Here is a 276,331-nt window from a genome sequence, read left to right as displayed (position 1 = left end):
GGCCCCATTTCTAATGCTCTAGTGTATAATGGGCCCTGTAAATGCTGCTCCAGTGTCTGATGTCCACCTTTGGAATGTTCCAGTGTATGGTGGGCCCCATCTATCATTCTCCAGAGTATAGTGCTCCCCAAAAATTGCTGTCGCAACATTGAAAACAATCAAATAAGTCTCCTCGCTAGGGAATCCCTGTACTTGTCTGGACTCCTCGTCGTCCCCATCTTCCATCTCACTGCACAGTATTTCAACTTTGCAAGTGCTGTGATCCTGAGCAAGCAGGGGGGGCCCACTCGTTGGCGACGGCACTGGCACAGGGCCCCTGATAGTACGGTGGTGTGTCTGATGGCGGGTGGGCCGAACCTGCACTTTCATCTGCAGCTTCCTCTTTGTCACCGTGTAAGATGGAACTGTATATGGGAAGGGTAACCTGAGTTTCATCAGGGTCAGATTCAGGCCGTGTAGCGTGCGAGGGGAATGTAGTGGTCTGGGTCAATGTACCAGCAGATTCATCGAGCAGTGGCTGGGCATCAGTGCACTTGTGTCGCCCCCAGGAGTACGGTCGCCACAGTGGCATTACCTTCTTCCTAGGGAGTGTGATGTCATGCTTGGGAGCAACGAAGGATCTCTCTAGCAGGTTAACTGATTGGGCGGCATTATTCCCACGAGTCATGACCCTCCAAACAGCGTTCATGAAGGCAAAGTGTTTGTTTTACGTGGGCAGTATGGTTGCAAAGCTGAACCTTAAAGGAATGTCCAGAAGGGCACCACCAGGAGTGGAGCCTACGGTTAAATTCGACTCCACCTGGGAAACCTCAACCATGCCAGCTACAGAACAGATGCACACATTGCAAGCTTAATTCCGTTAACGAACGAGACTCCGTCATGCCCCGCAGTCCGAGTCCGGCTTACTAGAGGGACACGTGAGGCTCTGGCACATGAGATTGGCCAATAACTGGTGTGTCATGCCCTTACATGTCCGTGGCTGCATGTGCGCTACACTGAAAAGGCCAGCGTTTGTCGCTTACAGGTGCAGATAACCCGCTGAACAACGTTAGTGATGGGGATCACTGATTACAATTATTACCCGCGAACAATGATTTCCCAGTAAGTGCAGGTCAACCGCAGTTCCGGAATTAGGCCTAACCGTCATTCCTGAAAAAATGAAAAACTTACGTGTGCAAACCACAGGTGCTGTAGCTTGCTTAACAGCTCGCCAGCCGTTCTCACGCCCAGTATGGATTACACGTGATTGCACAAAGGTTAGAAAGGGTACCATATCCCCGGATAACATGTATGGATAGCGTACACATTCAAAATATATGTCTCAGGAGGCAGGCTCAGACGGTGTCAGGCCCAGTATGGATTGCACGTGATTGCACAAAGGTTAGAAAGGGTACCGTATCCCCAGATAACATGTATGGATAGCGTACACATTCAAAATATATGTCTCAGGAGGCAGGCTCAGACGGTGTTAGGCCCAGTATGGATTGCACGTGATTGCACAAAGGTTAGAAAGGGTACCGTATCCCCGGATAACATGTATGGATAGCGTACACATTCAAAATATATGTCTCAGGAGGCAGGCTCAGACGGTGTTAGGCCCAGTATGGATTGCACGTGATTGCACAAAGGTTAGAAAGGGTACCGTATCCCCAGATAACATGTATGGATAGCGTACACATTCAAAATATATGTCTCAGGAGGCAGGCTCAGATGGTGTTAGGCCCAGTATGGATTGCACGTGATTGCACAAAGGTTAGAAAGGGTACCGTATCCCCGGATAACATGTATGGATAGCGTACACATTCAAAATATATGTCTCAGGAGGCAGGCTCAGACGGTGTTAGGCCCAGTATGGATTGCACGTGATTGCACAAAGGTTAGAAAGGGTACCGTATCCCCGGATAACATGTATGGATAGCGTACACATTCAAAATATATGTCTCAGGAGGCAGGCTCAGACGGTGTTAGGCCCAGTATGGATTGCACGTGATTGCACAAAGGTTAGAAAGGGTACCGTATCCCCGGATAACATGTATGGATAGCGTACACATTCAAAATATATGTCTCAGGAGGCAGGCTCAGACGGTGTTAGGCCCAGTATGGATTGCACGTGATTGCACAAAGGTTAGAAAGGGTACCGTATCCCCAGATAACATGTATGGATAGCGTACACATTCAAAATATATGTCTCAGGAGGCAGGCTCAGACGGTGTTAGGCCCAGTATGGATTGCACGTGATTGCACAAAGGTTAGAAAGGGTACCGTATCCCCGGATAACATGTATGGATAGCGTACACATTCAAAATATATGTCTCAGGAGGCAGGCTCAGACGGTGTTAGGCCCAGTATGGATTGCACGTGATTGCACAAAGGTTAGAAAGGGTACCGTATCCCCGGATAACATGTATGGATAGCGTACACATTCAAAATATATGTCTATACATCAGGAGGCAGGCTCAGACGGTGTCAGGCACAGTATGGATTTGACGGCCCAGATTACACAGCGGAGGAGCAGGGAGAGGTAAAGATTGCAAATGCTGGGGCCCTGCCCAAGCAAGGGAGGGCCCACTCGTGGGCGTCGGTACTGGCACTGGGCCCCTCATAGTACAGCGGTGTGTCTGATGGCGGGTGTGCACCACCACCATCAGAGACACTTGATTGCACTATGAGGGACCCTGTGCCAGTGCCCGCGCCCAAGAGTCGGCCTTCCCACCTGTCCAGGGCAACGGCACTCGCACGGTGTCGTGCGCTAGGTGGTGACCCCGGCCATGGGGGGGGAGGCAGCACAGTTAGGGAGTTTTAGAAAGTGGCATATGTTGATGTTGGACATTCAGCTGATGCAAAAGGCGAAATAGGTGAAGTACCAGGAAGAGGTGGACCAAAGCAAGCCATTTTTCTGTCACCCTATGTGTCATCAGGGGAAGGTGGGACAAAATCCTTGGAAACCCATGCGTGGTTCATTTTAATGAAGGTTAGATCATCCACATTTTGGGTTGACAGACGGGTCCTTTTTTCTGTCAGGATTGATCCAGCTGCACTGAAGACTCTTTCCGATAGCACACTTGCAGCTGGGCAAGCGAGCTCCTGTAAGGCATATTGGGCCAATTCAGGCCAGGTGTCCAGTTTAGCGGCCCAATAGTCAAAGGGGAATGACCTGTGTGGGAGAACATCGATATGGGAGGAAAAGTAGTTTGTAACCATAGTTGACAACTGCTGTCTCCTGTCACTTTCCATCGATGCAGTATTACCAGTTGTGTGAGCGGTATTTGAAAAATCAGTCCACAACATTGTCATGAAACCCCTGTCTCCAACGCCACTTCTGCTGTGTGCACCACGAACACCTCTGCCAAGCTGCCCCCGGCCCGTACGGCTCGTGTGAGAACCATCACCGCTGCTGTGTGCTGGGAATGCCTCAAGCAACCGATTTACCAGAGTTGCTTGTTTATTAGCCAATATTAGGTCAAGGTTCTCCTGTGGCATGATGTTTTGTAATTTGCCTTTATAGCGTGGATCCAGGATGCTGGCCAACCAGTAGTCGTCATCGTTCATCATTTTGGCAATGCGGGGGTCCCTTTTTAGGATCCGCAAGGCATAATCTGACATGTGGGCCAATGTTCCCGGTGTCAATGATGCACTGCGAGTGCTGGGTGGAGGAGCACTTTCTGGCAAATCCACATCCCTCCAGTCACGCACAAACCCTGTACCAGACCTTGCCACGCCAACATTTTCACTTGCCCCACGAGATGCATCCTCCTCCCCTAAGTAATCATCCCCATCATCATCCTCCTCCTCCTCTTCTTCCTCCACCTCGTCCAGGAGAGGTCCCTGAGCAGACAATGGCTGAATGTCATCAAGGATTCCCTCCTCCTCTTCCTCCTCATCAACATTGGCTGCAGACGCCTGCTCCTTAAGGTGCGTCAAAGTTTGCATGAGCAGACGCATAAGTGGGATGCTCATGCTTAGGATGGCGTCGTCTGCGCTTACCAGCCGTGTGCATTCCTCAAAACACTGAAGGACTTTACAAAGGTCTTTCAGCTTTGACCACTGCACACCTGTCAACTCCATGTCTGCTCTCAAAGTGCCTTGCCGTGTATCCTCCCACAAATGCATTAAGGCCTGCCTCTGCTCGCACAGCCGCTCCACTATGTGCAGGGTGGAGTTCCACCTTGTTGCAATGTCGATAATGAGGCGGTGGTTGGGAAGGTGGAGCAATCGCTGCAGCTTCTGCATACGAACGGAGTGTACAGGCGACCGGCGGATGTGCGCGCACAGTCTTCGCACCTTCTGGAGCAGGGCTGTTAACTCCGGATAATTTTTGAGGAAGCACTGCACCACCAGGTTCAAGGTGTGAGCCAAGCAAGGTATGTGGCTGAGTTTTGAAAGGGGTATGGCTGCCACAAAATTACGGCCGTTATCACTAACTACCTTGCCTGCCTCAAGATGTACACTGCCCAGCCATGACTCAGTTTGTCGCTTCAAGTACTCGGCCAGCACCTCGGCGGTGTGTCTGTCGCCCAAACACATCATCTGCAACACAGCCTACTGACGCTTTCCACTAGCTGCTCGATAGGGGGACACATCGTGTGCAACAGTGGCAGCTGCAGATGGAGTGCTCGTACGACTGCGCTCTGTGGACGAGCTTTCGCTTCTGGAGGAGGAGGAGGAGGAGGAGGGTCGAACGCCTACAGCCATCTGTTTCCTATACCGTGGGCTAGGCAGCACTGTCCCACCACCGCTGTCCCCTGTGGACCCTGCATCCACCACATTAACCCAGTGCGCAGTGATGGACACGTAACGGCCCTGGCCATGCCGACTGGACCATGCATCAGTTGTGAGGTGCACCTTTCCGCTCACTGACTGCTTGAGTGCATGGACAATGCGGTCTTTCACATGATGGTGGAGGGCTGGGATGGCTTTGCGAGAGAAGAAGTGGTGACTGGGTAGGTCATAGCGTGGTACTGCATAGGCCATGAGTTCGCGGAAAGCTGTGCTTTCCACCAACCGAAAGGGCATCATCTAAAACGAGATTAGTTTGGCAATGTGGGCGTTCAAACCCAGTGTACGCGGATGAGAGACTGAGTACTTTCTTGACCTACTCATAGTGTCTGGGAGGGTGAGCTGGACTTGAGAGCTGCATATGGTGGAAGTAGCGGTGGACAGGGCGGACTGAGAGAGGGTTGATGATGGTGATGGAGTTGGTGTTCTTTCTGATGGCCTAGAATCAGTCTTTCGTTGATATAACAGTGGGATTCCCTGACTGCTGTGGTCTTGCAACGACACCTCAACATTTGCTGCTGTGCTAACCGGTGGGCTTACAGTGGGGGAAACAATGTAGCGTTGCTGACTACCTTCATTGTGATCAGTTGCACATGTGGCACTTGAGGTTTGGTGTTGTGTCCACGCTTGCAAGTGCATGCTGGTTAAATGTCTAAGCATGCAACTGGTATTCAAATTTTTCAGATTTTTCCCTCGGCTAAAGGTCTTTGCGCACTTCTTACAGATAACCTTGGCCTGATCATGAGGATTTTGTTCAAAAAAGTGCCACACTGCACTCTTCCTACTTTGGCAGACATTTTGCGGCCTAGCACGCTGTGATCTTTTGACCCTCTGGACAAGCTGTCCAGCAACTCTTTTGATGTTTGGAACCTGTCTTTGGAGTGCTCCGGGCCTGCCAGATAACAGCTGTTGCGATGTCGATGTCTGCTGTGGATGCTCCTCATCTGAGCTATTGGAAGCAGCACCCTCTTCCCCCAATGGATGCCAATCTGGGTCAACAACTGGGTCATCCATCACCTCCTCTTCTATGTCATGTGCACCTTCCTCTGTGTCACCGTGTATGGTGGTATAGTGTGCGGGAAGGGGCACCTGAGTCTCATCAGGGTCAGAATCTGGTTCTGTACACTGCGAGGACAATGTAGTGCTCTGAGTGAATGTACCAGCAGAATCATCCATCAGCGGCTGTGCATCAGTGCACTCCATGTCAGATTCATCTTGGCCTGGGTAATTCACCATTTCACTTGATAATCCAGGCATGGTATGTGAAAACAGCTCCATGGAGTAATCAGTAGTATGGCCTGCATCATCCTTCAATCTTGGTTGACAAAATCCAACAAACTATATAGTAATGTAAAACAAGGTACAAGGTGTCTATAGGACAGAGGAGATTTTGAATTTCTGCAGACACTTGTGGACACTGGACACTTTTGGATTGTGTGAGGCCCACTGATATCTGAGCGCTATGTGACAGGCTCGATGGCACAGCTGTGACCAAAGTGACTAGAGGATAAGGGAGATTTTGAATCTCTGCACACACTTTTGGACACTGGATGGACACTTTTGGATTGTGTGAGGCCCACTGATATCTGAGCGCTATGTGACAGGCTCGATGGCACAGCTGTGACCAAAGTGACTAGAGGATAAGCGAGATTTTGAATCTCTGCACACACTTTTGGACACTGGATGGACACTTTTGGATTGTGTGAGGCCCACTGATATCTGAGCGCTATGTGACAGGCTCGATGGCACAGCTGTGACCAAAGTGACTAGAGGATAAGGGAGATTTTGAATCTCTGCACACACTTTTGGACCCTGGATGGACACTTTTGGATTGTGTGAGGCCCACTGATATCTGAGCGCTATGTGACAGGCTCGATGGCACAGCTGTGACCAAAGTGACTAGAGGATAAGGGAGATTTTGAATCTCTGCACACACTTTTGGACACTGGATGGACACTTTTGGATTGTGTGAGGCCCACTGATATCTGAGCGCTATGTGACAGGCACGATGGCACAGCTGTGACCAAAGTGACTAGAGGATAAGGGAGATTTTGAATCTCTGCACACACTTTTGGACACTGGACACTTTTGGATTGTGTGAGGCCCACTGATATCTGAGCGCTATGTGACAGGCTCGATGGCACAGCTGTGACCAAAGTGACTAGAGGATAAGGGAGATTTTGAATCTCTGCACACACTTTTGGACACTGGATGGACACTTTTGGATTGTGTGAGGCCCACTGATATCTGAGTGCTATGTGACAGGCTCGATGGCACAGCTGTGACCAAAGTGACTAGAGGATAAGGGAGATTTTGAATCTCTGCACACACTTTTGGACACTGGACACTTTTGGATTGTGTGAGGCCCACTGATATCTGAGCGCTATGTGACAGGCTCGATGGCACAGCTGTGACCAAAGTGACTAGAGGATAAGGGAGATTTTGAATCTCTGCACACACTTTTGGACACTGGACACTTTTGGATTGTGTGAGGCCCACTGATATCTGAGCGCTATGTGACAGGCTCGATGGCACAGCTGTGACCAAAGTGACTAGAGGATAAGGGAGATTTTGAATCTCTGCACACACTTTTGGACACTGGACACTTTTGGATTGTGTGAGGCCCACTGATATCTGAGCGCTATGTGACAGGCTCGATGGCACAGCTGTGACCAAAGTGACTAGAGGATAAGGGAGATTTTGAATCTCTGCACACACTTTTGGACACTGGATGGACACTTTTGGATTGTGTGAGGCCCACTGATATCTGAGCGCTATGTGACAGGCTCGATGGCACAGCTGTGACCAAAGTGACTAGAGGATAAGGGAGATTTTGAATCTCTGCACACACTTTTGGACACTGGATGGACACTTTTGGATTGTGTGAGGCCCACTGATATCTGAGCGCTATGTGACAGGCTCGATGGCACAGCTGTGACCAAAGTGACTAGAGGATAAGGGAGATTTTGAATCTCTGCACACACTTTTGGACCCTGGATGGACACTTTTGGATTGTGTGAGGCCCACTGATATCTGAGCGCTATGTGACAGGCTCGATGGCACAGCTGTGACCAAAGTGACTAGAGGATAAGGGAGATTTTGAATCTCTGCACACACTTTTGGACACTGGATGGACACTTTTGGATTGTGTGAGGCCCACTGATATCTGAGCGCTATGTGACAGGCACGATGGCACAGCTGTGACCAAAGTGACTAGAGGATAAGGGAGATTTTGAATCTCTGCACACACTTTTGGACACTGGACACTTTTGGATTGTGTGAGGCCCACTGATATCTGAGCGCTATGTGACAGGCTCGATGGCACAGCTGTGACCAAAGTGACTAGAGGATAAGGGAGATTTTGAATCTCTGCACACACTTTTGGACACTGGATGGACACTTTTGGATTGTGTGAGGCCCACTGATATCTGAGTGCTATGTGACAGGCTCGATGGCACAGCTGTGACCAAAGTGACTAGAGGATAAGGGAGATTTTGAATCTCTGCACACACTTTTGGACACTGGACACTTTTGGATTGTGTGAGGCCCACTGATATCTGAGCGCTATGTGACAGGCTCGATGGCACAGCTGTGACCAAAGTGACTAGAGGATAAGGGAGATTTTGATTCTCTGCACACACTTTTGGACACTGGACACTTTTGGATTGTGTGAGGCCCACTGATATCTGAGCGCTATGTGACAGGCTCGATGGCACAGCTGTGACCAAAGTGACTAGAGGATAAGGGAGATTTTGAATCTCTGCACACACTTTTGGACACTGGACACTTTTGGATTGTGTGAGGCCCACTGATATCTGAGCGCTATGTGACAGGCTCGATGGCACAGCTGTGACCAAAGTGACTAGAGGATAAGGGAGATTTTGAATCTCTGCACACACTTTTGGACACTGGATGGACACTTTTGGATTGTGTGAGGCCCACTGATATCTGAGCGCTATGTGACAGGCTCGATGGCACAGCTGTGACCAAAGTGACTAGAGGATAAGGGAGATTTTGAATCTCTGCACACACTTTTGGACACTGGACACTTTTGGATTGTGTGAGGCCCACTGATATCTGAGCGCTATGTGACAGGCTCGATGGCACAGCTGTGACCAAAGTGACTAGAGGATAAGGGAGATTTTGAATCTCTGCACACACTTTTGGACACTGGACATTTTTGGATTGTGTGAGGCCCACTGATATCTGAGCGCTATGTGACAGGCTCGATGGCACAGCTGTGACCAAAGTGACTAGAGGATAAGGGAGATTTTGAATCTCTGCACACACTTTTGGACACTGGACACTTTTGGATTGTGTGAGGCCCACTGATATCTGAGCGCTATGTGACAGGCTCGATGGCACAGCTGTGACCAAAGTGACTAGAGGATAAGGGAGATTTTGAATCTCTGCACACACTTTTGGACACTGGACACTTTTGGATTGTGTGAGGCCCAATGAATATCTGAGCGCTATGTGACAGGCTCGATGGCACAGCTGTGACAAAAGTGACTAGAGGATAAGGGAGATTGGATTGCTTTTAAAAAAGCAGTTTGCGGAGCAGTGGGTAAACAGCAATGCAGGAATGTCAGGAAGCCTTAGAAGGCAGCCCAACAACCAACACCACTGATACACCACTATATAGCCTCCCCTTGCACTGCACACACAGTGACTGGTGTGTTGTGCAGGCCAAATTGCTAGCAGCAGAAGCAGTTTTTTTTTCTTCTCAGCAGGACAAAAAAAAAAATTGGGATTGCTTTTAAAAAAGCAGTTTGCGGAGCAGTGGGTAAACAGCAATGCAGGAATGTCAGGAAGCCTTAGAAGGCAGCCCAACAACCAACACCACTGATACACCACTATATAGCCTCCCCTTGCACTGCACACACAGTGACTGGTGTGTTGTGCAGGCCAAATCGCTAGCAGCAGAAGCAGTTTTTTTGTCTTCTTCCCTGCCTAACGCTCTCCCTACAGAATCAGCAGCAACCTCTCCCTATACTAAGATCGGCAGAAGTAAGATGGCGGTCGGCGTTCACGCCCTTTTATACCCCCTGTGACGCCCACCAAAGCAAGCCAATCACTTGCATGCCCTTCTGAAAGATGGTGGTGACCTGTGCCTATGTCATCACGTTGCCCACAGTGTCCGTGGATCCTGATTGGCTGAAAAAGAGCGCAAAACAAACTTTTGAAACGCGACTTTGGCCGACCTCATCCTAGGGTCGGGTTTCGTTTCATGAAACCCGACTTTGCCAAAAGTCGGCGACTTTTGAATTTTTTCGACCTGTTTCGCTCAACTCTAGTCAATACCATTACAACATCCGTAGGGTAGAATGAGGCAGGTGTGATATCAGCAATCCCGGAATGCCAAGTCTCTCTGTGCCTGACGAGGTCAGCTCCCACCACTGAAAATACAGTAATCTGGACCTCTTCTTCCTGGTTGGTGGAAATCAGAGACTTGAAAGCTTCCATTTCGACATCTTTGTCAGTCGGCCACAAAGAAACTGAAGGCACCCTCAGAAGATCCATCTTCTGCCCCTTGTCCAGAGAAAGAAATCCTAGAGGCAGGGATGTTCCTGGAAACTGATCACAAAAGTTAGAGATGTGTTCAGAGAATGCCACTTTCTTCAGTGACTTCAGCACACCATGACTCAACGACTCGCAGATCAGGTGGAGAAGATGACAACTCTGCTGACTGATCATGACATATGGGAACAGCGCACATAAGGAAAAAATTCCCAATAATTAAAAAAAAAACACATTTGAAAGGTTGACTCACCAAAACCCTGACTAATGCACTAGCAGGATGCAGCAGACCTCCATTGATAAAGGCTGGGGCAGCACAGGTGCAAACCGCTGATGAAAACAGCCAGTAACCCAAGAGGGTCTGGCTGCCTAATGGGAAAAATGCACACAAATAGGGCTTGCATAGGACATCAGTCACACAGATAAGTGTGGTGCAAAGTGTCTGAACAGCCTATTAATGACGCCCATAGTATTAGCTGGCTGCTCAGCACTATATATATGCATCAGGTCTAGCTGCATCCTGCAAAAATGATAAAAAAGTGCAAAAAGATAAAAAGATATGGGGTATTAGTTACTATTTTGGCCAAAGCAGATTAGCTCGCAACCCAACGTCAAGGGTCCCCAAATTTTGTGAGTCCCTAACACTAAATCTGAATAGCGCACATAAGGAAATAATTCACAATAATTAAAAAAACACATTTGAAAGGTTGACTCACCAAAACCCTGACTAATGCACTAGCAGGATGCAGCAGACCTCCATTGATAAAGACTGGGGCAGCACACGTGCAAACCACTGATCAAGAGGGTCAGGCTGCCTAATGGAAAAAATGCACACAAATAGGGCTTGCATAGAACAGTGGTTTGCACCTGTGCTGCCCCAGCGGTAGGTGTGGAATAGGAGTAGAGCAGAGCCACTGGGTGCGGAGCGAAGAGCAGAGCCGCAGGGTGCGGAGTGAAGAGCAGAGCCACAGGGTACGGAACAAAGAGCAAAGCAGAGCCACAGTTTGTGGAGCGAAGAGCAAAGCAGAGCCTCAGGGTGCAGCAAAGAGCAGAGCAGAGCCACAGGGTGCAGAGCAAAGAGCAGAGCAGCAGAGCAGAAGGAGTAGACACAAGGCAACACACATCTGAGTAAGGAAGGAAACAGACTGGGACATGAAAAGGCACAAGAAACAGACTTAGTACAGTACAGACTAGGACGGACACGGGAACAAGTACAAGTACAGGACAAAGGATACAGGCCTGGGCAGGCAGCCCCCAGGGAGGAGAACACAGGACACACAGAGCACAGAAACGGGTCTGGGTATGCAACCCCCTTGAGATGCGGAACACAAGACACAGAGCACAGAAATGGGTCTGGGTATGCAGCCACCAGAGAGGTGGAAACAGGACAGAACCTGGCAACTCAGCAGCATAGTAGACAGACAGAGTTTGTTGCCCAGGAATCTTAATATGGGTAGAGATGCCTTAAGTAGACGATACCTCTTGGCAATAGGTGGCGACTAGAGTTGAGTGAAACGGGGCGGTCAAATTCAAAAATAGCCGACTTTAGCTAAAGTTGGGTTTCACCGATCGAAACCCAACCATAGCGTGAGGTCGGCCGTGAGGTCGCCGATCAGAGCGCCAAAGTCGCGTTTCAAATAATGCTTCCAGCGCCCTTTCTCAGCCAATGAAGGTGGACGCACACTGTGGGCAATGCGATGACATGGGCAGCGGCCACCACCATCTTAGAGAAGGGCATTGAAGTGATTGGCTGGCTTTGTTTGGCATCACAGTGGGTATAAAAGGCTGTGACCGCCGACCGCCATCTTACTTCTGCCAATCTTAGAATAGGGAGAGGTGCTGCTGCTGATTCTGAACAGGGAGAGCATTAGGCAGGGAAGAAGAAAAAAAACTGCTTCTGCTGATAGCGCTTTTCACTGTACAGTTAGTGTGCAGTGAAAGGGGAGGATTTTTGTTGTGTGCAGCAGCGCTGGTGGTGATTAGGCTGCCTTTTAAGGCTACCTGCTAGCTGCATTCCTGTGTGCACACTGCTGTTCAAACTGCTTTTTTCAAAGCACTCCAACTTTTATTATTTTGTCCTGGCGAGTTACTGAGCGTTCATTTTTTCACACACCATATAGTGATGTACGCTCCTCACACACTACCGTGTAGCGGCTGGTATCACAGACAAATAGAAGCTATCTGGGTGTGACTCTGGAAGAAAAAGCCGAGGAGTTTTTCCCTTTTTCCAGACCTACACCTTAGAGTGCTGGCCGCTTTTCAAACAGTTTCGTATATCTGCTGTTTGATTACGGTTAAAACTAGACAGAGACAGCGTGTGTCAGTCCCTATACAAATAGACGGAGATTGACAATTTTCCATATAGACACCGTATAGAGGTGTACGCTCCTCACACACTACCGTGTACTGGCTGGTATCACGGACAAATAGAAGCTATCTGGGTGTGACTCTGGAAGAAAAAGCCGAGGAGTTTTTTCCCTTTTTCCAGACCTACACCTTAGATTGCTGTCTGCTTTTCAAACAGTTTAGTATATCTGCTGTTTGATTGTGGTCAAAACTAGACAGAGACAGCGTGTGTCAGTCCGTATACAAATAGACGGAGATTGACAATTTTCCATACAGACACCATATAGAGCTGTCCGATTCTCAAACAGTATTGTATATCTGCCATTCGCATTACAGTCACATCTATACAGAGTCAGCGTGTGTGTGACACTCCGTAAATACATATACGGAGATAATAATAATCTTTATTTTTATATAGCGCTAACATATTCCGCAGATCTTTACAGTTTGCACACGTTATCATCACTGTCCCCGATGGGGCTCACAATCTAAATTCCCTATTAGTATGTCTTTAGAATGTGGGAGGAAACCCACGCAAACATGGGGAGAACATACAAACTCCTTGCAGATGTTGTCCTTGGTGAGATTCGAACCCAGGACCCCAGCGCTGCAGCGCTAACCACTGAGCCACCGTGCCGGAGATTGTTAGGTACACAAAAAACTTATACAGCTGTACACTTCTGATACAGTTCCATATATCTGCTTGTTGGATTACGGTCCAATACATACTGTGAGAGCGTCTGTGACTAACAAAATATATACGTAGATTTAATTTTTTTTAATACACCTTACACAGTTGGACGCTCCTCATACAGTTCCATCTCTCTGCTGGTATTTTTGGTACATTTTCCCAAACATGAGGAGGTATGGTGGAAGAGTCCACGGACGTGGGTAGGGGGGCGCAGCTGGTACTGATGGTGGTGGTGCATCGGCTGGTTCTGGCAAAAGCACAATAGCAGCTAAGGCAGGAGGTGTTGAGCCTGCGTCATCGTCTGGCCCAAGAAGGCCTGTAAAGTTGCCTTTTCTTGGAGTAGGAAAACCGCTTTTAAAGCCGGAGCATCAGGAACAGGTTTTGGCGTACATTGCCGAAACAGCCACCAGCTCTATTGCCTCCTCTTCTGAACGTTCGAAACCTGTAAGCACGGAGTCGTCAGTGCAGGGTTCTGGTCAGGAAAAACACCTTTCCTTGTGTCCTTCCCCCCACCAAAAGTTAAGGATGCGGCAGCCCACACTTCAGATTACTCTATGGAGCTCTCTTCACATTCCATGCCTGGGTTATCCAGTCAAATCCAGAATTCCCCAGTCCAAGATGAATCTGACATGGAGTGCACTGATGCACAGCCACTGCTAAATGATTCTGCTGGTACATCGACCCAGAGCACTACATTGCCCTCGCAGTCTATTGAGCCACAATCTGACCCTGATGAAACTCAGGTGCCCCTTCCCGCATACTATACCACCTTACACGGTGACACAGAGGAAGGTAAAGAGGAAGGTGCAGATGACTTTGAAGAAGAGGTGATGCATGACCCAGTTCTTGACCCGGATTGGCATCCATTTGGGGGAGGAGGGTGGCGCTGGCAATAGTTCATGTCATGATCTGACAGTTTTAAATTGCACTGGGTGAACTTTTTTTACTTTGGAAAGTTCAAAGGTGTTTTGACTGTCCCCGGTGGTGGTTGTGGTATTGCACCTTAGGTTAGGTTTGTGCACTTAATTATGAATCAGGTGTGACACCCTATAAAGGTGTGCTAGGGGTGTGCAATCACTGCCTGTGATATTGTGAGTTTGTTTTCACTCTGGGTTGGAGAGCCTGGAGGAAGGATGGAGCTGGTGAGGAGTCCTGCACAGCTTAGCCAGGGGGGACGTGTTTCAGCTATGGTGTCTGGACGAAGGGCTGGCATGGCGTGGTGGGGTCGCAGTGATGGTGTCAGCGGGAAGTGTCTGCATGGTCTGGTGGAGTGGCTACTATGGAGAGTAGCACTCACCATGTGGGACTTGGCCGCTGAGCTGGACTCAAGCATGCTTGACTTCGTGGCAGAAGCTGAACTCATCCTTGGGACTCTGGTGCTAAGCAGCTGCAACTGGTGGTGGTCTCTGCTCCAAGGCTGCACTAAGGTGAAGGATCCTGTTATGGTGATGGATCCGGGTGGAGAAGACGCACGCAGGTGGTGGGCTCTGTTGCTAGGAGCGCACGCAACAGTGCAAAGCTAAGTGGTGTTTCCCCTGTATTGTCTCTTTCCTCATGTGTGTTATTAGTGCAGTGGTGGGATTAGTCTCTGCACCGACCCATTCCCTAGTGAGGGTTTAGGGTCAGGGTGAGCAAGGGCGTTAAGGTACGCGTGCGGCGACAGGTGCGGAGCCTGTTTAGGGAATGTAAGGAGTGCAGGGACACTGGCTCAGGGGAGCTTAGGAGGTCTCCACGTCCCCCATTCCCTATCGCAGGGCCCACCATTGTTAAAGTTACCCAGGTTCCCCCTTTATTATTTGATTTATTGTATAACGTGTAATACCTAAATTCGCCAGGTGGAGGCGGCGTATCCACCTGCACGTGTTATTATTTAAATGCGCCCCACTGGAGGCGGTGTATCCAGGGTCACGTGTGTTATGGGTCCGCCTTGCGGTATCATCTGCGTCCTGACACACGTGATCATGACAGTTCAGATAAGGAGAAGGATCCCCAGCAGGCATTGACATCGCAGCAGCGGTTATCTGCCAGGCCCGTAGCTGTCCAAAAACGTGGAACAAAAACTAAAAGAGTTGCAGGACAGCTTGGCCAGACGGTCAACTTAGCACAGCGTGCAAGGCCAGAAAATGTATACCATAGTAGGAAGAGTGCAGTGTGGCACTTCTTTGTCCAAAATCCTACTGATGAGGCAAAGGTTACCTATAAGAAGTGCGGAAGGACCTTTAGCAGAGGTAAACAACTCAGAAATTTGAATACCAGTTGCATGCTTAGACATTTAATCAACATGCACTTGCAAGCGTGGACGGACTACAAAACCTCAGGTAGCACATGGGCACCTGCTCCGACTGAAGGTAGCCAGCAACACTCCATCGCTTCCCCCACTGTAAGACCACCGCCACCGTTAAGCACACCACCAGCACTAAATGTGGAGGTGTTGTCGCAAGGCCAAAGCACTCAGGGAATCACAATGGTTTTGCAACACAACACTGAACCTAGGCCATCACCACCAATACCATCACCAACCCCTCCTCACTTCGTCCGGTCCACCGCTACTTCCCCCATATGCAGCTCTCCAGTCCAGCTCACCCCTACCAGACACTCTGAGTAGGACAAGAAAGTACTCATCCTCTCATCCGCGTACACTTTCTTTGAATGCCTACATTGCGAAACTAATCTCATTAGAGATGATGCCCTACCGTTTGGTTGAAAGCGAAGCTTTCCGCGACCTCATGGCCTACGCTGTCCCATGCTATGACCTACCCAGTCGGCACTTCTTTTCTCGAAAAGACATCCCTGCCCTCCACCGGCATGTGAAAGACCGCATTGTCCATGCACTAAAACAGTCAGTGAGTGGAAAGGTGCACCTCACAACAGATGCATGGACCAGTAGGCATGGCCAGGGCCATTATGTGTCCATCACTGCGCACTGGGTTAATGTGGTGGATGCAGGCTCCACTGGGGACAGTGGCAGTGGAACAGTGCTGCCTAGCCCACGGTATAGGAAACAGTTGGCTGCAGGCTTTCGATCCTCCTCCTCTATCAGCGAAAGCTCGTCCACAGAGCACAGTCGCACGAGCACTCCATCCACAGCTGGCAGTGTTGCATATGAGGTGTCCCACTATCGAACAGCTAGTAGTAAGCATCAGCAGGCTGTGTTAAAGATGATGTCTTTGGGCGACAACAGACACACCGCGGAGGTAGTGGCCGACTACTTGCAGCGACAAACTGAGTCATGGCTGGGCAGTCTACATCTTGAGGCAGGCAAGGTAGTCCGTGATAACGGCCGTAATTTTGTGGCAGCCATAGCCCATGCAAAACTCACACACATACCTTGCCTGGCTCACATTTTGAACCTGGTGGTGCAGTGCTTCCTTAATAATTATCCGGAGTTAACATCCCTGCTCCATAAGGTGCAAAGACAGTGCTTGCACATCCGTCACTCAAACGTCCACTCGACTTGTATGCAGAAGCTGCAGCGATTGCTCCACCTCCCCAAGCACCGCCTAATCATAGATGTTGCAACAAGGTGGAACTCCACCCTGCACATGGTTGAGAGGCTGTGCGAACAGAGGCAGGCTGTAATGCATTTGTGGGAGGATACACGGGCAGGCAGTTTGAGGGAAGACATGGAATTGTTTGTTGTGCAGTGGTCAAAGCTGAAAGACCTCTGTAAAGTCCTTCAGTGTTTTGAGGAATGCACACGGCTGGTAAGTGCAGACGACACCATCATAAGCATGAGCATCCCACTTATGCGTCTGCTCATGCAAAGTTTGACGCACATTAAGGATCAGGCGTCTGCAGCGGAGGAGGAGGAGGGAAGCCTTGCTGACAGTCAGCCATTGTCTGGTCAGGGAACTGTCCTGGACGAGGTGGAGGAAGAAGAGGAAGAGGAGGAGGATGAGGAGGATGATTATTTTGGGCAGGAGGGTGCTTCTCAGGGGGCAAGAGAAAATGCTGGCATTCCAAGGTCAGGTACAGTGTTTGTGCATGACTGTAGGGATGTGGATATGCCAGAAAGTGCTCCTCCACCCACCACTGGCAGTGCATAATTGACACCTGGAACATTGGTCCACATGTGCGATTATGCCTTGCGGATCCTAAAAAGGGACCCCCGCATTGCCAAAATGATGAGGATTGACGACTACTGGCTGGCCAGCATCCTCGATCCATGCTACAAAGGCAAATTGCACAACATCATGCCACAGGAGAACCTAGAGATAATATTAGCTAACAAACAAGCAACCCTGGTAAACCGTTTGTTTGAGGCTTTCCCAGCACACAGCAGCGGTGCTGGTTCTCCCACGAGCCGTAGTGGGCACAATGAAAGAGGTGTTCGTGTTGCACACAGCCGAAGTGGTGTTGGAGACAGGAGTTTAATGACCATGTTGTGGAATGATTTCTCAAGTACCGCTCACACGACTGCTAATACTGCATCGATTAAAAGTGTCAGGAGACAGCAGTTGTCAACTATGGTTACAAACTACTTCTCCTCCCATATCGATGTTCTCCCTCACAGGTCATTCCCCTTTGACTATTGGGCCTCTAAACTGGACGCCTGGCCTGAATTGGCACAATATGCTTTACAGGAGCTCGCTTGCCCTGCTTCTGGTGTGTTATCTGAAACAGTCTTCAGTATTGCTGGATCAATCCTGACAGAAAAAAGGACCCGTCTGTCTACCCAAAATCTTGATGATCTAACCTTCATTAAAATGAACCATGCATGGGTTTCAAAGGATTTTGTCCCACCTTCCCCTGATGACACATAGGTTGCCAGAAAACTGCCTCGCTTTTGTCCTCCTCTTCCTCGGACTTACCCAATTCCGCCCTTTGCAGCAGCTGAATGTCCAGCCAGCACATCAACATATGCCATTTTTTAAACCTCTCTAAGTGGGCTGCCCACCCCCCCAATGGCTCGGGTCAACACCTGGCGCACCCAGGCAAGTGCCGTTGCTCTGAACAGGTGGATGGGAACACAGTTGGCTGACGGCACTGGCACAGGGCCCCTCATAGTACAATACAGTGTCTCTGACGGGGGGGTCCCACTCGCCATCAGACACACCAGCGTACTATGAGGGGCCCTGTGCCAGTACCGTCGACCACGAGTGTGACCCCCCGCTTGGTCATGGCCACAGCACTTGCAAGTTGCAATGCTTACCTCTCCATGCTCCACTGCTGTTTAGTCTGGGCAGTTAAATCCTTCACAGGGACGGCCACTAGAAATTTGGCTTATTGATCGATGATGGGTAAGATGTAGCTATGGCCTTTCCTGCTGGCCTCTACCTTCAGATGATCAATGGCTACCATATTTAATGGACGTCAACTTACAAGCAGATGCAGTGGTGCTTTATGATCACCTTTCACAGTTGTGATAGTCACATACGTGTGACATTCCTGCCACCATTTTTCAATGTCTCCTCTCATGCCAATCCAATAGAATCGCTTACGGTCTGTGGCTTCTGTCTTTTGCACTCCAAAATGACCAGACACATCATGATAGGCAGTGAGGACCATGTCTACATCTCTCCCTGAGATCACAGTTTGATGGAGACGAGTAACGGTGATGTGATCCACGCTACTGCGATAAAGCAATCCTTTCTTCACAAAGAACCATTTTCACTGTCTCCACAGACACAGTAATTGAGGGTCTGCATCGCCTCTGCAACATGTACCGGGAGGTTTTCACGCGATGAGTAAATTCCAAATTTCTGCTAACACTCGACTTTCCATCTGTACTTTTATCCATGTAGTTTCCAGTAGCGGAGAGACTGGACTGGCTTACTGAGATTGAAATATATATGAAGATTTAAAAGTACCACAATACTGTATACTTTTGTACGCTTCGACTACCTTTCCTGCTGTGAGTTCATTTTCCCCTTCACCATTGAGGTCTGATGAACTCCCTCTTCTGGTGAAGGAATGTAGTAAGGCTGATTACAAAGCACCTGAGCAGAATGATGACTGGGTGACTGGGATTGCTGACTGGATATAAGGCAGCTGACGCCCTTCTGCCTTGCAGGTGATTACTCTGAGGGATTCTTGGAGACCAGTCTGATTCCTGCTCCTCAAAAGCTAAGTTTTCTGCTCTACTTTTTGTATTTGTGTTCTGGTTTTGTTTTGCCTTGTTTTTTCTGGATTTCTGCCTTTCCCTGCTGGGTGAGCTGAATTCCTTTTTGCTCTGTCTTCAGATAATACCTGAGTACTGATATAGTCTTTTTGAAGCCTAGCATCTTCAGGGCTTTTTTCCCTATCAGTCTGTTGGCACCCGGATTGCAGACAGCATCTTTTCTATTCTGTCCTATTTAGTTAGCTTGGGCCCCATCATTTGCTCAGCCTATCTTTCTATCTGTGTGAGTGTTTTTTCATCTTGCTTCACCGTCATTATATGTTGGGGGCTGCCTATTGCTTTGGGGTCTGCTCTGGGGCAGTTTAGATTTCCCTTTCTGTCTTTAGGCTATGTAGTTCTCCGGCTGTGATCGAGGGGTCTAGGGCACCGTAGGAACCCCCCACGGCTACTGCTAGTTGCTGTTGTTAGGTTCAGGGGTCTGCAATTCGATAGCTGCCAACTTCTCTGGTTTTCTGGACAGCTAGTATTTCTGTTTTTGCCTCCTACGGTGACTCATTCATAACACTTTCCCTTTTTCTACTTGTTAAATTCTGGTGTAATACATACTGAGCCTGTGAGTGTCTGTGTCTGACTCTGGAAGTATAGACGGAAATTTAAAATTACCCCTAGCCTGGATACACCTGGTATGTGCTGATACAGTATCTTTGTTCAAAATTTTGTATTACGGTATCATCCATTGTGATTGAGCGTGTGTGGTTTATGCTTTCTATATATGCTTTGGGGTCTGCTCTGGGGAAGTTTAGATTTCCCTTTCTGTCTTTAGGCTATGTAGTTCTCCGGCTGTGATCGAGGGGTCTAGGGCACCGTAGGAACCCCCCACGGCTACTGCTAGTTGTTGTTGTTAGGTTCAGGGGTCTGCAATTCGATAACTGCCAACTTCTCTGGTTTTCTGGACTTAGCTAGTGTAACAACCCTGCTGGCATCACTGCATGGCCTCCCATCCCCCGCACACCAACTTACTTTCTGCTTCAAGCCATGCTGTGAATTCTGTCTGTTGCCAGCTTTGTGCCTCTGCTCTCACTGAATCATTGCCTGTGCAATGTCTATACTCAGTATCTTGCTGCTGAGGAAGCCAGGCCCTGTTCTGTGTATCTCCTTCTCTGTAGGAATACTCTTTGTCTCGCTTTGTACCTTGTCCGCCTGCCAGGAGGCAGAATATCCTGGCCCTTGAGTCTTGTTCCCAGTGCCTTGTCTGTTCTCTGTCCACCTGCCAGGAGGCAGAATATCCTGGTCCCTGTGTCCTTGTCCCGGTGTCTCTGTCTGAACTCAGTCTTACCTCTGTCTGTCAGTCTCCTTGTTTGTGGTTCCTTCTCTACCGTGTCTTTCCTTGTGTCCTCCCTGTCTGTGCATCTGCACACTCGCAGCTTTATCTGTGCATCTGCACCCTCGCAGCTTTATCTGTGCATCTGCACCCTCGCAGCTTTATCTGTGCATCTGCACCCTCGTAGCTTTATCTGTGCATCTGCACCCTCGCAGCTTTATCTGTGCATCTGCACCCTCGCAGCTTTATCTGTGCATCTGTACCCACGCAGCTTTATCTGTGCATCTGCACCCTCGCAGCTTTATCTGTGTATCTGTACCCTCGCAGCTTTATCTGTGCATCTGCACCCTCGCAGCTTTATCTGTGCATCTGCACTCTAGCCGCTCTGTCTGCACGGCTCCCTAGCCGCTCTGTCTGCACGGCTCCCTAGCCGCTCTGCCTGCTCCGCGCTCCTGCGGTCTGCCTGCTCCGCGCTCCTGCGGCTCTGCCTGCTCTGCACTCCTGCGGCTCTGCCTGCTCCGCACTCCTGCGGCTCTGCCTGCTCCGCACTCATGCGGCTCTGCTTACCTGCACCTCCTGTGTGAACATGTCCAAACCTGTTCCTTCATATTCCACTCCTTCCTGCCTATATCCATACCTGCACCTCCTGTGTGAACAGGTCCAGATCCTGTTCCAGCATACACCACTCCCTCCTGCCTACACCTGCTGTGTGAACAGGTCCCTACCTGCTCCTTCTCATACCACGCCAATCTGTCCTGTGTCTCCAAGCCGTGCCCGCCTGTCCTGTGTCTCCAAGCCGTGCCCGCCTGTCCTGTGTCTCCAAGCCATGCCCACCTGTCCTGTGTCTCCAAGCCGTGCCCGCCTGCCCTGTGCCTCCAAGCCGTGCCCGCCTGCCCTGTGTCTCAGTCGTGCCTGTCGTGTCTACCTGCCTGCCTGTCTAGCCTCTGTCAAAGTGACTTGTCCCCAAGTGGGACCAGCAGCCACAGCCAGACACCACCCTGGAGTGGCACCCGACAGCTATCTGCCGCACAAGCCTGACCTCACCATCAGAGGCTCCAGTGAAGACCGAGGTAGCTGTCGTAGTCACGCCCCTTCCAGGGTAGTCTGGTTTGTGGCACAGTGGGGCCACAACCCCCCGGTTCGCACCATTCAGCCAAGGCGCGAGCGTGACAGTTTGCACAGGCCATGGTCCCCGCTGAGTCCCATGTCTTCCGCTTGCAGAGCATGATACACTCTCTCCCTGCCAGTGTGAGCCACCGGAAGAGTTTGTTCCGCCTTGTGTGGCTCCAATTGTTGAGACTTCTGAACCACTCATAGTCTCCAAGGCCATCTATGAGCAGCTCCTGGCCTATGAAGAGCACGACCCAGCAGACTCGCCTAGGTTCTATGGGGACCCCAAAGAGTGCCAAGGGTTCCTGAAGAAATGCTTGCACTACATCCTGCAGAATGCAGCTTGTTTCCCCTCTGACTGGGTCAAGGTGGGATACATCATGTCCTACCTTGCTGGTGATGCCTTGATGTGGATCTGTCCCCTTTGGGAAGCAGGGGACCCTGTCGTCTTGAGCCTGGGGGCCTTCCTGGTGGCCTTCCGTAAAGTCTTTGATGTGCCTCGACCAGTTGCTCCTGAAAAGTCTTCCCCTCCAAGCTTCCAGAGACAGACTAGACAAGAGGAACCTGTGGGTGAAACATCTCAACCACCTATGACCGTCCAGCCATCACCTGTTCCACAGTCTGCCGATGCGGCCTCCCGTGCAAGATCCAAGAGGTCTAAAAAGAAGAAGCGGGCCAAGTTGCAGCCGGAATCTGGCCTCTGCCCTGTGAAGCCTGTACTCCAGAACCCTGGGCCAGTAGAAGAGGAGGCCCCTGGCGAGAGTACTCCCTCTCCATTAAACTCTTTAACTGTTTCTCTGCCTTCAGGGAGCTTTGGTGTATTTAAGTCGCCAGTCTTACAGAGTCAGTGTGTGGTCTCTGTCATACAGCTCCCGAAGCCGGCATGGGCGTTGTCTCGAGGTGGCCGAGCCCTATTGGAGAACAGTCTAGTCCTGCAAGGACAACTACAGCTCCAGGTCGGAGCTTTGTATACGAAGAAGTTCGTCTTCCATTGACTGTCTGGTATGCCCATGGGTCATTCTGAACCAGAGATCCTGATGCCCATTTATGTTTGGAGACCCAGCAAGGCACCACACTTGAAACAACCACGTGACAAGAGGTGTCTGGTTCCCTTGCGTCGCATTCAGTCAGCAAGGTCGTCTTCTTGCTAGTCGCCGAGTCAAGGTGTGAGGATGCCTCTGAAGAGGGGGAGGCGGTCTCAGTCTCCTCACACATCCCCAGCGACTATACCAGTGTTCTGCTCCCAAGAGCACCCCTGCCTCTTGATTGTCTTCCCCAGGATAAAGGGCTGAAGATGAATCCAGAGTGTATGCCTTCAGCTCCCCTGTGGCCTAGGGGTGAAGGTCCCAAGACAGAGCTTCACTCATCATCTAACCAGGAGGATGTGGTCCAGTTTTTTCAGGGTAACAGGCTGAAGTGGCTCCCTGTATGTATGCCTCCAGCTTCCATTTGGCAGGTGGGTGAAGAGGTTGGAACAGTGACCTACGTATCACCGTTTCTCACCAACCGGGAGGAGGAGGTCCAATTTTTCTGGCATGTCAGGCTGAAGTTGGACTCAGTGAAGGTGTCTTCTGTTTCTAGCTGGCCGGCTGATGTAGGGGTCAAGTCTGAAGCTTCCAGGTCCCTGCCTCCTGCCAATCAGGAGGCAGAAGTCCTTGTACCCTCTGTGTTGGAAACTGTTGGGCACCAAGAAACTTGGCACTCGGTGATTCCAGATGGCACACGTATTCCACCCTACCTGAAGGATGTCGTGTCAACCTGGACTGTGTGTGGTCCCGTACTCCTTCTTCTGGTCATTCTGGCAGGCTTGAGGAAGAGGGGCCGTAAAGGGGGGGTACTGTAACAACCCTGCTGGCATCACTGCATGGCCTCCCATCCCCCGCACACCAACTTACTTTCTGCTTCAAGCCATGCTGTGAATTCTGTCTGTTGCCAGCTCTGTGCCTCTGCTCTCCATGTTTCCAGACTGTGTGTATAGGGGGGCGGTGTTAAGGTCGGCGGAACGCACCAGATATAAAATAACAAGAGGTGCGTTCGCCGCCCGGGGTCCACCGTGCGGTAGTTGGTAAGACCGCTGCTGGGTAATGGCAGATGCACCAGAAGGTGACGTAGTGCGCACAGGTTAACTTCACCCGAACGCTAGGAGCGGCTCTGTTCAGACACAGAGTCGCTTGCCAGAAATCTATGCAAAGGCGCTGGCCCTGTTAATGTCACAGGAGTCAGCGTGTGGCGTCACAGCCGCGAACACCAATAGCTGCTGTTAATGCAGCGCTGCGGCAACTATAGCCGCAAGCGTCGGCGCCGAGAACCGGGCACCGACGGACGCTAGTGTAAGCGAGGGAGCACTGTGGCGTAGTTTGCCACTACCTGGTGCTGACCTAAGAACACACTCTGTCACCAATCGTATTATCCGAGGGAAGGGGTTTCATAATGAGTCAGCCACCAGTCCATGCATCGTCACCATTCACACACATAGCAAGATAAGGCTACACTAGCGCATCGCTGAGCCGCCCTGCGGGCTTTTTATAGCGATGCGCTTCCGGGACCTTCCATTTGCTTGGGAAGGACCGATCAGATCCAACGCAGGACCTGAGCATGTGACCCCTGCTCTCCAGTGAGAGGTCAAGTTGCGGGCATGCCCAGTAGCACGGCATGAGGACTTAGCCTCAGGAGCGGTTCCCTGCAAAGCAGGTTGCGCTGCCATTGCTGCACCAGAGGTGGCAGCAACATCCAGGCTGTCAGAGCAAGTCTGAGCAGCAAGCCTGGCTCGCCGTGTTTGCTGAGCAACACCTGGAGTGGTTGAGGAAGAATGGGAGACCGCAGGATGTCTGGCTCTGGATTCCCGCTGTGCAGTGCCAGGAATCCAACGCCTAACATTACCCCCTCTGAGCCTCACTGTGCTCAAAAGCCACGATCAGGAGCAATGCATGAATGTTCTTCACCGGCTCCAAGGTCCGAGCCTTGGGACCATGACCCTTCCAGCCAACCAAATAAAACTTTTTGCCACGGACAAACCTGCGCCCCACGATGGCGTTAACCTCAAACTCGTCAGACGATAAGTCTGATGACCCGGTGGATGGCTCAGAAAACCGGACCATGTGAACTGGTTTGAGGAGGGACACATGAAACACGTCCGATATGGCCAAATGTGGAGGAAGAGCCAGGAGATAGACCACTGAGCTAAGTCGCTCGAGGACCTTGAACGGTCCAATGTAACGTGGTGCGAATTTGGGAGACTCGACCCGCAGTTTGATATTCCGGGTGGAGAGCCACACCATGTCGCCAGGGGAGAAGCTTGGTGCGGGTCGCTGATGCGTGTCGGCGGACGCCCTCATCCTTTCTTTAGATGCCCGGATAGCATCCTGCGTGCGATCCCAAATGTCCCGGGCCTCCACTGCCCAGTCTGCCACCCTGGAGTCAGTGGAGGACACCGGCATTGGGACAGGGACGCTAGGGTGTTGACCATAATTTAGGAGAAAAGGCGTCTGACCAGTGGAATCGGCCACCGCATTGTTTAGGGCAAACTCAGCCCAAGGCAGCAAGGATGCCCAGTCATCCTGCCTGGCAGAGACAAAATGTCGTAGATAGGTGACCAAGGTCTGATTGGCCCTTTCGACCAAGCCATTCGTCTCGGGATGGTAGGCGGAAGACAGATTTAGCTCGATGCTGAGTAAGCTGCAGAGCTCCCTCCAAAAACGAGACGCAAACTGGGGACCTCGGTCACTTACGATTTTGTCCGGCATACCATGTAAACGGAATACATGCTTAATGAACAAGACGGCCAGACCTTGGGCAGAGGGTAGGCGTGCGAGTGGCACCAGATGTACCATTTTGGAAAAATGGTCGGTAACCACCCAGATGACCGTACTGCCACTGGACTTGGGCAGGCCAACTATAAAGTCCATGCCCACCATTTCCCATGGTCTATCCGCTACTGGCAGGGGAAACAAGAGCCCTGCCGGCCTCTGTCTAGAGGACCTGTTCCGGGCACACGAGACGCATGCTTTCACGTATGCCTTGACGTCTCGAGCCATATGTGGCCACCAATATGACCTTGCCAGGAGTTCGGTGGTCCGTTTATTACCAAAATGGCCACCTAGCCTGGAGGCATGTGACCAGGCAAGAACCTCCGGCCGTAGCCGAGGGGGCACCAAGGTCTTGCCTGGCGGTACCGACTCGAAAGCGATAGGAGCCACGGTCGTAAAACTCTCCGGAGGGAGAATTAACTGAGGCTCCGCTTCTCCCTCCTCCGCTGAGACTACCGAGCGTGAGAGAGCATCTGCTCGGATGTTCTTCTCTCCGGAGAGGTAGTGTAGGGTGAAGCGGAAGCGAGAAAAGAAGAGCGACCACCTGGCCTGACGGTAATTCAGGCGTTGGGCCGTCTGAAGATAGACCAGGTTTTTATGGTCCGTGAAGACCTGAAAGGGGAACCGGGCTCCCTCCAGGAGATGTCTCCACTCGGAAAAAGCCAATTTCAAGGCCAGCAGCTCCCTGTCGCCGATGGAGTAATTTTTCTCCGCCGGTGAGAAGGTCTTAGAATAGAAGAAGCAGGGATGCTTCCGACCTTGAGCATCCTTTTGGTAAAGGACTGCTCCTGCACCGACGGAAGAAGCGTCTACCTCAAGGATAAACGGCTTATCCACATCGGGACGGTGTAAAATGGGAGCGCCTGCAAAGTGGGACTTTATGGAGGAAAAGGCCTTAGAAACCTGTTCGGTCCACGCCTTAGGATTAGCTCCTTTTTTCGTGAGAGCAACCAAAGGAGCTACCAGGGTGGAGAAGTGGGGTATAAACTGGCGGTAATAGTTAACGAATCCTAAAAAGCGCTGCACCGCTTTAAGAGAATGAGGTTCCTGCCAGTCCATAACCGCTTGCAGTTTGACCGGATCCATAGCCAACCCCTGGGCCGAGATGACGTAGCCCAGAAATGGCAAGGACTCCTGCTCGAACTGACACTTCTCCAGCTTGGCAAACAGGGAATGCGCCCGCAGGCGGTCAAATACCCTGCATACATCTTTCTGGTGGGTGGGCAAATCTGGCGAAAAGATGAGGATGTCATCCAGATAGACCACCACCGAGGTAGAAAGCATGTCACGGAAGACGTCATTGACGAAGTCCTGGAAGACAGCGGGCGCATTACAAAGGCCGAAGGGCATGACCAGATATTCATAATGGCCATCCCGAGTATTAAAAGCTGTCTTCCACTCGTCTCCCTCACGAATACGGATCAGGTTGTATGCCCCTTGTAGCTCTAGCTTAGTAAAGAGTCGCGCCCCACGCAACCTGTCGAACAACTCGGAGATCAACGGGAGAGGGTACTTATTCTTTACCGTGATGGCATTGAGACCCCGGTAGTTGATGCAAGGGCGTAACTCTCCGCTCTTCTTCTGAACGAAGAAGAAGCCTGCCCCGGCCGGTGACACCGACTTCCTGATAAAGCCCCGTGCCAGGTTCTCCCGGATGTATTGGGACATTGCCTCCATCTCCGGGAGAGATAATGGGTAAACACAACCTCGAGGAGGTTCTGTGCCTGGCAGGTGTTCAATCGGGCAGTCATAGGGACGGTGCGGCGGGAGTGTCTCCGCGGACTTCTTAGAGAAGACGTCCGCATATTGATGGTAAGGTTCAGGGAGCGTGGAGAGATCTGTAGGCAGCTCCGTAGACACTACCTGAAGACTGTCCCTGAGACACCTACCCTCGCAGTCCTTGCTCCAGCCCAATATTCTCCCCGAAGCCCAATCAATGTGAGGGGAGTGACAACGAAGCCAGGGAACCCCAAGGAGTACCTGATCGATGCCATGAGGCATAATAAGCAAGGAGAGGGTCTCCCGATGTGAGGGGGACATGGCGAGACCGAGTGGGACCGTCTGGTGGGTCACTTGAGACGGCAATGGTGCCCCATCCACCACCCTGATGGTCAGAGGTTGTGGGAGTAATACCAGAGGGATAGTGTGACTCTGGGCAAAACTCGAGGACATAAAGTTCCCCTCGGCCCCGGAATCCAGAGTGACCTCTGCCTCCCAGGTGGAGGAACCGTTATCTAAGGTACCCCGGGATACTGGCTTAGGCGAAAAGGACTCCATCTGGGACTGGCCACCACCTACAACCATGGAACGGGGTCGTCCCTTCGGCCGCTGAGGACATGTGCCAGCCGAGTGGCCAAAGTGTTGGCAGTGATAACAGCGCACGGAGCCCCGCACCTGTCGTGGCTTAGTGCCGGTGCGAGATACCTCCATGGGCTCGGTGGAGGGAGACTCCTGTGCGGAATGGCTCAGCGGTTCGGTAAAGGTGGGAGCCAGGTTAATTTTACGTCTGGATTGAGTCCTCTCCAACCCGCGCTCCGTGAACCGGAGATCAATACGAGTGGAGACGGCGATCAATTCCTCCAGAGTTGTGGGAATATCTCGGGTAGCTAGAGCATCCTTGACGTGCTCAGCTAGGCATCTCCAGAACACTGGGACTAATACTTTGTCCGGCCACTCCAGTTCGGAAGCCAATGTCAGAAACCGGACAGCATAATGGCTAACCGAGAGTGACCCTTGTGTTAACGACAACAGTTGGAGAGCCGTATCGGGCGTGACCCGTGGTCCTAAGAAGACCTGCTTCAGAGCCGCGAGGAACTGAGCAGGCCCCTGAACCACGGGATCATCACGTTCCCACAATGGCGTGGCCCACTGCAATGCCCGGCCAGACAATAAGGAGACAATGAAGCCCACCTTAGCCCGCTCTGTAGGAAACCGTGCAGCCAGCAACTCCAGGTGAATGGAGCACTGACTGACGAATCCCCTACAGGTGGCGCTTTCACCCGAAAACTTATCGGGGAGCGGGAAGGAAGAGATTGTCGGCGAGGGCAAGAGTGTGGGCACACGTGAGACAGCCTCAGCGACCGTCTGGGCGGTAGCTAGCGCAGCATTCACAGCTGAGTTGGTGCTCTCGATAGCCGCCAACCTGCTCTCCAGCTCTCCAGCTGCCGAATGTAGCGCTGCAGCTGCTGCACGTCTGCCATTGTCAGCCAGACCCTGGCGCTAGTGTAATGTTAAGGTCGGCGGAACGCACCAGATATAAAATAATAAGAGGTGCTTTCGCCGCCCGGGGTCCACCGTGCGGTAGTTGGTAAGACCGCTGATGGGTAATGGCAGATGCACCAGAAGGTGACGTAGTGCACACGGGTTAACTTCACCCGAACGCTAGGAGCGGCTCTGTTCAGACACAGAGTCGCTTGCCAGAAATCTATGCAAAGGCGCTGGCCCTGTTAATGTCACAGGAGTCAGCGTGTGGCGTCGCAGCCGCGAACACCAATAGCTGCTGTTAATGCAGTGCAGCGGCAACTATAGCCGCAAGCGTCGGCGCCGAGAACCGGGCACCGACGGATGCTAGTGTAAGCGAGGGAGCACTGTGGCGTAGCTTGCCACTACCTGGTGCTGACCTAAGAACACACTCTGTCACCAATCGTATTATCCGAGGGAAGGGGTTTCATAATGAGTCAGCCACCAGTCCATGCATCCGTCACCATTCACACACATAGCAAGATAAGGCTACACTAGCGCATCGCTGAGCCGCCCTGCGGGCTTTTTATAGCGATGCGCTTCTGGGACCTTCCATTAGCTTGGGAAGGACCAATCAGATCCAACACAGGACCTGAGCATGTGACCCCTGCTCTCCAGTGAGAGGTCAAGTTGCGGGCATGCCCAGTAGCACGGCATGAGGACTTAGCCTCAGGAGGGGTTCCCTGCAAAGCAGGTTGCGCTGCCATTGCTGCACCAGAGGTGGCAGAAACATCCAGGCTGTCAGAGCGAGTCTGAGCAGCTAGCCTGGCTCGCCGTGTTTGCTGAGCAACACCCGGAGCGGTCGAGGAAGAATGGGAGACCGCAGGATGTCTGGCTCTGGATTCCCGCTGTGCAGTGCCAGGAATCCGGCGCCTGAACTCTCTGGTTCTTATGCAGTCAGGGTGCACCTGTGTAATATGTCCCTTACCAATCACCTGGAGCCCTTGACTATTTAGTTTCGCCACTCCCACTGAATCATTGCCTGTGCAATGTCTATACGCAGTTAGTATCTTGCTGCTGAAGAAGCCAGGCCCGTTCTGTGTATCTCCTTCTCTGTAGGAATATGCTTTGTACCTTGTCTGCCTGCCAGGAGGCAGAATATCCTGGCCCTTGAGTCTTGTTCCCAGTGCCTTCTCTGTTCTCTGTCCACCTGCCCGGAGGCAGAATATCCTGGTCCCGGTGTCTCTGTCTGAACTCAGTCTTACCTCTGTCTGTCAGTCTCCTTGTTTGTGGTTCCTTCTCTGCCGTGTCTTTCCTTGTGTCCTCCCTGTCCGTGCATCTGCACCCTCGCAGCTTTATCTGTGCATCTGTACCCTCGCAACTTTAAAGGTGCATCTGCTCCGCACTCCTGCGGCTCTGCCTACCTGCACCTCCTGTGTGAACAGGTCCAAATCTGTTCCTTCATATTCCACTACTTCCTGCCTATATCCATACCTGCACCTCCTGTGTGAACATATCCAGATCCTGTTCCAGCATACACCACTCCTTCCTGCCTACACCTGCTGTGTGAACAGGTCTCTACCTGCTCCTTCTCATACCACGCCAATCTGTCTTGTGTCTCCAAGCCGTGCCCGCCTGTCCCGTGTCTCCAAGCCGGGCCCGCCTGCCCTGTGTCTCAGCCGTGCCTGTCATGTCTACCTGCCTGCCTGTCTAGCCTCTGTCAAAGTGACTTGTCCCCGAGTGGGACCAGCAGCCACAGCCAGACACCACCCTGGAGTGGCACCCGACAGCTGTCTGCCGCACAAGCCTGACCTTACCATCAGAGGCTCCAGTGAAGACCGAGGTAGCTGTCGTAGTCACGCCCCTTCCAGGGTTTGTGGCACAGTGGGGCAACAACCCCCCGGTTCGCGCCATTCAGCCAAGGCGCGAGCGTGACAGCTAGTATTTCTGTTTTTGCCTCCTATGGTGACTCATTGATAACAGAATCACCCGCCATACTGCAGATCCTAGGGTACTCAATAGCAGGAAAGAATTGTAAAAAAAAAAAAGTGTGTATATTTTTTCCTCTATATCTCTGAGGCCGTAGGGGGAATTTTTTTTCTCTCAATGGAGATAAAGCAATTGTCTGATTGTGTGGAGCAGCTCGCTGCGGAAGTGCGGGGAATTTCCGCCTACCTTGCTCATTCACATGCTGCTGAACCAAAGATCCCTACTCCTGATGTGTTTTTTGGGGATCGGTCTAAATTTTTGAATTTCAAAAATAATTGTAAATTATTTTTTGCCTTGAAGCCTAACTCGTCAGGGAGCTTCACGCAGCAGGTTAAAATTGTCATCTCTTTGCTGCGTGGCGATCCCCAGGATTGGGCGCTTTCTTTGAAACCAGATGATCCTATTCTGACTAATGTGAACGCATTTTTTCAAGTCTTGGGGTTGTTGTATGACGAACCTAATGCTATTGATCAGGCTGAAAAGACCCTGTTGGCATTGAGCCAGGGTCGAGATTCTGCAGAATTGTACTGTCAAAAATTCCGAAAGTGGGCAGTCCTTACTACCTGGAATGATAATGCCTTGGCAGCTCTCTTTCGGAAGGGTTTGTCAGAAGCCGTAAAAGATACTATGGTGGGATTTCCTGTTCCCTCTGGTCTTGACGATTCTATGTCATTAGCCATTCAGGTTGATCGGCGTTTACGTGAACGCAGGACTGCACGAGAGGTGTTGCCACCTGTTGAACAAGTGTCTGAACCTATGCAATGTGATAGAGTTTTGTCAAGGGAGCAACGTCAGGAGTTCAGAAGGCGTAATAAGCTGTGTTTTTTTTGTGGAGATGCCTCGCATATTATTTCTGTCTGTCCTAAACGAGAGAAACGTTTTGCACACACGTTTTCTGTGGGTGGTGTTCAACCTAAGTTTCTTCTGGCAATTACTCTGATCTGCTCCCTGTCCAAATTTTCCGCCAAGGCTTTTGTGGATTCGGGAGCAGCCCTGAACCGAATGGACTTTGATTTTGCTAAACGTTGTGGATTTCCGATGACACCTCTGCAGACGCCTATCCCTTTGAGGGGGATTAATGCTACTCCTTTGGCGAAAAATAAACCTCAGTTTTGGACCCAGGTGGTCATGCGGGTCGCCCCAGACCATCAAGAAAATTGCAGATTTTTGGTGTTGCATAATTTGCATGATACCATTGTTCTGGGGTTTCCCTGGTTGCAAATTCATAATCCAGTTTTGGATTGGAAATCTGTGTCTGTGGTGAGTTGGGGTTGTCGGTGTGCCCTCAGTGAGGCTCCGGTTTTTTCCACCTCTCCTCAGTCGCATGATGTTCCTGACTATTTGGCGGACTTTTATGATGTATTTAGTGAGAATGAGTCTGCGTCTTTGCCTCCTCATAGGAGTTATGACTGTGCAATTGAACTGAGCCCGGGGTGTAAATTTCCTAAGGGTCGGCTCTTCAATTTATCTGTACCCGAGCACAAGGCTATGCGATCCTATATTAAGGAGGCGTTGGAGAAGGGTCATATTAGACCATCCTCTTCACCCTTAGGTGCTGGGTTTTTTTTCGTGGCCAAAAAGGATGGTTCATTAAGGCCTTGTATTGATTATCGTGCCCTCAACAAAATTACTATTAAATATCAGTATCCGTTACCCCTGATTTCGGATCTATTCTCCAGAGTTAAAGGTGCTTGCTGGTTTACCAAGCTTGACCTCAGGGGGGCGTATAATCTTATCCGCATTAAGCATGGGGATGAATGGAAGACGGTGTTTAATACTCCGGAGGGACATTTTGAGTACCTGGTGATGCCTTTTGGGCTCACTAATGCCCCTTCTGTCTTCCAGTGCTTCATGAACGACATTTTCCGAGACTTTGTGGATAAATTTTTGATTATCTATCTGGATGATATTTTGATCTTCTCCAAGGATTGGGATTCTCATGTGGAACATGTTCGGACTGTGTTCCGGATCTTGAGGGAGAATTCCCTGTTAGAGTTGAGCGAAACGGGTCGAAAAATTTCAAAAGTCGCCGACTTTTGGCAAAGTCGGGTTTCATGAAACGAAACCCGACCCTAGGATGAGGTCGGCCACGAGGTCGGCGACTTACGCGCCAAAGTCGCGTTTCAAAAGTTTGTTTTGCGCTCTTTTTCAGCCAATCAGGATCCACGGACACTGTGGGCAACGTGATGACATAGGCAGGGGTCACCACCATCTTTCTGAAGGGCATGCAAGTGATTGGCTTGCTTTGGTGGGCGTCACAGGGGTTATAAAAGAGCGTGCACGCCGACCGCCATCTTACTTCTGCCGATCTTAGCATAGGGAGAGGTTGCTGCTGCTGATTCTGTAGGGAGAGCGTTAGGCAGGGAAGAAGAAAAAAAAACTGCTTCTGCTGCTAGCGATTTTGCCTGTACAACACACCAGTCACTGTGTGTGCAGTGCAAGGGGAGGCTATATTGTGGTGGATCAGCGGTGTTGGTTGTTAGGCTGCCTTCTAAGGCTTCCTGACAGCTGCATTGCTGTTTACCCACTGCTCTGCAAACTGCTTTTTTAAAACCAATCCCAATTTTTTTTTTTGTCCTGCTGAGGTACTGAGCGTGCATTTTTTCACACCATACAGCGGTGTACGCTCCTCACACAGTACCGAGTAACGGCTGTTATCACAGCCACAGTGAAGCTATCTGTGTGTCACTCTGTGAGAATAAGTCGAGGACATTTTCCGTTCTTACAGACCTGCACCTACTAGTTTTGTCTAGCTTTCAAGCAGTTAAATATATTTGCTGTTTGATCACATTCAAAACTATAGAGAGACAGCGTGTGTCAGTCCGTATACTTAAAAAACACGGAGCTTGACAATTTTACGTACACCGGACAGCCGTGTACGTGCACGCTCCTCTCAGTACCGTGTAACGGCTGTTATCACGGCCACAGTGAAGCTATCTGTGTGTCACTCTGTGAGAATAAGTCGAGGACATGTTCCGTTCTTACAGACCTGCACCTACTAGTTTTGTCTAGCTTTCAAACAGTTAAATATATTTGCTGTTTGATCACATTCAAAACTATAGAGCGACAGCGTGTGTCAGTCCGTATACTTAAAAAACACGGAGCTTGACAATTTTACGTACACCGGACAGCCGTGTACATGCACGCTCCTCTCAGTACCGTGTAACGGCTGTTATCACGGCCACAATGAAGCTATCTGTGTGTCACTGTGGAAGGATAAGTGGAGGACTTGTTCCGTTCTTACAGACCTACACTCTAGGGAGATTCCTATTCTGCCCAATTCTACATACACCTTGTAGTTTGTGATACACTAGCCAATTTCTGCCTGTGACATAGCGCTCTGATATTCAGTGGGCCTCACACAATCCAAAAGTATCCAGTGTCCACTAGTGTGTGCAGAAATTCAAAATCTCCCTTATCCTGTAGTCACTTTTTTCACACCTGTGCCATCGAGCCTGTGACATAGCGCTCTGATATTCAGTGGGCCTCACACAATCCAAAAGTGTCCAGTGTCCACTAGTGTGTGCCGAAATTCAAAATCTCCCTTATCCTGTAGTCACTTTTTTCACACCTGTGCCATCGAGCCTGTGACATAGCGCTCTGATATTCAGTGGGCCTCACACAATCCAAAAGTGTCCAGTGTCCACTAGTGTGTGCCGAAATTCAAAATCTCCCTTATCCTGTAGTCACTTTTTTCACACCTGTGCCATCGAGCCTGTGACATAGCGCTCTGATATTCAGTGGGCCTCACACAATCCAAAAGTGTCCAGTGTTCACTAGTGTGTGCAGAAATTCAAAATCTCCCTTATCCTGTAGTCACTTTTTTCACACCTGTGCCATCGAGTCTGTGACATAGCGCTCTGATATTCAGTGGGCCTCACACAATCCAAAAGTGTCCAGTGTCCACTAGTGTGTGCAGAAATTCAAAATCTCCCTTATCCTGTAGTCACTTTTTTCACACCTGTGCCATCGAGCCTGTGACATAGCGCTCTGATATTCAGTGGGCCTCACACAATCCATAAGTGTCCAGTGTCCACAAGTGTGTGCAGAAATTCAAAATCTCCCCTGTCCTATAGACACCTTGTACCTTGTTTTACATTACTATATAGTTTGTTGGATTTTGTCTACATTTCTACAAAAAATGAGGAAGGCTGGTGGAAGAGGCCGTGGAATTGGGCGGGGATTGGCAGCTGGTAATTATGGTGTTGGTGGTGGATCTGATGGTAGTGGCAAGAGCAAAATAGGACCGAATGCAGGAGGTGTTGAGCCTGCGTCATCGTCTGGCTCCATAAGGCTTCGAAGGCTTAGTTTTCTAGGAGTTGGCAAACCGCTTTTAAAGCCAGAGCATCAGGAAAAAGTTTTGTCTTACATTGCTGACTCAGCCTCCAGCTCTATCGCCTCCTCTTCTGAAGTTGTAAAAAGTAAAAGCACTGAGTCGTCATTGGAGGCTCATGTTCATGAACCACACCTTTCCTTGTTTTCTTCACCCCAACCAAGATTGAAGGATGACGCAGGCCATACTACTGATTACTCCATGGAGCTGTTTTCACATACCATGCCTGGATTATCAAGTGAAATGGTGAATTACCCAGGCCAAGATGAATCTGACATGGAGTGCACTGATGCACAGCCGCTGATAGATGATTCTGCTGGTACATTCACTCAGAGCACTACATTGTCCTCGCAGTGTACAGAGCCAGATTCTGACCCTGATGAGACTCAGGTGCCTCTTCCCGCACACTATACCACCATACACGGTGACACAGAGGAAGGTGCACATGACATTGAAGAGGAGGTGATGGATGACCCAGTTGTTGACCCAGATTGGCATCCATTGGGGGAAGAGGGTGCTGCTTCCAATAGCTCAGATGAGGAGCATCCACAGCAGACATCGACATCGCAACAGCTGTTATCTGGCAGGCCCGGAGCACTCCAAAGACAGGTTCCAAAAATCAAAAGAGTTGCTGGACAGCTTGTCCAGAGGGTCAAAAGATCACAGCGTGCTAGGCCGCAAAATGTTTGCCAAAGTAGGAAGAGTGCAGTGTGGCACTTTTTTGAACAAAATCCTCATGATCAGGCCAAGGTTATCTGTAAGAAGTGCACAAAGACCTTTAGCCGAGGGAAAAATCTGAAAAATTTGAATACCAGTTGCATGGTTGGACATTTAACCACCATGTACTTGCAAGCGTGGACACAACACCACACCCCAAGTGCCACATGTGCAACTGATCACAAAGAAGATAGTCAGCAACGCTACATTGTTTCCCCCACTGTAAGCCCACCGGTTAGCACAGCAGCAAATGTTGAGGTGTCATTGCAAGGCCACAGCAGTCAGGGAATCCCACTGTTATATCAACGAAATACTGAATCTAGGCCATCAGAAAGAACACCAACTCCATCACCATCATCAACCCTCTCTCAGTCCGCCCTGTCCACCGCTACTTCCACCATATGCAGCTCTCAAGTCCAGCTCACCCTCCCAGACACTATGAGTAGGTCAAGAAAGTACTCAGTCTCTCATCCACGTACACTGGGTTTGAACGCCCACATTGCCAAACTAATCTCGTTTTAGATGATGCCCTATCGGTTGGTGGAAAGCGCAGCTTTCCGCGAACTCATGGCCTTATGCAGTACCACGCTATGACCTACCCAGTCGCCACTTCTTCTCTCGCAAAGCCATCCCAGCAATCCACCATCATGTAATAGACCGCATTGTCCATGCACTCAAGCAGTCAGTGAGTGGAAAGGTGCACCTCACAACTGATGCATGGTCCAATCGGCATGGCCAGGGCCGTTACGTGTCCATCACTGTGCACTGGGTTAATGTGGTGGATGCAGGGTCCACAGGGGACAGCGGTGGTGGGACAGTGCTGCCTAGCCCACGGAATAGGAAACAGTTGGCTGTAGGCTTTCGACCCTCCTCCTCCTCCTCCAGAAGCGAAAGCTCGTCCACAGAGCGCAGTCGTACGAGTACTCCAGCTTGTGGAAAGCGTCAGCAGGCTGTGTTGCAGATGATGTGTTTGGGCGACAGACACACCGCCGAGGTGCTGGCCGAGTACTTGAAGCGACAAACTGAGTCATGGCTGGGCAGTGTACATCTTGAGGCAGGCAAGGTAGTTAGTGATAACGGCCGTAATTTTGTGGCAGCCATAGCCCTTTCAAAACTCAGCCACATACCTTGCTTGGCTCACACCTTGAACCTGGTGGTGCAGTGCTTCCTCAAAAATTATCCAGAGTTAACAGCCCTGCTCCAGAAGGTGCGAAGACTGTGCGTGCACATCCGCCGGTCGCCTGTACACTCCGTTCGTATGCAGAAGCTGCAGCGATTGCTCCACCTTCCCAACCACCGCCTCATTATCGACATTGCAACAAGGTGGAACTCCACCCTGCACATGGTGGAGCGGCTGTGCGAGCAGAGGCAGGCCATAATGCATTTGTGGGAGGATACACGGCCAGGCACTTTGAGAGCAGACATGGAGTTGACAGGTGTGCAGTGGTCGAAGCTGAAAGACCTCTGTAAAGTCCTTCAGTGTTTTGAGGAATGCACACGGCTGGTAAGCGCAGACGACGCCATCCTAAGCATGAGCATCCCACTTATGCGTCTGCTCATGCAAACTTTGACGCACCTTAAGGAGCAGGCGTCTGCAGCCAATGTTGATGAGGAGGAAGAGGATGAGGGAATCCTTGATGACATTCAGCCATTGTCTGCTCAGGGACCTCTCCTGGACGAGGTGGAGGAAGAAGAGGAGGAGGAGGATGATGGGGATGATTACTTAGGGGAGGAGGATGCATCTCGTGGGGCAAGTGAAAATGTTGGCGTGGCAAGGTCTGGTACAGGGTTTGTGCGTGACTGGAGGGATGTGGATTTGCCAGAAAGTGCTCCTCCAACCAGCACTCCCAGTGCATCATTGACACCGGGAACATTGGCCCACATGTCAGATTATGCCTTGCAGATCCTAAAAAGGGACCCCCGCATTGCCAAAATGATGAACGATGACGACTACTGGTTGGCCAGCATCCTGGATCCACGCTATAAAGGCAAATTACAAAACATCATGCCACAGGAGAACCTTGACCTAATATTGGCTAATAAACAAGCAACTCTGGTAAATCGGTTGCTTGAGGCATTCCCAGCACACAGCAGTGGTGATGGTTCTCACACGAGCCGTATGGGCCGGGGGCAGCTTGGCAGAGGTGTTCATGGTGCACACAGCAGAAGTGGCGTTGGAGACAGGGGTTTCATGACAATGTTGTGGACTGATTTTTCAAGTACCGCTCACTAGTGTTGAGCATTCCGATACCGCAAGTATCGGGTATCGGCCGATACTTGCTGTATCGGAATTCCGATACCGACTTCCGATATTTTTTCAATATCGGAATTCGGCATCGGAATCGGAAGTTCAGTTGATTGACGGCCTGACGTCATCATGATGCGCGGTGTGTGCGCATCATGATGCGCCGTCATTTCGGGCCTTCCGGGGGTCTCTGCCGGCCTGCCGGGGGGCTGTGCCGGCCTGCCGGGGGGCTGTGTGGACTGCCCGGGGTCTGTACCGGCCTGCCGGGGGGCTGTGCCGGCCTGCCGGGGGGCTGTGCACCCTGTGGGGGTCTGTACCGGCCTGCCGGGGGGCTGTGCCGGCCTGCCGGTGGTCTGTGCACCCTGTGGGGGTCTGTACCGGCCTGCCGGGGGGCTGTGCCGGCCTGCCGGTGGTCTGTGCACCCTGTGGGGGTCTGTACCGGCCTGCCGGGGGGCTGTGCCGGCCTGCCGGTGGTCTGTGCACCCTGTGGGGGTCTGTACCGGCCTGCCGGGGGGCTGTGCCGGCCTGCCGGGGGGCTGTGCTGATGTCCGGGGGTCTGTGCAAGCATCGTCCGATGGGACTACAAGTCCCATCGGGCGATGCCTGCTACCATGACAGTGATTGACACATTAGCCAATGATGGGACAGTAGTAGTCCCATCATCCGACTAATGTGTTAAATGTTAAAAAAAAAAAATACTACATACATACTACATGCTACATGCATACTACATGCTACATACATACTACATATATACTACATACATACTACATACATGCTACATACATGCTACATACATGCTACATACATGCTGCATGCTACATACATACTACATACATACTACATACATACTACATGCATGCTACATGCATGCTACATACATACATGCATGCTACATACATACTACATGCATGCTACATACATACTACATGCATGCTACATACATACATACATGCATGCTACATACATACTACATACTACATACATACTACATGCATGCTACATGCATGCTACATACATACATGCATGCTACATACATACTACATGCATGCTACATACATACTACATGCATGCTACATACATACTACATGCTACATACATACCACATACATACTACATACATACTACATATTACATATATACTACATGCATGCTACATACATACTACATGCTACATACATACCACATACATGCTACATACATACTACATATATACTACATACATACTACATGCATACTACATGCATACTACATGCATGCTACATACATACTACATGCATGCTACATACATACTACATGCTACATACATACCACATACATACTACATACTACATATATACTACATGCATGCTACATACATACTACATGCTACATACATACTACATGCTACATACATACCACATACATACTACATACATACTACATACATACTACATGCTACATACATACTACATATATACTACATGCATGCTACATACATACTACATGCTACATACATACCACATACATACCACATACATGCTACATACATACTACATGCATACTACATGCATACTACATACATACTACATGCATACTACATACATACTACATGCTACATACATACCACATACATACTACATACATACTACATACATACTACATGCCACATACATACTACATATATACTACATGCATGCTACATACATACTACATGCTACATACATACCACATACATGCTACATACATACTACATGCATACTACATGCATACTACATACATACTACATACATACTACATGCATGCTACATACATACTACATGCTACATACATACCACATACATACTACATACATACTACATACATACTACATGCTACATACATACTACACATATACTACATGCATGCTACATACATACTACATGCTACATACATACCACATACATACTACATACATACTACATATATACTACATGCATGCTACATACATACTACATATATACTACATGCATGCTACATACATACTACATATATACTACATGCATGCTACATACATACTGCATGCTACATGCATGCTACATACATACTACATACATACTACATATATACTACATACATACAATACATTCATACAATACATACATAGACATACAGTACATATAACATAGAGTAACATACTTACCAATACTTGTCACATTGTTCCCCGAAGCCATTGTCTTTTCCAGAATAAATATTAACATAACAAACCACAAAAATACTCACCCACGATCCGAAGCAGTCCACGAGTGTGTCCCATGACGATCTTGGGTAGAGAACTGCAGCATCAGATGATGCTGCCGTTCTCTACGGGCTGCAGGAATCCAATGACGGAAGGTAGGTATCCTTCCGCACTGTATTCCTCCGCCACTTAAAAAAAAAAAGTCCCTAGTCTCACTTTATGCCATTGCTGTGTGGGAATTTCCCACACAGCAATGGCATAAAGTGAGACTAGGGACTTTTTTTTTTTTTAAGTGGCGGAGGAATACAGTGCGGAAGGATACCTACCTTCCGTCATTGGACTCCTGCAGCCCGTAGAGAATGGCAGCATCAGCTGATGCTGCAGTTCTCTACCCAAGATCGTCGTGGGACACACTCGTGGACTGCTTCGGATCGTGGGTGAGTATTTTTGTGGTTTGTTATGTTAATATTTATTCCGGAAAAGACAATGGCTTCGGGGAACAATGTGACAAGTATTGGTAAGTATGTTACTCTATGTTATATGTACTGTATGTCTATGTATGTATTGTATGAATGTATTGTATGTATGTAGTATATATGTAGTATGTATGTAGCATGTAGTATGTATGTAGTATGCATGTAGTATATATGTAGTATGTAGCATGTAGTATGTATGTAGCATGCATGTAGTATATATGTAGTATGTAGCATGTAGTATGTATGTAGCATGCATGTAGCATGTACTATGTATGTAGCATGCATGTAGTATATATGTGTTATGTATGTAGCATGTAGCATGCATGTAGCATGCATGTAGTATGTATGTAGTATGTATGTAGTATATATGTGGTATGTATGTAGCATGTAGTATGTATGTAACATGTAGTATGTATGTAGCATGCAGTATGTATGTAGCATGCATGTAGTATGTATGTAGTATATATGTAGTATGTATGTTGCATGTAGTATTTATGTAGTATGAATGTAGCATGTATGTAGTATGCATGTTGTATGTATGTAGCATGTAATTTTTTTTTTTTTTTTTACATTCAACACATTAGCCGGATGATCGGACTATTACTGTCCCATCATTGGCTAATGTGTCAATCACTGTCATGGTAGCAGGCATCGCCCGATGGGACTTGTAGTCCCATCGGACGATGCCTGCACAGACCCCCGAAGCCTGCACAGACCACCGGCAGGCCGGCACAGCCCCCCGGCAGGCCGGCACAGCCCCCCGGAGCCTGCACAGACCACCGGCAGGCCGGCACAGCCCCCCGGCAGGCCGGCACAGACCACCGGAGCCTGCACAGACCCCCTGGCAGGCCGGCACAGCCCCCCGAAAGGCCCGTACAGACCCCAGAGAGGCTGTACAAGGGCAGGAAAGGGTTTTTCTTATTCCGATACCGGAAGTCCCATAGACTTGAATGGGACTTCCGGTATCGGAATCGGCGATACCGATACTTTTTTTAAAGATCGGCCGATACCATCCGATACGATACTTTGAAGTATCGGACGGTATCGCTCAACTCTACCGCTCACACAACTGGTAATACTGCATCGATGGAAAGTGACAGGAGACAGCAGTTGTCAACTATGGTTACAAACTACTTTTCCTCCCATATCGATGTTCTCCCACACAGGTCATTCCCCTTTGACTATTGGGCTGCTAAACTGGACCCCTGGCCTGAATTGGCCCAATATGCCTTACAGGAGCTCGCTTGCCCAGCTGCAAGTGTGCTATCGGAAAGAGTCTTTAGTGCAGCTGGATCAATCCTGACAGAAAAAAGGACCCGTCTGTCAACCCAAAATGTGGTTGATCTAACCTTCATTAAAATGAACCATGCATGGGTTTCCAAGGATTTTGTCCCACCTTCCCCTGATGACACATAGGGTGACAGAAAAATGGCTTGCTTTGGTCCACCTCTTCCTGGAACTTGACCTATTTCGCCTTTTGCATCAGCTGAATGTCCAACATCAACATATGCCACTTTCTAAAACTCCCTAACTGTGCTGCCCCCCCCCATGGCCGGGGTCACCACCTAGCGCACGACACCGTGCGAGTGCCGTTGCCCTGGACAGGTGGGTAGACCGACTCTTGGGCGCGGGCACTGGCACAGGGTCCCTCATAGTGCAATCAAGTGTCTCTGACGGTGGTGGTGCACACCCGCCATCAGACACACCGCCGTACTATGAGGGGCCCAGTGCCAGTACCGACGCCCACGAGTGGGCCCCCCTTGCTTGGGCAGGGCCCCAGCATTTGCAATCTTTACCTCTCCCTGCTCCTCCGCTGTGTAGTCTGGGCCGTCAAATCCATACTGTGCCTGATACCGTCTGAGCCTGCCTCCTGATGTATAGACATATATTTTGAATGTGTACGCTATCCATACATGTTATCCGGGGATACGGTACCCTTTCTCACCTTTGTGCAATCACGTGCAATCCATACTGGGCCTAACACCGTCTGAGCCTGCCTCCTGATGTATAGACATATATTTTGAATGTGTACGCTATCCATACATGTTATCCGGGGATACGGTACCCTTTCTCACCTTTGTGCAATCACGTGTAATCCATACTGGGCGTGAGAACGGCTGGCGAGCTGTTAAGCAAGCTACAGCACCTGTGGTTTGCACACGTAAGTTTTTCATTTTTTCAGGAATGACGGTTAGGCCTAATTCCGGAACTGCGGTTGACCTGCACTTACTGGGAAATCATCGTTCGCGGGTAATAATTGTAATCAGTGATCCCCATCACTAACGTTGTTCAGCGGGTTATCTGCACCTGTAAGTGACAAACGCTGGCCTTTTCAGTGTAGCGCACATGCAGCCACAGACATGTAAGGGCATGACACACCAGTTATTGGCCAATCTCATGTGCCAGAGCCTCACGTGTCCTTCTAGTAAGCCGGACTCGGACCGCGGGGCATGACGGAGTCTCGTTCGTTAACGGAATTAAGCTTGCAATGTGTGCATCTTTTCTGTAGCTGGCATGGTTGAGGTTTCCCAGGTGGAGTCGAATTTAACCGTAGGCTCCACTCCTGGTGGTGCCCTTCTGGACATTCCTTTAAGGTTCAGCTTTGCAACCATACTGCCCACGTAAAACAAACACTTTGCCTTCATGAACGCTGTTTGGAGGGTCATGACTCGTGGGAATAACGCCACCCAATCAGTTAACCTGCTAGAGAGATCCTTCGTTGCTCTCAAGCATGACATCACACTCCCTAGGAGGAAGGTAATGCCACTGTGGCGACCGTACTCCTGGGGGCGACACAAGTGCACTGATGCCCAGCCACTGCTCGATGAATCTGCTGGTACATTGACCCAGACCACTACATTCCCCTCGCACGCTACACGGCCTCAATCTGACCCTGATGAAACTCAGGTTTCCCTTCCCATATACAGTTCCATCTTACACGGTGACAAAGAGGAAGCTGCAGATGAAAGTGCAGGTTCGGCCCACCCGCCATCAGACACACCACCGTACTATCAGGGGCCCTGTGCCAGTGCCGTCGCCAACGAGTGGGCCCCCCCTGCTTGCTCAGGATCACAGCACTTGCAAGGTTGAAATACTGTGCAGTGAGATGGAAGATGGGGACGACGAGGAGTCCAGACTAGTACAGGGATTCCCTAGCGAGGAGACTTATTTGATTGTTTTCAATGTTGGAACAGCAATTTTTGGGGAGCACTATACTCTGGAGAATGATAGATGGGGCCCACCATACACTGGAACATTCCAAAGGTGGACATCAGACACTGGAGCAGCATTTACAGGGCCCATTATACACTAGAGCATTAGAAATGGGGCCCATTATGTTTGGAGCATTATTTGGGCCCATAAGACAGTGGAGCTTCATCCATGGGGACCAACATATACTGTAGCATTATGTGGAGCTCATCATATACAGTCATGGCCAAAAGTTTTGAGAATGACACAAATATTATATTTTCACATGATCTGCTGCCCTCTGGTTTTTATGTGTTTGTCAGATGTTTTTATCACATACAGAAATATAATTGCAATCATATTATGAGTAACAAAAGGTTATATTGACAGTTAGAATGAGTTAATGCAGCAAGTCAATATTTGCAGTGTTGACCCTTCTTCTTCAGGACCTCAGCAATTCTCCCTGGCATGCTCTCAATCAACTTCTGGATCAAATCCTGACTGATAGCAGTCCATTCTTGCAAAATCAATGCTTTTACTTTGTCTGAATTTGAAGGTTTTTGTTTGTCCAGCCGTCTCTTGATGATTGACCACAAGTTCTCAATTGGATTAAGATCTGGGGAGTCTCCAGGCCATGGTCCCAAAATCTCTATGTTTTGTTCCCTGAGCCATTTAGTTATCACCTTTGCTTTATGGCAAGGTGCTCCATCATGTTGAAAAAGGCATTGTTGATCGCCAAACTGCTCTTGGACGGTTGGGAGAAGTTGCTCTTGGAGGACATTCTGGTACCATTCTTTATTCATGGCTGTGTTTTTAGACAAGACTGAGAGAGAGCCCATTCCCTTGGCTGAAAAGCCACCCCACACATGAATGGTTTCAGGATGCTTGACAGTTGGCATGAGACAAGACTGGTGGTAGCACTCACCTGGTCTTCTCCGAATAAGCCGTTTTCCAGATGTCCCAAACAATCGAAAATGGGATTCATCAGAGAAAATGACTTTACCCCAGTCCTCAGCAGTCCACTCCCTGTACCTCTTGCAGAATATCAGTCTGTCCATGATGTTTTTTCAGGAGAGAAGTGGCTTCTTTGCTGCCCTCCTTGAGACCAGGCCTTGCTCCAAGAGTCTCCGCCTCACAGTGCGTGCAGATGCACTCACACCTGCCTGCTGCCATTCCTGAGCAAGCTCTGCACTGCTGGTAGCCCGATCCACAGCTGAAACACTTTTAAGAGACGGTCCTGGCGCTTGCTGGTCTTTCTTGGGCGCCCTGGAGCCTTTTTGGCAACAAGGGAACCTCTCTCCTTGAAGTTTTTGATGATGCGATAGATTGTTGACTGAGGTGCAATCTTTCTAGCTGCGATACTCTTCCCTGTTAGGCCATTTTTGTGCAGTGCAATGATGACGGCACGTATTTCTTTAGAGATAACCATGGTTAACAGAAGAGAAACAATGATGCCAAGCACCAGTCTCCTTTTAAAGTGTCCAGTGGTGTCATTCTTACTTAATCATGACAGATTGATCTCCAGCCCTGTCCTCATCAACACCCACACCTGTGTTAATGGAGCAATCACTGAAACGATGTCAGCTGGTCCTTTTAAGGCAGGGCTGCAATGATGTTGAAATGTGTTTTGGGGGAAAAAGTTAATTTTCAAGGCAAATATTGACTTTGTAAGTAATTGCTGTTAAGCTGATAACTCTTTATAACATTCTGGAGTATATGCAAATTGCCATTAGAAAAAATGAAGCAGTAGACTTTGTAAAAATTAATATTTGTGTCATTCTCAAAACTTTTGGCCATGACTGTACTGTTTCAAACATTATATGGGACCAATGATTCTGTATGGAGAAATAGATGGGCCTCGTCATGAGATGTAAAAAGTGAAGTATTTTTCATTGTACTATACCGCTATTTCTCTGCCGTATCGGAGCATGATGAGCTGTGGTATGGGTTAAAGGGGCGCTCTTTCGCCCAGGGAACATGAAAACCTGGAGCCAGCCCTACCCCCCCACAACTTTAGACAAATAACCCCCATTTTTCAGTGCGTAACTTGTATTATGAAATTAATTAAGGTTGACAAGCTTAAGTAAGAAGAATTGATGCTTTTGGCATTCAAATGGGCACTGTAGGTGTGTTTCCTGTCCTCCTCTCACTGCCGACTTTTATTCCCCATTGACTTACATTGGGTTTCGTGTTTCGGGACAACCCCGACTTTTCCCTATAATCGGCCGATCTTGCTCGACCCGACTTTTGGAAAAGTCGGGTTTCACGAAACGAAACTCGACCTTAAAAAACCAAAAGTCGCTCAACTCTATTCCCTGTATGTCAAAGGATCGAAATGCCTTTTTGGGGTACAGAGGATTTCATTTTTGGGATTTATTTTATTTCTCCGTCAACTATTGAAATGGACCCGGCCAAGGTACAGGCCATTTATGATTGGGTTCAGCCCACTTCTTTGAAGGCCCTCCAGAAGTTTTTGGGTTTTGCTAATTTTTATCGGAAATTTATAGCAAAATTTTCTAGTATTGCCAAGCCATTGACTGATCTGACTTTAAAGGGTGCTGATGTGTTGAATTGGTCTCTGGAGGCTGTTTCTTCCTTTCAGGAGCTGAAGCGAAGATTCACTTCTGCCCCGGTTTTGCGGCAACCTGATGTCTCACTCCCGTTCCTGGTAGAGGTGGACGCTTCTGAGATTGGTGCAGGAGCTGTTTTGTCCCAAAAGGTTCCTGTAACATCTAAAATGAATCCCTGTGCTTTCTTTTCCCGAAAGTTCTCTCCATCTGAACGTAACTATGATGTGGGGAATCAGGAACTGTTAGCCATGAAATGGGCATTTGAGGAGTGGAGACATTGGTTGGAGGGAGCTAAACACCAAGTCGTGGTCCTCACTGACCACAAGAATTTGATTAACCTGGAGTCGGCCAAACGCTTGAACCCTAGACAGGCTAGGTGGGCTTTGTTTTTTACACGTTTTGATTTTGTGGTCTCTTTTCTTCCTGGCACTAAGAATGTCAAGGCAGACGCCCTCTCTAGGAGCTTCTTTGCTGATTCTCCTGTGGTGACCAAGCCTGCTACCATCTTAGGCGAAGGGGTAGTTCTTTCTGCCATCTCGCCCGATTTGAGACGTGCTCTGGAAGAGTTCCAGGAGGATAAACCTGAGCATTGTCCCAGTGGAAAGTTGTATGTTCCTGACCAGTGGAAGAAGAGAGTGATGTCTGAAGTTCATTGCTCTGCATTGGCTGGTCATCCAGGTATTTTTGGTACTAGAGATCTGGTGAGTCAATCTTTTTGGTGGCCCACCTTGTCTCGTGATGTCAGGAATTTTGTGCAGTCCTGTGGGACTTGCTCCCGGTCTAAACCTTGTTCTCGCTCTAGTGGGTTGTTGATGCCTTTGCCGGTCCCCAGGAGGCCATGGACCCATATTTCAATGGATTTCATCTCTGATATGCCTGTCTCTCAGAGAATGACTGTTATTTGGGTGATTTGTGATAGGTTCTCTAAGATGGTTCATCTTGTACCACTCCCTAAGTTGCCATCTTCCTCTGAGTTGGTGCCCCTGTTTTTGCAACAGGTGGTTCGCTTGCACGGGATTCCTGAGAACATTGTATCTGACAGAGGAGTTCAATTTGTGTCTAGATTTTGGAGGACTTTCTGTTCCAAGCTGGGAATTCAGTTGTCCTTCTCCTCTGCTTTTCACCCTCAGACCAATGGGCAGACGGAGAGAACAAACCAGGCCTTGGAGTCGTATTTGAGATCAAGAGGAAGAAAAAAAATTGATCCAGCTGGAGATGGAGGCGGCTGCAATTAACAAAGCTTTATTGGACAACTTAAAAATATGTTGGTTCTAAAAAATTTCTTATAGCAAACACCAAGCACACCAGTGAGGAGGATCAACGCGTTTCAACTAAAAAATAGTCTTAGTCTATTTTTAGTTGAAACGCATTGATCCTCCTCACTGGTGTGCTTGGTGTTTGCTATAAGAAATTTTTTAGAACCAACATATTTTTAAGTTGTCCAATAAAGCTTTGTTAATTGCAGCCGCCTCCGTCTCCAGCTGGATCAATTTTTTTTCTTCCTCTTGCTCCTAATTCTTGTGGATGCTCACCACAGTCCGTGCTGGGCGTTAGCTGGCTTGGGGATTGCTTTGCAGACGGGTAAGCTGACTACACTTTTTTTACTTATCGTATTTGAGATGTTTTATTTCCGCTGATCAGGATGATTGGGTTTCATTTTTGCCCTTGGCCGAATTTGCTTTAAATAATAGAGCTAGTTCTGCCACTTTGATGTCACCTTTTTTTTGTAACTTTAGGTTTCATCCTCGATTTTCTTCAGGGCAGGTGGAGCCTTCTGCCTGCCCAGGTGTTGACAATGTGGTGGAGAGAATGCACCAGATCTGGGACCAAGTGGTGGATAAGTTATCTCTCTCTCAGGAAAAGGCCCAGCGGTTTTCCAACCGACATAGGACCATTGGTCCCCAGTTTAAGGTTGGTGATATGGTTTGGTTATCATCAAAAAATATCGCTATGAAGGTGGCTTCTCCTAAGTTTAAGCCTAGATTTATTGGACCTTACAAGATTTTGGAGATTATTAATCCAGTCTCTTTTCGTTTGGCTCTTCCTGTCACATTTAAAATTCATAATGTGTTTCATAAGTCCTTGTTGAAGAGGTTTGTTGAACCAGTTGTTCCTGGGGTGGCACCTCCGGAACCTGTATTAGTTGAAGGTAACATGGAATATGAGGTAGAGATGATACTGGATTCCCGTCTGGCTAGACGGAGACTCCAGTATTTGGTTAAGTGGAAGGGTTATGGTCCGGAGGATAATTCCTGGGTCTCTGCCTCTGATATTCATGCCAAAAGATTGGTGCGTGCCTTTCATCGGGCTCACCCTGGTGGCGTGGATGAGGGTTCGGTGACCCCTCCTCAAGGGGGAGGTACTGTTGTGAGTTCATTTTCCTCTTCACCATTGAGGTCTGATGAACTCCCTCTTCTGGTGAAGGAAGGTAGTGAGGCTGATTACAAAGCACCTGAGCAGAATGATGATGACTGGGTGACTGGGATTGCTGACTGGATATAAGGCAGCCGACGCCCTTCTGCCTTGCGGGTGATTACTCTGAGGGATTCTTGGAGACCAGTCTGATTCCTGCTCCTCAAAAGCTAAGTTTTCTGCTCTACTTTTTGCATTTGTGTTTTGGTTTTGTTTTGCCTTGTTTTTTCTGGATTTCTGCCTTTCCCTGCTGGGTGAGCTGAATTCCTTTTTGCTCTGTCTTCAGATAATACCTGAGTACTGATATAGTCTTTTTGAAGCCTAGCGTCTTCAGGGCTTTTTTCCCTATCAGTCTGTTGGCTCCCAGATTGCAGACAGCAGCTTTTCTATTCTGTCCTATTTAGTTAGCTTGGGCCCCATCATTTGCTCAGCCTATCTTTCTATCTGTGAGAGTGTTTTTTCATCTTGCTTCACCGTCATTATATGTTGGGGGCTGCCTATTGCTTTGGGGTCTGCTCTGGGGCAGTTTAGATTTCCCTTTCTGTCTTTAGGCTATGTAGTTCTCCGGCTGTGATCGAGGGGTCTAGGGCACCGTAGGAACCCCCCACAGCTACTGCTAGTTGCTGTTGTTAGGTTCAGGGGTCTGCAATTTGATAGCTGCCAACTTCTCTGGTTTTCTGGACTTAGCTAGTATTTCTGTTTTTGCCTCCTACGGTGACTCATTCATAACACTTTCCCTTTTTCTACTTGTTAAATTCTGGTGTAATACATACTGAGCCTGTGAGTGTCTGTGTCTGACTCTGGAAGTATAGACGGAAATTTAAAATTACCCCTAGCCTGGATACACCTGGTATGTGCTGATACAGTATCTTTGTTCAAAATTTTGTATTACGGTATCATCCATTGTGATTGAGCGTGTGTGGTTTATTCTTTCTATATATACGATGAATCGGAGAAACCAATTTTTACCCTATACTCGATACAGCTTGTATCTTGTTATACAGTACCTTTGTTCGACATTTAGTATTACGGTCACATCCATACTGATTAAGCATCTGAGACTGACTGCGGGACTATGTATACGGAGATTTCAAGTGTACCCTATAATATATATACTTGCTATCTTGTTATCCAGTACCTTTTTTACAACATTTTTTATTATGGTCAAACCAAGACTGAGTGAGCGTCTGAAGGTGACTCCGGAAATATATACCAAGATTTCAAATTTGGCCAACACTGTATACAGCTGAACGCTTGCATTACATTACCCATTTACAGCTTTTCATATTCTTGTGTAATCCATACTGGGCCTGAGAGCGTTTGTGTCTGCCTCCTGAAATGTATACGGAGATTCAGAATGTTTACACTATACTATATATACCTTGTATCTGGTGATACTGTGCCCTTTTTCAACTTTTTATTTTATTGGGTAATCCATACTGAGCCTATGAGCATCTGTGTATGACTCATGAAATATATACGGATATTTTCTGTTATCCCTAGACTGTATAGAGCTGTACGCTTCTGATACAGTACCATATATCTGCTGGTATTTTGGGTCAATTTTCTTAAACATGAGGAAGTATGGTGGAAGAGGATGCGGACGTGGGTGTGGGGGGCCACCTGGTACTGATGGTGGTGTTGGTGCATCTGCTGGTAGTGCCAAAAACACAATAGCAGCTAAGGCAGGAGGTGTTGAGCCTGCGCCATGGTGTAGCTCTGGAAGGCCTGTAAGGCTCCGTTTTCTGGGAGTAGGTAGACTGCTTTTAAAGCCGGAGCATCAGGAACTGTTTTTGCCTTACATTACTGAAAGAGCCTCCCGCTCTATCGCCTCCTCTTCTGAAGTTTAAAAAAATGCAAGCACTGAGTTGTAAGTGCAGGCTTCTGGTCAAGAGCATCCACTTTCCTTGTGTCCTTCACCCACACCAAAAGTGAAGGATGCGGCAGCACACACTTCAGATTACTCCATGGATCTCTTTTCACATACCATGCCTGGGTTAATTAAAAATGGGGCCCATCATATACTGGAGCATTCAAAATGGGGGACATCTGACACTGGAGCATCATCCATGAGGCCCATCATATACTGGAGCATTCTAAATGGGGCAGATCAGACATTGGAGCAGCATCTATGGGGCACATGATACACTGGAGCATTAGAAATGGGGCCCATTATATATGGAGCATTATTAGAGCCCATAAGACACTGGAGCATCATCCATGAGACCCATTATATACTGGAGCATTCCAGATTGAGGACATCAGACGCTGGAGCAGCATTTATGGGGCCCATTATACACTGGAGCATTAGAAATGGAGCCCATTATATGTGGAGCATTATTTGGGCCCATAACACAATGGAGCATCGTCCATGGGGACCATCATATACTTTAGCATTATGTGGAGCTCATCATATACTGTATGGAACATTATATGTGTCCAATTATTCTGTATGGAGAAATATATGGGGCTCATTATTCTGTATGGCGAACAATGTGGTGGCCATAATACTGTATGGAGTAATATACTGTCCTTTTTTTGGGCTATTGTACAATTTAAAATAGATCAGTCATGTCATTTAAGCAGTGAAGTAGTTATCATTGTACTATACCTATATTTCTGTGCCATATCGGAGCATCAAGAGTTATGGTATGTGTTAAAGGGGCGCACTGACACTCTTTGGCCCAGGGCACTCGAAAACCAGGTGCCAACCCTACCCCCCCACAACTTTAGCCAAATAACCTCATTTTCAATGCGTAACTATTATTATGAAGTAAATTAAGGTTGACAGGCTTCAGTAATAAGAATTGATGTTTTTGGCATTGAAATGGGCACTGTAGGTGTGTTTACTGTCCTCCACTCCCTGCCGACTTTGCTTCCCCATTGACTTGCATTGGGTTTCGTGTTTCAGTCGGCCTCCGACTTTTCCCTATAGTCAGCCGATTTCGTTCTACCCCACTTTTGAGAAAGTCGGGTTTCATGAAACCCGACTCGACCATAGAAAAGGCAAAGTCGCTCATCTCTAGTGGCGACCAAATTAGGGGTGTGCACTGTGCCTCTATAAGACTCAGGAAGTGCTGGTGCCGCTACCCTAAGCATACAGCCATGAAGAATGCAGCAAGCAAGGCCATGTGGTCAACAACATGGATCAAGCAGAGGACAGAACACATAGCATGGCCCGAAGTGGTGAGTAAGATGGGAGATGGGAAGCCATGAAGTGATGCCAGCAGGATTTTACAGTCTCCATGTAGTATAATGTTCCCCACACATTATGAGGGTCCCTGCATAACCTTCCACAAAGTATGATTGTTTACACACAGCCGTACACACAGTATAAAGGCCCACACAGTACCATAGCCCTACAATATAATGGCCCTCCATACAGTATAATGGCTCCCACACAGTATGTTGGCCCGACACAGCCCACTACACAGTATCATGGCCCCCAAGCTTTATAATTGCCCTGCACAGCCCTACATTCAGTATAATGGCCCCCGCATAGCCTTCCAAATACTATATTGGCCCCTCAGATAGCCCTCCAAACACTATAATGGACACCCACATAGCCCTCCAAACACTTTAATGGTTCCCTGCACAGCCTTCCAAACACTATAATGGCCCCCCACAAAGCCCTCCAAATAGTAATATTACCCCCCACATAACCCCTCAAACAGCAGTATGGCCTCTTAAATAGCTCTCCAAAGAGTATAACGGCAAGCACATAGCCCTCCAAGAACTGTACTGGCTCCCCACATAGGTATCCAAACAGTATAATGGCCCCCAAATAGCCCTCCAAACAACATAATGTCTCCCACGTAACACTCCAAACAGTATAACAGTGTAGGATTGTGTGTCGACTGGGGGTTAGTCCCTTCCGGTTGCAAAAAGACTGGAGTCAGAAGCAGATGGAAGTTCAATCAGGTCCTCTTTATTAGGTGCCTCCTCCAGCATCCACCGCAATACAACAACTCCTGCACAGTGGCCTGGGTACCTGTCACCTCCTCCTTCTCCATCCCGATGTGACAGCCCTCTAGGTTCTTTTGCTGCGCCTGTCTATGTCACCGGCCACAGCGCTTCCCCTGGTTGAGCCCGTTCGTCCGCTGCGACACTTACTACCTCTTCAGTGTCCAGCCGTCCGGTACCCCAGGCGTCCTCTGTCTGCAGCTGTCCTGTCAGGGCCACCCCCCCGACTGTCTGACTGACTCTGGGACTCTCCCTCCTTTTACTCTCTTTTTTTTTTTGAATTCCCCTTCTCAGTCCCTGTAACTCCGCCCACCATGACTTTGCGTTTCCTAGCTCCAGCTGCTGTTAGGTCCTTTTCTCACTGTCCTGTGTCTCCCTCTAGTGGCCAAAACTCAGTACTACACCATCTCTAGCTAATTCTATCTGCGTTCCCCACACATTTATTCCAGTTACAGTAAAGCATGGTACACTGCACATTTTACATTTGCCTTTTTCACATCAGACAGGTCTACGTATCAGTCCATTCCCCTACATAAGCACCCTAACTAGCCATCCAAACAGTATAATGCCCCACATAGCCCTCTATACAATATAATGGCTCCCAAACACTTCCACACACTATGATGGCCCCACACAAACCCACATACTCTATGAAAGGCCCTCTAAACAGTATAATGCCCCCAATATATTCCTCCAAACAGTATAATAGACCCCACATAGCTCTCCAAACAGTATAATAGCCACCTTTATAGCCCTCTAAACAGTATGCTCACTCCGATGGGTACAATATACTCAATGATTTAAAAAATTTAGCCACTAAAGCTTTCTAAGTCGAAATACATTTGTCAAGTGCTCCCCCGGGATCTTTTTGGTGTGCCAACATAGCCTCTTTTTAACAAGCTTGGAATAAATGTGAAGTTTTACTTATCTACGTTGGAAAACATTGTTTTCTTTTTCTGTATCATGTGTGTTGCCTGATTTTTCTACCAAACACATTATTTTCAATATTTTGTATTTTGTAGATATACTTATGGCTGCAGGGTGGTCTACCACTATTAGCGGTACACCACTGTTTCTAGCTACTGCTTACATCGTCTTGCAGCTATCGTTCTGCTTTTAGAAAAAAATCTGCCATAGTTGTAGGTTTAATGAGTCGTACAGAAAGTAAAATAGCAAGTTTAGCAAGTTCCTCCTTTGTGAAGTTCTACTTTTGCTTTCATTTCTCAGCCTGAGAATGAGGTTGTAAAAACAACTCCCAGTGATTCGGTATCAGCAGCTGAAAGTGCAAATTAGTACAAAGATTAAAGGTAAGATTGATTAGATTATGCCTCACCAGTCAAGATATAGATCACACCAGTCAATATGTAGGTTACCCAACAAAAAACTGAACAAAGCTTAAGCAGTATTATTAGCTGGCATAATAATAATGGACTATATATGTGCACGGCAGGAAGTGTAAGCACAGTATTATTGATATGTATTGCAGGAACTCTTTATGTGTACTATTTTTGTTTATAGTAGAACATTACTATTTTTATGTCTGATACTGGCAATGCTCAGTATAGAGGGAAAATTATTATGGTTATCATGGTATTGTGCGCAGTGTAGCAGGATTACTTATGTGTATAGCATGGTGGCATTTTATTTATATTGATTGCCTGCATTAATTTTGCATGGTGATATGTTTAAATTCTTTTTTAACAAAAAGGCAGCTGTTTGCACTACTTGTATATTGTTTTATCAATGTACTTGTTACTTACATACAATTGTTAAATAGTAAACAGTGGTGTACAAAAAAGAGAGGAGGTCTTACCGCAAAGTTCAAACTGGTCCACCTATTTTATAGTGCTCAGCTTTTCTGACTAGGACAGAAAATAATGGTATTTGTTCCCCCTCATCCCTGATTGTATGAACCACCACCTTTTGTTTGCTAACACCCTGCTAATGGGCAGCACAGTGGCTCAGTGGTTAGCACTTCAGTCTTGTAGAGCCTGGGTCCTGGCTTCAAATCCCACAAGGACAATATCTGCAAGGAGTTTGTATGTTCTCCCTGTGTTTGTGTGGGTTTTCTTCGGGCACTCTGGTTTCCTCCCACATTCCAAAGACATACCGATAGGGAATTTAGATTGTGAACCCATTGGGAACAGCAATGATACTTATGTAAAGCACTGTGGAATATGATAGTGCTATATAAGCAAAGCATAATAAATAAATAATGACAACCCATGTATCAGTAGATAAGACATTGCCTGCTCCATTCACCTCTCAATTGTGAAAGTTGTTAAAATTGCATGCATGAAAAAACTGAAAAAGTGCCTGGCCAGGAAGGGGCAAATGGCCCTGAACTGATCAAAGAATTAAGGCCATTTTACATTTAGCGATGCACCAGCGACCCCCGACCACGATACGACCCGGTCAGGATCGCTGGTGCTTCGCTAAATGATCGCTAGTGAGCTGCCACACAGGCAGATCTCACAGCGATGCAGCAGCGATACGGCGGACGATAATTACCTTTCAGACGCGGCGATTCTGACGTTCTCCCGTCCGCGTCCACGCGTCGCTCGTCGGCGCCAGCAGGAAGCGCCCGACGAGAAATGGAGCCGGCCGATCTCGCGCGATCAGCGACAGACAGCAGGGGAGCCGGTCGGAGGTAAGTATCACACATAGCGATATCGCTAGCAATATCGCTATAACGTCACAAAATCAGTGACGTTATAGCGATATTGCTAGCGATATCGCTATATGTAAAACCCCCTTTACATGAATAGTAACACTCTATTGACATGCAAGATGTTTTGAAGTCAATATATTTTTCTTGTTTTGACAATAGCCCTCTATCTGTTGCATAAATGACTGGGGAAACCTGATAATTCAATTGAAGGGATTTGGCTTTCTCACTATGAGCAGGACTTAAAAAAGATGAAAGAAGGACTCACAATCCCAGTAGCTGTATTGGTAAGGGCACAGGTGATGTTCCTGGACATGTGCTGGTGTAAGGTGGAGATGCCACACCAGGAGAAATAGTGGCAGCTGTGGACCAAGTACAGAGGGACGGCTGCCGCCTTGAGTCGGTGGAAATCCTCCATGTCTACAAGTCTAAATGGCAACATTCCACTGCAAGTAGCCTGGAAATGTGTCTGTTTAGCATTTTGGCTTGTGTGTGGGTGGCTGGGAACTTTCTTTTTTGCTCCAAGGCCTGGGGTAGGGACAGCTGAATTCTGTGGTGGGACAAGTTTTTGGATGTCCCTAATTATGGGGCCTCACAATGTGCAAGGACAGGTTCAGGGCAGGAGGCATCAGTGTCATGGACAGGGGATTGGGAAGCACCTAGCACAGGGGAAGAGGCAGAGGTGCCACCCGCTGGCCTGGCACTAATCACTGTCCCAAGAGTTCGGCCCACCGAGTTGGGTGCTTAAATGACATATGCCTGATCATGCTGCTGGTGGTTAGGCTCTAAGTGATCAGGCCCCTGCTGATCTTGGCATGGCACAGGTTGCAACTGATCATTTTTTATCTCAGGACTCGCTTTAAAAAGTTTCATACTGGGTAACACCTAACTCTTTGACATAAAAATTCACAAGCGTCGGTGCTCTGTAGAACAGTTGCCCGCCATCTCACTCTGGTAAACCCACTGCCTCTTCCTGCCTGTTTTGGTGCTGTCAATCCCTCCCCCTCATGGCTGCTTGCCCTGCTCTGCATGCCAGCTTCCCAGATTGGATCAATGGCTTCATCATCCACCACCTTGTCTTCCACCACAGCACCTTGGTCCTTCTGATTTGGTGACTTAACAACAACCTGACTTATTGGCAACTGTGTCTCATCATTATTTACCACCTGAGACAAAATTTGCCATTCCCCACTGTCATCTTCTTGTGACTGTGGCTGCTGTAAGTTGTATCATTACACACAGTATCTCCAACGCATTACCTTCTCGCACTGATGTGGCTTCATAAGTGGTGTCCCATGCCTTCCTGCAAAGTAGGACAGGAAGCTATATGTCGTGGATGAGCCTGTTTTTTGTTCTCCAGCAACAGGCATAGTCGCACCTGCCCCATGTCCTCAACATCTGCGTGCACCATCATCAGTACTTCCACAACCCTGTCCCTTACCGCATACCTTACACATTTTCTAATTGCTAGGTCTCTGGATGGAAGCCAAGTTTCCTGTATTAATTGAAACAAAATTTTTAAAGAATCAAAAAATTTCGTAAACTGTAGCAGGACACACATTTTTTAAAAAAAATTTAAACCATCATAATTTTACACAAAGCAGGTTAAACTGTAAGGATGACAATAGTCAACTTTTGGAACTCAAACATTTTGTCTACTGTAGCAGGCCAAGTGGTTTTTAAAACCACTGAACTGTATGGATGACTAATTGAATCCACAAAAATTTTTGAATGTTTTTTGGCAGTTCTATATACCTCCGTAATATACCACTAAGCAGTGTGTTAAAGTCTATGGATAACTAATTGAATCCAGAAAAAATGTTAAACTTTCTTTGGCAGTTTTATATACCACCGTAATATAACATTAACCATGTCAAACTGTATAGATGACTATTTGAATCCAGAAAAAACATTTTTTTTACTGGTTTTTGGAATTTTATATACCGCCGTAATGTAACAATAAGCTTGTTAAACTCTAAGGATGGCTAATTCAATACAGAAATACATTGAGTTTTATTTACTCCGGTAATGTAGCACTAACCATGTTTAACTGTATGGATGACTAATTGAATCCAGAAAACATTTTATGAACTTATTACTAGTTTTATATACCACCATAATTTAACACTAATCATGTTAAACTGTATGGATGACAATATAGTATATTTTTTCACCCCCCCAAAAAAGAATGTGGTTATGTGCAGCAGCTATAAATTTTATCAATGGACTGCAAAGCCCTAAGCCTTGCCTAGAGAATGCATTCTGCTACTCTCCCTGCTACTGCAACTGTGCCTAGGCTAAATGTAGAATGTACCTGATACGAACCGAACAACAAAGCACAGGATTAGCCCGTAGAAGGACTGTTAGTATGATGGTTCAGCATCAGCACTACTATCAACATTATAGGACTCTGATTAGTTAAACTGTGCACTCACAGGTCTGGATAACTACTCCTTCCTTCCAATATGAACTGTCCCTGAGCAGAGCAATGGTGTCAGTGCGCCAAGCGTGGGGGCGTCTGCCCTTTTATATCCTCTGATGAGGTAATTTGGCCAGCCAATCACTGTAATGCCACTACATAGATGGTTACGGCATTACAGAGACTGCCAGGCAATCCCCGCATGCTTACTGGATGTGTAACAGGCGAAAAACATATATGGCGGGGATTCGAGCTTCATATCCGAGCACCAGCCAATGTATGTCAAGTACCAAGCACATCCGAGCACCCAAATACTTGAGTGATATCTGAGTATCACTGAGCACGTTCGCTCATCACTAATAGAAACCTAAGTAGTCTTGAAAGTTTGCCATCTTATAAATTCATCAGTAAATGGTAACAACACTTGTAACAACATTGAATGCAACTCTGAGACATTTTGCATTGAAATGTGATAGATAGCACCCCATTATAATATCTTTGCAAATGATAAACAGCATGAACATGAATAGATGTGTGATGATTTCACAAGAGGAAGTGTTTTTTTTCTCCTATTTCAGAATATGCACATGAACGCCTGCAGATTTTTAGACCCAAAGGGGGCTGTTGTGATATTCATGTATTTGGAAGCCAATCAAATACATTTACATCTATACAGTGCTTGTCTGTATGGATTTTGCAGATGTGTTCCCCAGGGACACCAGTACAGATGTTTTACAAATAAAGTTTTGAGTCAGGAAAATGCTTCAAATTATGTTCTTTATTCAGATTGTCAATTTCATGTTGGCTGATATATAACATTGTCATTTTACTTGTGTGTAATATTTCTACTATAGATCGATATGCCACGCTCTATAAATTGTTAAAGATTGAAAGAAGGATGTTTACATCCTCGTATATTTACTATCTAAGCCAGGGGTGGGGAACCTTTTTTCTGCCGAGGGCCATTTGGAATTTTATAATAGCGTTCGGGGGCCGCATAAAATTATTAATAATGATGAGCGAGTATACTCGTTGCTCGGGTTTTCCCAAGCATGCTCAGGTGTCCTCTGAGTATTTTGGCGTGCTCGGAGATTTAGTTTCTGTCGACGCATTTGCATGATTTTCAGCTGCTGGACAGGCTGAATACATGTGGGGATTCCTTAACAAACAGGCATTCCTCACATGTATTCAGCACACGTCCCCAATATGCAGCACATGTCCCTATTAGGCAGCACACGTCCCCAATATGCAGCACACGTCCCCATTAGGCAGCACACGTCCCCATTAGACAGCAGACGTCCCCAATAGGCAGCACAGGTCCCCAATATGCAGCACACGTCCCCATTAGGCAGCACAGGTCCCCAATATGCAGCACAGGTCCCCATTAGGCAGCAGAGGTCCCCAATATGCAGCACATGTCCCCATTAGGCAGCACAGGTCCCCATTAGGCAGCTCATGTCCCCAATAGGCAGCACATGTCCCCATTAGGCAGCACAGGTCCCCAATATGCAGCACATGTCCCTATTAGGCAGCACACGTCCCCAATAGGCAGCACAGGTCCCCAATATGCAGCACAGGTCCCCATTATGCAGCACACGTCCCCATTAGGCAGCACAGGTCCCCATTAGGCAGCACAGGTCCCCAATATGCAGCACACGTCCCCATTAGGCAGCACATGTCCCCAATATGCAGCACACGTCCCCATTAGGCAGCTCACGTCCCCAATAGGCAGCACACGTCCCCAATATACAGCACATGTCCCCATTAGGCAGCACATGTCCCCAATATGCAGCACACGTCCCCATTAGGCAGCTCACGTCCCCATTAGGCAGCACACGTCCCCAATATACAGCACATGTCCCCATTAGGCAGCACACGTCACCATTAGGCAGCACACGTCCCCAATATGCAGCACATGTCCCCATTAGGCAGCACACATCTCCAATATGCAGCACATGCCCCATTAGGCAGCACACATCCCCAATAGGCAGCACAGGTCCCCAATATGCAGCACACGCCCCCATTAGGCAACACATACTGACCTGACACAGCAGCACCGGTGACCAGGATGATGAAGATGGCAGGCCGGGGTGACTAGGAAGGCAGGCCGCAGACCGCGCAGCTCACACTGGTTACGCGTCCTGGTTAGTATCAGTGCGCGGGGGGCCGCTGGGGTCCAGCGGGGTGTGCTCAGTCTCCGTCAGTGCCTGCGGCTGCACGTATCAGTGCACGGTATCCAGCGGGCGGGGCTAGGAAGCAGAGCAAGAGTCCTCCTCTGCTCCTCTGGCATCAAGGTACCCGATCGCGGCTGCGGGCCGGATCAAAGGATATGGCGGGCCATATATGGCCCGCGGGCCGGATGTTCCCCACCCCTGATCTAAGCCATATTAGTAGAGATGAGCAAAAAAAATTCACAAAACCCTGGTCCTGCAGTCACATTGGTAATTTATGGCCACCAGACCAAAGTACTGCAAACCTGCAAACCTGCTCCTACATGCTATCATAAGTTGCACCTCTTCTAATTTGAAGACCTGACGCAACATCATGCGTGTGTCACACAACAAGGATGACGTTGTGCTGGGCCTATTAATAAAAGATATGCCACGGAAGATGGTGGGTAGGAGAAGGATCACAGGGCTCCTGTTCTGTGGCCTCTGACTGCTGATTTGGACACTGCACCACGGTCCTGAAAATCTTTTTGCTCATCTTTGTAATAGAGACATTTGTATAAAATAATATGTGACTATTCTTTTGAAGTGTAGGGAAATAAGACATCATATGACGGGTTCTATGTCTTCAATCACTCTGGTGTATTCACAAAGTGAAAAAAATGCCACAAAAGCAAATCCATGAGTTGGATTCTGATAAAGTGGCATTAAAGGGGTGATCCGGCACCTAAAATATTTTTCTACATACAGTGGGGAAATAAGTATTTGATACACTGTCGATTTTGCAAGTATTCCCACCTACAAAGAATGGAGATGTCTGTAATTTTTATCATTGATACAGTGAAGGAAATAAGTATTTCATCCCTTGCTGATTTTAAAAGTTTTAACACTGACAAAGCCATGAACAGTCTATAATTTTAAGGGTATGTTAATTTTAACATTAAGAGACAGAATATCAAAAATAAAATCCAGAAAATCACATTGTATAAATTATATAAATTTATTTGCATTTTCCAGTGAGAAATAAGTATTTGATCCCCTACCAACCTTTAAGAGCTCTGGCTCCTACAGACCAGTTAGATGCTCCTAATCAACTCATTACCTTCATTAAAGAGAGCTGTCTTACATAGTCACCTTTACAAAAGACTCCTGTCCACAGACTCAATTAATCAGTCAGACTCTAACCTCTACAACATAGGCAAGATCAAAGAGCTTTATAAAGATGTCAGGGACAAGATCATAGACCTGCAAAAAGGTGGAATGGGCTACAAAACCATACGAAAGGCACTGGGTGAGAAGGAGACTTTTGGTGCCATAGTAAGAAAATGGAAGAAATACAAAATGACTGTCAATCGACATCGATCAGGGCCTCCATGCAAAATCTCACCTTGTGGTCTATCCTTGATCATGAGGAAGGTGAGAGATGAGCCTAAAACTACATGGGGGAACTTGTCAATGATCTCATGGTGGCTGGAACCACAGTCACCAAGAAAACCATTGGTAACACATTATACTATAAAGGTTTAAAATCCGGCAGTGCCCACAAGGTCCCCCTGCTCAAGCCCATCTGAAGTTTGCCAATGAACACCTAGATGATTCTGTGAGTGATTGGGAGAAGGTGCTGTTGTCAGATGAGACAAAAATTGAGTTCTTTGGCATTAACTCAACTCACCGTGTTTGGAGGAAGAGAAATGATGCCTATGACCCAAAGAACACCATCCCCACTGTCAAGCATGGAGTTGGAAACATTATGTTTTGGGGGTGTTTCTCTGCTAAGGGCACAGGACTACATAACCGCATCAATGGGAGAATGGATGGAGCTATGTACCATAAAATCCTGAGTGACAACCTCCTTCCCTCTGTCGGGACATTAAAAATGGGTCGTGGCTGGGTCTTCCAGCAAGACAATGACCCAAAACATACAGGCAAGACAACAAAGGAGTAGCTCAAAAAGAGGTACATTAAGGACATGGAGTGGCCTAGTCAGTCTCCAGACGTTAATCCCATAGAAAACTTAGGGAGGGAAGTTGAAGCTCTGAGTTGCCAAGCGACAGCCTCAAAATCTTAATGATTTAGAGATGATCTGCAAAGAGGAGTGGACCAAAATTCCTCCTGACACGTGCGCAAACCTCATCATCAACCTCATCATCAACTACAAAAAAGTCTCACTGCTGTGCTTGCCAACAAGGGTTTTGCCACAAAGTATTAAGTATTGTTTGCTAGAGGGATCAAATACTTACAAAATCAGCAAGGAATCAAATAATTATTTCCTTCACTGTACACTTCACCTGTGATGGGCAGAATCTAGAAATAAAAATCAGAATATCACCTTACATGATTCTTACATAATTAATTTGCATTTTATTGCATGAAATAAGTATTTGATCATCTACCAACCAATAAAGCTCATTTCTTCGGCAGCAAGGCTCTCAGTGCTGCCACCACATGGAGTCAGAACTTTAGTAACCTGCAAATTAACCCCATATCTGCATCTTAATGTTATTTTACATGACAGGTTCTCGTTAATCATATCATTTTCTGGCAACACGTTTCATTTAACAGAATGCAGCATACTTTTTCATTTTCTAACTCACAATCCATTTTTGGTCTAGATTTCTTTACATGATCAATTAAGTAACATAGTTATAATCAAACCCTGTACATTTTGGTAGTTGAATGACTTCAGGAATAAATGTTATGTATTTTTGTCTAAAGATGTCAAATTTTTATATTTTATTTTATCTCAGATGACACCTGTAATAAGAAATAACTCAATTATTCCGCAACCAAGAGGAAACCGAGCTGCTAAAGCCGCCTATTTCTTTATTCTTCTATGTTCTATTCTACTCTACCTACTTGGAATAGTCAATTGCACAAGGAGTCAGATTGCCTTTGCCATTGCAGTTCATTGTCTAATTGCACAAAGTTGGCACTTCATGGTTTACCTATGTGAATTTTTTGAAGAAATTGCTCATGTTCACACCAGGTAATTTTAGAAAAAAATATAGATTTTAGTAAATAGTATAGCTAAAGCAGTATATTTATTTTAATCTCATATTGTACTTGAAAAATATATATTTGTACCGTGTTAGCCAGTAGCCATTTGTGAGTCCTCAGTGGTTGATATCTTTTAATGACTAATTGAAAAGATGGTAACAAATTGCAAGCTTTTGAGACTCCTCAGGTCTCTTCATCAGACCAGGAAGAGACTCTTCAGATTTCCTGGTATACTAAACCTGATTAAGAGACCTGAGTTGTCTCGAAAGCTAGCAATTTGTTGCCATCTTTTCTGTGAGCCATTAAAAGATTACTGGTCTGTAGTAAAATCCCCCAGCCTGCCAACGCCCAGCATGAATTGTGGTGAGCATCCACATCAAATAGGAAGAGGGAAAAAGCACTGTGATCAAGCTCAGGACAAAGGCGGCTGCAGCTTTACAAAATTTTATTGGACAACTTGAAAATATATATGTTCTTTAAAAAAATATGTGCATAGCAAACACCGAGCACACCAGTAAGAACAATCAACACGTTTCAACTAGACAGTCTTACTAATGATCATTTTGTAAAGCTGCAGCCGCCTTTGTCCTGAGCTGGATCACAGTGCTTTTTCCCTTTTCCTATTAAAAGATATCAAACACTGAGGACTCTCAAATCTTAATATTTCTCATATTGTATAAACTGTCCTGTTATGCTCCGTTTATATCGGCATTGTGACGCACTTTTTAAGATCCCATGTGACCGATCCCAATGTGACGGGGTATGCGACAGAACAGGAAGAGACACCAGGCCAATAAACAATCCAACAAGATTTATTGGAACAGGGAACTGGGACAACACAAATGAAAGTAATTCTGTAGCGTCCGTAATTAGTCCACAATGAGTACACACAAAGAGAGCAGATCCGGGGGCGCCACCTGGCAATCCGACACTAGGAAAATAGAAATAGTCCTTGGGTGAATTCAATGGATCCAGCAGATGAGGGACACAACACAGTCCCACGTGGCAGTTTACACACGGTCACTGGGATCTTGTCTCAGCATAAGATCCCAGCCTTTCGCAGGTCACCGCACAACAACAGTCTTTAGATTCAGACCTCAAATCCAGCAGGATGGTGAGACATCACAATTCCATGTGGCAAAATAATCTCCAATCTCCATATATGATACCAAGATCCAGCAACAGCTGCAGATCCTTGTCCTTCGAAGCACACTGCATCAACTAACTGACCATGTGGCTTATTGTCACACCACACTTAGTATCTCTGCCCAACAAAGGGGCTGATCCCAACACCCACCCCCTTAACCATAGCTCCAAGGACTAGGAACATTCCAGAAACCCTGTCTGCAGTCTCTTCACAGGTTTGTGTATTGGAGATGCCCCCTGCAGAGTGCAACAAAGACAAGCATGCCCCCACCAGACACAGGGCAAGGAATGCTAATGTAAGCTTGATTACAGTATGGCCATGTATACAGGGTGACTCTCTGTTACACCCATTAGCACCCAACATACCACTGTGGCTTATAGTACCTGTTCTATCTGTTTGTTAATGTTTGCAGTGTTTTGGTTCCCTCTAGTGGCCAGAGTCATATTCACAGTCTTTGTTTTTTTTTTTTCCATTTTCTTATGTCTGAATCTCCTCCCTCCTTTACAATGCATTATGGTAGCTTTCCCTTCACTTTTCTCCATTTTCCTTCAGCCTATATTCTGTGAAGGGGCTCTCCCATCGCTGTCCCCTTGCGATTGCATTGCCAGTAGGTGTTTATGTTCTTTTTAGCTAACTCCTGTCCTAATATTAGCTTGGTTTTAGTCAGTCATGTTCCCTGGTCAGTTCTAGCCTGTAACTTCATGTACTATGTATAATATGTATTTCTACTATACCCTGTACTGATTAGGTGTATTATATTGTTTTCAGTTTCACCGCATCAATATACAATCACGTTCAATAAAAGCACAGATTCAATCACAGTCTCCTTATTGGACCCCGGTATAGAAGTTTAGCTTTCTGTATAGCTGCAATAAAGTCTGCTTCATTCAGTGAGGACAGAACAGTGAAACGGCAATGCAATCCAGCTATTGGGAATTCAGTGAAAAGACACCCATCCAGATTGCAGGAACAAGTGAAACTGCAGCCATCCACCTAGTGAGATTCAAGTCACCGGCTACACAGAGACTTAATACAGCTACAGCAATCTCTGCACAGCCAAGCATTCCCCCAAGTCACCATGTCCCACAAATCACACAGGACAAAATCTGTTACTTCCGTCTCCTCAAAGACTATATCCATCAGCAGCGCAGTCGCCATTGCCCACACAAATGCTGAAGCCGCCAAAATGCAAGCAAGCTTTGCTGAAGAACAGATGCAACTTAAATTAGAGAAAGCACGCCTAGAACACCAAGAGAGGTCACGCATAGAGAGGGATGACGAGAGAAGGTTACGCTTAGAAAGAGATGAGCAAGAGAGAAAGACGCAGTTATAGAAGGCACATGTGGATGCCACCTTAGAGAGCCTAGCAGCAAAAAAGAAGCTGCCGCAGCCCTAGCTGAAACAGAATTGCTAGCAGCCGCGCAAAACCCTGAGCTGCATAGACAAAGCAGTACGTCAAGTCTGGAGTTTCTACTGCAAGATTCACCACAACACACATCTCACTATGTTAATGAACTTCCAGATCTAAACAATAACCCTGAACCCAAGAACACATCTCCAGTGAAGCGAGCGAGAGTCATCATGAGGCTCAGCTCCAGGAAATCGTGGATCAAAACAACTCTGCTAATGACAACCTTGCCCCTCACCAGGTAACCAATGTGGATCACCTTGCTAACTAATCGCACGTCAGACTGAAGCAATATGACACCGGCTAGCGCCACCCAGAGGATACTAACAGGTACGAACGTACCTCACATCCCTGTCAGGGTGACCCATCACCAGTATACTCTGGTGACAACTGGCTCACAACAGAATTTGCTAAGTTCTTCACACGATGTGAACTGGTTGCCAAGAGACTCATGAAATTAACTGACCAAGCTGAAGGTTACAGAACTTGGAAAGCTTCCTTCCAAAATGTCACTAAAGACTTGGGCTACAACACAGGGAAGAGATAGACCTCTTAATCAAATACCTGGGAGAAGAGTCAGTCGAACACGCAGTAAGGATCAGAGCCATTAATATAAACCGTCCTGAGACTGGCCTCAAGGAGATCTCAAAGAGGCTGGATGAGTGCTACTGCTCAGCAGAGGTAATAGAGAAAGCCTTGTTCAAAAGAATCGATGACTTTCCTAAAATATCTAACAAAGGTCTCCAGAAACTTAGAGAACTAAGTGACCTGCTAAAAGAAGTCCAAGTTGCCAAATGTGAAGATGGCCTACAAGGACTTGCATTCCTTGACACAGCCAGAGGTGATAACCCTATAGTCCAAAAGTTGCCATACAATCTACAGGAGATGTGGCTCACACATGGTTCCACGTTCAAATACAAGCACAGTGTTCCATTCCCTCCCTTCTCCATTTTTGTAGACTTTGTACACCAACAAGCAAGAATTAGAAACGATCCCAGCTTTGACTTGTCATATGAAATGTCATATGCCACACCGTCACCAGCTGCAAATCCACGCAGAACATCTGTGGCAGTGCACAAGACTTATGTTTCTTCTCCAGGTTCCAATTACAGGACTGCTGGCTGCTCTCAATCAGAGACAAAGGTGCAGGACCCTGACAAGCAGTGCCCGCTCCATCAGAAGCTTCATCCTCTCCTGAAATGCAGAGCCTTCAGAGGAAAATCGATGCCAGATCGCAGAAGCTTCCCGAAAGAGAACGGTATCTGCTACAAGTGCTGCTCACCCACAACTCATCTCGCCAAGGATTGTATGGTCAATGTAAAATGCACAGAATGTGGTACCACAGATCATAACACTGCTCTACACCCTGGACCAGCTCCATGGAGTACACAAAACACGCCAGCTGACAGTGAGAGCATGGCGGGGAGGAAAGGAACACTGATGCACCTATGCCAGAGATCACTTCACGGTGTACTGAAGTCTGTAAAGGGACAATAGACAGTAGGTCCTGTTCCAAAATATGCAAGCAGTCAGAGTGTACCCAAAGGGCCATAGAGACAAAGCTGTAAGACTGTATGCTATCTTGGATGATCAAAGTAATCGATCCTTGGCTAGATCAACATTCTTTGACCTATTCAACATCAGAGGGCCAAGCACCCCCTACTCATTGAAGATGTGTGTAGGTACTGTGACAACAGCAGGCAGAAAAGCTACTGACTACCAAATCGAGTCCTTAGATGGACAATTCTGCCTACCACTACCTACAATCATTGAGTGTAACCAGAACCCAGGCAACAGATCTGAAATACCTACGCCAGATGTGGCAATCCATCATGCTTACTTAAAATGCACAGCATACCTTATATTGGAACTTGACCATCAGGCCCAGATAATACTGCTGTTGGGAAGAGATATCCTACAGGTTCATAAAGAGAGACGTCATATCAAATGACTCCACAATGCTCCCTATGCCCAAAAGATAGACATAGGATGGATCATAATAGGAAACATATGCTTGGGACGCATGTATGCCCCATCTTCTGTGACAAGCATGCTGACAAATACATTGGAGAAAGTACGCCCATCTCTGTTTCAACCTTGTAACAACGAGTTCCATGTCAGGGAACTACCACACAGCATCCAACTGCCCAATCATTTAATAGACTTTACTCACAACAGCAGTATAGTGTCAGGAAGCTATGAGGATCAGTTAGGGTGCACAGTCTTCCAGAGAACTAACCAAGACAACCAAGTGGCAATGTCGGTAGAGGACAAGTTGTTCTTAGAGGTAATGGACAAGGGACTTGTTAAAGATGAGACCAACAGCTGGGTCGCACCTCTTCCCTTCAGAGAATCCACAGACCACGTCTACCGAACAACAGAAATCAGGCATTAAAACATTTCTTCTCTCTCAAACATAATCTGCAAAAGAAACCTGAGATGAAAGATCACTTTTTCTCCTTCATGTCAAAGATTTTCGAAAACTGCCATGCAGAGCTAGCTCCCGCTCTCAATGACTCTGAAGAATGCTGGTTCCTACCAATATTTGGAGTATACCACCCTAAGAAACCGGGCCAGATTAGAGTGGTGTTTGACTCCAGTGCTAAGTTTGATGATATCTCCCTGAATAATGTTCTACTGACAGGACCGGACCTCAATAACAAACTTCTGGGAGTACTTATGCGCTTCCGTAAGGATTCCATTGCCTTCATTGCTGACATCCAGCAAATTTTCAATTGTTTCCTTGAGAGAGAGAGAGACAGGAACTTCCTAAGATTCTTCTGGTACAGAGACAATGATTCTACAAAAGAAGTCACAGAGTATCGCGTGAGAGTGCACATCTTTGGCAACAGTCCTTCACCTGCAGTTGCCATGTATGGACTCAAAAGGTCGGCTCAACAAGGAGAAACAGAATATGGATCAGATGTCAGACAATTCATAGAAAAATACTTTTATGTTGACGACTGTCTGAAAGCCATGCCTTCAAATGAGACTGCCATCAGTCTTCTCAGGAGAGCCCAAGAGATGCTTGCTTGCTCGAACCTCAGGTTTCACAAAATAGCCTCAAATAGCCAAGAACTCATGGAAGCATTCCCTTCACAAGACTTATGTAATGGTCTCAGAGACCTGGACTTGGGGTCAGACCCCACACCAATGCAACGCAGCCTCGGGCTTCTCTGGAATCTACAGTCAGACATGTTCACCTTTCAGGTCAGCCAGGAAGAAAAGCCTTTCTCACACGTAGAGGTGTCCTGTCTACCATCAACAGTCTGTACGATCACTTGGGTTTCGCAGCTCCTGTTACTATGCAAGGCAAAGCCTTACTAGGAGACTTAACTAAGGAAACATCTAACTGGGATGCACCTCTGCCACCTGATAAGAGAATCCAGTGGTAAGTATGGAAGAACTCTTTAGCAGCCCTCTCCAACCTGAATGTGCCAAGACCATACACCCCTGTGCCGTCTACAGAAATACAAAGCCAAAAACTTTGTATTTGCAGATGCTTCTGTCAAAGCAATTGCCACTGTTGCCTATCTCAAAACTGTAGACACCAAATGTCATAACCACATTGGGTTCGTTATGGGGAAGGCCAAACTTGCTCCACAACCAGAGCACACTATACTCAGGTTAGAGCTTTGTGCTGCAGTCTTAGCCGCTCAGTTAGCAGAGTTCCTCACATCCAAGATGGATATTGACCTGACACAGGCCAAGTTCTACTCAGACAGCAAAGTAGTCCTTGGATATATCCACAATGAAACTAGGCGACTCTATGTTTATGTCAATAACCGAGTGCTACGAATTAGGAGATCAGTTCATCCAAAACAGTGGCATTACATTCCCACTGACTAGAATCCTGCAGATCACGCAAATAGAGCAGTTGACGCAAGTCGACTAGGAAGCACAACATGGCTCTCAGGACCAAAACTATTGTACGCTGAGGAACATTGTCCAGACACATTTGAACTAGTAGGAGAGGACTCAGAAGCTGAAATCCGCTCTCAGGTGTCTACACTTCATACAATGACCTCTGCTATCCAGTTTGGATCTCACAGATTCGACAAATTTTCAAGTTGGAAGTCACTTATTCGAGCCATTACCTGCCTAACTCATATAGCTCGCTCATTCAGGACCACCAGAGCTTGGGACACAGAGAAATGTAAAGGTTGGCATCTTTGTAAAGATACCTATGTTACCTCCGACTTAGAATTTTCCAGAAACCACATCATCTTCACTGTTCAAAGAGAAACCTACTTTGTGGAAATCCAATGTCTTATTAACAAAGCTCCAATACCAGCGAGCAATGTATTGAGGAAGCTCGACCCATTCATCGACAACAACGGCCTGCTGAGAGTAGGAGGTCGACTTAAAGAAACTAAAATGGAGTTTGAGGAGAAATTCCCTTTTATACTTCGTGGAAAATGTCATGTTGTTTACTTAATTGTATATCACTACCACAATCTGGTCAAGCACCAAGGAAGACTATTTACAGAAGAAGCCATAAGAACTGCTGGCCTGTGGATTGTCGGTGCAAAGAAACTCGTCAGTTGTGTCATCTACAAATGCATTACCTGCCTTAAGCTTCGTGGTTCGACTCAAACCCAAAAGATGGCTGATCTACCAGCAGATAGACTCATCCCAGACCCTCCTTTTACCAGCGTTGGTCTCGATATGTTTGGGCCTTGGTCAGTTGTTACACGTCATACGAGGGGCGGTCAAGCCAATAGTAAACGTTGGGTTGTCATGTTTCCCTGTATGTCAATCAGAGCTGTCCACATAGAGCTCATTGAGTCACTTGACACTTCAAGCTTCATCAATGCTTTAAGACGTTTTATGGCAATCTGTGGTCCTATCCAGCATATACGTTCAGACAGAGGTACTAACTTTATTGGTGCAGCAAAAGAATTAGGAATACCTTCAAATCTATAAGAATACTCTCGAGATGTTCCTCAGTGACCAAAGTTGCACATGGTCATTCAACCCGCCTCACTCTTCACACATGGGTGGCTCTTGGGAACGAATGATTGGTCTAGTACAGAGAATTCTTGACTCCACTCTTCTTCAAGAAGGAGCAGCGAGGCTTACCCACGAAAGCCTAATCACCTTCATGGCAGAAGCCGCAGCTATAATCAATGCAAGACCTTTGGTTCCAGTCCCTAACGACCCTGAGGAACACTTGTTATTGACTCCAGCTACTCTCATTACCCAGAAAATGGGACTGTCCAGTGCTCCTCCAGGATTCGATGCTGACCTCTACATCTGCCAATGGAGACAGGTACAAAGTCTTGCAAACACATTCTGGGACAGTTGTTGCAAATAGTATTTGTCTAGCCTGCAGCCAAGGATGAAGTGGCAATCTACTAGGCCTAATCTGGCAATTGGTGACCTCATCCTTGAGAAAGACTGCCAAGTCCACCGGAACCAATGGCCACTTGGTCTAGTTACCGCAACATTCCCAAGCAAGGATAGTAACGTCCGCAAAGTTGAACTAAGGATGACCAAAGGGAATGAACCTAAGACATTTTTCAGACCGGTAACTGAACTGTTCCTATTGTTGCCTTCAGAAAAAAGGGATAGTGACATCCGGTGATGCCAGACGGGGAGTGTTCTGTCTCCAACATCTAATTTGTAATCCCTGATTATCTGTTTGTTAATGCTGATTATCTGTTTGTTAATGTTTGCAGTGTTTTGTCTCCCTCTAGTGGCCAGAGTCATATTCACAGTCTTTGTTGTTTTTTCCATTTTCTTAAGTCTGAATCTCCTCCCTTCTTTGCAATGCATTATGGTAGCTTTCCCTTTTCCTTCAGCCTGTATTCTGTGAAGGAGCTCTCCCATCGCTGTCCCCTTGCGATTGCATTGCTGGTAGGTGTTTATGTTCTTTTTAGCTAATTCCTGTCCTAATATTAGCTTGGTTTTAGTCAGTCCTGTTCCCTGGTCAGTTCTAGCCTGTAACATCATGTACTATGCATAATATGTATTTTGACTATACCCTGTACTGATTATGTGTATTAGATTGTTTTCAGCTTCACCGCTTCAATATACCATCACGTTTAATAAAAGCACAGATTCAATCACAGTCTCCTTATTGGACCACGGTATAGCGGTTTAGCTTTCTGTATAGCTGCAATAAAGTCTGCTTCATTCAGTGAGGACAGAACAGTACCTTCTCACATATTGTGAACTTGCAATATACAGCCAAAATTATGTGAACACTTTACACCACACATACATGTTATTATGGAGATAGCCAACCATTTGTAGGTATTACAGCCTCAGCTTTTCTGAGAGGAATTTTAAATGTTTTTGGAAGCATTAGTGCCCATTTATCCAGAACATTTATGGGTTCAGACCCTGATATTGGCTGAGAAAGTCCATCCAACAACCTGTGTTCCAGTCAAGTTCAAAGCTGTATAGTGGGGTTTAATATAAACACTCTGTGTGAGCTTCTTCTAACAAATCTCATCAATCCCTGTCTTTGCGGACCTTGCTTTATACACAGGCCACTGTCTTAATAGAACATGAACGAGCCTTCAACAAAGTTGAAAGAAGTGTTTGCAGAGCATCTACCAAGTCCAAATGCCTTCATTATACTTCATATAGTAAGACATCACTGATTCCAGAGAAAATGTTACACTGCTCCAGATGTCTTTACTTCTCCAGCGCATGGCATTGTGCATGGTGACCTTACGTTTGTGTGTTGCTGCTTGACCACAGAAAACAATTCAATAGAGCTGCCATGTACATTGCAAACAGCTCTCGTGATTTTTAGGCACTGCAGAAGTCGGCGACTCCACTACGTGACTTTCCATGATAAACCACTGTGTGCCTAAGTTGCTTTACTCCTAAACAGATACCAATTATACAGAATTAAAAGACTAAAAGACAAATCTGAACTGAGAAAAGTAAGTTAATGTGTATGCACAATGTAAGTGCATATTAACACATGACCATTAATCAGAGAAAACAAAAAACACAAATATCCTGAACTAAAAAGTAAAAAATATACTGCAAATAATGCATAAGGGTAGTAGTAATAATAAGGGTATTTAGTAAACATAATTTTGATCAAAATAATGTACAAGCCATCCCGCCACGTCACGGCAACCCTTGTGGGACAGTCCCTACTCTAGTATTTAAAACCTTTTCACTTGCCAAGTGGCGTGAATATGAATAAGGGTCGAGCGGCTGAACCACTAGTAACAGCTTAGGCCAGACTGGATGGCTTTCCCAGCTCAGAAAGAGGGCGGTCACACCCATATATGCACTGAATGCACAATGAAATGAATAAAAAACAAATCTGAACTGAGAAAAGTAAGTTAATGTGTATGCACAATGTAAGTGCATATTAACACATGACCATTAATCAGAGAAAACAAAAAACACAAATATCCTGAACTAAAAAGTAAAAAATATACTGCAAATAATGCATAAAGGTAATAATAATAATAATAATAATAATAAGGGTATTTAGTAAACATAATTTTGATCAAAATAATGTACAAGCCATCCCGCCACGTCACGGCAACCCTTGTGGGACAGTCCCTACTCTAGTATTTAAAACCTTTTCACTTGCCAAGTGGCGTGAGTGTGGATAAGGGTCGAGCGGCTGAACCACTAGTAACAGCTTAGGCCAGACTGGATGGCTTTCCCAGCTCAGAAAGAGGGCGGTCACACCCATATATGCACTGAATGCACAACGTGGCGGGATGGCTTGTACATTATTTTGATCAAAATTATGTTTACTAAATACCCTTATTATTATTATTACCTTTATGCATTATTTGCAGTATATTTTTTACTTTTTAGTTCAGGATATTTGTGTTTTTTGTTTTCTCTGATTAATGGTCATGTGTTAATATGCACTTACATTGTGCATACACATTTACTTACTTTTCTCAGTTCAGATTTGTTTTTTATTCATTTCATTGTGCATTCAGTGCATATATGGGTGTGACCGCCCTCTTTCTGAGCTGGAAAAGCCATCCAGTCTGGCCTAAGCTGTTACTAGTGGTTCAGCCGCTCGACCCTTATTCACATTCACGCCACTTGGCAAGTGAAAAGGTTTTAAATACTAGAGTAGGGACTGTCCCACAAGGGTTGCCGTGACGTGGCGGGATGGCTTGTACATTATTTTGATCAAAATTATGTTTACTAAATACCCTTATTATTATTATTACCTTTATGCATTATTTGCAGTATATTTTTTACTTTTTAGTTCAGGATATTTGTGTTTTTAGAATTAAAAGACTGTATTGCTAACCAGGGCAGATTGAGGACATCAGAAATTTTACCAACTCATAAAGGCAGCATTCTAGGACAGTGCCATGTTTAAAGTTACTTTGCTCTTCTGTACAACCTATTCTACTACCATGTTTGTCTACAGGGATTCTAGGCCTAATTTTACATTATCAAAGTAGATTTCCTGAACCACTTCTGTTGCGCCATGCTTCATTGGTATAGCCATCCACCACAGCTATCAGTAAGCAGAACTAGAATGCATTCCAAGGCATTGAGCTCACATATAAAGTAACTTTCATTCAGTTTGTCATAACGTGGCTTACACAACTGTTCTCAATGATGCGGAGTGGCGTCCACATACCTTTGGCCATATCGTGTTATGTTATTACTTTATTATAGAGCAGGACTGTGTGCAATAACTGTCATTTCACATTTGCTGTACTCTTTTGTGCTGATGCCGAGGCCAAAGTGTTATATTCTAAGTTTCAGACTTTTAACATATCTGATCACCAAAAAGGTATATACTGTACATACAGATCTGTGGTCGATATTACAAGATCTGTTTATAAGATGCAATTCAATGAGATTTTAACTGGAAAAGAACCTGAAACATCTGATGTAGTAATTATTATGCATTTATATAGCACGATTTATTCCATGGTGCTTTACATGTGAAAAGGGGAAATATAGACAAGTATAATAAACATGTGTAAGACAAGAGACACACAAGTACATAAGGAGAGGGGGGGCCTGCCCGCGAAGGCTCACAGTCTACAGGGATGGGTGAAGATACAGTAGGAGAAGGTAGAGCAGGTCTTGCTGTGGTTCAGTAGACCGAGGATCATTGCAGGCTGTAGGCTTGTCAGAACAGGTGGGTCTTCAGGTTCTTTTTGAAGGTTTCCGTTGATGGTGAGAGTCTGATGTGTTGCGGCAGGGAGTTCCAGAGTATGGGGGAAGCACGGGAGAAGTCTTGTATGCAGTTGTGGGAAGAAGAGATAAGGGGGGAGTAGACAAGGAGATCTTGAGATGATCAAAGGTTGCATGCGGGTAGGTACCTAAAGATCATGTCACAGATGTATGGAGGAGACAGGTTGTGGATGGCTTTGCATGTCATGGTTAGGGTTTTGAATTGTAGCCTCTGGGCAATAGGAAGCCAGTGAAGGACCTGGCATAGGGGGGAGGCTGGGCAATAGCGGGGAGACAGGTGGATTAGTCGGGCAGCAGAGTGTAGGATGGACTGGAGCGGAGCCAGAGTGCTAGAGGGGAGGCCAGAGAGTAGGAGGTAGCAGTAGTTGAGGTGGGAGATGATAAGAGCATGCACTAGTGTTTTTGTGGTTTCGTGGTTGAGGAATGAGCGGATCCGGGAAATATTTTTGAGTTTGAGGCGGCAGGAGGAGGCGAAGGCTTAGATATGTGGTTTGAAAGATAGCGCAGAGTCGAGGATCACCCCAAGGCACTGAGCATGCGGGACTGGGGAAAGAGAGCAGCCGTTGACATTGATGGATAGGTCTGGTGGAGGGGTAGAGTGAGATGGGGGAAAGATGATGAATTCTGTTTTGTCCATGTTCAGTTTGAGAAAGCGAGCAGAGAAGAAGGCTGAGATAGCAGACATACATTGTGGGATTTCAGTCAGTAAGGAGGCGAGGTCGGGTCTACATAGGTAGATCTGCATGTCATCAGCATAGAGGTGATACTGAAAACCGTGGGATTCTATGAGCTGTCCCAAGCCGAAGGTATAGATGGAGAATAGTAGGGGTCCTAGGACAGAGCCTTGGGGAACACCGACAGACAGGGGGCGAGGTGAGGAGGTGGTGTGTCAGAGGGAGACACTAAATGTTCGGTCTGTTAGGTATGATGAGATCCAGGATAGGGCCAGGTCTGTGATGCTAAGAGATGAGAGAGTCTGTAGCAGGAGGGAATGGTCTATGGTGTCGAAGGCACAGGACAGGTCCAGGAGAAGGATGACAGAGTAGTGTCACTTGCTCTTGGCGGTTAGTAAGTCGTTAGTGACTTTAGTTAGGGCAGTTTCAGTTGAGTGATGCAGTCGGAAGCCAGATTGTAACCGGTCAAAGAGGGAACAGGAGGAGAGGTGGGAGGACAGTTCAAGATATACATGCTGTTCCAGTAGTTTTGAGGCGTAAGGGAGAAGAGATATTGGGCGATAGTTAGACACAGAGGATTGGTCAAGGGAGGGCTTTTTGAGGATGGATGTGATTGAGGCATGTTTAAAGGATGAGGGAAAAACACGATTTGTAAGTGAAAGGTTGAAAAGGTGTGTTAGAGATGGGATGAGGACTGTGGCCAAGTTAGGGATGAGGTGAGACGGGAGTGGGTCGAGGGCACAAATGGTGAGGTGTGATCTTGTCAGAAGGGTGGAGAGCTGATTTTCTGTCATGGTGGAGGAGCTGGCTTTTTCAGAACAGGGCTGAGCGGCTAAGAGGGGCATTGGGGGCTGCGGGCCAAAGTTTTGTCTGATCGTGTTGATCTTCTGCTTAAAGAAGGAGGCAAAGTCTTCAGCAGAAATGAGAGGGGGAGGAGGTGTTGTGGGATGGAGTAGATAATTGAAAGTGTTGAAGAGCTGTTTAGGGTTGTGAGACAGGGAGGATATGAGAGATGCGAAGTAAGTTTGTTTTGCGGCAGAGAGCGTGGACTTAAAGCTGACAAGGGACTGCTTGTATGCGTTGAAGTGCTCAGTAGAATGGGTTCTCTTCCATCTCCGCTCAGTGGCCCTGGAAACCCGTCTCAGTTCTTTGGTCAGGCTGGTCAGCCAGGGCTGCCTGTTGATTGTTCGAGTTTTGCTCTGCATGAGGGGGGCAGCCGAATCAAGTGTTGCTGTTTTTGTGGTGTTATAAAAAGTGGCAGAAGCATCTGTGTCATGAAGGGAAGCTATGTCTGGAAGAAGGAGAAGGGACTCAGAGAGTGATTGTAAATTGAGGTGTTTGAGATTCCTGCGAGGGTGAGCGAGTTTATGGAGCGGGGGTTGCGTAGTAGGAGAGGAGAGGGAAGAGAATGTCAGTAGGTTGTGGTCAGACAGGGGGAGGGGTGAGTTATTGAGATTAGTGAGGGAACAGAGACGAGTGATGATAAGGTCCAGCAAGTGACCATCTTTGTGAGTGGCCACAGAGGACCATTGAGTGAGGCCGAGGGAAGCCGTGAGCAATAGAAGTTTAGAGGCAGCCGGGGTGGGAGTGTCAATGGGGATGTTGAACTCGCCCATGATGATGGTGGGGATGTCAGCAGAAAGGAAATGGAGTAGCCAGGTGGTGAAGTGGTCGAGAAAGGTGGAGATGGCTAGTTCTGGGGGGCGGTAGATGACAGCCAGTTGGAGGTTGGAGGGGGAATAGATGCGGACGGAGTGCACCTCGAACAAGGGAAGAGTAGCGGAGGGTGGCAGAGGAATTGGGGTAAAGGAGCAGGTATCAGACAAGAGCAAGCCAACTCCTCCACCACGTTTGCTGCTGGGGCGAGGGGTGTGAGAGAGATGGAATCCGCCATAGGAAAGCGCAGCTGGAGAGGCTGTGTCAGAGGGAGTGAGCCAGGTTTCAGTGATGGCGAGGAAGGAGAGAGTTTGTTGGTGATAAAGAGGTCATGGATAAATGATAGCTTGTTGCAGACAGAGCGTGCGTTCCATAGGGCTCCAGGTAAGGGGGTTGAGGGAATGGGGGCTGGATGAATGGGTATGAGGTTATCATGGTTGCGAGGACGTGTAGCGGATCGTGGCAGGGTGGTAGAAGTGAGTGTAGGGATGTGTTGAGGAGGGCCAGGATTTGGGGATACGTCGCCAGCAATAAGGAGTAGTAGACAGAGCATTAGAAGGTGGGAGCAGGATAGGACATGATGTGGCCATGTGTGTCTGGAGAAAAAGGATTGTATGTGTAGGAACAGTTGTGAGAAGGTTAGGTGGCTGGGGAGAATGGAGGGGGAGATGAATAGTTCCTTACTAGGAGGGTGGATTGCAAGAGTTAGGGAGAAATAGAGTAGTATGGGGGTGATAGTAAAAAGAAGGCGAAACGTTGTTGTGTTATAGGCTGTTACCTTGCAGTCAAATTCCAGTCCAATTCTAGTCTAATTCAGAGTACTTAGAAATCAGTACTTTGAAATAAGGATTTTGAAATTGATGGAGCCGACTACGTCTGGAGCAGACCCATGGTGCTGAATATATGTGCAGCTAAAGACAATCAGGTGTGAGTGAAAGTGGGGTGTGACTGCCCAAGCCAAATGCACAGAGTTAAGCAGAGGTCATAAAAAGGGGAAGGGGTTATACAGACCACTTAGATGTGTGGCAAAGATAGTAATGATTGTAACTCCAAGATATTAGTGCATTCATAAATTCTAGGTTTAATGAAGTGCAGCATTGGTTTAGGCTACGTTCACATCTGCAATATGAAATTCTGTTTGTTACAATTTTAGAAACCGGCAAACAGAATGAATGTAAAAAATGAATCTATTGTATGACTGATGCAAACAGAAGCCAAAGGACCCCGTTGATTATTGTGGGGTAGCAAAAACCTGGTGACAGATTTGTTTTAATGAATGTGTTTGTTCACCTTAACTCATTATAGTCATTTATTTTCTGCTTATGTCAATATTCAGTACTGTGCAAAAGTTTTAGGCTGGTGTAGAGAAAAATCCTAAAACGTAAAAATGCTTTCAAAAAACAGTACTGTGCATAGTTTGTTTCTATCAATTAACAACATTAAAAGAAAATGCAAAGTGAATGAACAAAAGAGAAATACATATCAAATTAATGTAATCAATATATGGTGTGATTACACTTTGCCTTCTAATCTAAGACCTGGTTCACACAATGCGGAGGAGCGTGTGTGGACGCTGCGTGTGTTTGCTGTATCCAAAGTGCTGTCGTCTATTGAGCGCAGGTTAATCTGCATGTGTTCACTGAACTGTGCAGATTCACCATGTCCAATACATTCTATGGGTGGAATTGACTTGCTGCCGTCTGGAGAGACGCGCCACATGTCTGTCTCCGCGGGTGAGCCGCAGTCATCTCTGGACGCATAGTGGGCATGGGATTACTTGAAATCCCATCCACTATGCTGTCACATCTGAATGATGCAGGTTGGATGCTGCCCAAGCACGTGGCGTCCAATCAGCAGCATTTACTGATCGTGTGCACATACCCTTAGAAGAAAAGTAAGAATGAAGTGACTTTCATCTGCTGCAAGTTTCCTTGGTCGAGCACTATGTCTAGGGTCCTTAATGTTGCCCATTTTCTGGTGTCCTCAATGCTGAGAAATATAGGGAGATACTTTTCTGTCATGCAATACCAAAAGGAAGTAATCTCATTAGCCCCAAATTTATTTTTCACCGGGGTGACGGCCTCAAACATGCAGCCAATATCAAAGAAAAACAAGGAGTCAGTGATGATCCGGCCCTGATGTCAGCATCATCATGTCTTTCTAGAATTACATGAAGAGACAGAAGTAGTTTCACAAGTCTACATCCACAGAAGATCTGTGGTTAGTTCGCCAAGATGTTTAGAACAACCTCCCTGCTGAGTTCTCTCAAAACATGTGTCTAAGTGTACCCAGAAGAATTGATGCTGTTTTGAAGGCAAAGAGTGGTCACACCAAATATTGATTTAATTTAGATTCCTCATTTCCTCTCTCACTTTGCATTTTACTAATAGAATAAAATAAACCTCTAACACTGCTATTTTTGAATGCATTTTTACTTTACAGCATTTTCTCCCACACCTACCAAAACATATGCACAGTACAATACTCAAAGGGTTGAGAAAAGTAGCAAGTACTATAGACTTTGTGGAGAAAGAGAGAAAATAATAATAATAATAATAATAATAATAATAATAATAATAATAATAAAATAATCTAATTATATTCCATTTTTTAAAGGTATAATGGAGAATACCTTAAGGCATTTCAAGCAAGTGTTAGCTCCAGGAACACAATTTTTATGATCTTTACTGCCATTTTCTGCTTCATTCTTTACAAGGAAGAGCCATTGCCAGTAATGATGAATGTGGTGTTGCTGTTTCTCTGTAATTTTCTGTGCAGGTGTTTTGGACTTCAGGTATGTAGTAATTTACATTATGTGTCATAATTATTAATGTGTCATCAATATTAATGGATAGGTTTATGTGTATAGATGATGTAATAGTATTTTATTGTAATATATTATATAGATTTTATGACCCCTGCTTTTATCAAGCCTCATCCCCAACAAGGCCAATGCAGTTTGGTGGAGAGCTTCCCCACTTTTACATCTTGAAATCTCCCCCGGGGGGGCACAACGTACCATAATCTAATGATGTAGACTTATAAGAGGTCAGAGGTTTAGAACTCCAAGAGAAGCAGGCAGGTCCCCAACATGAGCAGGAGTCTGTACCACGGGAAGAGACAATCCCCAACCGATAGCACATGATGCTGAGGTTTCTTCTCAGAGCTCGGTACTGGGAGAGAAAGTAGAATGAGTGGACCCTCAGCTGGTCACCTATAATTCACTGGGGGAGCATAGTTGTGTAACGAGGACTATACATACAAAAGGCTTTATTACTATGATGTATTGTGTGATGGATTTTTTTCCCCTTCTTTTAGCCAGATGGCACAACAGGCGAATTGCCTTTTGAAAGCTACACCAAATTACCTTTCAGTGGTGTCAAATATGGCACAGAAGAAAGCAACATGCTGCAGTAAAAAATGCTTTTAGATATACAATATGTTCTTCTCTGAGTTGTTTTCTAATTGCTATCCTTGACAATAAACCCTAATAGCAACATCACAATAATCCTCTGTTAGTAGCAGTTATGATCTTCAGCAAGATACAATGCAAGAAGTTAGATTATGTAATATGTTGGCTCCTCAACATACAGCACGATAATGAAATTCTAACCACATCATCTTATATATGTTTTCCATATTTAAACATTTCTTTTCTATATCACAGAAGATAGAAAAATGATCGGTAAATATGACATAACCTGTTAATAAGTCCAATTACAATCAATTTTATTCAACCCTAATTTTAAATTTGGTTTATTAACAAAATATAAAAACTTTCTGCCTTTTCATCTCTAAATTACATTTTTAACGACTACTGCAGTCTCAGAATTATTCAACCCCTTCATGACAACTGTCTTTGGCACTTATTAGAGCACCCGTTTGGCTGTTATGACCTGCTGCAAACATGATGCAAAGAAAGCGGCAGACTCTGCGTCTTCCTCCAGACACGTGCACACATCCAGGTCCCCTGGCTAAATTACCATTGGGGTTTTTCCTCTTTAACGCCCCACACTCTTGTGAAAGTGACAATACCGAGACGTGCCTCACTAAATATCCACAGGATTCCAAATATTCCCCAATAAATCCATTTTTCAAAATAAAAAAAAAAAACAATAAAAGTACACATATTTGGTATCGCCGCGTCCGTAGCGACCCGCCCTATAAAACTGTCCCATTAGTTAACCCCTTTAGAGAACCCCTTAAAAAATAAAGATAAAAAACGAAGCAAAAAATAATGATTTATTATCATACCACCGAACAAAAAGTGCAATAACGCGCGATCAAAAAGACGCATATAAATATCCATGGTACCGCTGAAAACGTCATCTTGTCCCGCAAAAAATGAGCTGCCATACAGCATCATCCGCAAAAAAATAAAAAAGTTATAGCTCGCAGAATAAAGCGATACAAAAATAATTATTTTTTATGTAAAATTGTTTTCATTGCAAAAAAAACGACAAAACATAAAAAAACGACCTAAATGAGGTATCGCTGTAACCGTACTGACCCGAAGAATAAAAGCGCTTTATCAATTTTACCGCACGTGGAACGGTGTAAACGCACCCCCCCAAAAGAAATTCATGAAACGCTGGTTTTAGTTCATTCTGCATCCCAAAAATCGGAATAAAAAGCGATCAAAAAATGTCACGTGCCCGAAAATTGTACCAATAAAAACGTCAACTCGTCCCGCAAAAAATAAGACCTCACATGACTCGATGGGTCAAAATACGGAAAAATTATAGCTCACAATATGTGGTGATGCAAAAACTATTTTTACAATAAAAAGCGTCTTTTAGCATGTGACAGCCGCCAAACATAAAAACCCGCCATATATAGTAAATCAAACCCCCCGTTATCACCCCCTTAGTTAGGGAAAAATAATAAAACTAAAAGAAAATGTATTTATTTCCATTTTCCCATTAGGGTTAGGGTTAGGGCTAGGGTTAGGGCTAGGGTTAGGGCTAGGGGTGTGTTGGGGTTAGGGTTGGAGTTATAATTGTGGGGTTTCCACTGTTTGGGCACATCAGGTGCTCTCCAAATGCAACATGGCGTCTGATCTCAATTACAGCCAATTCTGCGTTGACAAAGTCAAATGGTGGTCCTTCCCTTCCAAGCTCTGCCATGCGCCCAAACAGTGTTTTACCCCCACATATGGGGTATCAGTCTACTCAGGACAAATTACAAAACAACTTCAATTTCTCCTGTTACCCTTAGGAAAATAAAAAATTGGGGGCAAAAATATCATTTTTGCGGAAAAAAATGATTTTTTTATTTTTACACCCAGGTGTTATAAACTTCTGTGAAGCACTTGGGGGTTCAAAGTGCTCACCACACATCTAGATAAGTTCTGTTGGGGGTCTAGTTTCCAAAATGGGGTCACTTGTGGGGAGTTTCAATAGTTTAGGTACATCAGGGGCTCTCCAAACGCACATGACACCCGCAGACCAATCCATCAAAGTCTGCATTCCAAAACGTCACTACTTCCCTTCCGAGCCCCGACGTGTGCCCATACAGTAGTTTTCTCCCACATATGAGGTATCAGCGTACTCAGGACAAATTGGACAACAACTTTTGGGGTCCAATTTCTCCTGTTACCCTTGGGAAAATAAAAAAATGGGGACTAAATGATGATGTTTATTGAAAAAATACAATATTTTTATTTTCATGCCCGGTCGTTATAAACTCCTGTGAAGCACTGGGGGGTTCAAAGTGCTCACCACACATCTAGATAAGTTCATTAGGGGGGTCTAGTTTCCAAAATGGGGTCACTTGTGGGGGGTTTCCACTGTTTAGGTACATCAGGGGCTCTCCAAAAACAACATGACACCTGCAGACCATGCCATTAAAGTCTGCATTCCAAAACGTCACTACTTCCCTTCCGAGCCCTGACGTGTGCCCATACAGTAGTTTTCTCCCACATATGAGATATCAGCATACTCAGGACAAATTGGACAACAACTTTTGGGGTCCAATTTCTCCTGTTACCCTTGGGAAAATAAAAAAATTGGAGACTAATTGATCATGTTTGTGGAATAAATACGATTTTTTTATTTTCACGCCCGGGCGTTATAAACTTCTGTGAAGCACTGGGGGGTTCAAAGTGCTCACCACACATCTACATAAGTTCCTTGGGGGGTCTAGTTTCCAAAATGGTGTCATTTGTGTGGGGTTTCTACTGTTTTGGTACATCAGGGGCTTTCCAAACGCGACATGGTGTCCGATCTCAATTCCAGCCAAAAACGTCAAATGGTGCTGCTTCCCTTCCGAGCTCTGCCATGCGCCCAAATAGTGGTTTACCCCCACATGTGGGGTATCAGCGCACTCAGGATAAATTGCACAATATCTTTTAGGGTCCTGTTACTCTTGGAAAAATAAGAATTGAGGGTGAAAAGATCATTTTTGTGGAAAAAATATAATTTTTTAATTGTACGGCTGTATGTTATAAACTTCTGTGAGGTCCTTGGGGGTTCAAAATGCTCACCACACATCTAGATAAGTTCCTTGGGGGGTCTAGATTCCAAAATGGTGTCATTTGTGGGGGGTTTCCACTGTTTTGGTACATCAGGGGTTTTCCAATCGCGACATGGTGTCCGATCTCAATTCTAGCCAAAAACGTCAAATGGCGCTGCTTCCCTTCCGAGCTCTGCTATGCGCCCAAATAGTCATTTACACCCACATATGGGGTATCAGCGTACTCAGGACAAATTGCACAATAACTTTTAGGGTCCTGTTACCCTTGGAAAAATAAAAATTGGGGGTGAAAAGATCATTTTTGTGGAAAAAATATGATTTTTTAATTGTACCGCTGTACGTTATAAACTTCTGTGAAGCCCTTGTGGGTTCAAAGTTCTCACCACATATCTAGATAAGTTCCTTGGGGGGTCTAGTTTCCAAAATGGGGTCACTTGGATGGGTTTCCACTGTTTAGGTACAATAGGGGCTCTCCAAATGCGACATGGCGTCCGATCTGAATTCCAGCCAATTTTGCATTGAAAAAGTCAAACGGCGCTCCTTCCCTACTGAGGTCTGCCATGCGCCGAAACAGTGGTTCCCCCCCACATATCAGGTATCACCGTACTCTAGGACAAATTGCACATTAACTTTTGCAGTCCAACTTCTCCTGTTACCCTTGGTAAAATAAAGAAAATTGAACCCGAAGTATTTTTTTTGTGAAAAAAAGTTAAATGTTCATTTTTTTTTTTAAATATTCAAAAAATTCCTGTGACGCACCTAAAGGGTTAATAAACTTCTTGAATGTGGTTTTAAGCACCATAAGGGGTGCCGTTTTTAGAATGGTGTCACTTTTGGGTATTTTCTATCATATAGACCCCTCAAAGTGGCTTCAAATGTGATGTGGTCCCTAAAAATAAAATGGTGTTGCAAAAATGAGAAATCGCTGGTCAATTTTGAACCCTTATAACTTCCTAACAAAAAAAAATTTTGGTTTCAAAATTGTGCTGATGTAAAGTAAACATGTGGGAAATGTTATTTAAGTTTTTTTGTGTGCCGTATCTCTGAGATTTAAGGGCATAAAAATTCAAAGTTGGAAAATTGCGAAATTTTCAAAATTTTCGCCAAATTTCCGTTTTTTTCACAAATAAACGCAAGTTATTTGAATGAAATTTTACCACTAACATGAAGTACAATATGTCACGAGAAAACAATGTCAGAATCACCGGGATCCATGGAAGCATTTCAGAGTTATGACCTCATAAAGGGACAGTGGTCAGAATTGTAAAAATTGGCCCGGGAGTTAACGTGCAAACCACCCTTGGTAGTGAAGGGGTTAAGTTGAGTGCCTAGTTTATTTTTATTACTTCATGGTGTGGGATCCTACTATGGCACCTTCCTTTGTAGTGCGCACGGTTCTCTACTAAACACCGGTTTCAGTCAGCGTTTCCAAGGAATCTCGGCCCATTTCTCAAAGGAAATGATTTCCTGCACAATTACATTCTTAGGTTGTCAAGGTGTAATTGGGCACTGGTCGGTAACCGCGGGCGAGATACTTGTATCCAACGCCCCCGCCCACAACAGAATAATGGGGTCTTGCTATGGTGTGTGTAGACATATTACAGTAATGGACACCTCCTAGGTCTTCTGAACTGCCACACAATGTACAGCTCCGATTCGCATGACCCTACAAACAGGAAACCATACCAGTCCATAAACTCAAGATTTTCTGTACTGACAGTTTGCCTTATACACAAAAGAACAGCAGGAGATGCAGATGTCTTTCTCTTGGTTACAATACAGTGGCAATATAGTGCCAGCGTCCCTGCACACTGCCACTCTACCCCGGTAGGGATGACAACTCACTTCCTCATCAGCTGCTACCTGGAGTGCGGCACGCAAACACTGTGCTAAGGATATGCATGCTCTCCCTCTTTCTTAAAAGGTCTGCACACACCATCCTAAAGTGTCCTCAGCCAATGGCTGGGAGACACTTATTATTTAAGGCACCTCCAACTGCATGGAGGTGCCTATGCAATGTTGTTAGTCTGTTCCCAAACACGCTTGCTAGTTCTCTGGTCCCTGTCCACCCCTAACCTCCTTGCTAGTATTTGCCATGGTGTAAGTGTCTTGTGAGATACATCACATAAACCCACCCCAAAGGTAGTATATAAATTTACCGATGAAAACAGGACTATAAAAGGGAAATCGCATATACTATACTTAAAATCCAAGAAAAAATACGATCAAAGCCCAAATATGCTTAAAGTAGAAAACATTTTTTTATTTAAATATACAAATACATGGAGAAGGGAAGTTACACCTAGAGGCACATGTTGAAAAAAGACGCACCACAGATCAATGCTGTCATACCATATAACATAGGGGATATAGGCGATGTATAGAATGAAAGTAAGTACTAGCACAATAGGGTAAAAATGCACCAATCCCTGATGGAATCATATATCGCAAAATATATGTAAAAGGCTGCATGGAATGCAAAGCTATAAAGGGTAAATAGTAGAGATGAGCGACTTTGCCTTTTTTCGGGTCGCAAAAGTCGGGTCGAACGAAATCGTCCGATTGTTGTGAAAAGTCGAAGACCGACTGAAACACGAAACCCAATGCAAGTCAATGGGGAAGCAAAGTAGGCAGGGAGTGGAGGACAGGAAACACACCTACAGTGCCCTTTTGAATGCCAAAAACATCAATTCTCATTACTGAAGCATTTCAACCTTAACTTACTTCATAATACTAGTTACGCACTGAAAAATGGGGGTTATTTGGCTAAATTTGTGGGGGGGTAGGGCTGGCTCCAGGTTTTCATGTGCCCTGGGCCAAAGAGCGCCCCTTTAACACATAGCACAACTCATGATGCTCTGATATGGCAGAGAAATAGCGGTATAGTACAATGAAAAATACTTCACTTTTTACATCTCAAGACTGATATCTATTTTAAATTCTCCAATAGCTCCAAAAATGGACAGTATATTACTCCATACAGTATTATGGCCACCGCATAGTGCGCTATACAGAGTAATGAAGCCCATATATTTCTCCATACAGAATCATTGGTCCCATATAATGTTTGAAACAGTATATGATGAGCTCCACATAATGCTACAGTTTATGTTGGTCCCCATGGATGAAGCTGCACTGTCTTATGGGCCCAAATAATGCTCCATATATAATGGGCCCCATTTCTAATGCTCTAGTGTATAATGGGCCCTGTAAATGCTGCTCCAGTGTCTGATGTCCACCTTTGGAATGCTCAAGTGTATGGTGGGCCCCATATATCATTCTCCAGTGTATAGTGCTCCCCAAAAATTGCTGTCCCAACATTGAAAACAATTAAATAAGTCTCAAATAAGTCTCCTCGCTAGGGAATCCCTGTACTAGTCTGGGCGTACAGATGTGATGTCATTGCGCTCCATGATCAGAATATCACTGTCAGGAAACACGGAAGACGTCATGGCAGTGGAGCAGGGAGAGGTAAGTATTTCAACTTTGCAAGTGCTGTGATCCTCAGCAAGCAGGGGGGGCCCACTCGTTGGCGACGGCACTGGCACAGGGCCCCTCATAGTACGGTGGTGTGTCTGACGGCGGGTGGGCCGAACCTGAACTTTCATCAGCACCTTCCTCTTTGTCACCGTGTAAGGTGGTACAGTATATGGAAAGGGTAACCTGAGTTTCATCAGGGTCAGATTCTGGCTGTGTAGAGTGCGAGGGGAATGTAGTGGTCTGGGTCAATGTACCAGCAGAATCATCTATCAGTGGCTGTGCATCAGTGCACTCCATATCAGATTCATCTTGGCCTGGGTAATTCATGATTTGACTTGACAACCCAGGCATGGTATGTGAAAATAGCTCCATGGAGTAATCTGTAGTGTGGCCTGCCGCATCCTTCAATTTTGGTTGGGGTGAAGGACACAAGGAAAGGTGTGGTTCATGACCATGAGCCTCCAATGACGACTCAGTGCTTTTATTTTTTAAAACTTCAGAAGAGGAGGTGATAGAGCTGGAGGCTGAGTCAGCAATGTAAGTCAAAACTTGTTCATGAAGCTCCGGCTTTAAAAGCGGTTTACCTACTCCCAGAAAAGGGAGCCTTCGAGACCTTGTGGAGCCAGACGATGACGCAGGCTCAACACCTCCTGCATTAGGTGCTATTTTGCATTTGCCACTACCAGCAGATCCACCACCAACACCAACACCATCATTACCAGCTGCCAACCCCCACCCACTTCCACGGACTCTTCCACCACACTTCCTCAATTTTGGGGAAAATGTACCCAAAAAACCACCAACTATATGGTACTGTAAAACAAGGTACAAGGTGTATATAGGAGTGGGGAGAATTTGAATCTCTCTAGACTTCAGGACACAGTTGGATTCTGTCAGGCCCTGTTTATATTACACCACAATGTGACAGGCAGATTCTGGATGGTGTAAGAAAGGTGTATAGAGGACTGTGGAGAATTTGAATCTCTCTAGACTTCAGGACACAGTAGGATTCTGTCAGGCCCTGTTTATATTACACCGCAATGTGACAGGCAGATTCTGGATGGTGTAAGAAAAGTGTATAGAGGACTGTGGAGAATTGGAATCTCTCTAGATTTCAGGACACAGTTGGATTCTGTCAGGCCCTGTTTATATTACACTGCAATGAGACAGGCAGAAATTGCATAGTGTATGACAAACTACAAGGTGTATATAGAATTGGGCAGAATTGGAATCTCCCTAGAGTGTAGGTCTGTAAGAACGGACAAACTCCTCGGCTTTTCCTTACAGAGTCACACACTTAGCTTCAATTTGGCCGTGATAACAGCCGTTACATGGTACTGAGAGAGGAGCGTGCACATACACCGCTGTACGGTGTATGTAAAATTGTCAAGCTCTGTGTTTTTGTATATGGACTGACACACGCTGTCTCTCTCTAGTTTTTAATGTAATCAAACAGCAAATATACTAAACTGTTTGAAAAACGGACAAAACTATAAGGTGTAGGTCTGTAAGAACGGACAAACTCCTCGACCTTTCCTTACAGAGTCACACACGTAGATAGCTTCAATTTGGCCGTGATAACAGCCATTACACGGTACTGTGTGAGGAGCGTACACCGCTGTACGGTGTGTGAAAAAATGAACGCTCACTACCTCACCAGGACAAAACAATACAATTTGGATTGTTTTTAAAAAAGCAGTTTGAACACCAGTGTGCACACAGCAATGCAGCTAGCCTTAAAAGGCAGGCTAATCACCACCAGCGCTGCTGCACAAAAGCAAAAATCTTCACCTTTCACTGCACAGTAACTACAGTGAAAAGCGCTAGCAGCAGAAGCAGTTTTTTTTCTATTTGCCTTCCTAACGCTCTCCCTACAAAATCAGCAGCTGCAGCAGCTCTCCCTATTCTGAGATCAGCATGAGTAACATGGCAGTCGGTGTCCCTGCCCTTTTATACCCCCTGTGACGCCACACAAAGCAAGCCAATCACTTGCATGCCCTTCTCCAAGATGGTGGTGACCGCTGCCTATGTCATCACGTTGCCCACAGTGTCCATTCTTCCTGATTGGCTGAAAAAGGGCGCAAAAGCATCTTTTGAAAAGCGACTTTGGCGCGATGGTCGCCGACCTCGTGTCCGTCCTCACGCTAAGGTCGGGTTTCGTTTCATGAAACCCGACTTTGGCGAAAGTCGGCGACTTTTGAATTTTTTCGACCCGTTTCGCTCAACTCTATTAAATAGTGCTCACCAGCCACCAAAGGGGCTGCATATAATAATTACATCGTCCCTATTGTTGCACCATCCCTCTGAGGATAAGTAAATATAATGTAAAACCCACCGCACCCCAAATAATAATGTAGAGCAGAAATTACCTAATATCTTGGCAGGGGCAGGAGCTTGGTCCGGGAGCAACACTTATTATTTAAGGCACCTCCAACTGCATGGAGGTGCCTATGCAATGTTGTTAGTCTGTTCCCAAACACGCTTGCTAGTTCTCTGGTCCCTGTCCACCCCTAACCTCCTTGCTAGTATTTGCCATGTCAGTCTCTATTACAGTGAGCGAAACTTGTATTGGGCCACATTCCTGGATGGTACTTGGCATCCCATCCCCCACATGGGTAAGCACTTTTGGCACTTTCCCTGCACTTTTTATTGCACTTTTGGAGAGACAGTATGATCCATTTTATGGCATTCTTTTTTTTCTCTCGTCTTGACTTTGGTCCTTTTTCCCTTCGTATGGTCCCACATGGGATTGATATACACGTTCTACTGGTGTCAGTCCCCATTTTACTGTTGTACCACTAGGAGGTCATTGGATTTCTATGTACAGTTTACATGTATGATCAAGTAATCTCTACAACAGCAAGAGATTCTCACTCATGTATGTAGCTATTGTGTACATCAGAGAATCAGAAAACCTGTGACTCTTTTAAGGAGTCTGCGCAGTGGTGTGCTCTACCTCATTATACCTCCGGGATCTTTTCAACTTTGTTTCCTCACATATACTTATATGCTTAGTATTGTATTTTGCTATTTCTGCTCTATTTTAATGGTTTTCTAATAAACATGATTTTACTTGCATTTTTGTGGTTTGTAGATATTTTGTATTTAGGGCTACATGCTCCCAGTTCTTTGTAGGCTTTGTCTATTACAGCTGGACCTAGCTGCACCTGCCGTGTCAATCAGTATATCTGTATGTCATCCATATATCGTCCGTACCCGCCTGCACCTGCCGTACAAGACTGCGTAATAGCTGGACACGCCTACACCTGCTGTGCCAGTCTGTATAACAGTCGGACCTGCCTGCACCTGTCGTGCTAGCCTGTATATCAGCTGGACACGCCTGCACCTGCTGTGCCATTCTGTATATCACCCACACCAGTCTGCACCTGCCAGTGCCTGCCTGTATGAGTTGTTCTCTCCTTCTGGTCCGTTGCAGCTATCAGTCCATTGGGCATCAGCTGCCGTACATCCCTGGTTTGTCCTGGAGTAGTACCTGGTGTTCATCAGGAGTCAAAACTAACACCACTATCAGGGGCTCTAGTGAACAGTCAGTTGCTCACCTAGTCATGCCCCTTAAGGCTTTCCTTGGTTTACGGCACATTGGTCTACCACTCCCATTACAGGTATATCTACAATAAACATTTTTCATATAGTCGTACAGTTGGTGAATTACAGAACAAGCTAGAAACCTACAATCTTTCTAAATATAGCAACACTTTAGCTGAGCTCTTCTAGTGACCACTACCCTTCTGACCACTTTTCTTGAACCACGTAATGATGCACCTGTTTCTGCCATCTTATTGAGTGTGTCCCCAGCCTTGCTGACTCATCTCTTCTCAGACCCACAGCTTCCAAAACCTGGCTAACACTTATCTGTTCCCCAGAGATCCTTAGTGTTAGGGCTGGCAGAACGCACAAAATTATAAATTAATAGTAGGCGCGTTCGCCGCCCAGGGTCCACCGTGCAGAGTTGGTATGCTGCAGCTAAGTAATGGTGGACACTCAATATGGCGGTATAACACGTGGGTTAAACGTCACCCGGTGTGCGCTGGGCGAACTCTGTTACCTCACAGAGCCGCACTAAGCTAATACACAAATGCCGAGCCCGTTCACACTCACAGCGCTCGGAGAGAAGACCGCTTGGTACAGTATATGGTCACAGGACTCTGGCCCCAGGACATAGGACCAGCATCCCCCTAGACCTAGCGAGCGTGTGGCGTCGCAGCTGCGAACGCCGCTAACAGAAACCAACTTCCGGGAAGTGACAGTGCTTGCCGTGGTACGATGGTGCCCTATGGCAGGCGACACCATCGGACACTAGTACTGGGAAGTGACGAGCACTTGTGGCCTATGGCTAGCCACTGGCTGACACCGACTCTGCAACTAATTCCCCAACCACATACATAATATCAAAGGGAGAGGAATTTGAATGAGTCATTCACCAGGTACATGCATCCGTCATCATCCACACATATAGCAACTAGATTCTATACTAGTTTCTCAAATAACAAGGCCTATATAAAGCTTCCTATAATGTATACTGCAATCCAAGAAAAAGAGGAAGTTTGAATAACGTTGTGAAAAAACATGCAGTAAGCTAAAAACAGCGTTTATTAAGTCATATAAAATACATACTCATTGTATGGATCACAAAAGATATACATAGATACAATGTGCACAATGGAACCACCAACAGAGGTATCACATGAACAAGAGTACAGGGGAAAGTGTTACTAACATGTAGTTTATATTTTTATATTTTGGTGCACTGAATAATTATCTGAAAAACACTACTAACAGTATATAATGTATAGTTACATCAATGCACCCCTCTTGGGTATATAAATACTGAACAAAATCCCCAAAGAAAACATAATTTATCATATGATATAAGAGAATTATAGAAAAATGAGCTGTTAGGTAGCATATGCAAATAATAAGCCACCAGATAAATCTTCCCAGACTGGCTAATGCATGGCAGAATTGATGAAGGCTAACAATATGTGAGAAAATTGTATGTCTATCTTCATCACAAAAGTGCTAAGTGCTAAGTGCAAACTGCAATGAAATAAAGTTATAATATAGCCTAAATGGCAGTGCATAGAAGACGAATCATAAAGTCAGAAAGCCTCCTACCATGGGAAAAACATGTCGCTATGTGGAAAAAGTGCAAATGCACAGCTGAAATAGTTAAATGTGCATAGCAGCTCAAAGTGAATACCTGACCTGTGGGTGGCAACCGTTCCCCGACGCGCGTTTCGCGTGATCTTCTTCAATAGGGGGTAAGTGTGTATAAGCGTTGTCTGAAGATCTATTTATAGTCATATCTCTCATTACCTGGGCGGTCTGTAATGGCGCTTGCTTCACATCACCAGCAAGATGACGTCACACGGTTCGGCGTCCCACGTGATCATCCCATGATTCCCCAGCCCGACGCGTCAGGGCATGGAGGAGGGAGGGCCACGCCAGGGACGCGTCACCATGGTGACGCACTGACCGGGGATGATTACAAGCGCACACCGCCAGGATATACAAGAGAAGGAGAAAGAAAAGCCACGTTTGGAGCGTGTTTGCTGTGATCACACCCAGCAATGATTCGGAGCACATAATGCCAAACGGGAGAGATCATATAAGAAGGAAGACAGGAATTATTTAGAACACTTTGTGCCACAAGTGCCTCTAATGTGAGCGAATTATGAGTGAGGATGATTCTATAAATGTGAATGATAAAATAATAAGTGAACCATATTGAAAAATAAGTGAATTTGAATTAAAATAAATATAATGAATGAAAAATATTGAAAATGGACTGTATGTAAGGAAATCCTCATTTATTCTGTGCTAATATTATGAAACATAAAAAAATAAAATATTTAAGCCGTGTCACAGATAAATTTATGGTAAAAATATCCACAAATGAACAACCACATTTCTCTGGTTGTATGTGTATATAGCAATACATATCTACATAGCTCTGACCCCTAAAAATGACATGCATATAAAGATGGCCAGAAAGGATGAAGCTAAAAGAACTAAAACAGTTCCTTTCCCCCTATAAGTGATAAAGTGACAAAAAGTCCACAAAGATTGTGGAAAAAGGCTAAACCACACTGTATAAAAAATAATCAATTTTTATAGATAAAGTCCCCGGAGAGAACCAGGGATATACAGAAAAGAATTAGAACATAAAAAAAGTGAACAAATACACAATTTAGAAAATCCATGTTCTCCTTCTGTCTCCACATCACATTCTTTCCTCCAATAAGGCTGAAATGCCTTGAGATAAGATCTCTAATTTCTCCAACCAAGACTGATACAACTTGATCCATGTTGGATGAGTACAAGAGTCCTAAAAACTAAAAATAAAAATTAAAACCACAGAAAAAAAGGACAAAAACAACTTAAAACACAATTACAAGAAAGGGGCGAAACTCAAAATTTCATTTAACCCGTCAGGTTGAACAGAGCCTATCCTAAATATCCATTTGGCTTCTAATTGAGCCAAATTTTTCCTCCAATTCCCACCCCTTTGATTAATATAAACCTGATCTATCCCGATCACCTTAAGGAGTTTGGCATTACTATCATGAACTTGTTTAAAATGTCTCGGTATGGGTTTCAACTCCGCATCCACAGTGTTCTCTTTTGCATTCTGAATGTCTCTCACATGTTCTCTAATTCTCACTTTTAGAGGTCTTGATGTCAGGCCTATGTAGATCTTCTCACAGGGACACATTGCATAGTACACTACACCTACCGAGTTGCACGTTATATGTTTATCAATTTTAAAGGATTTTTTCCCATCACTTGTCTTGAATGTTAGCGCTCTTTACATATTTGGACATGCAATACAGTCCACACATGGAAAAAAGCCTTTTTTCAGGCCCTTAGATCCCCTACAGACTTCCCCTTCTTCTCCTGCATGGTAACTATGTACCAGCATATCTTTCAAGTTGCGAGATCTTCGGTATGTAATGGAAGGAATATCCATGATGTGCTTCTGGACAACCTGATCTGCTTTCAGGATAGGCCAGAATTTATTCAGTGCTCTTTTCATATCCGACCACTTTTCACTGTAGGTTGAGATGAATCTTACCTTTGGTTCTTCCTGTGCCTTAATTCTTGATTGTAAAAGATTATTCCTTTTTTCTGCTACTGCTCTGTTGTACCCTCGTTTTATACTTCTTTTTGAGTATCCTCTATCCTCAAACCTTTCTGTCAATACATGAGCCTGCTTTTTGAAGAGATGATCATTAGAGCAAATCCTTCTGATCCGTAGAAATTGGCTCGTCGGGATGCCATTCATCAATGGTTGAGGATGTGACGACGATGCATGTAGGAAGGCATTAACGGCCGTGTCCTTCCTATACACATCAGTTTGCAGGACATCATCAGGTACCCTGAAAATTAGAATATCCAAGAATTCAATCCTCTCTCTATCATATTTACATGACAATTTGATGTTCAATGAGTTATCATTAAGAATTTCAAGAAAAGACAGAAGGTCCTGTTCTGTGCCTTGCCAGATCATGAGAATATCATCAATATATCTGGCCCAGAACAGGACCTTCTCAATAAATGCAATTGGTTTTGAAAAGAACAATTCTCTCTCCCAAAGGCCTAAAAACAGATTTGCATATGAGGGGGCAAATGCCGCCCCCATTGCAGTTCCACATTGTTGCAAATAAACTGTATTCTTAAATAAGAAATAATTGTGTTCCAATGTGAATTGCAAAAGAGAAATGAGAAATTCAACAAGTTCAGGGTTAAGGTCCGACATGTCAAGGAATTTTCTGGTTGCTTTGATGCCGTCATTGTGCCTGATGGACGTGTACAATGATTCCACATCAAATGAGACCAGCCACATGTCCTTGTCCATTGGTATACCCTCTATTTTAGATAAAACATCACCTGTGTCTCTAATATAAGAAGGTAGATTTTGAGCCAATGGTTTCAAATAGAAATCAAGGTATTTACAGATTTGTTCACACAAACTATCTTTGCCCGAAACTATTGGCCGTCCTGGGGGGTTAGAAACATTCTTGTGGATCTTAGGAATAAAATACACACATGATGTTTTTGGGTACTTAGGTATCAAGTTGTCCTTAAGATCTCTTGTAATTGTTCCCTCATGGAACGCCTGATCCAACATGGTCTGTAATTCATCTTGAAATGTTAAGGTCGGATTGTACGTCATTTTTTTGTAACAGGTTGTATCCCTAAGTTGCCTGAATGCTTCTTTTTCATATTGTTCTACGGGCCATATGACAATATTGCCCCCTTTGTCTGATGGTTTGATTATGACCCCCTCAAGATCTTGTAGTTCTCTAAGGGCTTGCCTCTGAGAAGGTGTCAGATTGTCATTAGAAATTCTTTTAGAGATTTTTTCAAATTCCTTCGTTACTAATCGGACAAATAATTCTATGTTGGGATATAGATTTAAAGATGGAAATTTCTTGGGTATGGGTGGATGATATTTTGGAATGTTAGTTGTAATTACCTGTTGATCATTATCAAGTTCTTCCAGAGTTGCAATTGCCTCTAATTCTAGAGAATTCCAGACTTCTCCTGTTCTTGATTTATCATGGAGTTATTTGAGGATCAATTTTCTAGCGAAAAGGTGTAAATCCTTCACGGCTGCAAAAAGGTCAAAAGAAGATGTAGGTGAAAATGTTAACCCTAATCCAAGAACCTCCAATTGAGGTTCTGACAGATTTTTATTTGAAAGGTTAATCACCTGAAGTCTAGAGGAGGGGTTATTCTTTCTCCTATCCTTCCTATTGGAATTGCCTCCTCTTCTCCTGTAGTTGTCACCTCTTAAATTGTACATACGACTGTTAACATTAGATTCATTATCCTCCTCCCGTGATGACATAGAGGAGATTGAAGATGATCTATTGTGGTCATGTTCCTGATTTTGAATATTAGGCCATCGGTACACCTTGCCGTTCTTGAAATCATTAAGATCTCTCAAAAATTTTTTACTTTTCACCCCCTGGATCTCTTTTTCCCAAACTTCAAATTGCATATCAATGTCTTTATTCAAATCTTGAAGTTCAGAGGCAGTTAATGCTTCTGTAAGTTTCTTTCTCGTGTTATCAATGTCCATATCAAATTTCTCCAAGCTTTTTTTGTTACCACTGATAAGGAGTTCCATAAGGGATTTGGAGCACTGATTACAAATTTCTTCCCATTTTGCTTTAAAAGCACTATCCTCAACAGGGAAGGACGGCATAATTCTCACCCGGAGGCCTCGTGGTATTAGACCCTTCATTAGGTATTTTTCTAAGGATGCTCTGTTCCACCATGTACAGGTGCGTTTTTTTAAAAGATATTTGATAGAGTTTTTTAACACAATTTTTTGCCCACTTTCATTACTACCATTGTGCACCGTATCTCCATTAAAAACTGCATCTAAACTTGATAACCAGGCCGCATCCCTGGTTTTAGTGTCCATGAGGCCAACTCAAAGGACCCTGTAAATAAATACAGGAAAAATCAGTTTCTCAAATAACAAGGCCTATATAAAGCTTCCTATAATGTATACTGCAAACCAAGAAAAAGAGGAAGTTTGAATAACGTTGTGAAAAAACATGCAGTAAGCTAAAAACAGCGTTTATTAAGTCATATAAAATACATACTCATTGTATGGATCACAAAAGATATACATAGATACAATGTGCACAATGGAACCACCAACAGAGGTATCACATGAACAAGAGTACAGGGGAAAGTGTTACTAACATGTAGTTTATATTTTTATATTTTGGTGCACTGAATAATTATCTGAAAAACACTACTAACAGTATATAATGTATAGTTACATCAATGCACCCCTCTTGGGTATATAAATACTGAACAAAATCCCCAAAGAAAACATAATTTATCATATGATATAAGAAAATTATAGAAAAATGAGCTGTTAGGTAGCATATGCAAATAATAAGCCACCAGATAAATCTTCCCAGACTGGCTAATGCATGGCAGAATTGATGAAGGCTAACAATATGTGAGAAAATTGTATGTCTATCTTCATCACAAAAGTGCTAAGTGCTAAGTGCAAACTGCAATGAAATAAAGTTATAATATAGCCTAAATGGCAGTGCATAGAAGATGAATCATAAAGTCAGAAAGCCTCCTACCATGGGAAAAACATGTCGCTATGTGGAAAAAGTGCAAATGCACAGCTGAAATAGTTAAATGTGCATAGCAGCTCAAAGTGAATACCTGACCTGTGGGTGGCAACCGTTCCCCGACGCGCGTTTCGCGTGAGCTTCTTCAATAGGGGGTAAGTGTGTATAAGCGTTGTCTGAAGATCTATTTATAGTCATATCTCTCATTACCTGGGCGGTCTGTAATGGCGCTTGCTTCACATCACCAGCAAGATGACGTCACACGGTTCAGCGTCCCACGTGATCATCCCATGATTCCCCAGCCCGACGCGTCAGGGCATGGAGGAGGGAGGGCCACGCCAGGGACACGTCACCATGGTGACGCACTGGCCGGGGATGCTTACAAGCGCACACCGCCAGGATATACAAGAGAAGGAGAAAGAAAAGCCACGTTTGGAGCGTGTTTGCTGTGATCACACCCAGCAATGATTCGGAGCACATAATGCCAAACGGGAGAGATCATATAAGAAGGAAGACAGGAATTATTAGGAACACTTTATGCCACAAGTGCCTCTAATGTGAGCGAATTATGAGTGAGGATGATTCTATAAAGGTGAATGATAAAATAATAAGTGAACCATATTGAAAAATAAGTGAATTTGAATTAAAATAAATATAATGAATGAAAAATATTGAAAATGGACTGTATGTAAGGAAATCCTCATTTATTCTGTGCTAATATTATGAAACATAAAAAAATAAAATATTTAAGCCGTGTCACAGATAAATTTATGGTAAAAATATCCACAAATGAACAACCACATTTCTCTGGTTGTATGTGTATATAGCAATACATATCTACATAGCTCTGACCCCTAAAAATGACATGCATATAAAGATGGCCAGAAAGGATGAAGCTAAAAGAACTAAAACAGTTTTGTTTTTTTTTTCATTCATTATATTTATTTTAATTCAAATTCACTTATTTTTCAATATGGTTCACTTATTATTTTATCATTCACATTTATAGAATCATCCTCACTCATAATTCGCTCACATTAGAGGCACTTGTGGCATAAAGTGTTCTAAATAATTCCTGTCTTCCTTCTTATATGATCTCTCCCGTTTGGCATTATGTGCTCCGAATCATTGCTGGGTGTGATCACAGCAAACACGCTCCAAACGTGGCTTTTCTTTCTCCTCTTGTATATCCTGGCGGTGTGCGCTTGTAATCATCCCCGGTCAGTGCGTCACCATGGTGACGCGTCCCTGGCGTGGCCCTCCCTCCTCCATGCCCTGACACGTCGGGCTGGGGAATCATGGGATGATCACGTGGGACGCCGAACCGTGTGACGTCATCTTGCTGGTGATGTGAAGCAAGCGCCATTACAGACCGCCCAGGTAATGAGAGATATGACTATAAATAGATCTTCAGACAACGCTTATACACACTTACCCCCTATTGAAGAAGATCACGCGAAACGCGCGTCGGGGAACGGTTGCCACCCACAGGTCAGGTATTCACTTTGAGCTGCTATGCACATTTAACTATTTCAGCTGTGCATTTGCACTTTTTCCACATAGCGACATGTTTTTCCCATGGTAGGAGGCTTTCTGACTTTATGATTCGTCTTCTATGCACTGCCATTTAGGCTATATTATAACTTTATTTCATTGCAGTTTGCACTTAGCACTTAGCACTTTTGTGATGAAGATAGACATACAATTTTCTCACATATTGTTAGCCTTCATCAATTCTGCCATGCATTAGCCAGTCTGGGAAGATTTATCTGGTGGCTTATTATTTGCATATGCTACCTAACAGCTCATTTTTCTATAATTCTCTTATATCATATGATAAATTATGTTTTCTTTGGGGATTTTGTTCAGTATTTATATACCCAAGAGGGGTGCATTGATGTAACTATACATTATATACTGTTAGTAGTGTTTTTCAGATAATTATTCAGTGCACCAAAATGTAAAAATATAAACTACATGTTAGTAACACTTTCCCCTGTACTCTTGTTCATGTGATACCTCTGTTGGTGGTTCCATTGTGCACATTGTATCTATGTATATCTTTTGTGATCCATACAATGAGTATGTATTTTATATGACTTAATAAACGCTGTTTTTAGCTTACTGCATGTTTTTTCACAACGTTATTCAAACTTCCTCTTTTTCTTGGATTGTAGATTCTATACTAGCGCATGGCCGAGCGGCTATGCGGACCTTTTATAGCCGTGCACTTCCAGGACCTTCCTGATGCTCCAGATGGACCAATCGGAACAGGAGAAGGACCTGAGCATATGACTACCAATCCCCAATGGGAGATCGTCTCATGAGCATGCTCAGTGGTCCAAAGGAAAGACAGCCTCTGGAGTCTTTTGCTGCTGGCCAGGCTGCATTGCCATAACTGAACCAGAGGTGGCAGTAGCAACTGAGCCCACAATGCTGGTGTGGGCTGAGCAGACTCCACTGCGGCCGGAGAGGAAAGGGAGACCAAAGATGGCAAGGCTCGTGATTCCTGCTGTGCAGCGCCCGGAACCTGACGCCTAACACTTAGTTCCTGGCCATACATTCTCTTTCTCAAATCGCCTGTTGAACGTATTTCACTGCCACCGATGAAGTTCTTCTTAATTATTTCCTCTCACTCTTTGCTTTTCTTTTCTCCTTCATCCACACACACCCCAGGTGATGATCACGTTAAACATAGGATGCCTTTACTTTTGTATTCCTAAAACTCTCTAACCCTGTAACTAACCCACAGATTCCCAATCCTCCTCCCTATTATGGCCAAACTTACAATTAACCCTGTCCTATCTAACAGAGACAGCAGCCTACATAGAATACATAACAATAGAATACAGTACAAAGAAAAACAATTTTTACATAAAAATGTCAGGGCTTATCAGGGAGACGGAACACCATCCACACAACACTCACACTCCCCATTCTTTAATTATGGTGTTCAGTGACCATCCAAGACCTAAAAAATAGTTGGAGCATACATAAAACACAATAAGGCATTCAGGACTAAAAGTCTTGATCTAGGCATCTTCTGTTAGGGACAGCGGAACGCACTAATGCAGTAGGTGTTACACCGCTGCTAGCTAATGGCAGACGCACAATATGGCGGTATATCGCACACGGGTTGAACATCACCCAGTGTGCACAGAGCGTACTCTGTTATCTCCACAGAGACACTTGGAACATAAATGTAAGTACTGAGCCTGTTGGACTCACAGGTCTCAGAGAACTGCATGCACGGTATATGGTCACAGGAGCTGAACCCAAAGCAGAGGGTCAGAGTCCGTCTAGACCTACCGTGTGTGCAGCGTCGCTACTGTGGACACCCACAGATGCTGCTGGTTGCAGCACGGTGGCTGACTCAGCCGCTATACGACGGTGCCCAGAGGAGGTGCACTGTCGGACACTAGTTAGGTGAAGATATGCACTGTGGCCTGTATCATGCCACTGACTGGCGCTGACTCTAATACTAAGTCCCTATCCACACACGTAATATCAGAGGGAGGGGAGTCTTAATGAGTCATTTGCAGGCACATGCATCCGTCATCATTCACGCAAGTAGAGTCTATACTAGCACATGGCCGAGCGGCCATGCGGGCCTTTTATAGCTGTGCGCTTCCGGGACCTTCCAGATCTCTGAGATGGACCAATCAGATCAGAAGAAGGACCTGAGCACGTGACTCCCGATCTCCACTGGGAGATCGTCTCGTGAGCATGCCCAGTAGCACGGCGAGAGGACTTAGCCTCTGGAGTGGCTTGCTGCAGAGTAGGCTGCGCTACTATTGTTGGTCCAGAGGTGGCAGCAACACCCAGACACAGAGAACTGGTCTGAACAGGGCGTCTGGATCGCTGAGATTGCTGTGCAGGTCCCTGAGAGGTCAGAGGTGAATGGAAGACCGCTGGCAGCATAGCTCTGGATTCCTGCTGTGCAGCTGCAGGAACCCGACGCCTAACATTACCCCTCTCCTAGGGGCCTCGCTACGCTCAAAGGTCCCAATCAGAAGCTACGGCTACTTTCACACTTGTATTTTTTTGTGGTGCGCAGTGCAAACGCGCATAAAAAATGCATCATGCTTTTTTTTGTGGTTTTGAGCGCTTTTTTTTTTTTTTAAATGCATGCTTTTACCATGCGCACGTCAGCGCACCCATAGACTATAATGGGTGGTTGGGTGAAAAAAAACCGCATTGCATGCGCATGCTTTTTTTGGGACAAGTCGGACGCACAAAAAATGCAACAGAGTGCATTTTGTGCGCCTGAGCGCACACTACAAAAAAACGCATGTGCATACAAACGCGTACAAACGCATGTGTAGGCGCACCCATGTAAAGAATAGGAAAAAGAAAGTGTGCATTTTTTTGCGCAAAAAAACGCAAGTGTGAAACCAGCCGGAGCGTGGAAGTTCTCCACTGGCTCCCAGGTCCGGGCCTCTGGACCATGATCCTTCCAGTCCACCAAATAACATTTTTTGCCACGTACAATCCTGCATCCCATAATGGCGTTAGCCTCAAACTCATCCGAAGACAAGTCTAATGTTGTGGAAGAGCCAGGCAGTAGACCACCGAGCTGATTCGCTCGAGAACCTTAAAAGGTCCGATGTATCGCGGCGCAAACTTGGTAGACTCAGCCCGCAGCTTGATATTTCGAGCAGAGAGCCACACCAAGTCGCCAGGGGAAAAGGTTGGAGCGGGCGATGCCCTCATTCTTTCTTTAGAGGTTCGAATAACATCCTGGGTGCAATCCCAAATGTCCCGAGCCTCCACTGCCCAGTCTACCACCCTGGAATCAGTGGAGGACACTGGCATCAGGACAGGGACGCGTGGATGCTGGCCATAATTAAGAAGGAACGGCGTCTGACCAGTGGAATCAGCCACTGCATTATTCAGGGCAAATTCAGCCCATGGTAGTAAGGATGCCCAATCATCCTGCCTGGCAGAGACAAAATGCTGCAGGTACGTGACCAAGGTTTGGTTGGCTCTCTCAACCAACCCGTTCGTCTCGGGGTGATAAGCGGAGGACAGGTTTAGCTCAATGCTGAGTAGGCTGCAGAGCTTCCTCCAAAACCAGGATGTGAATTGGGGACCTCGGTCACTGACAATTTTGTCCGGCATGCCATGCAAACGGAATACATTTTTTATGAACAATGTGGCAAGACCACGAGCGGAAGGTAACCGCGCAAGTGGCACCAGATGCACCATTTTAGAAAAATGGTCGGTGACTACACAGATGACCGTACTGCCACCAGACTTGGGCAGGCCAACCACAAAATCCACGCCAACCATCTCCCAAGGTCTGTCTGCCACCGGCAGAGGATACAATAACCCAGCCGGCCTCTGTCTAGAGGACCTGTTCCGCGCACACGAGACGCATGCCTGTATGTATTCCTTCGTGTCTCGAGCCATGTGCGGCCACCAATAAGACCTTGCCAGGAGTTCTGTGGTCCGCTTATTGCCGAAGTGACCACCCACCCTGGACGCGTGTGCCCATGCGAGAACCTCCGGCCGTAGTTGAGGAGGGACAAAGGTCTTTCCCAGCGGCACTGACTCGAGAGCAACTGGAGCCATGGTCCTAAAAACTCTCAGTAAGGAAAATTAGCCGAGGCTCAGCCTCCTCTTCCTCCACTGAAACCACCGAGCGTGAAAGAGCATCCGCATGGACGTTCTTTTCTCCAGAGAGATAGTGCAAGGTGAAGCGGAAGCGGGAGAAGAAGAGCGACCACCTAGCTTGACGAGAGTTCAAGCTCTGGGCCGTTTGTAAATAGACCAGATTTTTATGGTCCGTATACACCTGGAAGGGAAACCGGCCTCCCTCCAGGAGATGTCTCCACTCGGAAAAGGCCAACTTCATTGCCAAAAGCTCCCTGTCCTCGAGGGAGTAGTTCTTCTCCGCCGGTGAGGAGGTCTTAGAGAAGAAGAAGCAGGGATGCTTCCAACCTTGAGCATCCTTCTGGAAAAGGACTGCTCCTGCACCGACGGAAGAAGCATCTACCTCTAGGATAAAAGGTTTATCCACTTCGGGACAGTGTAAGATGGGAGCACCAGCAAAATGGGATTTTAGAGATGAGAAGGCCTTGGAGACTTGTTCAGACCAAGCCTTAGGATTAGCTCCTTTCTTTGTGAGAGCAACCAGAGGAGCTACCAGTGTGGAGAAGTGGGGGATGAACTGGAGATAATAGTTGACGAACCCCAAAAAGCGCTGCACCGCTTTGAGTGAATGTGGTTCCTGCCTGTCCATTACCACTTGCAGTTTGTCCAGATCCATAGCCAACTCCTGGGCCGAGATGATGTAGCCCAGGAACGGCAAGGACTCCTGCTCAAACTGGCACTTCTCCAGCTTGACGAAAAGTTCACCCGCAGACGGTCGAAGACCTTGCAAACGTCTCTCCGGTGGGAGGTCAAATCTGGTGAAAAGATGAGGATGTCATCCAGATAGACCACCACCGAGGTAGTGAGCATATCGCGGAAGACGTCGTTAACAAAATCCTGGAAGACAGCAGGCACATTACAGAGGCCGAAGGGCATGACCAGATATTCATAATGGCCATCCCTGGTGTTAAATGCTGTCTTCCACTCGTCTCCTTTGCGAATTCGGATCAGGTTGTACGCCCCCCGTAGATCTAATTTTGTAAAGATCCGGGCCCCTCGCAACCTGTCAAATAACTCAGAGATCAACAGAAGAGGGTACTTATTTTTAACCGTTATGACGTTGAGACCTCTGTAATCAATGCAGGGACATAACTCACCGCTATTCTACTGCACGAAGAAGAAACCTGCACCAGCCGGCGACACCGACTTTCTGATAAAACCTCTTGCCAGATTCTCCCGGATATATTGAGACATAGCCTCCATCACGGGGAGTGATAGCGGATACACGCAGCCTCTAGGAGGTTCCGTGCCTGGCAATAGATCTATCGGACAATCGTAAGGACGGTGCGGCGGAAGCGTCTCCGCAGATTATTTAGAGAAGACGTCCGCGTACTGATGGTACGGTTTGGGAAGCGCAGACTCACAGTCCTTGCTCCAACCCAGTATATTCCCCGAAGCCCAATCAATATGAGGGGAATGGCAACGGAGCCAGGGAACTCCGAGAAGCACCTGGTCGATGCCATCAGGCAAAATGAACAAGGACAAAATCTCACGGTGGGATGGTGAGATTGAGAGACCGAGTGGTGCTGTCTGGTGGATCACCTGAGATGGTAAAGGTGCACCATTAACCACCCTGATGGTCAGGGGTTGGGACAGTAACACCAGAGGAATAGCGTGCTTTAGGGCAAAGGTCGAGGACATAAAGTTCCCTTCTGCCCCAGAATCCACCATGACCTCTACCTCCCAGGTGGAAGCCCCGCTATCTAAGGTCCCTCGGAATACTGGTTTGGGAGAAAAGGGTTTCATATTAGTGAGACCACCCATTGCGACCACTGGAGGTGATCGTTTTTTCGACCGAAGAGGACACGTGCTAGCCGAGTGACCAAACTGTCGGCACTGGTAACAACGTGCGGAGCTTTGCACTGGACGTGGCTTGGAGCCGGCGCGAGACACCTCCATAGGTTCAGAAGGTGTAAACTCCTGAGCGGGAAATATTAGCGGCTCGGAGAAGATGGGAGCCAAGCTAACGCTTCATCTGGATTGCGCACGTTCCAGCCGTGCTCCGTAAATCGGAGATCAATGCGGGTGGAGATGGCAATGAATTCCTCCAGACTTTTGGGGACCTCTCTGGTTGCTAGAGCATCTTTGACATGCTCCGCTAACCCTCTCCAAAACACAGGGACGAGTGCCTTATCAGGCCACTCCAATTCGGAAGCCAATGTCCAGAATCGAACGGCATAATGGCTGACTGAGAGAGACCCCTGTGTTAGGGTCAATAATTGGAGAGAGGTGTCGTGCATGATTCGCGGTCCCAAAAAGACCTGCTTCAGAGCCGTGAGGAACTGAGCAGCGCCCTGAACCACGGGGTCATCACGCTTCCACAATGGCGTAGCCCACTCTAACGCCCTGCCTGATAGGAGAGAAACAATAAACCCCACCTTAGCCCGCTCTGTAGGAAATCGCCTGGCCAGTAACTCAAGCTGGATAGAGCACTGACTCACGAAACCCCTGTAGGTGGTGCTGTCACCGGAAAATTTATCGGGCAACGGGAGGCGGATTATTGTCGGCATAGGCGTGGGTGTGGACACGCGTGAGACAGCCTCTGCGACTACCTGAGCAGCGGCCACTGTAGCATTCGCAGCTGAGGTGGAGCTCTCAATAGCCGCCAACCTGCTCTCTAGCTGCCGAATGTACCGCTGTAGCTGCTGCAGGTCCGCCATTACTAGCCAGACCCTGGCACTAGTATAATGTTACCGACGGTGGAACACACTAATAAATAAATAATAATAAGTGCGTTCGCTGCCCGGGGTCCACCGTGCAGTAGGTGTTACACCGCTGCTAGATAATGGTAGACGCACAAGATGGCGGTATATCGCACACGGGTTGAATGTCACCCGGTGTGCACAGAGCGTACTCTGTTATCTCCACAGAGACGCTTGGGATATAAATGCGGCGCCCACAGATGCTGCTAGTTACAGCGCGGCGGCTGACTCAGCCACTATACAACGGTGCCCAGAGGAGGCGCACTGTCGGACGCTAGTTAGGTGAAGATAAACACTGTGGCCTGTATCATGCCACTGACCGGCGCTGACACTAATACTAAGTCCCTATCCACAAACGTAATATCAGAGGGAGGGGAGTTTTAATGAGTCATTCGCAGGCACATGCATCCATCATCACTCACACAGGTAGCAAGTAGAGTCTACACTAGCGCATGGTCGAGTGGCCATGCGGGCCTTTTATAGCCGTGCGCTTCTGGAACCTTCCAGATCTCTGAGATGGACCAATTAGATCAGGAGAAGGACCTGAGCATGTGACTCCCGATCTCCACTGGGAGGTCGTCTCATGAGCATGCCCAGTAGCGCGGCGAGAGGACTTAGCCTCTGGAGTGGCTTGCTGCAGAGCAGGCTGCGCTAATATTGCTGGTCCAGAGGTGGCAGCAACAACCAGACCCAGCGAACTGGTCTGAGCAGGGCATCTGGATTGCTGAGATTGCTGTGCAGGTCCCTGAGAGGTTGGAGGGTAATGGGAGATCGCTGGCAGCATGGCTCTGGATTCCTGCTGTGCAGCTGTAGATACCTGACGCCTAACATCTTCTGTTCCATTGGACGTCCAGCTCTTCTAGGTCAAGGGGCCCAGAAGATCAAGCATGGTCTATAATTTTTTAAAACTTTCACTCAGAATGGTCCTTCTTGATAAGGACCAAAGAAACAGAGTGTCCATAAAAATAACAGTCTCTGTTTTTGATGATATCAGACTCCCATAGATGCACCAGCCCTTGCAGTCCAGCAGAAAAGGGCACAACATGCACAACAAAAAAAAACTAAATAAAAATCAAGCCTACTTGGCTGTTACAGGCCCACCTGGCCACAAGGGTATCTAAAATAGTACCACAGATCATTTAAACTGTAAGCAGGCATTTACATGGCCATGTGGTGTTTACGCTGAACCATCAACAGGAATTTCTTAGCTCCAAACTCAAGACGTCTTTTCCGAGACCTGACTGGTCTCCAACCATTTCAGGGATAGAGGTGTTCTGGAATTCACCCCTCCTTATATGATGGCCCCTTAATTCAAGAGAACTGTAAGTTCTTGTTGTTATTCAGGGTCACTCCACTCCTTAACGTCAAATTAAAAGGGAGATTTCCTTTTCGGCTATTCAACCTGCTGTGGGGTAACCTGAGGCTGAGGCTAATAAACACACAAAATCCACAGCCCCCTGTATCACCATCACATTTTTTGAACTCTGCTCTCTGGTGCTCCTGTCTGGGTAGCCACACTGTTCTCACTTCGGGCCCGACACAACCCTACTCGAGATTGTAGGCAAGTGTCACATCGCTGGTTTTCCAACTCCACCCATTCATTCACTTCTTGGAGCTGTGTTTCCCTCTTTCATACTTTCTGTTCTTCCCGCTCCTTCCTCCATCTCTCCATATCCACTGGGCAAGGGTAATCCACCCCCACGGCTCACCAACCTCATAACCTGTCCTCCTTTATAAACCACACAGCCTCGCCAGGATAGAGACAGTGGAGCCTCTGGGGTAGATATTCCTTCTTCTTGATGTCAATGTGGATGATGTAAACGGCATTCCGCACCATCACTCCCAAATTAACCCAACCCCCCTGACAATGTTAAAGTGCAGGACTATCCCAGAAGAGCACTGCTGTTCAAATTTTATGGTGCACGGTCTTTCTTGTCTTCTCCCAGTTACGCTCTTCTATTGCCTTGTTCCGTACATAACTCCTCTATTTTTTGGAGTCTCCCTCTACCTTCTCTCTTTGCAGGGAGGGGTGCCAGCTGGGAATCTCCCTGTTATGGGGCACCCCAGGGCTAGGGACTAGTTTGCCTTCAGGGTGGCCTGTTCTATGTCCAACTGGGCTAGCAGGTACAGCTCATCACCGAACCACCACCTCCTGGCTTGCAGAAGGCAGGGATCCTCCTCCCATGTGTTATGCCACTCTCATCGCATTCCCCCGTAGCCAGGACTCAGCGCCCAACGTCATCACTTCCGGTATCGCGGCCGATCCGGGCGTCCCGTCGGGTGCGCACGCGGACCTTTCACACCTGATTCTATGGCTGCACGCTCGGCTCCGGTCTTTGTCATGCACGCATGTGCCCACTCCTCTGCCCTGACTGCGGCCACGCCATCTCTGATGTCTCTATGGTCCAGGAGGACCTGACCCAGAAGTCCCAGCACATGTGCACTATATCAGGCTGCCTCTTCCTGTAGGCGGTGCCTGATTATCATTGTGCTTCCTTGCTAGGCCTGCTTGGTCCCTACTTGGCCCCTGCTTGGCCGCTCTCTGTACTCAGGTCCCCTGCCCTGTGCTCTGGCGTGCTTCCTAGCACATACTCTGCTTTTGCCCTGTGCTCTGGCGTGCTCCCCAGCGCACGCTCTGCTTTGCCTTGCATCCAGGCGTGGTTCCCAGCACGCGCTATGCTTTGCCTTGTACCTAGGCGTGCTTCCCTGCACGCGCTCTGTCTTGCTTCGTACCCGGGCTTGCTTCTCTGTGCACGCTATATGCACTCCTGTACCCAGTGTGCCCCCATGTACATGCCCTGCACTATCCTGTACCCTGCGTGCCCCCGTGTACATGTTCTGCACCATCCTGTACCCTGCGTGTCCCCGTGTCCACGCTTTACACACTCCTGTATCCTGCGTGTCCCCGTCTTCTTCTTGCTGACACGGTCTCTTGCGTCCTCTGTGAGCCGGCCACCTGGCCCCAGCAGTCATGGTACTTTTCCCCCTGGGTCTGCCCCTGACCCTCCCTATATAGGGGTGGTCCTCACTAGGTCAGCTCGCCCAGGGTGGGTTGTTATCGTGACCCAGAGGGTCCACTTCAGGAGTCGTCACACATGTCTCAGCTACCTTTTCCTCCTTCATAAGCCTCTCAGATCTTGGCAGCTTTCTCCTCTCTCACGGGCCTCTTGGATCTCGGGTGCCTTCTCCCTCTCATATGCCTCTCTAGTCACGTATGGCTGGATTTCCCCAGACTCACTGTGGTATGGTTTGCCGGTCTTTACCATCCACGCCTGGGCCTCCACTAGGCCTCCAGTCACTCCTAGTCTCTGACCACCAGGAGCGTTGTATTAGTTGTGTTGAACTATGTGCAATTTACTTGTTTGACTGATTTTTTGCTAACAGCAGAAAGTTTGCAAATTTTACTAAATTTGCAATCAGGGTTGAATAATTTTGATTGAAACCTTGCATAATGTCTAGATCTATTTTCCTCAACATCTCCAATCAATCAATATCATTGATTGACTACAACTAACGGTCAATCCATGTTGTAAGATTTCACTGTTATAATAATGCTTGTAAAGTAACTGCTTAGGCCACTTTTCAGGAGAATGTAATGTCAACATTTTTATTGCTCTAAGAATTCTTTGGGGATCAACATGTAGTTCGGTATAACAACATGAACTCAGGGTACTGCGCCCAAAATATGGACTCTACAATCCACCTATATTATGGTTATCATACCTAAAAACAGCATTTTTATTTATCTATCATTGGTGACATTATATCAGATTTGAGTAGCTTTTTCAGTTAGTCATCTTAATCACATGTACTAATCCCAAAAAAGACTTCAGCTCTGAACAGGAAGGGCACTGTGCATGGTTCTGCCCATCGCTTATTTCCAATAGTTCCCTCAGCATAATGATTCAGTGCAGCCAGATGAAAAATTACTAAAGTTGCAAATAATGCTTTGGCGTATTCTATGTTTATATGTAAGGTATATAGAATGCCATAGAAATTTGTTAAAATTGTCAGCAAGGCATATATCATTTGGGCTTTAACAGCAGTACATGTCTTTTTCTGTAGAACCCAACACAGGCTGTGATATCTGAAATAACTGAAAAGAAGAAGTTGAATGTGGCTCAAGGCCTTGCATGGTCCTATTACATTGGATATTTAAAGTTTGTCTTGCCAGGTAGGAAACCTTACATTACATGCTGTGATGGGGAATCTGGTATACAGTACAATAAATATTACCATAATCTAACCTTACCTGGTCTCATGAAACACCTAGGCTTTAGGTCTGATACAGTTCAGTGGGTATAGTCCCCCATATACATTAGACTAATGTTGGCTGCACCTGTTAATATCAACGTGTTCAGCCAATTGTCTAATGTGTATGGTGGCGATGGCAAACTGATGATCTGGAGTGATGTAGATCTCACATTTCCGATTTCAAACTGCCGATCACATTGTTCTTTCTGAGAAAAACCTCCTGTCAGTCGGTGGCTTTCTCATAGGAAACACAAGAGCGCTTGGTCGAGTGAGCGCTCATGTATATTGTAATGTCGGCTGAGATGGCTGTTGGTAAAACCATCAGCAAAGCATCGTTGGCAGCTGACAGCCATCTAACATGTATGACAAGCCTTATTTTATGAGCTTTGTGATCCCTTTTGGAAATTATACTATTATTCCTACCTTTTTTTCATTTTTACTAATTACCACTCTTTGATATGCCTCTACAGGACACAGTATTCATGTTACATTTAGGAAAATTTGGTGACAACCTCTATACATATACATACATGATGAGACTAATAAATATACGATCGCCAATATTGCTGCAAGTGTTAAAAACGTAAAATATACTTAGTTGAAATTTGTTGATCAAAGAACACAAAAGTCATCCATCCACGTCAAGGTGACCTTTTAATATGGATGGTCCCTAGCCATTAAGCATCTTAGTCATACTGTAGTGTGCTGATGCATTGTGTGTATATGTTGGCATATAGGCCACATAGCGTATTTGTGCACCAGTACTTTATTTTAATACTAAAGGTGTGAGGGTATTTTTTTGTGTAGTAGTAACCTCTGTACATAGAGGCTACCATTTCTACAGTTAACATTGTTGCCCTGTTGCTAAAACTGTGCCAAATTTTCTGAAATAATCCTGGTATATTCAGATATTTGCTGGGCCAAAAAAGGGTGTGAGGTTAACAAAAACCCTGTCCAAACATGATATTAGTTATTTTGGTCCCCAGCTAGCCCCACAGAAAAAGTAACTTAGAAATGAAATAGTATTCAGAAAATAATTGAATGCTAGGAGTCAGTTTTTGTCATACGTAAAATAGTAAAAGAAACTGTTCACTGATGTTTTATTTAATCTTTCTTAACAAAAAGTAAACCTCAAGATGATTTTTCATTTACATATTTGCTTAGCTTGTATTCTAACTGTTCACACAAAACTGAATGTGAGTTAAAGGGAATCTGTCACCTATTTTTTGGCCTATAAGATGCGGCTACCGCCATCAGGGGCTTATCTACAGCATTCTGTAATGCTGTAGATAAGCCCCCGATGTAACCTGAAAGATAAGAAAAACGATTTATATTATACTCACCGGGGGGCGGTCCTGTCCAGGTCCGATGGGTGTCGGGGTCCGGCACCTCCCATCTTCTAGCGCTGACATCCTCTTTTTTACTTCCCGTCATGGCTCCGGCGCAGGTGTACTGCTCTGCCCTGTTGAGGGCAGAGCAGAGTACTGCAGTGCGCAGGCGCCAGATCTCTCTGACCTTTCCCGGCACCTGCGCACTGCAGTACTCTGCTCTGCCCTCAACAGGGCAGAAAAAGTACGCCTGCGCCGGAGCCGCGACGGGAAGCAAAGAAGAGGACGTCATCGCTAGAAGATGGGAGACGCCGGACCGCGACACCCATCGCACCCGGACCCGTCCGCCCCCACGGTGAGTATAATATACCTAGTTTTTCTTCTCTTTCAGGTTACATCGAGAGCTTAGCTACAGCATTACAGAATGCTGTAGCTACGCCCCTGATGGCAGTGGCGCATCTTATATGCGAAAAAATAGGTGACAGATTTCCGTTAACGCACTGAACGCACTAAAAGTAGGACCTGAAATATTTATTGATACATACTAGAATACACAATGATCATAATTTTTAATTAATTTTTTTTGCAAACAATATTTGTCTAACCATTGTAATATTAGTATAATCATTACATTCTGACATCAGGAGAACCCAATGATCACACAGCCCTATATACTACTTATCTCATTTCTTGAAGCAGATTACAGTACTGGATGGCTCTTCTCCTGTCCTTCTGCAGCAGCATCCATTATATATTACTACATAACTGTTGCTTTAGAAGATCATATACAAATGTCAGATTCTGCAAATCTCTCTGAAAACAATGACAGTTTTTTATGTTAGCCAATCAATGGTAGAGTGGAAATGCCACTTTAGCTTTTGAATACACTGAGGTGTGTATTAAAAGCAAATATATACTTAATCATAAAATATTAATAAGATTAGAAGCAGCCTTATAACACCAGTTACCGAGGTCCTATTCTTTATACACTATCCTATATCTTGTGCACATGGTCAGTTGGATCCACAAACCTACAATCATATTGCATATGTTGAGATAGATGTATTCTATACATGCAGTAGGCAATTATTTCACCATCTTTAAAAAATCATGAATAAAATGAAGTACACCCTCTGAATTCTATGGTTTTATGCATCAGGGCATAATAAAAAAAAATGTGATCCTTAGAAGGTCTTATAATTAACTATACCCTCAGATGAATAACATCATATAACATATCTACTTCTCGGCATCTCCCCTCTGCAAATTTCTTCATTGGCTCACAATTTCCCAACGGATACAGTTTAAACTACTAACACTGACCTACATGACCATCCATAATCTGTTGGTGGGACATGCCAAACAAGTGGATAGAACATTGCACTGAGCCTCTTGCCCACATTAAGGCTGTGTGCACACGCTGCGGAATCTGCTGCAGATTGATCCGCGCGGATTTTCAAAATCCGCAGATTAATCCGCAGGTCAAAAGACCTGCGGTTTATCTGCGGATTATCCTGTGGTTTTGCCCTGCAGTTTTACCATCTCCACAATGGAGGAGATGGTAAACCGCTGCGGAATCCGCAGAAAGAATTGATATGTCAATTCTTTCTGTGGTTTAGAAACCGCAGAAAATCCCCGCGGAAAATTCCGCAGCATCTGCACAGCGGTTTCCATTTCCCATAGGGAATAATGGTACTGGCCAAATCTGCTGCGGAACCGCAGCAGAATTCACAGCGTGTGCACACACCCTAAGGGTGAACTGAATACCCTACGCAGCATATTTGATTAAAATCCAGTTTCTGCAGAATGGAGGCAATGACTAGAACACATAGGATGCAATTATTTAGGTTTACATACAACCATACAAAGCTGTGTACTAGTTATCCTGTCAGTTTGGGGTGACAGACTCCCTTTAAGTTCAAGGTTTCTGAGAATTCATTTACGCACAATTCTCTTAGGCTGGGTTCACACGTAGCGGAATTCCCGCAGAAGTTACAGCGAGAATTCCGGAATTCTATTCCGCGGGAAAATCGCATTTTAAATTCCCGTGATTTTCCCATGGAAAAACTAGCGTTTTGCAATCATAATTAGCGATCTGTAGCATCGCTTGGAGAACTGATTGACAGGTTGGTCACACTCGTCAAACACAGTGTTTGACGAGTGTGACCAACTTTTTACTATTGAGGCTGCCTATGCAGCATCAGTAGTAAAAAGATCTAATGTTAAAAAAATGTAAAAAATCGGGTTATATTCATCTTCCGACGTCCCGCGCAGCGTCCCCAGGCCTCCGCGATTCTGCCGGCAGGTCCCGTTCCCAGTGATGCATTGCAGCAATGACCTTCGATGACGTCGCGGTCTCGCGAGACCGCTACAGCATCGCGAGACGCGACGTCAGCAAAGGTCATTGCAATGCATCACTGGGAACGGGAGCTGCCGCGTGTATCGCTGAAGCCTGGGGACGCTGGGCGGGACGTCAGAAGGTGAATATAACCCGATTTTTTTTATTTTAATTCTATTTTTTACAGGGATATGGTACCCAGAGCCCGGAGGACAGTCTCCTCTCCTCCGGACCGTGGGTACCATCCACAAATATTCAGCTTACTTTTTGCATGGTGGGCACAGCCACATGCGGAAAGTAAGCAGAACAATGCATTCCTATGTGGGCTGCATCTCCGCGATTCCGCAAATTAATGAGCATGCTGCATATTTTGCCGCGATGCGATTTCGCCGCTGGAAAATCCGCAGCATTAGCACAGCATTGCGGAATCCCATAGGATTGAATGGGATGCTGTTTTTTTGCGTTTTCGCGGCAAAATCTTGCGGTAAAAACCATCACGAATATGAGAAAAAACCTGAACGTGTGAACGCAGCCTTAAGGTCCAACCACAGCATTTCAGTTGGGTTGAGATCTGGATGTTGACTGGGCCATTGCAGCTCATTTTCTTTTTTTTAGATTTGCTGGTGTGCTTAGGGTCATTGTCCTATGCATGACTGCGTATCAGTCAAGTTTTAGTTTTAGATATACAGTATATTCAGACTAATACCACCACTTAAATGTAATAGAAAAAAAATAATATATAAGAGTAATATCATGATTAGACAGAAAAATCTGTATTACAGAAATCACACAGTGTTAAGAAAGACAGTACACAAAAAGTCCCATAAAAACCCCTTAAAACAGTAAGGGCAGTGTGGTTCATAAATAAAGCAGCAGGCATGTGTGGATATGTTACATAGTATTACATCAATTGTATATCACCATCCAACACATAACCTTATTGAAAATATTACAAGGCAATGGAATTAGTAGAAAAAGCCTTAAGGATATGCTGCTAGGTATCAATTGTCTGCAATAGGACAGTGACCTAACATTATAAAGCAGCAGGAAAATGCCAGATTAAATACAGCTCAGATAATACAGTCCATATGCCATTATAGTAGGTTAAACCACACTGCCAAGCACCCCAACGCGTGTTTCGTGTGTAGCTACATCAGGGGGCCGTTACTATTTTAAGGGTTTTTAATGGGGCTTTTTCTGTAGTGTCTTTCTTTCACTGTGTGATTTTTGTAGTACAGATTTTTCTGCCTAATCATGATATTACTCTTATATATTATTTTATCTATTATATTTAAGTGGTGGTTTTAGTCTGAATATAACTCCTATGGTGGTTACCCCCACACATTATTACTGAATTTTGTTATAGTATGGGTCTAAAAATCCTTTTAAATGTATTAATTTTAGTTTTTGATAGATGGCTTCACATTTGACATCAGAATACTTTGGTGTACAGAGGAGTTCAGGATCATCTAAATGACTACAAGATGCATATGTATATAAATATATATATATATATACCGTATATGTATATCTTTCCACCACTGTGCATGACAATTGGTATGAGATCTTATATTTGGTTGTGCTGTGTTTGTTTTTTCCCTAACGTGGCATAGGGCATACAAATAAACATTATCATTTTGATCTGCGCTGCTGGGAAGATTGTCAACTGTCCTGAATTTTTTTCACTTGTGCATAATTTTTCTTGCAGTAGAATGATGGACTTCAAAATCTTTGTGAATGGCATTCTAACTCTTCGCAGATTTATGGGCAGCAACAATTGCTTCTCTAAGGTCATTCCTAATGTTTTTCCTCTTTCAGGCAAGCCTGAATACTCCAGACCAGCAAACTGACCAAACTTCTGCTTTTTAGGAAGGTGGTCACACTTGCTGATAAACAATCAATCAAGTGCATTTGATTAGCAAATCCTGGCAGTGTTTTAATTTCTTAATTCTTATGGAAGCAGCAGGAGTGTACCTTGTTTTATGCACTCTGCGTATGTATTTTGGCCTAGGTTTTTGTTAAATAAATAATGATACTGTCTAATTCCGTAATCCCAAACTCCAGTCCTCACGGCCCCCCAATAGTTCACTTTTCCTGGATTTAATTATTGCACAGGTGATTGAATTATTGTAAAGAAATTGGACATTGGCACTGGTTCTTTCATTTTTATAATACTGAAGAAATCTTGAACACATGAAGTGTTGGAGACCATGAGGAATCGAGTTTGAGAAACACTGACTTAATCTTCCATGTGTTGAAGTTCATCTCAGATTTACCTTTAAACCCTTTCCAACCTTAGACGTATAGGTACGTCTAAGGTTGGCTCCCGTTTGCTGCGGGCTACGGCAATGAACCCGCAACTTTTTCGACACATGTCAACTGATTTCATTAGCTGATATATGCCCTTAAAATCCGTGGGTGGAATCGCAATCCACCTGTGGCTATTAACATTTTAAATGCCGCTGTCAATTTCTGAATTACGTTTTTTGGTCGCGGCAACGTTGCATTAAAATGCAATAACAAGCGATCAAAAGATCCTATCTACACAAAAATGGTATCAATAACAACATCAGCTCGGCACACAAAAACAAGCCCTCACCCAGCTCCAGATCACCAAAAATGGAGACGCTATGGGTCTCGGAAAATGGCAACTTTTTTTTTAGAAACTTTGGATATTTTTTTCACCACTTCAATAAAAAAGAACCTAGACATGTTTGGTATCTACAAACTTGTAATGACCTGGAGAATCATAATGGCAGGTCAGATTTAGCATTTAGTGAACACGATAAAAAAAAAACAATTGTGGAATTGCACTTTTTTTGCAATTTCAGCGCACTTTGAATTTTCTTTTACATTTTCCTCTACACTATATGGCAAAAAACAATTGAGTTGTTCAAAAGTACAACTTGTCCCGCAAAAAACAAGCCCGCACATGGCCATATTGACAGAAAAATAAAAAGTTATGGCTATAATAATAATAATAAATTTTATTTCTATAGCGCCGACATATTCCGCCGCACTTTACATTTCAGAGAGGAAATGTATAGACAATAGACATTACAGCATAACAATAATCACATAGATTATAACAAATACCAAGAGGAATGAGGGCCCTGCTCGCAAGCTTACAATCTATGAGGAAAAAAGGGGAGACACGAAAGGTGGGTGTTAACAGTTGCCCTGATTGTATGGACCAGCCATAATGTTATGTGTGTAACAGTACAGACACAGAGGGCTAATGGATGCATAAAGCATGTGGGAACATGATGCAGGGAACTTGGTTATGGTAAAACTTTTCGCTGTGCCACACAGGGATAGATTAGGTTAATGTGTTGAGGCGATAGGCCAGTCTGAATAAATGCATTTTCAGGGCACACTTAAAATTGTGGGGATTGGGGACTAATCGTATTGACCTGGGAAGTGCATTCCAAAGAATTGGCTCAGCACGTGTAAAGTCTTGGAGACGGGAGTGGGAGGTTCTGATTATTGAAGATGCTAACCTCAGGTCATCAGCAGAACGGAGGGCGCGGGTAGGGTGGTATACTGAAACAAGGGAGCAGATATAGGGTGGTGCTGAGCCATGGAGGGCTTTGTGGGTGAGGGAAATAAGTTTATACTGAATTCTGGAGTGGATGGGTAGCCAGTGTAATGACTGGCACAAGGTAGAGGCATCAGTGTAACGATTAGTGAGGAATATGATCCTGGCTGCAGCATTCAAGACAGATTGGAGAGGGGAGAGTTTGGTAAGAGGGAGACCGATTAGAAGAGAGTTGCAATTGGTGATACGAGAATGAATAAGAGAAACAGTAAGAGTTTTTGCAGAGTTAATAGTAAGAAAAGGTCAGATTCTAGATATGTTTTTGAGGTGCAGATGACATGATCAAGCCAGTGATCGAATGTGGGGGGCAAAGGAAAGCTCAGAGTCAAGTATGACCCCAAGACAGCGGGCATGTTGCTGGGGAGTAATAGTGGAACCACACACAGAAATGGCAATGTCGGGTATAGGTACATTGGTAGAGGGAGGAAGCACAAGGAGTTCAGTCTTTGACAGGTTCAGTTTCAGATATAGTGAGGACATGATGTTAGACACAGCATTTAGACAATCGCCGGTGTTTTCTAGAAAGGCTGGCGTGATGTCAGGAGAAGAAGCGTATAATTGGGTGTCATCAGCATAGGGATGGTACTGGAAACTAAATCTACTGATTGTTTGACCAATAGGGGCAGTGTACAAGGAGAAGAGGAGGGGGCCTAGAACCGATCCTTGAGGAACCCCAACAGTAAGGGGAAGGTGAGAGGAGGAGGAACTGGCAAAAGATACAGTAAAGGAGCGGTCAGAGAGATAGGAGGAGAACCAGGAGAGAACGGTGTCCTTGAGGCCAATGGAACAGAGCATAGTGAGGAGGAGCTGATGATCCACAGTGTTGAATGCTGCAGAGAGATCCAAGAGAATTAGCATGGAGTAATGACCATTTGATTTAGCTGTTAGTAGATCATTAGAGACTTTAGTGAGGGCAGTTTCAGTAGAGTGTAAAGAGCGGAAACCAGATTGGAGAGGGTCGAGAAGAGAGTTATCAAAGAGATAGCAGATAAGACTGGAGTGGACCAGGCGTTCCAGGAGTTTAGAGATGAAGGGAAGATTAGAGACAGGTCTATAGTTAGCGGCACAGTTTTGGTCGAGGGATGGTTTTTTAAGTAGTGGATGTATGATGGCATGCTTAAATGAGGAGGGAAAGATACCAGAAGAGAGAGAGAGAGGTTAAATATTTTAGTTAGGTGAGGGGTGACAGCAGGGGAAAGGGACTGGAGGAGATGTGACGGAAATGGGTCACTGGTGCAAGTGGTTGGGCGAGAAGATGCAAGGAGCCTGCTTACTTCTTTTTCTGTGACTGGTTCAAAATCAGAGAGTGAGCTAGATGCAGTTGGGGAGGGAGGACAGTGCATGGTATGAGGTGATTGGGAGATAATTTCCTGTCGAATCTAGTCAATTTTTTCTTTGAAGTAATTGGCCAGATCGTCAGCTCGGAGCTCCGTGGTTGGGGCCTGTACTCTTGGGTTGAGTAGAGAATGAAAAGTGTCAAAGAGACGTTTCGGGTTATTCAATGAAAGTCAGTGATAAGCGGTCATAGAGGAGCGCTTAGGAAGCAACCCAGGGGCAGACAAAAATGTCAGGTCTCCACCGCAGCTCCAGCCGAAAACCTCCAATGGAGGATAGGAGCAATGAGAAACTTCCACCTGATGAAGACGGATTCTCCGTCGAAACGCGTTGTGGTTTAACCCCATCTCTTGTCTGAGTCTCTTTCCTGCGCTCCTAAGACCGTTTCCATTTTCTCATTGTTTTGGGTTATTCGACAGTGAGGTGATGAGGGTGTTGAAATAGGTTTGTTTGGAGAGGTGAAGGGCAGTGTTGTATGTTCTAAGCATAAACTTATAATGGATGAAATCTTCATGTAGATTGGATTTTCTCCACAGGCGTTCAGCGCACCTGGAACACCGCTGCAGGAAACGTGTTTGCAGGGTGTGCCAGGATTGTCGCCATCTGTGTTGTGGTGTTCTATTTATAGGGGGTGCAAATTCATCCAGGGCACTTTGAAGTGTTTCATTGTAATGCTTCAATGCAGTATCAGGACATGAGAGGGAGGAGATAGGGGCCAATGAAGACTGCAAGTTTTTCATAAGTTTCTGAGTGTTAATGGCCTGTATGTTTCTATAAGTATGGACAGTGGGGGTGACCTGAGCAGCCTGGCAGTTCTTGATAGAGAATGAAAGAAGATTGTGGTCAGAGAGCGGGAGAGGGGAGTTTGCAAAATCATCCACTGCACAAAGCCGAGAGAAGGCCAAGTCGAGGGAGTTTCCGTCTTCATGCGTTGGAGAATTAGTAAGCTGCGAAAGGCCAAACGAGGAGGATAGAGATAAAAAGTGAGTAGCAGATGGGGAGAGGGGAAGAGCAATGGGGATGTTGAAATCTCCCATGATGAGGGTAGGGATGTCACAGGAGAGAAAATGTGGAAGCCAAGAGGTAAAATGATCCAGGAACTGATGGGAGGGGCCGGGAGGACCATATACCACCGCCACTCGCATGGAGAAGGGGGTGTAGAGTCTGACGGCATGGACCTCAAAAGAAGGGAAGACTAGTGAGAGTAGTTGAGGGATAACCTGAAAGGTACATTTTGGTGATAGGAGCAGACCAACGCCTCCACCTGCTCTATTGTCTGATCTTGGGGTATGAGAGAAGTGTAGTCCCCCGTGTGAAAGAGCAGCAGCAGCGGTAGTGTCTGAATGCTGGATCCAGGTTTCAGTAAGAGCCAGGAGGTTAAGAGAATTAGAAAGGAAAAAGTCATGAGTGAAGGAGAGTTTGTTACACACTGAGCGAGAATTTCAAAGTGCACAATTAAGAGAGACAGATGGCATGCAGGGAATATTAATAAGATTAGTGGGGTTTCTGAGTGTAGCAGTTGGGGGGTTTGACTTGCTATAACATGGGGGACCAGGGTTGGGAGCAATGTCTCCTGCGACTAGGAGAAGGAGGATAGAAAGAGTGAGCAGATGGTTAAGTGATTTGTGAGAGCGTCTCTTATGTTGAATGGTGGGACTGACTGGATCTGTGCAATTTAACAATGTGAAAAGAGTGTGAGTGCTATACATAGGAGAGGAAAGGAGCGAGGGGCTGATATGGATGGAGTGTAGAGAGTTAATGCCAGGGCAGTGGATGTGTGTGAATGCAGGGGCCAGGATATAAATTACACAAATGCATATGGTATATATTTGTTGTACTCCAAATGTACAGGGTGTAGATATATATCAAGGTCTTACCTGTCTCCTGCCCTGTCTAACTGCCATGTTATAACTGCCAGTACTTTGATACATGTACTTCGATTACATGTGCATAAATGCTACCCCAAGCTATGTCTGAATATATAGGAGGCTAATGCTTAGTTTTTTTTTGTGCTCTCTCTCTTCTCGTTAATCAATCAAACTAAATTGAGACAGCAGGAGCCAATAAAATGTTTTGGTCAGATAAACAGATGTTCAGCACTACATGGATCATAAAGCACTTTGAAAAGTTTCTTGACCTCACAACATAAGGGGACAAGCAGAGTAAGTTGAAATAACTATATACCAGATATAAGCTTGCATAGTTGAAAACACATATATAGCATTCAGGATTAACTGCTTGCTGACATTGAATGGAGTGGAGAAACACAGGAGTTGATACAGAGCAGAGATTGAAAGAGCTGGCTATGGGAAGAAGGGGAGAAAAAATGGAAACTCAAAACAGAAATCCCCCCCAAAACAACTGAAAAACCCAAACAACATTTTAAGACCTACTAAGAACTATTTTTTTTCTGTCTTAAGTAATTAATTGCTCATGACTGTATTTGGTTGTTGGCAAATAATAGTCAATATATCAGTTATAACAGAAAATGATTATCGAGTATCAGCTACTGTATGGGAATCTATGGATAATATATAATTCATCTCCGCTTCCAATGGCTTTTAATATTTCATCTGATTATTGCACATTTGTTTTATAGATTTAAAACATTTTGTAAAAAAATTCAATGAAGAAAACAACAATTTATTGAGGTTTCCAGAAACTTTGAAGCTGTATATCTTAATGCCTTTAAGCTGCAAAATATATAATGACTTGCATGAGGAAGATGAAAACATAACATTTATGAAAGAGATTCCTCCATTCCATTTGGACCGAGCTGGCATCAGAGGAAGAGTATATAAAAACAATGTGTATCGCATACTGGATGATGAGCACAGGGTATGTTACATTTTCATTATTCGGTGCAACTGTAGGAACGCTTTCTGAGGGGTAAACACAGGCATAATTACATAGTGGGGCACTGGTAACATAGCTTCAGGGTATGGAGAAAACATAGAAAGAACAATTTGCATATTTAAAAGGTTATTCTCAACTCTCATGTTAAGCAGCATATAACAACACAGCCTTTCACCTCCTTGTTTCCAGGCGTGGCAGGCATTCCTCCTTGACCGACAGGTCTGGTTCAGTAGCTCCATCATACTGCAGATTTTATGATACTGTAACACATTAACAATCTGCTCGTTCAAAAGTCCACACTGTTATTACTCTTTTCATATATAATTTATATATATATATATATATATATATATATATATATATATATACACTGAACAAACATACAGATGCAAGACTTTTGTTTTTGCTCCAATTTTTCATGAGCTGATCTCAAAGATCTAAGACTTTTTCTATGTATACAAAAGGCCTTTTTCTCTCAAATATTGTTAACAATTTGTGTAAATCTGTGTTAGTGACCACTTCTCCTTTGCTGAGATAATCCATCCACCTGACAGGTGTGATATATCCAGATGCTGATTAGTCAGCATGATTATTGCACAGGTGGGCCTGAGGCTGGCCACAATGAAAGACCACTCTAAAATGTGCTGTTTTACAGTATTGGAGGTCCATGGGGCTCAGAAAACCAGTCAGTATGTAGTGTGACCACCATTTGCCTCATGCACTGCAACACATCTCCTTTGCATAGAGGTGATCAAGTTGTTGCTTGTGGCCTGTGGAATGTTACTCTGCTCCTCTTCAATGGCTGTGCGAAGTTGTTGGATATTGGCAGGAACATGAACAAGCTGTCGTATATGCAGATCCAGAGCATCCCAAACATGCTCAATGAGTGACATGTCTGGTGAGTATGCTGGCCATGCAAGAACTGGGATGTTTTCAGCCTTCAAGAATTGTGTACAGATTCTTGGATTCTCACCCACTGTGCATGTTTGGGATGCTCTTGATCGGCATATACTACAGCGTATTAGAGTTCCTGCCATTATCCAGCAACTTGGCTCAGACATTGAAGAAGAGTGGACCAGCATTCCACAGGCCACAATCAACTCTATGAGAAGGAGATGAGCAGCAATGCATGAGACAAATGGTGGTCACACCAGATACTGACTGATTTTCTCAGCCTCCCAGACCATACCAGTACAGTAAAATTGCACATGTTAGAGTGGCCTTTTATCGTAGCCATTTCAGCAAAGGAGAAGCACTTACACAGATTTAAAAAAAAATATGAACAGTAAAAGGCCTTTTGTGTACCTAAAAAAAAGTCTTAGATCTTTGAGCTCAGGTCATGTAAAATGGGAGCAAAAACATAAGTTTTGCTTTTACATATGCATTGGGGAAGGTAAGTATTTGATACACTGCCAATTCTGCAAGTTTTCCCACCTACAAAGAATGGAAAGATCAGTAATTTTTATCTAGATACACTTCAACTGTGATAGACAGAATCTAAAAAAACCCCAGAAAATCACATTGCATGATTTTTAAATAATTAAATTGCTTTTTATTGCATGAAATAAGTGTAGGGAAGTGGATTGACCCATGGACCTGACTGAAGAAGAAAAGTGAATGTAAAGATGTGCAGTAAATATACTTGACGTGAATTTGTATATACAGTACAGACCAAAAGTTTGGACACAACTTCTGATTCAAAGAGTTTTCTTTATTTTCATGACTATGAAAATTGTAGATTCACTCTGAAGGCATCAAAACTATGAATTAACGCATGCAGAATTATATAATTAAAACAAAAGTGTGAAACAACTGAAAATGTCTTATATTCTAGGTTCTTCAAAGTAGCCACCTTTTGCTTTGATTACTGCTTTGCACACTCTTGGCATTCTCTTGATGAGCTTCAAGAGGTAGTCACCAGAAATAGTTTTCACTTCACAGGTGTGCCCTGTCAGGTTTAATAAGTGGGATTTCTTGCCTTATAAATGGGGTTGGGACCATCAGTTGTGTTGTGCAGAAGTCTGGTGGATACACAGCTGAGAGTCCTACTGAATAGACTGTTAGAATTTGTATTATGGCAAGAAAAAAGCAGCTAAGTAAAGAAAAACAAGTGGCCATCATTACTTTAAGAAATGAAGGTCAGTCAGTCTGAAAAATTGAGAAAACTTTGAAAAGTGTCCCCAAGTGCAGTGGCAAAAACCATCAAGCGCTACAAAGAAACTGGCTCACATGAGGACCGCTCCAGGAAAGGAAGACCAAGAGTCACCTCTGCTGCGGAGGATACGTTCATCCGAGTCACCAGCCTCAGAAATCGCAGGTTAGCAGCAGCTCAGATTAGAAACCAGGTCAATGCCACACAGAGTTCTAGCAGCAGACACATCTCTACACCTGTGAAGAGGAGACTTTGTGCAGCAGGCCTTCATGGTAAAATAGCTGCTAGGAAACCACTGCCAAGGACAGGCAACAAGCAGAAGAGACTTGTTTGGGCTAAAGAACACAAAGAATGGACATTAGACCAGTGGATATCTGTGCTTTGGTCTGATGAGTCCAAATTTGAGATCTTTGGTTCCAACCACGGTGTCTTTGTGCGAAGCAGAAAAGGTGAACGGATGGACTCTATATGCCTGGTCCCCACTGTGAAGCATGGAGGAGGAGGTGTGATGGTGTGGGGGTGCTTTGCTGGTGACACTGTTGGGGATTTATTCAAAATTGAAGGCATACTGAACCAGCATGGCTACCACAGCATCTTGCAGCGGCATGCTATTCCATCCGGTTTGCGTTTAGTTGGACCATCATTTATTTTTCAACAGGACAATGACCCCAAACACACCTCCAGGCTGTGTAAGGGCTATTTGACCAAGAAGGAGAGTGATGGGGTGCTATGCCAGATGACCTGGCCTCCACAGTCACCAGACCTGAACCCAATCGAGATGGTTTGGGGTGAGCTAGACCGCAGAGTGAAGGCAAAAGGGCCAACAAGTGCTAAGCATCTCTGGGAACTCCTTCAAGACTGTTGGAAGACCATTTCCGGTGACTACCTCTTGAAGCTCATCAAGAGAATGCCAAGAGTGTGCAAAGCAGTAATCAAAGCAAAAGGTGGCTACTTTGAAGAACCTAGAATATAACACATATTTTCAGTTGGTTCACACTTTTTTGTTAATTATATAATTCCACATGTGTTAATTCATAGTTTTGATGCCTTCAGAGTGAATCTACAATTTTCATAGTCATGAAAATAAAGAAAACTCTTTGAATGAGAAGGTGTGCCCAAACTTTTGGTCTGTACTGTACGTGTGGGGAAACAGCTGGAATCAGGAAGAGATGGTGTAGGACTGAGTTTTTGCCACTAGGGGGAGACAAAGAATAGCAGGAAAAGGAGACGGTGCAGTACTGAGGTTTGGCCACTAGAGCGAGACAAAAGAAAGCAGGGAAATGACATAACAGCAGCTAATGCTTAAGAAACAGCAAAGTCATGGTGGGCGGAGTTACGGGGACTCGGGAGGGGAATTCCCAGGCAAGGGAATAAAAAGAGAGCGAGAGAGCCCCAGGGAGAGAGAATCCAGTCCAGGAGAAGTTCAGCTCAGCTCACCTCAGGAGAAGGACGAGCTCCAGAAGGGACTGGAAGGAGAGACAGTCAAGGGGGTGGCCCTGACAGGATATCCGCAGGACAGACGACGCCCGGGGTACCAGACAGACGGACTCGGCCAGGGCAAGCGCTGTGGTGGTGGGCCTAAGGCAGCCACAGTGAAAGAACCATGAGGGACGTCGCTTTAGGGAAGAGAAGGAGGTGAAAGGTACCCGGGCCTGTGCGTAGGAGTTGTCGTGGTGCTGTGGTCGTCGAGAGGACGGCCAATAAAGAGGACCTGTTTGAATGCACATTGGTTTCTGTCTCCAGTCTGTTCGCGGCTGAAAGGGACCACCCCCAGTATGCTCACGTACCTACATAAGTATTTGCCTATTAATCAGCAGTAATGCTGATTCTGACAAACCAGTTTGTTTTTCTTTAAAATGCGTACTTACTCTGCACTCATTACTAGTGATGAGCGAGCAGGCTCGGTAATGCTCATTACTCGCCCGAGTATCGCTGTACTTGCGGTACTCAGCGAGCACCAAGCATTTCAGGGATTATTCGGCCGGAGCTTGGGTCTCCGCCCTGGAAGTTTGGCGCTCTGAATCAACATGCAGGCCAAACAACATGCAGGGATTGTCTGCCATGCACTGTAATGCCGCAGCCATCTTTGTTGTGGTATTACAGTGATTGGCTGGCCGCACAGCATCATCAGGTCTATAAGAGACCTGCCGCTGACCTGTTCATCACAGTCAAATCTGGAATCAAACATTGTAGGGAGAGCTGCTGCTGAGATAGTGTCAGATTTGGGGGTTTATAAGTTAGTGTGGGTATACCATCATAGAATCCACAAATCCAGCTAAACCAACAGTCCTTCTAAGGACTAATTACCGGGCATATAGATTGCAGTGCTAGGTAGACAGGGGAGTGTATGTGGCTCTATACATATCAGTGCAAGGCATGCAGGCACTGTATGTGGGTATATAGATATCATTGCATACATCAAGAGGGTCCATTCCATTACTGTCTGCTGCTACTGCTGCTGCCTATTAGGCTATGTGCACACGTTGCAAATTTAGATATGGATCCACAGTGTTTTTGGCTGCACGGATTCACATCAAATCCGCAGTGTAGTGCACAGCCAATGTTAGTGAATGGGAAATTAAGGTTTGTTGTGCACATGCTGCGGAAAAATCTGCGCAGATTTGCAGCGTTTTTTTTCCGCAGAATGTCAATTCGTTTTCCGGATCTGCAGCATTTCTGCACTCATTGACTTCCATTGAGTCAGGCATATCCGCAGAAAAACCACAGATGTAAAAAAGATCTGCGGATTTGCTGCGGACGTGGGTGCTAGAAACGTTGCAGATCGGGAGGAGGGAAGTGTGTGGGTGGAGACTGTGTGCGTGGCTGTCTGCGTGTATGTGTGTGCGGGGGTCTGCGTGTAGTGTGTGTGTGTCTGTGTGTGTCTGTCTGTGTGTGTGCGTGTCTGCGTAAGCAGCCATTGTCTGATAGGACTACTGCTCCTATCCGGCTATGAATGCTCACAGCGATAGCATTGCCGTTGATGAGGAAAGTAGTCCCATCAGACAATGCATGTGTTCAGTAGTAAAAAAAAAAATACAGAACATTCAGTACATACATATACACAGACAGTACATACAGTACACACAACATGTAACATAGAGCGCATACTCGCCAATCACCTAGTCCCCAAAGCCGTCGATCTCCTGTAATAAAAATTAAAAAAAAACAACCTATACATTACTTTTCCAACGTAGTTCAGTTAATAACGAGTGTCCCATGACGATCTCCCGTGTAGAACACTGACATCGGGTCATGTCAGTGCTCTACAGGGGCTGAACTGACAGGCGGAGGTAATCCTCCATATTGTATCCCTCTGCCGCCGGGAGAGAGGTCCCCTAAACCTAACCCTAACCCTAATTGTCACGCAGCATTGCCGTAAAGTGAGAGGATCAACTCAGGTAACCTCTTCAGTGATGCACTTCAGTAGTCATTGTCTCCTGTGCATTGTGGGAGGCTGTTCCGATGTCACTGTTCTATAGGGGAGATCATCTTGGGATACTCATTATTGAATGGACTACGTCGGAACAGAAAGTATTTGTTTATTTTTGTTTTTTTTGCAGGAGATCGAGGGTGTCGCATGGATTAGTCATATAATAAAGATGGCAAAACTGTGTAGTGTTTTATTTCATTAAAAGATTTTTTTTCTGGCTGTGTCTTTTTTTAACCCTTAACAACTATAGGATTAGTAATGGATAGGTGTCTTATTGACGCCTCTCCATTACTAACCGTGCTTGATGTCACCTTACAATAAAAAGGTGACATTAACCCCTTATTACCCCATATGCTACTGCTACAGAGCAGTGTGATGAGAGAGGCTAAGTGCAGGAATTGGCACATCTTACAGATGCGCTATTTCTGGGGTGGCAGGGGGTAGATGTTTGTAGCTAGGGGGGCAAATAACCATGATCCCTTCCTAAGCTATGAATATCTTCCCGCTTCTGGCTTTCCCTCTCTGGTGCAGAAATTTGGTTTTCCTGCACATGGATCACATACAAGTTCACTCCCAATTCAGTCATTTGTTGTGAATGTAGAAAATATTGTCGTCCATCTAAAGTGGACAAGGCGCGTGGCAAGGGATGGGGAAGTGGACGTGATAGTGATGGTGCATGCAGAGGCCTAGGCCATGGGCAAGCTGAAATTGTGCCACAACAAACACTGGCATCTTCAAGCATGACCTTCCTGTCCAAATTCATGGGGGATCGCAGAACAGCACTGTTGAAACCAGAACAGTGTCAAAAGGTTGTTAGTTGTATAGCGGATAACGTTTCCACTCACTTTTCCACCACCACCAGCACCCTGTCTTCCACATGGTCAAGTCAGAGTAGCCGTGAGTCTGGACCGCATATTCCTCACCCTGACCCTTCTTCCTCCCGCCATGCCGAGTGCCCAGAGACAACTGATCCCACGCTTAGACACTGAAAAGAGCTGTTCACTTTTCCATTTATAGATTTGGGCCTCTCGCCATTCCACTTGAAGCGGGGCAATATGAGATTGCATGTAGCGATGCCCAAATATTTGAGCGGCCACTTTCACACGAAGGCGACGGTGGGAACATGTCACAACAGGTGGACGATGATGAGACACAATTGCCAGAAAGTCAGGAGGAGGACCAAGGTGCGGAAGTGGAAGCCGAAGCGGTGGATGATATAGTAGCTCACCCAACCTGACAGGAGGACATGCAGAGCAAGAATAGCAGCACACAGGGGGAGGCGTAACACCCCAATAGGCAGGAAGAAGCAGTGTGGTGGCTGCAGATAGAAGGCGGGCAACCGTTCCTCGTAACACCAACACGGCGGAAGTTGGCAGTACAACTGTTAGGTCATCCCTAGTCTGGTTGTTTTTTAAAGACTTTGCCGATAACCCCGAACATGCCATTTGCACCACCTGCCATGCCTGCATCAGCAAGGGTAGCAAAACTACCAGCCTGACCACCACCAGCATGATCAGGCACACGGTAGCAGAGCACCCAACTTTATGGGCCGAAAACCAGGCTCCATGAACAGTGTCTGTGGGTGAAAACACTGCTTCTTCCACTGTTGTGCATGTAAACCAATCCCCTGTCCATTTTACATGCGAAGATAGTTCCTGTCCTGCACCTGTCGTTGCTCACACTCAACTACAACCATCATCAAGCACATCCGTGTCCTTGTCCCAGTGCAGCCTTCAGTTGTCCATACCCCAGTCATTGGAACGCAAGCATAAATATGCAGCCAATGCCCCACAGGCCACAGTACTAAATTCACACATTTCTCATCTGCTTGTGCTCAAAATATTGCCTTTTTGGCTTGTGGATATGGATGCTTTCCGAAACCTGACAGCGGTGGCCGTCCTGAGGTAGTCAGTCCCCAGCCGCCACTATTTCTCCCAGTGTGCCGTCCCAGCATTACACAAGCACGTGTCACACAACATTACCCGTTCCCTGAACAATGCCGTTACTGGGAAATTCCACCTAACCACGGACACGTGGACAAGTGCTTGTGGGCAAGAACGCTACATGTCGCTGACGGCACACTGGGTTAACATAGTGGAACCCGGGACCCAGAGGGACCTTGGGGTGGAACACGTCCTCTCAATGCCGAGGATTGTGGGCCCTACGTCAATCAGTCAATCATGGTTGCCCCCACAGTCTACAGCTCCTGTACCTCATCCTCCTCCTCTTCAGCCTCCATCTCCGAAATGACCACATCAGTCACAAGCTGGAAGCACTGCAGCACTGCCTCAGCCAAGCCAAGCAGCAACAGGCTGTACTGAAGCTTATATGCTTAGGTTACAAAACACACAATGCTGAAGAGTTGTCGACAGCTCTGAAAGAGCAGGCAGATCTGTGGCTGACACTGCTGAACCTACAGCCAGGCATCGTCATGTGTGATAATGGCCGGAACCTGGTGGCGGCTATGAGGCGAGGCGAGCTCACACACGTACCATGCCTGGCCCATGTGCTTAACCTCATAGTTCAGCTATTTCTCAAAAGCTACCCGGAGCTACCGGATCTGCTTGTCAAAGTACGCCGCCTGTTGCCCATTTTAGAAAGTCAGCTCCAGCTTCTGCCGACCTTACCGTGCTTCAGCAGCGTTTGCAGATTCTGGCTCACTGACTGGTGTGTGATGTCCCCACGCGTTGGAACTCAACACTGCACATGTTGGAAAGGATTTGTGAGCAGAAGTGGGCAGTTGTTGACTACCAGCATCAACAAGGACGTCGATATTCAGTTCAGACTCCACACATAAGACCTCAGGAGTGGACATGGATGTCAGACATATTTACCATTCTACAAAACTTTGAGGAGTCCACCAAGATGGTGAGCGGTGATGATGCCATAACTAGCGTCACCATCCCGCTTCTCTGTCTTCTGAAATGCTCTCTGCTCACAGTCAAACAGGTGGCATTGCAGGTTGAGCACAATGAGATTGAGCAAGGAAGCATACAGGGTGATTACACACCACCCAGCCTCATGTCATCCCAACGTGGATTGGTTGACAATGAGGAAGAGGAGGAATAACAGGAGCTACTTTCTTGTGCTATAGATGGTACTACAAGCACAACTGTCATACCATCTGTTCAGTGTGTATGACCAGAGGACAGGGAGGAGGAGGAGAGCATGGTCAGTCGTCCTCTTGGAGAGGACACAAAAGACTTGCCTATTAGCAGTCTGGCATGCATGGCTGACTTTATGTTGTGCTGCCTTTCCAGTGACCCTCGTATTGTCAAAATTTTAGCTGACAGTCATTAATGGTGGGTGACACTTCTAGACCCACGCTACAAGGAGAGCTTTCAATCTCTTCTTCCAGAGGCAGACAGGTGTACTAAAATGTTGCAGTACCAGAAGGCCCTTGTTGTGGAATTATTAAAAAAATCCCATTATAATACACTGAGGGCAGAGGTCACAGTTCGTTGGACAACCAAGGATTACAGGCAAAAGAGACACAACTCCAATCCATCAGAGGCAGGGGAACACTAGCAAAGTTCTGGGAGAGTTTTCTCAGACCCTTCCATCGCAGTGGCCCTGAGGCGTGAAGTACTCTCTCAAGGAGTGCAAAGTTTTGGAAGCTGGTGAGGGAGTACCTTGCTGGCCGTACCAACATCCGCCAGGATTCCTCTGTGTCTTTTACTTATTGTATCTCAAAGCTGGATACATGGCGTGAACTGGCTCTCTACGCCTTGGAGGTCCTGGCTTGCCACTAGCGTTTTGTCAGAGAATGTCTTTAGTGCCACTGGTGGAATTATAACTGATAAGTGCATCCGCCTGTCAACTGAAAATGCTGACAGGCTGACTCTTATAAAAATAAACAAGGGCTGGATTGGGCCAGACTTCTCTACACTACCGCATGATAACAGTGAAACCTAACCTCAAATCCAGTGTCTTTTTTGGGAGGTAAATTCCCATGCACCGCTTCACACCCAAACATGGGTATACGCTTCCTGATTTTGGCTATTTACTGTTATCCTCCTCCTTCTCCTCATCCTCATCATCCACCACCACTAGATCACCATGACCGTGATCTGTGATGCAACATCCACTAGAAATGTTTGCAAGGGTGTTTATGATGCCCATTCCAAAAATGTTTACACTCTAGGTTAAGGTGTCCCTTCCCCAGGGAAAAATGTTTTTCAGCCTATACACTTAGTGTATAGGCATTACAAGCATAGGAGACCCGCTCCTGTTAACTGGAAAAACATTTTTCGGAGGCTATACTCCACGTCTCTTCAGACACCATCAATAGATCACCAGGGTAGTCGTGATCATTGATTTAACAGCCACTATAGTTTTTTGCAAGGGTGTTTATGATGGCTGTAAAAAAAAATATTTGCATAGTAGGTTGATGTGTACCCCCCAGGAGAAAATGTTTGTCAGCTAATACACTTAGTGTATGGGCATTACAAGTAAAGGAGACCCACTCCTGTAAACTGAGAAAACAGTTTTAGTAGGCCATCCTCCACGTCTCTTCCAACACCACCACTAGATCACCAAGGTAATCGTGGTCCATGATGCAACAGCCACTATAGTTTTTTTGAAAGGGTGTTTGATGGCGGTAAAAAAAATATTTACACAGAAGGTTGATGTGTACCCTCCAGGGGAAAATGTTTGTCAGCCCATACACTTATTGTATGGGCATTACAAGTATAGGAGATTCGCTCCTGTAAACTGGGAAAACATTTTTCGGAGGCCATACTCCACATCTCTTCAGACACCACCACTAGAACACGAGGGTGAATGTGTTCCGTGATGCAACAGCCACTATATTTTTTTGCAAGGGTGTTTATGATGGCCATAAAAAATATATTTACACTGTAGGTTGATGTGTACCCCCAGGGGAAAATGTTTGTTAGCCCATATACTTAGTGTATGGGCATTACAAATATAGGAGCCCCACTCCTGTAAACTGGGAATACAGTTTTAGTAGGCCGTCCTCCACGTCTCTTCCTTGGGGGATTGGCGTGTGTGCAAATTTTGGGCAGACCTTGTATTCACTTCATGGTGAAACTTTAGGTGACCTAAAAAAATTAGAATAATGGGAACTTTGGTTTCATGTTGCCATCCAGTACGTGTGTTCAAAGGCTTATAGGGGTGCATGAAACTTTGGTGCAGGGTAGGCCTTGGACTCAGTGCATCAGCAAACAGTATGTGAGTACCAAATGAATTATGTGAACTTGGTTTTCCTGTGGCCATTCAGTACCTCGGTTCAAAGGCTTTTTGGGGTGCGTATACTTTGGTGCAGGGCAGGCCTTGCATTCAATTTATAAGCAAACAGTATGGGAGTACCAAATGATTAATATGAACTTGGTCTTCTTGTGGCCATCCAGTACGTGTGTTCAAAGGCTTATTGAGATGCGTGTAACTTTGGTGCAGGGCAGACCTTGCATTCAATGCATAAGCAAACAGTATGGGAGTACCAAATGAATACTTGGAACTTTGGTTGCATGTGGTCATCTGTTTAATGGGTTGTTGGGGTGCGTCCAAATTTTGGGCAGCCCTGCCACTCACTGCTTACGCAATAACAGTATAAGGGACCCAATGTTTAATAATGGGAGCAAAGCATAGCCGGTTGATGGCTCTCTAAGAATAGTGAGGGCCCTATAAAAATAGACATTGTGACTTTGACTGTCGCTCCTTCATAAATGAAACAGGATGTGTCTGATAATGTGTCACAAACCACATGACCAAATAAGGTTGTAAACTGTTAAAGTGACATTTCCCAGTGAATGCATTTGTTTTGGTTGAAAGCAAAGGTAAAGTTGAAAAACGCATCAAAAACGCTACCTGTGAACTTGACCCAAGTGGAGGAGGAACATTTTTTGTTTTGGGTTATTCATTTTGTCTTATATAAAACTCATTACCCTGGAAAGGATTTTCCTTAACATATTTTCCAGTAAAATCCATCTTGGTTTCGTTTTTGTATGTTTTATTGTGCGCCTGTAAAAATGGCTTAAGATTCGGACAACGTTGTTCATATCTGTGACCTGGGAGTCAGGAATGCTTTCAGAGGTCTTCACCATGATGTTTCCATGTCACTTGAGCACTGTTTCCATAATTTTCAGATGTTTTTAGACTCTAAAAGGACCCCCGGGTGGGGTCGCGGTAAAAATACTCGGTTTTCCCTTAGACTTACATTGGGCTTGTTGCTCGGGTCGAGTACCCGAGTATTCCAGTTTGCTCGACCTGATCAACGAGCACCTGAGCATTTTAGTGCTCGCCCAGCACTACTCATTACTTGTATTAATTGCACCATAGCTGTATAAAAGACACCTATCCATACAATTAATTAGACTCCAACATCTCCACCATGGACAAGACCTAAAAAACTGTCTAAGGACATCAAGGTCAAAATGGTAGACCTGCAAAAAGCTGGGAAGGGCTTAAGGACAATAGGCAAGCAGCTTGTTGAGAAGGCAACAACTGTTGGCACAGTTATTTGAAAATGGAAGAAACACAAGGTGACTGTCAATCTTCCTCAGTGTGGGGCTCCATGCAATATTTTACCTCGTGGGGTAATGATGATTCTGAGAAAGGTCAGGAATCAGCCCAGAACAACACGAGAGGACCTGGTTAATTACCTGAAGAGAGCTGGGACCATATTCTCAAACATTACCATTAGTAACACACTACGTCATCATGTATTAAATTCCTGCAGGGCCCGCGAGGTCCCCCTGCTCACGCCAGCACATGTTTAAAGTTCACCAATGACCATTTACATGATCCAGAGGTGGCATGGGAGGAGGTCATGTGGTGAGATGAGACCAAAATAGAACTTTTTGGTATCAACTCCGTTTGCCCTGTTTGGAGAAAGAAAAAGGATGAGAACAGCCCCAAGAATATCGACCCAACCATGAAGCATGGTGGGGGGAACATCATACTTTGGTGGTACTTTTCTGGAAAAGTGATAGGACGACTGGACCCTATTGAAAGGAGGATGGATGGGGTCATGTATAGCAAGATTTTTGTCAACTACCTCATTTCATAAGAGCATTGAAGATGGGTTGTGGCTGGGATTTCCAGCATGACAATCACCTGGAACAAAGAGACAGGGCAGCTAAAGAGTGGCTCCGTAAGAAGCATTTCAAGGTCCTGGAGTAGCCTAGCTAGTCTCCAGACCTGAACTCAAAAGAAAATCTTTGGAGGGAGTTGAAACTCTGCGTTGCCTAGCAGCAGCCCCAAATTCTGAAAGATCTGAAGATCTGTATGGAAGAGTGGTCCAAACTGCCTGCTGCAGTGTGTGCAAACTTAGTCAAGAACTACAGGAAACGTCTGACCTCTGTAATTGTAAACAGAGGTTTCTGTACCAAATATTAAGTTCTGTTTTTCTATTGTATCAAATACTTGTTTCCTGCAATAAAATGTAAATTAATAATGTAAAAATTATACAATGTAATTTTCTGGATTTTTTTAAAGATTCTTTCTTTCACAGTTGAAGTGTACCAATGATAAAAAATTACGGACCTCTCCATTCTTTGTAAATGGGAAATCTTGTAAAATTGTCAGTGTATCAAATACTCATTTTCCCCACTGTATATTAGGTATAATTCAGTCTTTGCACAAGTACATGATTGAGAAAGTGAGTGCAATGATTAGAATAACTGCTCTCGATACTGCTGATGATAGAGGCCAATGATGACGGCCATTGGATTGTGATTTTATTCAGGACAGATGAAAAGGTCAGGATAGGTGGAAGTTGGGCATTTAACCCCTTTCTGACATTGGACCTACTATCCCGTCCACGAGACCCAGGCCCGTATGACTATGGACGGGATAGTATGTCACCGCGATCAGCTGCGCTCACGGGTTGAGCGCAGCTGATTGCGGCAGGGTGTCACCTTATTATCACAGCTGACACCCAGCAAACATGATTGCAGTGTACCAGGGGCATAGGGAAGAATCGCGCAGGAAGGGGGCTCCTTGCGTGCTTCCCTGAGACCCTCGGAGCAACATGATGTGCTCGCATTGCTCCGAGGGCCTCCTCCCTGCAGGCCCCCGGATACAATAAGGCCATGGGGGCCTTCGGAGTACTGCAGGGAGGTGGCTTTCTCAGTGCCTGCTGAGAGCAGGCGCTGAGAAAGCCTCCTGCAGTGCCTGTCAGATCGCTGATCTGACACAGTGCACTGCAAAATGTCAGATCAACGATCTGACACTATACAGTGATGTCCCCACCAGGGACAATATAATAAAGTGGAAAAAAAAAACAGGTATAAAAATATATTTTTTTACATTCCTAAACAAAAAATATTCCCTAATACATTTTTTTTTTGTAAGTAAAAAAAAACAATAAAAGTACACATATTTAGTATAGCCGCATCCGTAGCGACCAGCCCTATAAAACTGTCCCGCTAGTTAACCCCTTTAGTGAAACCCCTTAAAAAAAAAAACAAGGCAAAAAACAATGCTTTATCATCATACCGCTGAACAAAAAGTGCAATAACACGCGATCAAAAAGACAGATATAAATAATCATGGTACCGCTGAATACATCATCTTGTCCCGCAAAAAATGAGCCACCATACAGTGTCATCAGCAAAAAAAAGTTATAGCTCGCAGAATAAAGCAATGCAAAAATAATTATTTTTATATATAAAATTGTTTTTATTGTATAAAAGCGCCAAAACATAAAAAAAAATTAATGAGGTATCACTGTAATCATACTAACCCTAAGAATAAAACCACTTTATCAATTTTACCACACGTGGAAAGGTGTATACGCCCCCTCCCCAAAAGAAATTCAAGAAATGCTGGTTTTTGTTCATTCTGCGTCCCAAAAATTGGAATAAAAAGGGATCAAAAAATGTCACGTGCTCGAAAATGGTACCAATAAAAACAACAACTCGTCCTGCAAAAAATAAGACCTCACTTGACTCTGTGGGTCAAAATATGGAAAAATTATAGCTCTCAAAATGTGGTGATGCAAAAACTATTTTTACAATAAAAAGCTTCTTTTACCGTGTGACAGCTGCCAAACATAAAAACCTGCAATAAATAGTAAATCAAACCCCCCTTTATCACCCCCTTAGTTAGGGAAAAATAATAAAATTAAAAAAAGTATTTCCATTTTCCCATTAGGGCTAGGGCTAGGGTTAGGGTTGGGATTAGGGTTAGGGGTGTGTTAGGGCTAGGGTTAGGGCTAGGGGTGTGTTGGGGTTAGGGTTGTAGTTAGAATTGGGGGGTTCCACTGTTTAGGCACATCAGGGGCTCTCCAAACGCGACATGGCGTCTGATCTCAATTCCAGCCAATTCTGCATTGAAAAAGTCAAACAGTGCTCCTTCCCTTCCAAGCTCTGCCATGTGGTTTACCCCCACATATGGAGTATCAGCCTACTCAGGACAAATTGCACAACAACTTTTGGGGTCCAATTTCTCCTGTTACCCTTGGGGGCAAAAACTGAGGGCAAAAATATAATTTTTGTGGATAAAAATATGATTGTTTTATTTTTATGGCTCTACGTAATAAACTTCTGTGAAGCACTTCGGGGTTCAAAGTGCTCACCACACATCTAGATAAGTTCCATGGGAAGTCTAGTTTCCAAAATGGGGTCACTTGTGGGGGGTTTCCACAGTTTAGGCACATCAGGGGCTCTCCAAACGTGACATGACACCTGCAGACCATTCCATCAAAGTCTGAATTCCAAAACATCACTACCTCTCTTCCGAGCCCCGACGTGTGCCCATACAGTAGTTTGCCTGTTTTAATGCCATGCTGCTTAAGTACTTTTAGATCACGAGTATCTAATATTGACCATTGGCCTTGTCCCTTGTGCACATGGATTTTCCAGAATCTCAGTCTTTTGATGATATTATATACTGTAGTTGGTGGGATATTCAGAGTGTTTGCCATTTTATGCTGAGAAATATTTTTTCCACAGTTGTTCACAGATCGGTGACCTTCTGACCACTATTGTTTCTTAGACTTTGCCTCTGCCACACTTATGTGACCCTCCAGCTGTTTTTCATTATACCACATACTTTTCCATCCATTTGTTAATGCTGTACTAACCTTTTTTAAATGTGTGGTTACAATTAATTTCTCATTTTATTCAAGTTAATTGTAAAAATGTGCAACTTTCCACTTATGAAATGCCATCTATGTTCTGACGAGAATAAAATATGTCTGTATGAGATTTCCAAATTATTACATTTTTTTTTTCTTTCCATCTTTACACAGCAACACAACTTTTTTGGAATTGGAGTTGTACAATCATAAATAGTAGTAAAGCAATGGATCTTAATCAAATATTTATTCATTCTCAGCTACATCATAAACTTAAGCTCTGTATTCTTATCTCATATGTCCATTGATTTCTATGGCTACATGATATACGGTGTATTATGCTTAGGGATCATACATAATCTTCTCATAATCACCACAAATCTTTTTCCTATTTTGCTCTATAAAATGCTTAGTTTTGTCCAAAATACTTTTAGGTTGTTAACTAAAAGTAAAAGCACCTTGGGGTCAATTATTGGATTTTGGGCTGATACGCAAAGTCCTTCCACAATGTATTTGAAAAGCTGTTTTTATATGTGAAAAAATGTTGTATGTGTATAAAAATCTTGCCAAATATATGACGTAAATGTGTCTTTTTAACATAATTTATGTTGCACATGTTTGCAAAGTATGGCATGCGTTTACATACATCACCTAATTCTATAATCATTCATCTATTGTTGTTCTGTATATACAGTACTTTTTAAGGCATAAACAATAGCATAAAGCCCTTTTACGCAAAATCTATGCAAATAATGAGAACCATCTTTGATGTTTTACATAGAAACACAACAATACATTGGTACTCATTGGATTCATAGGAATCAAGAGGACATAATTAATGTTTTAAAATAAAATTTTTAGACTAAAAAACATATTAAGCAGCATGATTCAAAATATTGAGAAGTGCAAGGTGCATTACTATGTTTTAGGCTTTTTGTCCCATCTCTTTTCACATTCTCCTACTTTTATTCATTGAAAGGTTCTCCTGGTGCCATCATTTAAAGGGGTTGTGTATTGGAGCCACTTTCGATGCTGTGCACCCCATTACCAACCCATATTTATCAGTCTGTTTTTAATTAGTGTAAAGGTTAGCTGGATCCCTATCTTTCACAATTCATTTGAGGCCTAAGCACATGAGTCTAAAGAATGTATGGTCCAATGCAAACGTAGGTCACCTTTTTATAGAGTCGTAGAATATTAGAGTTGAAAGGGTCCTCCAGGGTCATCGTATCCAACCCTCTGCTCAATGTAGGATTCACTAAACCATCTCAGACAGATGTCTATCCAGCCATTTTTTTCTAGTAGGAGGGCTTATACAATTTTGATCAAAACTGCATAAGTAGCTTTTTGTTTGATTCTTATGGCTATAATGGAGTTCATATATTAATTAATTGCAGAGTGCTCTTGGATACTGTTTGTATGTATCTTTAAATGGGCTGTCTCAACTTTACAAGATATATTTGATGGATCCAGAAAAAAAATCCTATCTCCTGGAATTCTACATCTCTTCTGCACTCCATAGTGCATCACCTGCCGATCTGCCAGCATCAATGGCGCTCAGGAGGTGTCACATGACTTTTGGATGTGGGACGGATACCCATTCCATCTTAATAAACACACAAAACACGTTATTTTGGTTGTCAAAATGTCCACAGCTTTATTTCACAGGATTAAAACAACCACAGTAGGAGTCAAGTGAAGTGCTAGTACATTGGGATTCACAAGTACGGTGATCCCTTCAGCAGTCTGACATATAGCACCAGGACAGACAGCCAAAAAAGGGGCAGCATGCACTGGCTTGCCATTCAAGCATAGCCAGTAAACTTTCAGGGCAACAATGACCCTATTATCCTCACTCCTGTGCTTAACCACTGTGCCCACCCCTGATTGACGTTACCATCACAACATCCTTGAGGCTGGCCACCAAAGCCGAGCCTGTTCACCGCCATGAGGTTTTTACCTCCTCTATTAGTTAAAATGAGTCCACCCCAACTTGTCCGCAACTTCCACCTGACTCCTAAACCGCAAAGCTGTGACGGGTTATAAACTCCTAGTCACATTTGATACGTTTTTATAAATCAGTTTTGTAAACTTATAAACTGAAAGTCCCTGCAAAAGCATTAAAAGAACTAAACTTGGCAACCCTCTGACTCACAAAGAGTCATCCAACAGCACTCAGGAGAGGAAAAAACCCCTATAGAGGAAATCTCTAGGGAACCATGGCTGAAGGATTGCCCTTGCCTTGGGCTTAGAAGGTTAATGCTAATGTTAACTCTTGATAGCCATGATAAAATTGAACCTGGTAAAAGATATACATTTGCAAATTCAAAGCAAAAAATACAATAAAGCATTCATCATTATACAAGTAACTAGGTGAAGAGCCTGGCGCTGCCCGGGCATAGTAACTAACTATGGTTAGTTATAACAAATTATAATGATTATATCTATATATATAAAGCTGAGTGTAGAGCCCCGCCCACTCCGCGTAGCCACATTCACTATAATATCCCACATCATCCCATCAGCCAGAGCTGCCAGACTACTACCACTAATATCCCACATCCTCCCGTCAGCCAGTAAAAGTAGAATAGTGAAATTGCACAGAAACATGGTTCACTAAGATCCCAGGTTTTCTACTGACCAGGCTGATTTTCTCACTTATCTGCCACAATAAATATCACAGTCAGGCTTTTCACCAATGGACAGGCACAAACCTTATACATTAGTACAGTAGAGAATCCTTCACACACATTTTCATGCACCGTCAACTTGTAATTTGTCCGGCTGAGTTGCTCATGGATGTACAGCATCTGTATGCAGCATAGTATCATATTTAATGGGTTGTTATGGGAAAAGCATTATGTGGTATATGGGTATATTCAGGTGAATTATGGGGAAAGTAGCACTTTAAAAAAACTCACAGCATCAGAGCACAGTAACACATCAATAATGCATAAAAGTGTCTGTGAGAAAATATTAAATCCACATGACATTTAATATGTGCACTTTCCTACATTCATGTGTGTCACTTAATGATACCACACGGGAATGGGGGATTCATTTCTGTCATGTACTCACTGCTCCTTTCTGGGGGGAAGACAATGGCTGGAGCTTATGTTCCTGGGAATGCTAGATTTCTCCCACCATGTCAGTGTCTGCTGAGGTGTTGTCAAGTGGGAAAATTTGCGCATAGCAACCAATCACAGCTCAGCTACTTTTAACCAGCTATGGTGAAATGAGAGATGCTTAGTGATTGGTTGCAAGGAAAACTGTTGGTCATAGCAACCAATCACAGCTTAGCTTCTTTTGAACAGCTCTGGTGAAATCAAAGATGCTTCGTGATTGGTTGGTGATACACACACACACATTGATTTTTATATAGAGAGATAATTAAAACGCTTTAGGACCGTGATTATAACAGGACGGGAGGGAGGGTGATATCTTCTCCATTTCATCTGGTGAAAGAAAGAGGTAGAAATATACCTCCTCTATATAAACCCCTACCCCTCTCATAGAGAGATCAGTCCCCACCATCCTCACAGAAAGAGACAGAGTTACCTCACCTATCTAAGCCCCACCCTCCTCACAGTGACACACCAGGCACAAACATATCCTTCAGTCTTAAAGCAACATCACTCTTGCTTAAAATCTACACCGCTATACACACAAAGCTGCAGGAGTTAAAGATCCTCCCTTCTAAAAGTCACGCCCTCCTCCACCTATTGCTCCGGTGGCTTCTTTACCACTGTAGCTAATTAGATTGGATGGAATTAGAAGACTGGGGCCAAACAGATGGAATGAAAAGTCTGCAGTCCAAGAGTATTATGGTATTTTTTTCCATGTTGCTTTTGGGTCTAGAAGGTCCACCCATCTGCTGAAATTATTGAATAGTAATTTTACATTATAGCCATAGTATTACATCTTTGATCATATTTGTGATTTAACATGAACAGACCTTTAGCAGTCAGTTAAAGAAACTTGCAAATGTTTATATCCATTTCTCCATATCTGTTGTACTACACTCCTTAATATTGAGATTGCAACACAAAGAAGTTGAAATGTTGAAATCACAGGAACAAAAGACATGTTAATGAAAACAATAAAAGAATGGAAACAACATTTTCATTGCATCTCAATTTATTTAATATTGAGTTTGAACATCACAAAATAGTTGAATAATGACAGATTCATCATAATCATCATCAGCATCATGGGCAGTTATTGATATATAGGCACTATCCCGATTTCTGAGGAATGTTCTGCCATGCGGAATGCACTTGGGCATTCAAATCATCCAGATCCACTTCTGGTAGCTCACTTTGCAGTTGCCAACCAATGACATACCCCATGTGCTTCACGGGATATATCTACCAACCAATCTTCAGATATCATTGCATCCAAAACAGAAACAGGACTCATCACTAAAGATGATAGAGCTCCATTACAGGCTCCATTGCTCCATTAGAGACTCTGTTCTCCATCTGGAGCCTATGTGGAAAATGCCATAAAGAGGCCTTCACAAGGGAACATCACAATAATCATACTTCCAGGATTATGTTGTAAGGTGGCATATGCACAGTAGCCAGGCCCTTCTAGTCTTCATTACATGTACACTAACAGCTTAGTGGTACACTGATGTCATGTTGGAACCATTAACATAGTAACATAGTTTTTAAGGTTGAAGGGAGACTTTAAGTCCATCTAGTTCAACCCATATCCTATCCTAACTTGCCCTAACATGTTGATCCAGAGGAAGGAAAAAAACCCATGTGGCAAACAGTAAGCTTCACATTGGGGAAAAAAATTCCTTCCATTGGTACAGCAATTTCTCCAAAGTGTCCCAGGAGCCATGTTTCAACATGGCAACACCAGGCTACATGTTGCTGGTGCTACTATGAGCACCCTGCATGGCCTAAATATGCTGACATGTCCTGCACCTTCTCTCATTAAGCACATCAGGGACGTCATTGGTTGGCAATTAAAAAGGGAGCTGCCAGCAGTAGTGATGGGCAGTCCAGCTCTTTTAGGTAATCTGGCTCTCATGGCTCTGCTCACCAAAAAGAGCTGGCTCTTTTTGGATCCTAAATGGATCCCTATTAAATATGTGTTCACCATAGGTGAACTGAATACATATTCAAGGTGATGTCAATATGTCTGAAACTCCGCCCACCCATGACCGAAACCCCGCCTACTTGCAGTCAGACAATTATCTTGATGAATGGGCAGGGTTTGGGTCAGGTGGGCGGAGTTATGTCCTCCGAAACCGGGAATTTTGTGCCCAGTGAGAGCCAGTCAGGGAAATTCAGTGGCTGTCACTGGGGTGCCAGCTCCAATTGTTCACAGTAGGGAGCCGGCTCTTTGTCTCGAATCGTTTATGAACAACCCATCACTAGCTAGCAGCAGATCATGATGATTTCCATGCCCAAGTGTATTTAGTGTGGCAGAACATTCCTCAGACAACCATAAATGATCTCATTGGTAACGGCCGAGGTATGTACATGCATGTATTTCTGCTTTTGGTGCTTATATTCATTTCTGAAAAAAACTAGATGTTTTGATTCAATTTTATCATAATTTACATAATATTAACATATTTATCCATCCTATGATTTCCTAAATTTCCCTCTTAGAGCTGCAATTTCATTGTTGAAGAGAAGTGTATAAATGTCTCATTGGCTTTAAGTGCAGTGTCATAATACTCCAGAAAAGTTGTGGTTCGCTTTTAAAATGTACTATGAATGACTGCAGATAATCTGAAAGCATTTATTATTATTAATTATTATTATTATTATAGCGCCATTTATTCCATAGCGATTTACATGTGTGAATTTATCTTAATTCATGTTTTCTCCTTTTTACATGGCATAGCCACATTACTGTATAGCGGAATATGCTACACCTCTTGCATCTCTGTATGAAATGTCAAATATCGCCACTGCTGGCTTTAGTAAGCAAGATCGCATGGAGCAAGCCAAGCTGTTTTACCGCACCCTGAAGGATATCCTAGAAAGTGCACTGGAATGCCACAACACTTTTCGATTAGTGATCTATGACGGTAAGAAGCAACTCTTCTAATATGTCTTTTAACTTTATCTCAATAGTTATCACATTGCAAAAAGCAAAATGCATTTGTCTATTTTTCGAGGGATCCCTCATACTTGTTCACACTGAGAAACATCTGCAAATCCTTCCTGTTTCCACAGACTTGTGGTTTTATGCTATTGTATTTTTTCCCAAACGACAGCGGTCAGAAAAAGAAATTAATGTTAATTTTACATGACTGCAGGAAGCAAGCGCACGCATTTGCTGAACACTATCATCCTATTTTAGGCACTTTGATGGTATAATTCATCCGTCTAAAGCTGTGGAATAGGAATTCTGCATCCCTGCTAAGACTGTTACACTGACTAATGTGGAGCTAAAAGATAAAGTAGCAATAAAGAAAGGGCTTGCCTTGTGGTTTGAGGAATAGTATGCTCATTGGCAAGGGAATATTAATAACTAGAGATGAGCGACTTTGCCTTTTTTAGGGTCGAGTTGGGTTTCATGAAACCCGACTTCCTCAAAAGTTGAGTCAAACGAAATCGGCCGACTATAGGGAAAAGTCGTGAAACATGAAACCCAATGCAAGTCAATGGGGAGAAAAGTCGGCAGGGAGTGGAGGACTGTAAACACACCTGGCATGAATTTTAACCCTAAAGGCGGCGAAATCTCTCTCTTCTCTCTCTCTCTCTCCCTCTCCCTCTCTTTCCCACTCCAGCTACGCTCCCCTTCTCTCATTGGCTGAAAAAAGTCACGTGCAAGCATTCAGCGAAACCCAACTTTGGCGCTTGGGTCGCCGACCGCATGGCCAACTTCACTCTGTGGTCGGGTTTTGTTTCATGAAACCCGACTTTGGCTTATTCGGATACACTATATTATGCACCTGTAGAATTCTATCTCCATATACCTCAGATTCTAAGAAACACATAGCTAGTTTTATCATGGATTCTACAAGAACTCTTTAAAGGAATCTGTCATTGGGTTTTTACCCTGTACACATTATGCTGTTCTCATTATGTGGCAAAAACCCTGATTCCAGTAATGTGTCACTTTCTGGGCTACTTACTATAGTTTTGGTAAAATCACTGTTTTATCAGCAGCTGATTATCAGTAATGGAATAGTAACTCATCTAACATGCAATCCTCAATACTCATGAGCTCAATACAAACTCTTCTCCACCACTGATTGGCAGCTTTCTGCCTATGCACAGTGTACACAGAAAGCTGCCAATCAGTGGTGTGGGTGGGGTTATACAGAGCTCCACATTCAGAGATTTGGTAGCTCTGCAGCAGATAAAACAATGATTATATCAAAACTGCAGCAAGCAGCCCAGTAGTAGTTCATTTTCACGTATTGACCACCGATCAGTAAACCTTCATGTTTAACTGCCTGTTTATACAGGTCGACCATAGTAAACAATGTGCACTGAGGAATATGTAATAGTGGTTAACGACAGTGCAAGTCATGTTTACACAGGACAATGCACCATCGAGAATGATTACTTTTTTGCACTGCATAAAACATCTTTTCAGCCAATGAACGAGCATTTTGCTCATTCATCAGGTGATTAGCAGCCTACTTACACCAAAGAATGGAATGCTATGATATTTCAGAGAAAAACCTAGTTGAAAACGGGGCTGAGGAAGAGGAATGCCCCTGGCTTTTACCCACCATCAGGTCTCTCCCTATACACACAGAGGTAAAGATTTCTCAGTCTTGCTGAGTGGTTGGGGAGAAACTGGTGGGGACAAACCATTTGGAAAAAATCACCTCATTCTCACTCTTGTATGCCCCCATGTTCGTCTTTCTCTTAAATGCCGAGTTTCAGAGGAAAGGACACAAGTTTCTGACCTTGCATCAGTAGGTGCAATGTTTTAGTTTGTTAAAAAAAAGCCTTCATGAGAGCACGGTCAGCATGGCAGTTCACAGCTTCAGAACAAGAGTTGCACTTTATTGAAAGGGGAGCACAGGGGACACAACCAATGTGTTATCATGATTAGTCGGGTTCCAAGAATTTGGACAGTACTTGTCATCTAATAAATATTCTAGAAATGTTATTGATGGGAAACCATTTATTATTTAACCATGTTAGCCACAGCATGGTGGCTTCATGAATCATGAAGGAGAGCCAGGCGGCACAATTACTGAGAGGTATGTTTTACTCTGAAATACTGTGGAATTTCAGGGAAAACATAGTTTGAAAAGCCTTCTGAGAATTATAAGGAGATACCTGACTAGTCTGTTGCATCAGCTGGCCGGCTACTACCCACACCACTCTAGTTGATTGACTGTTCTTTCTCATGTGTCCACATATCAGGAGACCTGTCAATCAAATGGAGCAGGGTTGGGAAACAGCCAGCCGGGTTTTACTGGATAAGGCTAGGTTCACATTTGCGTTTGATTCCGCAGCGTATCATCCGCATTCCCAAACGCATGCAAAAACGCACGCAAACGCATAATTACACAGCGTTTTTTATCCGCATCATCTTACACATGACATTAAAAAAACGCTGCATTTACATGCGTGTGTATGTGTTTTTGCATGCGTTTGCGTTTTTTATGCGCATGCGTTAGAAATTTCCAATTTTTTCCAGTAGCTTTTCCTTGATGTCAGACTCCCAGTAGGTGTGTCTCATGGGATTTCTATATGTATAGACACACTGCACTGATGAAATCCTCGCCTTTGGCTGCTGTATCTAGCTGCAAGATGGATCTTGACCTGGACAGCTTCCTAGAAGATCTGGATTTACAACTGAAGTTGGCTGCTGCCTTTGCTTTTGCTTGTCAAGAACACAGAAGAAGAGAAAGACTGAGAATACGTCATCGTCACTATTGGCAACACCCCATCCTTGAACTCCGAGATAGCGGTGGAGCCTACCACTCTTTGTACAGCGAGTTGCAGCAAAACCCGGAGAAGTTTTTTGACTACACAAGAATGTCACAACAGAGCTTCCATGACTTGCTGCTATGTGTCCAAAGATCCATCGCCAGGCAAGACACACAGCTCCTTTGAGCAATTCCTGCTGGGGAAAGTCTCTTGGTCACCCTGAGGTATGTAGTGTTGAAAAAGAAACTCCTGTCACAGATAACCTAACCCTCCCTTATCCTTAACCCTATCCCTAACCCAAAGCAGTGTACTGATTTTTGTTTTTCATTTTCTTTTCCGCAGTTTCCTGGCTACTGGAGAGACATTGTCATCATTACATTTCCAATTCTGGATTGGGGTATCCACCCTTTCTGGGATTATTGTAGACATTTGTCGTGTTTTAGTTGTCATGCTGCGGCAAGAAGTTCTCCCCCAAACCACAAGTGAACGCTGGATTGAAATACTTCCAAATTCCAGGAAATTTGCAATTTTCCTAACTGTGTGGGGGCTGTGGATGGCAAGCACATTAGGAGTATGAAACCAGCTGGAAGTGAAACAGAGTACTTCAATTATAAAATATATTTTTCCATTGTTCTAATGGCTATTACGGATGCCGATTGTAGATTTGTTGCCGTGGACATTGGCTCATTTGGGCGAGGCAATGACTCGCAGATGTTCAAAAACTCAGACATGGGCCAACGTCTGTATGAGAATGATTTTAATTTTCCGCCGCCACGACTTCTGCCCAACACTGGTGGACCGCCAATGCCTTTTGCTGTTGTTGGTGATGAGGCGTTCCAAATGTGTGCCAACCTCATTAAACCATACTCTAGTCGAAACTTAAATCAAACAAAAAAAATTTTCAACTGCAGATTGACAAGGGCATGAAGAACCGTGGAGTGTGCATTTGGATTGCTGGTATCGAAATGGCGCATTTTTAACCTAAAAATTGACACTATTGATGATGTTGTAAAAGCATGTGTTGTTCTGCACAACTACATCATGGTAAAAGAGCGATGAAGCTTACAACCTGAGGAACCTTTTACATTGCATGATTACCAATTTCACCCTCTGAGACCCACAGTGGAAGTTGCCCAGATGAGGGATAAGTTTGCCACTTACTTTGCTTCAGATAAAGGACGAGTGGCATGGCAAGATGAAATGATTTAAGCCGCTTAGTTAAATGTACCTGTTATGTTTTGTACCTGTTATGTTTAAAACATGCCTGTAATGTCAAATATTACATACCTGTTATGTTTAAATGTACCTGTGATGTAAACATGTACATGTAATGTAAAAATTTACCCCTAATGTTTGCTGAGTTAAATATAAACTACCTTCCCTCAAAAAAAGAAGTGTGTTTGTGTGGTATCTTACCTCAAAAATCAAGTGTGTCTGTGTTGGCTGCGGCGCATAAAGATAAAAAAACACAAAATATAGTGCTAACAAAATACAACTTTTATTTTAACACTTTTAAAAAAAATGGTTAAGGTTGGGATGATTTGTTTATTCTTCAGGGTTTACATGAGGGTTAAATGGGGAGGACTGTGGGGGTGTGGAGCTGTGCGGATTGGGTGGTAGTTGATGAGGAAGGGGTTACAGGGGAAGGGTCTACAGATGAAGGGGTAACAAATTGAAGGATTGGATCAGGGATGGCAGTGGAGATATTGGGGATAGATGACAAAGTGGAATCATGGGAATCAATAGACAAATTGAAAGGAACAGACAGAGACAATAGGGAAGATAGTGACAAATTGGTAGATGAGAGTAGAGGTGGTGGGTTCAAGGTTGGCATTTTTTTGGCTCCTGCTTTTGTCCTGATGCGAATATTTTTTTTGCCATCAATTTTCTTGGCCAAGTGGGAGTCCTGGGCTCTGTAGCAGTCATCTGGCATGGTGCTGAACTGGGCCGCATTGTGGATAATTCTGGCCACAGGGGGTGCTGTAGTGGGCAGGGTTGCTGGACTTGGCAGGGGTGTTGTAGTGGGCAGGGGTGGTAGACTGGGCAGGGGTGGTGGACTGGGCAGCATCGTTGATCCTGCTGGCTACATGGGTGCTGGACTCTGGAGCATGGTGGATGCTGCCGGCTGCAGGGTTGAAGGACTTGGCAGCGTGGTCGCTCGGTGAACTGGAGGCGATGGTGGTGGTGGATAGTTCGGTGCTGTGGGAGCTGGATAGTAGATTGGCTGCTGGTAGTATCCTCCGGCCTGTTGATTATAGGATTGTGACTGCTGCTGGGACTGCTGCAGCTGCTGCTGTAATGCGCAGCTGTAGGCAACCTGTCAGGCCTGCGTGACGTTCAACTGGAGTTGAGGCGTAAGGTTTTCCGACACTCTGCTCAATTACTGAAAAATATGTACCGCCGGTCTATTAAGGTCGGCTTCTTGGCTGTTGTCTTCCTTGAACCCACTCTTCACTCTGTCAGCAATCAACCTAACCCCATCCTGGAAGATACTTAATTGCAGAAACTAGGGCATGCCTGACCTCTCCCAGGCCCTCTGACGCTGACAAGAAGACCCAGGAAAAGCAGAGGCAGAGGGCTGGGAGAAGGGAAAACCTGATGGACTGGCTGCCTCTTCCCCAGCCTGTGAAGCCTGCAAGGTTGCTCCATCACTGGTGGATGACTGGGACTGCATCTGTTCAGTGGCTGGTAGAAGAGGGGCTGCTTCAACCGAGGATGCTCCGGGTTGTGTGGTGCTGCACCAGGTTCTCTGTGGAAAAGAGAAAAGCATTAGTGCAAAATTCAAGGTTGTGTTGTGCTGCTCCTGGTTCTGTGTGTGGAAAAAAATTAAACATTAGTAAAAAGGAAAAAAAATTCTTTACTTACGTTCGCTGAGCAAGCGCAGGCAAGGTCACGGTGGTACTTGTATTTGCGGAACGTTGCAGCAGAAAAACTTTGAACCCGAAGCTCCTCTCTCATGTCCTTGTTGAAGCGGTGCTTCATTGAGCGCCAACGGATTTTGATTTACTTCACTGTGAAGGGGGAAAAAAATTAGAAAACAATGCACATCCATTCACAGGTTCACTGCCGGTGCAGACCACATTGCAATACTTACCAAAATCAGTTCTGGCTCACGGCGTGGCATGGTCCCAACCAGGCAGCAGTGATGTTGCCACTTCTTCCCAGAGCAGTCGAATCACCACATTGTCGGAGTGCTGACGGTCACGAGTGTCTCACAACGGTTTGTGTTCATGCACTAGGTGGATGAGTTGTTCATTATCTATATCCAGTGTGGCTTCTTCCTATTGTGAAACCTATAGATAAAATAGAAAAAAAGAATTTTAATTAAAACTGAAAAAAAATTGTATTACAACTGTGATGAAAGGAATACTTATACCCCATCTTTCCTCCGGAGACACACAAGCCCTACGACCCTGGGAAGAATTCTCTCCACTGGATTGCTCCTTCTTTTCATCACTGCCAGGTACCTTTAAAGAAATTAAATGATTTAACACATGTGGAATATTGCCAGTCAATATATACCAATCAGTATAGCAAATGTGATTACATAATCTTTGTCTGCTCCACCCTGGGAAGAAGTCTGTTCTTCACTTGAGGACATTTTGAAGAGCAGGCAGCAGTCAAGTGAATCACTACAGAAAAGAACAGAAAAAAAATTAAACTTGTAAAGATCCAAAAACAATGTAGAACAAAAAAAAATGGACAACAATACTTACATTACAGGCAGTATTCCAACACCACAGCAGTCAGCACATGCCAGGGACAGACAGCAGCAACAGGAGACGAAAAGGAGAAAACCGCTGCACCAGGAGACACCTACTGCATCAGAGAGAATGGGCCAGTCTACAAGGAACAGAAAAAGCATTCAGAGAGACAGATGGGTTGCCCTCCCAGGGCTTTGGGGTACTTGGTACAGGGCTGGTCTCTCAGAGGGGATTGTCACAGCAGCGGTGACCCGGTCCGTGGCCCTGGGCACCCATGTAAAAAGGGTTGAGTTGGGAATAAAGTTTATAAGTGATTCGTGACGCCACCTGTTTTGTTCGGCAATGGAGATGTTAAGCCGACGCTGCAGACAGATCCTCTGGGACAGATGGTGGGGTGCAGCAATGATGGTGTAGCCCTCCACAGGCAGGTCTGTAGTCCTAGGGCAGTGAAGATAAAGGTTTAGGAAGAGGGTGCAGTGTTTGGCACAGAGATGTATCAGTGCTGAGGATGTTGCAGGAAGGAGGCAAGGACACCACAGGGTGCAATTTCTTTACCTTTACTTGGAAAACGCAGTCCAGGGTCCTGGTACAGATGGCACAGGAGCAGGCTAGTCTGGAAGCAACTCAGGGATCTCTCTATCAGATGGGTTGTGTCGTCTCCTTCCTAGCGCTGGCTTGAGATACATGCAGTACTTTGTTACACTGAAGTTCCTCCTTCTTATCTTCTCTTAGAACTACCTCGTATGGCAGACAGCTGTAGCCCTCTATCTCTCTTGGCTCACCTGTCACTGCTGTGCCTCTGAGTCTTAGGTGGGAATAGAGCATTTACAACTTCCTATTCCTCTAGTTTCGGTTGCAGGACCTTCAGTATACATACAATCGTGGAGACCAGGCTCCAGATCATGCGCTATCACTGGGAGGGAGCTCTCTATCCTCAGCTCAACCTCCAGCTTCTCTCCACATGTCTACACTTGACGCCCTCCTCACACTAACTGACTAATTTCCCTTCCTGGCCCTCAGAGAGCGCTCCTCCCCCAATCTTGGTTCAGAGCTCCCTCTGCTGGCCTGGAGTGGGAACTGTGTTGCATGACATGGTTAACTGTTAGAGAGACCCTTCATCGCTTCCAAGCCTGACATCACCCTCCCTGGAGGAAGGCAATGCCATTGTTGCGACCACACTCCTGGGGGTGCCACATTCCCCCTTAGTGCAAGTCAGTACTCCTGGACTGATAAAAGAAAACATGAAAAACATATAAAACATGTAAACAATAAGAAGGTTACAAGATTTAAGAAAAATGAAAAATTTACAAAACCACATGCTCCAAAAATAGTCCTATGATGATAAGTCCAAGCATCAATGTCCATGGTCCATTCCTGGGCAAATGGTGAACTATGTACAGGTGGGTTTTGACCACACAAGTCCTGTGGTCCAATGTCCATTAAAACATGAAACAAGAACTTCAAAAAGGCTTCTTACAGATTATCTGTAGGCACAAAGCTTGAGAACAGTTACATATATACATAATTTCAACATTCACATAAACTTATCTATACACGATATCTGATGGGCGGTATACCTTGTGTAGTACGGGTAGACCTGCGTTACTCTGGTGTAGGTAAACTAGGTAGTATTCTCCTACTGACTCTTAGTCTCACCAGGGGCATGACAGATTGACCACTGGCAGGGCGAGGATTCTCTGACTCCACTGCTGGTGTGGCCTCTGCTACCTGAACTTCCTGATTTTCAGAGTTCTCATGAGTCACTTCTTCTTGTACTACCAGTTGGGAAAATGTCAACATTGGCACCACTATGGCATCATTTACTTTAGTCCAATTGGCAGGGAATTCTCCAAGTATAGTGCAGACCTTTTCTTCTCCCATGGGTTGGATGTTATTTTGTTCTTCCATTCTTTCCTTTAGCTGGTCAGGGCATAATTTCAAATGATCCCTTGATATTGCTGCTGAGGTTTCTCCTCCATCTTTACTAATAAGGCACACCTTGGTATTGTCAAAATTTGAGGGTAGAATGGTGTAGGGTTCAGCTTCCCATTTGTCATCCAACTTATGCAGTCTTCTTTTCCTCTTGAGGACTTATTCTCCTGGTGACAAGGGGACTGCAGGTGCATTTTGGTTATAGTGCCTTTCTTGTTTTTGTCTTGCCTGAGTTAGACTCTTCTCCACACACTCTTTTACTCTTCTGTACTGTTGCTGCCTCTCTGTATCCCAGTCAGCATCTGGTGATGTCACTTCAGGTGTCAGGACTCCCATATCCAAATCAATAGGCAACTTACCAGGCCTCGTTCTCATTAGGTAGGCTGGAGTGCAGTTGGTGGAATTCACAGGAATGTGGTTGTAGAGGTCTACAAGATCTGGCAACTTTTCTGGCCACAGATTCCTCTCCTCCAAAGGCAAGGTCTTCAGTAGGTCAATCACTACCTGGTTCATCTTTTCACACATGCCATTGGTCTGTGGATGGTACGGTGTTGTCCTGATCTTCTTGCAACCGTACAAGTTACAGAATTCTTGGAACACTACTGCCTCAAAAGCTGGACCTTGATCTGTAAGCACTCTCTCAGGGTAACCGTGTGGCCTACAGAAGTGTTGTTGAAAAGCTCTGGCTGCTGTCCTGGCTGTTTGATCTTTGACAGGCACAACTACCAGGAATCTTGAGTAGTGGTCCACGATGGTAAGAGCATAGATGTAGCCAACTTCACATGGTCTAGGGCGACCAACTCAAGTGGCTGTTTGGTTACTATCAGCTGTAGAGGAGCTCTCTGGCTGTTTCGATCCTTTCTGTGCAGGTTACATTGTCCACACTCCCGGCACCACTTTTCAATGGCTTTCCTCATACCAGCCCAGTAGAATCTCTAGCGGAGCAATGCTTCCAACTTCTTCCATCCGAAGTGGCCAGCTCCATTGTGGTATGCTTCCAGGACCATTGATGCCTCTCTCTTTGGGACTACCACCTGCCAGACCAACTCATGAGTGCGGGCATTGATACTCCTCCGACACAGCTTTCCTTCATAAATGAACAGCCGGCCTCTCTCCTTCCACAACTGCTGGGTTTCTTCAGGAGCATCCGACTCTGGGCGTGAGTCAGCTTGTGACAGCAGCTCCTTCACCAGGCGGACTGTGGGGTCGCTATCCTGCGTTTCTGCCCAGTCATGATGGGGCAATGGATTTAGGGTGACCTCAGCTCAACCTCCAGCTTCTTTCCACATGTCTACACTCAACGCCCTCCTCACACTAACTAATTTCCCTTCCTGGCCCTCAGAGAGTGCTCCTCCCCCAATCCTGGTTCAGAGCTCCCTCTGCTGGCCTGGAGTGGAACTGTGTTTCATGACATGGTTAACTGTTAGAGAGACCCTTCATCGCTTCCAAGCCTGACATCACCCTCCGTGGAGGAAGGCAATGCCACTGTGGTGACCATACTCCTGGGGGCGCCACACAGACATTTCCAAAGCTTCTATACTTACAGTTGTGGCCAAAAGTATTGACATCCCTGCAATTCTGTCAGATAATACTCAGTTTCTTCCTGAAAATGATTACAAACACAAATTCTTTGGTATTATTATCTTCATTTAATTTGTCTTAAATGAAAAAATACAAAAGAGAATGAAGCAAAATGCAAAACATTGATCATTTCACACAAAACTCCAAAAATGGGCCAGACAAAAGTATTGGCACCCTCAGCCTAATACTTGGTTGCACAACCTTTAGCCAAAATAACTGCGACCAACCGCTTTCGGTAACCATCAATGAGTTTCTTACAATGCTCTGCTGGAATTTTAGACCATTCTTCTTTGGCAAACTGCTCCAGGTCCCTGATATTTGAAGGGTGCCTTTTCCAAACTGCTATTTTTAGATCTCTCCACAGGTGTTCTATGGCTTTCAGGTCTGGACTCATTGCTGGCCACCTTAGAAGTCTCCAGTGCTTTCTCTCAAACCATTTTCTAGTGCTTTTTGAAGTGTGTTTTGGGTCATTGTCCTGCTGGAAGACCCATGACCTCTGAGGGAGACCCAGCTTTCTCACACTGGGCCCTACATTATGCTGCAAAATTTGTTGGTAGTCTCCAGACTTCATAATGCCATGCACACGGTCAAGCAGTCTAGTTGCAGAGGCAGCAAAGCAACCCCAAAACATCAGGGAACCTCCGCCATGTTTGACTGTAGGGACCGTGTTCTTTTCTTTGAATGCCTCTTTTTTTCTCCTGTAAACTCTATGTTGATGCCTTTGCCCAAAAAGCTCTACTTTTGTCTCATCTGACCAGAGAACATTCTTCCAAAACGTTTTAGGCTTTTTCAGGTAAGTTTTGGCAAACTCCAGCCTGGCTTTTTTATGTCTCGGGGTAAGAAGTGGGGTCTTCCTGGGTCTCCTACCATACAGTCCCTTTTCATTCAGACACCGACAGATAGTACGGGTTGACACTGTCGTACCCTCGGACTGCAGGGCAGCTTGAACTTGTTTGGATGTTAGTCGAGGTTCTTTACCCAACATCCGCACAATCTTGCGTTGAAATCTCTTGTCAATTTTTCTTTTCCGTCCACATCTAGGGAGGTTAGCCACAGTGCCATGGGCTTTAAACTTCTTGATGACACTGCGCACAGTAGACACAGGATCATTCAGGTCTTTGGAGATGGACTTGTAGCCTTGAGATTGCTCATGCTTCCTCACAATTTGGCTTCTCAAGTCCTCAGACAGTTCTTTGGTCTTCTTTCTTTTCTCCATGCTCAATGTGGTACACACACAAGGACACAGGACAGAGGTTGAGTCAACTTTAATCCATGTCAACTGGCTGCAAGTGTGATTTAGTTATTGCCAACTCCTGTTAGGTGCCACAGGTAAGTTACAGGTGCTGTTAATTGCACAAATTAGAGAAGCATCACATGATTTTTCGAACAGTGCCAATACTTTTGTCCACCCTCTTTTTTATGTTTGGTGTGGAATTATATCCAATTTGGCTTTAGGACAATTCATTTTGTGTTTTTCATTTAAGACAAATTAAATGAAGATAATAATACCAAAGAATTTGTATTTGCAATCATTTTCAGGAAGAAACTGAGTATTATCTGACAGAATTGCAGGGGTGTCAATACTTTTGGCCACAACTGTACATAGACAGTGTTGTCCTCACTACGACAGAAAGCAGCAACAGGAAACAAAATGGAGAAAACCGCTGCACCAGGAGCCAACCATTGTACCAGGCCACTTGACACGTCTAAAAGTAGAAACAGCATTGAGGGAGGATGACGGATGACATTTTCTAAGGTTCTATACTTACATGGCCAGTGTTGTGGTATCATCCAGAGTCCAGAATGTTATGGCCTTGCTGTGTCCACAGTTCATTTTATAGAGCTCTCAATTATCAGGTGGTTGAATCACTTCCTGGACCAACTCATTAAGAAAAGCATGCGTATAGAACGCATGTGCGTACGCATGTCCTTGCATATGCATGCGTTCCCATAGACTGTAATGTGTTTATTTGACGCACTCATCTGCATGCGCATGAATGCGCATATTTGACGGATTTTTGACGCTTCCAAAAATACAACATGATGCGTTCGCCGGACCCTGACTCACAACGTAAAACAACGCATGCGTACGCTGATGCATGCGAACTGATGCAAAGGCATGCCCCTGTGTACACCATGTTAAAGATAAAGAAACATGACACATACAGATTGCTGCAGATGAAACTCTGCGCAAACAGACGCAAATGTGAAACCAGCCTAAATCAGTCACCAGATGACTTTTTATACTATTTGCTTTGGGCATCATGAATCTAATGACAGGTTCATTTTAATGACATTTCATGATAGAGGTAGTAGCCTTTATCAAGTGGGGGACATGCCATGTGGAGTAATAAATGTCTATCCAAACACCACCACTTGCTCACCTTATAGGATTTCATTTTAGGAAGCACGATTCGGAGCATTCATTGCAAATTCTGTTGTGTCTCTTTCACATTCTTTCTTCCCACATCTATTTAAATATCTATACAGTGTGAGTAAAATGAGAATTTGATGCACTCCCAATTTTGCAAGTTTTCCCTCCTACAAAGAAGGGAGAGGACAGTAATTTTTATCATAGGTACAATTCAATTGTGAGAGACAAAATCTTTAAAAAAAAATCCAGAAAATCACATTGTATGATTTTTACATAATTTGCATTTTATTGCATTAAATTAGTATTTGATACAATAGAAAACAGAACTTAATATTTGCTACAGAAACCTTTGTTTGCAATTACAGAGGTCTTACATTTCCTGTAGTTCTTGACCAAGTTTACACACACTGCAGCAGTGATTTTGGCACTCTCATCCATGCAAATCTTCTCCAAATCTTTCAGGTTTTGGGGCTGTCACTGGGCAACATTGATTTTCAGGTTCATCTAAAGATTTTATATTGGGTTCAGGACCTTGAAATACTTCCTACGGAGCCACTCCTTAGTTGCCCTGGCTGTGTATTTCTGGTCATTGTCATGCTGGAAGACCCAGCCACGACCCATCTTCAATGCTCTTACTGAGATAAGGAGGTTGTTGGCCAAAATCTTGCAATACATGACCCCATCCATCCTCCCTTCAATATGATGCAGTTGACCTGTCTTCTTTGCAGAAAAGCACCCCCAAAGTATAATGTTTCCCCCACCATGCTTCACAGTTGGGACGGTGTTCTTGGGGTTGTACTCATCCTTCTTCTTCCTTCAAACACGGGGAGTGGAGTTGATACCAAAAAGTTCTATTTTTGGCTCATATGACTACGTGACCTCCTCCCATGCCTCCTCTGGATCATCCAGATGGTCATTGGCAAACTTCAAATGGGCCTGGACATGTGCTGGCATGAGCAGGAGTCCCCCCGTGACCGGGTTGTGTGTTACTAACAGTAATGTTTTATACTGTGGTCACAGCTCGCTTCAGGTTAATGACCAGATCATCCCCTGTATTTCTGGACTGATTCCTGACCTTTTTCGGAATCATCCTTACCCCATGAGGCGAGATTTTGCATGGATCCTCAGACCGAGGAAGATTGACAGTCATCTTGTGTTTCTTCCATACTTCTGCCAACTGTTGTCACCTTCTCACCAAGCTGTTTCCTGATGTCCTGTAGTTCATCCCAGTCTTGTGCAGGTCTACAATTTTGTCCATGATGTCCTTAGAAAGCTCTTTGGTCTTGGCCATGGTGGAAGGTTGGAGTGTGTGGTCAGGTGTCTTTTATCAGGTAACTAGTTCAAACAGGTGCAATTAATACAGGTAATGAGTGCAGAGTAGGAGGGCTTCTTAAAGAAAACTAACAGGTCTGTGCTAGTTGGTAGGTGATCAAATACTTATTTCATGCAATAAAATACAATTTAATTATTTGAATGATCTTTATTTTATGATCTGAACATTTAACGCTATCTTACCCCTTTTACTTTTCCTGGGCAGAACTAAGCTTCTTTCACAGTACAGTACAAAACATTACATTACACCAAATCACAATAACGCATGACACTACACACATTACATTTTACATAATACACAGCGCTGATGTCTTCAAGGGAGAATAAGGAAATATTTCCATCTCCTTAGTTACATAATCTTGAATTCATGGAACTGATAGGTTGGGCACTATACCAAATTAAGGATAGCATTAGAGGATCTGAACTTGATATTGTTGAAATGTGAGAGTGAATGGATATTTATGATCAATTCGATAAACCCAATAGGATTGAATGAGAACTTTAATTTTGGCTTCTTCTTGTAGAGTTAACTATTAGATTTTGGGATTTTATTACTTATGGGTGAGCAGCACTAAAATGCTCGGATGCTCGTTGCTCAGGTCAAGCATATTAGAATGCTCGAGTCCTCGACCCGAGCAACGAGCCCAACGTAAGTCTATGGGAAAACTCGAGCATTTTTCCGGCGACCCCCGGGGGTCTTTGGAGGGTCTATAAATTGTGGAAATCAATGGGAACAGTGCTCAAATTACATGGGGAAGACCCCTGGAAATATTTCTGACTCCCAGGTCACTGCTGTGAACAATGTTGTCCGATTCTTACACCACTTTTACACTTTTAAAACATACAAAAACGAAACCAAAATAGATTTTCCTGGGAAATATGTTAAGGAACATCCTTTCCAGGGTAATGACTTGTACAGTCATATGTTAAAGTTTGGGCACCCCTATTAATGTTAATCTTTTTTCTTTATAACAATTTTGTTTTTTGCAACAGCTGTTTCAGTTTCATATATCTAATAACTGATGGACTCAGTTATATTTCTGGATTCAAATGAGGTTTATTGTACTAACAGAAAATGTGCAATCTGCATTTTAACAAAATTTGACCGGTGCAAAATTAAGGGCACCCTTATCATTTTCTTGATTTGAACACTCCTAACTACTTTTTACTGACTTCCTGAAGCACTAAATTGGTTTTGTAACCTCATTGAGCTTTGAACTTCATAGCCAGGTGTATCAAATCATGAGAAAAGGTATTTAAGGTGGCCACTTGCAAGTAGTTCTCATATTTGATTCTCCTATGAAGAGTGGCATCATGGGCTCCTCAAAACAACTCTCAAATGATCTGAAAACAAAGATTATTCAACATAGCTTTTCAGGGGAAGGATACAAAAAGTTGTCTCAGAGATTTAACCTGTCAGTTTCCACTGTGAGGAACATAGTAAAGAAATGGAAGAACAGAGGTACAGTTCTTGTTAAGACCAGGCCAAGCAATGCCACCCCCTTACATTCCTCCCTACTTAAAGATGGTCATCCTCGACTATCACATCATCAAGGTTGCAGTGGTAAGAAGAAACTTGCAATGCAGAATAGCACCTATAGGGGAGGCAACACAAGTGGAAAACAGACAGGGAACACTGTCCTACATAACGGACTGGTGGAACCCCTGCAGTAGACCTCTGGGATCTCTGGAGGTCTTGAGTATCTTCCAAAGGAATATGTTATGAATGAGTCACCGAAGGAGGAAAAAACAAAAATACAAGCTGAGTCCAGAAAACCGGAGAGGTTGGTAGCTATCGGATTGCAGACCCCTGATCCTATTCACACAACTAACAGTAGCCGTGGAGGGTTTCTACGGTGCCCTAGACCCCTCGTTCACAGCCAGAGAACTAAATAAGCCTAAAGAAAGAAAGGGGAAATCTAAACTGCCCCAGAGCAGACCCCAAAGCAATAGACAGCCCCCAACATGTATTGTCAGTGAAAAGGAGATGAAAACACAAACACAGACAGAAAGACAGGCTGAGCAAACGATGGGGCCCAACTAACTAAATAGGAAAGGACAGAAAAGATGCTGGCTGCAATCCGCAAAAATTCTGCCAAAATAATGTCCAACACGTCTGATAGAAAAAAGGCCCTGAAGTCACTAGACTTCAAAATCACTATATCAGCACTCAGGTATATTCTGAAGACTGAGCAAAAGATCAACTTGACCAGAGACAAAAATGGAGCTCAGCCTGTACCAACAAGGGCAGGCAGAACATAAACACTAAGTAAACAGACAATATCTCATGGAAAAATAAGAGAGCAAATACTTAGCTTTCAGAAGACAGGTACTGAACTGGTTTGCAAGAGCTCAGAGTAGAAAGGATCACCAGCACCCCAGTAGGGCGTCGGCTGCCTTATATCCACTCAGTGATTCCGGGTGTCCAATCAGGCTCCACCTGTTCAGATGACACCCAACCCAATCAATTTCACTACCTCTCTTCACCAGCAGAGGGAGTTCATCAGACAACAACGGTGAAGGGGAAAGTGAACTCACAACAGGAATACTTGCTGCAGGAGTTGTAGGCTCTTGTCTGGACTCATTGTCACGTGGCGGTAGTAGTACCTCCAGAGGATTACCATCTCTGTCCAACTGAGGACCCCCATGGTGTCAGGGTCGATCCACCATTCGTCATTGATTTCAGCAGCAGGCAAGACAGGTTCAGGAAGTGGAGCAACATCTTCAGGCGGCACTGGTACAGGATGGGGCCCGGACCGGCATGGCCGCAGCATATTTCTGTGAAGCACTCTAGGGGCGGGCGCCCCATTCTCAACCTGCACCTTGTAGACCGGTACCGTCAGCATACACTCGCTCGATGACTTTTTAAGGCTGTACTTCCCATCTCTTGCTTAGTTTACCCTTGGGGCGTTTCTCTCTGATTAATACTCGGTCCCCGAGCCGGAGCGGTATCGCTTGAAACGGTTTACGGCTCGTATGTTCTTTGTCCTGTAGCTGCTGATTCACCAACTGCCATATTGTGTGCAGTCGTTTCCGATGTTCTTTCACCCATGAAGTGATGCTTCGCACCATCAGCTCCTCTCGCTGTTCCAACTTCAATTCAATGATCTCTCGTCCAGCTCTTCCAAAGAACAGCAGATAGGGGGTGTAACCCCTGGTGGAATGGGAGAACCTATGAGAACCAATGAAGAGTGGGGAAATGTTCAAGATGAAGACGAAGTGCTGAGACAGATGAAATGCTGGGTAGCGCAGAAGCGGAAGCAAGGCAAACAAGAGAGAGATAGTCTGGACGGTGAGATGAAGAGTGTCTTACACCAGTGGGATAGGCTGGAGGTGCGAGAATCGGTGCTATATCGCAAGAGGCAACAGCCAAAAGATACAAGGGAATGGAAGGATCTGTGGGAAAGCAGCCCACTCCGTATTGGGGGTCCCAACAGGGGGTGGAGGCCCAAAAGGGGGTGGGGCTCCCATACTGTTTGCCTATGCAGTGAATTCCAGAGCTGTCACAAATTTTGGCGCACCCCAACACCCCTTGGAAGAGACGTGGAGGAGGGTCTCATAAAACAATTTTCCCATTATTAGGTAATAGGTCTCCCATATTCTTTGCCTATGCTGTGAATGCAATGGCTGCTAAAAATTTGGACGCACCCCGATATCCCTTTGACGAGACGTGGAGGAGGGCCTTATAAAAAATGTTCCCATTATAACAGAGCGGGTCTCCTATACTTGTAGGAGACAAACATTTACCCCTGGGGGTGTACATGAACATGCTGTATGAAGTTTTTTATTACGGGCATCATAAACACCCTTTAAAAAATGATGTTGGTGTTGCATCACGGACCAGGGTCACCTTGGTGATCTAGTGGTGGTGGATGATGAGGATGACGAGAAGGAAGAGGACAACAGCAAATAGCCAAAATCAGGAAGCATATACCAATGTGTGTGTGTGAAGAGGTGCTTGGGAATACACCTCCCAAAAAAGACACTGGATTTGAGCTTATGTTTCACTGTTATCATTCGGTGGTGTAGAGAAGTCTGGCCCAATCTAGCCCTTGTTCATTTTTATAAGAGTCAGCCTGTCAGCATTTTCAGCTGGCAGGCGGATGCACTTAGCAGTTATAATTCCACCAGTGGCACTAAAAACCTGCTCTGAGAAAAGCTAGCGGCAGGGCAGGCCAGGACCTCCAAGGCGTAGCGAGCCAGTTCATGCTTCGTGTCCAGCTTGGATACCCAATAATTATAAGGCACAGAGGAATCTTGGCAGATGTTGGTACTGTCAGCAAGGTACTCCCTCAAAATCTTCCAAAACTTTGCACTCCTTGTGAGAGTACCCTGTGCTTCAGGGCCAGTGTGATGGGACGGTCTGAGAAAACTCTCCCAGAACTTTGCCAGTGTTCCCCTGCCTCTGCTGGATTGGAGTTGTGTCTCTCTCGCCTGTACTCCTAGGTTGTCTAACGAACTGTAACCGCCAGCGTTGTCAGATGGGAATTTTTTTAATAATTCCGCAACAAGGGCCTTCTGATATTGCAACATTTTAGTATAACTGTCTGCCTCTGGAAGAAGAGATTGAAAGCTCTCCTTGTAGCGTGGGTCTAGAATTGTCATCAACCATTAATGACTGTCAGCCATATCCATGTTGGGATGAGATGAGGCTGGGCTGTGTGTAATAACCTGTATGGCTCCTTGCTCAGAGAAGCAGTTTGGTGACGCTAATTATGGCTTCATCGCCGCTCACCATCTTTATGGAGTCCTCAAACTTTTGGAGGATGGTACCTATGTCTGACATCCATGTCCACTCCTGAGGTCTTATGAGTGGAGTCTGAACTGAATTCGGACAGCCTTGTTGATGCTGGAAGTTATCAACTGCCCTCTTCTGCTCACAAATCCTTTCCAACATCTGCAGTGTAGAGTTCCAACTCATGGGGACATCACACAAAAGTCGGTGAGCCGGAAGCTGCAAAAGCTGCTGAAGCACGACAAGGGTGGCGGAAGCTGTACCTGGCTTTCTAAAGTGGGCACACAGGTGGCATACTTTCACAAGCAGATCTAACAGCTCCAGGTAGGTTTTGAGAAACCGTTGAACAATGAGGTTAAGCACATGGGCCAGGCATGGTATGTGTGTGAGCTCGCCTTGCCTCAGAGCCACCACCAGGTTCCAGCCATTGTCACACACGACCATGCCTAGCTGTATGGTTCAGCGGTGTCATCCACAGATCTGCCTGCTCTTTCAGAGCTGTCCACAACTCTTCAGCATTGTGCGGTTTGTCACCTAATCATATTAGCTTCAGCACAGCCTGTTGCCGCTTGCAGCTTGTGACTGATGTGGTCATTTCAGAGATGGAGGCTGATGAGGAAGAGGAGGATGAGGTGCAGGAGCTGCAGACTGTAGGGGCAACCCTGATTGACTTAGGGCCCGCAATCCTCGGCATCGGGAGGACGTGTTCCATCCCTGGGTCCCGGCTTCCACTATGTTAACCCAGTGTGCTGTCAGCGAGATGTACTGTCCCTGCCCAGAAGCACTTGTCCATGTGGACTAAACACAGTAACTGCATTGTTGAGGGCACGGCTAATGTTGTGGGACACATGCTTGTGTAATGCAGGGACGGCACACCGGGAAAATGAGTGGCGCCTGGGTACCGAATACCGAGGGATGGCCGCCTCCATCAGGTTGCGGAAAGCTTGCATCTCCACGAGCCTAAAAGGCAACATTTTGTGCGCAAGCAGTCATGAAATGTGTGAATTTAGTAGTGTGGTATTTGGGGCGTTGGCTGCGTATTTGCGCTTACGTTCCAAGAACAGGGGTATGGACAACTGAATGCTGTGCTGGGACAAGGACGTGAACATGCTTGCTGATGGTGATAGTTGAATGTCTGCAATGACAGGTGCAGGGCAGGATGCTTCTCCACATGCACCATGGACAGGGGATTGGCTTGCACGCACAACAGCGGAAGAAGCAATGGTGTCACCCGCAGTGTTCCTGGACGTGGGGTTCGGCCCACAAAGTCAGGTGCTTTGTTGTCATGTGCCTGATCATGCTGGTGGTGGTGAGGCTGGTAGTTTTGCTACACCTGCTGATGCGGGCATGGCAGGTGGTGCAAATGGCCTTTTTGGGGTTATAGGCAGAGTCTTTAAAAAACAACAAGACTCGGAAAGAACTAACACTTGGACTGGCAACTTCCGTTGTGTTTGTGTTACAGGGAACAGTTGCCCGCCTTCTGTCTGCGGCCACCACACTGCTTCTTTCTGCCTGTTGGGGTGCTATGCCTCCCTCCCCCTGTGTGCTGCTATCATCCACCACTTCGTCCTCCATTTCCACACTTGACACTTTCCCTTCGTCGCCTTCGTGTGACCATGGCTGCTCAAATATTTGGGCATCGCTACAGGTGATCTCCTCTTGCCCCACTTCAAGTGGACCGAGCGAGAGGCCAGAATCTATAAATGGAAAAGTGAACAGCTCTTCGGAGTGTCCAAGTGTGGGATCCATTGTCTCCGGGCACTCAGCATGGTGGGAGGAGAAGAATCAGGGTGAGGAATATGAGTCTAGACTCACAGCTACTCAGACTTGACTGTGTGGAAGACAGGGTGGTGGTGGTGGTGGCGGCACACTGACTGGAAGCATTATCCGCTATCCAGTCAACAAGCTTTTGACACTTGACACTGCTCTGGTTTCAATAGTGGTGTGCTGCTGCAGTCCCCTAGTAATTGGGACAGGAAGGTCAGGCGAGAAGATGTGGGTGTTTATAGTGGCACAATTTCAGCTTTCCCACGGCCTCGGCCTCTGCATGCAGCATCACCATCACGTCCACTTCCCCGTCCCTTGCCACACGCCTTGTCCATTTTAAACTTATTACAGTATTTTCCACTACAAATGGCTGAATTTGGAGTGAACTCATATGTGACTCGTGTGCGGGAAAACCACAATTTAAAATATCTGGCCTGTAGGTAACAATTTTTTTTTCAGCAAACTAGTGTCAATAACTAGGCTAAGACACAGCAAAAAATGCAATGGAGGCCTGAAATGGCACAATTTTGAGCGCACAGATATGTCATCCGTGTAATGGAGATACCCCACTTTAAAATATCTGACCTATATTTTTTTGCAGCAAACTGGTGTCAATAACTAGGCTAATACACAGCAAAAAAATGCAATGGAGGCCTGAAATGGCACAATTTTGAGTGCACTGATATGCGATCCGTGTGGCGAACAAAACCCAGTGTAAAATATCTGCCCTGTAGGTAACTATTTTTTTTCAGCAAACTGATGTCAATAGCTTGCCTAAGACACTGCAACAACATTTTAATTGAGGCCTGAAATGGCACAATTTTGACTGTACTGATATGCGATCCATGTGGTGGACAAACCCTTGTTTAAAATATCTGGCCTGTAGGTAACAATTTTTTTTTGTTCAGCAAACTAGTGTCTTATCTAAGACACTAAAACAAAATTTAACAGTAGGTCAGAAATGGCAGAATTTTCAGCGCACTAAGATGTGATCCGTGTGACAGCCAAACCCCTGCTTAAAATAGCTGGATTTTTACGCTGTAATATAGAAAGGATCTAGCTGTATTCTAGCAGTGCCAACAAGCAAATGGAGCAGAAAAATGATGTGGTCTGGATTGCTTTTAAAGAAAATAATCAGGATTATGATACAATACAAATTATTCCTTGCCCCTGATACCTGGGACTATGTCTATAAATATCTGTAATAGGCAGCAGCAGCAGACAGTTCTGGAATGGACCCTCTTGCTATATGCAATGAAGTCTTCCACATACACTGCCTGCCTGCCTAGCACTGATATCTATATACCCACATACACTGTCTGCCTGCCTAACACTGATATCTATATACACCTTGATTAGTACTCAGAAGGACTTTGGTTGAGATGGATTTGTGTATTACAGATGGTATACCCACACTAATACAATTGCAAATCTCTCCCTATCTCAGCAGCAACTCTCCCTACACTGCCTGAGTCCGGATCAGACTGTGACGAGCAGGGTGACGTTTGGTCTACTATAGACCTGATGATGCTGTGCGGCCAGCCAATCACTGTAAAGCCACAACCAACTTGGCTGTGGCATTACAGTGTGTGTCAGACCTTCCCTGCATGTTGATTGGCGCTCTAAAGGGCGCCAAATATACAGGGTGGGGACCCGAACTCCCTATTTAGGTTATAAGTTCCATAATAATGTCCTGTAGAAATCTGACAGCTGTTTAAATAGCTATGATAATATTGTTATGTCTAATATTGCCATCTAACAGATACCTAAACTGTTGAAACAACTGATTGAAGACAAATAAAAGTGCTATTTAACAGTCATGTAGACAATTACATAATTGATATAAAATAATAAAATGAATTGTAAAAAGTATAAATTCAATTGACGTAATCTATTGAGATATAATTTTAATAGTTAATTTGGCTGAATCTCATATTGGTATTCCCATACATTTATATCCTATGAATTTAATATATCCTGTGATTTATTTAATCTAAGATAATACATTTCTTTTGCTTAGTGTATAGGTTTCACAGGCATTAATTTGATTGGATGCCTAGTCTGCCAATCAATATGAGTAGAGATGGGTGGACTCCTGGATGTTCGGGTCCAACGGGTTCTTCCAAAAAGTAATAAAAAGTTCAGGTTCGGGTACCAAAAAAGTACCCAGACCTGAACCTGAACCTGGTCCCCATTCTCTTGAATGGGGAGCCCGAACAGCCAGAGTTTGCTACGCTGTCATGTTCATGACAGCGCGGCAAACACCGCTTCTGATTGGCGGTGAAATCATCCCCGCCGATCGGAGAGGGCTTTGGTGGAAATAGGGGTTAGTTGAGTATAACTGTGTTTGTTATTTTTAAATAAAAATGGAAAACTGTGTTTTGTTTATTTCTAATAATAAAATAATAATAATAATAATAATAATAATAAAAAAAACTTTATTCTGGCTGTGTGTTTATTTACAATAGAACTATAGGATTAATAATGGAGAGGTGTATTATAGACGGCTCTCCATTACTAAGCCGTGGGCTTGATGTCACCTGACAATACAAATGTGACATCAACCTCACAAATATGAACCCCATTTGCTACCGCTACAGGGCAAGTGGAAAGAGCCAGGCAAAGCGCCAGAATTGGCACATCTAATTGATATGTCTTTTCTGCGTAACTGCGGGCTGCTATTTTTAGGCTTGAGGGGGCCTATATCCATGGTCCCTTACCAGCCTGAGAATACAAGCCCCCAGGTGTCTGCATTAGCAAGGCTGGTTGATAAAAATGGGGTGGGGGCCCAGGCCGTTTTTTCTAATTTATTTAAATAATTAAAAAAACGGCATGGGTCCCCCTGTATTTTTGATAACCAGCCAGGCAAAACTCACTGCTGGGGACTGCAACCCTCAGCTGTCAGCTTCAACATGGCTGTTGAATTTAAATTATTTATTTACAGCGCAGGAGCGGCTGATGAAAATTCCTATCCCATCCCATGCACATGACAGCGCAACAAACACTCGGTGTTCGGGCAGCTGAATCCAAACAGTAACACTGACTGAAGTCCGTGTTCGGTGTCCATGCCTGAACAGTAGGTGTTCGGTACAGACGCCAAACTTTACTGTTGAGGTTCACCCATCTCTAAATATGAGACCTATAAAGTGACTGTTTGTCTGGCAGGTTTCGCCACTAGAAGAAGCTGGATCACCAGACGAAACGCATAGAGATGATTGTCCTAACTTGGTATAGGTAGATAAACACATACATGTGACACACAGCACAGTGCATCCTGCGTTGTATATAGCGAGGAAAAGATAGACTTTGCTAGTTGCGGTATATACAAGCAAAATAGTTTTCCGGACTTACATAATAAGCCCCCAGAAGAAGCTTGTTGCGAAACGCGCGTTGGGGTGGAGGAAGCTGCGGCGCCCACTACTTATCGTGCCCACAGTGTTCAGGTATTGTCATCTATGGTTCATTTATTTTTACATCATTTCTTTTGGCTCACTTGGTAGCTGTTGATTTATCTCCACTGGTGTAGGGACTTAGACCTAGGTGTCATGTTGCCACTATATCCAGCTATTTAAACAAATGAGTTTACCGAACATATATATTTTTTCAGCTATGTGATGCTTAAGGATATATTATGGTTTATTATTACCTTTTTCCATATTAGACTTTATATTACCTGTACATGTTTTATTGCTGTTAGGGCATTTGTGCGCCTCCTACTGGGCATTTTTCAGTTTTTGTGTTTTTTATGTGTAATTAATAAACATGTTATTTTAATATTATCTTTCTGGATCTCTTCATTTTTTTCGGCAATGTTATTATGTAAGTCCGGAAAACTATTTTGATTGTATATGTTCTGGAAGTGCCAGATCTTTGGTATTTATTGGACAACTCTAGTGTATTTTTTAGTTGCGGTATACGACTGTATGCCAGGTACCGCCACAGACGGAAACACAGCGGATACCTGAGTTGGTAGGCAGTGACATTTGGTATAATAACCATACTATATGTGCATAACAGGGTGGGTTAGATAAAACGCTTCATTTAAATTGCATGATCTTTGAATCCAAGTGTGCAAATAAGCAGCTGCTTTACTATGAAATACAGTGATCACAGGTCCTGGCCACACATGGTGCTATCATCAGTTTTTACAGAGCATTGCTTTCTTTGAAACTAACACCACATACCGGATTATATATATATCTGCATTATCAGTTGGAGTATAGTTAGTACATTGGTAATTATATCACTAATTCTATTACACCCACTTATATTTACCGACTGATATACAGGATGACATAACTTGGAAATAAATGTGCAGCGATTTCATTTATTTCGCTATCTATAATAATAAATGCCCTAAGCAGCTTCCGGTTGTAACATCTTCCGCCCAGTTGTAACCTGTGACGTCACTGCACACCTCTTGCCATGTTAGCCCTCAACACACACACTCCTCTCAACTTTCACCATCTCCACTCACTCTTTGACTCCACATACGACCCTTTCTCTCACTCCGTCTCTCATACTCACGCCGTCATCGCCGCTGATCCACGATCCCCGACATCTTCTTCCGCCGGCGCCATCCTGGATCCAGACGTCCTCCACGTCGGCGACATGTTCTTGCGGCGACGCCATTTTGGATCGGCGAAATCCCGCGATAGTCAAGATGGCGTCGCCACAAGAAAATGTCGCCGGCGTGGAGGACGTCGGGATCCAAAATGGTGTCGGCGAAATCTCGCGAGATTTCGCCGACGCCATTTTGGATCCCGACGGCATCCACGCCGGCGACATGTTCCTGCGGCGACGCTATTTTGGATCTGCGAAATCCCGCGATAGTCAAGATGGCGTCACCGCAAGAACATGTCGCCGGCGTGGATGCCGTCGGGATCCAAACTGGCGTCGGCGAAATCTCGCGAGATTTCGCCGATGCCATTTTGGATCCCGACGGCATCCACGCCGGCGACATGTTCCTGCGGCGACGCTATTTTGGATCGGCGAAATCCCGCGATACTCAAGATGGCGTCGCCGCAAGAACATGTCGCTGGCGAGGACGAAGTCGGGATCCAAAATGGCGTTGGCGAAAACTCGCGAGATTTCGCCGACGCCATTTTGGATCCCGACGTCGTCCACGCCGGCGACATGTTCTTCCGGCGACGCCATCTTGAGTATCGCGGGATTTCATGATACTCAAGATGGCGTCGCCGCAAGAGCATGTCGCCGGCGGAAGATGATGTCGGGGATCGTGGAGCAGCGGCGATGACGACGTGAGTATGAGAGACGGAGTGAGAGAAGGGGTCGTATGTGGAGAGAAAGAGTGGAGATGGTGAAAGGTGAGAGGAGTGTGTGTGTTGAGGGTTAACATGGCAAGAGGTGTGATGCTATCGCATCCTCCCGATGCGATAGCATCGGGCCATAATCTAGTTTCTCAATAAAGACCTTTCTATATTGGGGACAAATACAGGCTGGGACAATAGACCAGTGGGAACCTGGAATAACTCTCTCGCCCTTTCTTACACCATCAGGATGCTGCTAATGGACAGGATCAGGGACATTTTAATATAATCTATGTTATTGTTAATAATAACATTTTTTAATCTACATTCAGACTCTTGCTGTTTGTATAAAATGTTTAAATATTAATATATCAAATTGATTATCCTGCACGTTAAACACCAGATAAAAAATACAAGTATTCCTTCTATTGTGTCACCAAGTCATAGGTGTCTCACAATGGTTCCCATAAAAACACCCCTGAAAAATAAAAAAGTAAAAGTTCCCAAAATATGGTGACATAAATTAAAGTTTTTTTTTAACCTTTGATTTAAAAGAAACTATAAATTTGCTATCGTCATAATTATGCTGACCCACAGAGGAAAATTAACATTTCATTATTAAAAACAGCAAAGGATGTTAAAAGGATATTAAAGTGCAAAAAAACACCAAAACAACAGAACGTCTGTTTTTATTCTCCCTAATACAATCAACATGATTTTTTTTATATACAGTATATTATACATTAGATTATAGGTTAGATTAGATGGAAAGAGATTAAAAAAATGTTCCAAGCCAAATATATTTTATTCAGTAATGCAAGTGTAAGGAAATGGACAACAGAGAAGACAACAGTTGAAATTGATGCCTAGCTGAGCAATTACAAGTGAAAACCCCCATCTGCTGATCAAAGGCCAAAGTGAAAGTAAAGAAAGAATTAAGGCCCCGTCACGCACAGCGATATCGCCAGTGAGATCGCTGTGTGTGACATGTATCAGCGACCGGCCCCCCTACCGGGTATCGCTGATCTCGCTCGAACATCCTGGGCCGTTTTTGGATCATTGGTCTCCCGCTGGCCAGCGCGCATCGCTGTGTGTGGCAGCGAGAGACCAGAGATCAGCGACACTGAACGTTGGTTTCCAATGTAAACAGTGGGTATCTAAGAGCCGCACGGCTCTTAAATACCCACTGTTTACATTGGAAACCAGCTTGTTCGCTGGTCCTGATCAATGGAGGGGCTGTCTATGTGACAGCTCACCAGCGATCAGCCTAACGATGTCCCAGTGATCCCATCCATGTCACATCGTTGATGGGATCGCTGGGACATCGTTATGTGTAACGGGGCCTTTACTGTAGTAGGAACCTATTAGTGGGAACTTATGCTCCCACAGGAAGAGTTTAAAGATGACACCAGGGGAGGTGACACCTGTATCAGAGTTACTAATTATATAAGGCCTGGTCAGGCTAACAATAGGCAGTTTTCGCCAGAACCTGCACCAGGACAGGTCGTGTCGCTGGTAGGTGAGCTTACAGCCACCATCGTCACAGAAGGGTCTGAGAGCAGTGAGATGCCGGAAAAGGCCTGAGCTGTGAGGAAGATCCATGCACTGTTCCAGTTGAAGTGTGTGATCAGCACCAGTAGAAGTTCGTACCAGAACCAGTAAAAGTCCATAGTTTGCACCAGTGGGAGTCCGTAAGCAGCGCCAGAAGAAGTCCGCAAGCAGCGTCAGTTGAGGCCTGTAAGTAGATCTGAACCAAGCTCAGGCGACGATCCGGCTGTAGCAGAGGATAGTTCCTGTGGGCCACTACTTCCAGCACAGATGTATGGTACAGGGTTTGTGCTGGGGCCATTCTTCAGGGAATGGAAAAAGAATGCTTTCCCATCAAATGGGCAATTGACACTCTGAGGTACTACTTGCTGAGCCAAGAGTTTAGGTGTCATGCTATGCGCACCTGAGACAAATGAGGGAAAGGAAGGGGAAGAATTCCCAGGTGACTAGGTGATTTCTAGCTCTCCAGGACTTCAGCTTCCATGTGGACAAGGCGGTTTTAAACAAATTGGGGCTCTAGGCAAAATTCAAAGTGGGGCCCCCATGTCCATATAAAACACATACATGTTACACCAATATCGGTGTCACCAGTGTTTTCAATTACTGTGCTGACCATGTGCAATCCATGTTTTTCCGGTATGGATAATGAAAATGTACCGTAATTACAAAGCTTCTCATATACTTTTCATGTTAAACATGGAGGCATGTTTACACGGACTCATAGACTTGTACTTGTATTGACCCTTGTCATCTGTGCTTCTGGGAAAACACGGACATGAGTGCAGCACTGTAGGTCAAATAGGGGACACATGGCATCCGTGAAAAATATGATAGGTCGTGTTAAGGGGTTGTACAGTCACATAATAGAAAACGCTAGTAGAATTGCCATCTTTTTCTACATCCTACCTCATAAACAGCAGAATAAAAAACAATTTAAAAAAAAAAGTCCTGCATGTACCCCAAACTACTCTGCTAAATCCCCTTTGGCTCCGTGACCGATGGTTCGAAGTCCCTGATGGTTATTATTCACTTTACAGCTATAATATAAGGTGAAGCCACAAGACCCCTGCAGCTCAGTGCTGAGACTGGCGGAGACCCCTGGAGTATCAGTGCTGGAGCCGCCGGTTGATTTGTCATTTCATGCTTATTTTTACATTATCAGAAAACCCCTGTAGCGACTGTTCACACGCACCAGTTTTGCTGCGGATTCATCTACAGTGTTGGCAGGAAATATTCAGCGTTTTTGCAGCCTTTTCATTTGCATTTTTGCATCCCATTCATAGGATATTAAGCCCTGTTCACACTGCGCTTCTGCAGTGCTTCCGGGGGCTCTGCCTGAATCCCTCTAAGGACGGTTTCACACGTCCAGATATTTCCGGTACCGGAAAACACGGTACCGGAGATATCCGTGTCCGTGTGTCTGTGTGTCCGTGTGTGTTCTACGTGTGGCACACGTGTGCCACATCAGTACCATACGGACAGCCACAGGGGAAGTAGCGCTACAGTAAGCGCTGTTCCAATGCATGTGGTGCTGAATGCGGCTGTCATTCTCCCTGCTCAGCCAGCAACAGTGCGAGCAGGGAAAAATGAATGAAAAAAAACTACGTGGGGTCCCCCTTATATTTTGAATCAACCTGGCAAAACTAACAGGTGCGGGCTGCTATTCTCAGGCTAGTAAGGGGCCATGAATATGGGCCCCCCAACCTAAAAACAGAAGCCCACAGCTGCCCATAAAAGGCGCATCTATTACATGCGCCTATTCTGGAGCTTTGTCGGGTTCTTCCCACTTGCCTTGTAGCAGTGGCAAGTGGGGTAATAAGGGGTTAATGTCACCTTTCTATTGTAAGACACCTATCCATCACTAATCTTATAGTAAGAAAAGAGTTAAGTAAACACACACAGCAAAAATAAAGTCTTTTCATGAAGCAATACACCACACATTTTTTTCCATCTTTATTACACTGCTAATCCCATCTAAAATCCCTCGATCTCCTGTAAAAAAAAAAAACTAAATAATATACCATACCTGTCCGGCGTACAGCCATTCCACAGCACAATCCATATCTGGGGATAATCAGTTTACAACCGGAGTGGTGCTAATGCGACCCCTCGGGCTGTAATCTACTGGGGAATGAATGGGAAGCAGCACGCACAGACTCAGTGACAAGCGGTGACGACACTGAGTCTGTGTTCGCTGCCGGCATGAACTCCTTTGACCTCAGCACTGTCATTTTCCCATTCATTCCTCATTCGTTTTATAATCCGCAAAATACGGTAAACTACTGATTCCTATTATTGCGACACTACAATTACAGAACTATATATGCAACACAGATACACACTATACGTATGCACACATTATATATACTTTATAAATATAGAAACACACACTATACAAAGTATACACAGTATACAGACACATGCAGAGTGTACAAGCACATATATAAAGTATATACACACAAACATTGAGTTTATAAACAATATATACAGTATGCTCACATATATTTACAGTTTATATATATTTACACAATATACTGCACACATGCAGTATACAAATATAATATACATACATATACTATATACTGTATGTACATGTATATATACAGTATATATATACACAGTATATATATTATATATACTCACAATCACCACAGATATACACAATCATACTATATACTGTATATATGCACACACATACTACACATGTACACACAGAGATACACATATACATGTATACTTACTAGGTTCTGTGGCTTCACTTGTACAGATCCATTCCTAGGACAGTGCTAGGAGCAGCCATGATGAGGACTCAGGAGGACTTGGAGAGGACACAGACACATAGGGCTGCAGGCATGTTCTTGGCCGGCTCTGACTGACCGCTGCTGTGCTGTAATCGGTCCCTCCCCCTCACTCTCAATTTCTTACCTGACTGCAGGGAGAAAAAAAGAGGGGGGCTAGAGGGGGGTTTGGGAGAGATGTTAGAGGACTACAGAGGATGCACAGCATTATTCACTGCTGTACACCCTCTGGACACTTCATAAAGGGGGCTGCAGAAGCAGGGGACATATTCCCCCCTCTGCCCAAAGTCAGGGTTTTTTGGCACCCTAAGTCACTAAACAGGGAAGCCTAGAGAGGGCATCTGCTTTACCATGTAGTTTCCCAGGCCTGTGCTCCACATGCAGGGCCGGCGTTTGGGCAGGCATCTGCCTGGTCTGCCTGCCCCAAACGCCGGCCCTGCATGTGGAGCACAGGCCTGGGACCTACAGGGTAAAGCAGATGCCCTCTCTAGGCTTCCCTGTTTAGTGACTTAGGGTCCCAAAAAACCCTGACTTTGGGCAGAGGGGGGAATATGTGAGATGGTCACTGGTGAAATACTGGAGGGAAGATATATGTCACTGAGGATGTTAGCCTCAGTGATATGAAACTGGAATAATGCTTCAGCACACTATGTGCTGAGAGGGGATAATCGGCCATATTAAGGGCTCAGTTTTTGTGGACAGCTGAAGAGTGGTTGGGAGACTGCCCACCATATCTGCACCCCGAAGGTGTGGTCCAGAGGGAAAATGTGGAGCCTTTTGACTAGAGATAAGATCCACAGAACTGAATTTTGTTTGTCCCCCCGAGCGGTCGGATCCCCACAGCCACACAAACTGTACTGTGTGCTATTTTGTTTTTCTCCTTATGCCAGAAAGGCCATGTTTGTTTACCTGATTTTGGACTTGTTTATGCAGTACTTTTTTAATTAGCCAGTTGAAAACTTAAATGGAAAGTGTTCCAGTGACTACCTCTTTAAGCAGCCAAGTGAATCGATCTACCACAACTTATAAATTGATTTTCCTTTTTGTGTTAGTTAAATAGTGTTGGTTAAGTACCACTGTCTCCTCATTGTCTTCACTGTTGCAACCAAGTAACGACAAGTGCAAACTATCGTAGTAGTAGTAGTAGTAATAGTAATAGTCATTTCTGCATGTAAACTAAGCACCAAGAAACTTCTCCTATAATCGATCAGTTTATTTGACTGGGTAGTAGCTGTGAAGAACATTCCAAAAAGTTTTTCTTCTTGAAGCAATCTGGATCTGTATAGTAGTTACTACAGCATGATTGTTTCAATAGAACAGGCAACCTCTTTTCAGCTTCAGCTTCTTTGCTGGGACAGCTGACAAGGTGTCTCTTTTTTCTTGAAATGCTTTTTTTTAATCTCTAAACACTTGTGATTGTAATGTTCCATACTGTACTTGACATAAATTACATTAATAATACAATTATGGCCTCTTTTTTCCCTTTCAGATTGTCCAAAGACTGAAGACATTCCAGAACATCTCTTATCCCAAATAATACTGAAACATTTAAACCAACAACATTCTGAAGAATATGATCTTGAATTTAGAACACTACGGAGTCAATAAATATTTAATTGTCATCTTTAACAATTTCCTTAAAGGGATGGGTGATAAATCTTTGATCACTTTGGTCTCATTGTGGTGAACTCCACAGATCACCAGAGTACGGGCTCTTGTTCCCACTCCAGGCAACATGCCTTAGGGCTACACACTGTTGGCTTTTATCTTGTTGCTATTTATGCTATGGGGCACCATGCTTCTCCGCTGCTATTAAGGAATGGTTGACCCACCTCCTCTGCTGCCTATTTTATGATCCTAATATCTTTACATAGCGCCCGATTTATCAAAACTTTTAACTGTTTGCTGAAGAAACATGCACCAAATTTATTTATTAATTTGTTGCTTCTTTCAACTGCAGTGTGCCACCATCAGAAATGTTTCTCCTGTCAAGTAATAGAGTCAATTTCTAGTGTAATTTACATCTCATTAGTGGACATTTGGTCATTTCCTGGTTTGCCTCAGCTTTTGCCACTTTTCTGAGCAGAGCTGACCAGGAGTGGCTTAAAAACTCCAAAAAGTGAAAAATCTTTGTGCATCTTCTACAACATAGTTGCGTAAAAATTTTGCAACAAAACCTTGATAAATTGGACCCATGGTGTTTATGTTGCTTAGGCTGCTTCTTTAGGCATCAGTTCTGTTCTGCATTTAATTTTCCTCTGTCACAGTGGAATTTGATGTAACCACCCTTTCTTCACCTGTCAGTAGAAAAGCAGCATAACAAGTGAATACAGAAATCCCTACTATGAGGAGTAAGTGGGCACTACATCTGTTAAAATAAAACCTGCTTCATAATAAGACCATAAATGCTTTGTTCCTTCTAGTCTTAAAGTTTGTAAAGTTCTGGGTCTAAGTCTTTTAACAGTTCGGTGGCTCAGCTGATTGTGGCATTCCATACACTGGTCTGGGACGGCCTTCCCATTAGTCCTTGTTTATGCAACATATGACAAAAACCTTATTAGATCCCTGGGATAACAGTGTCTCTCTATGACCAATCTTCATAGCTACTTAGGCCTAACCTACCAGGGACAAGCCATACAGCTTGTATTTCCCCATGCTGATGAGAAATCCTCTTGTAGCCAATAAATGCCTGTTACATATGAGAGGGAGGGCCAGGGCCGTAGTCATGACCGAGGCCAGCCGTTTAGTCATGTCCTGACCTCCCATTACATAAAGACAGTGTCCATTACTTGGCATACCTGTGGCTTCACTTTCTGCTCCGTCAGGGTCTTCTCTGCATTTCTGAAGGCTCCCTTTAAAGGGATCCGCACAAATTGAGACACAGTCCATTTCAACTTTCAAATGAACAACTTTACTGTTTTCCTTAGGCCTGTTTCACACATCTGTTTTTTGCATCCATTTTTGTGTGAAAAAGCAGATCCGTTTCCGTTTTACCACAAATGGATCCGTTTTTTTTAAGGATCCGCGGTAACCGCTAATGGAAGTCTATGGGACCAAAAACGGATTCTCCAAAAAAATGGCGGATCCGTTTTTTAACGGAAAACGACGGATTTGGACGGATTTTAAAAAACGGAAGTGTGATCCAGGCCTTATGCAGCACATCCATGTTCAACACAGCATTAACAACAGGTTCCACATTGTACATTTCTTCCTATTTCTCTGCACTTCTCTCTCTGTCACACAGCACATACCCGGGTCGGACTGTATCATACGGTTCTTTAGCGTCCTCCCTGTTCAACTCCGCTACGGATAGACATTTCCCAGTCTGTTTCACCCCAGACATGAGAGCATCAGCCTCCAAAGTCAGCTCCCTCATGGTGAGCGACCTGCCCTTCTGTACTGTCTCCTGCGGTGACGCAGCATCCTCTGGTCCAAACTCACTAGGCTTGGGGGTTCCCTCAGCCATTTCACCCCGGATCTTAGGGCATCAGCCCATGTGATAAGCTGCCACATTCTGGACCACCTGCGTCCCTATGCTGCCTTGGCCTTGTTCTTAGCCTCTGTTCCAAAATTACTGTAGTCCACTGCTGTTCTAGCCTGCTGCTGTGAATGGCTGGGCTCCTGCTTATAACGTTACGGGGTAACAATGGTGCTCAGGATATAGAGCCCACCTGAGCATAACAGATGCCCTGGCCCCAACTCAAAATAATCAGGAAGTCCTCCTGTCTTATCCAAAGTGACCCCCTCCTATATTAACTATGTACAATGTGTGAACTAGAGACTGTCAGAACTCCATCTTGTGGACTACATGGGTATTTCACTTGCCCTACCTCAGAACTATTATACATAGCAAGACAGGTGTATTTACATCTATACAAATATAAGCATAGGGAATATTTACACTAAAGAAGGGAGTGGAGTATTACACGATCCTGGTACACCCCTTACACATGCATGTCAAACTTAATGATCTTACATTTAAACAGACAGATGATGAAACATTAAAAGAAAGAAAGGAAGGGTGGGTATTTTTGCTTCTTATAAGTAAAAATTGGATAATTTACAGTTTCCTGAATGCTTTATGAATGTCACTTAAGGTCTTGTACACAGTAGAATAAAGGCAGATGTATCTTCAAACTTTTAATGTGAATGAGGATCTTCCATAACCCTCACCTGACAAATATTCTTCTACAGATGGGTATTTAAAATTAAAGTGTTCCTTTCATATATTTAATATATTCTTCCTAACGTGCAGCAGATTACAGGAAGCCTTGAAATGCCAAACCATTTGCTCCAATAAAACACTCCGCTGTGTGCTCTGCAGGTGGAGGTGCTGATCTCCTGTACAGAGCGATGTAAGGGCTCCATAGAAAGCTTATGAAACTGTACTTCATTCATTGTAAAGGCTGATATATAGATTTGCTGCACATGCTAGTAAGAGACTAGATATTAAATAAAATGACAGACATGCTTTAAACATATTAATTAAGAGTAGCACTGTTTACATGAGTCTTAATAAATGGGACCACTATATTTTTCCCCATATAATTCACCCTGATCAGGTTGGTTTCATTAAAGGAAGGGAAGGAAAAGACAACTCTGCCAAAGGTATATTTGCTTAATCTCCTTTGCCTTGAGAGAGAGGACACCTCTGACTCTCCTCTCAATGGACGCAGAAAAAGCGTTCAATAGAATTAGCTAGCGTTCTATGGTTGACACCTTGGAAAGGCTCCCCTTCCTGCCAGAATTAACTGATGCTATCTTCTCCCTCAATGTTCTCAGCCTTCGTCAAGATTGAGAGTAAATGGTACTCTGTCACAGAGCTTTTACGCTTAAAATGGTGAGCGTCAGGGATGTCCTCTCTCTCCCTTTTTCTTTATCCTAGTCATGGAAACACATATTCAAAAAATCAGACAGGACCCTGATATTCTAAGACTTGAAATCGAATTAAATGAACAGGTAGCTGCAGCCTTTGCAGATGATCTCCTTTTAATGCTGTCCAGCCCCAAAAAAGCTTTCCCCAAACTTATGTAGAGTTTTAAACAATTTGAAGAACTCTCTAATTTTAAGATTATATCTGGAGCTCTTTACATCTCAGCGACATCAGCAGCTATTAGGGCCCCGTCACACATAGCAATCTCGCTAGCAAGATCGCTGCTGAGTCACAACTTTTGTGACACAACAGCGACCTCACCAGCGAGATCGCTGTGTGTGACAGCGATCAGTGACCGGCCCCCCTGCCGGTATCGCTGATCGCTGCAAGAAACCTCTGGACATTTTTTTCGTCCCTGATCTCCCTCTGGCCATCACGCATCGCTGCGTGTGACAGGCGGGAGACCAGTGATCAGCTGTAAAATAATTAAAAAAAATAAAAAATCTTGTTATTGTCACTTTCCGGCGTCCCGTGCAGCATTCACGCCTCTCTCCATGCTCCCGTTCCCAGTAATCCTTTGCAAGAATGACCGCAAGACTTCGCGATCCCGCGAGAACGGACGTCATCACGGTAATTCTCGCAAAGGATTACTGGGAGCGGAGCGTGGAGAGAGGCGGGAATGCTGCGCGGGACGTTGGAAGGTGAGAATAACAATATTTTTTATTTTAATTCTATTTTTGACATGAATATGGCATCAGCGCTAACGAACACAGTGATGCTGCGCGCTCGGCATCGCTGTGCTAATCGCTGGTGAAGCTGTCTGTGTGACAGCTCACCAGCGATCACATAGCGACTTACCAGCGATCCTGACATATTGATATCGTTGTCGGGATCGCTGGTAAGTCGCTATGTGTGACTCCAGCTTTAGTCACTATTAGTAATCCAAAGAATCTGTTCCAGACTAATTATCCTCCTTGTCAGAAAAAAATCAAATGCCTCCTTAAATCCTATGAGTTACCCCTTCTATCCTGGTTAGGAAGGTAAAATGTAATTAAATCCCTTACACTCCATAAATTATTATACATCTTAACTATGTTACCCTATCGATTACCCACTATACTTCTCCTCAGTCAAACAGATTATTTCCCAGTATATTTGGAATTTAAAAACAAAGAAACTCCCGTGCAAACTCCTCACATAGCCAAAACTAAGAGGAGGTGATGGTCTCCCAGATATCTACAACTACAAGATAATCCATCTAAACAGATGGTTGCAACCTACCAACTCATCGAGACTAGATAGTAAATTGGGCATAGAATACCTACTAGTAGGCAAAAATCTCCTCTTAAGCCTTTTTGTGACAGTCTCACTACCACTACCCTTGCCAATAAACGATTTGTAGAAAAAGTCTTAACCCCCAAACCTACTCCCTCGGCATCGGCTCCTATTTCCACTTTCTCATACTTTTTAGACATTAACTTTTCTGATGTATACAACTTATGATCTTCTGTACCTAATTACATCTCCTAATATTTATCTAATAAGGTCTCCATTAAAGTCTCCTGGCCAGAAGAACCCATTCATCACCCCAGTAATCTCCTACAGCGTATCCATTCTTCCCATACATTAAAGATCTTTAAAGTGATATTCCCTGTTCCCAGAGAATGGACTTGGGGATCTACTCTACAAACTACCTTTCCCGGTTCCCAAGATAGCTCTCTATAATATACAATTATCTAATTTTTCCATTGACTGCTTATAAACCAACCTTCCTTATCTCATGGGTTAAAGAATTAAAGGGAATCTGTCACCCCCTGGACAATTTTCCATTTATATGGATACACCTAAAAATAAAATGGGAATGGTTGGTGATATCAACTTCCTGTTTGTGGCACATTAGTATATGGGGGGGAACTTTTCAAGATGGGTGGTGACAATGGTGGCCATTTTGGATCCAACTTTATTCTTTTCAATTTGAAGAGGGTCATGTGACACATCAAACTTATTGAGAATTTCACAAGTAAAACAATGGTGTGCTTGGTTTTAATGTAACTTTATTCTTTCATGAGTTATTTGCAAGTTTATAACCACTTATAAAATAAGTTCAAAATGCTGCCCATTGTGTTGGATTGTCAATGCAACCCTCTTCTCCCACTCTTGACACACTGATATCAACACCACAGAAGAAATGCTAGCACAGGCTTCCAGGATCCGTTGTTTCAGATGCTGCACATCTCGTATCTTCACAGCATAGACAATTGCCTTCAGATGACCACAAAGATAAAAGTCTAAGGGGGTCAGATAGGGAGACCTTGGTGGTCATTCAACTGGCCCACGACGACCAATCCACATTCCAGGAAACTGTTCATGTAGGAAGGCTCGGACCTGACACCCATAATTGATGGTATGGTGTGGTATATGGGGTACAAAGATAGTGGGGCCATTCTTCATCAATGGAAACCTCAGTGCTACTGGATATCTGAAATTGCTACATGATGATGTGTTGCCCTCTTTATGCACTGAAGATGGCAAGTACCTTGAGTTTTTCCAGCAAGATGGTGCACCACCACATTATGGGTGTCAGGACTGAGCATTCCGACAAGGAATCTGACCCCGTTAGACTAGCATTTCTGCTGGGGTGTTGCTATCAGTGTGTCAAGAGTGGGAGAAGAGGGTTGCATTGACAATCCAACACAATGGGCAGCAATTTGAACACATTTTATAAGTGGTCATAAACTTGTAAATAACTCATGAAAGAATAAAGTTACGTTAAAAGAACACCATTGTTTTTCTTGTGAAATTCTCAATAAGTTTGATGTGTCATATGACCCTCTTCCCATTAGAAAAAATAAAGTTGAATCCAAAATGGCTCACTTCAAACTGGCTGCCATGGTCACCACCCTCCTTGAAAAGTTTCCCCCTCCCATATACTAATGTGCCACAAACAGGAAGTTGATATCACCAACCATTACCATTTTATTTAGGTGTATCCATATAAATGGCCCACCCTGTATTATTATGGGCATACAGGTAGTAGAATGGATAAACCAGTCTTACCTGTATGCCTCACTGCTTGGTGTAGATTTTGAGAAATTAATTTAGAATGTTATATGTTAATGATTTCTTCCAGGGTTCAGGGTATGCAGTGCCAGGAAGGAATCACTGCCTCCTAACTTCATTATAAAAGTACCACCCTCCCCATCAGCATCACACTAACCTGTTTGGCGCTGTAATCCCGCACATGTACTATGCATGCGTGTGTGTTCTGCCCATTCTGTTCAACAATATATTTTTAAGTGCTGTTCCAGCTATCGCCAGTAGGTGTCATAGTTACCCTTCTCTTTTCTTATTCATGTGTTTGGAATCTTCTGTTTCCCTAAATGGTTAACTATTCAGAACCACCCTTCTTCCTTCCCTGGTCAACAACATGTAACCATTTTCAGCCGGTCTTCTGAGTAGCTCAGCTCTTTGCAAAACCACTGCTTATAACAAGCAGATTCCGTTTTTACCTGAATCATCCATAACTGTGTTCAACAACCCCTGATCTCATCTACTACTGTGTTTTACTATACCATCTGTTATCATCTCCCATTGTTGTTCATATCATCCAAATAAATAAAGGATTTAAGCACCCATACAGTCTTCTTTCTGGGAGTGGATGAAAGGTTTAGCCGTATGCTGGAATCCACACATACCTGGAAGAAGGCAGAACACCGTGGTTACGCAAACCTTGTGCACCCTTCTATAGGCAGTGTCTACATTGATCTTCTGTTCAGCCGCTGGTGAGTCTCTGTTACTATGCAGTGACTCACTGCAACTGCGCAGAAGATCAATACAGACACTGCCCATAGGAGGGCAGGGTTCACTTGGTATTACAGTTCCAAACAGGTCAGTGTGACGTTGATGGGAGGGAGGTATCATTTTAATGAAATCAGGAGGCAGTGATTTCTTTCAGGCACCGTAAGTCCCAGAATGTCTCAAGATCTACACCATAGCTTTGAGGCATACAGGTAAGACTGGTATAACCATTCTATTACCTGAATGCCTATAGTAATAAATCAAAATCACCCAAGGGCTGACAGATTCCCTTTAAATATCACCTCATATGACTGTGATGTAAAGTCCATTGTATCTAATTCACACAGCTTCTTCAGATGCATACTCTTGCAAGAGAACTCCTGCAAAATACTGTCCGGTTGGTACAGAAACCCTGAATTGTTAAATCATCTAGGACTAGCAGACTGTAGGCTATGCTGGAGATTCAACTCTGACAGAGGTAATCTCTGATATTTTCTGGTTCTGCCCCGTACTAACACAATTCTCAAAGGAAATAGAGTTGACTTTGCGAAATTTAAAGGGGCCTTTACACATAGCGATATCGCTAGCGCGTCACCGATTTTGTGACGCAGCAGCGATATCACTAGCGATATCGCCATAAGTGATACCTACAACCGGTTCGCCCGCTGGTTATCGGTGATCACGCAAGATCAGCCTGGTCCATTTCTCGTTGTCGGCTTCCTGCTGGCAACGACGACCGAGCCATGGACGCAGGCCGAAGACGGTCACCCTCGCCGCGTCTGACAGGTGAGTACGAGCGCCGACCGCTGCTGCATCGCTAGAGAGATCGGCCTGTTTGGCAGCTCACTAGCGACCATTTAGCGATGCACCAGCGATCCTGACCGGGTCATATCGTGGTCGGGATCGCTGGTGCATCGCTAAATGTAACGGGGCCTTAAGACTTATTAAACATACTTTAACCCCAGGGGGAGTTTTGTTATCTTGTCCTTCAAAACACTACATGACCTCTTAATGCTATTGTTAGGAACTGCCAAAGACATAATTTCACTATGCTGGAAGCAAACAAGTATCCCTACTCACTTTGAGTGGATAGATAAAATTAAGTTAATATACAGTACCTCCTAGAAGAGCTTTCTAGCTGGGAATCTCGCAATCAACCACAATTCCTCAAAATATGGTCTCCTTGGAAGTACAAAGCTTCAAACCGATCCCATCAAATTACACAATCCACATCATGCCTTCTCTAATGCATCTCTTCCTCTAGCTCTCTTTCTCCTCCATCCCCATGATATCTTTCCTCCTTCGACATATGGTCGCCTATGGTGCCCTATGTAGACCTATATTGCATCATACATTTTGCCTCTCTTTTATATATTGGTTCCACCTAAACTCTCTCCATAACTCTGGATACTCCAGTTTCTTTTCTATAAAACTAGTTACTGTTATCCTCTAAGTATTTTGTTGCTGCTTTATTTTTATGGATTGTAAGATTGCAAGCATGCCCTCACTTGTCCTGTAACTGTTAAACTATGTGTTACTTTTTGATGTCTGTATTGTTTGTATATATCAATTGTAAAGTGCTGCGGAAGATTTTGGCGTTACAGTTGTGGCCAAAAGTATTGAAACCCCTGCAATTCTGTCAGATAATACTCAGTTTCTTCCTGAAAATGATTGCAAACACAAATTCTTTGGTATTATTATCCTCATTTAATTTGCCTTAAATGAAAAAACACAAAAAGAATTGTCCTAAAGCCAAATTGGATATAATTCCACACCAAACATAAAAAAGAGGGTGGACAAAAGGATTGGCACTGTTCGAAAAATCATGTGATGCTTCTCTAATTTGTGTAATTAACAGCACCTGTAACTTACCTGTGGCACCTAACAGGAGTTGGCAATAACTAAATCACACTTGCAGCCAGTTGACATGGATTAAAGTTGACTCAACCTCTGTCCTGTGTCCTTGTGTGTACCACATTGAGCATGGAGAAAAGAAAGAAGACCAAAGAACTGTCTGAGGACTTGAGAAACCAAATTGTGAGGAAGCATGAGCAATCTCAAGGCTACAAGTCCATCTCCAAAGACCTGAATGTTCCTATGTCTACCGCGCACAGTGTCATCAAGAAGTTTAAAGCCCATGGCACTGTGGCTAACCTCCCTAGATGTGGATGGAAAAGAAAAATTGACAAGAGATTTCAACGCGAGATGTTGGATAAAGAACCTCGACTAACATCCAAACAAGTTCAAGCTGCCCTGCAGTCTGAGGGTACAACAGTGTCAACCCGTACTATCCGTCGGCATCTGATTGAAAAGGGACTGTATGGTAGGAGACTCTTTTGTGTTTTTTCATTTAGGACAAATTAAATGAAGGGGTGTCAATACTTTTGGCCACAACTGTATATAAATAAAATTATTATTATTATTATTATTATTATTATTATTATTATTATTATTATTATATTACGACCCTGATTGTATCCCCATGTTTAACCACTTAGTGATGGAGCCAATTTGCAGCTTAATGACCAGGCCAATTTTTACAATTCTGACCACTGTCACTTTATGAGGTTATCATTCTGGAACGCTTTAACGGATCCCGCTGATTCTGTTAGTGGTAAAATTTCTTCGATATGACTTGCATTTATTTATGGAAATATGGTGAAAATTTTTAACATTTTGCAATTTTCAAACTTTTGATTTTTATGCCCTTAAATCAGAGAGATATGTCATATAAAATACTTAATAAATAACATATCCCATATGTCTACTTTACATCAGCACAATTTTGGAACCAAAATTTCTTTTTGTTACGGAGTTATAAGGGTTAAAAGTTGACCAGCGATTTCTCATTTTTACAACAAAATTTACAAAACCATTTTTTTTAGGGACCACATCACATTTGAAGTCACTTTGAGAGGTCAATATGGCAGAAAATACCCTCAAGGTACTCAAAACCACATTCAAGATGTTTATTAACCCTTTACGTGCTTCACAGGAACTGAAGCAATGTGGAAGGAAAAAATTAACATTCAACTTTTTTTACAAACATTTTACTTCAGAATCAATTTTTTTTATTTTCACAAGTGTAAAAAGAGAAAGTGAATTGCAAAATTTGTTGTGCAATTTCTCCTGAATACGCCGATACCCCATATGTGGGGATAAACCACTGTTTGGGCGCACGGCAGGGCTTGGAACGGAGGGAGCGCCGTTTGACTTTTTCAATGCAGAATTGGCTGGAATTGAGATCGGACGCCATGCTGCATTGGGAGAGCCCCTGATGTGCCTAAACAGTGGAAACCATTGTCAAGTGACACCATTTTAGAAACTAGACCCCTTAAGGAACTTATCTAGATGTGTAGTGAGCACTTTGAACCTCCAAGTGTTTCACAGAACTTTATAACGTAGAGCCATGAAAATAAAAAATCATATATTTTCCACAAAAATGATGTTTTTGCCCCCAAATTTTTATTTTTACAAGGGTAACAGGAGAAATTAGACCACCAAAGTTTTTGTGCAATTTGTCCCCCATATGTGGGGGTAAACCACTGTTTGGGTGCATGGCAGAGCTCAGAAGGGAAGGAGCACCGTTTGACTTTTTCAATGCAGAATTGGCTGGAATTGAGATTGGACACCATGTCACGTTTGGAGAGCCCCTGATTTGCCTAAACAGTGAAAAAACCCCACAAGTGACACCATTTCAGAAACTAAACCACTTACGGAACTTATCTAGATGTGTGGTGAGCACTTTCAACCCCCAAGTGCTTCACAGAAGTTTATAATGCAGAGCAGTGAAAATAAAAAATCACTTTTTTTTCACAAAAATCAGTTTTTAGCCCGCTATTTTTTATTTTCACAAAGCTAACAGGAGAATTTGGACCACAAAAGTTGTTTTGCAATTTGTCCTCAGTACACTGAAACCCCATATGTGGGGGGAACCACTGTTTGGGCGCATGGGAGAGCTCGGAAGGAGCGCCATTTGGAATTTTGGAATGCAGACTTTGATGGATTTTTCTGCGGGCATCATGTTGCATTTCCAGAGCCCCTGATGTGCCTAAACAGTAGAACCCCCCCACAAGTGACAAAATTTTGGAAATTAGACCCCCCAAGGAGCTTATCTAGATGTGTGGTGAGCACTTTGAACCCCCAAGTCCTTCACAGAAGTTTCTAACACAGAGCCGTGAAAATTGAAAATCATTTTTTTTCCGCAAAAATCATTTTTTATTTTCCCAAGGGTAACAGGAGAAATTGGACTACAAGCGTTGTTGTGAAATTTGTCCTGAGTACGCTGATACCCCATATGTGGGGGGGGAACCACTGTTTGGGCACATGGAAGAGCTCGGAAGGGAAGGAGCGCCATTTTGGAATGCAGACTTTTTATGGAATGTTCTGCTGGCGTCATGTTGCATTTGCAGAGCCCCTGATGTGCCTAAACAGTAGAACCCCCCCACAAGTGACACCATTTTGGAAACTAGACCCCCTAAGGAACTTATCTAGATGTGTGGTGAGCACTTTGAACCCACAAGAGCTTCACAGAAGTTTATAACGCAGAGCCGTGAAAATAAAAAATCATTCTTTTTCCACAAAAAAGATTTTTTAGCCCCCAATATTTTTATTTTCCCAAGAGTAACAGGAGAAATTAGACCCCCAAAGTTGGTGTGCCATTTGTCCTGAGTACAATGATGCCCCATATGTTGGGGTATACCACTGTTTGGGTGCACCTCTGGGCTCGGAAGGGAGGGAGCACCATTTGACTTTTTGAACGCAAGATTGGCTGAAATCAATGGTGGCGCCATGTCATGTTTGGAGACCCCCTGATGTGCCTAAATGGAAACCCCTCAATTCTAGCTCCAACCCTAACCCCAACACACCCCTATCCCTAATCCCAACCCTAATGCTAATCCCTAACCCTAATCCTAACCGTAATCCCAACCCTAATCCTAATCATTAACCCTAATTCTAACAGTAATCCAAACCCTAACATTAATCCTAACCCTAATTCCAACCCTAACCCTAATTCTAACCCTAACCCTAATTCCAACCCTAACCCTAATTCTAATCCTAATTCTAACCCTAATTTTAACCCTAACCCTAATGGAAAAATGAAAATAAATATATTTTCTTTATTTCATTATATTTCCCTAGCTAAGGGGGTGATTATTTACTATTTTTTTATTTTGATCACTGTGATAGGATTTATCTCAGTGATCAAAATGTACATTCAATGAATGACTGAAACCTGCATGGGCCTGCCATTTTCTTCCCGGAAGAAGATGGCGGCGCCCATGGAAGGGACTCACGCGGGCCGAGGACCACCGTGAGGTACCGGGGGGGATCAGGGACCCTATTTCTCTCTCCTCTGATGTGCGATCACATCAGGAGGGAGAAATTAAATGACACATCAGACTTTTTTTGCGGTCGCCGTTATACGGGTAATAATGGCAATCGCAAAAGGGGGTCGGTAAAAACTGACCCAAATCATGTTCTCTGGAGTCTCGACTACCCCCGGCAGCCGAGACCCCGGAGAATATCCGACTCTTGGGGGTGCTATACACTTTTTCCACAACGCCGTTAATTAACGGCGCTGTGTTTTAAGTACCCTTAGCTGCCCCCCAATAAAAGGCGTATCGTCGGTCGTTAAGGGGTTAATGTGCTATATAATCTGGTAATTATATTGTATGTTATTCATTATATTCAATATATAAACAATTATTCGACAACAAATGGAACCACTAGAGTAAGATGTGCCTAATACAGTAAAAGGAAAATGCCACCTAATGATTTAGGAGGATCTGTCAAGTTCCGAGCACCTCCTGTCAGAGACTGTGGCATAACTTTCCATGAATTAGACGAACAGATTTAGTCTTCACCCGTCCCACCCATGCCATGCCCATTTTGGCAAAGTTAGCCGAGACTGGCATGAAGAAAATTGACAAAAACACTTTAAAGAATTGGGACCTTAATCCTTAAGTATTCATATGTATTGTCAATATAGGAGAATTAGCTGTTGACCGAACGCTTACTCCTTTCTTAATTATCTTTCTTCTTATGGCCACCCATTATATTTCGACTGTTCCATCTCCCTGTCTACTATTGTACTATTGTATTGGGCCAAATAGCCCTCCAAGGCCCACCAACATTAATGGTCATTGATGACTTTGCTGCCAGCCACCATCATACATTTTTCTTTGCTCTCAACCCCCTGGATAAACACTGACCTGCTCCTGATTAACCATTTGGGACAATTTAGGAATCCTCACAAGTGAAGTCACATCAGGATTAAACATTTTTCAGCTGCTTTCTTCATAACAAAACATGATTTTTTTTTGTTCTCACTACACTTATCTTATTTCAAGTACTTTAAATAAGTTGTTACAGGATCTGCTTTGAGATAGATTTGATAGACTTTGAGTGGTTCAGTCAGGGCAACTCAACAGGAATTGACCGTTTATGCTACTGAGTCATAATGCAAAAACTCTGCGATAAAAAAAATATTCCTAATACATCTTTATGCAGTGGAGCTTCAACACCCATACACACACAAAGATTTAAAAAGATAACATTCTCAATACTCAAAATAACTCTCAGAGGAGCTTATAAACTTTTTGTATAGTGTAGTGTACATTACAATGAATATATAGCACAGCATTTCTGACAGTTATAGTTGGTGTTCATCGATCATCCATCATTTGTGGTATTATTGCTTGGAGACTGGCCTTATCAGTTATCAGTCAGTTATTTTTCAAGCATCCAATCAGACTATTGACTCCATTTGGTCTGAACTTGGACTCAAAAAACTTAAAGATTTATATGATGGAGTCATTTGTACACCTTACAAAAAACTCAAGGAAAGATTTCAATCTACTACCCCCTGCTTTCTTACAATATCTCATCCTCAAAGATAAAATCCGTGAGTTCCTTACTATCTACCCAAGACTTTCTGAACCAGCACTTAATCTTATTTGTAATATAGATATAATATTTTCTGGAGTTTTGAATACACAGACAAATGGTGCAATAATAGTTTTGAAGCTACCAAGACTCAAAATATTGTTAAGTGGGAAAACGAATTACACACGACAATTGACCCTCCTGACCTTGAACAGGCATGTGCCCTCTCATACGCCTCTACCATTTCCTTATCACTACAAGAGACCCACTTCAAACTTTTAACGAGATGGTATTATACCCCAGTAAGACTCCATAGAATCAACCTTGACAATTCACGGCTTTGTTGGAGGGGTTGTGGAAGGCCAGGAAATATCCTGCATATCTTTTGGCAATGTCCCAAAATTGGACCCTTTTGGAGAAAGGTTTCAAATCTTATCAATCTTATCTTAGGAACACGACTTATTTTGTCTCCTCATTTGGCCCTTCTTTCTCTGGACGCTGACAAAATTGATCCTACTAATAGGCTGTTGATTATGCACATTCTACTAGTCTCCAAACACAATATCACTTTTCTTTGGAAAAATCCAAAACCCCCACAAATTAACGATATTATAGACAAAGTTAGCCTTCATGATTCATTTGAATCGAAATTTGCAAATGTGCATGATCAATTTTCCAACCATGCTAGGAAATGGTCTAGATGGCTGGAGTTGTTCTCTTAAGTCTTCAACCGGAGTGTGCCTGCCTAAGACCCTTTGGCTTTAGGTCTTTTGCTTGGAACAAGTTTAATATATTATATGATTAAATACATACCTTTGTAATAGTTCATTGTATATATGCTTCAGCATTAACATGTTTCATTTTATGTTTTCTTTACATTTGGACTTTATTGTCCTTCCATTTTCCTTCTTTCCCTTTACATCTCACCTCCCCCCCTTTTCACCCTTTTTCCTCCCCGTCCCTCCCCATTTATTGAAACTCCAATAAAACGATTGGAAAAACTATTGCTTGGAGACACATCTACACAAGGCACTGCAGCCTGGCACTTGTCCCTGGCATTGCCAATGTTTATGAGACAAAGAGCAATCCCTTTGACAGTTTACTTCTTAAATTCTGTGTACAATGGGAAAATATGAATTGGTAAGTACCTACTGATACGTCCAATGTCGTGATGGGGTTGGACGTACCTACTGATACGTCCAATGTCGTGAAGGGGTTATTACCGCATATTTTATAATGCTTGGTAACTGATATCTTCAATAACCAGCAGCCCTGAAAGAATCCACATATTCTCCATATCTTTAGTGGACCAAACAGGTGATAGGCTAATGGGGCAAGATCAGAATTATAAGGAGGATACTTTAGAGTATCGACAGTATGAGCATGAAATTACTGACATCTGTCCAAAATTTTTTTGCTAACTACTCCTTACATTCATATACACTTTTTCATGACAAAACACTCTCTCTTTTATAAATATGTTCTGACCTGCACAGTAGTGACTTGGGAAACCATGGAATGCACTGATAAGACAGTGCCACCAACAGAAATTTGTGCGTAAGAAGCCCACTACTGCGCCCACTTGGTGTTTATGATTCCACCATCGTTTACCCTAAATATGTATGAAACCCACTTCTGTGCAGTGCCGGAGTGGAGTGCATTGGGCCCACAGCAGGTATTGATTCCACAGGGCACTGAAAGCAGGTGGCTAAATGCAATAGCGGAGGCACCAGGTAGAAATAAGAATTTTATTACAAATGACAATTCACAAAAAGACAATACTTGCAGAGTATTTGACAAGCAATTATATAACAGAGGTGTATGGATTAGGATACAACAGGAAACTTCAGTATCAGGTCTCAGTTTGCAGTCCAACCTAGTTCTAGCGTGTGTGGGGGGGTAAGCCCAATATTTGGCAGTAACAGTCTCTAGAAGTTTCTGCAGCTTTCTGGGTCTTCACGACAGACGCTGCCCTGTCTCACTAGCCTCCTGCTTTTCTAACAAAATCTATCAGTGCTGTCTGAGGTGCTCTAGCATCAGCTGGACCCCGTTTGGTCCGCAGCCCTCCCCCTGCCAACATCCGGTATCGTAAGTCTGTGCTAGAAGTGACAACCCATCTCACACATCTTCAATCACTGGCATTTCCTAGGTCCGTATGGGTAGGGGGTTGATCCTTTACTTTTAACCGGTGTTGGCTAGGACTGGCATTGTTCGCGTCTTCGGTGCTTGACCGTCTTGGTCCCTGTCTGGACCTAGGTGGTACCCACGGCTGCGGCCTGCTATCTTGGCTGCTAGAGCTGCAGCAAGAACATCTGCCACCTCTTTTGGTGCCAAATGACCTCTTGTTTTGGCACCTTGACCTTTTATATTGAAGGCTGGTTTCATCACTGTCACCTGATCCGGGGCACTGCCTAATTCTGTCCCTTCTGCAATTTGTGAGAATAGTTCTGCAGGGTTTTGTTCAAGTCTGGAGGCCACACAGCTTTACAACACATAGTCTCTTACACTTCATTCTCATACACTACTCTACATAGACATTTTACCTGTCCATACTCTAGCCTCATGCACATGAATGTATGTCTAAGAAGGAAGACCGGGCTGCGGGTGCCTGTACCGATTCAGGTCCGAAACTGTTGAGGCTGCCTCCCATGTTGCCTGGAGGAAGGGAGGAAGGACCGGACTAACCCCATGACCCAATTAGAAGGGGCGATATAAAAGAAAAAACACGTGCAGCAGCGGGGGGTCTGGAGTGAACAAGCAGCGCGCAGCAGGATGAGGATGGTGCTCTGCCTCCCAAGCACCGGCGCTGCGACAGGCTGCCATTGTTGGCTTTGGTCATGACCATCAGAGCGGAGAGAGAGAGATGTCACGCACCCAGAGACTGTGAGTACTGACACGCGCTCATGAGAGAAGGCCGAGTAGCGGACACTCGTTTGCGGCCTTCCCTGCCATTTACTGGATGCCAGCCCACATACTACCCTGAGAATGCTGCGGCCTGGATTGCTTTGGCCGCACAAGTTCACAGACTTGGGGAACAGCAGAAGGTACTGGAGACCGACCGCTGCCGCCAGAAGACAGATCATCGTTCAAAGAACCCCCTCTGTGTACTTCTTCCCAGCCGCTGCGGGTGCTACAATACTTGCAGGATCATCTGGGGTGGAGGAGCATAAAGGACACAATAAGTTTAATAATTGGACTGCCATTATTTTACACTTGTTGGTTCTATTCTTTAACCATTTAGCTCCCTGCGAGGAGTTGGAACCCTGTTTAATTAAACTGTTAAATGTATTAACCCCTGCTCTGCCTCCTGTCTGTCACTCTATCCTGCAACCTGCTTACACTTGGCGTAGTCAGCAGGATGCAGTCCACAAGAACAGAGGTGGCAGACCAAGCAGCCGTGGGTGTCCCAAGGGCCAGCTTGCCGCTGCGGGCCATGCTCAGCAAAATCCTAAAGTTCACAGGGAGCAATTCACTGTTATGGGGCTGGTCTGCGCAGGTTAAAGGCATGCTAAAAATGCACCCCATGACCCCGGCTATGCAGGTCAAGATTTCTGTGATGGCCCTGGATGGGGAAGCCAGATGTTCTGTCATGCTCTGGCCCCCACACGAATGGAACACTTTTACAAAGGTGTTACAGATCTTAGAAGAGATGCATGGGGACCCCACAGATGTCGGTGAATTGCGGATGTGTAAGAGGAGAAAGCAATTTGTCTAATGCAGTGAGTAACCGGAGACAGAGAAGGGTTAACAGTTTTTACTAAACAGTAGTTCACAGCAATACTCCTTTCAGGGAGGCAATGAAAAAGGATAACAGGAATATGCAAAATAAACAGTGCACTTATCGGTTGAAGTTCTGGCAGGGGGAAGGCTGGAATATCTCCCGGCGACATCGCAAATGGTAAACAAAGTCTCTGGCTCTGTTCCACAGGAAAGAATAGCACTGTCGCCTGACAGTACCAAAGGATTCAGTCTTCCTAGTCTTTAATGCGCTGTAACATGGAAATAATCCTCTGGATGAATGTCCCAGGAATTGCATCGGGCACGGGTCGCAAGCATGTGCACTATCCACAACAGTTTGCGGCCTCTCAGAGTAGCCTCTAGGCTGTGCCAACGGTATCTCAAGTGAAACAACAGTGTCCAATGGTTTGCTCACAAATGGTAACTCAATAGCATCAGAGGTAATCTCTTAGTCAGCACATGGAGGTGTGGAAGTAGGGGAGTCGTCAGTAGGAGCTGCGGAGAGAGAGTCAACCGTCTCCTGTTGCCTTCCTGCCAAGTCTGCTCTGTTCCCGTGCTCAGGCCCCCTTAAGTACCCCTCTCTCCCTGCTGTCTGACCAGACGCTTTCTCCCTCCCAGGGGAAATCTCCCCCACTAGCAGTGGTGACAGCCCTGATAGAATCATAGAATCGCAGAGTTGGAAGGGACCTCCTGGGCCATCTGGTCCAACCCCCTGCTCAAGCAGGATTCGCTAAATCATCCCAGACAGATGTCTGTCCAGCCTCTGTTTGAAGACTTCCATTGAAGTAGAACTCACCACTTCTTATGGCAGCCTGTTCCACTCATTGATCACTCATTGATAGTTCCAACCTTAAAAGGCACCGCACACCGCTGATTCTATCTTGCCTCATCTTCTTACACCCCCCACTCTTTTCACTCGCCATTCCACAGGTGAGGCATCAGGAATAGGTCCTGATTATACTGAATGTGGGTCTGGCCAGCTGTGGTTCACTCAGAGCGACGTAGATTGCAAAGAATTCTGACAGGGACAGAATCTTCATTAGCCATAATAACGTTGTCCCCAGGAATCTCAGGGCCCTGAACAATGGCCGTACCTTCAGATGGTCATTCGAGATCTTCCTCCTCTTCCTCCGTCACTGCCACTGGAGGTACTTCTTCAGAAACTCTGGGAAGTTCTTCCCTTTGTCGGGGATCTTGAGAAAGGCATGGCCATAGCAAACTCGTATAGAGCACCCAAGTGGGGGCATTCTCTTTTGGAAGAACTTCATACACAGGACCCTCCACACCAACTCAACGCTTCACACTGTAACGTCTACTCTCCCATCGGTTCTCCAGTTTGTCACAGGGACACTTGTCCCTCACCAACACTCGATCGCCCACCTGAAGATCTGTCCCCTGAAGAGGAAGCTTCTCAACATGTTCCAGCTCCCGGAGTGGGTCAGCACCAGACGATGCAGGGACTGTAGCCGGTGGGGATGTTCTCCGACCCAGATAGACACCCCCATCCGTGGGTAGTCTTCTACTGGATCCAGTTCCAGCTCCATGACGTCCTTTCCTGCTCGCCCAAACAGCAAGCAATAAGGTGTGCGGCCCGTGGTCTGATGGACTCAATTGTTATATATCCACACAAGTTCAGAGACTTATTCTGGCCACCTGGCCTTTCGGTCATCTTCCAGAGTCCATAATATTTGAATTAGGGTACGGTTAAATCATTCGCAGGCCAAGTTTCCCTGAGGATAAATATGGTATGGTATGTGACCTGTCGAACAGGTAGATCTGCTGCAATTCATCCATCACTTTGCCCAGGAAACATGCTCCCTGATCTAAATGGATCCGCTGTGGACACCTGTACACCTGGATGAAGTGTTTGCAGATGGCATACGCAGCCATCTCAGCAGTCTGATCTCGAGTGGGCGTCACCACCGCAAATTTCGTGACGTGGTCTATCATAACTAGGCAGTGGTCATATCCCTGATGAGCTGGCCCGATCGTTAAGTAATCAACAGTCAATAGTTCTAGAGGACCGGAGGTTACTTGTATAGAAGTCCAGCTCACCCACGTCTGACCTCACCGCACCTCAGACTCAGATCCGGCCCTGCCCTGGCCGCACAGCAATAATAAAATGATTAAGGGCGTCTAGCCAGAAACATGTTAACAACGATCTGTTGTTTGAACAGCATTCAATAAATCACCAGAGCACTCAGCTGGATCGCTTCTTTTATTACCGGAGGTTACTATCGTCTGCACCGGAGCCCGTTGTTCTGGGGACTTGGCCAACTCACAGGCCCGGCAGAGCCTACAAGCCTCTTCAACTGCTGCTCTCATTTGGGGACGGTAAACAAACTGTTGGAGCCATTGAAACATTTTCTCAGGGTGAGCCCCTCTCCTCATTGGCCAGCGCGGGTAGTACTGCTTCTGGTATCACCACCTGCCAGGAAGCTTCCAGCCCTTCCTGGAGTTGCACCTTTCGGTACAGTAGTCCATTTCTCATCTGCAGCCACTCCCACTGCCGGAAGATCTTCAATGCTTCTGGAGTCAAGGCACTTCGCTGTTCTGGTTTAGGCAGCTCCCCCTTTGTCACCCAGTGCCTAAACAAGGAGAGTTCACGGTCCTCCTGCTGTAACTGTACCCATTCGTCACGGGATCTTCCCAGGTCTCCTTGGGAGACCTGCATCCAGTCCAGCGTGGCCATCGCCATCCCAGCGGTCCTTCGGAACTGGGGAACCTCCTCCCCCTCTAACGCTTTAACCCTACTCTTCCCTGGCGGTGCATGTCTTGCTCGAGACGGGGCGTTAGCATGCGTGTTCTCTGCCCCTCTCCTGTAGGCGATCCGGTACCGGAACTTTGCCATCCTGGCCACCCATCGATGTTCTAAGGCGTCTAGCTTAGCATTCTCCAGGTGCACCAATGGGTTGTTATCAGTACGGACCAGCACCTCTGAGCCAGACAGGTATTCTGCGAATCTCTCCGTCATAGCCCACACCAATGCCAGCAACTCCAGCTTGAAGGAGCTGTAGTTGGCCGGGTTGTGCTCGAAATCATGAAGGGACCGACTGGCATAGGCGATCACCCTCTCTTTCCCATCCTGCACCTGTGACAACACCGCTCCAAGTCCTTGTAAGCTGCCATCATTGTGGAGAATGAGCTGTAAAAAGAAGTCCGCATAGGCCAGTACCAGGGCCTCGGTTAATGCTTTTTTCAGCTCACAGAACACGTTGTCCTGTTTTTCTTCCCAGCAAATGGGTCTACCCTTGACATTCGGGGCACCCCTTTCAGGAGTTCGTGCAACGGTTGCACCACTCAAGTGAAGTTCTTCATAAAATGTCGGTAGTATCCAGTTGGACCTAGGAATGCACAGACATCCTTCATGCTTTCTGGAATCAGCCAGTCTCTGATCACCGTAATCTTCTCTTGTGATGGTCACACTCCCTCAGCACAAAAGATATGCCCCAGGTACTCGATCTGAGTCCAGAACAGGTGGCATTTCTGAGGTTTCCTTTTTAGCCCATACTTCTGCAGATGGCTCAACACCTAATCCAATCTTTGCAAATGGGCATCAAACATAGCAGCGTACACAATGATGTCATCCAAGTAGATCAAGATAGCCTCAAAGTTCAGGTCGCCTAGACACCTCTCCATCAGCCGCTGGAACGTACCGGGACATTGGCCAATCCAAACAGTATTCGGTTGAATTCAAAAAGGCCCATGGGAAGAAAGAAGGCCGTCTTCACCCGGTCCTTTTCGGACATGGTCACTTGCCAATAGCCACTGGCGAGGTCCAGCGTGGAAAAGAATTTGGCCTTGCCCAATGCAGACAGAGACTCCTTGATTCAGGGCAGGGGATATGAGTCACGTATCGTGCAGGCATTAAGCTTATGGTAGTCCACACAGAACCTCAGGGTTCCATCTTTTTTCCGTACTAGCACACTAGGAGCCACCCACGGGCTTTGGCTTTCTCTGATGACACCCACCTGCAGCAACTGACCGAGCATCTCTCTCACTTCTTGGTATACCTGAGGGGGAATCTGTCAGTATCGTTCTCAGGTGGGCGCAGTCTCTCCCGTGGGGATTTCATGGGTAATTGCTGTAGTGCAACCGAAGTCATCTTCATGATTCGAAAAGATGGATCGTTAACGCCCCAGCAACGCCTCCATCTGATGTACCTGAGTGGGGGTGAGCTCCAACAGTTCAGCACGCATTTGCTCCAGGACGCGCCGACACTCTTGGATGTACTGCATTTCGGCCGTCGGGGAGGTATTCGCTTTCACCGACCATGGATCTTCTGGACTTACTGCTAGTTGTATGTTCTGGGGTGGTACGACTTCCTCAGGTATGCCCACTACTCGGGCTACTTCACTTCTACGGGGAACAACAATCTCCTGATCAGTGAGGTTCACACATCACACCAACACGATTCCTTCTCGCAACACGGCCAGTAATGTTACATCTCAATGAAACACATGGGATAACAAATATATATATATATATAAAACTTAACAGTAATATAACACTTTATTATAATGCGGTTAGAGGTTAAAATTTTTCATAAAGTTGTAGAAACATGGAGCTAAGAGAGTCAGACCAAGATTTAAAAAGCATATATATAGACCAAGTCAGAAAGCAAAATGTACCCACGATCACAATCTCTTGCTATATGTAGCAAAATAGTTATTCGCGATTGCATGACTTTTTTCGTACCAGTTATGCAATGACATTTTATCAATAATATCGCTTACTTTTGGAACCATATTCTCAACCCACAACGTAGCGATGGTATTTTTAGTAATCAAGAACAAATGAATAATTGTGTATTTTTGTGGAAGGTGTGAATATTATCTAAATCCAGGAATAATAAAGTCATTTGAGGTGTTAAAACAACGTTTTGTTTAGTGATTTTATGACAATTTCTGAGATTTCTGACCATAGCGGTCCAATTTTAGGGCATTCCCAGAATATATGGAGCAAATTCCCTGTAAAACCACAATTTCTCCAGCAATCAGATCTACCAGGGAATAGTCTAGCTAATTTGGCTGGAGTGAAATACCATTTGGATATAATCTTGTAGTACGATTCTTGCAATGAGGAGCAGATATTTGAAGAATACTGTATGTCAATTTAAATGCCTGTCGCCATTCCTCTTGAGACACTAAAATGTTAAGGTCCTTCTCCCAGTTGAGCATGAATAGAGTTTTTTCGGTATTTTCATCCGAATTTAACAAATTATAAATATTTTTCGACTTCCAATAAATTTTATTATTAGGGTTACAAAGCAACAGACAAGTAGATTCGGTAATTATGGATTTTCTCCTCAGGTATTTGGCTATATATTTTTTTAACAGAGTAACCGATCCAAGATCCTGAGAAGAAAATTTATTGTGGATCCACAAAGATTCGTTGCTTAAAAACTCTTTACTATCATGTAAGTCGCTAACAGTTTTAATGTTTGCTTTTTTCCAAGTATCTGGAATTTCCTTGTCTATAATCATACCAAAAAATTTCAAAGGGATAGTTTTAAGTTGACCATATCTCTAACCTTTCTTATTTTGGACCTGGGGTTTAGCCAAAAATTTCCAAGCCAGTAATGTAGCAGAGATCGTTGGAGATACCCGAGTCTGGTCCATTGGACCAGTAGCTAGTAGATAATCCAAAATTAACCTTAAAAGGGAAGAGTTATTGTTGAAGTATTTTTCAATTTCAGACCATATCGGACCACCCTCAGAACTGATCCAACTCAAAGACTAGTATAATAGTAAGTAACTAAATTTGGAAGGGACAAGCCTCCTTTCATTTTGTTTTTCATGAGGGTATTAGAGGCAATTCTAGCTCTTTTTTTATTCCAAACAAAGGAATTCAATATAGATTGTAATTTCCTAAGATATTTTAAAGGAAGAATTAATGGTATAGCCCTGAAAAAATATAAGATTTTTGGGAGTGTAAAAAATTTAAATAAAATGATTCTACCAACCCAAGATATTTCAAATTTCGAGAAATCATTTACTTCTTTTTGAGTGATTTTAATGATACTTTGAAGGATAGGTTTAATAGTCTTATGAAAATCTCTGGTAATCGAAATCCCTAGATATGTTAAAGCTGCCCTTTCCCAATCGAATCCAGAGATTTTTTTATGTCAACCATAGTTGCATCCTTTACATAAAAATCCAAGATTTTTGATTTAGACTCATTAATCTTGTAAAAAGAGACCCTAGAGAACTTTTCAAAAAATTGGAAGAATTGCTTTAATGGAATCTAATGGGTTAGAAAGACTTAAGATGATATCATCTGCAAAAAGACAAATTTTATATTGATTATTACCCACATCAATACCTCTTATTTTCTGGTTTAACCTTATGGTTTCAGCCAGTGGTTCCATTATTAGAGCAAACAGGAGGGGGGAAAGTGGACACCCCTGTCTTGTACCATTAGTTATTAAAACTTGTTTAGATAGGTGACTGTTAGTGAAAATATTTGCAGAGGGATGAGCATATAATGCCATGATCATTTTTATTGTTTTATAGTTAAAACCAAATTTATATAGAGTAGCGATTAAAAAATCCCAATTTACCCTATCGAAAGGCTTTCTCTGCATCTAAAGCCAGTAATAGAGAAGGAGTTTTGTTAATTTTGATGGAGTTAATTAAGTTGAAAATTCTTCTTGTACCATCGCTTGTTTGACGGCCTTCGATAAACCCAAGTTGGTCCTTGTGAATAATATCTGCAAGGATTTTTTTAACGTGTTTGAGATAATTTTTGAATAAATTTTAACATCCGATTTGATTAAGGATATGGGCCTATAGTTTTTTATCAGTTCTAAGTCACCCTTTGGTTTGGGTATTAATGTTATGGTTGCCTGCAGCATTTCTGAGGGAAATTCACCAGTTGTTGAAGCCTTATTAAAAACTTTAGTAAGATGTGGAGCCAAGATACGGGCAAAGGTTTGATAATATTAATTAATATAGCCATCTGGGCCAGGTGATTTTTTGGATTTAAGATCCTTAATAGCTTCTAAAACCTCGAACTCCGTAAATGGAACCTCGAGAGAAGATAATTGCTGAGTAGTAATTTTTGGTAATTTCAGTTGGGAAAAAAATCCTCGATAGATTGTTCAGTAGGCTGTTGAGTGGTTTAATCGAATTTTAAATTATACAATGATGAATAGTAATCTGAAAATGTGTCAACAATACTTTCAGGATGTTCAGTTAGGGAACCGTTATATTTAATTCTGTTAATTCTGTTTTTAATTCTAGTCATTCTAAATCTCTGGGCCATAAGTTTGGTTGGCTTATTAAATGAGGAATAATAAGATATTAATTCCTAAGGTCACACTGGGGCCGTGACCAGCCTCTCCCCAAGTCAATACGATCCCTTTCTGTCCGAGATCTCTCCCACACAGGGATACCTGTATCCAGAACACCCCTGCGACCGGGATGGGCAAGTGATTCGCAGCCGTCAATTTGACGACCGGGCCCCATTCAGGCTTCAGGGTTTCCGGGAAGTGCTATCGGAAATATGTTTCTGGCGTTGTGGTCACCTGCGACCCGGTATCTACCAAATAGCGTACTGCCCGTCCATCAAATTCGGCCCACACCAGTGGACATGTTGATACTAGATCCATGGGACTTCCACTACTCCTTCCTTTCCGTTCTGGCTCCGGGCGGCGTCCCCCAAGCTCGGAGCCCTTTAGTTTAACGGGCGGCGTGGACGGGGCCCGACCTGTCGCAGACACTCCCTGGCCAGATGTCCTATTTCTTCGCAGTTGTAGTATGCAATAGACTTCGGCCAATGGGTCCTTCGGTCCTCATTATGAACATTTGTCCCGCCCTGACTTCCGGCGGTACATGGGTTAGTTTATGCTTTCTCTTTCTTTATCTGGGCCAGCTCTCCTTAAATATTCACTAGCTCTCGTCGCATCTCTTCGGCCCATTGAAGTTCAACTGTCGACTGAACTGCGAGTTCACCACTCTGGACCTTCCCTACCGGCACTGTCACCGCCTCATGTTCATGTGAGCAGGCTTCTCTTCCTATGTCAGAAAAAGTGATACGAGGGTCTACCCACACCAGCTCTCTTAATGTCTGCTTGGTCAGGACGTCATGTAGTCCGGTCACCAATAAGTCACGCAGCATCACATCCGTCGGCCCTATCCCCATCCCACCTTTTCTAACAATGGCAGTGTGGAGTTCTTGTAGAGCATTCATGTATTGTGTGATGGTCTCCCCTTCTCTTTGCATACGGCTAAACAAGCATTCCTAAGTTTCCCTACGTCAGTGGGGTCCCCATGAGTCACCTCCAATATCTGGAGTACTTTAGCAAACGTGTCACTGTCCCGGGGGGTACACAGCATCACAGAATCTCGGGCTTCTCCGTTTAGAGCCATAATGGCCACTTCAGCCTCGAGCACAGGGGTCATGGGATGCATTCTCATCATACCCCTCAAGTGCTCCGTCCAACTCCACAACATAGTATTAGACCCCATAAACTTTGGCAAATTGCTCTACATGGCCCTCAGAAAAATGCTGGCTCTGGGCCCCACTGCCTGTTCTGCTGTCTCCGTGCTACCAGACTGCATCCTGCCAACTACGCCAAAATGTAAGAGGAGAAAGCAGTTCGCCTGATGCAGTGAGTAACCGGAGACAGAGAAGAGTTTTTACTAAACAGTAGTTCACAGCAATACTCCTCACAGGGAGGCAATGAAAAAGGATAACAGGAATATGCAAAATAAACAGTGCACTTATCGGTTGAAGTTCTGGCAGGGGGAAGGCTGGAATATCTCCCGACGATGTCGCAAATGGAACACAAAGTCTCTGGCTCTGTTCCACAGGAAGGAATAGCACTGTTGCCCGACAGTGCCGAAGGATTCAGTCCTCTTTGTCTTTAATGCGCTGTAACATGGAAACAATCCTCTGGATGAATGTCCCAGGAATGGCGCCGGGCACAGGCCGCAAGCACGTGCACTATCCACAACAGTTCGCGGTCTCTCAGAATAGTCTCTAGGCTGTGCCAACGGTATCCCAGGCGAAACAACAGTGTCCAATGGTTTGCTCACAGACGGTAACTCCATAGTGTCAGGGGTAATGTCTAAGTCAGCACACAAGGTCTGGAAGCAGGAGAGTCGTCAGTAGGAGCTGCGGAGAGTTAGTCAAACATCTCCTGTCGCCTTCCTGCCAAGTCTGCTCTGTTCTTGCACTCAGGCCCCCTTAAGTACCCCACGCCCCCTGCTGTCTAGCCAGATGGTTTCTCCCTCCCAGAGGAAATCTCCCCCGCTAGCAGTGGTGACATCCCCGATAGTTACAGCCTTAAAGGGCACCGCACACCGCTGATTCCATCATGCCTCATCTTTTTACAGATGCGCTTGTTTAGCCACGTTCAAAGTGAGGGGAATTCTGTGACCCAATATTTGAACGCGCTGCAGGAGATACACACTGTGATCGCTAAGCGGGATGATGTGGTTGTGGGGCCCCCTTATGTAATTTTGACAGACCAACAAGTGGCAGGCCTCAGGAATGCGCTGCTTAAACAAGCCCTGTGGGAGTGCTTTCGGGTCAATCTGCACATGTCTTTTCTGGAAATCGGGGCAGAAGCGCGTGTATGTGAGCAAGAGCAGGGGATGGCAACCTCTACAGGGAAGGTCCGGAGCGGAAAGGTATCCTGTCTGCCCTCAGCTGAACCAGGTTGGGATAGAGAAATCAGGAAAGAAATCCAGGATATGTGAGAAGAGCGGTCCGGCTTAAGAAAAATTCCCCTGGAGGCTCCGAACTCTTCCGGAGGCAGAACTTACCCTGATACCCATCAGGAAATGGGACAATCCTGAGCAGAGAGATATGCAATTTGTTTTAGGTGTGGGGACACTGGACATTATGTCCGAGGATGCGCAAGACGGGGTAGGCCACTGACCCGTCGACCGTTAAACTAGTGGGTTCCGTGGCTGGGGGATGCCGCTGGAGCCTGAGCTGCCAAGAAGGAGAGAAGGAAGTCCTGCAAGTTTTTTTTCCCTGTGCCCCCTTGTATAGGCTGAAATGGATTGACGGACCATGCGTTATCTAATTAATACCGGTTTTCAAGTGACCACCTTGCCAGAAATTTATTTCAGATGTAATTTTTCGGAGGCGATGCGGCCTGAATGGGGCCCTGTAATCAAGTTGACAGTGGCCAACCAATTGCCCATCCCGGTCGCAGGAGTGGTCTGGATACAAATTACCATGTGCGGCAAATATGTGGGCCGGAAAGGAGTAGTGTTGACCGCCGGAGACCCTGGCAATGGCCCCACAGTGACATTAGGGATGAATGTGCTGAAGGAATTCGGGACCCTGGTGAATAGTGAGTCACCAAATGTTTTTCTCAATCAATGAAGCCCCCCACACCCCAAAGGAAGGTATTCCAACAACTGATATGGGTAGCCCAAGCTCAAGAATCTTCAAGAGAAGGAAGTCCTGGTGATGGTGGTCGTCCCGGCCGCTGCCAAACTCGTTTTAACAAATGGACAGATGGTGTTCACGCTGCCCGTGTGTATACACTCCTCGAAGGAGTGGAAGTCCAGAGAGAACCAGCCCTAATGGAACAACTGCCTGCAGGGCTCCTCATTGCTCAGACATTAGCCACCGTCCACAATGGTATCATTGTGTTGCGGTGTCTCAACCTAGGGGAGAACGATCTCAAGCTCTCGCCCAAGAGTGGAGTGGCGCAATTACTGGGTATGCCAGAAGAACTGATGCAACCAGAGGCCGTTCAGTTAGCAGTGAAACAAAGAGATCCCTGGATTGCAGCCATTACCATGTCCTTAGAGTCCTCCTCCAGCACCATGAAAGAAGGGCGCTGGATCCTGGAACAGATGCGGGCTGAATTGACAAGACTCTCATCACAACAGGTGCAACTGGTGGAAGCTATGCTGGGGAGTTACCATGACATCTTAGCCCGTCGTGACAATGATTTCAGGTGTACCACAGCCATAACTCACGAAATTCCCACAGGAAATGCCGCACCAATTTGGGAGAGCTATCAACAAATCCCGCCGCAAATGTACCAGGAAGTGAAAGAAATGTTGGCACACATGCTGCAGAGTGGGGTCATATGGGAGAGCCAAAGCCAGTGGGCAGCCCCTATCATTTTAGTTCGGAAAAAGTATGGAACCCTGCATTTTTGTGTTGCCTACCGGCGACTGAATGTGTGTACAGTGCGGGACTCTCATCCCCTAGTGAAAATTGAGGAGTCATTGTCTGCCCTTGGAAAAGCTAAGTATTTCTCATCACTAGATCTGGCCAGTGGATATTGGCAAGTGCCCATGGCTGAGCAAGACCGGCCGAAGACAGCGTTCATATTGCCCATGGGGTTGTTTGAATTCAACTGAATGCCCTTCGGTCTTACTAACGCGCCTGGAACATTTCAGCAACTGATGGAGCCTGAACTTTGAAGCTACCCTCATTTATCTGGATGACATCATTGTCTATGCAGCTACTTTTGAGGAGCATCTCCAAAGGCTGGAGCAGGCTGCAGAAGCATGGCCTGAAAGTGAAACCTCAGAAATGCCACCTTTTCCGCAAGCAAATTGAATACCTTGGACATGTTGTATCCGCTGAGGAAGTGAGACCTGTGCATGAGAAGATAGCGTCAGTACATGACTGGCCCACTCCAAAGACAGTGAAGGTCATGTGGGCCTTTCTGATGCTTACAGGGTACTATTGATGGTTTGTGAAGGATTTCACTCGTATTGTTAATCCACTGCTGGAGTTATGGAAAGGAGTGCCGTCTGGTACGAAGAATCAGACCATCCAGTGGGGGATAGCCAGGAAGAAGCCTTTCGAGCCCTGAAGATGGCCCTGACTGAAGCACCCATACTGGCCTATGCAGACTTCTCTCAACCTTTCATCCTTCACACCGATGGAAGTCTCCAGGGACTAGGGGCTGTATTGCCACAGATGCAGGACTGAAAGGAGTGAGTGATTGCCCACGCAAGCTGGATGCCTCAGAACGAAACCCAGATAATTATAGTTCTTTCAAGTTTGAATTCCTGGCGTTAGAGTGGGCGAAGACCGAGAAGTTTGCCGAATATCTGTACAGCTCTGAAATTTTGGTACGCACTGACAACAATCCACTAGCCCACCTAGAAAATGCAAAATTGGGGGCCTTGAAGCAAAGATGTGTGGCCCTTATGGCAAAATACCGGTATAAGATCGCGTATCAAAAAGGGGCTGAGAGTACACATGCCGATGCTCTATCCAGAGTGACCCAGGAGCGCCCTGAAAGTGACCGGGATGAAGAGTTGGAGGCAAAAGAAATCCCAGGGTTCAGGAACCTCGCCAGGACGTTGGCTGTGATGCAGGGACAGGTAGAAGAGGCACCAGGAAAACACCTGTTAGGATGACTACGAGATGACTAGGTGCAGCTTCAACAGGAAGACAGAGAACTCGCTCAGTTGAGACAGTGGGTGGCCCTAAGACGACTCCCCAGCAGAAGTGAGCGAGACACTTTGTCCTCAGGAATGCTGCAGATTCTTCGGCAGTGGGAGAGGCTCCAATTAGAAGATGGTTTGCTGTATTGGAAAGTACAGTTGGTATTGGAGTTGGGGGTCACCTGGAAAGAGGTAATCTGAGAAAAGTTGATCAGTGAGATGGCCACGGAAACTCATGCCAGAGGGGAACACTTTGGTCCGGAGAACAAGGTTTAGTGGTTATAGAAGCTGGTCTTTCATCCTCGTTTGAAGACTGCAGTGGAAGAGGCCTGTCGACAATGTCGAAGTTGTGAAATAGCTAAACCCCCAGAACAGAGAGCCCCTACACAGACCATTCTGACCTCTGCGCCTCTGGAACTGTTAATGATTAACTACTTGATTGTGGGTCCCGCCCATCTCGGATACGAACACTGTCTTGTGATGACTGACCACTTCACCAAGTTTGCTGTGGTGACTCCGACCCGAGACCAGACGGTCGAGTCAGCTGCGCAGGCCAACTGTCGAGATTTCATCTGAGTATACAGTTATCCAAAAAGGATTAATTCCGACCAAGGCGTTTAATTTTAAGGTCGAGTTTGGAGGAGCTCCAAAGCCTGTATCAGATTGAAAAGTCCCTGACGACACCCTATCATCCGCAGGGGAATGGAGCCTGCAAGCGTTTAAACCAGACATTGATTCAGATGTTGAGAACATTGGAAGAAGACAGGAAAGTTTGTTGGCCTGAGTATGTAGCCGAGTTAGTCTGGGTGTATAACAACCGAGTGCACAGTACAACTGGATACACACCATACAACCTGCTTTTCGGCCGAAAAGGACAAGAGATTACCGAGCTGGAGTTGGACCCAGAGGAGGATTATGCACGGATGGGGATGTCCACCTGGTTCCATGAACATCGACACCGCTTGCAGACTCTACATTGATTGGTACGGACCAAGTTGCAGGAACTTGAGCACCATGAGATGTCGCCCCTGTGAGGGACAGCTCTCAAGGCTGGAGAGTGAGTATTGGTCCGAGACAAGTGACCTGGAGGCAAGTTGGAGCATCAATGCGAAAAACTCTGTATCAGGTGAAACGTCGACTTAGATCTAATGGTCCCATCTATGAAGTTCCGCCTGAAGGGGAAGAAGGAGACCCTACCAGAGTAGTCCACTGAAGCATGCTATGTCCTTGCCTATCCCAAAAAAGAAGAGAGAGCACCAAGTGTCCCCGAAATGCCCATTCCAACAACCTTCGATTTGCTGGACACCAGACCACATGTTACCTCGAGAGTGCTGCAGCCTGGATTGCTTTGGCCGCACAAGTTCATGGACTAGAGGCTCAGCGGAAGGTACCGGAGACCGACTGTTGCCGCCAGAAGACGGATCATCGTTCAAAGAACCCCCCTCTGTGTACATCTTCCCGGCCGCTGCCAGTGCTACAATCCTTGCAAGATCATCTGCAGTGGAGGATCATAAAGGACACGATAAGTTTAATATCTGGACTGCCATAATTTTACACTTGTTGGTTCTTCTATCTATTCCTTAACCATGTATCTCCCTGCGAGGAGTTGATACCAAATGTAATTAGACTGTTAAATTTGTTAACCCTTTCTCTGCCTCCTGTCTGTCACTGCATCCCACAACCTGCTTACATAGGCACTAGAGTTGAGCAAAATTTTTAAGGTTTAGTTTGATTCACTGAACATTTAAATTCAATGGGAGGATAAAACCAAACATATAACAACACCTTAAGAGGTGCCAAAAACTTCCCAAACAGCTAAAATTATTGGCATACACCATGAAACATAGCATCAATTGACCCACAGTAGAAATTTGCAAATGGCACAGCAGCAGTCAGCCATGGGCCATGCATGAGGTATTTGGGTTTGAGGAAGCATTAAAAGCTTTGAATTGAAGTTTTAATGAGGACTTGGTGGTTAACAGAACGGTGTAAGCCTTTTTAGCTGGAAGTCCTGATATCTATTATTATTATTTATTTATATAGCGCCATTAATTCCATGGTGCTGTACATGAGAAGGGGGGTTATATACAAAGTTATAGATATCGTTAACAGTAAACAAGTTTCCTCAACATATTTACAATGACAGACTGGTACAGAGGGGAGAGGACCCTGTACTTGCGGACTTACAATCTACGGGATAGCGGGGAAAAGACAGAAGGTCGGGGGTGCAGCAGATCGGGTGGTGATGAGGCGGCAGCTCGGGCGGTGGTGAGGCAGCAGAATGGTTATTTCAGTCTGTAAGCTTTCCTGAAAAGATGGATTTTCAGGTTCCGTTTGAAGGATTCGAGGGTGGTGGATAATCGGACGTGTTGAGGCATGGCATTCCAGAGGATAGGGGATATTCGGGAGAAATCTTGGAGGCGGTTGTGTGAGGAATAGTGTTGAGCGATACCACCCGATACTGAAAAATATCGTATCGGAATGGATCGGCCGATCTAAAAAAAGTATCGGGTATCGCTGATTCCGATCCCGGAAGTCCCATTCAAGTCAATGGAACTGAAATATCGGAATTAGAAAAAACCCTTTCTTTCCCTGTAGGTTAATTCTACATGAAGAAACACAACTAATAATAATGTAGAATGTATTGTGGGAGGTGTAGGAGACATTAAAGCCATAGAGGTTTAGCCCAATCAAATGGAATAGCAGGAATTAATTTTTTTTTTTTTTAAAGACGTTTGGAGTTACAAAGATATTTACTATGTTAACCTCTTTTATATTTTGTCAGATATGTATGTTTCACTACTTCCATGCTCTTCACCTTCTTTTTTACTTCTCCCACACTTTCTCCTTCATCATCCTCAGCAGCATCTTTTTCATCAACTTCTTCACCTTATTCATCTTCTTCTTCTTCTTCTTCACCTTCTTCCTATTTTTTTTTTTTTACATTCTTTATATTCTTCTTATTCAACTATTATTCTTCTTCATATTCTACTTCTTCATCGTCTTCCTATTCTTCTTCTTCATCATATTCTTATTTGTGTCAGGCATTCCTGTAGTTGTAATCTATAAAAGTTTGAAGATTACACTTTCCGTTCAGCCTGTGACAACAGATTTACAACAGGATTTGTCCGCGTTCAGTTTGGCCTGCAGCAGCAGGCCTTTTCCAGGGGCACCACGAGGCGGAACGGACTCACCCCCATACACTGCTTAGTCTTCTTCTGCTTATAAATTAGATAATATCATTTGCTCTGATTTTTAGTCTTATGCTTAATGTTCTTCTGCTTTTGGTTTTTATGCTTCTTGGTCTTCTGTCTCTTGTTGTTCTGCATCTTGGTGGTTGTCTTCATATTCTTTGTCCTCTTGGTCATCTTCTTCAGGGTCATCTTTTAGGTATTCTTCTGTGTGGTCTTCAGGGTCGTCGTCTTCAGGGTCATTGTCAGGGAGATCCAGAGTGAGAATCAAAAACCATTTCCACAAGCTTGAACTTGGAAAAGTAGCAGAAGGTACAAGAAGGCTGAGGAACTGCTGAGAACCAGCTGACGGTACTGGAACCCGGAGGGGCAGCAGAATGAACAAGAGCCAATGGCACAACCGTGGACCAGCTGACATTGCTGGAACACGTTTACTAAGCAGGAGGTACCTGTGCTCCAAAGCACTACCAAGGACCAGCAGGCGCTGCTGGAACTCGGATACCAAGAAGGAGGCACCTAGACCAAAGGCACTGCCGAGAACCAGCTGACGGTGCTGGAACCCGGATGGGTAGCAGAAGCTGCAAGAGCAAATGACACTAGCGAGGACCAGCTGACGGTGCTGGAACCCGGTGGGGCAGCAGAAGGAACAAGAGCCAATGGGAGAACCGTGGACCAGCTGACGGTGCTGTAACACGGTTTCTAAGCAGGAGGTACCTGTGCTAAAAAGCACTACTAAGGACCAGTAGACGTTGCTGGAACTCGGATACCGAGAAGGAGGCACCTAGGCCAAAGGCTCTGCCGAGAACCAGCTGACGGTGCTGGAACCCGGATGGGTAGCAGAAGGTACCCATGATCAATAAAGTTGCAAGGCCGTGAGCCGGCCGCAGTTACCAAAACCCACAGTCCTACAGGGGGTGCTTGTCCTATTGGCATTACGGAACCAGCCTTTATTACCAGAACCCGCAGCCCACATAGGAAGCACTGAAACTGCAGGCACCATAGACTCGGATAACCCGACCGCAACACGACAGGACAACGTATTGGTGGCAAAGTGACGTTGACACTACCCAGAAACAGCAGGCGTGCTGGAACCAGGCTGGGCAGGAGGGAGTGCCCATGCCAAAGACACTTCCAAGAACCAGCTGACGGTGCTGGAACCCGGATGGGTAGTATTAGCTACAAGAGTCAATGGAACTACCGAGAACCAGCTGACGGTGCTGTAACCCAGAGTGGCAGCAGAAGGAACAACAGCCAATGGCACAACCGTGGACCAGCTGACGGTGCTGGAACACGGTTGCTAAAGCAGGAGGTACCTGTGCTACAAAGCACTACCAAGGACCAGCAGACGTTGCTGGAACTCAGATACCAAGAAGGAGGCACCTAGGCCAAAGGCTCTGCCGAGAACCAGCTGACGATGCTGGAACCTGGATGGGTAGCAGAAGGTACCCATGATCAATAAAGTTGCAAGGTCGTGAGCCGGCCGCAGTTACCGAAACCCACAGTCCTACAGGGGGTGCTTGTCCTATTGGCACCACGGAACCAGCCTTTATTACCAGAACCCGCAGCCCACATAAGAAGCACCGAAATTGCAGGCACCATAGACTCAGCTAACCCGACCGCAACACGACAGGACAACGTCTTGGTGGCAAAGTGACGTTGACACTACCCGGAAACAGCAGGTGTGCTGGAACCAGGCTGTGCAGGAGGGAGTGCCCGTGCCAAAGACACTTCCGAGAGCCAGCTGACGGTGCTGGAACCCGGATGGGTAGCAGAAGCTACAAGAGTCAATGGAACTACCGAGAACCAGCTGACGGTGCTGGAACCCAGAGTGGCAGCAGAAGGAACAACAGCCAATGGCACAACCGTGGACCAGCTGACGGTGCTGGAACACTGTTACTAAGCAGGAGGTACCTGTGCTACAAAGCACTACCAAGGACCAGCAGACGTTGCTGAAACTCGGATACCAAGAAGGAGGCACCTAGGCCAAAGGCTCTGCCGAGAACAAGCTGACAGTGCTGGAACCCGGATGGGTAGCAGAAGGTACCCAGGAAAAAAACAAAGTTGCAAGGCCGTGAGCCGGCCGCAGTTGCCGAAACCCACAGTCCTACAGGGGGTGCTTGTCCTATTGGCACTACGGAACCAGCCTTTATTACCAGAACCCGCAGCCCACATAGGAAGCACCTAAACTGCAGGCACCATAGACTCGGCTAACCCGACCGCAACACGACAGGACAACGTATTGGTGGCAAAGTGACGTTGACACTACCCGGAAACAGCAGGCGTGCTGGAACCAGGCTGGGCAGGAGGGAGTGCCCGTGCCAAAGACACTTCCGAGAACCAGCTGACGGTGCTGGAACCCGGATGGGTAGCATTAGCTACAAGAGTCAATGAAACTACCAAGAACCAGCTGACGGTGCTGGGACCCAGAGTGGCAGCAGAAGGAACAGCAGCCAATGGCACAACCGTGGACCAGCTGACGGTGCTGGAACACGGTTACTAAGCAGGAGGTACCTGTGCTACAAAGCACTACCAAGGACAAGCAGACGTTGCTGGAACTCGGATACCAAGAAGGAGGCACCTAGGCGAAAGGCTCTGCCGAGAACCAGCTGACGGTGCTGGAACCCGGATGGGTAGCAGAAGGTACCCAGGAAAAAAGCAAAGTTGCAAGGCCGTGAGCCAGCCGCAGTTACCGAAACCCACAGTCCTACAGGGGGTGCTTGTCCTACTGGCACTACGGAACCAGCCTTTATTACCAGAACCCACAGCCCACATAGGAAGCACCGAAACTGCAGGCACCATAGACTCGGCTAACCCAACCGCAACACGACAGGACAACGTATTGGTGGCAAAGTGACATTGACACTACCCGGAAACAGCAGGCGTGCTGGAACCAGGCTGGGCAGGAGGGAATACCCGTGCCAAAGACACTTCTGAGCTGCAACTGGCGATGTTGGAGCCCAGGGGTCAATCATTCAGCAGGCTGAGGCCTACTTGGAGCGAGTTTTATATTGGTTGTACACAACTACTGATTTTAACCGGGCTCCACTTAGGCCTCTGGCTCTACTGTCTCTAGTATTTCCCCTGGCCTCCAACCCCACCAGTCGCTGCTCTGAAGTGGCGTGTGCACAATCCACACTTGTTCCTGTGTGACTGGGGCTCATTTACGTCAGTTGATCCACTGATGTATGTCCGGCAAGGTCTCCTGCTCTGTCCACATTCCCACTACTAGTAATGGGAATGGGGACAGAGCGGGAGACCTTGCCGGACACACATCAGGGAATTAACTGACGTGACTGAGCCCCAGTAACTCAGGAACAAGTGTGGATTGTGCACACGCCACTTCAGAGCAGCGACTGGCGGGGTTGGAGGCCAGGGGAAAAACTAGAGACAGTGGAGCCAGAGGCCTAAGTGGAGCACGGTTAAAAATCAGTAGTAGTGTGTGTTTGGAGGCAGCAGGAGACTTTGGCATCCACACAGCAGGGGAACAGCTGGCATTACTGAACCCCACAGACACCGGAGCGAGTGTTTCAATCTGTGCGGACGGCACTTCCAGGCTGCAACTGGCTGTGTTGTAGCCCAGGATCAATGCTCCGAGCAGGCTGAGGCCTACTTGGAGCGAGGAGAGAATACGATTTAGTGTGAGTTTGGAGGCAGCAGGAGACTTTGCCATCCACACAGCTGGGGAACAGCTGGCATTACTGAACCCCACAGACACCGGAGCGAGTGTTTGAATCTGTGTGGACGGCACTTCCAGGCTACAACTGGCTGTGTTGTAGCCCAGAATCAATGCTCCGAGCAGGCTGAGGCCTACTTGGAGCGAGGAGAAAATACTATGTAGTGTGAGTTTGGAGGCAGCAGGAGACTTTGCCATCCACACAGCAGGGGAAAAGCTGGCGTTACTGAACCCCACAGACACCGGAGCGAGTGTTTCAATCTGTGTGGACGGCACTTCCAGGCTACAACTGGCTATGTTGTAGCCCAGGATGAAGCATGCAGCAGGCGGAGGCCAACTTGCAGATGGTTTTATAGAGGTTGTAGACTACTACTGATTGTAACCATGCTCCACTATGGCCTCCGGCTCCACTGTCTCTAGTATTTCCCCTGGCCTCCCACCCCGCCAGTTGCTGCTCTGAAGTGGCGTCTGCACAATCCACACTTGTTCCTGTGTAACTGTGGCTCAGTCACGTCAGTTGATCCCCTTATGTGTGTCTGGCAAGGTCTCCTGCTCAGTCCTCATTCACACTACTAGTAATGGGAATGTGGACAGAGGAGGAGACCTTGCCGGACACACATCGGGGGATCAACTGACGTGACTGAGCCCCAGTAACTCAGGAACAAGTGTGGATTGTGCAGACGCCACTACAGAGCAGCAACTGGCGGGGTTGGAGGCCAGGGGAAAAACTAGAGACAGTGGAACCGGAGGCCTAAGTGGAGCACGGTTAAAAATCAGTAGTAGTTTGCATGTGGATGGAGAAGGAGACTTTGCCGACTACACAGCAGGGGAACAGCTGGCATTACTGAACCCCACTAACACAGGAGCTAGTGTGTGTTTGTCTGCGAAGACGGCACTTCTGAACACCAACTGGCGTTGTTGGAGCCCAGGATGAGGCATGGAGCAGGCTCAGTCCTGATGTTGTTGGCATGTGGAGGCAGCACTAGACTTTGCCGTCTACACAGCAGGGGAACAGCTGGCATTACTGAACCCCACTAACACAGGAGCTAGTGTGTTTTGCTCTGTGAAGACGGCACTTCTGAACACCAACTAGCGTTGTTAGAGCCCAGGTTGAGGCATGGAGCAGGCTCAGGCCTGATGTTGTTGGCATGTGGATGGAGCAGGAGACTTTGCCGTCTACACAGCAGGGGAACAGCTGGCATTACTGAACCCCACTAACACAGGAGCTAGTGTGTTTTGCTCTGTGAAGACGGCACTTCTGAACACCAACTAGCGTTGTTAGAGCCCAGGTTGAGGCATGGAGCAGGCTGAGGTCTGATGTTGTTGGCATGTGGATGGAGCAGGAGACTTTGCCGACTACACAGCAGGGGAACAGCTGGCATTTCTGAACCCCACTAACACAGGAGCTAGTGTGTTTTGCTCTGCGAAGACGGCACTTCTGAACACCAACTAGCGTTGTTGGAGCCCAGGATGAAGCATGGAGCAGGCTGAGGCCTGATTGTTTTGGCATGTGGAGGCAGCAGGAGACACTGCCGTCTACACAGCAGGGGAACAGCTGGCATTACTGAACCCCACTAACACAGGAGCTAGTGTGTGTTTGTCTCTGCCAAGACGGCACTTCTGAACACCAACTGGCGTTGTTGGAGCCTAGGATGAAGCATGGAGCAGGCTGAGGCCTGATTGTTTGGGCATGTGGAGGCAGCAGGAGACATAGCCATCTACACAGCAGGGGAACAGCTGGCATTAGTGAACCCCACTAACACGGGAGCTAGTGTGTGTTTGTCTCTGCGAAGACGGCACTTCTGAACACCAACTGGCGTTCTTGGAGCCCAGGATGAAGCATGGAGCAGGCTGAGGCTTGATTGTTTTGGCATGTGGAGGCAGCAGGAGACATTGCCATCTACACAGCAGGGGAACAGCTGGCATTACTGAACCCCACTAACACAGGAGCTAGTGTGTGTTTGTCTCTGCGAAGACGGCAGTTCTGAACACCAACTGGCGTTGTTGAAGCCCAGGATGAAGCATGGAGCAGGCTGAGGCCAACTTGCAGCACGTTTTATAGAGGTTGTAGACTACTACTGATTGTAAGGCTGAGTTCACACGTGGCTTTTTTTTGCGTTTCCGCGGCGGTTTTAACCGCGCGATTTTGCCGCGAAAACGCGAAAAATAAGCATCCCATGCATTCCTATGGGATTCCGCAATGCTGTGCTAATGCTGCAGTTTTTATCGCGGCGGAATCGCTTCGCGGTAAAAACCGCAGCATGCACATTAATTTGCGGAATCGCGGCGATCCCGCACCCATAGGAATGCATTGTTCCGCTTATTTCCCGCATGTGGCTGTGCACACCATGCGGAAAGCAGAACAATTGCGGATGGTACCCATGGTCCGGAGGAGAGAAGACTGTCCTCCGGGCTTTGGGTACCATATCCCTGTAAAAAATAGAATTTAAAATAAAAAATATTGTTATTCTCACCCTCCGACGTCCCGCGCAGCCTTCCCGCTTCTCTCCACGCTCTCGTTCCCAGTAGTCCTTTGCGAAAATGCTCGCGATGACGTCCCTTCTCGCGGGATCGCGAAGTCTCGCAGTCATTCGCGCGACGTCATCGCGAATGACCGCGAGACGTCGCGATCCCGCGAGAACTGACGTCATCGCGGGCATTTTCGCAAAGGATTACAGGGAACGGATGCGCGGGACGTCGGAGGGTGAGAATAACACCGTTTTTTATTTTTTTTTTTACATTCTATCTTTTACTACTGATGCCACATCACTACTAGTAATGTGAATGTGGACAGACCAGGAGACCTTGCCGGACACACAACAGGGGATCAACTGACGTGACTGAGCCCCAGTAACTCAGGAACAAGTGTGGATTGTGCAGACGCCACTTCAGAGCAGCAACTGGCGGGGTTGGAGGCCAGGGCAAATACTAGAGACAGTGGAGCCAGAGGCCTAAGTGGAGCACGGTTAAAAATCAGTAGTAGTTTGAATATGGATGGAGCAGGAGACTTTGCCGTCCACACAGCAGGGGAGCAGCTGGCATTACTGAACCCCAATAACACAGGAGCTAGTGTTTTTCTCTGTGCAGACGACACATCTGAGCGACAACTGGCTGTGTTGAAGCTCAGGGATTATAGTTCAGGTGGTAGAAACATGAACACAACAGGAGACCTGGATACAGTTGCCAATCAATTATTTAGTCGGGAAGAGGACTGGCAAATTCTGGGGAGATCCAGGCCTTGTTCATTTTCAAGAGAATAAACAGAGGAAAAGGAAACAAGCACACGATATTTGTATATAATACAATAATCTCACCAATACATATGATAGTAAAAATAAATATCAAAAAGTGTGATAGAACCAATCCCCCAAACAAAGGATGGCAGACCATCCGGTATAAATGGATAAGATAACTCAAAGATGGATGGGAATGAAGGATCCACAGGATAAAAAAGATGTAACAATAATGATAATAAAATAATAACAATAATAATAATAAATGGCACAATCTGTTAAAAATAAAAATGCCTTTCTTGAAATATTGGCACAACAATTAAGTGCATTAAAAATGTATATATATATATATATATAATAATATAAAATATACAACCACATTAGCAATGTATTTATGGATAATGGAAAAACCAATCCATAACAAAAGGCTTGATTAATAATCCAGGTACAAAAGTGCATGAATAAGGTGACACAATGTATCTAATAAATATGATATCTATCCCCCTGACGAAGGAGATTCTATATCCGAAACGCGCGTCGGGGCGCGTTCTTATACAACCCATATAGCGCCAATTGGCTTACAGGTATTTTACATTTTGTGTTTTGTTGCACACGCCTTAGGGCGATTTGTATTTTTTTGCACAGCTGCACTTTTGCACTTTGGGCACATTTATTAGATACATTGTGTCACCTTATTCATGCACTTTTGTACCTGGATTATTAATCAAGCCTTTTGTTATGGATTGGTTTTTCCATTATCCATAAATACATTGCTAATGTGGTTGTATATTTTATATTTTATATTATTATATATATATATATACATTTTTAATGCACTTAATTGTTGTGCCAATATTTCAATAAAGGCATTTTTATTTTTTGCCATTTATTATTATCATTGTTATTATTTTATTATCATTATTGTTACATCTTTTTTATCCTGTGGATCCTTCATTCCCATCCATCTTTGAGTTATCTTTTCCACTTGTTCATTTTCAGAAAAGTAAGCCGGTCAACGTTATCGGAAGAAAGTCGCGTGCGACGGTCTGTTAGTACACCACCTGCGGCACTAAAGACGCGTTCCGATAATACACTGGCAGCAGGGCAAGCCAGCACCTCCAATGCATACTGGCTAAGCTCTGGCCATGTATCCACCTTAGAGACCCAAAACTTGAAGGGGGAAGAGCCATCTGGGAGTACAGTCACAGGGTAAGACATGTAGTCTGTCACCATCTGACGGAAACGTTGCCTCCTGCTGACTGGAGCCGTCAGTGATGGTGTAGACAATTGTGGCGGACACACAAAACTTTGCCTCAATTGGGCCATAGTGGTCTTGCCTTGTGCTGAGGCGCTGCATCTGCTCCCTCTTTGTGCTGAGTTTCCTCCACTGGCTCGACTCACAGAGGTGCTTTGTAAAGCACTAGCACCACTGCTGTCGGGTGGAATGGAAAACATGATGGACTGCACCAGTGTGTCTTGGTACTCCCGCAGTTTACGCTCCCGGTTCAACGTTGGTATGAGGGTTTGCAAGTTGTCCCGGTAGCGAGGATCTAGGAGGGTGTACACCCAATAATCAGCCGTGTAGAGAGTGTGGGCGATGCGGCGGTTGTTTCTCAGGCACTGCAGCATGAAGTCAACCATGTGCTGAAGACTCCCAACTGCCAAAGAACCGCTGTCCCCTGCTTGAGGCGTGATCTCTGCCTGCTCTGCATCACCCCACCCTCGCTGTACATACTGACTAGAGCTTTGTGTACCTCCCTCATCTGGAGAGATGTCTTCCTCCTCCATCGACTCCTCCTCATCTTCCTCACAAAGTGTCCCCTGCCTAGGCCTTTGTGAGGAAGCACGTAGCGCAGACTGTCCAGAAGCAGATGGCATTTGTGACTCCTCATCCTCCACCTCTTCCAAAACCTCCTCCCTTAGTGCTTGCAGTGTTTTTTGAAGCAGGCAGATAAGGGGGATAGTTATGCTGACTAGTGCATCATCTGCACTCGCCATCCGCGAGGAATCATCGAAGGCACGTAAAACGAGGCAGATGTCCTTCATAGAGGCCCACTCAGTGGTGGTGAAGTGTGACCGGCGCACAGTGCGACTTGTTTGCGCCTGATGCAGCTGGTACTCCAAGACTGCTGCCTTCTGCTCACACAACCGCTCCAACATATGTAACGTAGAATTCCACCTGGTGGGTAGGTCACATATGATGCGATGTTCCGGAAGGCGTAATTGTCGCTGCAAGGCAGCAAGGCGCGACCTTGCCGTGCTGGAACGCCGCAAATGAGCGCACTCTATGCGGACCTTGTGCAGCAGGGCATCAAGATCCGGATAGTCCCTCAGAAAGCTCTGCACGACCAAGTTGAGCACATATGCCAGACATGGGATGTGAGTGAGGTTGCCAAGGCCAAGAGCTGCCACCAGATTTCGGCCATTGTCACACACTACCAAGCCCGGCTGGAGATTCGCTGGCAGAAACCACACGTCGCTCTCCTGCTTGATGGCATTCCAGAGCTCCTGCGCTGTGTGACTTCGATTCCCCAAAGAAATTAATTTCAGTACGGCCTGTTGACGTTTGGCCACGGCTGTGCTCATATCGGTCGTAACAGGCTCCTGCTGCGCTGTTTCAGAGGAACTTGAGTAGGAGGAGGAGTCAATGTGTACAGACTGGATTCCTGCTATCCGTGGAGTTGGCAGAACACATAGAGCGCCACTCTCCAGATCTGTACCCGGCTCCACAACATTGACCCAATGGGCAGTGAGGGAAAGGTATCGTCCGTGTCCATGGTTACTGGTCCACGCATCGATGGTCAGATGGACCTTGCTACTGACGGTGTTCAGTAGCGCATGTTTTATGTTTTCCTCCACATGTTTCTGCAGGGCAGGGACGGCTCGCCTGCTGAAATAAAAGCGGCTGGGCACGGTGTATTGTAGGACTGCCAATGCCATGAAGTCCCGGAATGTGTCAGTCTCCACCAGCCTGAATGACAGCATTTCAAGTGCCAGTAGTTTGGCAATGCCAGCATTCAGAGCCTGTGCTCGGGGATGGTTTGCCGAGTATGGCCGCCTTTTCTCCCATGCCTGTGCTACCGATGGGTGTCGAGTGGCCTGGGAGTGTGAGGATGACTTGGAACGTGGTGCTGTGGGTGGAATGTCACAGGATCTCTGGACAACAGTGCCAGAGGTTCTTCCTTGGCGATCCTGTGAGGAAGCCGAACAAGCTGTGTGTGAGCTGGAGGAAGAGGCCCCAACACGAGCTGAAGAGGTGGTAGGTGGTGTTGTACATTGGCCTACGTCTTCAGTGTGTCTGTGTAACTCCACCTCGTGCTTGGTCCGCACATGTTTCCACATATTAGTGGTATTGAGGTTGCTGACATTTTTCCCTCTTTTGACTCTCTGATGACACAGCTTGCATTTGACAAAGCAAATGTCATCTGCAACTGTGTCAAAAAAGGACCACACACTGCAAGTCTTGGGAGCGCCCGTTTTGCCTTTTGAAAGTGGAATGCTCTTAACGGGTGCCGAAGTGGAAGCTACAGGCAACCAAGTCTGCCCCCTCCCTCTCGCTCCGGTTTTTGCCGTTCGGGGAATCTCTTCCTCAGAACTGCTCCCACCAGTTTCCTGTTCCTCACGCCATGATGGGTCAAGCACCTCATCATCTACCCTCCCCTCTTCAAACACCTGCTTCTCCTGGGTTGTCTCGCCAGCACCGTACGCAACAGAAAGTGGCAACTGTGTCTCGTCATCATCTGATGCGTACTGTGGTGTGCTGACCATAGGCACTGGCCCACCCGCCTCTTCAGATTCAGAGGGACAAAGAAGTTGTGCATCACTGCATACTCCCTCTTCTTCATATTCTGGAATGCTGCTTGGCTGGCCCCTCTTTCCAAACCAACAGATTCCGAGAACAGAAGTAGAGACTGTGATGGCTCCTGTCCAGGGCTCTCTGACTGCCTGGGCACTTTGGCAGGTGGTGAAGAGACAGATGGTTGCTCTTCGGTGCTCTGGCCCTGAGAGGATGTGGAAGTAATTGAAGTCGATGCGCTAGCTGCCATCCATCCCACAACGGCTTCAATTTGTTCCTCCGCAGCAGTGGGGTTCGGCGAGGTCCTACAAAGCTGCGCATAAAGGACTGTTGCCTGCTAAAACTGGGGGATGCTGACTCACTGGTGCCAACAGCAGGCACAGAATCCCCATGTCCTCTCCCTGCAGAATCCCCACGTCCTCTCCCTGCTGAAACTCCACGCCCACTCCCACGTGCCTTACTCCCTGCCTTCTTCATCTTGCTAGACTGAGAAAGATAGGCAGAAAAGTACAAAGGGGGGCCTTAGTGTGCTTATTCCTGAACAGCTGGTTACAGGTATAAGAAACACTAATTTTATGAAGTGTGTGTGTCGACTACACTTTAATGGGAGCTAATGTGGCCTACACAACTTTCAAATGTAGTATTTGGTGAACTTTGTTGTTTTTTTTTTTTGGGAAAAAAACTAAAATGATGTGACCAAAGATTTGAAAGTGAGAGTATCACCAACTTTCTGGAGCTATTACAATGCAGGCAGGTAACCTACAATGCAAAAGATGAGGCTCCAAAAAAATTGTGTAATACTAATCTGGCTGCAGCTGAAGGGCACAAGCCAGAAAAAAGGCTCCTCTATCTACTCCTATATAGTGTTTGCAACCAACCAATGTAGATGGATATGCATGGATGGATGCACACTAATAGGAGAAGAAAAAATGAGCTGCAATTAAAGAAAAATATGTGTGAGGCAGTGACGCATGCTGAGCAGCCTACAACCAGACATAGCTGCAGGACACACTACTCAGCGTGAGCTGCACTCACACACAGTCAGAGACCTCTCAGACAGCCGTGAACAGTGCAGCTAAGTGGGCACTAGCACTGACAGGCTGCAGAAAGGCTCCGCTGTGTACTCCTAGAGTGTTTGCAACCACCGTATATGGATACGGATGGATGCACACTAATAGGAGAAAAAATGAGCTGCAATAAAAGAAAAATGTGTGAGGCAGTGACACGCTGAGCGGCCTACAACCAGACGTAGCTGCAGGACACACTACTCAGCATGAGCTGCACTCACACACAGTCAGAGACCTCTCAGACAGCCGTGAACAGTGCAGCTAAGTGGGCACTAGCACTGAAAAGCTGCAGAAATGCTCCGCTGTCTACTACTAGTGTTTGCAACCAACATATATGGATACGGATGGAAGCACACTAGATAGAATTTTTTAAAAATAAGCAGCTCAAAAAGAAAAATATGTATGAGGCAGCAGTGAGGCACGCTGGGAGGCCTACAACCAGACGTGGCTGCAGGACCCACTCCACAGAGTGAGCTGCACTCACACAGCCCTTGCAGACAGCTGTGAACACTGCTGCTAGGGAAAAGAAAGCTACAGTGGTGGTTTATGTAGCCTGGGTAAAGCACAATATTGTTTTGAGAATCGCTATTTCTAACTGTCCCTCACAGTCTTCAACAGCAGCCTGTCCCTAACTGAATTCACAGCAGAGTGACCAGAAATGACGGTGGCTTTTATAGTGCATCATGACATAATTTCAGCAGCCAATCACAGCCATGCCAATAGTTAACATGCCTACATGCCTAACAGGATGTGCCCACACTTCTGAGGATTCCCATTGACGGAATCAAAGCGAGCGGGCTGATAGCATTATGGGAACTTCCGATTCCGGTATCCGATATGAAAAAAGTATCGGAAGTCAGTATCGGAATTCCGATACAGCTAATATCGGCCGATTCCCGATACTTGCGGTATCGGAAAGCTCAACACTAGTGAGGAACGAATAAGTGTGGATATCTCATGCAACACCTCCAAATTTTGTTTTTCCAGCCACTCTCAAATGATGAAAACATCAGTTTTATACAGTACTATTGGTAGAAAAATGTAAGAAAAATAACACAAGTAGTTAACGGATCAATTGTCCCACTATAGATCCTTTTATAATGGTACAGAAGCAGTCAGCCATGGGCCATGTATGAGGTATCAGGGTGTGGGTCAGCATTTACAGCTTTGAATTGAAGTTTCAATGAGGACCTGGTGGTAAAGAGCCTTTTGAGCTGGGAGCCCTGATACCTCATGCAACTCCTCCAATTTTTTTTTTCCAGCCGCACTCAGATGGCACAAATATCAGATTCATACAGTACTATTGGTAGAAAAATGTATCGAAAGTAACACAGGTAGTTGAGTGAAAGTAAATGCAGGCCTACCTGTCTGAGAGCCCTACTTACACAGGCAACCCACCAGATGGGTTCTGCAGAATGGCCCATCTGTGGTTCCCACACAGTCAGTCAGTCAGTTGGGCATTTAGAAAATTGTGATGTTCTGGGAACAATGGTGATTGGTATGCCACCTCTGGGAATTGTACTGTGTGTGATGTTAAGGTGGAGGAAAAGGAGGAAAGGTCACTTGATGCAGTGCTTGCTATCACTGGAGCACATGCTCATCCTGAGTCTCATCTACAAGGCGAACCGCTGTGTGGCTACCAAAGAAAGGGAACCGAGTAGCCCATCAAGCAACAGATGTTGTAATTGATCTTTGGATAGGATAATACTGTGTTTGTTCAGTTGAGCTTTCATTAACATTAACATTTAACCCACTGTCGGGATCCCTCAGATATCTCTTTCATCTGAAGGACTGATGTTCTTGGGTGTAAGGCACCATATGTCTCTAATTGATTGCTCCGTCGAGAAGAATAACACAGACACAAGCTGTATAATACAACTCGGGATGCCTGCCAAGACGCCTCTGGCTTATCAGTTAGGCTTCCATCTTTTATAGCAAAGAATTTAGACATTTACAGACATGCGCAATAAAGAAAAGAAAAATAGTTACTTCTACAACAGCTTTGCCATGTAAGCAGGAAATATTTGACCTTGGTTCACAAAGGAGATGTCTGAGACATCTCCTCGAAGAAAAGATAAAGTTCAACAGAATTCATTTAACTCATTCAGTTCTTATCATTCCCCCCTTTGACATCTTCATTTTCTACAATCTGGAACACTGGATCCTGCAACAACAGCGGATAGTGGCTCGTTCACCAGGTACTATCCCAGGCCGACGGGTTGCCCGAGGGAGACAGGTCTTCTACCTTCTCCATCCCCCAGATACTGAAGCCACGTCCATCATTGCAAGAGTACGCTCCTTCATGCCAGAAATGAGATGTCAACCTAGGATTTAAAGGAATAATAGTTCAATTCTTGTTGTTTACAGTCAAACTTCCTTATCTATTTCTGCATCTTTTCTTGCATATAGAGATACACCAAAAAACAAGTTTCAGTAGCACATATATTACAAGGAGACAAACAGCAATACGTAATAAACTTAGCATAATCCCAGCTATCCAGCCTCCAATACCCTTAAACCAATTAGCTGGATTAAGAAAAGAGAAGGTGTCTGACCACCAACTGTCCTTAGTACGATTATTGTCTTTATCGTACTGATCTCTAAGTCTTTGAACATCCTCTATTTTTTATCTTAACTTTAAACTACTGTTGGGATCTATATAATGACAGCAAGCGGGTCCGATGACTTGACACATACCTCCTTGCGCTGCAGTTAAATAATCTAGTACTATGGTATGCTGATTGGTGACTATGATAAGCTGATTTTGGACAGCAACAGTGGTGTTCAATATATACAATATATCCCATATTTGGTCATCTAAGTAATCTGTAGCCCTGACTAATTTATCCCACATTTGAGTAATCATAGGATAAATAAAAATAGAGCTGACAATTTTATTAGCCACACTCATCTGCACTATATGTGGTCTCCCAGAGAGGCGAGGTGTATTGTCAGCAGCTCTTTTGTACAACGTGTGTTTAGGTATGCTCTGAGTATTCAACTGGTCATTCGGAATAACAAAGGTAGCTGGAGTCAAACGACCCAGAGTACAAGCACCTTTTACCCCTACTGGCAACCATTTATATGCATTGTCTCCACATACCCAGTACATGTCACTAGGTAGGTCCCATAGGGCTGAATGTTGTAGTACCAGTCTATGAACTAAATCTATGAACGCAGATACCTTCTGGAGCATGCACCAAGGTGAAAATTGTCCTGAAGGACTACAATAACCTGCATCAGGGTTTCCACAAGGGGAGGTTCCCTTCTTATATTCCGAGGACTCGTTACAAGGCATATTACCAGGAATATTAATACAAGTTTCGTTAGTGCCCTGGGGAAATAAATTGGAGTACTCCCATGACATATTATGTAACTTTCTTTCTAGCAACATTGGTTTGAAGGCATCAGTAGAATGAGAAGTTACATCAAAGCTAACTTGTAAACCATACGTTGGAACTTGCCCCAAGTAGGTTAACCGAGTCCTTTTCCTGGGTACCCAAGCCCCCCCTTTATATGCCAGATATTGAAGGTGTGTATTACTTCCTGAAAGGTTACCCTGCCACCAAGGGTATCCTACCCATCCCACAATAGGTATTCCAACAGTTGTGTTCCATAACTTCACATTATTTGTGGCATTATTAGCAAGTGTATCAGAACAACTGGTCCAGGCAAATAATTCCTCGGGTGGCACAGGAATAACAAGGAACGGAATACTAGTGGCTGATACTGGTGAATGTGTGCAGATCCAGCAATCTGCTGGAGACTGAGTGTCATTTGACCAATCATTCAGTAATTTTTCATGATGTTGTATAAACTTATTATTCAAGGACATTGGAGAATTTAGACTGTCCCACGCAGCTACCATTATTACAGATAATGCAACAAAACCAAACCAAAACATTATGCACTCTTATGCTTTGCTAACTCCTGTGGCTAGTTTGCAATGCGATGCGTGGATCCAGGTTGGTCGTCCTTCCAACTTAACAGAAGTAGGCGTTGTTAGGAGTACTTGGTAAGGTCCTTGATATCGGGGTTCAAGGGTCTTTCTGTAGTGTTTCTTGACATATACGTAATCACCAGGTTGTAGGCAGTGAGTTCCTTCCACACTGTCTGGATCTGGAATGGAAGAGAAAACTAGAGAATGCATTTGAGTTAAATGCTTTTGCAACTGGATTACATAACTTGTCAAATTATCCACATTGAGTGTTAAGACCTGTGGGTAGTACAACCCTGTGTTTGGTGGTCTTCCAAACAGTATCTCGAAGGGTGACAGTTTAGTTTTCCCCGTGGGTGTGTACCTTACTGAGAATAATGCTAATGGGAGACACTCTGGCCATGGTCTATGGGTCTGCTCCATGGTTTTCTGTATTTTTAATTTTAGTGTCCCGTTCATTCTTTCTACCTTCCCTGAACTCTGTGGGTGGTAGGGTGTATGAAATGCTTGTTCTACACCTATCATTTGCATTACATTTTGCATTACCTCAGCAGTAAAGTGTGTACCTCTGTCTGATTCAATTGTTTCAGGGACACCGAATCGTGGTACTAGTTCCATCACTAGTTTCTTTGCAGTGGCTCGAGCTGTAGCCGTTTTCACCGGGTAGGCCTCTGGCCATCCAGAGAACATGTCAACACACACCAGAACATATTCATATGGTCCACTTCTGGGGAGTTGAATGTAGTCGATCTGTAGTCTCTGGAAGGGATATAACGGCCTAGGACTGTGTTTCCGTGGAGTTTTCACTACCTGTCCGGGGTTGTGTGCTAGGCATATGGGACAGGAGGTACAGTGTAGCTGCGCCACCTTCCCAAACCCAGGAGCAATCCAAACCTTCGTGACTAGGCGCGTCATTCCATTGGCGGACATGTGAGTTGGAAGATGAACTACTTCTGCCATCCTTGGGTACAAAACCCTAGGCAAGCAGTACTTCTGATCTTTCTTCCACATTCCGTTCGTCTTCTCAGCTCCCATCTTTTCCCAAGTTTCCTTGTCCGTCTGAGCGGAGTCTTCTTGGAACTTTTGTAAGTCTGTAAACAATTCTGATGCATCCTTGTGCACTATGTTTACTTTTTCTGGAGTCCCCAAGGCAGCTTGCTTCGCCGCCTGGTCTGCTTTTTCGTTGCCTTTTGCTTCCATGTTGTCTTTTCTGGTGTGTGCTGGCACCCTCATAACGGCCACCCCCTGTGTCTGGGCCACATTCTCGAGGGTTTCTCTGATCAGTGTGGCATGTTTTATGGGTGTTCCTGCTGCTGTCATGAAACCCCTTGTGCGCCACAAAACCCCAAAATCATGTACTATCCCAAAGGCATATCTTGAGTCAGTGTAGATATTTGCTGTTTTTCCTTTGGAAAGTTTTAATGCCTCATTCAGAGCTGTCAGCTCAGCCTCTTGTGCGGACATGTGGGGTGGAAGTGCCTTTGCTACAATAGTCTCATGTGGTGACACTACCGCATATCCTGTGTGGAATTTTCCACTTTCATCGGCATATCTGCTGCCATCCACAAAAAGTACAAAGTCTGGATTTGACAATGGTGTGTCTGTGACTTTGGGCAAGCCAAAAACTTCTTGCTGCATCAGTTCTATGCAATCATGTTCAACCTCGTGTGGGGACTCAAAAGAAAGCGATAATGTGTTCTCATCTATATCCCCCCCTTCAGAATCTGCAATTGGCAACAATGTAGCCAGATTCAGATTCTGAGTTTTGGTAAACGTAACATTAGGAGGCATAAGCAAGGCACATTGCAATCTGAGTTGTCTTGGCATAGAAATATGTTTAGAAGAAACCTGATTCAGGATACCGTATATATCATGTGTGGTACAGACAGTTAGTGGGTTATCCAGTACAATATCAGAAACTTTGTCAAGTAGCAATGCGATTGCAGAGACTGCTCTAACACAGGATGGTGTTCCCTGTGCTACAGAGTCTAATTTGGCAGAATAGTATGCAAGGGGTCTATTCTTTTTGTCATGTTTCTGTGTCAAAATGCCAGTAGCATGCCCTCTAATTTCAGCGGCCATCAGTTGAAAGGGTATATCATAGTTAGGTATACCTAATGCTGGGGCTGACACTATGGCCTTCTTCAGATACTGAAATGAGTCTCGTGCAATGTCAGTCAGTTGGAAAGGTATTGTGTTGATGCAATCATACAGTGGCTGCATGTGTTCACTAGCATGTATGACCCATTGGCGGCAAGACGAAACTAAACCCAAAAATGCTCTCAACTGCTTATGGGTTGTCGGTTCCTTCATTTGTTGTACAATTGTGATTCTGTCATTGGTTAAGTGTCGGGTACCATGTGATAGACAATGTCCTAAGAATATGACTTTTGGTTGGCAAAACTGTAACTTTTCTCTGTTGACCTTACATCCATTGTCTGATAAAAACATCAGTAGTGAAAGTGTATGGATTCTACAGTTAGCCTCATCAGGTGCACAAAGCAACAGGTCATCCACATATTGTAAGAGCACAATATCAGGTGGATGTGGCCAGCCGGCCAACACAGACTGCAATGCTTGCGTGTACAATGTGGGTGAATGCTGCATGCCCTGTGGCAGTCTGGTCCAGGCATATTATTTGCCCTTAAATGTAAAAGCGAACAGATGCCAACAGCTTTTGTGGAGGGGCACTGAGAAAAATGCGTTTGACAAATCAATCACTGAAAAACATTTCGATTGACTAGGGATTTTTGCCAATAGCGTGTGTGGGTTAGGTACTACTGGTGTCAAAGGAACAAGGACCTTATTTATCTCTCTCAGATCATGTACCATGCGATATTTCGGGGCATCACCTGGTCCTCCTTTCTTTTTGACAGGAAACAATGGCGTATTAGCTTGTGATTTAATTGACACCAATGCTCCATTGTTTACAAGATCAGTGACTTGTGCCTCAATAGCAGCCTCTTGTTGGGCACTGATAGGGTACTGCCGCAGCTGTGGCAACCTTGTGTCTGCGGGCACCTCCACCACAACTGGGGATACGGGAAGTAAGCCAATATCCGCATTCCCTTTTGCCCATAAGGTATCAGGTAATTTGTCTAGGGCTGGGTCCCATGGTTGTGATGTGGTGTCATCAGGATTTTGTGACTCGAGAGCTTGAATTATCATGCAAGCCTCAAGAGCATCCTCATCCTCATCTGGGATAGTAAGATGTACTGTACCATCTTCAGCAAATTTGATATCTGCCTGCAGTTTCTTTAGTACATCTACTCCCAATAGGCAAATTGGTGCTCTTTTGACAAACAAAAATTTATTCAGGAACATTTTAGGTCCTATCTTAACTGGTAAAGGTTTGCTAAAAGGAATTAGGCTACATTGTCCACTGAATCCTGAGACAAAAGTCGAATACTCTGAAAGGAGGTCTGGAGTTATTACTTTGTCATTGACCACCGAAGAGGTTGCTCCGGTATCTAATAGAAAGGGTACCTTTTTACCATTCACCTGAATTTTAATTACTGGCTCCCTAGAATCGAGTGTCATTCTAGTGGCATTTAGTCAGTTGGTTGTGTCCTCCTTTCTAGATTGATGTTCCCTATCTGCTTTTCTCTTTCGGCAATCTCTTTGAAAGTGACCAGGTTTCTTACAGTAATGGCAAGTAAAAGTCTTTCTCCTTGGTCTCCCTACCGGGTCTTCCAAATCTAGTGTAAGAAACACTTTCCCTTTTTCTCTTTTGTTTTCCCTTAAGTCAATCTCAATTCCCATGGCTCTCTGCTTTAGACCATGGGCATTGTCTGCTGACCTCCAATCGGGAGTACAATTTTTCAACTTCAATTTCATTTCTGGCGTTAACCCATCTATGAAGGACTTAGCAAGCAGTCTCTGTACCCCCGGGTTGGTAAGGTCTAGTCCCTCATCGCTAAATCCCATCTCTAATGTCTGGTAAAAATCAGCTACTGTTTGTCCAGGTTGTTGTGAAACAGCTGTCTGTGAACCTCGCTGTCTCTGTTTGTCTCCCATGAACGTGTCAAGGACTTCTAGGAATATTCCTGCTGATGCCTGTGTGCGAGGGTTGTCTGCTGCATCCTCCGCTGGCTTTCTAATTGTCAAAGCCTGCCAGAGCTCGTGTTGGAGTGGCAGAGGTAGTTTTAATCTGAGCATATCTTCCCCGTCATTCCAGGTACCTCTGTGTACCATCAACACCTGTCTTAAGTAAGCAGCAAATCGGGCTGGATTGATAATCGGGTCAGGGGCGTTAGACAACAAAGCCATACATTCAGTTGCAGTCCAAGGCTGGTAATGATTAGTAATTATATGTCTAGTGATGTAATCCCCCTGTGCTGTAATCTCCCTGAAGGGTCTGCTTTGTGATCTGACAGGGGCTAATAGGTTGGGCGCATGGTATCGGGGTGCACCACAGGCAAGACAATTCTCCCTCCAATTGGGGTTTTGTTGACCACAATTACTGCAGACCCATCCAGGTTCATCACTGCCACTAGGTGGCTTAACAGCTATTTGCGTCTCTGGGTACAGCTTAGCCGGTGGTGGAGGTGAACTGGGAGTTGTGGCAGGAGCCATAGGTACTGGTGGTGGCACTGACAAAGGGGTTGGATAGGGTGGTGGCTCATGCATTTTCTCCACTGGGTCATCTGTCATTCTGACCTTCTTTGGACGTATCCATTTCCCTGTCTTCTCGTTATATGCCCACTTTTCCCTCTGAGCAACTTGTGAACATTTTAAACATGCTTCAACCTGTTCTCCCCATCCCGCATCTGCAATTTTTCCTGACTTCGTGTCTTTTATTTCTTTCCATTTATCTTCATTCAAAGCCTCTTTCCCTTCTACCTTGAATTTTTTTAATACCTTTTCTAGGTCTCTTGCTGCACTTCTTCCATATCTATCCTCAATTATATCACATAACCAATTTCCCTCCTCAGGTGTCTTTCCCTGACTGTTCCCCATTTCTTTATCCTGTTTCTCTTGTTCCTTCCTGTTAATCCTCCCTTCCTTAGGTGGTGTATTGGGTAAGCTCAAGACTAGGCTCTACTATACCTCGTTACCTTCTTCCTAAGGTGCTAACAGGCTAAATGGGGTGTCTGTTCCTCGTTGTACTACGTGTTTCGTGTACTTATATGCTATGTAACATCCGAACAGAAACACTCCCACAACACACAGGATTGTAAACAAAGTATCCATCTATCGGGGTTCTTCAGTCATATCTTGTCACAGGCTCATTTTGCGGTCCTGTGCTCATTCGATCACACTCTTATCTGTCACAAGGTTTATTCGTAAAGGGTGTTGATTTAAGCTTAGGCGGTGACCTCCCCGAAAGGACGCTGTCACATAACCCAGTTAGGCAATATCACCACTCTTTGAACGCATACCTACTGTGCAGCTTATTTTTCTACTTTCCACAACCTTTCAAATCAAAGTAGCCATTCAACAACCTCCCTGATTCCTAACACGGAATCTTCTATTGTGGAGAACTTGTCCGTCGGGGCTTTGCAGCATGAACTGTTCACCCAGCCTTATATTCCGTAATGTCAGACCTCTCCCATTTCGATTTGCATCAGCTCTTTTTCTAAAAATAGCTGTGCACAGACAGAACCTACAGTAACCTCTCATTCGAGCAGAAATTACATATGCGTGTCACACCCGATTTCCTCAGAGTTCTTATATGGACCTGATCTTACGGCCCCCTCCTCTACTAGATTCCCCTTTATACGGACCTTAGTTATAATGATACATTATGAAGAGCAGAGAAGAGAAAAATTGATCTCTTACCTGGCCAGGTGTTTAGGTCTGCTGTTCACAATTTCATCAGTAACTGGAGTGGTCTGTAGATCGGGTAGTCTTGGAGAGGTGCCTATATCAGGTCCCTGTTCGGGCGCCAGGAAACTGTCGGGATCCCTCAGATATCTCTTTCATCTGAAGGACCGATGTTCTTGGGTGTAAGGCACCATATGTCTCTAATTGATTGCTCCGTCGAGAAGAATAACACAGACACAAGCTGTATAATACAACTCGGGATGCCTGCCAAGACGCCTCTGGCTTATCAGTTAGGCTTCCATCTTTTATAGCAAAGAATTTAGACATTTACAGACATGCGCAATAAAGAAAAGAAAAATAGTTACTTCTACAACAGCTTTGCCATGTAAGCAGGAAATATTTGACCTTGGTTCACAAGGGAGATGTCTGAGACATCTCCTCGAAGAAAAGATAAAGTTCAGCAGAATTCATTTAACTCATTCAGTTCTTATCACCACGAACACATCGAACACAAAGCCTATTCCCCCTTAAACCACGACTTTGCTTTTTCCCACTCATGTTGTATGTACCCTGCCCCTCTTGTAAACTGCTGTTTCACAACCTTAGGCCCACAATTGTCAGTCACCTGTCAGTATATGAACAATCACTATTTATGTTCTTTGTCAGTATATGAACAATCACTATTTATGTTCTTAGATAGTGTGCCTGAACAACACTCTTAGGGTCCCGTTACATTTAGCGATGCACCAGCGATCCCGACAATGATAAGACCCGGTCAGGATCGCTGGTGCATCGCTAAATGGTCGCTAGTGAGCTGCCAAACGCTCTTACCTGTCACACCGCAGCGATGATGATGACTTCCGCCTGCGTCCATGCGTCGCTAGTTGGCCCCAGCGGGACGCCAACGAGGAAAAAATGGCCCAGGCACTTCGAGCGCAATCAGCGATATCCATTTGGGGGGCCGGTCGCAGGTACGTGTCACACAAAGCGAGATCGCTAGCGATATCGCTGTTGCGTCACAAAATCAGTGATGCGCTGGCGATATTGCTAGCGATCTCGCTATGTGTGAAAGGCCCTTTAGACCTAATGATTTTGATGAGCAAATGGGGCCTCCTGATTTCTAACTGCAACACAGTTTTATCCCAAATGATTTGGATTAGAAAATAGGGCCTCCTGGATGAACCCTTATATTAGGAGAGCTAACCATTTTTAAGTGCAAATGGGGCCTCCTGATTCCTCACTGCAGCACAGTTTTAGCCCAAACAATTTGGATTAGCAAATAGGGCCTCCTGGATGAACGCCTAAATTAGGCCTAGCAATTTTGATGAGCAAATGGGGCCTCCTGACTCCTCACTGCAACACAGTTTTTTTCCAAAAAGATTTGGATTACCAAATACAGCCTCCTGGCTGAACCCCTATATTAGGTCTAACGATTTTTAAGAGCAAATGGGGCCTACTGATTCCTCACTGCAGAACAGTTTTTGCCCAAATAATTTTGATTAGCAAATGGGGCCTTCTGACTGCAACACAGTTTTAGCACAATCTAGTTATATGATGGGCAATGTGAGATCACTCGGGAATAAAATGGACGAACTGTCGGTGCTGACCAAACATCATCAGGAATTAAGGGAGAGCAGCATGTTGCTGTTTACAGAGACCTGGCTCACCGAAGGTACTCCGGACACTGTTGTCTCGTTGGATGGCTTTAAACTCATTCACGCGGACAGGACAAGGGAGAGCGGTAAGAGGAAAGGTGGAGGGCTTGGCTATATTTGTGAATGATAGATGGTGTGACTCTAGGCACATCGTGGTCAAAGAGCAAACATGCTGTAAGGACATTGAGCTATTAGCTGTGGGCATGAGACCTTTTTATTTACCGAGGGAACTATCGCATGTAATCATGATAGCTGCATATGTCCCCCCTTCTGCGAAAGCTGATGCTGCCACTGAGGTCCTACAATCCACAGTGAGCATGATGCAGTCTCTTCACCCCCAAGCACTCCTTCTGGTTTCGGGAGACTTCAATCATGTGTCTCCAGCATCCATACTACCCAGTTGCATACAGTATGTTACCTGCCTCACTAGAGACAACAAAATATTGGACTTGTTCTTTGCCAATGTGAGAGGGGCATATGCCTCGTCAGCCCTACCGCCCCTTGGAAGATCGGATCACAACCTAGTGCACCTCCAACCCGTGTACAAGCCACTTGTACAGAGAGAACCTGCTGTCACTCGCACAGTGATGATATGGACTGAGGAGAGTGATGATGCTCTGAGAGACTGCTTTGAAACAACCACTTGGGAAGTGCTGCAAGATTTCTATGGTGATGACATGGATGGTCTCACACACTGTATAACGGACGACATTAATTTCTGTGTAGACAACACGGTACCCACAAAAGTAGTGAGGTGCTTCTCTAATAACAAACCATGGATCAGCCCCAGAATAAAGGCTCTTCTCAAAGAGAAGAAGTTGGCTTTCAGATCAGGTGACAAGGGCAGGCTGAGAGAGGTTCAGAAGGATCTGAAGTATCTAATCAGGCAGGGAAAGGCTAATTATAAGAGAAGGATTGAACTGAAATTGTCACAGAAAAGGATCCATGAAGTCTGGGAGGGTCTAAAGTCTATATCTGGGCATAGACAGACTGTCTCCAGGATGGTTGTAGATAAAGAGGGGCTTAATGAACTTAATCTATTCTTTAACAGATTTAATCACACACCGGCTGCTCCTGCCCCTGCATACCATTCACACCTCTCTGCTACAATAACCTAACCCCCTGCTGCCACTTGTCAACTGAGCCAGGGTCTGTTCTTCACAAGTACCCAGGTTGCAAAAGAACTAAATAAGATCAAAGTTTTGAAGGCTGCAGGTCCTGACGGCATCAGTGCAAGGCTAATCAAAACCTGCGGGCACCAGCTGAGTGAGATCATTACATATCTGTTCAATATGAGCCTGAGAATGGGTAAAGTACCACAACTGTGGAAATTATCGTGTGTGGTACCAGTTCCGAAGAAACTTAATGACTATAGACCTGTAGCATTGACATCACACCTGATGAAGATATTAGAGAGATTGGTTCTCACACGTCTCTGTCCTCTAGTGAGCTCGGATATGGACCCTCTCCAGTTTGCCTACAGGCCGGGCATTGGTGTGGATGATGCCATTATCCACCTTCTAGATAGGACTCTCTCTCACCTGGAGAAACCTGGGAACACTGTGAGAATAATGTTCTTCGATTTCTCTAGTGCTTTTAACACCATACAGCCAGGTCCACTGAGAGACAAGCTGGGCCTTGTTGGTGTGGACCTCCAACTCTCCACCTGGATCCTTAACTACCTCACGAACCGACCTCAGTTTGTAAAGGTTCGGGACAGTGTGTCAGACACAGTGATCTGCAATACAGGGGCACCTCAAGGTACAGCTCTTGCCCCTTTTCTCTTCACACTGTACACTGCTGATTTTAGGTGCAACTCATCTAGCTGCTACTTGCAGAAGTATTCTGATGACTCTGCAATAGTAGGCCTCATCACAGGAGGAGATGAAAGAGAGTACAGAGATACTAACCAAGCTTTTGTGGAGTGGTGTCAGAGGAACCACCTTAGGATTAATTCCGGGAAGACCAAGGAATTGGTGGTGGACTTTCGCAAGGGCAAAAATCATCCAGTAGTGGTGAACATTCAGGGAAATGACATTGAGATAGTCGACACCTATAAGTACCTTGGTGTGATCCTCAATAATAAGCTTGACTGGGCCCATCACTTGGATGCAGTGTACAGGAAGGGCCAAAGCAGGCTTTATCTGCTCAGAAGGCTGAGAGCCTTCGGAGTTAGAGGGGCACTCCTTGCATCCTTCTTCAACTCTGTTGTGGCTTCAGTCAAATTCTTTGGTGTGGCGTGCTGGGGTAGTGGCATATCAACCAGGGACAGGAATAGGCTGGAAAAACTGATTAGAAGGGCCAGCTCTGTCCTGGGATGCCCCCTTGACCCAGTTCAGGAAGTAGGCGACAGGAGGATACTGGCCAAGGTGAGCTACATGGTGCAGAATGATTCCCATCCCATGCATGAGACCGTGACAAAGATGTGCAGTACTGTCAGTGACCGGCTACTTCATCCTAAATGTGAGAGGGAGCGCTATCGAAAGTCCTTCCTTCCTGCTGCAGTTAGGCTGTATAACCAGTACTGTCCAAAACGGAGAACAACCTAAACAGAGAACTGATAGATCCAAAGTTGTGACAGTCCGGTTACATTTTTTTTTTTTCCTTCGTATATGTACCTACCTACTGTCAATGTAATGCCTTTATGCATCTGTATCTGTACTAGGGATGGGCGAATCCTGAAATACTCGGAATCGCTAGACTCTAACGAGTCCGACTCGGAAACTCGCTATTCGTTGCAAGTCTAGCGAGTCCAATGTTAATGAATGGGGATGCGAGTATTGCAGCGATTCCTGTGCTGCCATTTTTTTTACTCTTTAGGAATGCATTGTTCCGCTTACTTCCCGCATGTGGCTGTGCACACCATGCGGAAATTAAGCAGAACAATTGCGGATGGTACCCACGGTCCGGAGGAGAGGAGGAGACTGTCCTCCGGGCTTTGGGTACCATATCCCTGTAAAAAATAGAATTTAAAAAGAAAAAATATTGTTATTCTCACCCTCCGACGTCCCGCGCAGCCTTCCCGCCTCTCCACGCATCCGTTCCCAGTAGTCCTTTGCGAAAATGCCCGCGATGGCGTCCGTTCTCGTGGGATCGCGAAGTCTCGCGGTCATTTGCGCGACGTCATCGCGAATTACCGCGAGACATCGCGATCCCGCGAGAACAGACGTCATCGCGGGCATTTTCGCAAAGGATTACTGGGAATGGATGCGTGGAGAGGCGGGAAGGCTGCGCGGGACGTCGGAGGGTAAGAATAACACCATTTTTTATTTTTTTTTACATTTTATCTTTAACTACTGATGCCGCATAGGCATCCTCAGTAGTAAAAAGTTGGTCACACTCGTCAAACACTATGTTTGACGAGTGTGACCAACCTGTCAATCAGTTCTCCAAGCGATGCTACAGATCGCTTGGAAAACGCTAGCATTTTGCAAGCTAATTACGCTTGCAAAATGCTAGTTTTTCCGCGGGAAAATCGCGGGAATTTAAAATGCGAATTTCCCGCGGAATGGAATTCCGGAATTCTCGCGGTAATTTCCGCGAGAGTTCCGGTACGTGTGCACTTGGCCTTAAACTCTGAAAAAACTAGGATTGCCATTGATTTGCATTGGACTCGTTACTGTGCGAGTAATCGCTTGGAAACTCACAGAGTACCGACTCCTGCGAGTCCCCTACTACTCGCAGAGTAACGAGTCCTAACGAGTAGATTCGCCCATCCCTAATCTGTACTTGTTCCTGCCTTGCTGCTGTAATGCTCTGAATTTCCCCATGGTGGGACGATTAAAGGATTATCTTATCTTATCTGAATATCGATTTCACACAGGACAGGATCCTATCTAACCAAATGACAAGTTCACTTGCAGCAGCTGGAGCGGCCTCTTTGTGCTGTTACACTGAAAAAATGGCACCAGCAAAACAAAAGGTCCCCTTTCTATGTGGAGAGGGACATGTGACTTCAGCAGCTAATCACAGAAGACCTTGTGTCATGACATTGTGGATGGTTTCTTTGCCCTGATTACACTCCTCCGCTTTTCTGTTCTAGACACAACCCCTCCCCTCATAAAGCACGTTCCCCCGCTCATCATGCAGCATTATTATCCTAGACAAAGTCAAAACAAACGCATTAGTGGAAATCATTTTACCGATCTTTGACCGAACATGAATCCGAATGTGCTATGTTCGTGCCGAATTTGAGATTGGCGAGCGTTTTACAAACAAGTTCGCTCATCTCTAGTTAAGAACTGCCTCCCCATTATGTGCACGATTGTCCTGTAAACAGGCTGCCGGGTGCAAAGTTGCCCAATACCAGATTATACAATCTGTCAGGTCCTGAGAGACAGGCCTTGAAAAACTATATCTCTGAGAGTCTTGCCAAGGAACATATTAGACCCTCTTCTTCGCCAGTAAATCGGATTACTATCCGGGACCCATATCCCCTTCCATTCTTTCCTGATTTGTTCAATCAAATTATTGGGGCAAAATGGTTTTCTAAGTTGGATCTTAGGGGTGCCTGTAATCTCATTAGGATTAAGGAGGGAAAAGAGTAGAAGATGGCATTTAACACCCCAATAGGGCATTATTAAAATCTTGTCATGCCTTTTGGTTTGACTAATGCTCCCACCACATTTCAACATTTTATTAATGACATCTTCCATTACCTCATTGGTAGATTTTTTTACAGGTTCTACAGGATAATAAACTGTATGCCAAGTTGGAGAAGCGTGTATTCGCCATACAAAAGGTTCAGTTCTTAGGTTTCCTAGTGTTAGCTGCAGGTTTCTGCATGGATCCTGATAAAGTCTGAGTGGTTCTAAAATGGGACCTCCCAGAAAATCTGAAAGCATTACAATGCTTTTTGGGCTTCGTAAACTATTATTGGAAATGTATCCAAAACTTCTCGTCTATTGTCACACCCTTCACTGACAAAACTACAAAAGATACAGACTTCTCGAGGTGGTCGACAGTGCTTGGTAGGCATTTTCTTCTTTGAAGAGGTATTTCTCCACTGTGCCCCTACTCATCCAACCAAATACTTCTTAACCATTTATTGTCAAGGTTGATTCTTCTGAGGTGGGGGACTGGGCTGTATTGTCTCAAGGGTCATCCCCGGTAAGTGGCATCCATGTGCCCTCTTGTCCAAAAGTTGTCATTAGTCAAAAGAAATTATGATGTAGGCAATAGGGAACTTTTAACCATTACGTTGGCATTTGAGTAGTGGTGTCATTTTTTGGAGGAGGCAGTTCACCCGGTCACATTCATCACTGATCAAAAAAACATGATGTATCTTGAATCTGCAAAACATCTTAATCCCAGGCAAGCTAGATGGCCTTTGCTTTTCAACAGGTCGAATTTAGTGGTTACTTACCGTCCTGGGACTAAGAATGTCAAAGCGGATGCTTTGTCTCGGAGTTTCCCTGTGGGTATTAGTACTGATGATGCTGTCCTTTTTTTACAAGAAGGGATGGTTGTCTCCGCAGTGTGTTCTGAACTTGAGCATGAGGTATTGAAGGCTCAGGGGAACACCCCTGCTGGTCCTTCAGGTAAATTGTTTGTACCTGTACATTTGCATCTTAAAATTTTAGAGGCACATAATAACTCAGCTTTTGCAGTTCATCCAGGCAGTAAGGCTACCTTGGACCTCCTTTCTCATCATTTTTGGTGGCCAAGGTTGCATAAGGATGTAGCTGATTTTGTGTTTTACTGTAGTGTTTGTGCGCGTTCCAAGACCCCACAGACTTGTCGGTCTGGAGATCTTTTACTACTAACCTTTTCTGACCGACCATGGACTCATTTATCCATGAATTTATTTCTTCATCCTCTGGTAAAAGGGTTATCTTAGTTGTGGTGGATAGGTTTAATAAAATGACACCCTTTATTGCTCTACCTGCTCTCTCTGATGCCAAGGCACTGGCTCATGTGTTTGTCACTGAGATCATGAAGCTTCACGAGGATCCCTCCAATGTGGTGTAAGATTGGGGGACACAGTTTGTTCTCATTTAGGGATGCATCTATCCTTTTCCACTGCATTTCGTCCTCAAACCAATAGTCAGACTGAATGCCTAAAACCCATGCTGGGAGACATACCTCAGATGTTTTGTGTCAGATAACCAGGAGGATTGGTCTTCTTTTTGACCACTAGCTGAGTTTGCTTTAAACCATCATCTTAGGCTGGTTTCACACTTGCGTTTTTTTGCGCTGTATTTTAGCGCTAAAAAACGCATGCGCTTTTTTTCCCTATATTTTGCATGGGATGCGCTTATGTGCGCATACACATGCGTTTGTATGCGTTCTTTTGTGGTGTGCGCTCGGGCGCATAAAATGCATCCTGTTGCATTTTTTGGGCGTCCGACTTGCCTCAAAAAAACGCATGCGCGTGCAAGACACCCATTATAAGTCTATGGGTGCGCATATGTGCGCATTGGCATGCTCATGTATGCTTTTTTTGCGCATGCGTTTTTTTGTTGACCATTGGTTTGACAATGGAAATTAGGGGTTTGGGTTAGAGTTAGGGTTAGTTAAGGGGGTTTAGGGTTAGGGTTTTGGTTAGGGTTAGTATGGTTTGGTTAAGGGTTAGGATTTAGGGTTAGTTAGGGTTTAGGGTTAGGGTTAGGGTTTGGGTTAGGGTTAGTAGGGTTTGGTTAAGGGTTAGGGTTAGGGTTAGTAGGGTTTGGTTAAGGGTTAGGGTTAGGGTTAGGCTACTTTCACACAGCAGGTTTTCGGCGTCAGGTGCGTTCCGGCGTCGTGTCGGAGCGCCGGATCCGGCAAATGTTTAGTAAAACCGGATGTGACTGATCCGGTTTTCTGCCGGATCCGTCTTGCGCTTGACAGCCAAAACCGGATCCGTCTCATCCGGTTCATCCGATTTTCGATCCATTTTTCGACGGATTACGCCGGATCCGGTTTTTAAAATCGCCCCTTGTGGCCTTCCGAAAGGGATTGGCTACTGAAAAACTATATATAGCGTGTTCCTACAGCCCTTCTTTGACAGGTTGTAAAGGAGAAAGTGCAGGTTGGAGAGAAGAGCAAGTTACTGGCGAAGATGGATGTTGTGATTGGAAATATTTTGAAGAATTTGGCGGATTTTACAGCGGAGGCGAATCGTTTGAGGGTGATTGTTCTGGAGAAGGAGAGAGCGAGACAGCAGCGCATCAGGCATTGTAGACGATGTTTGTGGATCCACCCCATCACAGCCAAGAGAATGACACGTGGGGTCTGTTCTACACTCTGCATGGACCTTAGACGAAACCCGGATAAATTTTTTGGATATGTTCGGATGAAAATGGAGAATTTTGATTACTTGGTGGAGCGCATTGCACACCTCATAAGAAAATCGGACACCTATTGCCGCTTCTCTGATTCACCCGCAGAGCGTCTGATGGTGACTTTAAGGTAAGCCACATTTATTGGATATGCTCGCGTCAGAGCACACTTTCACTGCAATCTTGTTGGTGGTAGTTTGCAGCTCCAAGTGTTATAGCTGACTTTTGGTATGTAATGCTGTGATTTTAAACTAATTGATTGTTTTTTAATTCCCCACAGATTTCTTGCAACTGGAGAATCACTGCATTTCCAGTACAGACTTGGGATTTCCACCATATCTGGAATAGTGAAGTACACATGCCGTGCACTGTGGGACTCCTTAGCTGAAGAGTTTTTACCAGAGCCCACAACAGAGAGGTGGATTGAAATTTCAGAAAAGTTTCAACAGATATGTCAGTTTCCGAACTGCTTGGGCGCTGTGGACGGGAAACATATCCGCATTGTAAAGCCAGCCGGATCGGGATCGGAATATTTAAATTACAAGAAATATTTTTCAATTGTCCTCATGGCCATCGCTGACGCGGAATACAAATTTATTGCTGTTGATATTGGGGCCTATGGCCGCTCCAGTGACTCTCAAGTTTTAAAACTGTCTGCCATGGGGCATAAACTGTATAGAAACACCTTCCAGTTCCCACCCCCTAGACCGCTGCCGCAAACATCTGGTCCACCTATGCCATTTGTCTGTGTAGGGGATGAAGCCTTCCAGCTGTCAGACTACCTTTTGAAACTGTACGGTAGCAGAGGATTGTCAAGAACAAAACGCATTTTTAATTACCGCCTCACAAGAGCAAGAAGAATGGTTGAATGTACCTTTGGTATTCTGACAGCCAAATGGCGGGTCCTATTGACTGCAGTCAACCTCAAGACAGAAACTGTGGACGAGGTGATCAAAGCTTGCGTGGTACTCCACAATTTTGTTAGCTGCAAGGAACCCATTTCCATTGAGGACACCTCTGAAGAAACCACCTTGCAAGATTACCATGACATTACCACTAGAAGTTCTGTGACGGTTTCAGTAATGAGGGACAATTTTGCACTATACTTTATGTCACCTCAAGGCAGAGTACACTGGCAGGATGACAGAGTGTGAAAGATTTGTGCCCTTAACCAAACTTGTGTACCTTCTGTACCAACAGTATATACCTTTGCCAACCAAAGTTGGCTATCTTGTCATGGTCTTACTATTTTTACCTTTAGGCCACAGGTGTGTACCTGGTTGTGTTTTATGCAAAGTATTTCACCTTGTAACAAAAGTTGTGTACACTGTTAGGAAATCACCAACAATAAACACAACTTTTTAGGTGAAATACTTTGCTTCAAACACAACCAGGAACACAACTGTGGCAAAAAGCTAAAATTTACCCACAGTTATATACCCAGTTTTGAATCCCTTTTTACCTTTGAAATACCCTGTATTTAAACTTTTTTTTAAACATAGTTCGCCGTAGAAAGAAATGACAGACAACCATTGTAAAATGATAATTTAACTTTTATTTAAAATATTTTTTTTTTGTCAAATGTTTTTAAAGTGAAGAAAACTTTTTTAATAAATGTTTTAAACCAAATGACCATTTTTATTCAAAAACACATTATAAATCTGTGTAGTGTGGGGTGGAAATACTGCTGGAGGGGCTGCGAGACACTTCGACACTGGGAGTGTGGAGAGAGGACTGGGATCGTGGTGGGGAAGGAACAGTTAGAGGTGAAGGTGTGGAAAAAGCTACAGAATGGGTGGACATGTGGGAGGCAGAAGAGGTGGTGGGCGGTGGAGTGGAGGGTTGGGCAGGGACTGTAGGAGCAGATGATGTTGATGGCAAGTTGTATGGGGAAGGAGTTTGGTACGGGGAAGGAGTTTGGTACGGGGTAGGTTGCTGGAAGTGGGGAGATGTCTGGTACTGGGGAGGTTGCTGGTACTGGGGAGGTTGCTGGTACTGGGATGGTGGCTGGTATGTAATAGGAGGGAGAGGATGGAAAGTGGCTGGAGAAGGTGCAGGTGGAGGAACTACTGGGGTGGGAGGAGGAGGTTGGGAGGTAACGTGCTGGAGAGCACCGTGGCATGAATGCATTACATGCATCTGCTGGGTAGGAGAGAGCGTTTCCATGCGCTCCACAACAGACCTGAAAAAGGTGTGGTTTGGCGAAGATCTTGCTTCTGAATGCATGGTTTGCAGAAGTGTCTTCACCTCCAGAATGCTGGAGTTGATCTGCTGAAAGCCTGCGGAGATTTTCTCTGACAAGACTTTTAGACAGTTCTGAAAAGATGCATTCAGATGCAAGAACTCTGGCGCATAAGTCTTTTTGTGACCCCTCTGCCGCTGCCGCCCAGTACCCGCAGGGGTACTAGAGGTGGCAGGGGCAGAAGGGTGGGGTTAAGGGAAAGCAATCTCCTCACCAGCAGCTTCATGTAATGTAGGCGGCCACGATGCTTCTGTGCTCGTGGATGGGACAGATGGGTCGAATGTGTGGGAAGGCTGGGAAGGTGCAGATGTACCGGGGCGGTCGAAGTGTCCCTTGGTGCCAGTCTCCTCAGGGTCCATAGTAAATAGAAATCCTGAACACATGATCCGTGGGGACCACGAGGACTGGAGACTGGTTTACATCAAGCAACCGGTACTGTATATACTTACGCTCTTTAATCTGGGCCCGAGCATCGAGGTCCTCCCAGCGGGCCACAAGGAGCGAACAGATTTCCTCCCAGAGTCGTCGGGTAACGATCAGGTCAGCATGGCGGCGGTCAGCCATATTCCATAGCGGCTCCCTTTCTCTGACGAGATCGATGAGGTGGTCAACATCAATTCTTCCATCCTCACCGTCTGAGTCGGGAGCACGCTGTGAAGGCTGTTAAAGTAAAATACAAAAATAGAAAAATTAGTCACCACACTTAAGACATGAAATAAAAAGTGTACCAAAATTTCACTTAAATATTATACTTACACGCTGGTGACCCCCGCGTTGCTGTCGCCGACGACCCTGGGAGGCACTGCGAGGACCTCTTAGCCGAGCACCAGATTGGGAAGACTAGAGAAGAAAAAAAAAATGTATGTGTTTGGATGTTGGCATTTGTTTGCTGTGTGTGGTCTGAAGAACATTGTTTTCTATGTGTTGTGTGTAGTGTGATGTTGTGTTTCTGCGTTTGATGCAAAAAACTTACCAATTGTGAGCCCACTCCAGGTGTCTGTCCACCCCTTCCTTCTTCTTCTGAGGGCTCCTCTTCAGCTTGTGATTCCTGTTTTGAAATAAAAGGCAATGAATAGACATATATTACAGAGATGATGGATTTTGGAAATAAAAACTTACCGTCAAAAGCTGACGATGCGAGGGAGGGCTCCCAGAAGAAGATGTGCTGTCCTCTTGCTGGCCAGACTCCATGGCTGTGGGTGGTGCTGTTGCTGCTGCCAGTGCTGCCAGTGCTGCTGCTGCATCTCTTGGGCGGCTGTTGAATAAAGAGAAACAAAGGGCCAATGAATATCTTGATATTCCATGGCCCTAGTTTTGAGGAATGGGGGATTTGATAATTACCGTCTCTCATCTGCTGCTGGACTCCCCTCCCGTTTTCAGCATGTTCCCTTTGCTGCTCCATTTGGGGTGGTGGTGGTGCTGATGGTGCTGCAGTGGTCTCCTGCCTTCTCCTGCGCCTGGTTGCTGTCTTGGGTGGCATGTTGGGTGTGGCTGAGGGTCCCACTGTCATGCTTTTATATATGTGTCTTGTGGGCAGAGCTATTGAGCATGCTCAGACCCCAAAAACCGGATCCGGCGCATTGCGGCGCTCATAGGCTTTCATTGTGTGAAAAAGCCGGACACGCCGGATCCGGCGTGTCCGGCTTTTTCGCCGGAGACAAAAAACGGTACAGTAGCCGTTTTTTCCAGACGCCGGATTGCGACACATTGCCGGATCCGGCGAAAACCGGATGAAACGCATGGCCATCCGGCCCGATCCGGCGCAAATGCAAGTCAATGGGGGGGAAACCGGATCCGGCATTGCATTTCGCCGGATCCGGTTTTTGTCAAAAGTGCCGGATCGCGCCTGACGGCGAAAACCTGATGTGTGAAAGAAGCCTTAGGGTTAGTATGGTTTGGTTAAGGGTTAGGGTTAGGGTATGGTTTGGTTTGGGTTAGTGTGAGGGGCCAACTAATGTTGGAAAAAAACGCAAACGCGGTAAAAACGCACTAAAATGCATAAAAACGCTGCGTTTTTTCATGCATGCGCATAAAAATGCTTGAAAAAAACGCAGCATTTGTATGCGTTTGTATGTATTTTTTCCATGCTTTTTTTTGCGGGAAAAACGCGCTGCAAAAAAAAGCAAGTGTGAAAGTAGCCTTAGCGAGTCCACTGGTAAGGCCTGTTTCACACTTGCTTTTTTTTGCAGCGCGTTTTTCCCGCAAAAAAACGCATTGAAAAACGCATACAAAAGCATACAACTGCTGCGTTTTTTTCAAGCATTTTTATGAGCATGCATGAAAAAAACGCAGCGTTTTTAAGCGTTTGTATGCGTTTTTAGTGCGTTTTTACCGTGTTTGCGTTTTTTTCCAACATTAGGTGGCCACTCACACTAACCCAAACCATGACTTTACTAACCCTAACCCTAACCCTAACCCTGACCCTAACCCTAACCCTAACCCTGACCCTAACCCTAACCCTTAACCAAACCATACTTAACCCTAACCCTGACCCTAACCCTAACCCTAACCCTAACCCTAACCCTTAACCAAACCATACTTAACCCTAACCCTGACCCTAACCCTGACCCTAACCCTAACCCTAACCCTGACCCTAACCCTTAACCAAACCATACTTAACCTTAACCCTAACCCTAACCCTGACCCTAACCCTAACCCTAACCCTGACCCTGACCCTAACCCTAACCCTAACCCTTAACCAAACCATACTTAACCTTAACCCTAACCCTAACCCTAACCCTGACCCTAACCCTTAACCAAACCATACTTAACCCTAACCCTAACCCTGACCCTAACCCTAACCCTAACCCTTAACCAAACCATACTTAACCCTAACCCTGACCCTAACCCTAACCCTAACCCTAACCCTGACCCTAACCCTGACCCTAACCCTAACCCTAACCCTAACCCTTAACCAAACCATACTTAACCTTAACCCTAACCCTAACCCTGACCCTAACCCTAACCCTACTCCTGACCCTAACCCTTAACCAAACCATACTTAACCCTAACCCTGACCCTAACCCTGACCCTAACCCTAACCCTAACCCTGACCCTAACCCTTAACCAAACCATACTTAACCCTAACCCTGACCCTAACCCTAACCCTAACCCTGACCCTAACCCTAACCCTAAACCCCCTTAACTAACCCTAACTTTACCCAAACCCCTAAATTCCATTGTCTAAACTAATGGTAAAAAAAAAAACGCATGTGCAAAAAAACGCATACATAAGCATGCCAATGCGCACATATGCTCACCATAGACTTATAATGGGTGTCTTGCTGTAAAAAAACGCATTGCGTGCGCATGCGTTTTTTTGAGGCAAATCGGACGCACAAAAAATGCAACAAGTTGCATTTTGTGCGCCCGAGCGCATACCGCAAAAAAACGCATGCGCGGTAAAACGCGTACAAACGCATGTATATGCGCACATAAGCGCATCCCATGCAAAGTATAGGAAAAAAAAACGCATGCGCTATTTAGCGCTAAATTACCGCGAAAAAAAACGCAAATGTGAAACCAGCCTAAGTCGCCATTTTTTGGCGCATATGGCTTCCATCCACAATCTGTTCCTTCAGCAAAAATGAGTCTTTGGGGGTTCCTGGTAATGAACAATTTTCTTCATCACTCTTATCTTTGTGAGAAAGAGTTCAGAATAATTTAAAGATCATGCGAGACAAGTACAAACTTATGGTTAATTTATGGTGAATTTCCCCATAGTGGGACGATTAAAGGATTATCTTATCTTATCTTAATAAGAAACGATTGTCAGGTTCGGACCTGGGGTTGAATGATTTAGTATGCCTGTCCAGCAAAAATATAAAACAGAAAGTTCCTTCTTGGGAATTAGGTCCTTGGTTTATTGGTCCTTATAAGGTGGTCGCTATATTAAACCCTGTAGCTTTTTTCTCAAGCTTCCTCTAACTCTCAAGATCCATAATGTTTTCCACAGATCTTTGCTCAAAGAATTTTGTGCACCTGTGGTACCGTCACCTTTACCACCACCAGTTATTAAGGAAAGCAATTTAGAATTTCAGGCAGTGAAAATCATTGATTACCATAAGATTCTCCGCTCTATACAGTAACTGATACATTGGAAGGTGTAAGCTCCTAAGGAGAGGATGTGGCTTCCGGCATCTGAGGGGAATGCCGATAGGTTGATACAGTTCTTTCATTTGGCCCATCTGGATAAACCCAGCCCCGAGGGTCCTGTGGCCACTCATACAAGGGAGGTACTGTCATGAGCGTGTCACTTCCTCCTGAGAGATCTGGGGTTAGAAAAAATTACGTAGTCTGAATCGCAGGTCTTCCATTTAGCCTGTGTGTTTCGTGTCCTGTGTTAAATGGATTTTGCTTCCTTTGGTGCTGAAGAGGTTAATGACCCTTTCTATGCTGGTTGGAAGCATGCAGCTCCATCTCACAGCTGCACCTAACCTGGTCATTTCCTCTCTCTATAAAATCTGGCCAGACCGTCTCTTCCTCACCAGTAAAAGTTTACTTACTTGTTCCCTGGAGTTGCTGTGCTGAAGTTGGAGATTGTTGTTGCTTTGTTGCTGCTGGAGATAGTTGTATGCTATTTTTGGGAATACGATTTCCTCATTATCCTATTCCCATTTGGTTTGTACATTCCTACCTTTCCTTATAATCCTCTTTACCTTTCTTTAGTGTTTTGTGTATTTGTTGCTTTTTGTTATCTCTGTTTGTCTTATATGTTTACACACTAGCATTTCTGTCTCTGGCCTCCTGGGGAAGGGGACAGCTTAGGATACAACAGTAAGGCACGTGGCCCAAACTGCCTCACCATTAGGGGTACCTTTGGGAGCAGGGATAGTTAGGGCTCCAGCACTAGGGACAGTGCAAGGCCCCTTTCCCTAATCACATGCAGTCACAGTGTGACAGTCCCTCTCCCCCACTCATAGGGTATATAGCCAAGTCTTCCTCCACCAAAATTGATGCGTATAGATTCACTATTCCAGGCTTGTACTGGTGGGTCCCACTGCAGGGACTGCAATCACCAGGATGGAAGGCTCTTTCCCCCTCCTACTCTAGCACAGCTATGCACTACTCCACTAATCCGCATCCATAGCAGCAATCAGCCTCCTTCCACCGCTGTGTTTGCTCTAAGTGCCATAATTAGACTGACACTTGTGCAGGAGAGGTTCCACTGACAGTAAAAGCACTGTCACACTTAGCGATGTACCAGCGATCCCGACCAGCGATATGACGCGGTCAGGATCGCTGGTACATTGCTAAGTGGTCGCTAGTGAGCTGCCACACAGGCAGATCTCACCAGCGACATCGCTGGGGACGGGAGTCACTACTTATCTGTCACACTAGGCGATCCTGCGTCCTCCCGCCCGTGTCCACGCTCGTCGCTCGTCTCTCCACAGGAAGCACCGCAGGAAGCTGACGACGAGAAACAGTCCAGCCTGTTCTCGCGCGATAAGCGATAACCAGCGGGGGAGCGGGTTGTAGGTAAGTATCACACACAGCGATATCGCTAGCAATATCGCTATAACGTCACTAGTTATAGCGATATTGCTAGCGATGTTGCTTAGTGTGACAGGCCCTTAAAACCTCTCTGCCCAGTTGTGAGTCTGACTTCAACACATAGCATCAGCAAAGCAGGGGAAGGGGGCACTGGAGTATGCTGCTATGGATGCAGATTAGTCCAGCAGTACAGAAAATGTGCTAAGGCTATATTCACATTAGCATTCAGGGGCTTTGCGGAGGGCTGCGTACTTCCTCTGTTAAGCTCCACCTACTTCTGCATACTTCTGCATGCATCCTGTGTACCTATCTTTAACATTGGGTACGCAGGACATTTGGATGTATACGAATATATACGGATGCGTTGTTTTGACTTGCCCGCCTGTAAGGGAGTGAAGCACAAGAAGACTCAGAGGGAGGTTACCTTCTCCCCTCCTGATCTGGAACCACTTGGCCAGACAGCAGGCTTGCTAGGGGGAAGACTTTCTCCCCTGGACATGCTGGGTCATGTGACTGCTGGGAGGAGAGAGGAACAGGAAGGAGGGCAGCCTGTGAGAGCAAGAAGCTCAGAGCAGCGTGTGCAGGGGACAGGGCAGGTTGCAGCTGCACACGGGGAGAAGAGTGAACTCCCGTTCAGAGGACAAATCCAAGGGGACTATGCAGAGAGACTGCATCTAGTGAGTACGTGAGACCAGAGCCTGCAGTTATTGGAGAGGTGCGCTCTGACCCCCGTACAGAGGCAGTAACCCCCATGCAGAGACAGTGACCTGTTGTGAGTTCATTTTCCCCTTCACCATTGAGGTCTGATGAACTCCCTCTTCTGGTGAAGGAAGGTAGTGAAGCTGATTACCAAGCACCTGGGCAGGATGATGATGACTGGGTGACGGGAATTACTGACTGGATATAAGGCAGCCGACGCCCTTCTGCCTTGCTGGTGATCTCTCTGAGGGATTCTAGGAGACCAGTCTGATTCCTGCTCCTCAAAAGCTAAGTTTTCTGCTCTACTTTTTGCATTTGTGTTTTGGTTTTGTTTTGCATTGTTTTTCTTGATTTCTGCCATTCCCTGCTGGGGTGAGCTGAATTCCTTTTTGCTCTGTCTTCAGAAAATACCTGAGTACTGATATAGTCTTTTTGAAGCCTATCGTCTTCAGGGCTTTTTTCCCTATCAGCTGTGGGCTCTTATTTTAATATGGTTTTGGCGGATTACAGACAGCAGCTTTTCTATCCTGTCCTATCTAGTTAGCTTGGGCCCCATCATTTGCTCAGCCTATCTTTCTATCTGTGTGAGTGTTTTTTCATCTTGCTTCACCGTCATTATATGTTGGGGGCTGCCTATTGCTTTGGGGTCTGCTCTGGGGCAGTTTAGATTTCCCTTTCTGTCTTTAGGCTATGTAGTTCTCCGGCTGTGATCGAGGGGTCTAGGGCACCGTAGGAACCCCCCACGGCTACTGCTAGTTGTTGTTGATAGGTTCAGGGGTCTGCAATCCGATAGCTGCCAACTTCTCTGGTTTTCTGGACTTAGCTAGTATTTCTGTTTTTGCCTCCTATGGTGACTCATTCATAACAGTGACCCCTGTGCGTAGCCCCAGGAACCTGCGGTGTTGATGCAGAGCCCCTGACTCCTGTTGAGAGACTAATAGAAACACAGAGCCCTTGATTCCTGCAGAGAGACTGTTTAGTTTTGGAGCATAGACTCAGAGCAGGGGACACCCGGAATGCCTTGTGTTCCCCCTGCCTTCATTAACCCCCAAGACCCCTGTTGTGTTGTGACTACAGAGCCTACAGCAACCAGAGAGACGACAAGTGCCACTGCTGATGGCGCCAACGTGGGAGAAGACGACCCTACAAGCAAGTACTCAGCAGACTGATATGTTCCAAGAACACCTGTTTCTAACTGTTATTCTTTTTGATTGTTTGACATACTGATTTAAAACCAATTTAGCCTCCACTGCTTTCTCCCTGCGAGGAGTATCATATCCCTGTAAATAAAACCCTTTAACTTTTGATCTGTCTCGGTTCCGTGGTGACATAGCAGTACCTGCATGTTCATTACACACCGACCGCACGGGGACGCAACAAGTTGCGTTTTGTGCGGATGGTGGGGGCATCAAAATGAAGCATCCGCATACATCCGCATGTCCTGCATACCCAATCTTAAAGAGACGTACGCAGGACGCATGCAGAAGTATGTGGAAGTAGGCGGAGCTTAATGGAGGAAGTACACAGCCCTCCACAAAGCCGCCGAACGCTAATGTGAACCGGCCTTAATGACACCTGCATAGGTGTCAATCTGACCAACTTCCAGGGCACCTCCCCCACTCAGTCCAATAAGATCACATGGGGTAGGTTACCATAGAAGTCTACACACCCTCACTCCTCTCTCACACCTCTGAGTAGGAACTTGATGAGGCTGTACTTCTGTGGCACCCCTGAGGGTTCAGTCACCACAGAGGTACTGTGGTGCTCCGTTCTCATGTAAAGAGGGGGCACTGCCCAGAACTCAGGCACTTGCATACACTTGCAGTGAGTTGAAGCTGGGGACTTGAGCAGTGAGGAGCTCATCCCTAGACCAGAAGACAGTAAAAAGAGAGAAATGAAAGACAGAAGAACAGAAAGATAAGCTTCAGTGGAAGAGAGAAAGAAGGGGTCCTAGGGGCACGGGTAATGAGGAATCCACCCGTGGGGCCCGTATTCACGCTGACCGTAGTCGAGTGGAGGGACGATGTTGCAGTAGGGGACAGGCCCCAGTCTAGTGGAGAAACTAAGGACTCAGCTAGCTAACCGGAGGTTGCAGTATCTGCATATGCTGCAGTCACATCCAACACATTCTCTGAAAAGGCAGCCAGATAGAATCAAGGGGACCTAGAGCACGTCGCCCGACAAGATCGGGCTGCTGGCTTGAGACTGTGTGTGAAGTCGCAGGGCAGGAGAGGAGGGAGCCAGCGCAGTGGGACAGCCATGAAAGGAACATCTGAAGGGGGTTCTGACACGGTATACCCCAAATTACCTGAGAGCTGGCTGGACCACCGACCTGGAGGACACAGCAACCCAGCTGGGGATTGTAACTGGAAGAACTGTGAGTAAAAGTGTGAAGACTGCACTCCACTGTGTCCTCTGACTTATTTACAGTGTCACCTGCCTTGCACCACGACTACAACCACCATCATCATCTCTAACACCTATATCTGCCCTGGGGTTTAGCTCTACCCGTGGAGAGCTGTAACAACTCTGCTGCATCACCAACAGCTCCAGCGGTCTCCTTTTGCAGCACCTTCACCTTCCTTGCTGAACACCACGGGTGGCGTCACAAATGATCCCCATCTTTATTCCCTAAAATCATCATCTTCATAATTTTCATTGCACGCCCAGGGCTACGGACCGGGTCATTGTTGTCGTGACATCCCCTTTAAGAACTGACCTGCCCGGTACCAAGTAAGCCAGGCCCTAGCGGGCGCTGCACTTCCATTGGTGCTGTATCATTGCCCAGCATGGAGCAGTTGCTTGGACCTCCTCTCTCTTCTGCTGTTAATGCTATCATCAAGACTCTTTCCTGGATCTCAGGAGTCTGTGAGAAGAAGCTATTTACATTTTTAAATATCATTTTATGTGAAATTCATATGTGTAATATAATAGGGCAGTGGGGAACAGCGGAGTTCAGCAGCACTCGCTACTACTAGAGGCACATGATGGCTGAATTACATGGCCATCAACGACTTTGTTCAGTAACGGTATTTGTTATTTGATAATTTTACAAATTTATTCAAAAGTATCACTTAGAAATTATTGTGTTGCTTTTATTGTGAGATTTATATATTATATTTGTGGCCAAATATTCTAGCAATGCCACTGGGGCTGACGCACTAGAGCAACATGCTGGTGGTAGAAGGGGGCACAGGTCCAAGTTTTGCCATGAGGCCTACTGGACACTAGTTATGCCACTGCTTAGTCCTTTGGGCTCCATATTGAATGAACAAGCTATTTAACAGTATTTTCCACATTCAACAAAGTGGGTTCCAGACGTTTGCATGCATGTAAAATAACAAAACCAAATGGTACTTATCTTCCCCGGCTCCAGTGCCAGTTCTCTATTGCTGCTCCAGTCTCTTTGTTTTGACTGAAATGATGATGGCTCATTGACAACCAGAATCACCGATGTGGATGGCACAAACCCTTGAGCTCAGTGATTGGTGGCAGTGGTGATGTTTGTTGCTGACATGAAATCACTGCTGCAGCCAAAACACAAAGATGAGAGCAGTGATGGAGAGCGGGTGCTGGAGCAGGTGAGTACCCTTTGGCTTTGTTATTTTACTTGCCTGAAAGCCTTTGGGGCTCACTTTGCTGGAAGTGCAAACCCTCCTTAATGTGTATGTCCAGTTTAATAAAACTGGGAGCAATGCACTGTATTTGCTATATATTTTAGATTCTAACAGTGAAATGTCTGTCAGGTTTATAAAACACTTTTTTTCAGTCAGTTTATTAGAGAATTTTCAGTTAATAGAGAGGTGTATACCATCTCGAACACCCAGCAATTGATATGCAGTCAAATTGTTATACTGCAAGTTTAAAGGCCAAATAAAAATGACAGATAGTCAATACATTTACCAAAGAAGCATGTATTTTAGGTGTCAGCTATATTCACAATTTGCCTTTCAGTTTTGTAGAATTTTGAAAAGATAGATGACTTATATTTAAGATGAATAGGGGTTTACTCAGATATGCTGTATTTCTTGGGGAATGAGAGTTTTTGTAAATTTCCGTAAACTTCAAACAAAAAATAACATTATACATCATAGCTAATACTGTTTTCCAATACCGCTTTAGTTGGTGATAAATATTTCCCTTACCAAGGATGATAGCGGCAGACAAAGTACATTTTGGCTCTAGGGAACTGACTGCAATGACCATCTTGTGGAGCTTTTGACTATGATAGATGAATGTAGAAATAGGTTAAGGTTGGCCTTACAACTTCACATTAATCAGGCAAATGACATCAAATAAATCACTTTTCACTCTTTACTGGTAAAACAGTTTACTAACTTGTATTTGACACTAAATACCTAATAAATAGCTACGCTTCCATGACATGGGCAGACAAATAACCCATCTGTGATGTACAATGTCTGCAAGATATGTTTTCTGTTGCAATGTGCTAAAAATCCTCCATTTTGTAAGAAGCTGCTTGCCAGTGTCTCAGTTACATTGCACACTGCAGCAGCTTCCCTTCCCCCCAGGTGTTATAAATCAACTTCCTGCCACACCATTTGGCTTCTCTCAGTCTCAGCTGAAAGAGAAAAAAGTGCGGGAAAAACTCTTTGTTTGAAATCAGGAGTTAGAAGTAAACCTTTAAGAGCCTGCCCTGCGAAAACCGTACCAAGTAGAGATATGAAAATCATATTTTTGTAACCTGAGAGGTCCCAGCTTCGATACCGCGTATCTTTCGAAGTTCTACCCTGTCCAGAACATGAGATATGATTTGTTCCCAAATGGACGGTCATATCGCATAGATGTTTGATGTTTTCTTGATGGGCTCATTACGCTGGGAAACATCATACCACTGATGAGTCCATACCAGCTTCTCCCATAAAGTTATAGCTAATCTAAGTTTTGTAGCCAAAACATAACTTGGATGAGAGAGGCAGGATCAACCCAGAATGCACCTCTCCGTGATGTCACATAGGAAAGTCTATAAGGCATTCCCTGGCAAAACCAGCTCAGAAGAGCTCCAATCCTCGTGCTGAGCAGAACCCAGATGAGTGGAGACGTGCAGCTCCGCCTCCACCCCCTTAAAGCCACATGGTTTTGCCTAACGAGTCATGAAGAACCGTGAGTGTACCTCTGTTTTTAATCCCTTTATTTTATATCTGTACTGTACATAATTAATGTCTCAATTTTATAGCAACTTTTATCTGTAATCACTGTCCTCTTTCGGAAAATAAATGATTTAATATTTAGCCTGTCTCCATGCTCTAAGAATCGAACTATACGCCTTTGATAGATAATCGCTACTAATTCAAGGGGTTTGCCACGGACCCTCTTAATTTAACACTGTGAATTAAGTAACCGTGACTGGTGGCAGCGCGTTGTGTATGGCTATTGCGGCTTGCTGGCAGTATAGAAGGGTCTTATATTGCTGAATAAGGGGCTGCGGCCACAGCATTGATAATTCCCTTACTGCAGAAGCCCAATTGCCGGTTCACAACAGGCAGTCCGTCCGGCGACTAATTATCCTAGGTGCAGCTCCCTGACTGACCTGAGGGTAAGGGGGGCGCCGGAGAGCTGCGAGTTCCAAAGTGGAACTGAGAAAGTGGGATATACATAAATCCCCGCAGTACTTGGAAGATTGATAGCAGTGGTGGGGCATCCAAATTAACCTCCCCCTGCGGCAAATTGTAGAGCGAGATTAGCTTGCTGGATATTTTTGGTCACATGGTGCCAGTGGTGGGATAACTAAGATAAGCCCCACTGCGCCTGTGATAGCCATGTGCCGGCATTGTGTCACGTCTCTCCGTCCGCTGATACACCGGTGTCAGTGGTGGGATTGTGACATAGTGGTGACACAGGGTCCGCTGTCCGTCGCATTTTGGTGGCAGCGGGACCCCCGTTAGTCGCCCGTAAGTGGACGAACGGCGGTGGGCTGTTCGTCACACCATCAATACCGATATGACATTGCAGGTTCTTTTATTCACTGTTGTACTATTTTCATATGTATACTTGTATGTGAAGGAAACCTGCAATACATTTTCTAAGAATGGAATTGACTGATATAGAATGCCTCAGCAGTGATGCCCTAGTAAAACACACACTATTAGTGCTCAACATACTTATCCCTTGTTGGTATATACTATTGGTGCACCAAAGGGTGAGGTCCGATAATAATAATAATAATAATTTTATTTCTATAGCGCCAACATATTCCGCAGCACTTTATATTATAGAGGGGACTTGGACAAACAATAGACATTCCAGGATAACAAACACAGATCAAAACAGATACCAAGAGGAATGAGGGCCCTGCTCGCAAGCTTACAATCTGTAAGGAAAAAGGGGAGACAGGAAAGGTGGATGGTAACAATTGCTTTCATTGTTCGGACCAGACATAGTGTACTAATCAAGTGTTCATGTAATGCTGCATGAACCAATTATCAGCTTAAGTATGTAACAATACAGACACAGAGGGCTATTAAATGCATAAAGCATGTGAGAACATGATATGAGGAACCTGAATATGGTAAAAAATATTTGTTAATGAGCCACACAGGGATAATTAGGTTAATGAGTTGAGGCGGTAGGCAAGTCTGAACAAATGCGTTTTTAGGGCACGCTTAAAACTGTGGGGATTGGGGATTAATTGTATCAACCTGGGTAGTGCATTCCAAAGAATTGGTGCAGCGCGTGAAAAGTCTTGGAGACGGGAGTGGGAGGTTCTGATTATTGAGGATGTTAACCTCAGGTCATTAGCAGAACGGAGGACACGGGTAGGGTGGTAGGCTGAGACGAGGGAGGAGATATAGGGTGGTACTGAGCAATGGAGAGCTTTGTGGGTGAGGGTAATAAGTTTGTATTGTATTCTTGAGTGGATGGGTAACCAATGTAATGACTGGCACAAGGTAGAGGCATCGGTATAACAACTGGTGAGGAATATGATCTGGCTGCAGCATTCAAGACAGATTGGAGAAGGGAGATTTTGGAAAAAGGGAAGCCAATTAGTAGAGAGTTGCAATATTCCAGACGAGAATGAATAAGAAAAACAGCAAGAAACCAGCCAGTATGTCTGGACCACCACCCAGACATACTGACTTTTTTTTCCCATATGTAGGTGCAAAAAAATAGCCGGCTATTTTTGGTGAGCGGAGCCATGAAAGCCGGATCACCAAAAAGAGCCGCACTGCCCATCACTACTCCCAGCCATGCCCTGGAGATGATTCTACCCATCCATGAGGGTTATAGAGGTCTTCCATATATAGGGTAGCTTACATTTGATTAGTAAAGATGTTGAGTATCTGGATACCTCAACTGCAGGCAGATATTTTTCTGGTCTAGTGCAGAGAAGATGGTGCTATAGACTTTGCGTTGCTTGGTCAAATGAGCCGAAAAGTCCTCAAATAAAAGAAGCCGTTCACCTCTATTTATGAGTGGGCAACTGAATCTCCAATAGGTCTGTATGATGTTATTTTTTCAGTAGAGTCTAGAAATTTAATTATGACTTGTCTTGAACTTTTAGTGACCGCTTTCTCTGAGGTAGATAATAGAGGTGGTGGACTCTCTATCCTCTGGCAGTCTGTGATGGCTATCCATGGCCTTAGGGATTTACCTCTCACAAAAGTCTTACAGTTCTCTGGGAAGAAAAGACTCCGCTAACCTAGAATCATCTTGAACCGGATCTCTAGGTAATCAATATTGTCTCTGAGGATGATTTTTTAAAGTAGTATGGGTATCATCCCCTATACTAGAAATTCTGGATTCCATTTCAGCTATGTTTTCAGCAGGTTTCATTTAGCTGCTCCTGCATCTTCTGGCGCTCCAAGCTTATTGTCTGCTGTAAACTATGAGAAATTTCAGGCATTTTCTAGCTTCCTCTTATGTTTGTTGCTTATAATCTATTGTAGATATTTGGTCACCTACTTGTCTGCTCCAGTTGGCAATACCCTCTTCATGTGATTCCTCCTCTCACAGTGGATGGCTGCGCCCTGTTTTTCTTGCCACAAGAGGAGTTAACCTTCCGGGGTGAGGATGTAGTACATTTTGTCCTATTACACAGGAAATATCATTCTATACATGAAGAATAGTCACTGGGGTCATGAGGCATTCTTCCAAACTCCTGGGGACGTTGTAATTATGCATATGTAGAGACAGTAGATGAAGGAGGCGAGAAACACGTATTTACATGAAAGGCGCCAGAGCAGGAAGTCAGCAGTACTTTCTAACAGCAGAAGCATGATTACATGTCTGAAAGCAGCTATGCCATGGAGCTTGCTCTTCCTATGCATATCTCTTTTAGAGCATAGGACAGAAGAAGCATGTCTGTATGGTGTGTCTGGCACTGTTGAAAACTAGCTCTTCCTGGTGCTGAGAGCTCTTCCTTAGCTATGTTACAAACACACGATGTGGGAGTGACAGCAAAGGGTTAATCTATTTCCACTCACTCAATTTTGCACTCTCCTTCAACTCAGGTTACTAATTGAGCATGAATTGCACCCCAACATGGCCAAGTAGCCCAAATACTCAACAACACGCTGCAAACACTTACAGAAGAACTGGTGTAAACTTATCCCAAAAAAGCTCGATTATAAAATAAAAGGGAGAAGTAACAGAAAATATCATAACACTTTGAATCTGTAGAAACTCTTCTCTTTTGTTCGGGATAGGGGAATGATGGATGCCCATAATTAGATTTAAGGCACCAATACATATTAGATGAAAATCGTCTGAAGCAATGCATGAAAAGAAAAAAACGCGGATGGCACCGCTGCTACGGTGATGAGATCAAGTTGTGTGTGGTAGTCGGAATACTGGCTAGCCTGCAGCCACGGGTGCTCATCCTGGAAAGTCACAGCAGTATCCAAATCCAAGAGAATACAAATGGACCGCACTCATCGGCCTGGTGAAGAAATGCTGCTACTTTATTGGCACATGCGATTCATGTTGGCCGGAGGAGTGATAGCAGGAGTGAACAGAAAGCTGACAACGGCCATTTCGCTCTGAACCAGAGCTTCAACGGGTCCGTCAACGGTGCCAAAAAAGTCGCAGCATTTCTTCACCAGCCCGATGAGTGCGGTCCATTTGTCTTCTCTTGGATTTGAAAATCGTCTGAACCCGCTGATTTCAGCTGGATTGGTTGACCATCTGATGTGTATGGGGGCCTCCCAAATCACCAACAATGGAAGATGTTGGGAAAGAGAAGGATTACTGCCCTGTGCATAGAGAGCACTGACAAGAGGCTTATCGTCAGTGTCAGCTGTCAGTCAGTGCCGTGGGCGCGGTTATACCTGCCACTCTCTATACACAGAGAGAATGCTGTTAACCCCAAATCTGCAGGATAGTAGCTTTTTTTACATGACAGGTTCCCTTTAAACTTAAACCTCTATGATTTCCCTCACTACATAGATCGACTGATCCCTTGAAACTAATACAAACCAGGCTCAAAATGTCAACTCACACATAGAGACTGGAGTCTCTAGCTACCATTGTCCCACACCTCCCATTCTGCAATGACAAGATCACAAAGGCGTATACCTCTGTACAAAGTTAACCATGCTGTTGCCAGTTGTAGTCTTCTATATCATGGATTAGTACATGGATAGCACAGTCTGGAAAAAAATGTTCTATCTCAGGCAAAGTGATTGCACCTAATGGAAGGGGTAACCCTACTGGCAGTACAGTTACTGGGAAATAAATGAGAGAGAGTGAGAGAGAGAGAGAGAGAGAGAATTTTTTTTTTTTTTGTCCGGCACCCAGAAAGAATTTTGGGTTAAATGAGTGTCTGGAGGATTCGCCAGAGAAAAAAACGTTGCAAGCTCCGTTTTGAAATCTTTGAGGATGGTGACGGACAGCAACTTTTGGCAATCCGTCACAATCCGCCAATAATGGAAGTCAATGGGGAAAAAAACGGATCCTCAAAAGAAAATTGCGGATCCGTTTTTTTCAAAACCTGGCGGATTGTGACTGATTGTAAAAAACTGAAGTGTGAAAGAGGCCTTAGGCTTTAGTTAGGAATCATTCCCAGCCCTGATACATTGCAGCTTTGTAGTCACAGCTTGTGTATCTGTTTACAGATGACCTTTTATGTAAAAAGAAAGGCGAACATTCCCCTTCTATTTATATCCACTCGCTTTTATTTACCATTGCATTTACGCTCTCAATCCGCAGTGATGGCCATTTATTACTGCTAAATCACCTTCAAAGGCTGCGAGCAGCCATCACCTCCAAATCATTATCTACTTCACCCTAAGAACAGATTGAAATGATTGTTTCTTTAGTTGTCCACAGCAGAATGTGCCATGATAAGGACAATTCATAACCTATTATAGATGGGAAAACATGTATTTGAAGCCTTATTGTGTAGCTGTCACGTCCTGATTTCAGGCCACGGTGTGACGTTGACAGGATGAATTGTGTAGCAAAGGGAAAAGCTGTATGTGTATTATCTTCAATGGACGGCGCTAGACACATTGTCTTATGAAAGTCTATGAACAGCAACCTGTAATGAATGGTCTTTAAAATAAAAAATTATAAAAATAATAATCATCATCATAATAAAAAAAAGATAAGAAAAAATAAAATCATAGGTTTACTTTTTGCTTTTCAAGAATGTGAATTTCCATGGTTGTTATGCTTGGAAAAAGATGTATGACCATCTACTTAATCTAGGCAAGGGACAGGATGCATGAATTACTTTTTTAGCACATTCATACTGTGCTTTATGCTTTGAAAATAGGAAACATATGAAAACCCTTTTCATTAATTGGGGAAAAATAGATATACTGACATAATTTCACAATAAACTGCAATGGCTAGAAAATATGTAAAATATAGCTAAAATTGTTAATAATACAAACAATAAAAGCAAAATATAAGTTGAAATCACCCAATCCCCCTTTTACATTCCAAAGATAAAAATAATAAAAAATCTAATTTATATAAGTTTAAAAATTAGGTAACCTATATGGTAAATGTCATAGAAAAACAAAAAAAATAAACCAAAATAGTTTTTTAGGGTATCTCACCTACCTATAAAAAAATTTAAAAAGGAATCAGAAAATCAAATATATTGCAATGGTACCAATGAAAACAACTGCTCGCCCTGTAAAAAAAAAAAAAAAAACAAGCCCTCACACAGCTTAATTGACAGAGACAGAAAAATAAGTAAGTTATGGGTCTTAAAAAATAGTGACACTCACCAATTCCCTAACCAACGGAGAGTCTGGCTGTCTTTCATAGCTTCACTGCCTCCATGCAACACTGACAGATTACCTATTCTATTTTTGCATCTGCTAGGATTCTGGTTATCAGATGACAATTATGTGATACTATTTAGTGGGGTGGAGAGGATCACCTTGAACACAATATACAGGTGCATCTCACTAAATTATAATTGTCAAAAAGTTAATTTATTTCAGTTCTTCAATACAAAAAGTAAAACTCCAATATTAGATAGAGTCATTACACACAGAGTGATCTATTTCAAGTGTTTATTTCTGTTAATGTTGATGACTATGGCTTACAGGCAATGAAAACCAAAAGTCATTATCTCAGTAAATTAGAATACTTTATAACACCAGCTTGAAAAAATGATTTTAAAATCCAAAAATGTTGACCTACTGAAATGTATGTTAAGTAAATGCACTCAATACTTGGTTGGGGCTCCTTTTCCATCAATTATTGCATGAATGCGGCGTGGCATAGAGGCAATCAGTCTGTGGCACTGCTGAGGGGTTATGGAAGCCCAGGTTGCTTTGATAGCAGCCTTCAGCTTGTCTGCATTGTTGGGTCTGGTGTCTCTCATCTTCCTCTTGACAATACACCATAGATTCTATTTGGGGTTAAGGTCAGGTGAGTTTGCTGGCCAATCAAGCACAGTGATACTGTTATTTTTAAACTAGGTATTTGTACTTTTGGCAGTGTGGACAGATGCCAATTCCTGCTGGAGAATTAAATTATTTCCATCTCCAAAAAGCTTGTCGGCAGAGAAAAGCATGAAGTGCTCTCAAATTTCCTGGTAGACGGCTGCGCTGACTTTACTCTTTATAAAACACAGTGGACCTACACCAGCAGATGACATGACTCCCCAAACCATCCCTGATTGTGGATACTTCACAATAGACCTTGGAAATCAAGGTCCCAGAGTCTGGAAGAAGAGTGGAGAATCAAACAATCCAAGCTGCTTGAGATCTAGTGTGAAGTGGCGAAAAAAAATTCTAAACTTTGTTAAAAAAAAAAAATTGCACCATATTCTGATACCCATAGCATCTCCATTTTTCATGGGTGAGGGTTTATTTTTTTCATGCCAAGCTGATGTTTTTAATGATACCATTTTGGTGAAGATATGATCTTTTAATCGTCCATTATTGCATTTTAATTCAATGTCGCGGTGACCAAAAAAAGTAATTCTGGCGTTTTGACTTTTTTCTCGCTATGGCGTTTAGCGATCAAGTTAATACTTTTTTTATTGATAGATCGGGTGATTCTGAATGTGGTGATACCAAATATGTGTATGTTTGTGTTTTTTTCATTGTTTGATTTTGAATGGGCCAAAAGGGGGGTTATTTGAACTTTTGTTTTTTTATTTTTTTATATTTTTAAAAACTTTTTTTTTTTAACTTTTGGGAGACTAGAAGCTGCCATAACCCAATCTACTCTGCTTTATAAAGGCGATGATCAGATCGCCTGCATGTAGCAGAATGGCTGACTTGCTATGAGCACCGACCACCGGGTGGCGCTGATAGCAATCCGGCAGTGACAACCATAGAGGTCTCCTGGAGACCTCTGGTTGTCATGCCAACCTATCAGTGACCCATGATCACGTGACGGGAGTCACCGATGGGCGGATTTCTGGCCTAATGGTGGCAGGAAGAGCAAGTTAAATGCCGCTGTCAGAGTTTGACAATGGCATATAACGGGTTAATAGCCGTGGGTGGATCGCGATTCCATCCGCGGATATTCTGGGCACATGTCAGCTGTCCAAAACAGCTGACATGTGCTGGGAAAGATGTGGGCTCACTGCCGGAGCCCACATCAAAGGGAGGGTGTCCGACATCGGTGTACTATTACGCCCAATGTCAGAAGGGATTAATTTGATGTTTTTTTTATTTATAACATTTGGTGTTATATTAGCAAATAATCAGGATTTTCTATGCTTTTTAAATTGCTTTTCTCCTTGCTGTTAGAACAAGTAAAGTTAACCCTTTCAGGACATTGGATGTAATATAGTACGTCCAAGCTCGAGTACCTGCCTTTGATGCGGGCTCCGACTTTGGGCCCACATCTCTCCCCGCACATGACAACTGATCTAATCAGCTGTCGTGTGCCTCTAACAGCCATAGGTGGATCTGAGATCCACACGCAGCTATTGACCAGTTAAATGTCGCTGTCAATCACTGACAGTGGCATTTAGCCCACACTGGCTGAAACTGAATCACAAATCCCACCCTTTGGTGCCCCTGTCACATGATCGCAGGGTGCAAATGGATTATCCTGACAGCCAGGGGTCTTCCTGTCATTGTAAATCTCCTATGAACACTGACTCATGGCCTGCCTTCATAGAGGTGCTATGTGTAGCACAGGTGATCAGATGTCTCCTAAGGGGACTATTGAAGCCAGTAACAAATAAAAAAAAATTAAAAAAATATTAAAACAGTAAAAAAATATAAGCTTAAATCACCCCCTTTTGCCCCATTGAAAATAAAGCAAGTAAAAAAATACACATATGTGATGAAAATGTCCAATTTATCAAAATATATTGTAAATTAATCCGATCAGCAATGTATTGAGAAAAAAAATTGTAAACCAGAATTACATTTTCTTGGACACCGCAACCATTGCAATAACATGAAATAACTAGTGTTGAGCATTCCGATACCGCAAGTATCGGGTATCGGCCGATATTAGCGGTATCGGAATTCCGATACTTAGTTCCGATACTTTTTTCATATCGGATTCCGGAATCGGAATCGGAATAGGAAGTTCCCATCATGCTATGAGCCTGCTTGCTTTGATTAAGCCAATGGGAATCCTCCGAAGTGTGGGCACATCCTGTTAGGCATGTAGGCATGTTAACTATTGGCATGGCTGTGATTGGCTGCCGAAATGATGTCATGATGCACTATAAAAGCCACCGCAGCCGCCATTTCTGGTCACTCTGCTGTGAATTCAGTTAGGGACAGGCTGCTGTAGAAGACTGTGAGGGACAGTTAGAAATAGCGATTCCACCAAACATCTAGTGCTTTACCCAGGCTACATAAACCACCACTGTAGCCTTCTTTGCCCTAGCAGCAGTGTTCACAGCTGTCTGCAAGGGCTGTGTGAGTGCAGCTCACGCTGTGGAGTGGGTCCTGCAGCCACGTCAGGCTGTAGGCCACCCAGTGTGATCACTGCTGCCTCATACATCTTTTATTTTTTGAGCTGCATTTTTTACATAATTTCAATCTAGTGTGCTTCCATCCGTATCCATATACGTTGGTTGCAAACACTAGTAGTAGACAGCGGAGCCTTTCTGCAGCCTTTCAGTGCTAGTGTCCACTTTGCTGCACTGTTCACGGCTGTCTGAGAGGTCTCTGACTGTGTGTGAGTGCAGCTCACGCTGAGTAGTGTGTCCTGCAGCTACGTCTGGCTGTAGGACGCTCAGCGTGCGTCAGTGCCTCACACATATTTTTATTTGAGTGCAGCTCATTTTTTCTTCTATTAGTGTGCATCCATCCGTCTCCATCTACGGTGGTTGCAAACACTATATAGGAGTACACAGCGGAGCCTTTCTGCAGCCTGTCAGTGCCAGTGCCCACTTAGCTGCACTGTTGACGGCTGTCTGAGAGGCCTCTGACTGTGTGTGAGTGCAGCTCACGCTGAGTAGAGTGTCCTGCAGCTACGTCTGGTTGTAGGACGCTCAACGTGCGTCACTTCCTCACACATATTTGTCTTTGAGTGCAGCTCATTTTTTCTTCTCCTATTAGTGTGCATCCATCCGTATCCATCAACATTGGTTGGTTGCAAACACTATATAGGAGTAGATAGAGGAGCCTTTTTTTCTGGCTTGTGCCCTGCCGGCGCAGCCAGATTAGTATTACCCAATTTTTTTGGAGCCTCATCTTTTGCATTGTAGGTTACCTGCCTGCATTGTAATAGCTCCAAAAAGTTGGTGATACTATCAGTTTCAATTCTTTGTTCACATACTTTGAGTTTGTTTCCAACAAAGAAACCACAAAAAAAGTTCACCAAACACTACATTTGGAACTTGTGTAGGCCACATCAGCTCCTATTAAAGTCTAGTACACACACACACACTTCATAAAATTAGTGTTTCTTGTACCTGTAACCAGCTGTTCAGGAATAAGCACACTAAGGCCCCTCTTTGTACTTTTTTGCCTATCTTAAGCAGTCTTGCAAGATGAAGAAGGCAGGGAGTAAGGCGCGTAGGCGTGGGCGTGGGCGGGGAGTTTCAGCAGGGAGAGGACGTGGGGATTCTGCAGGGAGAGGACGTGGGGATTCTACAGGTAGAGGACGTGGGGATTCTGGGCCTGCTGCGGGCACCAGTGGATCAGCATCCCCCAGTTTTAGCAGGCAACAGTCCTTTATGCGCAGCTTTGTAGGACCTCAACGTACCCCACTGCTGCGGGAGGAACAAATTGAAGCCGTTGTCGGATGGATGGCAGCTAACGCATCGACTTCAATTACTTCCGCATCCTCTCAGGGTCAGAGCACCGAAGAGCAACCATCTGTCTCTTCACCACCTGCCAAAGTGCCCAGGCAGTCAGAGAGACATGGACAGGAGCCATCACAGTCTCTACTTCTGTTCTCGGAATCTGTTGGCTTGGAAAGAGGGGGCCAGCCAAGCAGCATTACTGAATGTGAAGAAGAGGGAGTATGCAGTGATGCGCAACTTCTTTGTCCCTCTGAATCTGAAGAGGCGAGTGGGCCAGTGCCTATGGTCAGCACACCTCAGTACGCATCAGATGATGACGAGACTCAGTTGCCACTTTCTGGTGCGTACGGTGCTGGCGAGACAACCCCGGAGAAGCAGCTGTTTGAAGAGGGGAGGGAAGATGATGAGGTCCTTGACCCATCATGGCGTGAGCAACAGGAAGGTGGTGGGAGCAGCTCGGAGGAAGAGATTCCCCTACCGGCCAAAACAGGAGGCAGAGGGAGGGGGAAGACTTGGTTGCCTGTACCCTCCACTTCGGCACCCGTTAGGAGCATTCCTCCTTCCAAAGGCAAACCGGGCGCTCACAAGAGTTGCAGTGCGTGGTCCTTTTTTGACACAGTTGCAGATGACATTTGCTTTGTCAAATGCAAGCTGTGTCATCAGAGAGTCAAAAGAGGGAGAAATGTCAGCAACCTCAATACCACAAATATGTGGAAACATGTGCGCACCAAGCACGAGTTGGAGTTGCAGAGACACCCTGAAGACGTAGGCCAACGTACAGCACCACCTACCACCTCTTCAGTTCGTGTTGGGCCCTCTTCCTCCAGCTCACACACTGCTGGTTCGGCTTCCTCACAGGATCGCCAAGGAAGAACCTCTGCCACTGTTGTCCGGACACCCTGTCAGATTACACCCATAGCAGCACGTTCCCATCCATCACAGCCATCGGTAGCACAGGCATGGGATAAAAGGCGCCCTTACTCGGCAAACCATCCCCGAGCACAGTCTCTGAATGCTGGCATTGCCAAACTTCTGGCAGTTGAAATGCTGTCATTCAGGCTGGTGGACACTGACACCTTCCGGGACTTAATGGCATTGGCAGTCCCCCAATACAACGTGCCCAGCCGCTTTTATTTCAGCAGGCGAGCCGTCCCTGCCCTGCAGAAACATGTTGAGGGCAAAATAAAACATGCGCTACTAAACGCCGTTAGTAGCAAGGTCCACCTGACCACCGATGCGTGGACCAGTAACCATGGACAGGGACGATACCTTTCCCTCACTGCCCACTGGGTCAATGTTGTGGAGCCGGGTACGGATCTGGAGAGTGGCGCTGTACGTGTTCTTCCAACGCCACGGATTGCAGGACTCCAGTCTGTACACATAGACTCCTCCTCCTACTCAAGTTCCTCAGAAACAGCAGAGCAGGAGCCTGTTACGACCGATATGAGCACAGCCGTGGCCAAACGTCAACAGGCTGTACTCAAATTAATTTCTTTGGGGAATCGAAGCCACACAGCGCAGGAGCTCTGGAATGCTATCAAGCTGGAGAGCGATGTGTGGTTTGGGCCAGCAAATCTCCAGCCGGGCTTGGTAGTGTGTGACAATGGTCGAAATCTGGTGGCAGCTCTTGGCCTAGGCAACCTCACACACATCCCATGTCTGGCACATGTTCTTAACTTGGTCGTGCAGAGCTTTCTGAGGGACTATCCGGATCTTGCTGCACTGTTGCACAAGGTCCGCATAGAGTGCGCTCACTTGCGACGTTCCAGCACGGCAAGATCGCGCCTCGCTGCTCTGCAGCGACGATTTGGCCTTCCGGAACATCGCATCATATGTGACCTACCCACCCGGTGGAATTCAACGTTACATATGTTGGAGCGGTTGTGTGAGCAGCAGGCAGCAGTCATGGAGTACCAGCTGCATCAGGCACAAACAAGTCGCACTGTGCGCCGTTCACACTTCAGCACCATTGAGTGGGCCTCTATGAAGGACATCTGCCTCGTTTTGCGTGCCTTCGATGAATCCACGCGGATGGCGAGTGCAGATGATGCACTAGTCAGCATGACTGTCCCCCTTATCTGCCTGCTTCAACAAACACTGCAAGCACTAAGGGATGAGGTTTCAGAAGAGGTGGAGGATGAGGAGTCCCAAATGCCATCTGCTTCTGGACAGTCTGCGCTACGTGTTTCCTCACAAAGGCCTAGGCAGGGGACACTTTGTGAGGAGGATGAGGAGGAGTCGATGGAGGAGGAAGACATCTCTCCAGAGGAGGGAGGTACACAAACCTCTACTCAGTATGTACAGCGAGGGTGGGGTGATGCAGAGCAGGCCGAGGTCACGCCTCAAACAGGGGACAGCGGTTCTTTGGCAGTTGGGAGTCTGCAGCACATGGTTGATTTCATGCTGCAGTGCCTGAGAAACGACTGCCGCATCGCCCACATTCTCGTCTCGGCTGATTATTGGGTGTACACCCTCCTAGATCCTCGCTACCGGGACAGCGTACAAAGGCTCATACCAACGTTGAACCGGGAGCGTAAAATGCGGGAGTACGAAGAGTCACTGGTGCAGTCCATAATGTTTTCCATTCCACCCAACAGCATTGTTGCTAGTGCTTTACAAAGCAGCTCTGTGCGTCGAGGCAGTGGAGGAAACTCTGCACAAAGAGGGAGCAGAGGCAGCGCCGCAGCACAAGGCAAGACCACTATGGCCCAAATGTGGCAAAGTTTTGTGTGTCCACCACAATTGTCTACACCATCAGCGACGCCTCGAGTCAGCAGGAGGCAACGCTTCCGTCAGATGGTGTCAGACTACATGTCTTGCCCTGTCGCTGTACTCCCAGATGGCTCTTCCCCCTTCAAGTTTTGGGTCTCTAAGCTGGATACATGGCCAGAGCTTAGCCAGTATGCATTGGAGGTGCTGGCTTGCCCTGCTGCCAGTGTATTATCGGAACGTGTCTTTAGTGCCGCAGGTGGTGTACTAACAGACCGTCGCACGCGACTATCTTCCGATAATGTTGACCGGCTGACTTTTCTGAAAATGAACAAGGCCTGGATCTCCAAAGACTTTGCCATTCCTCTTACAGACTAAATTAGTGGTTGGCAACTGTATCCAGGTCTGCTGGTGTGTTCATTTTTCTACCACCTGAACTATAATCCCTTTGCTTTAACACAGCCAGTTGTCGCTCAGATGTGTCGTCTGCACAGAGAAACACACTAGCTCCTGTGTTAGTGGGGTTCAGTAATGCCAGCTGATCCCCTGCTGTGTGGACGGCAAAGTCACCAGCTCCATCAACATTCAAACCACTACTGATTTTTAACCGTGCCCAACTTAGGTCTCTGGCTCCACTGTCTCTACTATTTCCCCTGACCTCCAACCCCGCCATCTACATCTCTGAAGTGGCGTCAGCACAATCTACACTTGTTCCTGTGTTCCTGTGGCTCAGTCCCATCAGTTTATCCCCTGATGTGTGTCCGGCAAGGTCTCCTGCTCTGTCCACATTCCCATAACCAGTAGTGGGAATGAGGACAGAGCTGGCGAACTTGCCGGACAAACATCAGGGGATCAACTGACGGGACTGAGCACCAGTAACACAGGAACAAGTGTAGATTGTGCTGACGCCACTTCAGAGATGTAGCTGGCGGGGTTGGAGGCCAGGGTAAATAGTAGAGACAGTGGAGCCAGAGGCCTAAGTGGAGCATGGTTAGAATCAGTAGTAGTCCACAACCTCCATAAAAAACGCTGCCCATTGGCCTCTGCATGCGGCATGCGTAATCCTGGGCTCCAACAGCGTCAGTTGGTGTTCAGAAGTGTCGTCTCCACAGTGCCAAACACATTCGTTAGAGTGTTAGTGGGTTTCAGCACTGCCAGCTGTTCCCCTGCTGTGGAGATGGCAAGTCTCCTGCTGCCTTCACCTGCCAAAATCCAGTAGGCCCCAGCCTGCTCCTCGCCTAATCCTGGGCTCCAACAGCGTCAGTTGGTGTTCAGAAGTGTCGTCTCCACAGAGCCAAACACATTCGTTAGAGTGTTAGTGGGTTTCAGCACTGCCAGCTGTTCCCCTGCTGTGGAGATGGCAAGTCTCCTGCTGCCTTCACCTGCCAAAATCCAGTAGGCCCCAGCCTGCTCCTCGCCTAATCCTGGGCTCCAACAGCGTCAGTTGGTGTTCAGAAGTGTCGTCTCCACAGAGCCAAACACATTCGTTAGAGTGTTAGTGGGGTTCAGCACTGCCAGCTGTTCCCCTGCTGTGCTGTGGAGATGGCAAGTCTCCTGCTGCCTTCACCTGTCAAAATCCAGTAGGCCCCAGCCTGCTCCTCGCCTAATCCTGGGCTCCAACAGCGTCAGTTGGTGTTCAGAAGTGTCGTCTCCACAGAGCCAAACACATTCATTAGAGTGTTAGTGGGGTTCAGCACTGCCAGCTGTTCCCCTGCTGTGGAGATGGCAAGTCTCCTGCTGCCTTCACCTGTCAAAATCCAGTAGGCCCCAGCCTGCTCCTCGCCTAATCCTGGGCTCCAACAGCGTCAGTTGGTGTTCAGAAGTGTCGTCTCCACAGAGCCAAACACATTCGTTAGAGTGTTAGTGGGGTTCAGCACTGCCAGCTGTTCCCCTGCTGTGGAGATGGCAAGTCTCCTGCTGCCTTCACCTGCCAAAATCCAGTAGGCCCCAGCCTGCTCCTCGCCTAATCCTGGGCTCCAACAGCGTCAGTTGGTGTTCAGAAGTGTCGTCTCCACAGAGCCAAACACATTCGTTAGAGTGTTAGTGGGTTTCAGCACTGCCAGCTGTTCCCCTGCTGTGGAGATGGCAAGTCTCCTGCTGCCTTCACCTGCCAAAATCCAGTAGGCCCCAGCCTGCTCCTCGCCTAATCCTGGGCTCCAACAGCGTCAGTTGGTGTTCAGAAGTGTCGTCTCCACAGAGCCAAACACATTCGTTAGAGTGTTAGTGGGGTTCAGCACTGCCAGCTGTTCCCCTGCTGTGGAGATGGCAAGTCTCCTGCTGCCTTCACCTGTCAAAATCCAGTAGGCCCCAGCCTGCTCCTCGCCTAATCCTGGGCTCCAACAGCGTCAGTTGGTGTTCAGAAGTGTCGTCTCCACAGAGCCAAACACATTCGTTAGAGTGTTAGTGGGGTTCAGCACTGCCAGCTGTTCCCCTGCTGTGGAGATGGCAAGTCTCCTGCTGCCTTCACCTGCCAAAATCCAGTAGGCCCCAGCCTGCTCCTCGCCTAATCCTGGGCTCCAACAGCGTCAGTTGGTGTTCAGAAGTGTCGTCTCCACAGAGCCAAACACATTCGTTAGAGTGTTAGTGGGGTTCAGCACTGCCAGCTGTTCCCCTGCTGTGGAGATGGCAAGTCTCCTGCTGCCTTCACCTGCCAAAATCCAGTAGGCCCCAGCCTGCTCCTCGCCTAATCCTGGGCTCCAACAGCGTCAGTTGGTGTTCAGAAGTGTCGTCTCCACAGAGCCAAACACATTCGTTAGAGTGTTAGTGGGTTTCAGCACTGCCAGCTGTTCCCCTGCTGTGGAGATGGCAAGTCTCCTGCTGCCTTCACCTGCCAAAATCCAGTAGGCCCCAGCCTGCTCCTCGCCTAATCCTGGGCTCCAACAGCGTCAGTTGGTGTTCAGAAGTGTCGTCTCCACAGAGCCAAACACATTCGTTAGAGTGTTAGTGGGGTTCAGCACTGCCAGCTGTTCCCCTGCTGTGGAGATGGCAAGTCTCCTGCTGCCTTCACCTGCCAAAATCCAGTAGGCCCCAGCCTGCTCCTCGCCTAATCCTGGGCTCCAACAGCGTCAGTTGGTGTTCAGAAGTGTCGTCTCCACAGAGCCAAACACATTCGTTAGAGTGTTAGTGGGTTTCAGCACTGCCAGCTGTTCCCCTGCTGTGGAGATGGCAAGTCTCCTGCTGCCTTCACCTGCCAAAATCCAGTAGGCCCCAGCCTGCTCCTCGCCTAATCCTGGGCTCCAACAGCGTCAGTTGGTGTTCAGAAGTGTCGTCTCCACAGAGCCAAACACATTCGTTAGAGTGTTAGTGGGGTTCAGCACTGCCAGCTGTTCCCCTGCTGTGGAGATGGCAAGTCTCCTGCTGCCTTCACCTGTCAAAATCCAGTAGGCCCCAGCCTGCTCCTCGCCTAATCCTGGGCTCCAACAGCGTCAGTTGGTGTTCAGAAGTGTCGTCTCCACAGAGCCAAACACATTCGTTAGAGTGTTAGTGGGGTTCAGCACTGCCAGCTGTTCCCCTGCTGTGGAGATGGCAAGTCTCCTGCTGCCTTCACCTGCCAAAATCCAGTAGGCCCCAGCCTGCTCCTCGCCTAATCCTGGGCTCCAACAGCGTCAGTTGGTGTTCAGAAGTGTCGTCTCCACAGAGCCAAACACATTCGTTCAAGTGTTAGTGGGGTTCATCATTGCCAGCTGATCCCCTGCTGTGGAGATGGCAGTGTCTCCTGCTGTCTCCGCATTCCAAAGACAGTAGGCCTCTGCCTACACCCTCCTATTTCCTGTGCTTCAACTCAGCCAGTTGTAGCTCGGAAATGCCGTCCACACGGAAAGAGATACTTGCTCCCGTGTCTCAGTGGGGTTCAGTAATGTCAGCTGATCCCCTGCTGTGTGGATGGCAGTCTCTCCTGCTGTCACCTCATTCAAAATACAGTAGGCCTCTGCCTACACCCTCCTATTTCCTGGGCTTCAACACAGCCAGTTGTAGTTCGGAAGTGCCGTCCACACGGAAAGAGATACTTGCTCCCGTGTCTCAGTGGGGTTCAGTAACGTCAGCTGATCCCCTGCTGTGTGGATGGCAGTCTCTCCTGCTGTCACCTCATTCAAAATACAGTAGGCCTCTGCCTACACCCTCCTATTTCCTGGGCTTCAACACAGCCAGTTGTAGTTCGGAAGTGCCGTCCACACGGAAAGAGACACTTGCTCCCGTGTCTCAGTGGGGTTCAGTAACGTCAGCTGATCCCCTGCTGTGTGGATGGCAGTCTCTCCTGCTGTCACCTCATTCAAAATACAGTAGGCCTCTGCCTACACCCTCCTATTTCCTGGGCTTCAACACAGCCAGTTGTAGTTCGGAAGTGCCGTCCACACGGAAAGAGACACTTGCTCCCGTGTCTCAGTGGGGTTCAGTAACGTCAGCTGATCCCCTGCTGTGTGGATGGCAGTCTCTCCTGCTGTCACCTCATTCAAAATACAGTAGGCCTCTGCCTACACCCTCCTATTTCCTGGGCTTCAACACAGCCAGTTGTAGTTCGGAAGTGCCGTCCACACGGAAAGAGATACTTGCTCCCGTGTCTCAGTGGGGTTCAGTAACGTCAGCTGATCCCCTGCTGTGTGGATGGCAGTCTCTCCTGCTGTCACCTCATTCAAAATACAGTAGGCCTCTGCCTACACCCTCCTATTTCCTGGGCTTCAACACAGCCAGTTGTAGTTCGGAAGTGCCGTCCACACGGAAAGAGACACTTGCTCCCGTGTCTCAGTGGGGTTCAGTAACGTCAGCTGATCCCCTGCTGTGTGGATGGCAGTCTCTCCTGCTGTCACCTCATTCAAAAAACAGTAGGCCTCTGCCTACACCCTCCTATTTCCTGGGCTTCAACACAGCCAGTTGTAGTTCGGAAGTGCCGTCCACACGGAAAGAGACACTTGCTCCCGTGTCTCAGTGGGGTTCAGTAACGTCAGCTGATCCCCTGCTGTGTGGATGGCAGTCTCTCCTGCTGTCACCTCATTCAAAATACAGTAGGCCTCTGCCTACACCCTCCTATTTCCTGGGCTTCAACACAGCCAGTTGTAGTTCGGAAGTGCCGTCCACACGGAAAGAGACACTTGCTCCCGTGTCTCAGTGGGGTTCAGTAACGTCAGCTGATCCCCTGCTGTGTGGATGGCAGTCTCTCCTGCTGTCACCTCATTCAAAATACAGTAGGCCTCTGCCTACACCCTCCTATTTCCTGGGCTTCAACACAGCCAGTTGTAGTTCGGAAGTGCCGTCCACACGGAAAGAGATACTTGCTCCCGTGTCTCAGTGGGGTTCAGTAACGTCAGCTGATCCCCTGCTGTGTGGATGGCAGTCTCTCCTGCTGTCACCTCATTCAAAATACAGTAGGCCTCTGCCTACACCCTCCTATTTCCTGGGCTTCAACACAGCCAGTTGTAGTTCGGAAGTGCCGTCCACACGGAAAGAGACACTTGCTCCCGTGTCTCAGTGGGGTTCAGTAACGTCAGCTGATCCCCTGCTGTGTGGATGGCAGTCTCTCCTGCTGTCACCTCATTCAAAAAACAGTAGGCCTCTGCCTACACCCTCCTATTTCCTGGGCTTCAACACAGCCAGTTGTAGTTCGGAAGTGCCGTCCACACGGAAAGAGACACTTGCTCCCGTGTCTCAGTGGGGTTCAGTAACGTCAGCTGATCCCCTGCTGTGTGGATGGCAGTCTCTCCTGCTGTCACCTCATTCAAAATACAGTAGGCCTCTGCCTACACCCTCCTATTTCCTGGGCTTCAACACAGCCAGTTGTAGTTCGGAAGTGCCGTCCACACGGAAAGAGATACTTGCTCCCGTGTCTCAGTGGGGTTCAGTAACGTCAGCTGATCCCCTGCTTTGTGGATGGCAGTCTCTCCTGCTGTCACCTCATTCAAAAAACAGTAGGCCTCTGCCTACACCCTCCTATTTCCTGGGCTTCAACACAGCCAGTTGTAGTTCGGAAGTGCCGTCCACACGGAAAGAGACACTTGCTCCCGTGTCTCAGTGGGGTTCAGTAACGTCAGCTGATCCCCTGCTGTGTAGATGGCAAAGTCTCCTGCTGTCTTCACCTGCCAAAATCCAGTAGGCCCCAGCCTGCTCCTCGCCTAATCCTGGGCTCCAACAGCGTCAGTTGGTGTTCAGAAGTGTCGTCTCCACAGAGCCAAACACATTCGTTAGAGTGTTAGTGGGGTTCAGCACTGCCAGCTGTTCCCCTGCTGTGGAGATGGCAAGTCTCCTGCTGCCTTCACCTGCCAAAATCCAGTAGGCCCCAGCCTGCTCCTCGCCTAATCCTGGGCTCCAACAGCGTCAGTTGGTGTTCAGAAGTGTCGTCTCCACAGAGCCAAACACATTCGTTAGAGTGTTAGTGGGGTTCAGCACTGCCAGCTGTTCCCCTGCTGTGGAGATGGCAAGTCTCCTGCTGCCTTCACCTGCCAAAATCCAGTAGGCCCCAGCCTGCTCCTCGCCTAATCCTGGGCTCCAACAGCGTCAGTTGGTGTTCAGAAGTGTCGTCTCCACAGAGCCAAACACATTCGTTAGAGTGTTAGTGGGGTTCAGCACTGCCAGCTGTTCCCCTGCTGTGGAGATGGCAAGTCTCCTGCTGCCTTCACCTGTCAAAATCCAGTAGGCCCCAGCCTGCTCCTCGCCTAATCCTGGGCTCCAACAGCGTCAGTTGGTGTTCAGAAGTGTCGTCTCCACAGAGCCAAACACATTCGTTAGAGTGTTAGTGGGGTTCAGCACTGCCAGCTGTTCCCCTGCTGTGGAGATGGCAAGTCTCCTGCTGCCTTCACCTGCCAAAATCCAGTAGGCCCCAGCCTGCTCCTCGCCTAATCCTGGGCTCCAACAGCGTCAGTTGGTGTTCAGAAGTGTCGTCTCCACAGAGCCAAACACATTCGTTCAAGTGTTAGTGGGGTTCATCATTGCCAGCTGATCCCCTGCTGTGGAGATGGCAGTCTCTCCTGCTGTCTCCGCATTCCAAAGACAGTAGGCCTCTGCCTACACCCTCCTATTTCCTGTGCTTCAACTCAGCCAGTTGTAGCTCGGAAATGCTGTCCACACGGAAAGAGATACTTGCTCCCGTGTCTCAGTGGGGTTCAGTAATGTCAGCTGATCCCCTGCTGTGTGGATGGCAGTCTCTCCTGCTGTCACCTCATTCAAAATACAGTAGGCCTCTGCCTACACCCTCCTATTTCCTGGGCTTCAACACAGCCAGTTGTAGTTCGGAAGTGCCGTCCACACGGAAAGAGATACTTGCTCCCGTGTCTCAGTGGGGTTCAGTAACGTCAGCTGATCCCCTGCTGTGTGGATGGCAGTCTCTCCTGCTGTCACCTCATTCAAAATACAGTAGGCCTCTGCCTACACCCTCCTATTTCCTGGGCTTCAACACAGCCAGTTGTAGTTCGGAAGTGCCGTCCACACGGAAAGAGACACTTGCTCCCGTGTCTCAGTGAGGTTCAGTAACGTCAGCTGATCCCCTGCTGTGTGGATGGCAGTCTCTCCTGCTGTCACCTCATTCAAAATACAGTAGGCCTCTGCCTACACCCTCCTATTTCCTGGGCTTCAACACAGCCAGTTGTAGTTCGGAAGTGCCGTCCACACGGAAAGAGACACTTGCTCCCGTGTCTCAGTGGGGTTCAGTAACGTCAGCTGATCCCCTGCTGTGTGGATGGCAGTCTCTCCTGCTGTCACCTCATTCAAAATACAGTAGGCCTCTGCCTACACCCTCCTATTTCCTGGGCTTCAACACAGCCAGTTGTAGTTCGGAAGTGCCGTCCACACGGAAAGAGATACTTGCTCCCGTGTCTCAGTGGGGTTCAGTAACGTCAGCTGATCCCCTGCTGTGTGGATGGCAGTCTCTCCTGCTGTCACCTCATTCAAAATACAGTAGGCCTCTGCCTACACCCTCCTATTTCCTGGGCTTCAACACAGCCAGTTGTAGTTCGGAAGTGCCGTCCACACGGAAAGAGACACTTGCTCCCGTGTCTCAGTGGAGTTCAGTAACGTCAGCTGATCCCCTGCTGTGTGGATGGCAGTCTCTCCTGCTGTCACCTCATTCAAAATACAGTAGGCCTCTGCCTACACCCTCCTATTTCCTGGGCTTCAACACAGCCAGTTGTAGTTCGGAAGTGCCGTCCACACGGAAAGAGATACTTGCTCCCGTGTCTCAGTGGGGTTCAGTAACGTCAGCTGATCCCCTGCTGTGTGGATGGCAGTCTCTCCTGCTGTCACCTCAGTCAAAAAACAGTAGGCCTCTGCCTACACCCTCCTATTTCCTGGGCTTCAACACAGCCAGTTGTAGTTCGGAAGTGCCGTCCACACGGAAAGAGACACTTGCTCCCGTGTCTCAGTGGGGTTCAGTAACGTCAGCTGATCCCCTGCTGTGTGGATGGCAGTCTCTCCTGCTGTCACCTCATTCAAAATACAGTAGGCCTCTGCCTACACCCTCCTATTTCCTGGGCTTCAACACAGCCAGTTGTAGTTCGGAAGTGCCGTCCACACGGAAAGAGATACTTGCTCCCGTGTCTCAGTGGGGTTCAGTAACGTCAGCTGATCCCCTGCTGTGTGGATGGCAGTCTCTCCTGCTGTCACCTCATTCAAAATACAGTAGGCCTCTGCCTACACCCTCCTATTTCCTGGGCTTCAACACAGCCAGTTGTAGTTCGGAAGTGCCGTCCACACGGAAAGAGATACTTGCTCCCGTGTCTCAGTGGGGTTCAGTAACGTCAGCTGATCCCCTGCTGTGTATGGCAGTCTCTCCTGCTGTCACCTCATTCAAAAAACAGTAGGCCTCTGCCTACACCCTCCTATTTCCTGGGCTTCAACACAGCCAGTTGTAGTTCGGAAGTGCCGTCCACACGGAAAGAGACACTTGCTCCCGTGTCTCAGTGGGGTTCAGTAACGTCAGCTGATCCCCTGCTGTGTGGATGGCAGTCTCTCCTGCTGTCACCTCATTCAAAATACAGTAGGCCTCTGCCTACACCCTCCTATTTCCTGGGCTTCAACACAGCCAGTTGTAGTTCGGAAGTGCCGTCCACACGGAAAGAGATACTTGCTCCCGTGTCTCAGTGGGGTTCAGTAACGTCAGCTGATCCCCTGCTTTGTGGATGGCAGTCTCTCCTGCTGTCTACACCAGCAAGCTAGAAAAATACCAGAAATAAAACTAATCCACTTTATTCAAAATTAAATTTAAAAAGGACTTAGTCCATGCATAAAAAATGTACATGTACAAAAAGACAAACACTTACAAGAAACCGCTCAATCTGACGCGGTAAGACCAAATTTTTAAACACCCTACCGGTATACCCTTGGTGTCTTTATCCAACTCTCCATAGACACCTTCTCAGAGTATCCGCTTCGTGTGAATTTGTTTTGAAAAAACACACTCTCATGGTGCTAAAAAAATGTATTTTACAGATCTATTGTCCTTTATGTGCCACTTCTGTGTAGCATCCATAGTCATCACTAACAATGATCTTGAACAAATATCATAATAACAGCCTTATATAAAAGAATCACCTCTAATTAGAGAATGGCATAATAAATAGTCTGTAATAATATATAACCAAGGTGTAAATCAAGACATTCCTCTTTGCATCCTACAATTCACCACCTTTACAGATTTTTTATGTCATTTAGTATATCATGGAAAGATCTCCCATTATGGGAATGTGGACAGAGCAGGCGACATTGCCGGACACACATCAGGGGATTAACTGACCGGACTGAACACCTGTAACACAGGAACAAGTGTGGATTGTGCAGACGCCACTTCGGAGCTGTAACTGGCGGGGTTGGAGGACAGGGGAAATACGAAAATCAGTGAAGCCACAGGCCTAAGTGGAGCTTGGTTCAAATTAGTAGTCTACAACCGATCTTAAAATTTCTTCAATGCAGCCTCAGCCTGCTCCGTGCTTGTCCCTGGGCTTCAACACAGCCAGTTGTTGCTCGGAAGTGCCGTCTTCACAGAGTAAAACACTAGCTCCTGTGTTTGTGGGGTTCAGTAACGTCAGCTGTTCCCCTGCTGTTTTGATGGCAATCTGTCCTGCTGCCTCCCAATTGACAGCACATCAGGCCTCAGCCTGCTAAGTGCTTGTCCTGGGCTCCAACATCGCCAGTTGCTGCTCATAACTGACTTTGGCACGGGTACTCCCTCCTGCCCAGCTTGGTTCCAGCCCTGCCTGCTGTTTCCGGGAAGTGTCAATGTCAGTTTGCCACCCCAAGTTGCCATGTCGTGTTGCGGTTGGGTTAGCCGAGGCTAGGGTGCCAGCAGTTTAGGTGCTTCCTATGTGGACTGCGGGTTCTGGTAAGAAAGGCTTGTTCCATAGTGCCAGTAGGACAAGCACCCCCTGTAGGACTGTGTGATTCGGTAACTGCGGCCAGCTTGCGGCATGCCAACTTTGCTTTTATGGGGTAACTTCTGCTACCCCTCCGGGTTCCAGCACCGTCAGCTGGTTCTCGTCAGAGCCTTTGGCCTAGGTGCCTCCATCTCGGTATCCGAGTTCCGGCAACGTCTGCTGGTCCTTGGTAGTGCTTTGTAGCACAGGTACCTCCTGCTTAGTAACCGGGTTCCAGCACCGTAAGCTGGTCCTCGGTTGTGCCATTGGCTCTTATTCCTTCTGCTGCCCCTCCGGGTGCCAGCACTGTCAGCTGGTCCTCGCTATTTCCATTTGCTCTTGCAGCATATGCTACCCCTCCGGGTTCCAGCACCGTTAGCTGGTTCTCATCAGAGCCTTTGGCCTAGGTGCCTCCATCTTGGTATCCGAGTTCCGGCAACGTCTGCTGGTCCTTGGTAGTGCTTTGTAGCACAGGTACCTCCTGCTTAGTAACCGGGTTCCAGCACCGTCAGCTGATCCTCGGTTGTGCCATTGGCTCTTATTCCTTCTGCTGCCCCTCCGGGTGCCAGCACTGTCAGCTGGTCCTCGCTATTTCCATTTGCTCTTGCAGCTTATGCTACCCCTCCGGGTTCCAGCACCGTCAGCTGGTTCTCGTCAGAGCCTTTGGCCTAGGTGCCTCCATCTCGGTATCCGAGTTCCGGCAACGTCTGCTGGTCCTTGGTAGTGCTTTGTAGCACAGGTACCTCCTGCTTAGTAATCGGGTTCCAGCACCGTCAGCTGGTCCTCGGTAGTGCCATTGGCTCTTGTTCCTTCTGCTGCCCCTCCGGGTGCCAGTACCGTCAGCTGGTTCAAGAGGACAAAGAACAGGAAGACAACCACCAAGATGCAGAACAACAAGAGAGAGAAGACAAAGAAGCATAAAAAAAACAAAGCAGAAGAACATTAAGCATAAGACTAATACTCTGAGCAAATGATATTATCTTATTTATAAGCAGAAGAAGACTAAGCAGTGTATGGGGGTGAGTCCGTTCCTCCTCGTGGTGCCCCTGGAAAAGGCCTGCT

General features: G+C 45.6%; 1 protein-coding gene across 1 annotated transcript; it reads left to right on the top strand.

Moving 5' to 3' along the window:
• The first annotated feature begins 54,116 nt into the window (after positions 1-54,116).
• STING1 (stimulator of interferon response cGAMP interactor 1) lies at positions 54,117-177,026 on the top strand. Its single transcript, XM_073573761.1, has 7 exons — positions 54,117-54,209; positions 62,905-63,143; positions 79,818-79,995; positions 109,711-109,819; positions 121,098-121,336; positions 142,847-143,033; positions 174,379-177,026. The coding sequence occupies exons 2-7, from the start codon at positions 62,905-62,907 to the stop codon at positions 174,495-174,497; spliced, it is 1,071 nt and encodes a 356-aa protein (XP_073429862.1). The 5' UTR covers positions 54,117-54,209; the 3' UTR covers positions 174,498-177,026.
• Positions 177,027-276,331: the final 99,305 nt, after the last annotated feature.

This window comes from Dendrobates tinctorius, unplaced genomic scaffold, assembly GCF_039654945.1.
Source record: "Dendrobates tinctorius isolate UK_male_01 unplaced genomic scaffold, ASM3965494v1 ptg000036l, whole genome shotgun sequence".
NCBI classification, from domain to species: domain Eukaryota; kingdom Metazoa; phylum Chordata; class Amphibia; order Anura; family Dendrobatidae; genus Dendrobates; species Dendrobates tinctorius.
This window is presented reverse-complemented; position numbering and strand designations above follow the sequence as displayed.

What these genes read in the sequence shown, in the direction of transcription:
- STING1 (XM_073573761.1), top strand. Translation starts at nt 62,905, where the DNA reads ATGACACCTGTAATAAGAAATAACTCAATTATTCCGCAACCAAGAGGA. An exon ending in TTTAAAGTTTGTCTTGCCAG is followed by an intron (nt 109,820 to 121,097) that starts GTAGGAAACCTT and finishes TTTGTTTTATAG; the next exon opens with ATTTAAAACATTTTGTAAAA. An exon ending in TACTGGATGATGAGCACAGG is followed by an intron (nt 121,337 to 142,846) that starts GTATGTTACATT and finishes TACATGGCATAG; the next exon opens with CCACATTACTGTATAGCGGA.